At 61.3% G+C, this 234927-nt stretch overlaps 12 protein-coding genes and 1 non-coding gene across 55 annotated transcripts; 4 read left to right on the plus strand and 9 right to left on the minus strand.

Moving 5' to 3' along the window:
- Nucleotides 1-209: 209 nt before the first annotated feature.
- FNDC10 (fibronectin type III domain containing 10) lies at nucleotides 210-11197 on the minus strand. 11 transcript variants are annotated; one of them, XR_011650936.1, is made up of 3 exons: nucleotides 3872-6267; nucleotides 2635-3381; nucleotides 210-764 (listed from the first exon to the last, which is right to left on the minus strand). XR_011650936.1 is itself a non-coding variant. In XM_053920210.2 (3 exons), exon 3 carries the CDS (start codon nucleotides 2299-2301, stop codon nucleotides 1537-1539), a length of 765 nt encoding a protein of 254 aa, XP_053776185.1. In that variant the 5' UTR covers nucleotides 2302-3381; nucleotides 3872-4442; nucleotides 11062-11197; the 3' UTR covers nucleotides 216-1536. The 11 variants fall into 11 exon arrangements, 9 of the variants coding, with proteins under 9 accessions (XP_053776185.1, XP_053776183.1, XP_053776186.1 ...); XR_011650935.1 differs by having other exon boundaries at nucleotides 215-1440; XM_053920210.2 differs by adding an exon at nucleotides 11062-11197 and having other exon boundaries at nucleotides 216-3381; nucleotides 3872-4442.
- On the plus strand, nucleotides 11150-23331 carry MIB2 (MIB E3 ubiquitin protein ligase 2). 9 transcript variants are annotated; one of them, XM_053920204.1, is made up of 22 exons: nucleotides 11560-11635; nucleotides 12222-12338; nucleotides 13095-13202; nucleotides 13305-13392; nucleotides 16353-16655; nucleotides 16944-17213; nucleotides 17279-17450; nucleotides 18318-18424; nucleotides 18532-18726; nucleotides 18854-18996; nucleotides 20195-20299; nucleotides 20375-20537; nucleotides 20616-20749; nucleotides 20831-20979; nucleotides 21065-21221; nucleotides 21301-21461; nucleotides 21549-21675; nucleotides 21766-21999; nucleotides 22314-22492; nucleotides 22564-22745; nucleotides 22830-22895; nucleotides 23006-23331. In XM_053920204.1, the coding sequence occupies exons 6-22, from the start codon at nucleotides 16967-16969 to the stop codon at nucleotides 23242-23244; spliced, it is 2760 nt and encodes a 919-aa protein (XP_053776179.1). In that variant the 5' UTR covers nucleotides 11560-11635; nucleotides 12222-12338; nucleotides 13095-13202; nucleotides 13305-13392; nucleotides 16353-16655; nucleotides 16944-16966; the 3' UTR covers nucleotides 23245-23331. The 9 variants fall into 9 exon arrangements, with proteins under 9 accessions (XP_053776172.1, XP_053776179.1, XP_053776176.1 ...); XM_053920201.1 differs by having other exon boundaries at nucleotides 20375-20749; XM_053920202.1 differs by having other exon boundaries at nucleotides 16944-16996; nucleotides 17132-17213; nucleotides 20375-20979.
- A 1060-nt stretch (nucleotides 23332-24391) lies between these two features.
- MMP23B (matrix metallopeptidase 23B) lies at nucleotides 24392-27068 on the plus strand. Its single transcript, XM_053920889.1, has 9 exons — nucleotides 24392-24438; nucleotides 24804-25017; nucleotides 25314-25450; nucleotides 25532-25671; nucleotides 25736-25903; nucleotides 26210-26374; nucleotides 26452-26562; nucleotides 26639-26765; nucleotides 26858-27068. Exons 2-9 carry the CDS (start codon nucleotides 24859-24861, stop codon nucleotides 27030-27032), a joined length of 1182 nt encoding a protein of 393 aa, XP_053776864.1. The 5' UTR covers nucleotides 24392-24438; nucleotides 24804-24858; the 3' UTR covers nucleotides 27033-27068.
- Nucleotides 27069-27753: 685 nt separating this feature from the next.
- CDK11B (cyclin dependent kinase 11B) lies at nucleotides 27754-41299 on the minus strand. Of its 2 annotated transcripts, none has more exons than XM_053920760.2 (20): nucleotides 41207-41299; nucleotides 40850-40973; nucleotides 39982-40097; nucleotides 38991-39118; nucleotides 38159-38297; nucleotides 33692-33828; nucleotides 33154-33276; nucleotides 32955-33050; nucleotides 32712-32870; nucleotides 32242-32307; nucleotides 31464-31639; nucleotides 30566-30656; nucleotides 29704-29825; nucleotides 29361-29466; nucleotides 29033-29154; nucleotides 28853-28960; nucleotides 28663-28779; nucleotides 28444-28592; nucleotides 28167-28356; nucleotides 27754-28078 (listed from the first exon to the last, which is right to left on the minus strand). In XM_053920760.2, exons 2-20 carry the CDS (start codon nucleotides 40958-40960, stop codon nucleotides 27986-27988), a joined length of 2349 nt encoding a protein of 782 aa, XP_053776735.1. In that variant the 5' UTR covers nucleotides 40961-40973; nucleotides 41207-41299; the 3' UTR covers nucleotides 27754-27985. The 2 variants fall into 2 exon arrangements, with proteins under 2 accessions (XP_053776735.1, XP_053776734.1); XM_053920759.2 differs by having other exon boundaries at nucleotides 29361-29481.
- Nucleotides 41300-41949: 650 nt separating this feature from the next.
- SLC35E2B (solute carrier family 35 member E2B) lies at nucleotides 41950-64919 on the minus strand. 10 transcript variants are annotated; one of them, XM_071220822.1, is made up of 14 exons: nucleotides 64711-64911; nucleotides 60183-60427; nucleotides 59323-59429; nucleotides 57552-57764; nucleotides 56984-57254; nucleotides 56161-56287; nucleotides 53949-54388; nucleotides 53705-53840; nucleotides 53152-53279; nucleotides 51368-51488; nucleotides 49870-49923; nucleotides 49507-49579; nucleotides 47694-47839; nucleotides 41950-45805 (listed from the first exon to the last, which is right to left on the minus strand). In XM_071220822.1, the coding sequence occupies exons 7-14, from the start codon at nucleotides 54268-54270 to the stop codon at nucleotides 45568-45570; spliced, it is 1218 nt and encodes a 405-aa protein (XP_071076923.1). In that variant the 5' UTR covers nucleotides 54271-54388; nucleotides 56161-56287; nucleotides 56984-57254; nucleotides 57552-57764; nucleotides 59323-59429; nucleotides 60183-60427; nucleotides 64711-64911; the 3' UTR covers nucleotides 41950-45567. The 10 variants fall into 10 exon arrangements, with proteins under 10 accessions (XP_071076923.1, XP_053775958.1, XP_053775955.1 ...); XM_053919983.2 differs by lacking the exons at nucleotides 56161-56287; nucleotides 56984-57254; nucleotides 57552-57764; nucleotides 59323-59429; XM_053919980.2 differs by lacking the exons at nucleotides 56984-57254; nucleotides 59323-59429; nucleotides 60183-60427; nucleotides 64711-64911 and having other exon boundaries at nucleotides 57552-57753.
- A 1826-nt stretch (nucleotides 64920-66745) lies between these two features.
- Nucleotides 66746-84407, minus strand: NADK (NAD kinase). Of its 6 annotated transcripts, none has more exons than XM_053919975.2 (12): nucleotides 84311-84407; nucleotides 75941-76156; nucleotides 75096-75179; nucleotides 71790-71919; nucleotides 71460-71568; nucleotides 71286-71371; nucleotides 70717-70819; nucleotides 70187-70341; nucleotides 69946-70045; nucleotides 69697-69866; nucleotides 69016-69098; nucleotides 66746-68543 (listed from the first exon to the last, which is right to left on the minus strand). In XM_053919975.2, exons 2-12 carry the CDS (start codon nucleotides 76114-76116, stop codon nucleotides 68378-68380), a joined length of 1362 nt encoding a protein of 453 aa, XP_053775950.1. In that variant the 5' UTR covers nucleotides 76117-76156; nucleotides 84311-84407; the 3' UTR covers nucleotides 66746-68377. The 6 variants fall into 6 exon arrangements, with proteins under 6 accessions (XP_053775950.1, XP_053775951.1, XP_053775948.1 ...); XM_053919976.2 differs by having other exon boundaries at nucleotides 84253-84333; XM_053919973.2 differs by lacking the exon at nucleotides 84311-84407 and adding an exon at nucleotides 83187-83376.
- A 2545-nt stretch (nucleotides 84408-86952) lies between these two features.
- On the minus strand, nucleotides 86953-143545 carry GNB1 (G protein subunit beta 1). Of its 4 annotated transcripts, none has more exons than XM_053921595.1 (12): nucleotides 143523-143545; nucleotides 120411-120458; nucleotides 108974-109069; nucleotides 104422-104460; nucleotides 102783-102889; nucleotides 99333-99396; nucleotides 98374-98536; nucleotides 92613-92679; nucleotides 91310-91511; nucleotides 90492-90708; nucleotides 89120-89233; nucleotides 86953-88536 (listed from the first exon to the last, which is right to left on the minus strand). In XM_053921595.1, exons 3-11 carry the CDS (start codon nucleotides 109028-109030, stop codon nucleotides 89127-89129), a joined length of 1023 nt encoding a protein of 340 aa, XP_053777570.1. In that variant the 5' UTR covers nucleotides 109031-109069; nucleotides 120411-120458; nucleotides 143523-143545; the 3' UTR covers nucleotides 86953-88536; nucleotides 89120-89126. The 4 variants fall into 4 exon arrangements, with proteins under 4 accessions (XP_053777570.1, XP_053777569.1, XP_053777571.1 ...); XM_053921594.2 differs by lacking the exon at nucleotides 143523-143545 and adding an exon at nucleotides 142639-142875; XM_053921596.2 differs by lacking the exons at nucleotides 120411-120458; nucleotides 143523-143545 and adding an exon at nucleotides 142639-142876.
- Nucleotides 143546-151673: 8128 nt separating this feature from the next.
- Nucleotides 151674-151793, minus strand: LOC112299718 (small nucleolar RNA SNORA32). The gene has a single exon (XR_002974306.1). It is a non-coding gene; the product is annotated as a small nucleolar RNA SNORA32 (small nucleolar RNA).
- Nucleotides 151794-154193: 2400 nt separating this feature from the next.
- On the plus strand, nucleotides 154194-156848 carry CALML6 (calmodulin like 6). 4 transcript variants are annotated; one of them, XM_045190619.2, is made up of 6 exons: nucleotides 154194-154362; nucleotides 155257-155303; nucleotides 156027-156201; nucleotides 156300-156444; nucleotides 156522-156622; nucleotides 156694-156848. In XM_045190619.2, the coding sequence occupies exons 1-6, from the start codon at nucleotides 154260-154262 to the stop codon at nucleotides 156738-156740; spliced, it is 618 nt and encodes a 205-aa protein (XP_045046554.1). In that variant the 5' UTR covers nucleotides 154194-154259; the 3' UTR covers nucleotides 156741-156848. The 4 variants fall into 4 exon arrangements, with proteins under 4 accessions (XP_045046554.1, XP_045046555.1, XP_045046553.1 ...); XM_045190620.2 differs by having other exon boundaries at nucleotides 155260-155303; XM_045190618.2 differs by lacking the exon at nucleotides 155257-155303 and having other exon boundaries at nucleotides 155821-156201.
- Nucleotides 156849-157098: 250 nt separating this feature from the next.
- On the minus strand, nucleotides 157099-158994 carry TMEM52 (transmembrane protein 52). Of its 4 annotated transcripts, none has more exons than XM_053921731.2 (5): nucleotides 158838-158993; nucleotides 158709-158752; nucleotides 158532-158573; nucleotides 157766-157944; nucleotides 157099-157656 (listed from the first exon to the last, which is right to left on the minus strand). In XM_053921731.2, exons 1-5 carry the CDS (start codon nucleotides 158913-158915, stop codon nucleotides 157481-157483), a joined length of 519 nt encoding a protein of 172 aa, XP_053777706.1. In that variant the 5' UTR covers nucleotides 158916-158993; the 3' UTR covers nucleotides 157099-157480. The 4 variants fall into 4 exon arrangements, with proteins under 4 accessions (XP_053777706.1, XP_053777705.1, XP_071076925.1 ...); XM_053921730.2 differs by having other exon boundaries at nucleotides 158532-158597; XM_071220824.1 differs by having other exon boundaries at nucleotides 157099-157944; nucleotides 158532-158597; nucleotides 158838-158994.
- A 1672-nt stretch (nucleotides 158995-160666) lies between these two features.
- On the minus strand, nucleotides 160667-207807 carry CFAP74 (cilia and flagella associated protein 74). Its single transcript, XM_053921244.1, has 39 exons — nucleotides 207532-207807; nucleotides 198257-198351; nucleotides 196936-197020; nucleotides 196682-196825; nucleotides 195749-195847; nucleotides 194857-194961; nucleotides 194239-194412; nucleotides 193455-193565; nucleotides 193067-193169; nucleotides 192385-192542; nucleotides 191067-191265; nucleotides 189805-189963; nucleotides 188430-188603; nucleotides 187868-187986; nucleotides 186719-186785; nucleotides 186263-186352; nucleotides 181917-182081; nucleotides 180602-180737; nucleotides 177164-177228; nucleotides 176507-176629; nucleotides 173933-174054; nucleotides 172935-173063; nucleotides 172477-172564; nucleotides 171752-171925; nucleotides 170960-171093; nucleotides 166875-167151; nucleotides 165944-166042; nucleotides 165086-165225; nucleotides 164368-164499; nucleotides 164086-164195; nucleotides 163897-163952; nucleotides 163687-163806; nucleotides 163286-163441; nucleotides 162584-162713; nucleotides 162339-162493; nucleotides 162015-162147; nucleotides 161789-161919; nucleotides 161476-161610; nucleotides 160667-161274 (listed from the first exon to the last, which is right to left on the minus strand). The coding sequence occupies exons 2-39, from the start codon at nucleotides 198330-198332 to the stop codon at nucleotides 161173-161175; spliced, it is 4875 nt and encodes a 1624-aa protein (XP_053777219.1). The 5' UTR covers nucleotides 198333-198351; nucleotides 207532-207807; the 3' UTR covers nucleotides 160667-161172.
- Nucleotides 168853-169701, minus strand: LOC112299437 (ubiquitin-conjugating enzyme E2 variant 1-like). Its single transcript, XM_071220808.1, has 2 exons — nucleotides 169629-169701; nucleotides 168853-169250 (listed from the first exon to the last, which is right to left on the minus strand). Exons 1-2 carry the CDS (start codon nucleotides 169699-169701, stop codon nucleotides 168853-168855), a joined length of 471 nt encoding a protein of 156 aa, XP_071076909.1.
- Nucleotides 207808-214845: 7038 nt separating the features above from the next.
- Nucleotides 214846-224830, plus strand: GABRD (gamma-aminobutyric acid type A receptor subunit delta). The gene is made up of 9 exons (XM_053920805.2): nucleotides 214846-214913; nucleotides 220136-220248; nucleotides 220498-220565; nucleotides 220652-220872; nucleotides 222114-222196; nucleotides 222566-222703; nucleotides 223353-223508; nucleotides 223599-223810; nucleotides 224097-224830. Exons 1-9 carry the CDS (start codon nucleotides 214846-214848, stop codon nucleotides 224394-224396), a joined length of 1359 nt encoding a protein of 452 aa, XP_053776780.1. The 3' UTR covers nucleotides 224397-224830.
- The last annotated feature ends 10097 nt before the right edge of the window (nucleotides 224831-234927 follow it).

Here is a 234927-nt window from a genome sequence, read left to right on the forward strand (position 1 = left end):
GTGGGACAGCCTGCCTAGCCCTCAGCCAGAAGCTGCAAGGGCAGGGGGCCTGGGTCTGGCCAGGGGCTGTCCTGGGGAGAACTCTAGCCAGGGGCCACACCTGGCCAGGTAAAGACACAGGGCCATCCACTGCACTGCCACTCCAGGAGCTTGAAGGAGCTGGGGAGAAAGGGGCCCAGCTCTTCCCCTCCCCCTGCACCCCAGGCCCACCTCCCAAATAAGCACACGAGACAGAGGTCTTAGTCTAAGGACATGGACATTGTAGACACTGGCGCCAGGCTCACAGCTGAGCAGCGCCACACCAGGGGTGAGCAGGGCGGAGACAGGGAGCAAGTGGGTGCTGCGGGGGCACCAGCGAGGACCTGGGGTTGCTGGTGGTCGCTGGGGTGAGGGTAACAGGGGTCAGCCACAGTGACTCCAGAAATGCTAGGTCCAGGGTGGTCACAGTCAGGGGCTCCCAGAGAGTGAGCACTGGGCATCGCCAGGCGATTGGCACAGGAAGCAGCCTCAGCCAGGGTGCTCAGGTCTGCCCAGGAAGGAGTGGGGCTGGCCTTCCGTCCACTGTGGGTGTGTGGGCAGCGGCCTTGCTGGCCGATCCTGGGCTCCTGGTCCCCAGCACAGGGCGGGAGAGGGGGTGCCGTCTGCTGTGCTGTGGCCGAAGCTTGGGATCCAGACCATGGCGCAAGGCTGCCTTCTGCCACCAGGCGCTCTCTTCCTAGCCACCTGCCCCCACTTGTCACAACACGTCCTCATCAGGGGCAGCACTGCAAAATGAAAAGAGGGAGGGCACCCAGTCCCGAACTACCAGCTTCCCCCAAGGTCAGAGAACACTCATCCCTGGAGCAGCTGGGCGCCAAGCCCCACCTGCTGAACTACACCGGCTCCCAGCTCGTCAGACATCCCTCAGGGCCACACTATGGGATGCTGTTTACAGAGGCTCCTGCAAAGCTTGAAGGGGGGCCCCCAGGACTCTAGCCAGAAGGACACACAGCCCACCAATCTTGGGGACATCATGGGACAACATGGCTGGCTCCTGCAGTGGGCCCAAGACACTAAGGCACAAAGCTAACCTAAGCCCACTGGGGTGGGGTGGAAGGACAAGCTCCAAGGGGACCTTGGACGGGCAAAGCGCACAGTGACCAAGCAATGAGGACAGCCCGGTTCTTCCCACTTGGCACAGACTGCAGCTGCGGAGTGGTAACCAGGGGGCACTAGTGGCTCTCGCTAGAAGGGGCTCTGTGTCCTGAAGCCCCTATACAGGCTTCTGGGAAGCAGGAAGAGCCCTGGATGCGGCTGGCACCCCCGCTCAGGCCCAAGGGGCAGTTCCGAACTGGATTCTGAGAAGCAGATGCCAAGCTGGCAGAGATGTTCGATGACTCCTGGCCCTGGCGCGGGTGGGCCGGTGCCCTCTCCGTCTCCAACGGGCCCTGTGTGGCGATCCTAAGGAGGGAACAGGAACCAGGCGGCGAGAGTGGGCCTGGGGCCTCCCTGGCATTTGTCGGTAGACAGAGCCCCGGTGAGTGGCCACCTCCAGCTTCAGGGCTGCCGGCGCAGGCCTGGGCGCCCGAAGGCCGGGTGCATGAGGTTCTCCGTGATGTAAGCCACAAGCAGGCAGATAACCACGAGCATGACGCAGATGGAGCCGCCCACCGCCGTCATGGCCACAACGATCTCTCGCATGCCGGCGGGCTCCGCAGCGAACTCCACGCATTCGGTGGGCCCGGAGGGTTCCGGAGGGTCGGCAGCCGCGTGCTCAGCGCGCAGAGGCAGCAGCTGCAGGCACAGCCGGTAGCGCACGCCGTCGTGTACGTCAGGCAGCAGGTAGTCGCGGCAGGAGGCGCCCAGCAGCACGCGCTCACACGGGAAGCGCGTGTAGGCGCCGCGCCACGAGCAGTTGAGCGCGAAAGCACGCACGCGGAGGGCCTGGGCCGGGGGAAGGCGCCACTGCAGCAGCACGCTGCGGTTGCGCAGGACGCTGGCGCGTAGCAAGTGGCCGGCAGAGGCGTGCACCACACAGCCGGGCGCCTGGCAGCTGAAGCCGCGCGCAGGGCTGCGGAAGCACAGGCGCCCGCTGCCCGCCTCCGGGCCCTCAGGCAGCACCTTGTAGGGGCACCAAGGCGCATCGGCCCCCGGCTCCCAGCCTGGGGGCGTCGGGGCGCCCGCGGCGCAGGGGGGCAGCGCGCAGGTGGCCAGCAGCAGGAGCAGCAGGAGCAGCAGTGGCGACGGCGGGGTGCGCATCCTGCAGCTGGGCGGGGCGTGGGCTCGCGGGTGCACGGGCGAGGGCGGAGGGTCACACTGCATCGCCACCACCACGGCCGCCGCTCCCCGTGCTCGCCCGGTACACCGCGCCCTCCTCCGCCAGCTCCCACCCGCCCCCGCACCCCGTGCGCGCCTGGACCCGGCGCTGCGGCGGAGGTGGGGCCGCCCCACGCTCCGCCCCCCTTAACCCTCGCTGGGCCGCACGGCCTTTGGGCCGCGGGAGGGTGTATCTCAGGAGAGAAGAGGCACCAGATGGTGAACAACAGCCCCTTGGTGCCGCCCACTGCGGCCTCGCGACCCCTGTCCCCCACCGCGTGGGCATGTCGGCTCTGCGCAAGTCCACCTGCATCTCCATTTCTCGCCGTGTGAGCTCACCTTGGATCCCAGTTCCCCTCCTTGCCCCTGCCAGGCTTTCCTGTGGGCTGTGGTGGGCAGTGGTCCCGGGTCGTGGCCCCTAGGGCAGCTCCGTGACTTCCTTAGGCCATGCCATCAGGGACGTGGTGCCTCTGGATGGGGAGGCAAGGCCGCGGCCTGGGACGCGCAAAACCCTCGGCCAGGATGGCCCATCCCAGACGCAAGGTGGGGACTTAAAGTAAGGGTCCTGCTTGTCCTGAGAAGCGAGGAGGCGAGGACGGAGACCTCCCTTAGCCCCAGGGCTTCCGTACCTCCCGAGCTGGACAGCGCAGACCAGGAAGGGGCGTAAACAATGGGCCTCCTTGGGTGAAAACTTTTTTCATGCTTCACACACGAGGTGACTACAAGGCAGACCACCCTCTGCTCTGGTTAGTCCCCGGGGTAGCCCTCCCGAAGGCCCCGGAAGCGGGTCAAGGCTGGACAAAGAACCCCCCTTCCCCGCAAGTCTACCTTCTCCCACTCGTGTCTTCAGGATGGGACCAAAGACCCTTGCCGCTCAATCCCATCCCTACCTGGATCTCCTAGCCCTCCAGGACCGGAGGACAGCTGGCTGGGCCTGCCTGACCTGAGTGGACATGAAGCAGGAGCACTGCCCGTTCAGGGAGCAGGGTCTGGCTGAGCGGCGGCTCTGTGTCCTGGGCAGGGAGGTCAGGAGGGGTTGCTGCCCCCTGTGCTGTGTGCCTGGGGCTTCCTGGGGGCTGTTGTCCCCTGGGGGAGGGAGGGGAGGAGCTCGGTGGGCTGCAGTGCTCACAAGATATTGGTCTCCAGCTCTGGACAGCCATGTAACACCCCACCCCACCCCCAGCCTCACCAGTTCCTGGCCATCCCAAAAAATTCTGGTCAGCACCAGATCTCAAGGCCTCTAGCAGAACTCAAAGACAAAAGGCCAGAGGTCCCCCACGCCAGCCCGGCACACCTCGTTACCTGGCCTGCAGGGCCTTGACCCCAATACCAGGCCTCTGCAGCTTGTTGGGACCCTGAGCAGGGTCTCCAGGCCTCTGCACCACCTAGCTTGGGGGCAAAGGTTTGGGGAGGGGCTTTCCCTGGCTCCTCCTTTCCCCTCAGGTACAGAGGGCCCTGAGCCCCTGCCCCAGCTTCTCTGGGGGACTCAGGAGTTCCACCAGAGAAGCAGAAAGTTTGGTGACAACCCCCCCTGTCCCCCCACCCCACCCCCGGGCGTAGGCCAACCTGCTCACACCTGGTCCAGTGGCAGCCGGAGGCTCCTGCAGGCGGAGGCCGGAGGGGTAGGAGCCCTGTGGTGGGCAGAGCTGGGCAGGTGACCGTGTGTGTGGGAGGAGAGGCTCTCCGTGCCTCAGACATGCACGTGGAAGCCGTGTGGCGGTACCCGATGGGTAGACAGTCTTTGCTTCCCGCGTTTTGATATCAGAAACTTTGTGACAAAGGTGCCTTGTCCTGGTCACTGGGATCAGGATCCTGGGCGCCAAAGCATCCTCCGCTGGCGGCACTCGGAGCACAGCTTCGGGCAGACGGCGACTGCCACCTGCCGGCCCCGTGGGGCACTGCCGCGCGGGGCCGCAGCCTGGGCGCAGGCTCGGGTATGTGAATGTTCCACTTTAAAACCTTTTCTGTCCTTTTTGTACCCATTTGGCTCGTTGTCTCAGCCTTTTGTCTGTAAGCTGCGAACAGTCCTCCAAGTTTCTGGCCTCGGGCTTTGCCTGCACCGGTTCTGCCAGGCGACAGCACTGCGCTCGGTGCTTTGCCATTCTTAGGTTTGGGGTCATGTTTGGGAAGTCTTCCCAGTCCTGAAGCTAAAAATGGGTTGTCCTTTGGGTTCCTGGTACTTACGTGGTTTTATTTATTCTGCATCTATTTTTGGTCAACTCTGGACGTTCCTGTTTAGGGCCCAAGGCTAGGACTCAGCTCCGTTACTCCCCAGGGCCTTGGGAGGCGGCCTCTACCTCACAGGCTTGGGACACAGTGTCCCTGCTCTGTCCCCACCATTTTAATTGTTTGGGCCTGAATATGCTTTATCATCTGGTAGAGCAAGTGCCCCTTCCTTACTTCTATCGTTCAGGTCCCAGAGACACGTTTCCAGCAAAGGCGGGTGAGACTCAAGCCTGAGCAGAAGCCTGGCTGGCAGCCTGAACTCTCCCCCCTCCCTTGGGGCAACGGGGTCATGTGTCCAGGCCCGGACCGCCCAGTTCTTTCCCACAGCAGAGCACAGCAGCCTGGCCCTGACCCTGAGTGGGCACGTGTCTCAGCGCCGCTTTGCAGTGTCCTCTGTAAATTGGGACTGATAACCTAGTGCCACCTGGCCCGCCCAGCTGAGTAAGGACACCCGTGGAACACAGGTGCCCAGGACACAGCAAGCACTGAAAAGTGGTTGTGGTGTCGACGTGACTGCAGGCTGAAAAGGGGCGTAAACTGGAACTCTGCACTCCAGAGTGCAGAGTGGCACCCCTGCTCCCTTCCCGACGCTGCTTCTAGGACGCCTGTGCATCCTGGGAGGAAAAACATGGGTCCTAGAAGAGACATTCACCAGCTTGCCCAGGACCACTCTGCGGTGGTCTAGGGGTGCCCAGCCCTGCCCCAGTGAGCAGAGCGCCCGCCCAGCTGTTAGGGACAGGGACTGCCGCTGTTCCCCACGGCCATCCATCCATTATTTCTGAGTGGCTTCACCGGAGGTGCCTGGGCATGTGGGCCAGCACGTCCCAGCTTCCCTTGCAGCTGCATGTGCCAAGTCCTGGCCAATGGGATGTCAGTGGTGTGACACTTCCCTCCCCAGGGAGCTCCTTCTGCAGGAGCCAGCTCTGGACCACCTGGTACCAAAGAGAAAACCTATCCTCAGTCTTGTTTAAGCCCCTTTTATTCGAAGCTTTTCTGACACTCTCGGAGGGGCATGACCCTACCTACCCCAGTGTCTCACTCTGAGATATGAGTAGGGAAAGATGGCTCATCGCACATTTGAAAAAGCTGTCAACAGGAAGTGGAGAGACCGAAGCAAACAGAGAAGAGGAACCTGGATGAGAGTGCAGAAAGCAGAAAAAAGGCTTTTAAAAATCTGTAATTCAACTAAAGTGAGAAAAATTGTACCTATGAAGACCACTAAGAAAAGGAATCAGAAGAAATAAACATGGTCTCAAAAGGACAAAGTAGGCGAAAGCCTCGGTGCGTCTGCACACCTCCCAGCAGTGAGCAGGGGACAGGGACCGGCGTCCCACACCTCAGCTACGAGGTGTTGTGAGACAAGACCAACTGGAGAGCTACCCAGATGTCAGGGTCCACGCGGATGTAACTTAAGAACATTACATCTGAAAGAGAATGGCACGCTTATAGTTCACGGTATAAAGTATAAACAGAAAAACACACAGAGATCCTATTAACTTGCAGCGGCATTTGGAAAATGTACACCTATTTGCACTTGAATGGTGTGGCTCGGCGGACTGAGCACCAGCCTGCAAACGGGAATGTCGCCAGTTCTGTTCCCAGTTGGGGCACAGGCCTGGGTTGCAGGCCAGGTCCCCCGTTGGGGGCGTGTGAGAGGCAACCGATCGATGTCTCTCTCATACATTGATGTTTCTCTCCCTCTCTTTCTCCCTCCCTCCCATTCTCTCTCTCTCTCTCTCCATATATATAAATTCAGTGTTTTGAGCACCTGGGCATTCCTGCCACACCACCCCTCAGTGTCTGAGGGGGAGGTGGCGTGGAGCCTCTTGCTCAGGACTCACCACTAGGACTTGCATGCTGTCACCAAACTGTCTGTCTGGGCCTTTCCTGGGGCAGGAGGGAGTGGCCTGCCTGTCCCATGAGCTATATTGCTTCTGCCTTCCCTGTTTTCACCCAAGCTCCGCCTGTTGCTCATCTTTGCTCTCCCCGCGCTGCTATTGCAATTCTTTTAATTTAATCTTTATTATATATTTTTGCCATTACCATTTAATCCCTTTATAATCCTCCTTTTCATTCTGCTAAAATGACTTCCACTCCATCACCTCCAGCTTCGATTGTTGGGGGGTGTGGTCCTATGGGGAGGGGCCTCTTTCCTCCTAGGAGGAGGAGGGGCAGCGGAGCTGGACCTGAACTGCAGCTGCTCCAGGGCAGCAGGGCCAGCTGGCGCACCCCACCCCATACTTTCTCGGCTCTGAAAACTGGTGTAATTTCTTTGCAGATCTGTCCTTTCCAGTAGCCACAGCACCAGCTGCTTCTCATCGTGACGAACTCTTCCAGTTCACTTTTTGTGACCCTTTGTTAGTTACTTTCCTTCCACTTCCATCGGTCTGTTATATAACAGTGGTTTGGTTTTTTTTTTTAACTTTTAAAAATTTAATGGTTTTTGAGAGAGCGCGGAAGAAAGACACAATTTGCTTCGTTTATTTGCGCAGTACTTGGTTGCTTCTTGTATGTGCCCTGCCGCAGGACTGAACCTGCAGCCTCAGGCCACAGCAGGGGCTGTTCTTTTTCTCGGGGCAATTCCACCTCATCGGCGTCAGGTGACTCTCACCCACTACCTTCCTGCCACCTTCACAGCTTCCTCGTCCGAAACCACTGGGGGCCGGGAGGGCTGCCAGCTACGTAACAAATGTGACAGCCGGGAGAATTTCAGTCAGAAGCATTTTGTCAGCAATGCCATTTGCTTGTCTTCTTCAGCCAGGTCGAGCGATGGCCTTCTAGTGACCTTTCCACTGTGGGCAGCTGTCAACAGCTGGTCACTGGCCCCAATTCAATGCCAACAGGCACCCCCAGGTTGGGGTGCGCTGAACGAAGCAGCTTTACTGCAGACGGCTCCGTGGTGATGCAGCTTGGCTGTGAGAACACCGCTGTAGCTAACGTCAGCGAGGAAGCGAAGATCCCCTCCTGGATGCTGAAGTTCCGGAAACCAACCGCCCAAACCGCAGCAGAAAATGCACTCCAGCGACCAGCTTGGTACCTGGCTAATATAGACAGCAGGCCCTGCCCACTGGCCCCTGATTGGCCGCTACAGATCTGCTCTGATTGGTCAGAGACGGGCAGCTCGGATTGGTTGGGGAAGCCTCAGGCCTGTTAGTTACAACAGGATTCCAAGACCTCCCTTGAAACGGCTACTCAGGGGCTAGACACAGTGCAGGCAGGCAATGGGGCCCCAGGCAGGCAGGTCGGTGCACGTGCGGAGGCTTCTGGCCCAAGAGCGGATTGTGTGAGGCACCTGCTGCTTGGTTGCTCCCAACCCCACATTCTCAGGTCTTCGTCGCTGTTGAATGTGCTTCTTCAGCGTTGTCTGTGGAGCTCTTTTCTTTGTGGGTAATTGTGAACGTTGTGGTACCGCTGTTCGCTGCCCTGTTCTCTTTGGTCAGTACAAGCTAGAGGCAGTGCCGCCCGTCACCCTCAGTCCTGGTGGCACTGGAATGACTTGCGTCCTTTATTGCTCATTCTGGGCCACTGTCCTGCTGACCCCTCACATCCTGACTTTCTACCTCAGCGGCTCACCTTCTGCTCAATATTTCGGGTGACTCAGACTGCAGCTTGGAATCACAGCAGCGTGGTTACCGCCATCCCCCTGGTCCCAGTGCCCTGCTGTCTCCACCTTTACATCAAACCATTCTGATGCTTCTGCATCTTCACAAAATCCAGTTTAACTGAGTCCCGACGCCGTCTACCCAGAGGGTAGCGTCAGAGCCCACAGAGCAAGGGTTCGAGTCCTCTAGGACTGATTTTAGACTCCATCATAATTCCAGGTGGTTACCTGTGTTTCCGATCAACTGGACATAAATTGGAGGTTTCTACAACCCCATCCTTAGATCTGACTGATTTGATAGAGATGCTCACAGAGCTAAGGAAGTTTACTTAAGAGATCACCAGTTTATTATAATAGGACATAACTCAGGAACAGGCAGATGGCAGGGGTGCACAGGGCCAGCTGTAGGGAAAGGGGCACAGCACTCTCCCCAAATCTCCATGTGCTCATCCACACATCTCTTTTTTGTTTCTTTGAAGAAGTCTTCATTAATAGGCACAATTGACTAAATCATTAACCATTGGTGATTTAACTAAATCTCCAGTCCCTCCCCTCCCCTGCAGGTCAGGGAATGAAACTGAGTTCCAACACTCTAATTACATGGTTGGTTCCCCTGGCAACCAGCCCCCACCTTTAGGGGCTTTTCAAAAACAACCATATTAATACAAACTGTGGTTAAAAGAGGCTTGTTATGAATATCAAAATAAGCTGTAAGACTCTTCACTTAGGCAATTCAAGAGTTTTTGGAGCTCTTTGCAGGAAACTGGCCAAAGACCAAATATACATATTTTTTACTATAAATCAAATATCATAGAGCTTAAATCAACAGACAGAAAGTAAATTTAAGGATATCTACCAGAAAAAGAGGTAAACAATAGGATTAGTGCAAGAAGTCCATCAGAATCTTAGTAGAGCCCTGGCTGGTGTGGCTCAGTGGACTGAGGGCTGGCCTGTGAACCAACGGGTTGCCAGTTTGAATCCTAGTCAGGGCACAGGCCTGGGTTGCAAGCCAGGCCCCCAGTAGGGGGCATGTGAGAGGCAACCACACATTGATGTTTCTCTCCCTCTCTTTTTCCCTTCCTTCCCCTCTAAAAATAAATACAATCTTAAAAAAAAAAAAAAAAAAGAATCTTAGTAGAAATCCCATTGCGAGAACACAGGAAACGTTAGGGGAGTATTCTTTAAAAAGCTCCCTAGGTGATGGATGTGAGGCTCTGGGGTGATGAGGACAACTTGTGCCCAGGGCCACGGATCAGGACCACATCCAGATATTGTAAGCAAGCCCACGACCAGCTGCCCGCCACTTCGAAAGTCAGTACTTGTGAGGCAGCTGATGTAAAGGAAAGTGGTTTTATTCAAGTGCTGGCCACCTAGAAGGTGGGGGACTCTCATCTCCCCATCTCACTGCAGGCAGGGGGGCTTACAAGGAGGGGGTGGGACAAGGAGAACAAAGAGGTCGGGGGAGAGGCTGCGCAAGTGCCGGCAGTGTCCTTGCTGGTCCCAGTGTGGGTCTTTAACGTCCACACCCTAGAACTGTCTGGTGCCAGCCCGAGTCCTGCAGGTGGGCGACCTGCGTCAGCAGAGGTCGTGGTCAGGACCATTTCTGCACCAGCAGGAGCTGCAGCTGCTGGCGCTTGCAGCTTACAGAGAAACTGTCAGCGTGGGAGTTCTCTGCATCAGTGTGTTAGGATGCTTTATTCTAATTCCATTTCTGGAAGTCAGTAGAAATTTTTCATTCCCTGTTACAGTATATCATCGTGACAGACGACAACACTGAGGATAAGGAGAAGATGTTAAATGCTTTCACAGAGAACAGATTATACACAAATCATCAGAAATTAGAATGGCTTTGGAGTTTTTAACTGCAGCCTTGGGAGCTCATGACAAAAAAATCATGACTTCAAAAATCTTGAAGCAAAAGTATTTCCAATCTAGAATTCTATACCCTGCCAAACTATCCATCAGAGTGAGAGCAGAATAAACACATTTCAGACACGGAGCCTTCCCAGGAAGCTACCAGAGGGCTGATTGTAGCCAAATGAGAGTAAACCAAGAAGGGAGGACAGTGCAGATCCCAGGAATCAGGGGCCCCATTACAGGAAAAAAGCAGAGAGATCCGCAGGGTTGAGCACATAGAAAAGCTCGAGATAACAGCTGTACAGGGGCTTTGATAGCAATCGGTCTGGACTAGAACAGGAGGACAGAGGGCTCTGGCACAGAGGTCTCCAGGATTAAAGAGTGTGTCTGAGCCTCTGGAAAATGTTACCGATAGGCTTGTGGTAGAGATGTTAGAACTTTGGGATAAAAATTAGCTATGGGTTAGTAAACTCTAGGTGTAAGAAAATTATTAAGGAAAAAAATAGTAAGTATTAAGAGAAAAAAGAAAATGTTGTGCAAGAATGGAGGCGTGTTTTTTGCAGTAACGGGAAGCAGCCAGCAGTCAGGGAGAAGTACCCAGGAAGTTGATGTAATCCAAAAGGGTAGGGAAGTCACGTGGCCATTCGGTGGGGAGGGGAAGAGGTTGTTTGGAGACTTAAGTTTTCATCGACCTTATCTGGAAGTCCACAGAAATGCCTAAATACATAGACAACCAGCAGCCTCTGGTTTAGCAACATGGAGGTTCCTGTCACAGGAAAAGCTACAGGATTAAAGTATTTGCCTCCGTGGAATACACAAGGGACGGTGATTTTTACTCTGTCCCCCGTTCTGTGCGAATTAAAGCCGTGTACTCCCGTTACTTTGACTTTAAAACAAATTACACCACAAGAGTTGGCTCTGACCACGCTTCGTCTCTCTGTCCCCGAGGCCACGCCAACGTCGCTGCAGATAGATGCCCAAGTTCCCGCAGCCTCCGTCTCCCGGGTAACGGAACGCGTTTCCAAACCCGTGAGCGCCACGTAGGGTCTGGAGATGGCTACGCGCCCCGCACACTTACGTACTTCCGGCGCAGGCTCCGCCCCCGGAACGGAGGGGCCTGGCCCCCAAATGCGCACCTCCTGGATTGGATATTCGGGCTCTGGCCGCCTGGAGCCGAGTTCCGTCACCGTGCGTGTCTGGCCCTCAGTGACCCGGGACGCCAGTGTCCCCGCGCGCACCCGACAAGGAGCCCGGTCCCTTCCCTTGGCGTTGCACGCCGTTCGGCCCCTGCGCCCCAGCGTGGTGACAGGTCCGTGAGGCTGCCGCAGTCCGCACTCTTCTGACGACGTGCATCCCACGTCGTCCGACGCGAACGCGCCCTGCATCCGCGGCGGCGCAGACCCAAGCTGGAGCCCCCGCTCTTCCCGGGAAAGCAGGCTTTCCCATCGTTGCGGGGCTAGGGCTCCATCAGGCCGACCCTGCCGCGGCGCCCCTGGCAGCTGCCTGCGTCAGTGCTGCCGCGGGGCCTCCTGGGAGTTGAGGTTCAGGTCCGCCCCCGCTCTCGACACTCGCGGGCTGTAGACTACAACTCCCGGCAGGCCTTGCGGCGGCCCCAGGATCCCGAGCGCTCGCAGGGGGCTTCGGCATCCTTGGCAGGTGGGCTGGGGTGCGGCGGCCTGGCTGGCTGGTGCTGGGCAGCTGAGAGGCCGCAGGCCGGCCGGCCGGCTGCCTAACAGACTCGGCGCCTCTCAGGCCCCGGGAGACCCCGCGACAAGAGGGCGGGACGCAAACTTCCGAGCAAGTGAAGGGGTCGACGGTGGTCCTACTGTGGCGGAGGCTGGGGATCTGGCAGCCGCCGGGAGCCTGCGCGGCTTCCCGAGGAAGGGTGATAGAATGACGAGGGCGGAGCGGCCCCGGGCGACGGAGGCGGGGGACAGATTGGGGGTGGGCGCCCGGCCCGGTCCTGTTCTGGCTCCCTGTGTCCCGGCTTCCCCCGCGGGCCAGTGCTTTGGGCCAGCACGCAGCGCGGGGCGCTGACGTCTCTGCAGGGCCGGGGCTGCCAGCCCTCCAGCTGCACTCCAGGCGGCCCCAGACCCCAGGAAGCTCTTCAGGGCAAGAGGCAGGCTCCTGGGGCAGCCCTGGGTGTCGTGGGCGCTGGCCCGGGAATAGGCGTGCAGACAGGGTAGTCCTGCCCGCGCGATCCCGTCGGAGGTGCTAACTGTGTGTCTCCCCGCCGCCACAGGGTCGGGGCTTGCGCCGAAGCTCAGACCTGGTGCCCAGCTCTCAAGGCATCAGGGCTGCAGCCCAACAGCGGGCTGCAGCGCAAGGCGGGCTTCGGGGGAACTGGATGTCCAGACAGGTGAGCTCTTGAAGGGTCTGCGGTGTGGTAGTTTAGGTTTGGCGCTCTCACTCTGTCTGGCGCCATGTCAAAGGGGTTTTGCTTGCTTTTGCATGTGTGTGGTGGGGTGGATAAATAATTGTGCTTCTTTCCCTCGGAGTTTGGAACCAGCCGAAATAAACAAAGTTGCCGGACTGACTCCTGGCGGGCACCAGCGGGGCTAGAATCAGGCAGCCTAAGCAAGTGGAAGCGCTGGCAAACCTTGTCTTTCCTGGCAGGTTCCCTCTCGCCATTCCCGTGTGACCTAAATGTCATAACCCCATCCACAATGGGCTGGTTCAGTGGTTGGGGTGTGACCCTCCAGTCTGCAGGGTGCCTAAGGGTCTCCACCTGGGCAGTGACTGCCCTGCACTTCCTTTGGGCCACCCCAACCTGCAGGTCTCAGGCTGGGCCAAGTGTGCTTCCCTGAGCTCTGTTTCAGGGCTTCACCCCACCCTCTCCTTGAGAATGCCCACCTCTTTCTCAGCCAGAGCTGCCTCATGTCAGCAGCGGATGGTGCACACTGGGTGTTGATTCCAGAAGCAGCAGCAGGCCCTTGAGGCCTGGGGGGTCTGCCTCTGTCGCCCCCAGTCTCCTCTTCACACGACTTTATCCCTCTGAATAAAGGCATTTTGCCAACTTCTTAGTCGAATGTGATTTAACCTTTATGGCACTTAAGTTTTTCCAATAAAACACTGACTAGTAGGGGTCACCGTGCCTGCACACTGTTCTCTCCAGGTTCTGAATGCGTGGGTGCCTGAGCGGGCCCGTCCTGTGAAGACGGAGACCGGCAGCCTACCGGGCAGCCCCAGGGCCTCTTGCCGCGTGGTGGAGACAACGCTGACGGTGTGAGACTGCCTCTGACAGCCGTTTCTCCCGGACTTGCTGGTGGGCCGCCTGTGGGGTTTGCTGTGCTCTGTGTCGGCAACAGCTGCTGGTTTCCAACAGGGGATCTTGGTGGCTGAGCAAATGTGCGACGCAGGAATCAGCAGCTCGGGGTCTGGGAGGCCGGCACGAGGCTGGTGTGCGCTCTGAGGTAAGTCCCGTTTGACTACAGCGTGTCCGTCACAGAAGTCCTGCCGCCCTGGTGGCTTCAGAGTCGTTTCTGACGTTCAGAGCCACAGCCTCTGAGGGGGCTCGGTGCCTGTGGGGCTCGGCCTGTGGGTGCCAAGGGGCTGGCACAGCATGGTTTCTGGCAGAGGAAGGAGGAAACAGCTCTGGGTGAGCCCCCTGCTGGGATGGGGGCTGCTCCTGGCCCTGGTGCACCCCCACTTGTCCCCTCCACACACCTCCCGAGGACCTCCCGAGGTGAGGTGGCGAGCTTTGACGCCAGGACCTGGCGTCACATGGAACCCGGTTGGCTGTGTACTGGGCCCCAGGGAGGACAGTGACAGAGACCAGGCAGGGAGGTGGTGGCTTGTCTCACCTCACGAGGGTCCTAGGAAGCTGTGCCGAGGTGCGCTTCTGAGCCTGGGAGCCGGCGCCACGTCACCGTGGCGAGTGAAGATGGGGCAGCAAGCCGGTGACACTGCACTGGGAGGCAGTGCTGAAACGGGGCGCACACCCAAACTCTGGAGCGGGGTGTGGAAGGCAGGTGACAGGGAGGCTCCCAGAGCATGGGTGCCCCCAGATCGGGATGCTCCTTTGTCCTTTAGTGTCCCCCTCAAGGCGTGTTCATCTGGGCGAGGGAGGTGAGGGTGGGTAGGGGGTGGCCTGGGGGTCAGCCTTGGGAGGGTGGCGGCTCTCTGGCCCGGGCAGGAGGCGGACTGCCAGGCTGTGCTAAAAATACCGGGTGTGAAGACGCCGGGCACTGTCCAGAGGCCCCGCTGACCCTGCCCTGCTGCCCCGTGTGCCGCAGTCACTGGCTAAGGCCTGGCGCTCGTCTCCCTCAGGCCCTGCCAGGCACCCTGGCCCCGCTGTCTGTTCTCTGCCCACCTGCTGAGAGCAGAGCCACACTCGCTCTGCCGTTTGGGGTGCCCCCGCCCCGTGACTTGTTGGAGACAGTCCTGCGGCACACGGCCAGTGGACCCCCAGGCCCGCAGACGGGCAGGTGTGGCGGCCGGCCAGGCCCCAGAGCGCACCACCCTGGCTGCGGCCACGGCACCGGCTGATGGCACTGGGGTGGGGTCCTGCTCGAGCTCTCTGTCTCGGAGTGGGGCCAGTCTCTGGGCTCTGTGGTCAGGGCGCCCCCACAAGCATGGATCTGCAGTGGGCCCGCGCGCTCACACGTGTGGCTGCCTGGAAGGAGGCCGCTCTGGCAACTGCAGCTTCAGGTGCCTCTGGGCGGGAGGGGGCACGGGTGGGCCTGGCAGAGGTCTGCAGCCTGGAGAGGGACAGGATGGGGCTCGTGTCCTGAGGGGCAGTGACAGCACTCTGCTGCCACAGGCCACTCTAGGCCAGGCTCCTCTGCCAGAGTCAGACACGCGTGGCAGCTGCTGGTGGGGCGGCACCGAGCAGGACTCCCAGGCCACTGGTGGGTGGCCTACCATGCCTGCCTGCTGAGGTGGCAGCCCACAGGACTCCTCCCCTTGCCTGGGGCTTGCTGTGGCCAGCTGAGGCGTCCTCACGTGGTTGTTCTGGACATGGACACTTTGGCTGTGGCAGGCCTGGGCGTGGCTGCTGGAAGACAGAAGCCCATCCTTGGCTCCAGGCCTCGGTGCTCACCTCCCCCGAGCCCACATGGGGGCAGGTGGGACAGGCTCCAGCAGAGGGGGCCATGCGGCCTGAGAGGGGAGGCTGTCGGGTGAATCAGCAGCAAGTAGCTTCTGTGAGGAAAGGCTCCTTATCAGCCCGTGGTTGGAAAGGTCCACCCTCTTCTAAATGCCCACCAGTCTGTGGAGGCCCAGTGGTCCTGGGGTGGGAGGAAGGCGCCGGCACGGGCGCCCTGCCAGGAAGAAGGGGATTTGTAGAAGACCACGCTGCCTGAGCAGCTCACATCCCTGAGAATGCAAGGGGTCATTTGCTTGGACTGTCAGGCCGGGCATGGACGACAGCTCCCTGTGCTGGACGTCGGCTTGCATGGGTGGGGCAGAGGGTGGACAGCAGGTGACCTGGGTGCTGGGGTCTGTGGCTGGAGCAGGATGGGGCAGTGGGCAGAGCATGGCCACTGCCTCTCCTCACTGCCCATCGGTGGCCTCAGCTGGGCCATAGTGTTTCCTGAGCTGGCCAGGCCTGGGCTGGGGGTGTGGCGGGGCCCGGACCCTGGAGTGGGGCCTGGCTGGGGGGTGACGTGGCTTTCCCCCTCAGGCTGGCCTCGCAGGTGCTGGCAGCAAGCCCCAGGGTCTCCCGCTGGCCTCCCGCAGGCCATGCGGCCAGACTGCCACCGGGTCACCCCCGGCCCTGCCTTGTTGGGGAGTCCGGCTGCAGAGTCCGGCAGCTCCATGAGGTCCTGCTCTGCCCGAGGGGCACGGTCTCCAGAACAGAGACGCTTTCCAGGAGTCGCTCGGCCCTGTCCTTCAAGTCCCGTCGGTTTTCTCTCTTAACTGTCCTCCAAGTCCACTCACGTTACTAAAGACACGTCACTGGAAAGTCAGTGAGGGAGGCGCAGGCCCCCAGTGAGCCATTTGTGAGGTGAACAGGCGTGCATTTGCGGGTCAAGGAATAGTACCTGCCTGGAAGGTCCCGCAGCCGCGGTGGCCGCCTCTGCCACTGTCTCCAGGGCTCTAGGCCCGAGATTTGCTTGCTGCGTTGGTGACCTTTTTGTGAATCGGCTCGGTGTCAGGCACGTGGCTGCGCTTCAGCGTGTGTGCGTGTGTGTGTGTGTGTGTGTGTGTGTGGCTTAATCTCCAGCTGCTGCTGGTGGAGTGGGGCAGGTTCCTGCTCCCCTGGGGCCAAAGTGGGGTGCTGTGTACACACCTGGGGCAGCTGGGCTTCCAGAGATGGCCTAGCAGGGTGGCCGGTGACCTGGGGGGCTGTGGGAGGCACCATACAGGTGACCGACCCCATGTGGCAGTGGCTGGGTGGCCCCTGTTGCAGGGTTTCACCTGTTTTCCACAGGGGTGTCTGCTCTGTGCGCTGGGGTTGGCGCCCTTCCCACGTGGCGGTCCGAGTCCTTTGTGGGACGCGCGGACTGCGCACCAGTCCCTCCGGTGTCCCAGCCCCTGCAGTCTCCGTGGGGTCTTGATGAGTCGCCTCTGAGCCTCGGTGCCGTCCACCTCTCATCGGCTGTGCCGTGTGCTCTCTGCCGTCAGCTGTGCTGCCTGACCTTTCCCTGCCACCTGGGAGCAAAGTCCACTCACTTTTAAACACCCACAACAGGACCTACTAGTGGGCACTTGCTGAGGGGACCTCTCCTGCCAGGTGTGTGCCCTCATTCCCCGGGATCCACTTTCCTCCCATGGGGGCTGCCCCCACTCCTCCAGCACAGAGCAGGGCGGGGTCTCGGAGCAGCTTGAGGGGCCTTTCCAAAGAGGTGTCCCCCCCCCACCCCCCTTCCCGCCATGGTGCCACCTTCACAGTCTGGGCTGTGCTTCCTGCCCTCTAGAGCACGCATGCTCTCCACACTCTCTCCGCCCAGCTCCCCAGGGTGGGTATCCGCCCCACTCCCCTGGCAGCCCTGCGGTGGCCTGAGGGTGCCCCCGCTTGCAGGTCCCCAAGCAGCACCGCCCACCATGGACCCGGACCCCCAGGCGGGCGTTCAGGTGGGCATGCGTGTGGTGCGCGGCGTGGACTGGAAGTGGGGCCAGCAGGACGGCGGTGAGGGCGGCGTGGGCACGGTGGTGGAGCTCGGCCGCCACGGCAGCCCCTCGACCCCTGACCGCACGGTGGTCGTGCAGTGGGACCACGGCACTCGCACCAACTACCGCGCGGGCTACCAGGGTGCGCACGACCTGCTCCTCTACGACAACGCCCAGATCGGTACGTGCGCCGCGGTGGGCGGGGGCGGGGCGCGCCCACCCCCCCTGACCCTGCCCCACCCCCAGGCGTGCGGCACCCCAACATCATCTGTGATTGCTGCAAGAAGCACGGGCTGCGGGGCATGCGCTGGAAGTGCCGCGTCTGCGCCGACTACGACCTGTGCACGCAGTGCTACCTGAGCAACAAGCACGACCTTGGCCACGCCTTCGAGCGCTATGAGACGGCCCACTCGCGCCCGTGAGTGCTGCCAGCCCCGTGTGGCCGCCACTCTCGGGGCCCTGACAAGCACCTGGGACCCCTGACCGGGCTACCTACTTATTGTCCCCCGGGCCGGTCAAGGCCTTCCTTAACTGTTTCCCTGAAAAGTGGCCAGGGTTGTGGTCACTCCAGGGGCCTGGGCATTGACACCTGCTGCCAGGCCCACCGAGCAGGCTGCAGAGAGTGGTGCCCTGGGTGGGGTCTCCTCTGCTCCGGGAACCAGCCCCAGAGCCAGGCCGGCTCCTGGGAACAGGGCACAGAGGGTGGCCTGTGGCATGTGGCCAGCACCTGCTGTGAAGGCTCTTCACCCGACAGTGGGAGCCAGCCCCTAGGCTTGGCTGAGGGGGCGCTGCTGGTCTGTTTGGAAGGCTCCTTGGTTGTGGTCAGGGGGGTCAGGCTGGGGAGGAAGCTTCTGGGTTGGGAAGCACCACCCCACCCCCTTCTCACTCCCCTCACTGTAGCCAGAGGGGGAGCAGGGGTCAGCTCTCTGGGTACCTGTGGCCAAGCCTGTGTTCCTCATTCCTCCACTGTGTGCTAAGCCCCCGGACCAGGCTGTGTGCAGAACTTGGGGGACAGCCGTCCAGAGGGTGCCCAGCTCTCTGGGAGGTAGCAGGTGCAGAGGGACCACCCACGGAGGCCATGCTGTGAGGCTGCATCTGGGGTGCCTGCCCAGCCCAGCGTCAGGGAGGGTCCCCCGGAGGACCATGGTCAGTAGGCTTGCTCCAGGCCCCAAGTGAGGAGAGCACTGACCTGCTGGACTGCCATCTGGGCCCCGGGGTGGGGGTGGGGGGGCAGAGGGCGTGTCACGCCGCCATCTTACATGGCCCAAGACATGCTGTCTTGCAGGGTCACGTTGAGTCCCCGCCAGGGCCTCCCAAGGATCCCACTGAGGGGCATCTTCCAGGGGGCGAAGGTGGTGCGGGGCCCCGACTGGGAATGGGGCTCGCAGGACGGTGAGTTGGGGGAGTCAGGGCGGGAGGGGCAGGGCTGGGCTGGCGTGGGTTGTGGCTGCTCCTGGTGTCGTGGGCTTAGCCTGCCAGCAGGTCCACTGCTTCTCCAGGAGGGGAAGGGAAGCCCGGCCGAGTGGTGGACATTCGTGGCTGGGATGTGGAGACAGGCCGGAGTGTGGCCAGCGTGACATGGGCTGATGGCACCACCAACGTCTACCGCGTGGGTCACAAGGGCAAGGTAGACCTCAAGTGTGTGGGCGAGGCAGCTGGCGGCTTCTACTACAAGGAGCACCTCCCAAGGCTCGGTAGGGGCTGCCTGCCTGCCTGTCCTCCTGCCCTGGCTGAGCCTGTGGGGGGCCCAGGAAGTTTCTGCAGCAGGGGGGAGGGGCAGGGAGGGTGCGGCCTGAACTGGGCCCCACTGCCTGCCTCCAGGGAAGCCAGCAGAGTTGAAGCGCAGGGTGAGTGCGGACAGCCAGCCCTTCCAGCATGGGGACAAGGTGACGTGTCTGCTGGACACCGACGTCCTGAGGGAGATGCAGGAAGGCCATGGCAGGTGGAGCCCCAGGATGGCGGAGGTGAGCTGCCCTGCCCACTGGACCTGTGCCCTGCCCTCCTCAAAACTTCGGGACCCCCGGCCACAGCCTCCACGACCCGCCCGAGCTTATCGGACGGTGGCACCGTGCATCACGGATCGTGGGGGTGTGTGCATGCAGTTCAGCCATGACACCCACTGGACCTGCCACCCTGGGGCCCTCACCAAGATGCCTGGGTGCTGGGCCGAGGCCCGTCCTTTTGCTTCTACACCCCCTCCATGAACCTGCTCAGCCCTGAAGGCGGAGTGGGGGGCCTGGCAGGGTCCTGGGGCTGGTCCATGTGGGAAGGGACAGAGGCAGGCGAGCCACTGGGAGCCTTTGGGGTAGGGTGGGCAGGCCAGGTGCGAGTATCTCTCCGGAGCACCAAAGGAAGCCGCCACAGCTTTACAGCAAGAAGCCACTAGTTGGTCTACTTTCTAAAATGCCCACTGTGGGTGCTGCATGGGGAGCCTGTGGAAGTAGGAAGGCCTGTCAGGACAGAGGCTGATGCTTGCCCCAGGGCGCTGGCCTGGGAAGAGGCACTGGGAGAAGGAATTCACAGAGGGTGGGCAGTGGAGGTGGGGGGAGGTTGGTGGGTGGCTGGAGGGAGGGACATCTGTAAGTGGGGGCCCTGGGACGGAGTGGTGCCAGAGAGAGGACATGCCGTCACTCAGCTCAGGACCCAGAGTCCAGGACTCCTGGGAGCCTTCAGGGAGGATGTGGGGTCACAACACAGGTGGTTTGTAGACTGAGTTCTGTACAGGTGAGGCCCCACATGTGGGGGAGTTACCAGGAAAGGTTTGGGGGTGTGGGTGAGGCCCCTTGACGCAGTTCCCACACCCCCAGCACCCTTCAAGCCCAGCCTTGGCCCTGCCGTCTGCTCCCCCACCTGCGTGCAGGGGTAGGCTCCTCTGGGCCTCACCCCAGCCCAGAGGTTTCTGTCTGCTCCGACGCCACTGCCCTCTGCCCTCTGCCCCTGTAGCCATCGCCTCACGGCACTGAGGCTGAGCCACCCAGGGCTCCCTGGTCCCCTGTGGCCCTCGTCGTGCTGCCAGACCCTCTGGTAGTGTCTTTGGTCAGGCTGGGATGACTTCAGGGTGCCCTGTCCCGAGGCACTCTGGTGGGGGGGTTACCCCTGCTCCAGGACCCTGGGCAGCCACACTGGCCTGGGGGCCCCCTCACAGGCCCCCCTCTCTCTCAGCACAACTCCTTCCGGGCCGGTGACGTGGTGCGGGTCATCGACGGCCTTGACACGGTGAAGCGACTGCAGGCTGGCCACGGCGAGTGGACAGATGACGTGGCGCCTGTGAGGTTCCCCGCCTTTCCCCATCCTGCGCCTCCTTCCCAGGGAGGCCTGCCCGTGACCTCACCCTCTCCTCAGGCCCTGGGCCACGTGGGGAAAGTGGTGAAGGTTTCTGGAGATGGGAACCTGCGTGTGGCGGTCAGCGGTCAGCTGTGGACCTTCAGCCCCTCCTGCCTGGTAGCTTGCCAGCCCGAGGAGGCCTGCAACCTGGATGTGGCTGAGCGCACGCGAGAGAACAAAAGTGCGGGCATCTGGTGGCGGCGGCCGTGGGCGCTGGTTCCGCTACGGGCTGCTGCTGAACCTCAGCCTCTCACCCCAGGCTCCCTGAGCGTCGCCCTGGACAAGCTGCGTACCCAGAAGAGCAACCTGGAGCACCCGGGGAGGCTGGTGGTGGAGGTGGCCCTGGGCAACCTGGCCGGGGCCCTGGACCTGCTGAGGAGGCACCCTGAACAGGCACGCCCCCGAGACCCTGGGCCTGGCCAGCTCCTAGGCCAGGGCAGGGGCTGGAAACTGACCTGCTGGTGCTCCCGGCAGGTGGACACCAAGAGCCAGGGCAGGACTGCCCTGCAGGTGGCTGCCTACCTGGGCCAGGTGGAGCTGGTGCATCTGCTGCTGCAGGCCCGAGCGGGCGTGGACCTGCCGGATGAGGAGGGCAGCACAGCTCTGCACTACGCAGCCCTGGGGTGAGGCCCGGGCGGGGCCCTGGGGGCCGGGCCTGATGTTCCCCCAGCAGCGGACCACACATCCTCCTGCCTCCTCTCTCGTCAGGAACCAGCCGGAGGCTGCTCGAGCCCTCCTGACCGCGGGGTGCCGCGCCAACACCCTCAACAGTGCCCGGAGCGCAGCGCTGCACGTGGCCGTGCAGAGGGGCTTCCTGGAGGTGGTGAAGGTCCTGTGTGAGCTGGGCTGTGACGTCAACCTGCCCGTGAGTGCCAGGTCCCCTGGCCCTGCCCCTCGGGCCGAGGAGGCCTGTTGTTGAGTGACTGCTGGCCCGTCACTGACAGGATGCCCAAGGGAACACGCCGCTGCACTGCGCCATCTCCGCGGGCGCTGGTGCCAGCGGCATCGTGGAAGTCCTCACCAAGGTGCCAGGCGTGAACGTCACTGCCACCAACAGCCAGGGCTTCACCTTGCTGCACCATGCGTCCCTCAAGGGCCACACGCTGTGAGTTTGGGGTGGGCACGTGGCCAGGAGCCAGGCTGCCGGCCACTCTGGGGCCACCCCGCCCTGACACACCTCCCTGCTTCCCAGGGCCGTCAGGAGGATTCTGACCGGGGCCCGGCAGCTGGTGGACGCCAAGAAGGAGGACGGCTTCACAGCGTTGCACCTGGCCACACTCAACAACCACCGGGAGGTGGTGCAGATTCTTATCCAAGAGGTGTGGACACAGGGCCCCCAGCTGGCTGGGCACTGGGAGTCAGGGCCCGTCAGGGTCTCTGGGCTGAACCTGCGCCCCTCCCCTCCCCAGGGCCGCTGTGACGTGAATGTCCGGAACCGTAAGCTGCAGTCCCCGCTGCATCTGGCCGTGCAGCAGGCCCACGTGGGGCTGGTGCCCCTGCTGGTGGACGCTGGCTGCAGCGTCAATGCTGAGGACGAGGACGGGGACACGGCTCTGCACGTGGCCCTGCAGCGTCATCAGCTGTTGCCCCTGGTGGCTGATGGGGCCGGGGGGGACCCAGGGCCTTTGCAGCTTCTGTCCAGGGTAAGGAAGTGTGGATCTGGCCGCAGGCTCCGGGCCGGACTCAAGGGACTGCCCCTCTCAGCTGTGGGTGACCCTGGGAGCCAGGCCCTCCGGGGGATCGGGGCAGTCCCCCACCACGGCCAGCAGCCCTGCAGTTCTGTGCTCCTGACCAGCCTGGAAAAAGGGATTTGAGGGGCAGGTTTCAGAACTCAGCCCCTCCCTCTGCCTCCATTCCCGTGGTCTCAGAGGGGTGTTCGGGCCTGGGGCAGCCAGTGCCCCAGAGGCTTCCTTCGGCCTGGGGGCCTGACCCTCACCAGCCTCTCTGTGCCTCCCAGCTGCAGGCCTCGGGGCTCCCAGCCAGTGTGGAACTGACAGTGGGCGTGGCGGTAGCCTGCTTCCTGGCGCTGGAGGGCGCCGACGTGAACTACACCAATCACCGCGGCCGGAACCCGCTGGACTTGGCTGCGGAGGGTCGCGTGCTCAAGGCCCTACAGAGCTGCGCCCAGCGCTTCCGGTGAGCCTGGCGTGGTGGGGGGCAGCGCCCCGCCCCGGGCCCCTTCAAGCCCTCTCCTCCTCCAACTGCAGGGAGCGGCAGGCAGGCGGGGGCGTGGCTCAAGGCCCCAGGCTGGTGCTCAGCATCCCCAACACCGTGACGAACCTGCACGTGGCAGCACCGTCAGGGCCCGAGGCGGCAGAGTGCCTGGTGTGCTCGGAGCTGGCGCTGCTGGTCCTGTTCTCGCCGTGCCAGCACCGCACGGTGTGCGAGGGTGAGTAGGAGAGGGCGGCGAGGGGCGGGTCCCCGGGGGTCGGGCACAGCCTAGCCCAGCCTCCTGCTCCCCTCCCCTCGGCAGAGTGCGCGCGCAGGATGAAGAAGTGCATCAGGTGCCAGGTGGTCATCGGAAAGAAGCTGCGACCCGGTAGGTTAGGGTTGGGCGGGAGGAGTGGGTCTCGCATCAGCCCCTCATCCCCACCCTGCCCGCATCCCCCGTGGCCAGAGCCTGATGGGGACCCCCCCCCCCCCCCGCAGACGGCACAGAGGTGGCCGGAGCTGTCCCCGCGCCCGGCCCACCGCGGCAGCTAGTCGAAGAGCTACAGAGCCGCTACCGGCAGATGGAAGAGCGTATCACCTGCCCCATCTGCATCGACAGCCACATCCGCCTCGTGTTCCAGTGCGGCCACGGCGCCTGCGCACCCTGCGGCGCCGCTCTCAGCGCCTGCCCCATCTGCCGCCAGCCCATCCGCGACCGCATCCAGATCTTCGTCTAGCCGCGCCCCTCGCTCTCCGCAGCCACGTTCCGCCGTCACCCTCCAGAGCCCCACCCCCAGTGTTTTATAAAAAGATTCACAAACTTTGCTGCCTGGTGCCTGCTTGCGGGGCGTGGGTCCCACGTCCTGCTCGCCACGCCACCAGCCCCTTCGCTGCTGTACTGGCCCAGCTGTTGGCCTTACTTGGTGGCCAGACGTCCCGTCCCCTCCCCTCCTGGCCACGCATCCTTCCTTTCCCAGGGTTCCCGGGTACAGACACCACCTCTGGGCCAGAAACATCCTCCGGGCACAGGCAGCCTCCTGCGACCCGGCAGCACCCGGCTGCCCCTCCATTTTTCTCCCGGGTGGGCTGTGGAGATAGGCTGGGACCAAAGCGGTGCCTGGTTCTCGCCGTGGGTTCCGGGGTCATGGTGAAGTAGGGCGGGGGTGGCCTGCGGCGTCGGTTGTAGGCCAGGGGCCCCCTCTCAGGACTGGGGAAGAGAGCAGGGCACGGCACAGGGGGGGCGGCCGTGCTGAGTATGTATTCAGCCATGAAGACTGGGGCGCTGCCGCTTTCCAAGAACCACCCGAAATGCTCCCCCAGAGCCTCGAGGCTGCTGGCCAGGCACTTGGCGCTGACCCCGCTGGCCCAGCGCACCGCTGTCATTCTGGGCTCAAGGCCTGGGTGGAGAACGGGGAGGGCCAGGACCCTTGGCCTTATGCAGACCGCCCCACACACCCCTCCAGCCCTCGGACCCTAGTTCCCCCAGCCCAGAGGTGCCTCGCTAACATCCGGTCTGGCTCCCCGCACCGCCCCACCCACCCGGGTACTGTCTGAATGCCGCCCTCGAGTGTCCCAGCCTCAAGACACTGTCCCCCACCTCCCAGCCAGGACCACTCCAGACTTGGGACCTGCGCCCGGCTTCCCCGCGAGGAAGCGGAGTCAGGGATTCCTGGCTCCCTACGGACCCTGCCCCTGTGCGCCTTCCCCCGACATCAGCCACCAGGTCCCTCCTCTGGTCTCTTTCAGCCCTCGGTGGGACCCCTGCAGGCCCCCCTCCCTCCTGGCGCCATCCCCAAGCCGCATACCCCGCCTCTTCCCGCTTAGCTGCCTGTACTCACTTGCCACGTCCCCTCCCTCAGCGTCTCCGCCCCTCTCATGAGGACCCTGCCGGGCTGCGCCGCGGGACGTGTCCTGGGTTGGCCTGGATGGAGGTTCCACTCCCGAGCTCTTTCAGCATGGAGGCAGTTGGGGGTGGTCCATTGAGGGGAAAGCCACAGGTCATTCAGCCCCAGCCAGTTTGGGACCCCAAATGACCGTCCTTGCCTGATCTTGAACCCCTGGCATCTGTCCCTTCCTGGCGACCGGGTACCTCCTCGCCCCCACCCCTCCCACCCTAGTGGCTCCACCCAACAGGCCCTGCCCCGGCCACCGCCACCGACCCGCAGGCACGGGGGTCCCCCTTGCTGACAGTAGGATGGCCAGCTGGTTCCCTTCAAGGGTGGCTGTCCCCGCCCCCCGCCCCAGGCTGTAACCGGAGCTGCCTCAGCGCCTCCCCTGGCTATTCGCGCTCCTGCAGGTCCCGCAGCCCAGGCGCCCGGATCCCCGACAGCGGGTTGGAATCCACAGGAGCCATGGCCCGTGGGCCCTGCGTCTCCCGAGCATCGTGGGGCGCCCGTGCGCCGTCTGGCTGGCAGGGGGCCCTGCTGGGCGCCCTGTGCCTGCTGCCTATCCTGGCGCTGCTGGCCCGGCCGGGGGCCCCAGCGGCGTGGCCCTCCGCGAGCGCAGCGCAGGTGAGTCCGCCCCCGCCTGCGGACTGGTGCAGGAGTCCGAGTGACCGCAAGTCCCGGTGTCTGTCGGGATTGGGGCGGGGGGCGGCCTCTGGCCCCCAGCTCCACCATCTTTAGTGACCTTTTGCTTTTTGGCTGTAAAAGTGACACTCGCGGGCTTGAGGTAGAAAACCAGAAAACACAGAAAACCCAAAAGTGGAAGTCAGTGCTCCCCCACCCCATCAGCTTCCAGTTGGGTCTCCTGGTGTTTGGGACTCGGGCAGACCTGCTGCCTGCCCAGAACACTCGCTTCCTTGAAGGGAGACGCCACGCCCCACCCCGTGGGGGTCCCCACTACCCTGGGGCCCGGCCCACCGCCCCACCAGGCACCCCGCAGACGCCGCTACACGCTGACCCCGGCCAGGCTGCGCTGGGACCACTTCAACCTCACGTACAGGTGCGACCCTCGCCCTGAGGGGAGCCCGGGAGCCGCCTGGCCGCCCCCCGCCCCCACGCCGACCTTGAGCCTCCACCCCAGGATACTGTCCTTCCCGCGGAACCTGCTGAGTCCCAGGGAGACCCGTCAGGGACTGGCCACCGCCTTCCGCATGTGGAGTGAGGTGTCCCCATTCAGCTTTCGCGAGGTGGCCGCCGAGCAGCCCAGCGATCTCCGAATAGGTGGGTGCAGCGCCCCAGCCCCCGGCCCGCCACCAGGACCCCTCTCAGCCCCGTGCTCCCCCAGGCTTCTACCCGGTCAACCACACGGACTGCCTGGTGTCTGCGCTGCACCACTGCTTCGACGGCCCCACGGGCGAGCTGGCCCACGCCTTCTTCCCCCCGCACGGTGGCATCCACTTTGACGACAGCGAGTACTGGGTCCTGGGCCCCACTCGCTACAGCTGGAAGAAAGGTGACGGCAGGCCTACTCCCGTGGGGTCCTCGCACCATGGTGGTCCCAGTGGTGGGCTGGAGCAGGAGGCGATGGGCGGGTCACGCAGGCCGGGAGAGGGAGGCTGCTGGGAGGCCACGGGAAGCCCAAAGCCCCCAACCCCCATGCCGCCGGAGAGGAGCGAGGCCGCATTCCTGGGAGCCGAGCTCACTGCCGCGGCCGGCCTGGAACAGTCTCGTCTGCCGGCGTGCAGCTGCGGGGAGCCAGGCGGGGGGGGGGGGGGAGCGGGCGGGCCAGGCCCCACGCGCTGACCGGCGGGGCCCGCAGGAGTGTGGCTCACCGACCTGGTGCACGTGGCGGCCCACGAGATCGGCCATGCACTGGGCCTGATGCACTCGCAGCACAGCCGGGCGCTCATGCACCTCAACGCCACGCTGCGCGGCTGGAAGGCGCTATCGCAGGACGAGCTGTGGGGGCTACACCGGCTCTACGGTGGGTCCCCTCAGCGGGCGCGCGGGCCGGCGGGCAGGGGGCGGGGCGAGCTCTGAGGCCCGTCCGCCCTCGCGCAGGTTGCCTGGACCGGCTGTTCGTGTGCTCGTCCTGGGCGCGGAGGGGCTTTTGCGACGCCCGCCGCAGGCTCATGAAGAGGCTGTGTCCGAGCAGCTGCGACTTCTGCTACGGTGCGCGGGGTCCCCGGGCGGCCGGCCAGGCGGGCAGGCGCGGGGCGCTGACGTGGAGCCCCCTCCGCCCCCGCAGAGTTCCCCTTCCCCACGGTGGCTGCCACCGCGCCGCCCCCTAGGACCAAAACCCGCCTGGTGTCCGAGGGCAGGAACGTGACCTTCCGCTGCGGCCATAAGATCCTGCACAAGAAAGGCAAAGTGCAGTGAGTGGCCCACCCGCGACCCCGACGCGGGGGGTGGGGGTGGGGCGGGCGCGGCGGCGGGCTCGGGCCAGCGCTCGCCTCTGCCTCCGCAGCTGGTACAAGGACCAGGAGCCGCTCGAGTCCTCCTACCCCGGCTACCTGGCGCTGGGAGAGGCGCACCTGAGCATCATCGCCAACGCCATCAACGAGGGCACCTACACGTGCGTGGTGCGCCGGCGGCAGCGCGTGCTCAGCACTTACTCCTGGCGAGTCCGTGTGCGCAGCTAAGCGCGCGCCGGGCCGCCCATAAAGCGCTTTCTCTCTCACGTCTGCGCGCTCTTTCTTTGGGGGGCCGTGCGGGGGCACCTAGCCCGTACCCCGCTGGAGCCTGAGGCCAGGACGCCCCAAGCACCCGGCACCGCCCCTCGGGTTGAGGACGGTCCTCGCCTTTCCTGGCCCGTGCGCGCCGAAGGGAGGGGACCGAGCCCGGGCGGAGGTTGGCAGGGCTGGGGAGGGTGGGCTCCCCTGGACGGAGCGGACGGGAGCCGAGCTGGGGGTCGGGCCCACGCAAGGGACCAGCTCGCCTCCCCCAGAGCCGGCCGGTCCAGTTGGAGCAGGAGCCGAGGCTGCCGGCCCGAGACTGGCCAGCCCACGTGGCGTGGAGGCCACACCTGGGCCTGTGCGTGGAGTTTGAGGTGCGCAGATCGCCCCCGGGGCGGGCGGGGGGGGGAAGGACGCGCCGAGCTTCTGACTCCATCTCTACGGGCGGCACAGCCGCGAACCAAGCCCGCAGCTGAGCTTACACGCCCAGCTCTGGGGGCCCCGGGCCGCCTGACAGCCCGGGGAGGGTCGGGAGGTGCCGGCGAGCAAAACCCCTCTGACTGTTGCCGATCTGCCGATCGCAGCCGCTCTCTGACCTTAAGCCCCAAGGGCGCCGTGGCGTAGGTTGTACCTGCTGACGCCCCTTCCTCGTGGGGCAGGTCTTAAAAAACAACAGCTCGTTCCTCCACAAAGAAGTAAGATTTAATTCTACAAATTTACAAGCTGAGATAAAATACAAACGAAACGAGGAAACAAACAGGACCAGCAGCACGAAGACTCGAGGTTCCTTCCTGTTCACAGCGGCCCGGGGACAGCAGCTGCGCCCTGTGGGATCTGGAGCCCGGTGGCACCTCCGGCCCCCTGCCCCTGCCGAGCCCCGGCCACCAAGTCCCCAGGGTTGCTGGGGGTCCATGACGAACTCAGAACTTGAGGCTGAAGCCTGGGCCCGCTGCCGAGGCCCCCTGGTTGGTGGTGGTGAGGTGGAAGCCAGTCTCCTTCAGGTCGTCGTCTCCCTGGGAAGCAAGTGGTACCGTGGGCCCAGCCAGGCCAGCCCCACCCCAGGGCGCCCAGCCTTCCCTCCAGCGCCAGCCTGCCCCTCACCAACTGGCTGTAGCCCAGGCCTCCCTCGGGGGGCCGCGGGCTGGTGCCTCGCTTCACCCTCTGCTGCTCGCTCTTGGCGGGCCACGTGGGGAACATCGAGGGGTCTATGGGAAGGGGGGTCTCCCGGAAATACTCGTGCTTGAGGCCGTCCTCCGCACTGACTCTCCGACCAGGAAAGTAGGTCAGGAACCTGGGGGAACAAGGCAGGTGGAGTCCTCAGTGGGGGCGGGGGCGGGGGGCGGGCGCAGGCGGAAGGGGCCAGCCCCGCAAGGCTCACTTGTTCATGAGGTCGAAGCCCTGGTCTGAGAGCAGGGCCCCGAAGCGCTTGCGCAGGTTGTTGTAGGGGTACTCGGTGAAGGTCATCTTCTTCACTGCGGGGAGCTCGTTGTAGCCAGGCCAGATTTTCTCACTGGGGGTCCCTAGGTCCTGAGAGAGGGACACCTCAGAACGACCATGCCCAGTGGAGACACCTCCCCCGGGGGGCGCCCTGGCCCACCTTGAACACTTTGTTGATCTGATCGATCTCCGACTTCCCAGGGAACAGTGGCTTCTGTGTCAGCAGCTCCCCAAAGATGCAGCCCACGGACCACATGTCCACCGCGGTGGAGTACTCCTGGGGGCCAGTGACAGGCTCAGGGGCAGGCAGGGCCGAGCGCGCAGGGCACCCCACACAGCCAGGAACTCACCTTGGCCCCCAGGAGCAGCTCTGGGGCACGGTACCACAGGGTCACCACGACTGGGGTGTAGGCCTTCAGAGGGGACCCGTACTCCCGCGCCAGCCCGAAGTCCCCCACCTGTGAGGGCAGGACGGTGGTGATCGGGCCGTGGCTGGGAGCCGGGCGCCCCCAAGCGGGCCGTGGGCTCACCTTGAGGATGCCGGCATGGCTCAGCAGCAGGTTGGAGGTCTTGAGGTCGCGGTGCAGGATCCAGTTGTCATGCAGGTGCTTCACGCCGCACAGCAGCTGGATCATCAGGGTCTTCACCTCCCCTGGGGGGCGAGGGGCCCGGCGCGGTCACCCCCGGGAACACCCCCGCTTGGCATGCACACACCCCCACACGGTATGCGGTGCCAACCGCGATCCCACCGCTCCCAGGGACGATGCAGGGCTGCCGGAGGGCAAGGCGGTCCTCGTGGGGACACAGCCCACAGGCCACCTGGAGGCGACACACTCAGGACCGTGGGGCCCGGCCCACCTGGCAGGAACGGCTGCTTCATGGTCTCCATCAGGCTCTTGAGGTCGTGTTCCACGTAGTTCATCACGATGTAGATCTTGTCCATGTTGCTGCCCACCACGATCTCCTGGGGACAGCGGGGCTGTGGGCGCCCAGGCCCCTCGTTCCCGCCCAGGGCGCCAGCGCCCCCCGCAGCCCGACACCCCAGGGCAGACACTGGGGGATGGCAGGCCCCGACTGAGAGGGACAACTCTGATGTGCGTGGCATTTCTGGAAGCCAAACTTGATTTCTGTGCCGAGGAAGGGCTGAGCCCAGGAGTCCACCTCGCCTGACCCTCTTGGGGGGCACGGGTGGGCCACCTACCCTGACGGTCACGATGTTGGGGTGCTGCGCCTTGAGGATGGTGTTGATCTCCCTCAGCGACGTGATCGGGAAGCCTTCCTTCTCCTTCTCCATTTTCAGGCGCTTCAGAGCCACAATCTCATCTGCAGACAGTGCAGAGATGGGGGCTGAGGAACCGACCTCCCTGAGTGCCGTTAACCAGGACACGCCTGAGTGCCACTGTGCCTGGGAGCTCGCAGGCCTGGCCGCCAGGAGTACAGTGCGCCCAGGCCAGCCTTCGCGCAGAACTGCCAAGGGCAGCTTCCCACTGCGCTCGCATCCCCTCGGGACCAGGGCACACGGCCGAGCTTCGACACCCGACACAAACATTCACTGGGCACGCAGGCTGGGGGGGGGGGGGGCGCTGCGACCCCCACACCGTTCAGGGGCCGTCACTCAAGGCTGGTGCCCTAGCAGCTCCTAGGCCCTTGCCAGGCTGACCCTGTCTTTCCCTTGTGACAGCAGCTGACACCCCCTCAGAGTTGTCACCTGTTGTCACAACCAAACAGTGGAGCCTCGTCAGGCACCTCTGGAGGCATCGAAGGCACTGCTCTGAGGTGTCACCCATGAGTCTGCCTGGTGCTGGGTGGGCAGGCAGGGCCATGCCCAACACCAGGGAGGGTGGTGTGCCCAGGACTGCAGGGGCTGGGGCTCAGACCCCTCTGCCCTGCACGTGGACAGGACACTGGCAGGGAATCCGACTGCCTCCCCCTCCGAGTCAGCATGGGGGCCACATGTGCCTATGCAGGGTGAACCGGGGAGCGAGTGAGCCAGGTGACAATGCTCTGCAGGTGCTCCACCCCTGCCCCGTCTGCCGTCCCTTCGGGCACGGGGACCCCCCCACCTGTTTTCTTGTCTTTCGCTCTGTACACCACGCCGTAGGTGCCCTCCTCGATCCTGTTCAGGCACTGGAACTCCTCCACGCTCCGACAGCCCTGGGGGGGCGCAGCGTGAGGTGTGATAGGGGGCGCACACCCCACCCAACGCCTCAGGAGGGACCAAGCGTTGGGGGCAGGGCAGGAGCTCCTGTCTCCACTTTCCGTAGTGCGAGCTGCCCCTTCACGATGAAACCAAGCCAGCGCGGACAAAGGCTGGTCCCAGGCGCATCCTTCCTGCCAGGCCTGCCCTGTGTGTCCTGAGGAGACTGAGGACAGGAGCACCCCCACACCGTCCCTCTGCGTGTACCCTACCGGGCTAGGCTGCCATCCCCTCCCCGTGGCACAGGGCCAGGGGCGCACTGTTGAGAAGCCCCACCTGGCAGACCCGTGAGGAGCCAGACAGCACAGGCACAGCGACTGCCAGAGGGAGTCCCACTGCCCCCAGCACCCAGGGTGGGGCTCACAGACCTCAGGGGGCTCCAGGCAGGGCCACCAGCCACGGAAAGCCAGGGGACTGGAGGCCACTCACCCCTCTTGGGACCCACCCGTCCCCAAGGCCCCTGCGGTGTCCCCACTGCAGACGTGCTCGGAGAGGGCACGTGCTGAGGCCTCATGGCCAAGGACCCTGTGTGGCCCTGGGTGAGGCCACAGCAGCAGTGGCCGCCTGCCGTCCACATGTGGAGCACCCGTGGGTTTCGTGGCTGGACCTTGCCCATGGGTATGAGGAAGGCTGGCGGCCAAGCCTGGCCAGCAACCTTTGCTGCACTCTGGTGGCAGCCCCCACCCAGGACTCGGCTTCTGCTCTCAGCCACGGGCCTGTTGAAATCAGCAGGGCAGAGCCGGCTGGGGTGGAAAACGCCTCACCTGCAGGGCGGGCAGGTACTTGGGCAGCTCTTGCTTGAGCTCGATGGGCGACAGGGCCGGGGACTCGGGCACGAACTCCCCTTCGGTCAGGGCGCTGCTCTGTGGGGTGGCCTCGCCCACTTCTTCCTCCCCTTCTGCACTTTCCCCGGAGTCTCGGTCAAATCGTGACTCTGGAACTGCCACATTTGCAGCCATTTACGGGACCAGAAATGAGCCGCTGCCCAAGCCCCACCCTGCTCTGGGGGTGGGGATGCCACGGGCAGGAAGAAGCCGACTACGGTGACAACAGTGACATGTGAGCTGCTGCCCTGGACAGAGGGTGTCAGGTCCTTGGGGCTCGCTTGGCTGGGCCACAACCTCCAGGGTCCATTGCCCAGACGCTGGCCTGGAAGGAGGTGGCCGGGGACTCTGGCCCGAGGACACAGCCTGGCGGCCTGCAGGCCCCGCCGGGCCCAGAGCGTGGCCCAGGGCTCAGACCCAAGCTGCTGTTCACTGTCCCCTGGCACTGAGGCCGGGACAGGGCCGGTGGTGGTCCACCTCCTGTACAGGCGCCAGTGGCACTCAGGGTGGCGCTCAGTTAGCGCTGTCCCCCCTGGGGGATGCTGTTCAGGCCTGGGACACGGCCAGGACAGGAGCTCCCTGTGGCTTCTGGGACCCGACATGCCTCGGAGAACAGTGTACTCTAGTAGACTGCCACAGCCACGCTCACAAATTTTGACAAGTGTCCCCGCGCGGAGGGACAAACGAGGACGTGAACTATGGCAGGGAGGCCTCTTACCCATGAGGACGTGGTTCCCAGTCTCTCGCTCTTCGTCTTCACTCATCTCCTCCTCACTTACTTCCTCTGCAAGAGAGAGCAGGCGCCCGGCCTGCTGTCGCCCAGCCAGGGAGTGCCCCCCAGCATGCTCTGGGGTCTGCACCTTCTACGAGACTCAGGTGAGTCTCGGGTAGCAAGGCACTTTCAATTTGTAAGTTTTCTAAAATTAGACTTCTACTTATTTTTCTATAGTTCCCAAAACTCTATCCAAATACGCCGTCGCACGCCCTGGCGGGGCAGCTCAGGGGGTTAGAGCGTCAACCCCGTACACCAAGGCTGCAGGTCCGACCTCCGGTCAGGGCGCATACAGGAACGAGCCAACGAACGCACGCATGGGCGAAACGACAATTCAGTCGCTCTCTCTGTGTAATCAATAAAACAATGAAACAAAGCGGGTAAGAAAGCCACACCACCACACCCCGCACTCTCACCAGCTGACTGTCCAGATGCATCCTCAGAGTTGCTCCCAGTCTCCTCTTCCTCCTCCTCCTCCTCTTCCTCCTCCTCCTCCTCCTCCGATTCTTCACTACTGCTCCCCTCCTCCTCCTCCTCCTCCTCCTCTTCCTCCTCTGACCCGGACCCCGATTCCGCTTTTGGAAGCAAACAGCAGGATGTGAACTCTGGGGCCTTCCCTGTACAGCAGCGAAGTCGGGCTTGGCCAGGTGAGCGGCTACCTGAGGAGGAATCGGCCGAGCTGGTTTTCCTCTCGTTGTCGCTGATGTCTTGTAAGTCAGACAGCAGGTCTCTCTCTTCCATTTTCTCTTCTTTCACTTATGAAATAAACCACCAAAGGTGAATTTGGAGACATATTTTAAGAATTCCCCAGCAGCGACCCCCAGCAAAGTGGCCCAAGCAGGTGCGGCCCGGCCCCACCTGGCTTGCGGCCGTCTCCCAGCTCGAGCCTGCCCCGCATCGGCCGGGGCGGGCTGCGACCCCAGTGGCTGGCCTTCGCTTTGTCGCTGTAGTCCTCTCGCACGGTCCGGTGATGGGCGGACACTGGCACCGGGGCAGGGCAGGTCACAGCGCTGGCAGCGCCCTCTTCCCCACAGGGCCCTCCCCGCCCTCTCCCACACCCCTGCCGAGGGCGATGGCCCTCATGTGTACAGGACAGACACGATCACACACGTGCCAAAAGGAAAGAAAGCTGCGAACTGGAAGCTAGGACCCAACCCCAAGGACCCGGTGTACCCTCCAGACTGTCGCTACTGGTCAAAAAGGGCTGGTACCACCTGCGCAAGCCCGGCCCCACCCGTGGGCAGCAGGCGCACACCAGGCCTGGGACGGCCCCTGGCCACACAGCCCCTTAGGTGCAGCTTCCCCACTTCTGGGGTTTCCTGGAGCCTTGTACCCGCCTCCCTCCTCTGCTGTGGGAGCCGCTCAGGCCAAGGCCTCCACCGTGCAGCCGGCACACCTTCCCGCCGCGCCTCCCGCTCCTTGCGCCGCTCCTCCGCACGCCGCTCCCGCTCCTTCTGCTCCCGCTGCTCCTTCTGCTGCTCCCGCAGCTTGCGCTCCCGCTCCCGCTTCCTCTCCAGCTGCTCCAGGCGGTCCCTGTGGTAAGCACAGGCCACTTCTTCCCCACACAGAAAGGTCACTTGTACTCCAACTTGGGGTGAGTGCTTTTCCTCAAACTTGTAAACTGCCTTTTTTGGTTCAACCCACAGAAAGCTCTTCAGAGGCAGAGCCCACGAGTGAGCACACCCCGAGGGTGCTGCTCCCCGGGAGCACGGCAGAATGAGCCGCTGGCGCCAGCAGCAGCCCCCGTCAGACACTACCAGCACCTGGCCCCGCCCACCAGCTCTGAGTGCTAGAGGACCGCCCAGGCACGCACCACAGCACCGTCCGAATTTACCTGCCTACCCGGCACGTCTCCATGACCACAGTGGGACTCGAGGGGAAAACAGCTTCAAGGCCACTTCAGTGCAGGAAACACTAGTGACTGAGGTGTGTGTGGGTCATGGCACCATAAGGTGGCCAAAGAATGAGACCTGGCCGTAGGTAACTCCCACAGCCCCCCCATCATCCAACCTAACATGTTAAAGAAAAAGTATCCTCGTACCCCCAGAAACACGCATGAGCGGAACAGTGAGAACAATCAGGCCCCACGGCAGTGCCACGGGTCCCACACACACGCCGGCCTGTGACAGCTGCCACCCCCGAGAGGCTGGACGAAGGGCACTAGAAGCCTAGGTGCTGTTTTGTAGGTGGAAGTCCGAGCTAGTTAAACATAAAGCTGCGGCTCCCTTTACATGTAAAACTCAGTCACTGATCGTAATTTTCACGAACGTGTGAAACTGTGCAGCCAGCACCACAGTCAGTTGTAAAACCTTCCCGCCACCGCCCGGGCAGCTCAGTGGGCGGGAGCGTCGTCCCCATGCACCAAGGTCGTGGGCTTAACCCTCAGTCAGGGCGCAGACAAGAACCGGGCAGTGAATGCCCGAGTAAGTGGAGCACCACACTGACATGTCCATCTGCCCCCCACTTCCTCTCTACGAAATCAGCAAGTGGAAAGTTACTGTCGCCAGCGTGCTCCCTCACGCCGGCCCACTGCGGTCAGCCCCCAGCCTCAGCAGGCGCATCTGCTGTCTGCTGTGAGTTTTCTAGACATTCCTTCTGCTGCTTTGGGTCGTCTGCTTCTTGTCCCAGTTTCTGGGGGCGGGAGCTAGGCTGCTGACCTGGCACCTCCCCTCTCGGGCGCTAGTGCTGAGCCGACACAGTGCGCTCTAGGCACAGCCGCGGCCGCGCCCCCGAGTTCTGACGTCGCTGCTGTGCCAGCTCACTTCACAACTCTCCATTTTTTCACGGCACCTTCCTCGGGCCACAGGTTATTCAGAAATGGTCGTGGGGTTTTCAAGCTTTTGGGGACTTCCTTGGTGTTTCTTTCTGTTGCTCATTTTCAACATAATTCTTTGGTACAGTTTGTATGATTTCAACTTTTAAGTTCCTACAACTGTGTTGATTCTCTCTCCTACTGACAACTGCAGGCGTCCCCAGGAATAATTAGCTATCGTTACTGCTCTGTGCATCTCGGACTCTTGTAGAGCAGGCGAACGCGATTTGTCACTGTCCTGTCTTCCTGACGTGTTCAGCGTTTCGTGACGAAGCCCGCTGTGTGGTGCCGGTCTCAGCGTCCACTTTGACGTGAGCAGCCACGGCAGCCCTGTGGTTGCTGTTTGCACAGCATGTCGGTCCCCAGCCTTTCACGTCCAGCCTGTTTCGGTCCGACTCGAGGATGTTCCTCACAAGCAACATAGAGTCGGATCTCGTTTTCTGACAATCTCGCCCTTGTCTGGGGGACAGAGACCATCTCACCGTTAATACAGTCGTGGGTGTGGCTGCGCTTGTGGGGTTTTGCCGTTCTCTCTGTTCCTCTGCTTCTGCCCATTTGGGGTTTAAACAAGCGCCGTCAGTAGGCACCTCATCCTTTGCTCACACTGTGTGTCTACTCTAGGGGTCACGGTCCACAGCCCATCGATTCACCCCAAGTTCACCCCACGAAACACAGAAACAGCCCCTCCCGCACCTCTCTGCAGCCTGCACGGCGACCACGTCTACGCGGTTAGTTTCCCGCAGTCCCGTGTCTTTTGGGGAAGTTAAGGTGTGAGAAGAAACACACTTAGAGGTTCTTTCACAGGAACCCACTTCTACTGCTTCCAGCGCTGCTCTTCCCGTAGACTCCATAGTCCGGCACAGTTTCCATTCAGCTAAAGGTCCCTGGTACTTCCCGTGACGTGGGGCTGACTGACCGTGGGCCCCAGCAGCCTGTGCTCAGGTGGGAGTGCCGTGCCTGCCGGCTCACTTTGGAAATCAGTTCTGCCTGCCACACAATGGCTGGCTGACAGGCTTTCTCAGTCCCATGCTCCTGGCCTCCCCCAGTGAGCAGCCGGCCGCTGAGGCCCCAAGCGCCTCTTGTAGGAAGATTGTTTTTCTCTGGCTGCCTTTCAGGGTTTTCTCGTTGGCTTTTACAGACTGACTAGGATGTGACTTTGTCTTTCCGTACTTGGGGCTCATTTATCTCTCTGCAAATGCAGATGTTTTTCAACTAACTTGGGAAGTTTTCAGTCATTATCTTTTTAATTTTTATTTCAGTGAGAGGGGAAGGGCAGGAGAGAGGGAAAGACACAGTGACGGGCTGCCTTCCGCCCGGCCCCCCGACTGAACCCGCGAGCCAGGCTCGTGCCTGCCCGGGGACCGGTGCTGTGACCTTGCAGTCAGGACACGACGCCCGGCCACGCGAGCGACACTGGCTGAGGCTCAGCTGTTGTTTCACGAACATCTCAGTGCTCCTGCCCTCTTCTCTCCTGGGGCTGCCATCACGTGGACGCTGTCCTGCAGATCTTTGAGGCTCTGTTCACTTTCCTCTGTTCTCCAGAGGGCACATTCTCTACCGCTCCCCCTTCGACTCCCTGGCTTCCAGGTCTTTTCTGCAGCCAAGCCTTTCCTAAACGTGGACACTCACTTTCTACGGGTGCTTCCCCCTGAGCAGCAGTCCTACTTTCTCATTTCTTTGTACATCTCAATACTTTTTGTTGAGAATCGGACATTTTAGGTAACGTAGCAACTGTGGATTCTAATTTTCCCTCTTAGCTGTCACTGTTTGTTTAATAGCTTGGTGGGCTAAGCCCACCTCCCTTACAGAGTATGTTCAGTTTACCACGTCCCTGTTTATTTTCAAGCGTGGTGTCCTTGGGGTCTCACAGGTGTATGGCAGCCCACACTGGACACTCAGTGCAGCGGGCCAGACACGCACGCTTCACACACCACTGCACACCCGACACCCGAACACTGGTGTGCGCCTCCTGGTGGCCCCAGACCCTCGCCCCCTGGCCTCAGCTCCTCCCACACCCTCTGTGACACAAGAGCCAAGGCCCGTCTCATGCAGTCCTGGCTACCGGGAACGTAAGCACCTGCCTCACAGCAGGCCCCTCCTAGGATTTCTCTGCAAACGACCTCCACACACTGAGGGGGGCAGGTGTTCCCACATGTCCGTGTACCCTTGCCCTGGACCACAGAGGACAGACAGAGCTGGGGCTACCAGATGCTCTCTCCTGGGAATCTGAGCCCACCAAGAGGCACCTGCCAATGAAGACCCAAGAGCCTGGTGTCCCAGCTCCTGGCGTGTTCTCAGGGCCTCCGGGGCCCCTTTGTTACTCTTCCTCCTTTGGTTGTTGGAAAAAACTGGTCTGTTTCTACTGCGACCCAGAGAGCCCTGGCACCGCACTTCCTCGGTCTCCGTGGCCTGGACGGCCGGGGCAGAGCTCGGAAACGCAGGCTGACTGCAGCCGCCCCCGTGCCAGGCCCCCCGAGCACGGCGCCGGCACCTGCATGCGGGGGCGAGGCCGGCGGTCTCGTGGACGCGCCCCTCTTTACTGTGGCCCGAACACAGCACCGCACGTCCTGCCACGGGCACTCCCCTCACCACCCTGCAGAGCCCAGCTCAGAGGCACCTGCTCCTCCTCTTCACCTGGCGTCAGCGGGCAGGTCTGGGAAGTAAATTCCTCCCTACGCTGCCTTGCTCTCTCTCCCCACTGTTCCATGTCTGAACTCCCGAGTCTGGCCCCCAGCACCCCTGACGTGAGCCTCCCTTCGGGCCCACGGCGCACTCACACAGGCCCTCTGGCGTGAGCCAGGCTCTGCCCAGCCTTGCTGCTGAGGGGCTTCCCCACTCGCCTCCACAGGGAAGAGGTGGACACACAGATTTCCGTTCCCCTCACTATTTCCTCTCACTCAGCTCACACCCAAGTCCGGCCTCCGACTGCGGTGAAAAGCACCCTACAGGACAGCACCCCCCTCCCCTCGTCTGCTCCACCCACCAAGTCCTCACTGGGCCACAGGACACGGCTGCCACAGGTGCTTGCGCCCCTGACAACCCTCCCCTCACCTCTCTCTCCTGGAGTGCTCTCTGGCCATCTCCCTCCGCTTCTGCCTCTCCCACTCCCGGCGCGCCTTGTCCTGCTCCTCCCGGTGCCGCTTCCGGCGCTCATGCTCCCTCTCCTTCTCCTTGGCTCTGGCGTGCTTGCCTGGTGAGGGGGAGACAGGTCATGCAGGGAACAGACATGCAAACACTTAACTTGGAGATATCCAGCAAAGAACAAATGTTTAATTAATGATTTGGAAAAACAGTTGTGATTTTATGGTAAAAAGAGGTAAAGACAACACTCTAAGACAGTGAGCCTCCAATTAAGAAAAGAACAAAGATAATGTGATTATCACTAAATAGTAAAAGTGTGATTTTCCGCCTTATAAAAATTTCCTGCAGCGAGCTGTGATCAGGTGTTTTCATAAATTTTAAGAAATCGCCATTCATAAAGAACAGGAGGCAAAGTCTAGGTCCTTTGCGTGGTGTCTCCCTGTGCCCTAAAGCCAGGCCGGTCCAGTCAGGCGGCCCCAGGCCCCAGCACCCTGGAGAGTGGGGCCACCACGAGGGCTGTGTCGGGCGCCCAGTTTGCCTCGGCACCCCGCAGCGTGTCTCCCGAACCCGGGAGAGGAAGGCGGTTCTGTGTGTGAACGACCTGCGCCGAAACAACGCCGTGACGGGAAGAAGCCAGAACAAAGAAACACAGCTACTCAGAATGATTGACAATAAATTTATGCTTTTAGCTAAAGTTTTACTTCCTCTTCTTTCCCAACCATTTTTGGAGAAGGCGGAAGATCAAGAACTAGGGAGCAGACGGTGCGGGAACAGGGCAGAAAGCAAACACGGGCTCCGGTACCCCCTTCCGCTGAGTGGCTGCGATGCCGGCGCTTCTCTTTCCTCTTCTCGTCCTTCCTGTGGTGGGCCTTCTCTTTGCGCGACATTTGCTGGGGCGGTTTGATGGCCAAAGAATCGTCCTCCTCTCCTCTGGAACGAGACACAACAGCGCCGCGTCGGGCGTGAGAAAGTCACGCAGGGGCCTCAGGGTGCGGTGGGCTCTCTCCAGTGGGAGGGCGCAGGGCTCAGGTCACGGAGAAGCGGAGTCTGAACCAGCATTTACGAGATTCTGCTTATCATGAAACTGAAGCCCAGACTGTGAGCTAAGCACGGACCCGTGGGAAAAGCGGAGGGAGAAACCACTGCGGCGCACGAAGCAAACGCCTGGGGGAGCGGGGGTGACGCTCGCGTTCCTCATCTTGACTGCAGTGACGTGTCACGTGTGTGTGAAACTGCAAGTCCACATTTAAACACGTGCAGTTTGTCACTTCTGCCGTAATGAAGCTGTTTAACAGTCCCACAGGTTTAGTCAAACCAAGTGACCTGAAAAGGTGATTCAACCATATTTTCAAGTAACTACATGACCGAAACCTCGGGAGAACGCGCACGATGGCCCTTTCTACCTAATGTCGGCTCACGCTGCCGGGCCCTCCGTGCGAAGGAAACAAATGCAGGCACCAGGCCCAGGACCTCCGTGGGACCGGCCGCCCGGGACTGCGCCGGCGCTCCTCGTGGGCTCGCGGGCAGGGAACCTGGCCGGTGACTGCGCCCACCACCGGATGCACCACCGCAAGCACGGGCGGGGGCGCGCGCACGCGCACACGGGGCAGCCGAGGAAGCGCAGCCGCAGAGGCGAGAAACACACACGCACCTTGTCTTCCCCGTCGGAAGAGGGTCGGGGATCCCCGGCACCACACAGGAGCCCAGTCCCGAGGCGAACCCCAGGTCCTGCCCGCCAGCTTTCCCACCGCACCCCAAGCAGGCCCCGGGCCCCGGCCGGCGCCCCCAGTCACCTGTCCTCCATGGAGTCCTCGCGGCGGTAGGGCGAGTTCCGGATGGTGATCTCCATGCGGTGGTCCCTCAGCTCCCCCTCCTCCAGGGAGTCCCGCTTGGAGTCCCTGTCATCAGACTGAGAGGCGAGCAGGAAGTCACTCCCCTCTCGGGGACGGGCGGCTTTGTGGACAGGCGAACCCTGCCTACGTCCCCACCCAATCTTTCGTACACGCTGGAATTTATAAAAGGTTTATTAAAAATTCCTACCCTCAAAAATACAAAAAGCTCCCATTCAAATCCCGCGAGCGTTGAAATGAGACGCGGGCACCCGGCGCCTGTGACGATGCCCAGAGAACGGAGATCGTCTCTGACCACAGCGGGGCCGAAAGCGCACTTCGCACAGAGCGCGCTTTGTGACAGCGTGCGACGCTGTCGCTCCCGGGCGGCGCCTCAGCGACCCCGAGAGGCCCTTCTGCCAACGGCCCCACCGAGGGACCGGGAGGTGGTCCTGGGCACGACCCGACACGCCCAAAACGGCAACTTCCAGCCAAACTCCTGCTGCGCTAACCCCTCCACCCCGAAACGTCGCCAAGGGGACGCCAGAGACGAAACGGGGAGAATCGGCCCAAGTGCGCCGAGGACTTCAGGTTCGAAGGCCCGACCACGCACAGGCGGCACCGGCACACAGCGTTACTGTGCTACCGACTGCCTTCGACGCGGACTGAGAATTTGAGCGCGTTCGCTCATTTTTATAACAGATTTTGGGCTCACCTGCGACATTTGGAAGTGCAAAAGAACTTCACTGAAGAAGGGTTGTTCTAATGGGGAAACGAGGGCAAAGAAACTAATCTCCTTTAAGAAAACCCTTTCTGAAAAACCCTGGCTTACATTTTTTAAGCGCTTTATCTCTGCTTTCTCCTCTTGCTCCTTGCGGCGTTTCTTTTCTTGAAGAATTTCATCTAAAGTTTTCACTTTCCAAGAGTCCTTTTCATCACCCATTTGAGTTCGAACACTGCAAACCGAGAGAACCGAGGCTGCGTCGGGGGCGCGCGATCCGCGAGCGCACGGCCGGCGGGAGTCCGCGCGGCCCCCGGTTCCCGCGGCTCAGCCGCGCTCAGCCCGGGAGAGTCCGGAGCTGTTGGCCTGGGCAGCGTCGGGCCCGCCGCCTCCTCAACCCCGAGTCCCACGCGGGCAAGACGGGACGGAGGAGACCCGCCTCCGCCGATGCGGCCGCCCGCTACTCACCCCTGCGCCGCCGCCGCCGCGGGTCCCGGAGCCTGAGGAGCAACAGCGTCCGGCGCGCGCCTGGAGCGTCGTTACTTCCTGCGTCGGCGCGGGATGATGACGTAAGACACGGCTCAAAGCTGGGACTCCAGCCCCGAGAAGAAATAATACTGGCGCCTGCGTGGCGCGTCACTTCCGGCCGCGGTTCCCAGAGTGGGTGGGATAGTCGCCGTCCCGCTTGTCTCGCAACGTTGGGGCCACTTCGGACTGATCGCAGCGCAGGGACCTCGGAGCCCGGCGCCCCGGCTCCTCTCTAGAGGCGAGGCTGCCCTGCCCGGTGGGGCTCAGTGGACTGGACATCATCCCCCAGCGAAAGGCCGCCGCAGGTTCCATTCCCGAAAAGGGCGCAGGCCTGGGTTGCGGTCCGGTCCTGGATGGGTGCCTGAGAGAGGCAGCCAATCGATGTGTCTCCCTCTTTCTACCTCCTTTCCCCACTGCCTAAAATAAATAAGTAAAACTTTTAAAAAAGGGAACAGGCAGGCAGCATCGCTGCACAGGCCCCCCGCCCCACTCCTCCACTCCCCCGTCGTCCGCGAGTCTCGGACAGTTGGGGTTTCTTCCCTCGCAGCCACAGGCCATATTTTCACTCCGAAACTGGCGCCCGCCTGACCACGTTTTGGGAGCGTTATCACCTCCCCTACCAATAAAGAAAACGAGTACACACCATTTGTTTTGCTTTTGCAGAACAAGAGTCACAAGCTGGCTGCCAGTGGGTTTATTTAGACAAAAGGACAGGAGGCACCCACAGGATACACTTATTACCACAGCGAATGAACAGTGACTCAATTACTTTACAGAACCATTTTCTATCAAGTACTCATCTAGTCGCACAAATACTGGCATGGGCAAAGTACAAAGCACTGTGGACACCATGGACCTGGACTCCACGGTTCTGTTTGGAAGAAAGCAAAGATTACTTGGCTCTGATGTAGTAACAGATGGTTATTGATAGAATCCTCACGTTTCCCAGGGTGGGAAAGGCCCTGACCGGCTCCCCCAATTGGCAAGTTCACACAGAACTCAGAAGCAGTGAACAGTCTAGAAACAGCAAATCAGCCGAATGCCAACTTTCCCCAAATGAAAACTGGAGGAAAAAAAAAAAAACACCCAGACAAACAAACGACTTTGCCAGCTAGAACAGTTTCTAACCCAGTCTGGACATACGGGCATGGGTCCCACGGGCATGGGTCCCACGGGCATGGGTCCCACGGCCATCTTTCGAATCCGAGCCAGTGAGGTTGACGGTTTTATGGTTTGGCTGCTGGGAGAGCCGCTGATCCCCAGTCTGCTCTTGGCTCCTCATCCAGGACGGAGAGAAACAGGCAGATTCACTGGGAAGCTAGGACTTTCTTACCTATAAACTAAGAGTTAAGAGGCCCCCACCAGGGCATGTAGATTTGGGGGAAACTAAAGCCCTTAGTATGAAATCTGTTGAAGGGCAAAGCAGGAAAGAGGAAAGCAGGATGTGATGACATCCCTGTTTAATTTTTCCACCCCAGGGAAACACTGAAAATACTTTCACGCCTGAGGAAGCGCATCACTTGGACAGGGGAAAAAAGCCGTGTGTGTGCCCATTGCCCCCACGGGCCCCCTAAGCGGCCATCCGCAGAGACTGCCACCGCAGGAGGCAAAACCACGGGCTTGGGGAGAAGTACTTGGGGCACAGGCCACAAGCACAGTGCCATGTGGCTGGAATTCTTTGTGCAGCACGTTTTTTCTGCTCACCATGTTTATTTTTCCTCAAATTAAAGCCACATTTTTGGGTTGTGCAAGGGTGTTCTCAGCTCTCCAAGGCAGGCAGCTTTCATGCTGAGACACAGAAATGGTGACTACTGGATTCAAAAACGAGCAGCTTTTTATGCCATTCAGTAGTGGAAGATTTGAAAACAGGAAACCTGTATCTGTCTACATACCCATGGAAGTGAGCAGGTGACCCGCCTCGACCTTGGTTCAAGTGTTTGTGTATAAAGGCACGGGTAGCCACAGACACAGGAGTGACCAGGGAGGTAATGACAAGCGGCTTCAACACTGGGGTACACGCACCTGAGACAGTTCAGAGGGAAGAACGCCCAGTAAAAACTAGACAAAGCCAGTGAGTGTCGTCTGGACAGTCATTAGACACAAGGCCAGGCTGTGACTCTCTGCACAGGACTGTCTGGGAATGCCCAAGAAGGGGAAACTTCAGGGTGCAGACAAGGCTGATGGAAGGAATGTGAGCCCCGAGCGAGAGCTGTGCCAGCCGCAGGTTGGCACAAGGAAAGTCTCAAAAGCATCTTTGCAGGAAATTGCCTCACTAATGATTTAGGAAAATCTTCATTTTGCTTCTGGTCCAAAAACCTGGAAAATCAAAACCGCCTAAAAGCCAACAGTAAGAGTGGAGGGCACAGCACATCATGGGCGGGGCCTAGAGCTCCCTGACAGCACTTGGAAACAGGCCATGTGTCCAACCGCACTTGGATGACAAGGTCCAAGGAGGCCCATGTGAAGTCCTGCTCCGAGGGCCACAAACGTGGTCCCTGCTCCGTTCAGCTGCATTCCCGAGGGTGGAGGCAGGGGCCCCAGGAAGCAGCTTTCTCTCTGGTCCACCTCCCTGGCCACCTCCGACGAATCCCCCTTAGTTTTGCTGTTTTGTTTTGGGGGAAGCAGAAGAGGAGGAAATGGACCAGAAACCTGGGGGAGTAACACAAGAAACATCCTCAATGTAAAAGTGAGGTTGTCAAGCAGGCAACCCCACACCTGCCCATCCTCTGGCCACAGTTCAGCTTTGTGAAAAGGTTATTTGTTGTTTAAAAGGCCTCATTTTAGTTCATCATGGCAAACTTGTCAAGTAGGCAGATCTCGACGAGACATAATTATTGCTCTTTGTTTCCAAGACGTCTGATGTCCCGAGGAGGCAGTTTCTGCGTTTTCCAGTCGACATGCCAACAGGGAGACCAGTGAAGTGGCTGTGGGAGCCCAGGGCCAGAGCAGCAGGGCGGGGATGGGACAGTGGTCAGGGCCTCAGGGTCCTGTTGTCAGTTACTTCTCTCGGTCCTGCAGGCGGGCTCCAGGTGGCCAGGGCCAGGCCTGCTCCACGAGTCGGGCTGCCTCTGACCAGCCTCAGGGCTCAGGACAACCCTGGCCAAAGGTGCAAAGGAGAGGCCCTCAGAGACTGGCCGGTGACAGGCCCCATCAGAAATCCCTCCAGGTTGGGAGTCTCAGCCCAACTTCGGGCGCGAACACCACGTGGTCATCTTTCTGCTTTGTGGGGACAGCCGGGCCAAGCCAGGTGGCACTTCAAAGTGGGGTTACCTGACACTCCCAAAGTCATCTGTGCCTGCGCGTCCCTGTTAAAAAACTACACTGCTGTTTTAAACGCAGTGTCGTGAAAACTGTAAACACCCCACACATTCTTCCCACTCCTCCTCCTGAGCATCCCTTCAGGAGGGACCAGCTTGGGGAGGACAGGGACGTCCGCAGGGACCCTGCAGAGCAGCCCAGGTCAGAACAGCAGGGACTACCCATGCCTCCCTTGCCTGAGCTCAGCACTGTGGGTGCAAGTCACGGGTGCATGAGGGCCCAGCAGACTCGGGGTGGTGCGGCCTCCCTCCCTTGAGTCACTTTTCCCTAAGTGGTGCCAGGTACTGACAGCTCCAGGGCAGGGAGAGGACGCCTCAGGGACAAGGGCAGGGAAGCAGGGCCCCGCAACCAGCCCTCAGCAGCGGAGGTCCTTGTTCCTGTGTCTTGTGTACCCCTCCCCAGCCTGCCAGGCCTCATGGCCTCTGCGCCAAGGCCCAGGGTGGCCCAGCCGTCTGTCTGGGTACAGTGATCTCCCCAGATGGCCAAGGAGTGGCTGCACCTCGGGAGGGCCCTGACATCTGGCCTGGAGCAGATGAGCTCACCCCAGCAGCACCAAGCAGGGAGTGGCTCACATTGGCACCAGCTCTGGCTTCACAGTTGTCACCGTGGCTGTCACCCACGGAGGAGTCAGAGTTCGGCCTAACTGCAGTGGGAGCTGGTGCGCAGTGAGGCTGGCGGTCACCACCCCTCCCGCACCCAACGTGGGGCCGCGGGAGGCACTTTTCACAGTTCACATCAATGGCTCAGTGGCAGCTGGTTCTGGTCTCCCCACAGGGAACCAACATCTGGGGACCCTGCAAGGTCCCGCTGGGTTTGACCGGAAACCTCAGAAAGGGGCAGTTAGGACTGCACATGCCATTTTCCCACCCAGCTGACCCATGGCGGGGGGCAGGGTGCAGGCAGCAGGGGGATGGGGCCACATCAGCTAGGAGGACAGAAGTGCACAGTGCCCAGGGCCCTGGCACCTGCTGAGGCTCCAGAGCTCAGTGGTGCGGCCTGGGGTCCTTGGGGACCAGCGGCTCCGTGCTGTCGTCAGGCGTCCGGCTGGCAGCCAAAGCGAGGTTCTGCATGGTGTCCCGCTGGTGCTGCTTGGCCTTGTTGTAGAGCAGGACACCGGTTGTCACCAGGATGGTGCCCACGGCCGACAGGCTGGTGACTTTGTTGCCAAAAACTATAATACTGAGCCAGATGGACAGGGCATGCTTCACGGTGCTGGCGACGCTGCAAGACAGAGGAGGGGTGACCGCCTGCCTGGACGCCGGCCCTCGTCCAGCCCCATGGCTGGCCTGTCCAGGGGAACTGGGTGGGTGGCAGTGAGCTCCGGGCAGGGTGGGGCAGTGGGAGCTCTGACTGCTGCTCACTGACTCCCTTCTCTCTCTCTTTCTGGTGGCGGCACTTTTTATTAGGAACGATGTCAAACCAAGAAGGAGGGGGCCGAGCAGCAACATTCCAGTGTTCTGGACTTAATAATGACCACTTTGCCCTGCCTGGTGAGGCTCAGTAGATTGAGCACCAGCCTGTCAAGCAAAGGGTCACCAGTTCAATTCCCACTCAGAGCACATGCCTGGGTTTAGGCTAGGTCCCCAGTAGGGAGTGTGTGGGGACAACCACACGTTGATGTTTCCTCTCCCTGCCTTTGTCCCTGCCTTCCCCTCTGTCAAAAAATAAATAAATAAAATCTTAATAAATGAGCACTTTGCCTTGTTTTCTTTCTGTTTTGACTGAAGTGCTTTTAAGGAAGTGGTAGGCATCATGGCATGTCACCCACGATTACTTCAGCTTGCTCTCCAGGGAGGGAGGCGAAGTCCCACAAACCCGCGCTAGCTTTGCGGGCCCTGAGAAGAGGCTGCTGGTTCGGTCGGTACCAGCAGCACCGATATGGCGGAAGTGAGGTCACCACTGGGCGCATGCAATGTTAGCAGCTTCATCTCTTGGGGTAACGGAAAATTTAAACTTTACATTTTCTACTTTTCTGCCTTTTTAAAACTTTTTGTAAGAGTATGTATTGTTTTTGTAAAATGAATAAAACAAAAAAAAATTTAAAGAGAATTGGTTTTCTGCTCTTTGCCTTTTTTGGAACCACCGCTAATGATGGTTGAAAGACAAAGATTCAGGAGTATTTGGAAACGACTCTTGGCCCCAAATGGAAACAAGAACGTATGAGAGAGACACAGAAACGGTGCCCATCACGCGCTTCAGAAGAATTCAGAAACCGCAACCGCTGCCCAGGGTCCTGCAGACACTTCCTGTTTGGGACCAGGAGCGTGAGGCCTGGCTGGGGCCGGTGGGCTGCGCAGGGGGCTGCACGCCTGGCCGCCGCCTGGGGCGGGTCTGACACCTTCTGTGCTGACTCCGGCCAGTTAAACAAGCAGAGAGGCCACCCTATGCATGGTCTGCAGACAGTGAGGCAGCGGCAGGTGTGGCTCCATGAGCCCTGAGCGCTGCACAAACCTGTGGAACCCACTGCCGTCCCCACGTGGGGACGGTTCTGGTTCCACCACAGCCCAGAAGTGAAAGAAAAAAGACCCACTGGCTCACATAATACTGTGCTGTGGCCGCAGCTGCCCGGGCCAGCTGTGACGCCAGCTCACACTACCCCAGCTGCCACCGAGACTGCACGTGCACTCAGTGCACCCGGTCACAAAGGGAGGGGCGCCAGCCAGGTCCCCAGGCACCTCCAGTCTCCAGAGCCGACACACCTGTGTGGCCCCCAGACCTGAGCAGGACGGAGGTGGATCAAACTGGGCTTTCAGTGTGCGGCCGAACCAGCAGGTCAGGTGCTCAGCAGCTGCCTGCCCTCGGGGCCCGATGGGGACAGCCCCTGGGACCTGCAGGAGCGCTCGCCGCGGAGCCGTTCCAGCAGAACGCAATTCCAGCTGCTCCAAACCATGCCTATTCCAGCGTGACGCATCCCAGCAGGGAGCAAGCTCGTCACACACTTCCCGCAGGTGTCTGCGGCGGCACCGCCACTGGCGCCTGCTCCTTGTGACACGTGACCACGGCACTGGCCAACACTTGGCATGACTAACACCTTTTAAGAAAACCAAGATCTCAAGTCTCCCCTGTGGACAGCCAACACACAGGCACCCGTGGGGACGTCCAGTCTCACCTGAAGGTAACCGGGGAGATTCTCCCCATGAGGGCGTACGCAGTGATGCTCTGCAGGTGGAACAGGACGCCGTCCAGCAGCAGCAGCAGCACGACGTCCTGGGTGTAACTGAAGCTCTTCCCACTCCTGCCGATCACCGGCAAGTCCTGCGTGGGACAGACACAGCGCTCTGCAGCTCTCCTCCTCGTCCCGGTCACCCCAGGAGGGCAGCATATGGGCCAACAGGCGGACGCTGAGAACAGCACTCTGCAGTGGCAACCCAACAGCACCACTGGAGACGCTGATCCGGCGCGCACACGCAGCCCCAATGCCCCACAGCGCCAGTGCGCAGGGGCCGCAGCGGCCACGGCGCGGACCACGGTGTGGCTCCTCCTCCCCTCACTGGGACAGCTGCCCTCGCCCTCGAAGAAACACACCCGGAGCCACAGAGCACCCAGAACGAGTGCTGGCGAGGACGCTGCTGGTGGGAAAGTGAAACAGCGCGGCCGCGGCGGAGAGCAGTCTCGCCGCTCCTCAGAGATTAAACATGGAGCTCCCGTGGAACCCGGCAACGCCACTTCTGGGAACGTCCCCAGAAGAAGTGAAACCAGGGACTCACACAGGTATGTGCACCCCATGTTCACGGCAGCCGAACGTGGAAGCAACCCAAGTGTCTCCGTACAGATGAATGGACACACAAAATGTCACCAAGGTGCCACATGCACACGCAATGAAATATTGTCCAGCCTTCAAGGAAGCAAGCTGCGACACGCGCTGCAACGTGGACGGGCCCGGAGGACGTCACGCTGAGTCTGAGTGAAACGCGCCAGACACAGGACAGACACTACGCGACTCCACTCTCAGGAGGTCCCCGGAGGACTCAGACCCGCAGACGCAGAGGGCAGACGGTGGTGCGGGGGCCGGGGGCGGGGTGGGGAGAGCTTCGTGGGGACAGAGGTGCAGTGCGGGAGGACGGAAAGTTCTGGAGACGGGGGTGGGGGGTGCTGGCGGCTGCACAACAAGGCAGACGTGCCTGACAGCCACCTGACAAGGGCGGCAACAGTAGAACTTCAGGTCTGCATTCCTTTCCATCAACCGTTCCAATTCCGGCCCCGCATCCCCGAGAGCCCCCTGCCGACGATGTGACAGAAGGGGCCCCAGCCACATGCACGGACCACAGAGCAGCAGTCCCGGCAGCTGACGGGGCAGGGCAGGGCCGCGTCACCCAGCGCACGGCGGCGAGAAGGAGGGCTGCACAGGACTCGCGGAGTCACAGCCCCGCAGGCATCTGGAAGGACCAGGGGCCGGCGGCCCGCTCGCGCACCCGGTGCACTTCCACCCCGCTGACCGCTCTGCCGTGGGCACGTGCTACGTAACATAAAGAATCCTGGCCCTGACCGCTGTGACTCAGCGGGCTGGCCTTTGTCCCGAGAACCGAAAGGTCGGGGGTTCGATTCCCATCAGGGCACATGCCCAGGTTGTGGGTTCGGTCTCCTGACGGAAGACAAGGAGATAGGAGGCAACGGATGGGTGTTTCTCTTCCTCTTTCTCCCTACCTTCCCCTCTCCCTAAAATAAACAAATGAATAAAAATCTTTTCTAAAAAACAAGTAAGCCTAAACACCCTCACATGAAAACTTCAGGAAACTCCCACAGCCATGGATCAGCCTCTGTGGATGTGACCCTGCCTCAGAGACCGACCCAGGCCTGGCTCTCACTTCCTGTCCCTTCTCTTTGGGGGCACATCGCAGACACCCAGCCACCCCCATGGCCTGGACCCGAGCGTGCTCTGCTCCCAGACCATGAAGGCAGAGGGGGCACTGGCCTGGACTCACCATGAAGAAGACCCAGGCGGGGACCAGCATGGCCATGGCCGCGGCACTTGTGTAGAACTGCAGCTCGGTGGCCCTGCAGAGACAGCGGGGGTGCCGGAGCCTCCGCCTGGACGTGCAGTGAGAACCGCACCCAAGCAGACCGGACTGTGGCTCCCCGACCCCCCCCCACCCCGCCAGGGAGGCCCACGCGCCCCCAAGCCGACCCGCAAGGCCATGTGAGCGCCCATCAGGTGCCTCCACAGGGAGATGGGCTTTCCCCCCGGTTCAGCAAGGTGCTACCGAAGGCCACCGGAGCCAAAGCGGGAGGGTCGCCAGGTGTCTAGGCACAGCACCCCCCTCGGCCCAGGACGCTGTGATACTTACGAGAACCTGTACTTGTCCCCACTGAGGAGCTTTTTTGAGAAAACGTTTTGCAAACTAGAATAAAGAAAAGAGGAGGCTTCCGGTCAATGCCGGAAGTCAGCATGACACCCCACACGGACCGGGCGTCTGCTCCTAAACCACGCAGCGACAGCAGCACCTCGAGGACGGGCCCTGGTGCCGTGGTCAGTCGTCTATGAGGGGCTTCCTGGGTGTCACTCCACCGTGGCAAGCACCGACCCTCCCTCATCTTGCCTCATACAGTGGGTAAACCAAGGCACTCCGAGGTGGGGCGATGCGCCTGAGGTCGCCCAGGTCAGAGGCGTCAGAGGACCCCAAGTCCTGGCCTGAAGCAATGCATGACCCCCACTGTGAGCCAGGGATCCCTGAACTCAGTGACCACTGAGGACCAGGCACCCCACACGTGGTAGCCAAAGCAGGCTTTCAAGCACACAAAGGCCCCAGGAGCAGAACAAGGACAAACCCTGAACGGGACAGGCCATGTGGGAGACACACACACGGCCCACGTCCTGGTCCCGGGACCCAGAGGGGCTGCTCTGTGAGAAGCAGCGGGTTGTTGTGATTCGCTGGAATGCAGAAACCTAGGCAAGGACGACGCCCGGCAGAAACTGTTGCTGGCGGACCTGGAAGCCAGTCATTTTGGAAACCCAGCCAGCACGAGCCAGTAGCCTTCCTGCACGAGCTGTCCCCGGGCCCTTCCAGGAGCCACCAGACTCCAGAGATGCAGCGAGGCCCCGGCGATGTAGACCAAAGGCTCCCAGGGCACCCACGGCAGCGGACAGTGGACGCCGAGCTCACAGCTGGGGCTGCGATGCTCCCAGGAAGCCCTGAGCTTACGCGCATGGTGCACGCTGGATGCACGATGTGGCTGGTCCTGTTTCTAGGAGTCCCAAAGGCAGAGGGTGATGCCCCCAAGTGTTACAAATGGAATTAAGGAGGTTTTACTTTTTCGCAGCGGAGTTATACAAAACCTCTGGCTGAGCCCTGTGGCCTCAGTGGTGACAGTGGCGACGAACCCCGACACCCACAGTGTCGTTTCCTCTTCTCTCAGAACCAGGACGGCCCTGGGGGTGATCAGTGACTCTGAAATAAGCGGCCCCGGGAGGCAGGCAGCAGGCTTCGCCGACACACCGCAGGAGGCATGGCGCCGGGTCCAGCCTTGTCCACACAGAAGCTGGGCTGCGAGCCCGTGTCTCTCCCTGCACTCAGCTTGAGCGGACACTGGCCTGCATTCCGGCGCCGGTCAGCTAACCATACCCCACACGAGCGTCTTGCAGCACCAGGCTGCATCTCTTCATCAATCGTGCCTTCTTCTTCTGAGGAAGAGCTCCCTTGCTGGGGTGCCTGCTGGTTTGCCCTCTCGGGAAAGGCAGCACCAGGCACACTGAACAGGGAACTGCAGGGAGGAGCTCTGAGCGGCTCTGGATTGGGAGGACTGTCACAGGAGCACGGCACGTGTCCCCCGCGGCCCAGGACTCACCAGTCCATGATGTTGGTGGACAGCGCTGCTGAGAAGCCCAGGACGCTGAAGCTCATTTCGGTGGCCGTGCACAGCGCCAGGCCGCCCATGACGGGGATGAGGGAGAGGTTGACCAGCAGCCCTAAGAGGACAAAACAGAGGCCTGGCTGTGGCTGGTCTGTCCAGCGCAGACGCCTGTCTAGGGGCCACAGCCGCTCTCTCTCCGCAGGGGAGTGGTGGACGTTTGCCTAAACGCAGACATGTATAGGCCTCTCTGTGCTGGACGGAAGCTGAGGAGTGACAGCCCCCAGGCTCCTCCCATGATGAGCTCTGCTGGGCCTCGGGGACACCCGGGTCCCACGGCTGCTCCCACGCCAGTGAGGACGGGAAGAGGCAGGCTTGGGTTATTCTATTAAAAAGTGAAACTTGGGGGGCAGGCAGAGAGTCCCCACGCGGCGTTCATTCCTGCTTCATTCTGAAACCTAGAACACCTTGAGGCGGACAGGGAAAATACTGCACGGTGCAGGGTGGTCCCGTTCCCGGGAAAGGCCCCCAGTGGCATGGGCGCCCCTGCCCTGACCCCAGAAGCAGCAGCCGGCTTGCTCAGCATGGATGAGGGGCTATGTCGCTCCTGTCTGGCAATAAGTAACATCCGCCCACAGATGCCCCACGTCAGCCTCACGGGGCCACAGTTGTGTCCTTGTCCCAGGGTGGTGCTGCCCGGAGCACAACACAAGGTGTCCGGGAAGCAGCCAGTCAGCCGGCAGACCCATGGGCCAGCAGGGGCGGGTAGGCCGAGCACTTGAGGATGGTGCCTGGAGCCAGGGGCCTGCTCCCGCTCACCAATCCCCCTGGCCTTCCAGCCTTGGCCCTGCTCTGTGTGACGTGTGCGCACTCCAGGGCACAGACCTGTGTGTCTGCACCTGCTCTGGGTGAAGGGGAGCAGACCGGGGGCAACACCTTCACCCCAAGGCTGCTCCCCGGACCCCGCGAAACTGCTCTGCCCACACCCTGGCTGCTGCTTGCGGATGGCAGGCGCTGCTCTGGGTGGCCCTTGGCGTGGACACCGTGGCTCTTCCAGTCCTGGTGCCGCAGCTGTCCCCCGGTGCCCCCAACAGACCAACAGAGTTCTTGTTGCAGACTGTCCTCATCGAGACAGCTGCTTTGCGGAAAGCCTCCCGAGTGGGAAACCAGACTGTGGTGCTATAAGTCCCTGGAAACGGGTCGGTCCGGGCTGAGCAGCCAGGCCCACACTTCGGTTGGACCGCGTTGCCGTCAGGGAAAGGCCAGCTACAGGGAGTCTGGCTGTGGCCTTGTCCCCACGGTGGCTCCTCTGGCGCTTGCCTTGTTTTAAGGTCCTGTGTCCCCTGCACTGAAGCGAACACGCCCCTCATGAGAGGGGTGCACGGCATGTGCGTGTGTGGCTGGGGGCCTGCGCCGTGGGGCCACAGTAGATGCTACTCTCCAAAAGGCCGGCCGGAGGACGGGCGTGCATGCACCGCACGGCTACAGGCAGACTGCCTGTCTTAAAGGCTGGAGAGACGGACACACGTCCGCTTTGCTGGACCATGGGAGAACAACCTGGGGACGGGAAGGACTCGGGAGGTGGGGGCTCCAGGGTGCAGGTGCACCAGGGTTGCCCTCCTTGCAGTGCGGCAGGCGGCTCCCTTCCTGGGATGGGTGCCATGCCGAGGTTACCTGCTGGTCGCTCTCCCCAGTCCAGCCGCCTGACCTCAGCATGTGTCAGCAACCCGTCCGGCCGGGCGCGGGGTGGGGCAACGGTGGGCACCCAGAGGAGCGCTCACCTGTGTACTCCCCCAGGATCATCCGCGACATGATTACGGTGAAGATGGGGGCAGAGCTCTTCACTGTCTCGGCAAACGACACCGCCACATTCTTCAGGCTGACCAGGCCCAGGACCACCGTGGCGAACCTGAAAGCCGAAAGGGGTGCCAGGCCGGACCGGTGCACGAGGCCACCAGACCCCAAGGGGTCGGCCCAGATGGGCCGCACACCCGGCTCCCCCCACCCCGTGCCACCTCGGGCCCAGCCCTCTGTTCAGCGAACGGCCGTCCCTCCTGCGGGGCAGTCTGAGGCTGCAGCACGGCCAGAGCGGCAGCCCCAGGAGGTGCAGGACGCGCAAACCATCCACTACTCAGTTAGTTGTGTCCGGAAAACCCTGACAAACCCCAACAAACGCGCGTGACACTCAGGCCCGCCACCCGGCCGTCCTGAGGAGTGGGCTCTCGCAAGTCCCCCTCGAACACGCACCTCAGGCCCCCCGCAATGACGTCGGCAAAGGCGCTTTGAGTGCCGGCACGGAGGACTCAGACCCGCGCCCGCGCCCCAGGCCCTCACCTCATGAGGCCCACACACAGCATGGTCATGGCGAAACGGGGCGGGTGGGAGAGCCGGGCCTTGCGCTGGTGCAGGCAGCAGGGCACGAGTGTCTGCAGGCACCCGATGCAGGTGGTGCACAGCATCTGCACCGCACCTGCGGGGACGGCAACACAGCAAGACGCTCGCCGCGCTGCAGCCGGGGACGGCAGTGCCCCGCGCCCCTCCACGGGCCTGCCCCCGCTCCGGCCAGGCGGCCGCTCACCCAGCATGCTGGGCTCGCCCTCCAGCAGAGACAGGATGTACTTGTTGAGGAAGAGGGTGCAGAAGCTGAGGAAGAACCAGAGCGTGAGGTAGAGCAGAGCCCGGGAGCTCCACACGCCCAGGTCCGCCTCGATGACCGTGGTCTCGGTGACGGTGACAGCGAGCACGCCCTCATCCGGGGTACTGTCACTCTTGGCGTAAACAATCTTCTCACTCCGGTGGCCGAACAGGGAGCCCCATCCAACGGGCAGCTTTCCTCGGGGCTTCTCCTCGGGGCCCGGGGCCAGCTCTGCCGGGGCCGGGGGTGTGGCCGGTGCCACCATGACACCCCAGCGGGCGCACCCTTACCTCTGGCCCGACAACCTCAGGTGGAAGGACGCAGGCCGGGCCGGGCTGGGCCGCCAGCTGTTGGCGTGCCACCGGCAAAGAGCAGGAGCAGGGCTGGTGGGGCGAGGAGAGTGAGCATGTTACCGTGTGACCTTCCACACCCCTGAAAGTCGCCATCACCAATTTAAAATGACTGTAGGATCTGCCTTCTCGAGGTTGGTGTGCCAGCCCTGAGAAGGCAGCACCGACGCACTCCTCCCCTAAGTCCTTGGAATCAAAACCTCCCCCCCCCACCCAGGCCGCAGGGCCTCCTCCTCCCAGCTACTCGGGCAGGACCCAGAGGCCCCGTCCCTGTCTGGTGGGCCCGGGAGCCCTGGCCCTGGAGCCCCCACCAGAGCTGCTCTGCCTGCAGCTGCCCAGTTTAGCCCAGGCCCGGCCTCTCAGGAAAGCCTCCCATCGGGCTGAGTCCTCATTTCAAGGTCCCTGAAGCACCAGGTCACTTTTCCCCGGGGGACCCTGTCACGGCATTTGTCACTGTGCCCTAGGGCTAATGCTGGGCTCCCAAACCGGACCTGGTGGCAGGTGTGGCAAGACGAGACGGTGAGGGTGGGAGGCCCCCCCAGTGCTGCCAATGCACCCGACTGGCCCCCAGCGCAAACACCCTCTCCAGACCGAAACGGCTATGATGTGACCGTCAAGCATCACTGTGAGCAGCTGGGAACAGGGAAAGAGGAGGAAATCACACGCTTGACCCAAGCCGACCTCAGTGCCACCTGCTGGCCAGGGCCGGGGGCCCTTCAGACACTGTCGCAAAATCCGCTTTTGGATGGGGCTGGACGTGGCATTTCCTGTTGGTGGCAAAACAAAAGTGAAGCACAGCCCGAGCGTGTCTGCAGGGAGACGGAGTGCAGCGTGCTCCCGGACGGCACCGTGTCAGCGCTGAAGAGGGACACAGACAAGCTGCTCCACAGACGCTGGTGGCCAGGCCCAGACCCGACACACTGTTCGTGAGCAACAGTATCAGCCCTGGCTGCGGTGGCTCAGTGGATGCAGTGCGGCCTTGAGAACCAAAGGGAGAACCAAAGGGTTCGATTCCCAGTCAGGGCACACGCCCTGGTTTTGGGCCAGGTCCCCAGTAGGGGGTGCAAGAGGAAGCTACACATTGATGTTTCCCTCTCTCCCTCCCTTCTCTAGTCTCTATAAATAAATAAATAAATAAAAATTAAAAAAAGAAACAAAAGTATCGAATGCTTTTTTCCCCTGAAAAAGAGGGAATGGAGCCCATGGCCATCACACCTCAAGGGCCACAGGCCAGGATGGAGCGTGAACACACCACAGAGCGCTCACACCCGTGGGCGGGCCGTGCGTTCTTCTCCATGCTGCTCTGCAAGGCCAAGACCCTCACTCAGAAAAGCCCCCGTTGGCCCTGCAGAGACAGGGCCTCCCTCGGGGCTTGCTGCGACTGCAGCCCCTTCACCTCTGCCTTCATGAGGGACCCCTGTTCCAAACTGGTCACCTGTGATGGGGGGCGGTGCACCTCTCAGCTGATCGGACTGGTCTGCGCCGCCCTGAACGGTGGGTGCCCAGAGCCCACCTCCCCGCGAGCGCCTCCCCGGGGCCCCAGCGGACCCTGATGAGGGCTCGGCAGCAGTGGGGCTACTTGTCCCTTCGCCAGGTGCAGGGGCAGCCATCGGGCCTCCCGAGCAGAGGACAGACACCTCACCCCACCCCACGTCCAGAGCAGGGCCCAGTGAGCCCAGGACAGGCACTTGCCCTCCAGCCATCACCCTTTCGTGACTTGCGACCCCCACCACTGCCCACCCGCTCTGGGACGAGCCGCTGTGGCAACTGAGGGACAGGCTGGCGCAGGGACAGGCGGACCCCACCTGGCCTCCACGTCCAGCCAAGGCGACGGCTCTTCCCGGGCAGCAGAGGGGACAGGAGCCACAAAATCTGCACGGTTTCCGTCTTGTGTCCACGTACCTCTGAGGTCACAGCGAGGGCTCAGAGCGGCTTAAAAAGTAAGTGGACGTTGGTCACCTCGCTCCTTCCTGATAAGGCACTAACTGCAGCAGGGCCCCGGTTGCCTGTTGGTTTTGCTTCTTTCAGCAGAAACCCGCCCGGTTGGGGCCGGGGGGGGGGGGGGGGGGGGGGGGGGGGAGGAGGAGCCCTCCTGACCCACAGGGTCTGAACTCAAGAGGAATCCTCTCCAAATGAAACAGGCAAAGCACAGAGAACAGAGCCCAGCAGCCGTGGACGCCCCCATCAACCTGAGCACACAGGCGAGGAATGAACGCAGGAATCCAGCCAGGGGAGCGAAGGGGGAGGAGTCTGCAGCGCAGCCCCTGGAGACGCTGCTACAAAAAATAACCAGAAAGGGCCCTGGCACAGGACCACAGGACAGCGACAGCAGCGGCCAGACAGCCAGACGCTGGGCAGGGCCTTCAGCTTTGACCAGAGGGCAGGCAGGCAAGAACAGACTGGGGGCCGCTTCCGGCCTCACCCCACGGAGGCCCCGCCCACCACCCACCTGCCCCAGAGGCTTAGCCCCGAGGGCGCATCTGCAGGTAAAGATCAAAATGAGGGTCAAAGATCACAGATCACCAAGGGCGGCAGCAGAGCTCTGAGAGGGAGGCAGGGACAAGGAGGAAAAGCACACCTTCACCCTGGAGAAAGTGGCAGGCCTCCCCGAGCCAGAGCAGAGCCCACTAGAAACAAGACAGGTGTCGCCTCGTCCTCATCCGAGGTCGATAGGAAATGCCGGAGGAATCCAACAGCCTGCTCCTTGCTCAGAACTGGAGGGGACCAAGGAGACATGACCTCTTAACCAATGTGGGGTCCCAGATGGGACAGGGACTCAATGGGGCACCAGCAGATTAGCTTACAGTATTCTCTCCCTGCTCGCCTCCCAGTCTAGGTCTCAGTGAGGTGACATTTGGGGACGCGGGCAGAAGGCGACACAGGTAAACCTCTGGCAACTCTTCTCAAAAGAAAAAGTTCGAAAAAGTTTGAAACTACAAACACGACTCAGTTGTGGGTTAAATAGAAAAGACGGAGCTGAGCAGAGTTCTGGCATCTGAACAACATCTGGGGGAGTTGCCTGGAGCGCAGCGTAGAGAACGGAGTTAAACCATTAAAGAGACAAACCCGAGTGTGGAGGAAATAACAGGAACTGAAGCCCCAGCGGGAAAGACGGGAAGACGGACTACGGATACAGGTAAAGAAGGCAAAGCGTGGAGGACAGAAGGGCGGCACGGGTCCTGGAGTCACAACTCACCCTTGGCGTGCTCAGTGAGACACCTGTGGCAGACGGGCTGTGACAGAGCCTGGGAACACGGCACCCATCGGTCAGCAGGCGCAGAGGCACGCTGAGCAAGGGACAGTGCCTGTCCGCAGAGGGGGCGGGGCAGGGGAGGGGACAGCTCTCGGATGCAGCTTTTTAAATGGTGATGAATCCTGGCTGCTGCGGCCCAGTGGACTGAGCGCTGGCCTGCGAACCGAAAGGTCATCAGTTCAATCCCCAGTCTGGGCACAGGCCTGGGTCACCAGCCAGGTCCTCAGGTGGGGGCACGAGAGAGGCAACCAATCGGTGTTTTTCTCTCTCTCTCTCCTTTCCTTCCCTTCTCTCTAAAGATAAATATTTTTTTTTAAAGCTTAGGAAAATAAAGGTTGAAGTTCTCTTTAAAACAAAAACAAAAATATAAGTCACCTTTATCTCACAAAAAAAATAGTTAAATCAATAAAATCCCTGGAAACAAGAATTTCCAAAATGAAATATATGAGCCCAGACTGAAGCATATGAAGCAAACCCCAAGCCAGTGAAGAACAAGGGCACTGGAGAGAGACGAGGAAGAACCGACCCGAGGAACTGCTGGACCAGTACTTAGAACTCATGTACGCCGAGGAGACGGGAAGGACCCCAAACTAATACTGACCTCTGGGTGGGGGGCTCCTTTTGCCAAGTCCTGGGTCAGGAATGCTGGACTGAGCCAGCCAGTAAATACACTGTAGCTACTGGGAGCGCGGGTCGCTGCTGCGGGAGGAGACAGGACGGGGGGCACAGGGTGACCCTGCGTTGTGGGTGAGTGGGTGGGTGGGCGGGCGGGTGGATGGATGAACGGAGGGAGGGACGGACGGATAGACAGAGATATGCATCTACGCATCTGTCTCTATCGATCTGTGCGCACACAAGTGTGTGCTTGTGCACACCACAGCCATCTCTGCATCTCTCCCACAGCTCCGCCCACTAGGAGGCACCCCGTAGCACGAGCACACCCACTGCCCTGACCTGGGCTCCCTGGTGCCGCTCTCCACAGAGAGGGCCCGGCCTCCTTGGAGACGTGGCTGATTCTAGGGTGAGGAGTTAGCGGCCCAGGAAGAAAGGAAGGAAAAGCTCAAAGAGTGAAGGAGACCCATGAAAAGGACACAGGAGCAGGGTTGAGGGAAGACCCTCCGGCACAGTCCAGGGCTGCTGTGAGCAAGAGTGAACAACGACAGTGAAGAACTCGAACCCGCCGATGCAAACAGGGGGCCCGGCCCCAGCGCCGGCCCCAGCGCGCGGTAGATGGGAAGGAGAGGCAGCCCTCCCTCGAGGTACAGTGACCAATGCAAGGCCTGATGGGGTCAGAAAACCAGAACGGTCCCACTGGCAGCCTGCTTGGGCAAGAATCACAGGCAGGCGCTGAACTGCCAGGTGGAAGCAGAGAAATGACAGGGTGTTCAGTCTCCAAGCCCAGCCCAGCCCGGCGCACACTGAGGGCGGGGTGGGGGCGGGGGAGGCTGCAACCTGCAGAGGGCATGGACCAGGGCCGCTTCCCCCGGGACAAACCCCCACTGAGGACACTGACAGGCTGTGACACATTGGTAAGAGACACACGGACGGACAGAATGAACAGAGCCAGGGCCTAGAGACAGGCCTGGGCATGAAGAAGGCCCGACCTGTGGCCAGGGCGCCCTGGATCCCTGAGGAAACAAGGCCTTGTCCATCTCGGACACTAGGCAGTGGTTCCCAAACCAGAAACAAAAAAGAAATTGGACCCTTGACTCACGATTCTCGACAGAGGATGGAAATCAGTGACCTCGGCAGAGCCCCTGCTGCCGACTCACCGGCCGCCAGAGAGGTGCCCAGCGGGGAGCTTACAGGCCGGAGACTTTGCTGTTGGAGAAAAACGTGCGAGAACGTCTTCCTGGCCCCAGGGCAGGGAAGGGCTGTCTCAGCCCAACCCCAAAAAGCGTTGCCCACACAAGAAGACATGAGCACAGCAGACTACACTGGCTGAATTAGGACCTTTCGTTTCATCAAAACACATGACAAAGTCCAGGAACAAGTGACAACCTGGGAGAAGAGAGGGACAAGGGACAAGGGGTCAGTATCCAGAACGTACGCGCCATTCCTGCAACTCCAGGAAATGGGGCGGGCGCGCCTGTCACCGGACAGGGCTTCTCAGCGGCCAATCAGCACAGCCACAGGCGTGTGGCCCCGCCGTGGGGAGTGTCGCCTCGTGCACCAAGCGTTGCGGGTTCAATCCCCGCTCAGGGTATGTACGAGAGGCAAATAACAATGTTTTCTCTCTCTCTCTGCCTCTCCCTCTTTCTCCAAAATCAATAAATATATCCTTGGGTGAGATTTAAAAAAGAAAAAGAAAGGAAGGAAGGAAGGAAGGAAGGAAGGAAGGAAGGAAGGGAGGAAGGGAGGGAGGGAGGGAGGGGGGAAGGAAGGGAGGAAGGGTGTGTGGCCCTGGCTGGGTAGCACCGTTGGTTACAGTGTTGTCCCTATACGCCAAGGTTTCAGGTGAACGCATGAGTAAGTGGAAAAACAAATTGATGTTTCTCTGCTTAAAATCACTAAAATAAAAAAAAGATGTGTATTAACTATTTACTGCTTAGTAGTTAACAAATTCCATCATACCTGGCATCTTAAAACAAAAGCCATTTATGATCTCCCAGTTTCTGTGGGTCCGGAATTGGGGAGCAGCTCTTCTGGGAGTTGTGGCTCAGGGCTGCCTCAGCCGCAGGGGCTGAGGTCTCATCCAAAGGCCGGAGGGGCTGCAGGAGCTGTTGCTGAGCTCATGCGTGGCTGCTGGCATTGTTACTCGGGGCCTGTGGGCGGTGAGTGGGCGGCATCCCTCTGGCCCTTGCCTGATGGGGTTCTCCCTGTAGGACGACGCACAAGCCGGCCTCAGGAACACCCAAGGAGGAAGCTGAGTCTGTTGTCACATGTCTCAGAAATGGCCTCCCACACGCTTGCTGGGTGGCATCTGGTAGAAGCCAGTCCTGGGGTCCAGCCTCTCAAGGAGAAGGGCTACAGAGGGTGTAGACACCAGGCGCGGACCGGGGGGTCAGGTGGTCGACCTCCTCAGGGACCAAGGACACGGCACGACACCCCACACCTCCCACACGGCTGAAACGGAGCCTCGCCAGCCCCAGAGCAGCTGGACAGGCCTGGGTCAGAGGAACCCATACACTGCCAGTGGACGCGTAGGTGGGTGCCAGCACTTCAGAAAATAATTTAACATTAGCTTGAAAATATGAAAATGAATCAAAGTAAACCTCTTTCAGTTGGCCCCGGAAAGCCCTAAAGGGGGAGCATAGGCATCAGCCCTCCCAGCAGAGGAAGGTTTTCTCCTCACCCAGCAACAGCCCAGCCAAGGAGAAGCCAGCACAACCCCAAACTCTCACTCTCCTCCAGTGAATCCCCTTCAAAACAGCCTCTGTCTCCCTCGTTTCCTCCAGAGAACCAGCCTGTGCTCAGCAGCTTGCGCGTCCTGAACTGCAGCTCCTCCCAAAGAAAGTCCCGTTGCTGGTAAAACAACTGGCGACTTTACACTCGGGCCGAGCGAAGGTGAGCACCTGCACGGGAAGCGCGGCTCACGTCACAGGCAGACGCACAGCAGACGCATGCCAGGACGTCAGAGGCCTGCTGGTCACCGTGCCTGGGGAACCAGGCTGTCCACCCAGGAGGCTGAGTGGTGGGATGGTGGGCGTTTCCATGTTGCGCAACACCAGATGACAGTAAAAGTGTGTCACGCACAGGAACACGCAGTCAGAGCTGGGGGACACACACGTCTTCTCAACACGGGTGAGGGCCTCGGCCTGGGCCTCGGCCTGGGGTTTAAATCGGGGGCAGAACTGAGCAGCAGGTGCTCTGGGGTGCAATGGAGCCCCTCAGAGGCTGCGCTGGGCACCCGGTGCTAGTGGGAGGCAGCCGGGGCTCCGGTGGTCCTGAGCCCAGAGGGTCCTGTGCACCAACGTCGTGTCCGGGATCACAGCAGTCTTCCCCACTCCAGGGTGTGTCTTTGCACTGCCCGCTCACTGTCTTAGCCCGCGTGATCCTAGTACCTTTCAGTGAGAAGCGATCCCTGTCCTGCAAAAGACTGAAGCTCAGCGGCCCTGATGTGACAAAAGAAAAACTGACTTGAAGAGCCAGCAGCTGACCTGACGTGCATCTTCCTGGAGCTGGGGCGCAGCGGGCTGGGCACACGGAGCTCGTGTGGTCCTCGCTACCCCCCAGGTCTGACTCCCCCTCTCAGATGATACACAAACAACTCAGACTAAAACCAACGAACTGCAAGCTTCCATACCCAGCATGGAGCAGGGAGCTGGTGAGCGGCCCTGGCTGGGCCCACGCTCACCTCTTCCTCTGTCCCTTGCCAGGGCCCGTCCTCGGAAGAGCATCCATGTGCAGCCCTGAGAGGCCAGGCCCACTGAAGAGTGACATCGCGAGAAGCAAGCCTGTGTCGTCCTCACTGCATTACAGTGTTGCCCAGCATAACACAGCCCTAGCAGGGTGCAGACTGCACCAGCCTTGCTAGGCAGGGCGCAGGACCAGCGGGGACGGTGCCCGGGCTGTGCCATCACGGCACACTCACCACCAAAGGAAAGTTCAGTTGGAGCCAGCTCAGGGAAAAGAAAGCTGCCAATTTTTCCCCATCCAATTATGCAAACCCCTAAATTCTAGGGCTCTGTGGCCCAAGGTTAAGAATCCCTATTCTAGCCCTGGCTGGTGTGGCTCAGTGGGTTGAGCGCCAGCCTGCAAACCAAAGGGTCACCGATTCAATTCCCAGTCAGGGCACATGCCTGGGTTGCAGGCCAGGTCCCCAGTAGGGGGGCGAGTGAGAGGCAACCACACATTGATGTTTGTCTCCCTCTCTCTCCTTCCCATCCTCCTCTCTAAAAATAAACAAATAAATAAATCTTTAAAATAAATAAAACAGGAGTGTATTAAAAAAAAAAAAAAAAAGAATCCCTATTCTAGAACAAACAACCCAAGGTGTCCTCAAACGCCGGGTGGGAAATCTAGACAGGCTCCGACGTCGGCGGGGCATTCTGCTACAGCGTGCAGACCCTGACCCTGTACCTCAGAAAGTCCACCTCTGGGAACATATCCGAAAGACAGAGAGCAACAGAGGTCCTGCCTGGACACAGAAGGCCATTCAAACAGCTGTTTCTAAGGCTCAGAGACTGGGCACTACCCCAGTGCCCAGCGAGGGGTAAGGACTCTGGCGGTCGTGGTGACACACTGCAGCCCTCCAGGTGCTGCCAAAGGCACATCTGGCACAGACCGGGAGCAGAGCTCCAAGAACTTTGTACAGGATGCTCCGGTTCCAAGGGCACAGAGGGCTCAGAACGTGCACAAGTCACCAACCATCACCGTCAGCTTGGGGAGGTGAGTTGATCGGTTAAAATTTTGTTGTTTGGCTTTTCTCCATTTTCTAATGTCTACACTGAAAACTGACTTCATTAAAGTAAAAACTTTCTATTCCTTCTTAACGTCCCTTTTCATATGCTTTAAGACGTTACTTTCAAGTTGCAAGTTTAAATGTTTTCACTAAAGCACATGACCTCCATTAAAAAAAATACGAACCCACACACATTAAAAAGACCGCTGAACAAAGCTGCTGCCTCTAAATAGGGCTTTTATTTTCTAGAGCAGCGCGAACGAATTCTCCAGGGAACCAGCTCGGGAGCAGGGGTGCCACCTGGACACCCACAAACCCAAACCCAGTAAAAGAAAAGTCACCGATGACTGCACAGCAGTGGCAGCTCTAGGCCTGCGGGGAGTTACAAGACTCCACTCGAATAAGGAAGCCACGGTGGCTGGAACCAGCCCTGGCAGGGGCTCGACCCTTATTAAAATTACGGCTATCTAAAATCCTGGGCTGGAAAATCACCGAATGCAACGAATTCGTGGGCGATCGTCCCCTTTGGCTCTGGAACGGAGGAAGCCGCCACACCTGCCCCAGGGCCATATCCACCTCTGGGGCACCTTGGTACCCCGGTTTAAAATGCCATTAACTCCTATGACTGTGATGCGCATAACCCTCGGTGCCCCTATCCGCCCTCCCACCCGGGCGCCGCGACCATGTTCCGCCCCACCTGTGTCCCCCGCCGGCCTCGGCAGCGGGAACCAAGTGGGAGGCTGGCGCCACCCAACTCCGCGGTGCAACCTCTACATCCAGAGCTGAGGCCTCCAGTCTGGCGCATGAGCGCCCCAGGGCCAGGCCGTGGGGTCGGGTGCGGCCTGCCAGGCGCGGGGCTGGAGATGGGACAGCTTCTCCACAAGGTGAAGGAGCTTGAAAAAGGGCGGAATGGGGCGGGATGGAGAACCAAGGACAGCCCTACTGGGCCGCAAGGTTAGGGATTCTCGGAGGTGGGAGCAGCCCCGCGGCGAGAGGGGCGAGGCCAGGGCATGAGCCCTGGAGTGGGCCGGCTGGGGCAAGGACGGAGTCCGAAGAGCGGTGGCCCCGAACGGACCAGCGCGCTGGATTTGGTCCCGAGGGCGATGGGCCCACCGGAGGCAACCGTTGTCATTTGTTTTATTCAGCGTTTTCCACGTCCATCGGACACCCACACTGAGAGAAACGACCCAGACAGGGCGCGCATCACGGAATCTGCTCCAGACCAGGACCCGTAAGCTATTGGGCTGGGGTGCGTACCAGGGTCCCCAAAGGCGCCCCCGAAGCCTCAGAGGCGCCATTACCCCGGGAAGCGCGCCAGGGGCCCGCCCTCCAGCAGGAAGACGTCTCCGCCCCTAGCGCGCCTAACGAGGAGGCCTCGCCACCCACCGGCAGAGAGGCTGCGTAATGACAGCCAGTATGGGGTCTCCTTGTGTATCGGGGGCGCCGGGCATTGGTTTGCGGGTACCGACTGCGGCCCGCCCGCTTGCTGTCGCGCACGAGGAGCCCACCCGGGGCCTCGGACTCTCCTCGCCCAGCCAGCCGGGCTGGGAGGCGGCCCGTCAGCCTCTGGGGAGGGCCGTGGGGGGCGTGGCCCGCGAGGAACTCGTCACGCGGCTGGCGCGGCGCCTGTGTGACCGCGGTCGCCCGGGCCCCACGTCGGGGCCTTAAGGGCGCGCGGCATTTAAGGTGCGGGCGCCGGGAGCTAAGGGAGCGGCGCGCCGGCCGAGGATTGCCTGGGCGGGGTTCCGCGGGACTTACGGGGCGGGAGCGCCTATCGCGGACGCCGAGAAGGCCCCGAGCAGAACCCCCGACCCGAGCGGAGCCTCGGACGGCCCGTTCCGCGGGAGGGAGGGCGGCAGAGCCCGGCGCGCAGCGCCTCACCGTGGGGCGGCCGACGTCCCTCCGCCCCACTCGGCGCCGGCCTGGGGGCGCGCCCGCCGCAGGCGGAAGTGCTTGTCTGGCCAGGAAGTGACGTACAGGAAGCTGCCGCCAGCCCGTTTCCGCTCCTTGGGACTTGCTCCTCAGTTTCTTGGGCTTTGCGCTAAGGGAGTCGGGAGTTGAGCGGGCGACAGCGGCTCCTCGGCAGCCCATTGTCACGGCCCGGATGGTACCACCGACCAGCCGGGGTCCGCCCAGTAGACAGCGGCACGTGCTTCTAAGCCCGAGGGGCTGTCATTGAGTTTTGGTTTCGGGGACAGCCCATCCAGCCAAATGAGGCCCACGGTCGTGCCCCGTTATCCGTGGTTTCACTTGCCACGGTCTCATTTACCCGAGGTCGCCCACTGCCGGGAAATATTAAAAGGGAAGTATCAGAAATACACAATTCATGCTTTTAGTTGCAGAGCCTTCTGAGTAGCTACTCGTCCCACAGATCAACAGGCCCGGTGTTGCAGGATTGTGTTCGCCCCTATTTGCGGTCGTGACAGCCCCAGAGCGCAGGGGCGGTGAGGTGGCAGTTCGGACTTGCCGCAGAGAGGCCGTCTGGCGCTCAGGGAGGAGGCGGGTGTGTGCAGCAGAAGGGCTGGCGCCGGCTTTTCCCAGTGGCCAGAGGGCCCGGGGCCTGCAAATGCACAACAGCGCAGTGAAATTGGTGTTTAACTACCTCACAGCCTTCATCAGGACTTGTCCTGAGTGTGTGCAAGCCCCTGTGCTCCACCCCACATCCCCCACCCATACTTTGATACCTTCCCACGTCTGGAAGGTCAAGGCCCAGAGGTCAACAGCCTTCTGGAGGGAAGAGCGATCCTGTGGGCCAGGCCCGGGCTCTCAAAGTGGACACTCTGCCATAGGAGGGGACCAGGCTCAGCCTGATGCCCACACACTGAAACCCTAGGTGCCAGCACGCACTCCTGCCCCTGCCCAGCCTGCTGGGGTCAGCAGGTCGCAAGTGGTGTCCTGTGAACGGACCAGGTGTCTGCCTCTGCCAAGGGCAGGAAAAGTCCCTGGCCAGCAGACACCTCCCATTCTTACAGGAGGGTGACTCGTCCCAGGGTGAGACTCACTCATGACCGGACAGGCGGAGCGGTGGACACTGGTGTGGGGGAGGCTGGCTGGCCTCCAGAGCTGGCCTGAGAGGCAGAACAGGGAAGGGGGACCTGACGCCAACCAGGGTCCAGGGCCTTTGCTTACACCCGCCCAGAAGGTGACAGTTTGGCTGCTCCTGGGCTCTGGCCCACAGGGCTGTGTCCACACGTGTCTGCAGCGCCCAGATGGGTCCCAGCAAAGCCGTGCACCCCCCCCCCCGCCCCCCGCCTGGGAGAACCAGGGGAGGAGCAGCAGGGGTGCTCCAGGGTCCATCCCATGGCCCCAGTCAACTCCAAAAGGCCTGGATGGAGCTGGGCGGGGGCAAACGGGCCCGGGGGACCGAGGACTCTGAGCCCCTCCCCACGGAGGAGCTCTCAGATTCACACCCCAGCAGGTCCTTTCTGTCCAGGGTGGCTATACATGAGGCCCCACACATAATAGTAAAATACTTAAACTTTTTTTTACTCATCAGTCTTCGTTAGTGTTTGTATATTTAATGTGTGGCCCAAGACAACTCCTCCAGTGTGGCCCAGAGATACTAAAACGCTGGCCACCCCCTGAGGCCCTGCACCCTTCCTGCTTCTTCCTGCAGGACAGGTGACCACACCCACAGGGACACCCAGCTTCGAGACCCTTGTGGGGGGACACCTGCCCAGCCCTGGGCCTGCCAGTGCAGGACCCCACCTCTCCCGCATGTGCCCAGGGAGACCCAGCCCTCTGCCCTGTTTTCAGGGAGGTTACAAAGAACCAAATAAAGGTGTCACTCAAGCCAACTCTTAAAACAAGTCCATTTATTGAAAGGATCTGAAAATAGTAATAAGGCTTTCAACAACATTTAATAAATTTTAAGAATATTAACAATATGAAACATTAAGAATTTACTTCAAAAAAATCCAAAGCTTTCTCAATCACCCCCCACCCATGCTGCTTCAGGCCTGGGTTGGCACTTGCTTTTCTATCTAAACATTGATGGGTTTCAAATGCCACACTTCTGCCCCTGAAGCCGGGGGTTGGGGCTGGCCCCCCAGCCGGCAGGCAGCCGAGTGGTGTGCGGGGGCAGTGAGAGCAGGCCTCCGTGTCCAGCACCAGGCACCGCCAAGGTCCAGACGCCAAGGTGCCGCAACAGGGACAAGGGGAGGGACAGCACTTCACCAACACGCTCAGGCTTCGGGGCCAGCTTCTCGGAGACCCGGCTGAGGGTGACTGCACACGGGGCCCCGGGCGCCTTCACACACACATCAGATTGGGATGCATGTCCCCCGAGTGGGCAAGGCACAGCCCTACCCATCACTGCAGACCTGAGCCCCAGGGAGGGCGCCCAGCCCCTCCCTTCGCCCTGATGTAGCTAGTGAACGCACCGCTCAGGGAGACATCAGTGAATGGAAACAGGCCCGGGTTTCGGGTGCCTGCTGGGCGAGGGGCCAAGGCTGCAGGCAAGCCCAGCTCCGGCTCCAACCCTGGGCTCCACACCAGCTCTGGGCCCCACTCGGCAAACGCGTGTGCACGTCCTCATGCGTGTCCAGGCGGCTGGCCAAGCGGGGTGGCGGCTGGAATGACTGGCTGTCCCTGTAGCCCAGGGCCCATGTGAATGCCACCCCCCACACCAGCTGGTTTGTGACAACTGCGAAGCCATGTGGCTTCCTAACTGAGACTCCCCCACGGTGGCCATGCCGGACTGGACAGACGGTCCCACACCCGTCACACAGAACACAGACACAGAACACGGCTCGGCTTCACGCCCGTACGAGGCTTTCTCTGAGCCCGCGCTCCAAGTGCGCAGGACAGAACGCGGACACAGCACGTCCGAATCTGAGAGAATCTAAAAAGCGCACATGGGGCTGGAAATGCCTTCCAGCCTGGGGGGCGCGGCTCCGACGCGTGAGGAATGTGTGTGGGCTGACCTCTCACCTGGCCACCACCAGGCTCACGGGCCACAGTGTGACACTCTGCTGCACCCGTCACACCAACGCAGGGGCAGGAGACATGGCCTGGGGACCATGTGGGAGGGAGGGGACCCATCTGCCTGCCAGCCTGCAATTGCTTCCCAGGGGCCCTTCAGCTGCCTTCCCCTAGAGGGGACCAAGGGGAAGGTGCAAGGCTGGGGAAAGCGTGTGCTTCAACACCAAAGGGCAGGCCCGCGTGCTCTGCACCCTCTCCGCCTTCTCCACGCAGCGGACCGATGCACGGGCGAGCTGTGTGGCTTCCGGAGCCCCATTTGTTCACTCACTTGGCTTATTTAGAAATGCAGAAAGAGGTCAGATTTGAAATATTAAGAACAGCTGATCTGGTTGACAAAAGGCAGATTCTGGGCTTCTTTTCCAGCTGCAGTCAGTAGGGACGTGACAGCCGACGCCCACGTGGGCACGTGGCCGTGGGCAGCACATGTGCAGCAGGCACGCGGCTAGCCCTCCTCCTCCTCCTCCTCCTCAGCCTCCTCCTCGGCGAAGTGTGCCTGCCGCTTGCGAACATTCCAGTGCAGACACTGGGCCAGGCTCTCGAACCAGTCGCTCACAGGGTCTCGGACGCAGATGGAGGGGAGCGGGTAGCACGAGGTAGTGATGCTGATGCTGGGGGCGAGACGCTGCACGCTGAGCCCACCCCCACCAAGCAGCACCCGCCTTCCCGCCCAGCCCACCCAGGACCCTCCCCAAGGTAGTGCCCACCCTCAGCAGCAAGGAGCCAGCCATTTTGGACCAGCCTGGCCCCAGCCCCGGTGGTACTGCTACACATCCTGGTACGGAGCCACTCAGCACACCCCAGCCCCTGGAGGGACCCCAAGGGGCGTGGGGAGGGCAAGGGGACGGACGGAGCAGACAGGCACCACCAGGAACAGCAGCAACGGGGCCATGCACAGCACCTGCTGATGGGCTGCCCGACAGGCGTGGGGTGCCAGATGTGACCGTGTGAGATGAGGACCCCTCTGGACTGCTGGTGACAAGCTGTGCCTACAGGGCCCATGTCACCCATGGCATGGGGATGAGGGCCGCAGGCCAGCACACCCAACTCCTCACGCCGTGCTCTGGTCCACTGCCCACCCACCTGTCTCCATGGCGGATCTCCTGCCTCTTTCTTCCGTCCAGGGACACCCAGGCGGTGTTCCTTGCTTCTGGTGACAACATGATCTGAAGGGGCCAAGCAGGACAGGTGTGGACAGCTGTGCTATATGCAGCCAAGCCCCTCAGGCCCCTGCCCTGGAGGGTGGCCCCAGCCAGGGGGAACTGTGGAACCTACTCCAGGCCAAGGCCAGTTCCAGGCTGTAAAGGCATTAACTGTTTCTCACTGACATCAGCCCTGCAGGACAGAGGACACATGTCCATCCAGGCCCAGAGTCTCCAAACACCCACACACAGCTGCAGTGCACAGCTAGATAGGGCTGGCTCCAGCTCACTGAGAGCTCTGCACACACAGCCTCACCCACCAGGGCTGATTCCCACCTGCGACTGCTCACCCTGCCCCCATCCAACGTGCCTGGGCTGGCTGCTTCGGGTGGACAGAAAGCGTGGCCTGAGGGGCTGGCCCAGCGCCTAGCCCCTGTGCAAAACAACCGGTAGCAGCAGGAGCCTCACGGACAGGAGGGAGGCCCTTCCAGCACTAAGCAAGGTGGGGCCCGAGGCCAGGGGACACCAAGGGATGAGGCTGCCTTAGGCCAGGACCTGAGCCCAGGACTGTGGGCCCCAGGCCATGAGTCAAACTGGAGAAGGTGGAGAAATGGGCTCTGACCTTAAGATCGACCCCTGCGGGGACCACAATGGGCCGGAAGGACAGAGAGTGGGGGCAGATGGGCGTGATCATGATGGCCGGCACGTTGGGGTGGATCATGGAGGCCCCGGCCGCCGCTGCATATGCCGTGCTGCCCGTCGGGGTGGAGACGATCACACCTGAGGGACAGGCTGCGGGGTCACTCTCCACGCACCGCCCCACCCCTCGTGGGTGCCCAGGGTACCCAGGACAGACCCAATACCCACATACCGTCACCCTGCACCGTGGTGATGAGGTGCCCGTCCAGGTAGACGTCCACGTTGGACAGGTAGGAGGAGGGGCCTCTGTCAATCACTACCTCGTTCAAGACCTGGGGGCGGGGAGGCCACACACTGAGGGGCCAGGCAGCACCTCCGGGTCCAACCAGAGTCCCCCCATCCTGCACCCCTCCCTGGGGCCATCGCCAGGGTGGGCAAGGCCGGGGGTCCAGCGGAGGGACGTGGCCACAGACCTGGTACTGCATGACCTGCTTCCCGGCCTCTGTGTCTCGGTCTGAAGCCAGCACCCCGTTCTCACTGACCCCATTGGGGCTGGCGGTCTTCTTCCCTCTGAGCTCTTTCACAACCTTGACCTTCAGCCGGCTCCGGAGAACAACAGCTGCATTCCCTGGGGGCACAGGCAGGTCACAACCCCCCGACCCCCCAGGAACCCTTGCCTCTCTCCTCCCAAAGTGAGAGCAGTGCTCCCGCCTTCTGAGACAGCTTCCTGCTACGCAGCAGGGACAGTGGCTTCAGCCTGCGACCTGCTCAGCCTGCCTAACGCTCAGACAGATGCCCGAACCAGTCAATGCTTGCAAGTCCGAGTCCTGAAAGACTCGAACGTCGCTCTGCACGTCACTGAAACCCCAGAGCCTCGGGTGGGGGTGAGGGCTGCGGGGCCGGTGGAGGCACTGAGCAGAACATGACAACCACCACACAGAGCCTGGGAGACGGTAAGGCCAGGCTCAGAGTTGCGTGTGGGCTCCAGAACGTGGCGACTCACCCTGGATCACCTGTGTGACTTGGGTCTGAAAGTTCTCAAAGTTGAAGGGGGTCAGGAAGCCCAGGGAGCCCAGGTGGAACGCCATGACCGGAGGCACGCTGCCCTGTGAGCCGATGGGGCAAGTGACTTAGCAGCCAATCCACCCACAAGTCACCTGACCACAGGTGTCCCAGGGTCAGCGCCTGGCAGGGGTGAGGGGGCTGGGCTGATGTGACCTGACCACTGAGGTCAGCAAAGCCAGGAGTGGCAGAGAACAGCCCTGCCCACTTCCAGGCCCTCTCCAGCAGCCTCGACGCCTGACCTCCTCATGCCCCTAGCAGGGGCCCTGCAACACTCCGGACGACCCCCGGGGGCCCCCTGCAGACTCCTACCCTCTGGTGCCACCCAGGGCTCCCCACCCACGTCCCGAGAGCCAGCCCATACTGCTGCTGGGCCCCAGCTCAAAGCACCAGGCAGAGCAGGCCCAGCGCCTGGCCGATCCGCCAACCACAACAGAGTCCAAGTGCATGCACTGGACCGCTGCTGGCTCGGCCCTGCGGCACGGACGGACGCTTGGTGGGAGCCCGCACCTGGAAGAGTGAGGAGGCGTACAGCAGGGTCCCGTCCCCGCCCAGGCAGATGATGAAGTCTATCTGGTTGGAGATGTCATCATAGTCTAGAAAGCAGAACAAGTGCCATCGTCAGGCTGCCAGCGCAGGGCCAGGTGCCAGGTGCTCCCACGGGCACAGGACCCGGGCGCTCGCCTTCTCTGAAGGTGCAGAACTTCTTCTTCACTGGCCCGAAGCTGTCATCACACACGATGGCAGGGTCTTCTAGAACCTTCTTCTCCACATACACAATCATGTTCTTCTCCTGGGAGTAGATGGGGCGTCAGCCCCGCCGCAAGGCCCCAGCCAGCTGTCTCCGGCAGCCCACGACTGTGCAGTGAGCCTCCTGAGCCCGCCAGCTCTGCACCACACACACACCTGGAAACCTGGGCCAGGGGCCAGCCCGGACCCCCTCTGTGACTCCCCGACACCCAAGGCGGGATCCTGCTGGTGTGAAGGCTGCCCCCAGCCCTGCCTTCTGCTCACCTCCATCAGGTACACACAGAGCTCCTTGAAGGGCTGCAGCAGGCTGGCGTCCCGGATCTTCTTGATGACGAGTACGCTCTTCGGGGACTTGCTCCATGTCAGCCGCTGGCTGGCAGGGTCCTGGATGTGCCTTTGAGGGAGAGGAGCGTTCCCACCAGGACAGACACAGCACACGCATCCTCGACCGTGCCTGGTCCTGTACACGCCCCATGGCTGCGCCGGCCACATCCAGAGCGGCCGGCCTCCCTCCCTCCAGGTGCTGGTCCCACCTGGAAGGGCCTCCTCACTCAGGAGCCAGGTCTCCCGCCGTACCCATGGCTCACCTCCGAGGTCTCCCAGAGTCGTGTCCCTTTTGTCCCTCAGGCAGCTCCTGGGGCTGGCCTCCCGGACACACCTGCTCCTGGAGCTCCCCCAGCAGCTGCCCCTTGCTCAGTCCTCTCCCCCCACCCTCACCTCCTCCCCGCACGCGGCAGAGGGCGCTGGCTTCCTACTGACGCCCAAACCACCAACGGGGACTGTGCCCCGGAGACACTGCACACCCTCAGACAGGGCTTCCTGTTGGCTGGGACGTGGGGGTGCAGCCCACGTCCACACCACTGTGCGAGTGACCCAGCTGGCGCTTCCCTTTTGCAGCTGGCAGTCACCCTGTCTGAAGTCAGTGGAAGGACCTGGGGGCAGTGAGGCTCCTCAGTGACTGTCCCGGGGAATGCAGGTCACGGCACCTCTGCAAACCAGGGAATGCACAGCACGGGGGGACCCTGATGTAAGCGGGGCCCCTGGATGACAGTGGCGTGTCTGTTGTGACACATACACCCTCTGTGGGGACGCTGATAGTGGCGGCCGCTGTGCATGGGGGGGCCAGATGGAAAGTCTCTGTACCTGCCCCTTAATACTGCTGTGAGCCCAAACCACTCTCACAATTTGTTTTAAGAAGCAAGTGGGGGACTTGCCTGAGAAGGGCGGCCACCAAGTCCCGGAGACGTGGTCTCGGGTGCTGCGAGGGCTTGTGTGGGGTGTGGCCACACACACTGTGGTCTGCAGGCCCTCGCTGAGAGGGCGTCCCAGGCAGAGTCCCCCACTGTGACTGATCACTGTGTAAGTCACGGGAATGTCCCAGGCCGGCCCGGAACAAGCCAGGACTCACGTGGAGAACACGGTCCAGGCTGGCTGCCGTGGTCAGCGCACCCCCGCCTGCTGCGGCAGGGTGCATGGCAGACTCCTTTCCTGGCACATTCTCTGATAGACACCCTGCCGAAGCTGCCTTGTGCGGCAACAGCTTCCCAAACTGCCGATAGCTACGCTGCGAGTGTCACTGCCAAGGCCCATCTGGGCGCCTCTGCTGGGGTGGCCACTAGAGGCCCCTCCGGGAGCCTTGCTGCCCTGGGCTCACGAGCACGGAGCGCACACCCCTGTGCACTCATGTGCGGCGTCTGGGTCACACTTCGCTAACAACGGGCAGGCAACGCACACACCCCCAACATCTCTGATTGTGCGTTTGCACTACAGACCTGATTTCTGATCCCCGAAGCTGAAAGCGCTGCACCTCCCCAAAGGGACAAGCTGAAGGCAGTGTGAGACTCAAAGCCAGGAGAGCAACCCGAAACGAACCACCAGCCCAGCACCACAGCCACCCTCCGCTCGCAGGCTCGTCCTGCTTGACCGCCATGCACAACACCAGGTCCTCAGGCCGCCCCTCACGGCACAGCCCAGCAGCCCTCCAGAAGGAGCTCTTAGGCTGGGCCCGGCGGACAGGCGGCACTCCCCAAACTGCCTGGCCCTCTGTGTGGCCTCAGGCCTTGGATGGGTGTGGGTGGCTGCCCTGTCTGAGCCTGTCTTGTGTGCCGGGAGCTCATGTGTGGCCTCAGGTCTCCGTTTAAGAGGAAGGACACCTGCGTCCATGGTGAGGTTTGGCTTCACAGGAAGCGAAGGCCCCCACATCAGCCTCTCTGCTGCACCTCACTTTGGAACAGCAGGAAGAAGTCAGGTTCCTGCACACCCAGCTATGGCACTGGTGGGGGACAAGGTGGATCAAGGGAGTCCTGTCCCTTTCACCAAAGACGACGGCCCCCCCCAGACAGAGCGGGGCGCAGGGCTTAGCGGGCCAGAGCCGCTTCCTCAAACCCCACCCACAGCCCCGAGGGCCTGTCCAACAACTCCACCTGGCCTCGAGGAGCAGCTCAGACGCTGACCTGGCTCGGCCAGGAGGGACTGGAGGCTCACTAGGGCAGGGTGCGGAGAGGCCGTCAGGGTGGCACTGAGGCCAGGAAGGAAGTGCCGGGCTCCGAGCTGCCCAGCCCGGGGCTGCAGGGAGGGGCCTGGAGGCAGCAGGTGAGAGGCCATAGCAGTGCCAGGCAGGGCAGGGGGACACTGGGGTGGCCAGGTGACCCGGGGGTCTGCTGTGCGGGCACCAGAGGAGCAGGATGGGGCAAAGGCGGGATCAGGACCCAGCGACCAGACAGCACCTGGACAGGCAGGGACACAACCGCCAGAGCCGCTGGCACGGCGTCCGGTCCTCAGCCCCAGCGGGAGGGGGCAGGCCAGGCCCTCCCCGGGAGGACACAGTGCCCACACCCAGTTGGCCCTACAGTTCTGCGGGCAGCCTGGAGGTGGTGGCACAGGCAGCTGCCAGGCCCCACGCTGGTTGGGGCTGAGGAGCAAAGACCCTCAGATGGGTTAGCGGCCAAAGCACAAGGGCCAGTGGCCTCTCCCCTGTGGCCACGGCTGCCCTGGAAGCTGGGGACCCCGCTGGGGTGAGCTCACCACAGGTGCCAGGCGTGGATGGCTGCCAGAGCTGAAATGGAATTCTGATTTTTTTAAACGTAAAGGACCAACATCAGGAAAAGCACATTAGTGTTTTCTCAGGAGACACCACACAGCCAGGCCCCGCGCACCAGGGGAGAACCTGGACCGGTGGCCAGCCTTTCAGGCCCAGTGAAATTGCCCTAACTGCTCGGTGTTTAAACAGTGTCTCCTCTGGCACCATGCAGCCCCCGTAGGTGCAGAGGCGCCCCGGCCACGCCCCTTGGGCAGCAGCTGCGAGGCAGAGTCTGTCTCAAACGAATACATTTCTGTTAAAACAGGCCAATGTCTTGCATTAACAATAATTAAAGAAAAAATGCATGAGTATGAAACGTGTCATTTTTCTTCCTGGAGTTTTCACTAAACAAACCCAAACACACACGCAAGTACTGGGGCACAGCCCGCCCACCGCACCACGTTGGAGCGGCTTCTCACTCCAAGCACTAGAACCTTCCGCAACACAGTGGCCCCACCAGACACTCCCGGGGGGCCACCCAGCACACTCACATGACGGTCTGGGGGTTCTGCAGCACGCAGGCCTTTGGTCCAAACGTGGTCACCGGGCAAGGCCCGTGCAGAGAGCGCGTCCTCCTGCGGGGAGAGGGGGGACGCGGCGGTGATGTGCGGCGTGGACGCCCTGCAGGCTGCAAGCGGCACGCTCTCAGAGCTGTCTCCGTCCGCGCCACGCCGTCCTGCGGCCGGTGCGTTCCGGAAACCCTGCCTGGTCTGCAGAGCAGACCTGAGTGTGCACGCTGCCCAGGTGGTGGCAGCAAGTGGAGACACTCGGAGCACCTGGAAGTCCTTAGAACAAGGACCCACCCCAGAACAGGGGCACGAGAGCTGGGGTCGGGCTTGGAATCCGATTTCGTGCCCGTCCTCCCTCCCCCGCTGCCAGCACCTCTGACCGGCCCGGCCGCCAGCACGCCAGGTCCCTGTCCTCCGCCTCGGAATGGGTGTGTTGCGCGAACCCTGGTGCTGCTTACAGCACCCTTGCTTCAGAGGCAAGGCCCGGGCCAGTGGCTTGCGCCAGGGCGCCGGGCACTGCCACAGCGCTCGGGCCTGGAGCGCTGGGCACTGGAAGTCTCGTGCAAGCGAAGCACAGCTGGCCTTGGGGATGGGGCGAGGCCACTGCCCTACTGCCCTGCACTGGGCCTCCGCCCTCCACCAGGCCCGGCCAGATGCGCAGCCACCACTGAGGACAGGCTGGAGTTGGAATTGAGCTGGGCTGTGCAGGTAGGGCTGGGAAGGCGCGCCCACGCGGCCCAGTGCACGGGCACCAGCACAGAGCCCAAGAGCGCCCTGGCGCGTCTCCGGGGGCCCGGTACAAAGTCCTGGAGGGTGGACCTCCTCACCTGAACTCCTTCGTGCTTGCCAGGGCGGGCGCGGCAGACAGGCTGCGGGACTTGGCCCGGCCGCGGATGGGGCGGCCCAGCGCCGTGTCCTCGTCCCCGTGGCAGGTGGCACAGTGGTAGGACGCGTCTGCGCTCAGCCCCTTCCGCACGCTGACCTTCTCGGGCTCCATCTCCATCCCCGGTGAACGGGGGCTTCGGTCCGAGAAGCGCTGATCCCTTCATCGAACAAAACACAGCAAGTGGTGAGTGCACAGCCACGTCCGTCCACACCAACGCACCTGCTCCGCGGGGGCGGGGGGCTGGAGTCTGATGTTCCAAACAGTTTCCGTCCAAAGCTACTGAAGAACTCGAGAATCTGACTGTGGTTTTTAACAAACCTAGGGGAGCTAGAAGGCAAAGAATAGAGCCCACCACGACAGGGCGGCGGCCTCTCTCCCCAGTCAGGTGGGGTGCGGCCATTGGTCGAGAGAGTCTGGGTGCGGGTTACATGCCTCTCAGCCCAGAGACGCCAGGTAACTGTGGCGTGTGCACGCAAGAGCAGCCACGGCGGCGCGCCGCACTCCATGCCCTGCGAGCAGCGCCTGCGAGCTCACCCAGTGCCAAACCACACCCCCAGACTGACCTGCGTGACCCTCAAAGACAACTCCAACTCCCCAAAGGAGTGAACACGGAGGACATGCTCAGCCAGGCGCACCCTATGAGGCATTCACAAAAAAGTGACCACATCCAACAGGTGAGTTTATTAACGAGGACACGGGAGACACACTCAACACACAAAAACCAACAGTATCTCTGTGTACCAGCAACAAACAAGAAACTGAGATTTAAAAACACCACGGTCGGCAGCATCACACTATAAAACATGCAGGGAAGCCACTGGCAAAAGCAGTGCAGGACCCGCTTCCCATACGAGTCCATTCGGGGCTGTAGCAGCACCCGGGGACCAGGCGACACTGTGAATGACAACACCGCGTGCGTGCTCCTGGAGAGTTCTGAGACTTCAGGAGGTTGAAGTGGACTTACTGCAGGGATGGTTTTGAAACAGATACAAATTATCTAAAAGCGTGGGACTCTTGAAGGGGATACAATGTTAGACGTGAACTGTACCTCAGTAAAAAAAGGGGCAACATCCAGCAGAAACCAACAGCAGACTTTCTCTCGAGAATGACACGCTGACCCTAAAACGCCCGGGAGGAAGCTGGACTGCGAGGTCAAGAAACGGACCACTAGCCAGGGAGCGGCCAACGTGACCACTGGGATCTGAAAGGCACCAGCACCAGCTGGTTGGAGACACAAGGCCCATTTTGGCCTGATGTATGAAAACACCTGATAGATTCGTTCACTTCCTCATCACAAAACCTGTTCAAAACAAGTAGCAGCCCCCTTTACCGCGCACTGGCCCTGACGCTTCGCCGGAGTTAATCTACCCAGTCTTCCCACAGCCCCGGGAGGCCAGTGCCAGGGTGAGAGCGAGCTGTCCCATAGGGGGCACAGCCGACGGAAGTCAGGAGCCCTGGCCAGTGTGGCCCAGCGGGCTGGAGAGTTGTCCCGTAACCAAAAGGTTCTGGGTGTGAGTCCCCGCTGGGGCACACGCCTGGGCTGCAGATTCGACCCTGGGGCAGGGCGCACGCAGAAGGGACCCAGTCCATGCTTCGCTCTCCCATCTAACCTCTGTGTCTAAAAGCAAAGTAAAACGATGTCCTTGGGTGAAGGTTGAAAAGAGAAGAGAGTGACGAGCTGTCCCCAGGAGGTCTGGAGGCAGCCCCACCCTGCTGAGGAAGGCACAAGTCAGAGGACACTCTAGTCCCCTCACCAAGAGGCTACCAAGTGTCAAAAAGAGAACCACTGCAAATACGGGGACGGAGGGTGTCTGAGTCCGTGAGGAAGAAGGGGACAGATCACACAAAAAGCAGCTGTGACTGAAACGGGGCAAAGGTGGCAGGAGACGTTTACTTTCCACTCAACAGGCAGGCGGCGCGGGCCCTTCTGTGGCGTCCCCTCTGTGTGAGCAAGAACCGAGGAGCAGGGACAGGAAGCAGACGGCCCTGCCGGCCCAGTACTGCTCATTCCCCCAGCATGGCTCGCCCTCCCCAGGGCCCCACCGCTAGGACAGGCACAGCTGGCACCTGGGCCAGCACTCCCAGGCCCCTGCCCACAGCTACAGGGGACAGACATGGGCACCCAACGCAGCAGAGACGCCCAACAGAGGCGCCAAGGCACAAGCCAGCCAAGGGCCCCGGGAGAAGAGAGGACCCTGCAGACCCCCTTCCTGGGCCTACAGAAGCAATGCCTGGCTCATCCCCTTCTGAGACACGGCCAAAGGAACTCCGAGGAGCACAGTCGGGGTGCCTCCCCAAGGCTGCAAGGGGCTGGCACCTGCAGGGGAGGAAGGTGTGCCTGGGAAAGTCCCACTGAAGTACAAGAGGCTCAGGAAATACCATTGACAAAATAATGGAGGAAGTGGCTCAGCATGGGGCTCCAAGCTGCAGCCACTCGGGGACACCTGTGGTCCCGAGCTCACCCGTCCCACACCGAACCTGCAGCCTGAGCCAGGGGGTGGGGGTGGGGGGATGCTGCAACCCTGGATGTGGGAAACTGTCACTCCGAGAAGGCGCAGGAATAACGAGCTGGCTGGGTTGCTGCAACCCTGAGAAGAAAAGCGATGAATGAAACCCGTGATGCTGAAATGTTCAACATGGTTGTGATAAGTGCAGTCGCCAGTTTCTGCCGTGTTCTGTCTGACGTTACGTGTAACAGATTCAAAGGGACAGATCAGTCAACGTAGTTCTCGTTTGAATGGCCGAGGGGAGCGAAGTCTGCACGCTGTTCCCCGCGCAATTTATAGGTTTATTAGTTAGGAAGTCACGTGGCCCTGGCCAGCTCGGCTCAGTGGGGTGGGCATCGTCCCCCACAGTGGACACAGGTTTGGTTCCCAGTCGGGGCGCTCGCCTGGGATGCAGACCAGGTTCCCCACTGGGGGTGCACAAGAGGCAACCACACATGGATGTTTCTCTCCCTTTCTTTCTCCCTCCCTCCCCCTCTCTCAAATAAATAAATAAAATCTTTATTAAAAAATCAAAACCCTACTTTAGAAAAAGCAGTCGCATACACTCGGCACTGCACAAAGCAGTGCCCGGGGCCTCTGTCTGCTGCTCAGAGGATGCCCGCCCTGCCCTCACCCCCCACCCCTGAATGCCACAGTCCCCCCACCCCCAGCCGCACAGTAACGAGGCCCAAAGCAGGTTCCAACACCCGCCACACTGCCCTGGGCGAGAACCAGGACACAACCTCCACAGCCCACGTGACACCTCTCAGCTTCTCCTTGCTGTTCAAGAGTTTCCGAGCCTGGGGCGATGGTCTGTGCTCTCCGAAAGTAGCCTCAACTCCAACCCAACACACCTTTGAAAAGAACTAACCCATCAACAGCAGGGTGCGCTCTGGGAGTGCAGGGCTGGCTCAGTCAGCAGACTGACCGGCAGCACTCCGACAGGGGAGCAGGGAAAACCCCTGGGTGCGTCAGCGGAGGCGCGTACACCCGCATGTGATAGAGATTTGCGTCGATTAGGAACAGAGAGGAGCGCCCGAACTTGATGAGGAACGTCTACCGAAAACCTACACTAACCTGCTCTAGGGTGAAAAAACAAACACCTTCCCGAGCTTGGGAGGAAGGCTGGATGCACGCCACGCGGCAGGGCAGAGGGCTGAAGGCCGAGGCAGGACTCCGGCGGAGCAGACCGAGACTGGAGCAAAACTGTCACGTCTGGCCTCCTGGCGTCTCTGGAGGCCACACTGGATGAAGTAGGGTTGTCTTGGGCCACACGCAAAATGCACTGTGACACGTCAGCACAAAGAAATGTCATGATGTCTTAAGTAGATTTACAATTCTGTGATGGGCTGCATCACGGCCGGCCAGCCGCAGGATGGACACCCCTGACAGAAGGCTTATGTGCTGGAAAGAACCAAACGCTGATGAGAGAGACCAGAGAAGGCGAGAGCCAGGAGCAACGGGAGACTTGCCGGCTCCTGGGCTGGAAGGGCCGGCTCAGCGAGGACACCTCTTCCCCCAGAGCGGTCCAGGGTTTAACTCGACGTCCACAGAATCCGGACAAGACTGTCTGGCAGAGAGGGACACACATCCAGATCTGTGCAGAAGGTGAAGGCCCCAGAGCTAGCAGCACTAGGAAAAGGCCAGCAGGGATAGGACGACTCTTGCACAAAGACCTGCCCTCTCCCTGCAGCAGGCCGGCCCGTGGCGTTGGAAGGCAGACCCACAGGCCAAGGGGCAGAGCCACACAGCTGCTGAGACGGCCTCTGCCGAGGGCCCACGGGAGCTCTCTGAGGAAGGGAGATCTTTCCCCAAGTGGCCCTGGAGTACTTCGGTGTCCACAGGCAAAGAAAGCAAGGCCCCCTCAAACTCCACACCCTAAACAAAAACCAACTCAAAATGGATCAAGATCTATTGTGTTTAGTATAAATCATAAAGCACCAAACTTCTGTAAGAAAACACAGGAGCCGTTTTTGGGACTCGGGGCTACAGAGAACTGTTTATACATGACAGGAAAAGCACGGTCCATAAAAGGCAAAGAAATGTACAGACCCGGCCTCACTCGGATCCGGGACCTGCCCTGTGGAAGACCCTGGTACGAAGATTCGAAAACAAGCTACAGGCTGGAAGGTAATACTCGCAAATTCGCTGTCAAAAGGCACCGGTATCGGAAGGACACAAAGACCTCCCACGATGCGGCAGCAAGAAACCACACAGCCCACCGGGAAAGAGGCGGAGAGGTGGGCAGTCGAGAGGACAGCGCACAGGCCTATGCAAGGGCGCCATCCACCAGGACGTGCAAGTGGACACCTCGAGGGGATGTCAGCAGACACCTCCCAGAACTGCCAAGAAAACCGAGCCAGGGGTCGAAGAGACCCGACCCGCACAGGGGTTGGAATGGAGAGGACAGCACCCCAGGAGGCAGGCTGGAAGGTCCTTATGAACCCTGAACACTCCACCTGGCACCTGCACCCAGCACCTGTCCCAGAGGAAAGCTTGAGTCCACGTAAGAACCCGCACGAGGGAGCCCACGGCAGATTGACCGAAGCTGGGCCGGCAGAGGGAGGGCTGGACACACCATGGTGGTCCGCAGCACAGCGGGAGGGTCTGCGGAGACCTGCCCCGTCTGGGCACCCCCAGAGCGGCACGCACAGGGCCTGGGCGGGCTGCCTGCTGTGAGGACAGTCACACACAGGTGGACGCAGGCGACACCAGCGAGGCCTGATGAGCCTGTGCTGCCCGCCCGCCCTTCTCCAACGCCAACTGCCCGCTGTTCTTACCCTGCATGTGAGCAACGCCTGGCAGCCGCAGCCAGGAGGGAGCAGGGTCGGTCTGAACCACGTCCCCAGAGGCCACAGTGTTGCAAGACAGCTCGCAACCAGCCCGGCGGGCTTCCTCCTGCAATCGCAGGTCCCATGCCTGTCAGGTCAGGGTCAGGGCCAGGCCCCCGGTGGGGGTGGATGGGGGTGGATGAGAGGCAACCAATCCACGTTTCTCTCCCTCTTCTTCCCCCTCCCTTCCCCTCTCTCTCAGAAAAAAAGAGGCAGTTAATTAAAAAAAAAAAAAAAGTAAGCCAATGAAAACAACAAAATGCAAACGTATCTAAAATTCTCTACTACACTCGACCTGGAGACCATTCACATTTACTTGACAAGACTAACTTGCTAACCGGGCAGCAAATTAATTCATGAAAATATCATATCGAATATGAAAACTAGCTTTTAAAATTTATATCCAAAACACATTTTTGACAAAAGGGGGTCAGGACTCACATTTCATTCAAGTCCGTTTGGTGTGTTAACTGTTCTAAAAAGATGAAATTCGAACTCTGCCCAAGTTCATTCCCCGCCCTGAATTTTTGCCAACAGCCTCTGCAGGGGATTCCAGACAGGAGCCCGGGCCCATAACAGGGTCCTCCAGGCCAGCGGCAGGACGTAAACGCACAAAAAAGTCTACAGGCGCCACACACACCCCAGAGATCACGACGACCCAGTGCGAGCTTTCAGCGCGACCGCTCGGACCCAGTGAGAAAGGAGCGTCCACTTGGCGACACAAGCAGGAAGCTGTTCAGCGAGTTAGCGCTGAGTGGGGACAAGTCCCTGTTAACTTGCCTTCTCTCCTCCCCGCAACAAACAATGATGAGCCAGGTGCTGGCAAGGACGTGGGGAAGCTGGGCGCTCGGGGATCCGGGCCCACAGGGCGCTCGGAGGGCCAGGTGGGTCAGGGCCGGAGCAAAGGGAAAGGCAGCAGCACCAGCTACCAGCTGCCCGCAGGCAAGACCGCAGGCGCGTCCGCAGGCCCGCAGACCCCGAGGGCCCGCCCCGCGGGTCCCTCTAACTGCTCGGACACTCGGGCTACAGAGAAGCTGCGATTCAGGTAATAAAAACAAAGGCCACAGACTCCCCACAAAACACAACCCCCCCCACCGGCCCCCGCCTCTTCAATCTGCTGGAGGCACCCACCTTTTCTCAAACGTCTCTCTCCGGAAAGTCGACTCTTTCCTGCTTTACTTACTATCAGGGGCACTGGTCCCCTCCCACACGGCAGCCACCTCCGCTCCCCAAGAATGCTGCTCGGCCGGCTGGGGGACCCTTGTCACCGTGTGTAAATTGCACGCGGTTTCGGCCGGCAACACAAGCCAACCTCAAGTTCAAAGAAAAAAGCCCAGAACTACCTCGAGAGCCCGCCTCCGGGGACAACCGGGTGCGCACTCGCTCCGCCCCTCGGCGGCGGGAGCAAAGGTGACTACGGGGCAGAGTGCTGGCGCCGCGCCGGGGACAGAGGGCAGCGCGGCCCGGGTGGGGGCAAGATGCGCGGAAGGAGCCCCCACAGGGCGACGTCCGTGCGCCGGGGCAGTACCGCGCTTATCCCGGCCGAGGGCGCGGCCAGGGCGACTCCCGGGCCACGCGGAGCGGGCTCGGGCCGCGGCCGGCGACAAGAGCAGGTTACTCCGGACCCAGCCCGCCGGCGGGGCCTCGGGGATGAATGCCGAGCTCTAAGCCCCGACGGAGAGCGGCGCGCCCTTGCTGGCAGCGTCCCGGGGGCCGGGGCCGAGTGGGCGTCGTCCCTTCAGGCCCAGCCCACGCCCGGCAGACGCCTCAGCGCCGAGACCGGGGCAGCAGCCAGCGCCTCCCTGCGTCCACACCCCCGGGCCCTGCGAACGCAGAGGGCGGGCCAGGCCGAGGGGCGGCGCGCACTCACCGTTCGCTGCTGCGGGCGCCTGCGGGGCCGTCCGCTTGCGGGGCCCAGCCCGCGGACTCCGCCGCCCTGCCGCTGCTCGTCGTCGCTAGCCGCCCCCCGGCGCCGCGGCCGCCCCCCGCCCCATGGCCGCCCGGACCGCGGCGCCGGCACTCCTAGCTGCCCTGCCGCCGCGCTGCCAGTGCGCACGCGCGCCCTGCCCGGCGCAAGCGCCGGTCCCGCGCACGCGCCGCGCCCCGCCCCGCCTCGCGCACGCGCCCCGCCCACATCGTGCCTGTGGTGCCGCGACCACAGACCCCGGCGCGGGGCGGTAGGAGGCGGCCCTGGTGCAAGTGGCCAGACTCTGGCTGCCCCCGAGGACCATTCGTGGTCTCCAGTCACCCCGCCGCGTCGGGAGCACGTGTGGCCGCCCGGTCCCCCTGACCCGCCCCGCCCCCCCGAAGCCTAGGCCGGCTGACTGCCGTCCGCGTGAGTGGTGACACCACCCACCAGGGTTCCGTGACGACTCTGCTTCGAAGGAACCTGTTTCGGGAACCAAAACTCGGTGTGAGCACCTGCGACTGACAGACCGGCGCCCCTGGGCTGGCGGCGCAGCTGCAGGGAGCGGACCGCGCCCACCTCCAGCGGCCTGGCTGTTCCATTCACACTGCCCGGCCTCAGTGGCTCTGGGCCTGCGATCTGAGTGGGGCCCCTGGAGGGGGACCCGCCGACGCTGTCCCCCCACCCCAGGAGCACCCGGAGACGGGGACGGGGCCAAGGCCTCAGTGCGCACCTTGCATTGCAGCTTCTGGTGAAGGTGCCGCCTCCCAGGGGCCTAGGCGCTTCTCCCAAGGCTCACCCTGGTCAAGGCTTTCCCACCAGGGCAGCCTGGCGTCGGGTCCCACACTGAAGAAGCTGCTGCAGGGGCACCGCAGGACACCGACCCGGCAGTGCACTGCGGGATGCTTCGTAACCTGATGGTTCCCCCAGTGCCAGCCATCATTCCTCTCTACACCGGGGTCTCCTCAACAGGGAGCCCCCCGCCCCTTTGCAGCAACGTGGCCCCCAGCTTACCCAGCAGCCCCCTTACCCCCCTCCACTGTTGTCAATCTTCTCTGGCTGGGATTCCTCGCCTGCTGTCCACTGACCTGGAACACTGCAGGTCACAGAAAAGGACCTGTCTCGCTGCTGTCCTGGGACCACTGGGCAGTGAGGGCACCGAGAATGGGTGAAAAGGGGGTCAACAGGGGACTTGGAGGGGATTTCTCAAGCTCTGTAACTTCCCCATGTGTTGTTTTGTAAAGCCAACTTCTCTTCCCCAAAGTGACAGCTAGCCACGCCCAAAGAACGCAAAGCCTCCAGGAGTTGCATTTTGGGTACATTCCCATTAACATAACTAGTGCCGGACCTACCACTTGCCAGGACCTGACACTGGGCCTGGCCTCCCAAGACGCTTCTAGAGATGGACAGTCTGCAGAGAAGGCACCAAGGCATGAGCTTGGGCAGTGTCACTAGCCAAGGACAGAGCAGGCACCCTTGAGGGTACCCGCCCTCTCTGAAGTGAAGGGATGCAGGTGTGTGTGTAACCATGGCAACCCTCTGTCCACCATGGACCTGAGAGGCTGGCAGGAGCGCCTCCTTCTTTCAGAGATGCTAAAACTGTGACCAGACCCCCTTCCAGCCCCAGGATGGCACCCTGGGGACTCAGAGGCTGGAGCTCACACACCAAAGGGCTGACCAGCTGTGGTGCGGTAGCAAGGCCCATATTAGGGGTGCGCCTTGAGGCATCTGGAAGGCTCCTAGAGGAGGTGTTCCTTGGTCTGACTCCAAAGGCTGAGTCAGGCTGTGGTGTGGAGAGGGAAGGCCAGCAGAGCGCAGGCGGGGACAGGGTCAGGAGGGACGCTCATCAGGCCAGTATGGGTGGCGTGGCGTGGGGCGGGGCCCTGCCTCTGACGGCTCAGGGGTCTGGGAAGGCCGAGTCGACCTTCCCTCTGGCCAAACAGTAGTCTTCCCCTGTACTTTATCATAATTTGGTATTTTTCTTAAAACATAGCTCCACACTGGTTAAGCTTCACACCAACAAAATGGGACCCACCCTCTTCTGAAGACTGAATGACAGAACAGCAGAGTAGGTGGGGTGACCGGTGGGGGAAGCAGGGAGCCTGTACCCTGGAGGTGTGGAGTGGGTGGGGGGGCACCCTGGATTTGGGTGCAGTCTGGAGAACTCCATGCCTCTAGGGTGCAGGCAGGGGTGCCTCAGGACCTCAGATGCAGAGAGTGGAAGGGGTGCCCCTCTTTGGGGTCCAACACTCAGCTCTGAGGAGGTTGGCCACAGCTGTGCATGGCTGGAGTGCCGGGAGTAAACAGAGGCTGCCCGGCACCGAAAAGGGGAACCAGCAGCAGCCTGGGGGGCAGGGAGGGACAGAGGTCCCAGGGAGGAGGTGCATGTCTCCGGCTACCCAGAGGTTGACTTGTTTATCTCCCAGGTTCTGGTGTCTAGCCAGCGGACCTGGAACAAGTCCGGCTCCTCCTGCCTGGCTTGACCGAGCCCTCCCCAGATGAAAACGTCTAGGGTAGTGGGCTTGACAGTCGCCTGTGGGGCTGATGAGGGGGCAGCACCTTTCCCTGCAAACCAGCCGAGTGCCAGGGGCACAATTCAGTCAGGAGCAAAACCTTTCGTTGGGCCGTACTTCCCTTCCTCCGGGGGTGCTGGCAGGGAGGGGCCCCGGGCCGAGGGCCACCCACTGCAGCACCGCTCCCGTGCGGCTCCCTGAGTTTCACAAGGCACTTTTGCTGCCTGCAGTTTTGTTTTAATTCACCGATGTGAGAATGAGAGCAAGGGGGGAGGAACATGGGTTTGTTGCTCCACTTACTGATGCACTCACCAGCTGACTCCTGAGTGTGGCTTGACGAGACCCACCACTACCCTGGTGTCTGGGGATGATGCTCTGACCGACCGCACTACCTGGCCAGGGCTGTGCGGCTTTCAATGGGGACTGCAAGAACGTGAGAAGAGGGGCCAGTGAGGAGCCCAAGGCCGAGTGCCAGGCGCAGCTCAGCGCTGGGGACAAAGGGGAGCCGTGCCTGGTGGCAGTGGTGTGGACACAGCACGAGTGGATGCCGTGGTCACTGTGCAGCTGGAGCAGGTCCAGCTACGGCTGCAGTGGATGCCTGCCCTCCAGTGCCATGGCTGTGGTCCAGAGCAGAGGACAGCACCCCCCACACACCCCTGTGCCTCCTCTGAGAGGCCACCTCCACTAAGTGCATCTCAGGCTCAGGAGGAAGTGCCAGCATCTGACCCTGAGAACCACAAGTACCTTGTCATGACTCTGTGACGGGGGTGAGGGGCAGGCGGGGGGGGGGGGGGGGGTTTGCCCTCCTCGCCTCAAACTGGCTCCTGAAGACTGATTTTGGTGGCAGTTCTCCCGTTTTCTAGAGAACGCAGTTGCTGTTCAGGCAGATGGAGAGTGAAGTCAGAGGGTGGCCTGTCCCTGGGGCACTGTCCTGGGAGACCTTGGGGGGTGGAAGGAGGAAGGGCCCCCAGCTGAGATGCGGGACAGCCACCTGGGATGGATGGGACAGTGGGTGGCCATGGGTGGACGGGGCTGTGGGGGCCATGCTGTTGGAACGCCCTGTCACCTTCTGTGGACCCTCAGTGAAGGGAGACAGAAGATCTGGCAGGGAGGTAGGGGACCAGGGGTGGCGAGGGCCACTGGTCAGACCCGACTAAGCAGGGACGGCGGCCGCACCCACCCACCCACCCTCGAAGGAGCAGCCACACCCGAGTCCCTCATGTCAAATTGCTTTATTACATCTTAAATAACAGTACAGCTTAATACAGGGTCTACCTTGTTCCAGCTCCCTTGCAGTCCAGTGACTGGAGATTAAATACAACAGGGCAGGCGCAGACAGTTCTGCAGCGTGTGGGCGGAGAGGCTCCCGCCGAAGCCTGCCAGACCAGGCCTGGCAGCCCGCCCAGGAGGCCCCATGCCGCCATGGGTGCGCGTGGGGACGGCCAGCACCCCGTCCACACGCTGCTGCGGACAAGGCTCAGAGGAGCCTGGGGAGGTCTGCGGATTAGAAAAGTGGCGCCTCAGGTGCAGACGGCTGGTTTCGCGGGAGACGGGCCATGAGGGGTGGGTAGAGGAAGGCCAGCGTCTCCGGTCCCTGCCCCTGCCCCCCCGAATCCAACAGCGATCATTTGGAACAGGACTTGTTTTTTATAAAGAAATAAAGAAAACAGTGATTTATCCTGCTACTCAAGCGTGTCGAGCGCGTACTGTACTGCTTCCGGTGCGTGCAGAGTAGCCACGATAGTGGATAGAGCCGTAATGGTTACAACTTCAAAGAGATCATTTCTTAAAAGAAAAAGAACATCTAAGGACTGAGTCCTCTATGCACATCTGAGCATTTCTACAGCATGCGAGTCTAAGAATTAACCCACCCGATATGGCAAACGATCAAATTTTTTAAAATTTAACTTAGAAAGTTTAGGATCATTATTTTCAAAACATTGATTTGTACATTGTTTCATACACAAGGAACGGACTCACTACCCAAGCACAGGACGGGCCCTCTCCTGATGAGAGGCCCTGGCGGCGGGGTGGGCACGGGCTAGTGCTAGGCTGTCGTCACAGACTCCCCCCACGTCACAAGGAAACCCGAGTGAGAGTGGAAACCCCACTGAGCAGGCGGAGAGGGTGGGGCAGGAGGAAAGGGGCCCCGGGGGACGCTGCTGGTCGCCGCGCACCCAAGAGCCCCAGTGGCCTGTGCCGGCCCGCGCTTGCTTGGTGCCGTGTCTGCGCAGCACCCACGTGACACCAGACAGAAACGAAAGACCAGGGACTGGAGTTACATCATTAACCACGCCAGAGGCCACGAGAGACCCCCTCTCTGTTTAACTAGGGAACACAAAGGTATTTGAAAAAGGAAGTGTGGTTTCCAAATCCGTCACAGACACGACCTGAAATTTAGAGCCGACTGCAAGGTGGAGTCCTCGACTTGTTTTGCAGGAACATCACGAAGCGGGGCCCCCACCGGAAACCCACACGCGAGCGCCCAGGGGCACCGGCCTCACAAGCACACTCGGCTCCGCTTTCGGGTGAACATCTTTATTAGGTGTTTCCCTTTAACTCCATTCAGACAAAGGCAGACGAAGACAATGGTCCCGGGAGGAATGCAGGCTCGTCGAGCGGACGGACACCGACTCTTCTGTTCGTGGGATTGTGCTCTTGGTTTCAGCAGTGAGTGAAGGAAAGATCTTGCCCTTTTGAAGTTCGGAGGGGGAGGGCGCCCACGTTAGTAGGGGGTTGGAAATGCTATCACGGAAACGCTTCGGGATGGAATGGCCTCCAGCCGCCGCGGCGTGCACCTGCTATTTCAAACAGAGTGACAGCAAGGTGAATGAGGGGCCTGGAGCGCACCAGGCTTGACGAACAGGCCAGTAAGAAGGAGCTGTGGTGTGACTTCACTCCCCTGTGGAGTCTAATGAAGAAAATAAGCTGACAAACCAGAAACAGACCCACAGACACGGAGAGCAGGCTGACATCCGTCAGAGGGGAGGGATCGGGGCTAGGGGGAAGGCGAAGAGATTGAGCAAAGAAAAAACAACCTCACAGACAGCAGTGGTGACCAACGGGGAGCAGGGGGGTGGGGAGGGAGGCCCAACCTGGGGTGGCAAACACGCAATGCAATGCAGAGGTGACAGATTACGGAATCGAACACCTGACACCTCCATAAATCTATTAACTACTGGCACCCCAACAACTGACATTTGTTTAAAAGTGCCAAAAGAAAGGGCGCATCTCCATTCAGCCCCCTGGTCAGAGCTATGGCGTCCCCTCATGCCCTGCCGGGTGTGAGGCTGACTGGCTGCACCTCCCCGTGAGCTCTGCACCCGGCACACCCAGAACCCAGGAAGCACTGCCACCCACAGCGGGGCCCGGCTGCCCCGTTACCTGGGGGTTAGTTCCAGATCTTGAGGAAGCTGTCCCAGGACCCTGTTGCCACAGCCATCCCATCGTCAGTCACCCCCAGGCAGCTGACACGGTTGTCGTGCCCGGCCAAGACCCCTGGGGGCACATGAGAACACAGTCACTCCAGGGCCCAGAGGCGTCCCACCTGGCCGTGATGCAGGGACACTGCAGGGCAGAGGACAGATGCACTTGCAGAGGCAGACCCAGCACCCCGCACCTTGGGGGCTCAGAAAAAGGATAGCGGGCGGGCGGGGGGCACATGGTGAGCGAGGGTCCAAGTTCCTCTCCCAGCAAGAGCCGAGACACATCTGACCCAAACACAGCCACACGGCAGGCTGGCCACCAGCCTGTCACAGACACGGCACGGAGACAGGAACAGACACAGTTACAAGCCAGGGCCTCCTGCCCCAACTCCTGTGCACTCACAAAGGAAGCAGCTCACATAAGAGATGAAACCAAAATCACAAGGAAACCCAAACCACCGGCACCCCAGGGCAACTACACCAGGACAGCACAAGGCTGTGGCCCCGGTGCCCCAGTGCTGAGCCGGGACCACACAACACTGAGGGGCAATGCCCAATAGCCTGGTGAGGGCCGCCTGTGGTGGCCGATGCTTCAGTAACCACCAGGCAGGGCCTGAGGGCTGACCTCTGCGAGCCGACATCCCCAGCGCTTGCTGCTGTCGCCACAGAGCCCACCCGCGGGGCAGCAGTGCTCTCCCAGGCTCACCTTGACCAGGCCGGGGTGGGGCTGGGGCACAAGGGGTGTTCAAGCAGGGAAGGAAGTCGACCCCCAGGATGTGGCAGCTAAGGGAAAGCCCATGGGCCCCAGGTCCCACGCCCTTCTCCCGCCGGCCCAAGGACTGGGACGGGCACAGAGGGTACCTCTGACATCAGAGATGGCTCGGTCTCACCGCCCGGGGGCCACAGCTTGTGCGGGGAGCTCTCATCTCCTGCACAAGCTGTGCTGCGAGGCAGGTGACAACCACACACCAGCCTCTGACGTGCGAACTCCAGGCTACTTCCAGGGCACCCCGCCTGGGGTCTGTACCCCGCACGGAGATGCCAGAGCCCAGCCTGTACAACTGCAGGGCAGGGGCACGAGGGCACCCTTGCAGACTGAGACTGAGCCATGCACCCCTGTCCCACACGCTGGGCTGTGCCCGCGCACCTCTCGAGTGCCTGGGAAGGGCTTTTGGCATGTGGGAGCTGCCTTGGGGCCTGGCAGGTGCAGTCGGGCGGCCCAGCCCGACAGCAGGCACCTCAGCTGCTCAGCACACGTGAGGGGTCGAGTGCACCTGGAAGGACAGTCCCTGGATGTGCAGGACACACAGCGAGGCCCCGCAGCCACCGACCTGCCCTGTCGGCTTTGAGCGCGTCCCAGACGTTGCAGTTGAAGTCATCGTAACCCGCCAGCAGGAGGCGCCCGCTCTTGGAGAAGGAGACGGAGGTGATCCCGCAGATGATGTTGTCGTGGGAGTAGGTCATGAGCTCCTGGTCCGCGCGGAGGTCGAACAGCCTGCAGGTGGCGTCGTCGGAGCCGGTGGCAAAGGCGTTGCCGTTGGGGAAGAACTGGAAGGAGAGAGCAAACCAAGAGTGTGCAAAGGCACAAAAATTAAGTATTGGAACGCCACCTGCCCAAGAGCAGGCCTATGGCCGCCAAGAGACAAGAGTGAGCACGGGCTGGGCATTGGCGGAAGCTGGAGGACCACACAACAGGGACCCGGGGGGCAGGTTCCGTTTTGTGCATTTTCCCAAGGGGACAGTGAGGGTGCCCGCTGTCGTGACGGCCCGTGGGGAAGGCCGGGAAGGGACCCCCCCCCAACCCACCAGACATATCTGCACGGCTCCCCTCAAGGCCAGGCCCCGTAGGAAAGGGAGCCCCTGCCTGCAGAGGCTGCACACTCCGTGCTGGAGAGTCAGTGTGCTATCTGCTCCCCACCCAGAGGAGAGTCCAGGGCCCTGGGGAGGGAGCCGGCCACAAGGACAGAGGCTCCACAGCTGCGTTTCCCCGTGGGGGACTGTGCGAATTAGGTCACGCTTTCAGAGACAACGGAGAGCAGACACTTTGGGATTCGACAGTGGACCCCGCAGCTTTCGGTAACAGGTCTGACTCGTGAGCAGCTGGTGCAGGGCCCCGAGCCCTAGGCGAGCCCCAGGCGAGCCGACTCACACAGATGGCATTGATGTCGGACTCGTGGCCGGTGAACGTCTGCCGGCACATCCCTTCTCGCACGTCCCACAGCTTGGCTGAAGCGTCACAAGCACCAGAGACAAACAGTCTGGTGTCAGGAGCGAGAGACAGGCTCATCACGTCCCCGGTGTGCCCCGTGAACGTGGTGGTCTGCTGGCCCGTCTCGATGTCCCACAGCGCGCTGCAGCGGGAGACAGCACAGGCAGAGTCACCTCAGTTTCTCAGAGGACAGTGGCAGAGAGCCCTTCAAACCACCCGGGACCAGAGCGAACCTGTGTGTTTGACCGAAGACAAACCTGCACTTGTCAGGTGACTCTGGGCAAAAAGAAAACCCGAACGCAGGTGCGCATACTGGGCTCCACGCCAACCCAGAATCAACAAAGAGGACACCTGTGTCCCTTTAAAGAGGGGAGCTCTGTGCCCTCGGGCTCCTGCAGGCCAGGGCGTGGGTGGGGGGGGGCACTGTGAGGCAAACCCATGGCTGGGAGCAAGGCCGCAGACAGCGGAGGACAGCCACTGCAGGGCGTCAGGGGTGAGACACTGGCAGCACCCCCCACCGGAGCCCCCACCAGCAGGTGGCAGGAGCACGGGAAGCGCTCCCCTCAGCCGGCCTCACAGGCGAGCTGGGGCACTCCGGCAGTGCACACCGGGCCAGACGGCGGCAATCTCGGCTGTGCGGGGGCTGCCGCACTGGGTGGAGGAGCCGCAGGGGAATCGCGAGAAATTTCACATGTCACCCCCCCAAGTGAAATGACTGTACCACACACCTCCTGTGGGCTTTCGGCTTTTAGAGAGAAAACAAGACCCTGTGAAAGGGCGAGGGGGTGAGGGGGGTCTGGTCCTGCCCCTGAGGGACCTGGTGTCTGTGCTCAAAGGGGCACGGACACCTGCAGGGACGGACGAAGCCTGAGATGACATGGAACACTATCTGACCATGTAAACGGCATGGCTCGCTGTAACGCGGACGTGCTCGGGCTGACGGCCTTCAGAGACCTGGTGCGAGCCACCGGGAGCCCTGAAGCCTGCTGCTCTGGGGCCCTGGCATGGGGGCTGGCGCACCCACCGCCCAGGGCACGGCTGCCACACAGCTGCAGGGTCAGCGCCTGCACGTCGGTTCTCAGAAGACCGCGGTTGCCCCGCAGGCTTCCGAGTCGGTGGAGCACAGTGCCCCCACTCAGCTCCCACTGCCCCCTGGCCCACAGTCCTGTGGCTATCACGTGGTGCAGATGCCGGGGGGGCGTGGCCGCACTGAGGGAGGAGGACTCGAGCCCCAGGGACTCACCAGGTGGTGTCTCCAGAGCTGGTCACTATCTGATTGTCATCCAGGAAGCGGCAGCAGGACAGGTAACCTGGAAGACAGGCCCAGGCGACGACTAAAACCCGCAAGCCTGGTGGTTCTGTGGCCTTGTGAGCAGAAACCGCGGGGGGGGGGGGGGGGGGGGGGGTGCGTGCAGGATGGGTGGGCGGGGCTGAAGATCTCCGGGAAGCCCCCCGCCCATGTGCAGGCAGGAACAGCAGGGCAGCGTGTCCACAGCACCACTGGGGGGGCCCAAGGAAGCCCGGCGGTCGAGAACCCTGGACAAAGGAGGCTGCCCCTGGCCCCGAGACCCCCCTGCCGTTGCAGGACAGGTGGAGTCTGCGGAAACGTCCAGCCTCAACCAGCTTCTGGAACCAGGAAAGGCAGAGAAGATCCGCTCTGCGTCATCATTTCTGCTCACTTGGCTCTGCGGGCCAGGGTTCGGGTGTGTGTTCTCAGGTGAGCAGCCCTGAGAACCAGAGTGCGGCCTGGCAGCGGGTGCTGGCCCGGCAGTGGGTGCTGGCCCTGTGGCAGCTGGGGGGAGGGGCCCCCATGGCCTCAGCAGGGCCGTGTGCAATGCTGCGGTGAGCCAGCGAAATCGTAAGCAGAAGACACCCAAAGAAGAGATCCACTGAAAGGTTTCGATGGGAAAAGTGTAAGAACACCAGGAAGACAAAGCGTTTATTTAACAAATATTACTAAACCAGCTCCCACTGGAGTATTTAGAGATGACAACTTCAAAACCCCAGCTCTGTGTCCAGAAAAAAAACATGTGGTCACACATCTCCTGGAGGCCAGATCACATCCACAGCAACTGGGACCACCTGGGTGAAGCAAGGCCCAGCCAGGGTGGGGGGCAGCCTGCACACGCAGGCCCAAGGGCAAGCCCCCATTCCGCTCCAAGCAACCCCCCAGCATACGAGTGGCTCTCCAAGGAGAATGTCACTTCCTGCTCACACTGGCGCGACTGTGCCTCCCTCTGGAGCCAGCTCTGGGAGCCCACCCTGCTGGGTGCCCCACGGACAGGTGCCTGACCTGCCCCCCCAGCCCTGTGACCACAGGAGAGGCCACAGGGTGTTCTAGGCTCCCCGCACCAGGAAACAGCCCCGCAGAGGGCAGCCCTGTGCTGGCCAGCTGGGCAGGGCCAGCACGCCAAGGGCTAAAGGCTCCATGTGCAGCCGTTCCCGAGAAATGGCCCGGACTCTCCGGGCCAGGGTGCCAGCACACGTCTGTGGCCAACTCCCAAGAACGGGGAAGGCTGTGGGGAGCGACGGAACTTCCAGACCAATAGCTGGGACCTGGAAACCACAGGTACTCGACTCCCATCACCTCAGCAGGAAGGGGAGCTGGGCAGCCGGCCAGGTGGCAGCAGCGCAGACTCACACCCCGGGGCCCTAAGAGGCAGGCTCGGCCACAGGGGGGAGAGAGGGGGAAGGGAGGCGGCCCTCGGCACTCTCTCTCTGACAGCTGTTGTCCGAGAGGCCAGGCTGTGGGGGCAGACCTTACAGCACATATGGGCTCCTCTCTGCAGTTTGTATGTGGGGGGTGATGGCATGCTGGTGCTCTAAGTTCCACAGAAAGTGTTTGTGTTACAGGAGAAGTGGGAACCGACGTTTTAACCTGGATGACCCCCAGCACCGCGCACGCTGAGCAGCACGCCCTGTGACAGGGGCCCAGTGAGGACACATGGGCGGGACAGCACAGCACCCAAAACACAGGTCTGTCCTGAGGGTGGACACTGACCAGCAGGGACATCCCTGTGGGGGTCCTGCAGAGCCCCAGGTGGCCACGTGAAAGGGAGGCAGCTCAGGCTGGAGGAACAGCTGTCTGCGCTCACTGAGTTCTCCATAAACGATGGCAGTTGGCACCTCTGCCATTGTGGAAGAAGGAACAGGGCCCGGGGTGCGGGACAGGACATGCCGCATTTGAGAGGGAGGGAGAGAGGGAGCGATTCACTCAGGTGGGGAGAGTCCCGGCCACCGTGGGCCGGTGTGAGCTCCTGAGAGAGCAGCAAGGCCTGAGTTTCCCAGACGGTGACCACAAAAGCCTAAGTCAGATGCCAGCTGCCTAAGAGCAGCCGCACAGTAACTCCTGGGGCAGAATCACAGGAAGACATCGCCCCCTCACACCCAGAAAGGAAGTACGTGACGGGCATGGGGGCTGCTTCGCTGTAAGTAAGACTCTCGGGGCCGGCCCGCGGGGCTCTGAGGGACGGGCCTCATCCTGCAGGTGAAGGGTCACTCCCAGTCAGGGCCGGTGCCAGGGTTGTGGGATCCGGCCCCCGTCGGGGGCGTGCGAGGCGGCTGAGCGATGCTGCCCTCTCATGTCGGTGTTTCTCTCCCTCTCTTTCTCCCTCTTCCCCTCCCTTCAAAAAGAAATAAAATGAAACATTTACAACAAATACAACACAGGGTCTCCCGCTGCACGAACCAACTACCCTACACGGGAGGCTGGAGCCAGCCCAGCAGGTCCCGGCGGGACGTCCCAGGAGAAAGGGCTCTCTGAGGCCTCTGCTCCGCACAGTCCGTGGAGACAGGCCTGCGCCCTTGTCGGCGCTGTGTCTCTGGGAGTCAGGCGTCCCCGAGTGCCGCCGCACGCCTCTGGACGCCGCTTTCAGCCAACAGCACTCGGACAGTTTCGCTCCAAGTGCAACGTGTAAGTAACAGTGACGGTGACGACGACGACGTTGATGCTGATGCTGATGCCCCGCTTCCGACGATGCAACACGCCCGAGACGGACGCGCCTGCACCTCGCTCCTGCGGCACAGGCCAGCCTCACTGAGCTTCACAGATGCCGCGAGCTTTTCACAAACGAAGGCCATACCCTCCGCTCGCTTCACCTTGGACCCAGCTCGCCTGCGCTGTCCCTGAAGCTGTCCCTGAAGCGCGTGTGACTGTATCGCTGGAGCCCCACCCCCAAGGAGCAGGAGACGCCGCCTGTGCCCCGGGGCCCTCGTGTGTCCTGGAGACATCAGCAACACGCAGCAGGTCGCCAAGAGCCCCGCTCCTGCCGCTGACTTCCCCTCGGGCCCCTGGACAGAGGCAAGGAGGCCGCTGAGAACAGAGCTCAGACAGCTTTTCTGTGCAGCTGAGTTTCTGAAATTGTGCAAGACCGTTTCCTGACCACAGCTTCACAAAGCCGTAAACTTCCGCTCAGGCCGGAGGGAAAACGGTGCCGGCCGTGCCCTCTAGGCGCACGCGCTGGGTGGGGGACCTGCTGAACCCACTGACTGTTCACACCTTCAGCCCCCGACCAAGCAAGACTGTTCTGCGCTTATCAAACTTTACCCTGCACCTGTCCGAAGCTGAACACGATACGCCGTATCTGCAGGAAAGTCAGAAACACTCTTAAGAGACCAAATGTTTGAAAAAAATAACATTCAATCCTCAAGATGTAAAGTTTCGTGATGTGTGAAGGAAACGAAATTTCTAAAACGTTCTCTCTAGTAAGTTTCATTTTTTGTTTCGAGAACATGTTTTAAAACCCCAAAGCCTCTCAGTAAACATGGAGGCAGACACACTGCCCCGGGGGCTTTGGCCAAAGAGGTCCCCGAGATGCGCACACCGCAGGCCCAGAGGTGCTGGTACAGACAGGGAGCTGAGCCTGGGCCCGGGACAGCCGACCCCCACCCACAGTGGCAAGCGTGGGACAAGAAGGAGAAGCAGGGTCTGGAGGACTGGCAACAGCAGCGGACACCGAGGGGCCGCACCTGAGGGAGAAGAGAGGCCCGGGACGAGCTGGCGTTGTGCGCTCTGCTGGGCCGGCCCCCCCCCCCCCCCCCCCCCCCCAGCGACAACTGTGTGGCTGCACCTCCGACGGGAGGACAGCAGCGTGGTGACCTTGAAAAGCCGGCAGAGAAACTGCTGGGCGACCACACAGGAAAGTGAAAGCAGGAAGCTAAGGGACGGGCCTGAGTCACGGCCCTAATGCCTGGCACCCACCTCGGCTGCAGCCAGTGCGTGGGCCCCACAGCCGCTGAGGACAGGTGGGACAGGTGGGACCATGTACCAGTGCCACAGTGGTGACACACCGGGGCCCTGTCTGTGGCACAACTCCTGCCACATCCAGGACACAGATCCAGCCTTACTAGAGGGACTAAGACATGGGAAAACGTCGCCCTCATCGGAGAGAAAAGGGCCACTGCCACCAGCCTCAGAGGACGAGAGGCTGGGACTGCAGGAGTGAATTTCCAGGGCAGCCCTGTAACCCGGCTCCAGGGCCCCAGACGTGCTCGTGATGAACCACCAGTGGAAAAACCAACGGGCAAACGGGGCCCATTGTTCAGAGCGTGAGACAGGAACTTCAGAGGTAAAACCACGTCTGACACAGACAGCCTGCTGGGCACTCGCCACCGCGCAGCGGGAAGGACAGAAGGCACGGGAGCCTGGGGACGATGGGAAGCGGTTTGGAGGATGAGAGTGTAACTGTGTGTGCGGGGTGGAGGTGGAGCCTACGGCACGCACAGCTGCGACGCACACGGAAACCTCACAGAAAGCAGAAGAGGGGCCTTTCAGGCTGCGCGGGGCCCGCGTTTCACATGAGCTGACACAGCAGCAACCCTGAGTGGGCCGGGAAGCATTATACACGTGTGCTGTGATCCCTAGAAAACCACTGAAGAGTAATGCCAAGAGGTGACCAAGGAAACACAAAAAAGTAAAACGGAATTCTAAAAAACCAAGTCACCCCAAAAAAGGGCAGGACAGGCCCTGAACAGTATGGCTCAGTTGGGTGTGCGTCACCCCACAAAGCAAAAGGTGGCCAGTTTGATTCCCAGGAGGGGCAGGTACGGGAGGCAACTGAGTGATGTTCCTGTCACCTGTGTTTCTCTCCCTTCCCCTCTCCCTAACAATAAATAAAATCTAGAAAAGACACAGAAAGACAGACTAGGATGGCGGCGGCGAAGTTTTAACAGAGCTGCATCAAGTCCCGGGAACGAGAAAGGCCCTCGACAGCAGGCAGAAGGCAGACCGACGGGAGGCCCCCGCCGACCACACGCCGCCTGCTCTGAGGACACAGCGCGCTGACAGGGAGCAGCTGAGCACGTACGTGCTGGGCCGTGGCTGGAGGAAGGAGACCCCACGGCCTCCCACGAGGGGCGCCTGCCCGGGGCAGAAGGGCCAGTGCAGCGGGCAGCGGCGGGCATCGCCACATGTGGCTTCTACCAACAGTGCTGGCAGGAGGTGAGGCCCGAGGGACTCGGGGAGCCAGGCCGGCCCACCGTGCGGGGCTCGGAGCAGGGTCGCAGTCTCGCTCAGGCTGACGCGGGCAACACTGCCCAGCTCAGGACACAGACCTGACCTGTTTCCAGAGCTCGCGTGTGCGAGGTGGGAGCACAGGCTGCTGGCTCCACCAGAAGTCAGTCTCCAGCTTCCAGGCGGAGAGGCCACAGAGCGTGCTCCCTGACACAACCGCATTGGCAAGGACAAAGGACGTGCTCTCAACCAGCCGAAGCCAGGTTAGCGAGCCGCCGACCGCAGTCTAGGAGCTTCCTCCGAGGGCTTCGGCCCCTCCTCTGGCTGGGTGGGCGGCTAGTGAACCTGGCCGGGAGTCGCCGATAGGGCGTCGCTGTCAGGGCCCAAGGGCCCCGGCAGGGGGCGCCACGGTTTCTGGCCGGTAAAGGCTGATCAAGGCCTGTCTCTGATTTCCTTTCCAGAATATTTCTACCATGGCTGCAACTGATCTCACCACACAGTGACTGAGAAGAGGGGGTGCAGACGCCGAGAGGCGACTGGCGGGAGCACGTACCTGTGTGTCCGGCCAGCTCACGACTCACGCGCACATTGCCCTCGCGGGTTTTCAGGTTGTAGATGGAGCAGATGTTGTCCAGGCCGCCGCAGGCCACGTAGTTCCCAGAGGGGGCGTATGCGCAGGTCATGACCCACGAGGAGCGCAGAGGGATGGCATGGACCTAGACGCAGGGAGGCAAGTGCACAGGCTCAGGAACAGCAGCTACTGCCGTTTCAACAGCAGCCCGCGGGGGTGGCCAGGCAGACACAGTGGCGACCGTGCGGCTTCCTAGTCAAAGTGCGCATCGGGTGAAAGGAAACCGTGCTCCTTTAACCTGGCGTGTTAAGGCTCGTCTGCTGGCAATAAATTCTCTTCAGTCTTAAAAAATGAAAAAGGAAAGCATGTCATCGGCCTGTCCGAATGGCCATAAAATCAATGACAAGCCAAAACGTTTACTGGCGTGACCCACCAAGGGTCTTGAGATGGGCCCCACCACACGCACCCTGGTGCTCCCGCAGACCAGGCACAGGGCGGCAGCCCTGCAGGCACACCAAACGCTCGCCAGGGAACCGCGGCTGACTCGGGTCTTCCAGCCGTGCCGGGCCGACGAGAGTGCTACACGTTCCGGGGGACACAACCTTGGATCCCGTGTCTAAAAGACTTATTCATACATCGAGGTGGAATGCCATGCAGGTCATGTCTCGTAAAAACGGTGAACTAAATGAATAGCCACATCCCTGCATTTTTTCACAAAACGCGAGACTTCCCAGACAGGGGTAAAACTGGAATCCAGGTTTCCTGGACACACAAAGGAGTCACTGCCTGCCACCTGCATGGCGACACAGTGACAAACTAGAGCAGCCTCCTGGGCCAGTGCCGTGTCCAGCCGTGACCCCTGCAGCTCCCACTTGCCCTGTGTTCTGAGTTTTCAGAGAAGCCCGGGCAGTTTTGCAGGGAAGGGCCTCTGCAGCTCCTACCTTGTTGGTGGTGTAGCTGTCCCAGATGATGAGCTTCCCGTCCTGGGAGGCACTCACGAGGAGCCTGCGGAAAGACAAGGCGGCCTGTCAGAGCCACAGCAGCTCGGCCGCCCCAGGCTGCAGCCCTGACTCGGTGTCAGGGACCCCCGGGTCTACACACGGCATTTGCTGGAGACCAAGCACACGTGTCTATGAGCCAGAAGTTCTCGTCACCAGGCCAACTCTGAGAGCACGGAGGAGACACTCCACAGAGAAAAGCTCAGGCTCGGGAGCGCGGCGTCTCAGCCAGACCAGGCCGCCAAGGCGCACCCGTGCATGGCGCAGACAGAACCGGTCGGAGGCAGAGAATATGTGTCGCACACTTCCTGTTCTGCTCTGATGGGAGGCTGGATGGGAGGAAACACGAGCCCCAGACGTTCCAAACACAGGCGGCACTTCTGACACACCCAGAGCCTCCCAGCCTCCCAGAGACACGAAGGAGGCGTCCCACCCGTCTGCTGGCCGGGTGTCGACCGACCACAGTGGCTGCACAGGCCCTCAGGAGAAATGACCAGCAGCCGGGAAGTGTTTTCTACCTTCCCGCTCCGGCAGGTGTGCCGGGTGTGGGTCTGCGTGGGGAGAAGGTGCTCTGCCGGGCTTTGCGGCGAGACCACGGGGTGGCGCCACAAGACTTCCACACCAGAGCCAGCGAGGGGCCCCCGTCCCCGGGGCGCAGCCGGGGGAGAGCTGTGTACGTGACGGGGGCAGGCCGCATGCACCGTCCTGCCCACGTATGCATCAGTGCGGTGAATAGTGACAGTTTTGATTTTAAAGATTTTATCAAAACACACAGGTTTCAGCCGTTTTAGCCACAAGCATACCTGGCTTCTTAAACTGATCGAAACCTGGAAAAACTCAAGCCAGTCTGATGATCTGGACACTTTCCATCAAAACACACATCGGGCACACCCAGCACGGACTCCCCTTACCGGGGGTCAGCAATGGGCTCAGGAAGGATCGAGGACGCCCAGCGCTGTGTGACAAAACTCACTGCAGAGCTGGCCCCAGTGCCAGTGTCCGTCAGACACACTTCCTTCAAGCAAATCCCTGCCTCCTCTCAGCTCAGCCTCACACCTGTCGGCACCTAACGACTTCTGTGAAACACGGCAGGGCCTCCTCTGCTGCCTGCCTCTCTGGCCCAGACACGCCCTCTGGCAAGGTCACCTCCAGGAAGGGCTCCTGCCCAGAGCTTAGACTCTGCTGACGCGCACGCAGGAGTCAGAGGGACACTAATGCCCTCTGAGCTGATCCTCGGAGATGAGAAGAGATTCACGCCTCGTGACCCCGGGGGATAACCACTGGAGACGGGCTCCCCTGCCTTCCAGAACCTTCCGCCAAGCATCAGACAGTCACCGGAGGCACCACCCACCCCAGTGCAGAGGCACAGGACCCAGGAAGGAAGGGCCTGGACACTGAACAGACGCCAGGGGGTGGGGGGCTGCCTCCCAGGGCCTCAGGCGTGTCCCTACGAGGACAGCGGCTCCTGAGCCTCGGTGGGCTAGTGGGGTCTCACTCTGGGTCACGACAAGACTTCAGCAGACTTTAGGAAGTGGAGAAAGGGTTGAGCAGTCACCAGGTCACTGAGAGACTCTGAAATGTTACAAAAAGCTGGACTTAAATATAAATGACTCCATTAGATTGGTGAACACATCAAGACTGCAGAGAAACACCTGCCACCACACGGACACGCATGAGCCCTTCCCGGGGGCCTCTCCGCAGCTGCGAGAGCCAAATGGCCGCTGGCACCTGAGTCCGTGAGCGTCCATGAGCCACAGACAGGGCAGACTGAGCTCATGCCCGCCAGCGTCAGGGAGAGTCCCCTGCCACGGCCTCCATGCAGGCGGGAGACAAGAAGGTGACGTGAGGGGCATGGAGCCCGAGGCTCTGCTGGCCCCGCTTGGGGTGACCCTGAACTGGGGGTGCTGCACACCCTGCCCCTCCTCCCACCCCCAGGACAACTGACTGAGCCAGCAGGCCGTGGTAAGGCCTCGCAAGAGGGCATCAGTAGCCTGGCGGGTCGGGGTGGACCCCGCCCGTCTCCACCTCACCTGAGCGCCTCCTGCCTCAAGCCCGCTGCTCTGATCGCACACCTACCTTCCCACCAGGAACACAGCTGCCTGCACCCGGCCTGCAGCCCCCAGTCACCCGGCAGGGCTCGGTGACACAGGGCCTCATCAAGAAGTCTGCGCGACTCCCCAGGGGCCGAGGCCCGAGGGCCGGCTCCAAGGACCAGCTCCAAGGACCTGCTGGGGACATGGCCTGGCCACAGATGCCCAGCCAGGGCACCGACATGCCCTCAGGTGGAGGGAGAGCCGAGCAGTCGTGGACTGTCTGGTGGTCAGCTCCTCTCCGTGCCGCACTTCCCCATATGCAATGCACACCCACAGGTCTGTGCACACTGCACACGGGACGGTGTGAGATGCCCTCACAAGTTTTGGCACGAAAGTGTACATTATACACGACAAGACACAGAACCTCTAAGATGGGTTGATTGACAAGGGCATTTTCTTTCTGGGCTCTTCCTGGCCACAGCCCTCACCAGCGTGGCAGCAGCTCTGGTCCGCACTGGAGCCGGCACGGACACGGCACAGAGCCAGAGACAGGGTCTTGCGTTCTCGAGCTGCTCACACTCAAGAGCAGCCAGTTTCATCCACAGAGAGAAACCCAGGCTGTAAAGTCCTCCGACAGTCAGGTACCAGCACAACGCCACGGGGAGGCAGGCGTGCGAGGAACCCGCTGGGTGTCCGGGGGACGAGTCCTAGCCCTTGTTCAGTGGTCTGGGGCAATGGTGGCCTCGACAGAAAGGAGAGGACTGACCATGGAAGGGACATGGAGGGTGATGGCAACGAGCCACCGGATGAGGCCAGAGGACAGGGTGGTTGAACCAGGGACAGGTCCAGGAGAGAGACAGTGAGCGCATTATGGGGTTTCCCCAACCAGACGGCGGGCCAGGCAGCCGCTGAGACGCGCATTCCTGCACTGGACGCGGCTCCAGGGAGGCGGCCAGTGACACGCCCTGGCACAGGCCACTGCTCTGATGCTCAGCCCATTCAACCCTCCCAACCTGTGCCGGGGCCTGAAGCCTTGAGCCCCAGCTGAGGAGCCCCGAGAAGCCCTGGCACTGCGGGGTCGGGACCCTGCTCACGGCCACACAGGCCCTGGGAGAAGAAAGGGGAGGGGAGGAAAGGGCAGAGCTGACAAGGACTGACGAGGGTCGGGCAGAAAGGGGCCAGGGCCAGTGGGGACACAGATGGGGAGTGTGCAGCTGTGGCCCACATCTGCCCTGCCTGGACGTCCAACCAATGCTCTCACTCTTGTTTACAGACCACAGCGAATGCACTCAGGAGAGGGTCCCCTGGGAAGCCAGAACCCTCGACGGCCTCAGGCACGACTTCCTGTGCCAGTACACACCTGGAATCCGTGCCCCAGTGCATGGCGTAGATTTTGGCCAAGTGCCCCCGCAGTGTTCTCCGGGTGCGCATCTGGATCCGCCCCACAGGGTCGATGTTGTTTGTGATCTGGAAGACAAACGTCCCCGCAGGTCACCCTTCTGTGGTAGAATCATCTCCCGGTGGTCTCAGCTCTGCCGCTCCCACCACTGAGCCAGCCCGGCCCCGCCATCATGACCACTCCCCACGGGGAGCTCCCCAGCTTACAGGGCCCCTGTCTTCAGGCCGTGGTGCCCACAGAAGCACGGGTCCCTCCACCTCCCCCCCTCGACGGGCACCGTGCTGGCCACTGGGACCCTCCCTCCTTGCTCTCCTACGCTTCACCCCTGCCCACCAGCCTGGCTGCTGCCACCTCCTGAGTCACAGGAGGCCCGTGCGTCCATGCTGACCCAGCCGCCAGCTCCCGTCTACTCCACATCAGAGCTGCTGCGGGACAAACACGCACGTGCCCACCGGACCCGCCCCGAAATCACGGACGGGTTTGGGGCAGACAAACGGAACAGCTGCATTGGAACGGCGGGTGCAGAACACTGCAGTTGGAAGCGTGTCTCAGCCTTCACACCGGGCGCCCCGCGCAGCAGTGTTCCTCTGACTTCCTGTGTCAGCCCAGCTAGCGTGCGTCTCACAAAGTGTTAGGACACGGTAGAAAACTAATCCTTGGCAGAAGTGAAGTTTTTCTTCCGCGTTCCCGGGGGAGGCTTTGGACACCAGCTGTGTTTGAACAGGGGATGTGCACAGCTCCCACACACACGACGCAGCAGCACCGAGCACACCGACACTTCCTGTGGAGCCAAAGCTCCCCTCCCAGAGCACTCCCCCACCCCCGCGGCCACCAGGCCCTCACTTCCCTACGCCCCTCGAGTCCCTGGCCACCACTGACCCACTTCCAGTGCCCGGGGACTCCCTGTGGGCCCCATGGCCCCCCGGCGCATTTCTGTGGCTCGCCGGTGCTGCACAGAGTGGCCGGGCGGCCCGGCTCTGCTCCGCCGTGCGTGTTTACCACCACCTGTCTACTGTCGTCCACTCACGGACCCCGGGCTGTCACTGTCACCGCCGCCCGGCGACGGGGAGAAGAGCTACTAAGGGCCTGTGTGCACAGAGGCGACCGGGCACCAGGGCTCAGCCCTCCTGGCTGTGTGGCTGGGAGTGAACTGCTGGTTGTCACGTAGGGTTAACTCTGAGCATCTGCCGAGTGAAACTCTGGGGACAAAGCTCTGCGGCAGAGCCCCGGCCAGGCAGCTCTGGGGGCTAGAGCGCCGTGCTGTTACGCCTCGCCTGTGAGCTCGACCCCCGGTCAGGGCACAGACAAGAACCAGCCAGTGTGCTGGTGAGTGGACACCGCACCCGTGTGTCCCTCTCAGACAAAAGCTTCTGCCTTCTGCTGAAGGAGAGGACCCCCAAAACGCCCGACTATAAGGCTGAGGCGTTGTATCACCACAGCAAGAGCCTATTTAAAGCTGGAGAGACCGTTATCTCTCACCCTACAAACACGGCTCCCCATGCCAGCAGCAGCGGCTTCAGAGGGAAGCACCCAGCCCCAGCTCCCGTCCTTGCTGGGCAGCACACGAGGGGCAGCGCCCGGCCCTGGGCCCCGTGCTCACCTGGGACAACGTTGCATCTGCACAGGCTTTCCGGGCATCCTGGGGAGAAAGCAGCAAAGGGGCTCCGTCAAGTCTCAGGTGCATCCAGTCCCACGTCCTTGCCCCACAGTCCCTGAGAGCGTCCAAGCACTGCCGGGGCCAGAGCAGAAGGCGGGCAACAGAGAGCACCCCTGCCCTGCCCTGCCCTGCCCTGCCCCACAACGGTGCGGGCCCAGGTGGGGACGTCCAGGCGAACCTCAGCCTGCGCCCAGCCCACACTCACCACATGGATTAGGGACCCAGCGCGCTCCAGGCTGCAGACCACGGCGCCCCATCAGCACATCCCAGGGGCCACAGAGGCTGAGGCCATCCTGGGGGACATCCTGGAAGCCAGGTGGCACCAGAGAACCCCAGAACCGGGAGCTGCCTGCTGCCCTGCCTGCCCAGGCCCTGCAGCCACCCAGACCCACACACCCACCTCCCCGTCGGCCTAGCGGCTCAGGAGCTCTTCTGGGCTGGGTCAGCTAAGTACCATCTTCACACCAAACCCACAGTGTTCAACCCACAGGAAAGGGCAAAGGGCCTGGCATCACTAGCTGGCATTACCTGCTCCCTGTGTTCTTGTCTAGGAGATGCCCTGGCGACACAGGTTAAGAACTACAACGGGATGTACCAAAGCGAATTAAAATGCTTCACTGTCCCTAAGTGATCAAAATTACTAGGAAATTAAATTCTGAAATCTCCAATAAACGTGCATACTTCACAAACAGCCATGTATGAGGAAGGAAAGTGAAACAACAGTTTTAAAAGGGTGGAAACGTGACTTCCCAGGAAAAGGGTGAGCACACCCCACAGGGAGGTTGTTTCTGTCAGGGGGCACCTCACGGGCCGCTTTCACAGTGGCAGGCGGCTTCCCCGCGTGTCCCTGCACTGAGCTGGGGCACACGCCTCCCTCTCATGGGCACTATTCCGGGAAGCTAGTGGGAATGCTCGCCAACGAGAACATGGAAACAGATCCGAGACATTGTTATCGTAAACGCTCCGAAGACCTAGGTTCCAGCTCCCCACTTAACTGACGCTGTGCAGTCAGCCACGCAGTGGGGACACGGGCGCTCCTGGGCCACCCGGGGCTGAGGGCGAGCAGCACGGGGCAGGGAGACCCGAGCCTCGGGCCTCTCTGCAGTGAGTTCTGCCCGTCAGATACGGAGCTTGAGACTGTTGTCCGCACACCTTTCTTGTGGATGCGCCTGTGGCTTTTAGTTTTAAGAAAAAACCAAGAATTCTTCAGATGGAAAAAACAAAGCATGGGGCTTAAGCCACTTCACCCTGACCAGTGCCCCCAAGTTAAAGCAGGGTCCACCCCCCGCCCCCCGCCCCTGCCCCAAGAAGAGGGGTGTGCAGACTCAGCACAGGCAGCCCCCGCCCCGGCTGCAGGCTGGCAGGCCAGGGCGCAGCACATGCTCCACGAGGGCCCACCCCTGCAGCCGCTGGCCAAACCCAGTGTCTTTTCGTCTCACCCCCGGCCAAATGGGCCGGCGCGGCGCCGCCCAGTGTGCACAGTACCCACTGCAGACACTGCGCAGTTTGCGATGACAGGTGTCACTGCAGGTGACAGTTCCCCTCTTCTGGCCCCTGAAATCGGGGACTGCGTCTAAACCCTTAGCCTGTCGGCCTCACCCCTCCACTCCGCCCCACAGCGAGTGCCACTCTCAGACACGGACAGGCCTGCTCTCTCCCTGACATCCCCACCTGGGCCCGTGTGGCACTTTTGGTCATCATCCCCCCTTCCCCCCCCCCCCCCCCCGCACACTTCCTCAAACACAGTGGGGAGCAGGCGAGACCATCCTCCAGTGTCTCGCAACTTCAGAACACCACCCAGGAAGACAGCGGCCCCTGCACCCGGCCACCGTGTCTCGTTCATGGCGCCCTCGTTCCTTACGAAGCCTGGTCCCTTGGGCAACCAGGAAGAAGAGGTGTTCCTGCCCCTGTAAAAGAAAGCCCTCTTCCTCCCGTGGCATATGGGACGCCCCCAGCCTTTGCTGTCCCTGCGCTGAGCAGACACCAGCTGGCTCTACCTTCAGAGACAGAGCCCAGGCGGAGGGTGCAGGCCGGCAGCCCCGCCGTCCCCGCTGGGGGCCGGGAGCCATGGCGCATCCAAACAGGGCCGTGCCAACCAGCGTACAACACAGAGTTCTCGAGACTTACTGTAAGAGGAAGACGAAAAGCAGGGAAATGTTCACCACATGCGAAATGGTCTGGGTATGCTGATTTAGATACAGCTCGTTAGAAACTAATTCCACCTGTTCCTTTTCATGTTGGTGAATCCCACAGGCGGCCCACATGGCAGCCCTGTTCCCTGGGGAGGACTGGCGGCACCCCACCAGGTCGTAGGGCGGGTCTAAAAAAGGGAGCCGGCACCACGCCAACGTTCAGCCCTTGTTTTTCAAGGTCTTCGAAAGACAGAGATCTTCCACCTAAGCCACACAAACTTTATTTACCTTAAAACCTACCTGAATTCAGTACATGTGAACTTAGAGTGGTTAGAAAACCTAAATTCTGGTTTCTGTACTTCTGAGGGGAGAGAGACCTTTCGTACTGTACAAGTCTGATCAGACCAAGTTAGAAGCACTAGGTCGCCCGTTTTATTTTCTAGATTTTATTTATTTTTAGTGAGGCGGGGAAGGGAGGGAGAAAGGGAGGGAGAGACAGATCCATGTGTGGCTGCCTCTCGTGCGCGCCCTACTGGGGACCTGGCCCACAACCCAGGCCTGTGCCCTGACTGGGAATCAAACCTGTGACCCTTTGGTTCACAGGCTGGCACTCAATCCACTGAGCCACACCAGCCTGGTGCCCTTGTTTTTATTGAGCTGCAGCAGACCTTTTAAATGGTAAGACCTGAAACTCTCACAGCTAAAGGACATTTTCTGTTTCCCCTGTGGCCGATCTCAGTCCCATTACCTGTCCTCAAGTTCATGAAAAAGTTGGCTGAAATAATGCTGATGCCTCTTTCTGCAGCTACCACCAGGCTTTCGAATGTAACCCGTCATTTAAGAGAAGGTAATGGGGGCTGGGTGCAGGGGCAAAGGGGGCATAAACAATAAAACACTGAAAGATAAAATAAAAAAGAAGAGGAGAAGGCAGTAACGAGCCACCACCATTACAGCGACCCTAGGAAGGAGCGGGACCTGTGTTGGGCGGAGGGGTGATGAGGGGGGTGGCCTGGGGAGGACCTGGAGGAGCCGAAGCAGCCGGGAGCAGGGATGGACCCTCATCACGGACGGAAGGATAGAAGTCAATCTTAGCAAGGCAAGGAGGCGCCCTCTCTGGCAAGCCCACCTCTTTTCCTTTTCCTCCTCCCATCCCAGTCTGAGAACAGAAACGCCTGTTCGCAGTAAACGTTTCTCTGGAAACTGTTCAAAAGCACCGTCTTACAGCCCCGGCTGGCTTGGCTCAGTGGGTGGGGCCACGTCCCCAAAAGGTCGCCATTCCACTCCCGGTCGGGCCACAAGCCTGGGTTGTGGGTTCCAGTGCATATGAGAAGCATTCAGGTCTCTCTCCCTTTCTTTCTCCTTCCCTTCCCCTCTCTCTAAAACTAAGGTAAAATCTTTAAAACATTTCTCTTTAAGGCACTGCCTTACAAAACTGGAGGACAACAGAAGTAACTCCTTGTAAACCCACTGCTCCTCCCCTGGGAGAACTTCCTGGGTTGTGCAGTGCGTCCTGGGTCAGGGCACAGGCAAGAATCAGCCAATGAGAGCGTAACTGAGAAGAACAAATGGATGTCTGTCTTTCTCTGCCCCTCCCTCCTGCTCCATCTCTCGAATCAATCGATTAAAAAGAAAAAAGAGCCCTGGGCTCTGCAATGTAATGTTCCACATCAGTGACGGAGCCGAGCGTGTCAGAACTCACGAACGTAGCTCCCTGCATGGGCAGCTGACTCGCACGTGCTTGTTTTTATCTCCAACTGATGCGTCTGCTCCAACTCGAAGAACCTTCCACAAGGAACACGTCTTTTCAAAACCAGAAACAAAGCAGGCGCTCCTGAAATACCTTTTACTGCTGTTGTTCACACCCTCATTTTCAAGCCAGTTTCCTGCACTCAACAGTCACAGAGGAGGGAGACAGACAGCACGCTCCACAGTGGCCAGAAGGACGTCTCAGAGCCAACGCCACAGTTAAAGCTGCGCACGCTCTGGCCGCACCGCTCCTCGGGTCAGAGCCTCGTCCTGGCCTGCCCACGTCTCAGGCTCGATCCCCGGTCGGGGCGCACACAAGAGCTGACCGATGGAGCGGAGGTAAGTGGAGCAAGTGGATGTGTGTGTCTCTCAACAGTAAGTATAAGAAAAGAAGGGAAGAAAGGAAAGGAAGATGTTTTGTAAATGGTGTGAGAACACTGTCACACAGGCAAATAGCGGGACACTGGCACAAACCCTGAGAGCACTGGGCCCGGCCCGGTGAGACTCGCTCTCGGCCCCCAACCCCGCACCTCTGCCCTGCAGCTCAGGTCCCCCAAACCAGGTCGCACGTGACCTGGAATGCAGGCGCCGGGGGAGCAGACGCACGCGCTACGTACCCTGATCTGGTTTTTCAGCTGCTCGGCTTCCTGCCGCAGCTGGTCGAGCTCACTCATCTTCGGGCCTCAGGTGCTCCAGTCACCTCCGAGTCGGGTCTGAAACAGAGACACGGGCACAGCTGACACGCGGGTGCAGGCGCGACGCAGCAGGTGCGGAGGGGACACCGACATGTGGCGAGCGTGGTTTCTGTGTAAACCAGAGACGCCAACACGCACCAGAACGCACAGAATGCCCCCGGGCTGCGCTACCCAGCGCAGCTCCTGCGACTCATGAGCTCAGTGGAGTGACAGCCCCTAACAGATTACTCCCAGACGGCCGTGGCCTGACAAAGGAAAACCATTTCGAGGCATTTTTCAAGGAAGATCTGGGTCTCAGCAGAGAACCCCAGCAGCTGAGGCTGCGTGATGACGGGGTTTCCCATGGTGACCCATGCCCAGAAGCAGTGACAGAGGCCACCTGACGAGCCGGTGCTGCGCAGCCACAGTAGTGGCTGGGCCCCATGGCTGCCGGACACCAGCACACGCACAGTGGCTCTGCAGGGCTCCATGAGGTGTCCCGCCAGCCACTGGGGACCCAGCAGACAGAAGCCAGCACCGCAGCCCGGATAGGCCGGAGCTGCGAGCAGGACGCAGTGCATACCACGTGCGGTCTCAGAGGCAGTTCTGGCCCACACCACTCTTCCCTGGCGTGGGTGCTGGCAGGAAGCGCAGCTGCCGCTGCACGAGCCACACTGCAGACCTGCACCCTCATGTCCCATCGGGGACTCTCTCTCCCGTGTGCAGGTATCAACTCCACGGACGGCAATCTGCGATGTCACCACAGGAAACAAGAACAGTGTCGAGAGACCGGGAAATAATTTGAAAGTAAAAGGCCGAGGTGTCCTGTCGGGCTCGGGACCGCCTGTGCTCCCCGCCACGTGGCGCCTCCCAGCACGCCCGTGCTGGGCACTTTGTCTGCACCCTGCGCCCCCACCCCCGCCAGACCACCCTCCCAGTCTGTGAAGAGGCCTCCTCGTGCAGTCCTCCCCGCAAAGGAAGACACCTGCCCATGTCGTCCGGAGGTACAGCACTTAAACTCTCCTTTTGAGTCCACAAACAACTTCTGATCCTAATCCACACACCAAAAACGCTAAAGCGATTTTCAAGTCGAGGCCTAAACCCGAGACTCCGCGGGATCTGGGTGGAAGGAGGGCTCTCTGAGGCACCTCCGATACTAGGCGGGTGACCCCTGAGACCTTGAGCTGGAAGGCCTCCTCTCGAAGGGTGGTCTTCCTTCTGTGTCACAGAAGGTGGCGGGCGGGACGGCTACCTGTGCACCTCCACACCGAGAGGCGCCACCGTGCAGAGCGGCCTCCTGGGACGGCAGCAGCAAGGCTGAGACTCGCTGCAGCCTCTAGCCTGCCGCCACGAGCAGCAGGACGGCCGGACCCGCTCCTCGGCCAGCCGCGCGCAGCCCCGACGACCAGCACGGCCTCCCGATTGCAGCCTCTCTCGGTCAGCGCCCACAGGCGAGTCTCGGTTATGAGCTTCAAAACCCGAGTTTGCTGACTTTAAGAAAAGGATCACTCCTATTTCCACTCGCAAGAAAGACGAGTGGAAGGCCCCACTGAATCTGCACAAAGTCCGGGGAGAGGCCTACTGTCGGACGTTTGAAAGATTCTAAGTCACTCTCTCTATTCTCCACGCCAAAGGTGCATTTCCTAAAACCCAATCTGTAGATGGACGATCGCTGATAAGGGGTATGGGGCTCCAGCACACCGCCCCAGTCACTCCCACCCCCACAGGACAGCCCCATGGCCTCGGAGGGTGAGCACAGGGAGACGGAACAGCCTAAGCAGCGCAGGACCCGGGCGTCCCTGCCCGCCACAGACACCGCCCCCCACGGAATCGCTCCCTGTCCCTCGGACCCTGGCTGTCCACCAAAGCTCCTCTGGGCCCAGAGAAGGGCACATCTACGCTCAGGGGAGCGACCCTCTATCCACGGACATGAGGAAATGTCACCAGCGGCTGTCTTTGGAGAAGGACACAGGAACAGTGGGCAGCCTCTACCTTCCCGTTATCTCCTCCCTCACCTATTTCCTCCTCAAAGGAGTTAACAGCTAATCTGGGCCCTGGAACCAGGAAGTGTTCACATTTCCTCCACACTTTTTAGTGGAGGAAGGCTATGAACATTAACCTGTTGCCAGGTGAACTCTCACAGGTCACCGAGAACAGCATGAAGACAGGAGAGAAATCTGGGGAGCTGCTTCTCACACGTGAAATGCAGACGAATTTGTAATAACTGTAGCTACAAGGAAGCACACACCTAGGCACATCCTCATCAAGTTACCCCAGATTGAAGAGAAGGAGAGAATTTTAAAAACAGCATGAGAAAAAAAGAGAGTTACCTACAAAGGAGTTCCCATGAGACCATCAGCTGATTTCTCAAAAGAAACCTTGCAGGCAAGAAGGGGCTGGAAGGGAGTATTTAAAGTCATAAAAGGCAAGGACCTACATCCAAGATGACTCTATCCAGCACAGCTGTCATTTAGAATGGAAGGGCAGATAAAGTGCTTCTCAGACAAGGTCAAGTTAAAGGAGTTCACCATCACCAAGCCCTCATCATATGAAATGTTAAAGAACTTACCTAAGAAATTTGAAGAAAATCAAAAACTATGAATAGTAAAATGACAACAAACTCATAACTATTAACCACACCTAAAAACCAAAAACAAACAAAGCAAACAACTAGAACGAGAACAGAATCACAGAGACGGAGATCACAGGAGCGTGATCAGCGGGGAGGAGAGGGGGGGAAAAGGTACCGGGAATAGGAAGCATAAGTGGTAGATACAAAACAGACAGGGGGAGGTTAAGAATAGTACAGGAAACGGAGAAGCCAGAGAACTCATATGTACGACCCATGGATGTGAACTAAGGTGGGGGAGTGATGGTGGGAGGGGGGTGCAGGGCAGAGGGGAATAAAGGGGGGAAATGGGACAACTGTAATAGCAAAATCAGCAAAATATACTAAAAAAAAAAGAAAATATGGTTTCTCCTAAAAAAATTTAAGGAGTCTAACATCATCTCCCTGAGAACTGCGGGTCCCATCTTCTCTTGGCTCTCCAACACTGGTGTGCACTTTACAGAAAACCGCGAAGGTGCGTTTCCCGGTCTTACTTACGTTTACTTGCTTCAGCTCTTCTCCTCACTATCCTCAGGCCCCCAAAGCCTCTGGCAACCCCACCACCAGGCCCCGTGGCCTGGGCTCCTTCTCCCCTCCTGGGTCAAAGTCACTGCTAAGCTGCGGCCAAGCTGGCTCAGCACACTGACCGTCTAATCCACTAAGACGGGGCCTGCTGAGAGGTGCCCGTCCGTCCCCTGTGACCCACAGCTGCCCTGGCTCTGGTGTAGGACTTCTGCTTGGGAAGTGCTTTGTGCAGAAATCGAAGAAACAGGAAAGTACGCAGGTGAGGTGACCTGTGTCCACGACCGAGCATGCGCGACACCTTCCCGGGTCTGTCAGCGCACCTGTGACTTGGGCGTCTCACACGCTGGGGCTGCGGGTGGCCCCACCACTGGGGGGTGGGGGAGCACCAGCTTGGGACAGACACGTGGCCCCCACGTGTGACACACTCAGTCCCAGTGACACACTTCAAGGATGCTAATGTATCAGAAAGCAACCACCAGGTCTTGCCTGCCACCGACGGGGAACGTGACCATCAACGACCAGTCTTCACTCTGGCGTCACTGCCTGTCACAGAGGCGCCCTGTCCCTCACGGGCTGAGACGAGAGCTAACTGAGGCAGCTGGACGGCACCCACCAGCCCTTCTGTGGTCAGACGGGGACGAACACCTCCCAACAGGTGCTGTAGGCCTGTGCGAGGCCTCTACCACAGGTGGGTGGCCCGGGGCCACCTCGCCCTGGCCACACCCTTGGCCTGGTGGCTGCGCCAGGCATGCAGCAGTCACCTCTGCAACTCAGGAGGTCAGAGCCAGCCCAGGGAGCCTCCCGCATCAGGCGGGCAGGGGTTCGAGTGCCTCCTCAGCCACACAAGGCCCTGCCCTCCCCACCCGCTCATAGCTGCACTTGGGACGAGGTTGCCCGAGGACCCGAAACCAATCTCATGAGCTTCTCTGTCTTTCTTTCATTACCAAGTCCAAGTAAATCCCCCAAATTAATAGTGTGAAAATCCAAAGGGCAACAGGAAGCCTCTTCCGGACACGCAGCTCCGGCACCATGGGGAGCAACACAGGGCAGTGAGTGGAGATGCCGCTGCCGTCTGGGTGCCCCTGCTGGGGACGGTCAGCGCGCTGGCCCGCAGCCTGGCTGGCTGGAGCGGAGTCCGCACACCGACGGGCTGTGGGTTCCATCCCTGGTCCAGGCACGTGTGGGAGGCAACCGATCAATGTCTCTCTCCCTTCCTCTCTCTCTAAAATCAATTTTTAAAAAACCCTCCGGCAAGAATTAAAAAATAATAATAAAGTAATGGGTCTGGTATTTGCCTGAAAAACCCAAGAGGAGCCAGGCGAGGGCACGGACAAGGCTAGAGGGCAGCGAGGGGTGAGGCCCACGCAGTGACCGCGCCCCTTGCATGGCGGCCGGCCGCTGTGCGCGTCCCCACTTCCCACTTCCCCACAGCTGCAGAGGTGTCGCGAGACACAGGATCCTGACTCAGAATCCACGAGCAGGCACTTCAGGAGAAGCATGAAGCTGCACGTGGTGTGGGGGTTTGGTGACAGGAAGGAGCTGCTGTGCTTCTGTCTGGTTACAAACACTTCCTACTTACGAGGGAGATATTTGGGGATTTGCTTCAAGACACTCCAACTTAGGAAGAAAGGAGGAAGGAGATTTAACCAAAGTGGCAGAATTCTGTAAATATTGGAGCTGGGTGACTGCACACTATTGTTTTCACCTATATCTGAACATTCTCAATTGAGGTTTTCTTACAAACCAGTATTTCCTGGCACTGCTTTGCTACAGTACAGGCATGCGTTCAGTCGGCTATAAAGCCCTTGGTTTTGCAAGGGTGGGTGCTCAGGCGCCCACTCTGGGAAGTGGTGACATTCCTCAGGGACAACAAGGGTGCCTGCCACAGCAGCCAGCTTGTAAGGCCCTCCCCGCCGTGATGCCCAGGTCTGTCTGAGCAAAGGAATGGCTGACCTTGGACGCTCATATATCCCGATTTCAAAAGCAGTAAAAATTGCTATTAGCCCTGGTTGGTGTGGCTCAGTGGACTGAGTGCTGGCCTGTGAACCACAGGTGGCCGGTTTGACTCCCACTCAAGGAACGTGCCTGGGTTGAGGGCTGGATCCCCAGTAGGGGGCGTGCGAGAGGCAACTGAACATTGATGTTTTTCTCTCTCTTTCTCCCTCCCTTCTCCTCTGTAAAAATAAATAAACAAATGAACAAATAAGTAAATCTTTTAAAAAAATCCTTACCAGAAGACGTGCTCATTGATTTGGGTGGGGATGGGAGAGGGAGAGAAACACCGATAGGGTGCCCCCCCACGGGACCGAGTCCACAACCATGGCGAGCACCCTGACCCACGATCACACCCACACCCTTTCAGTTGACGGGACGGCGCACCCGCCCAGCAAGCCACACCACCCGGGGCCGTGTTGAGTTCTGATGGCATGGCACCACCAAGCTGCCCCCGGCAGGTCAGAGGCGGCAGAGGTCAGCAGTCAGAGAGACGGCAAGTCAACAGTCAGCAGCTCTCCCACGGCCCCCCGACAGCAGGGAGGACTCGGGGGAGCCTGCTCGGGCCGACTCCCACTGGCCCTGGCGGAGCGCGCCAGCCACCTCTCCCTCGTGGTTTGCACACGAACCTGTGTCCTCAACACCTACGGTTCTCTCAGGATTTTCCTGTCTCTCGACTTTCTGATGCAAATTCTGAACAAGAAGTCACAGCTGCCGTCACAGCCGCCACGTGGTGTCGGCTTTACAGAACGTGCACAGGAGACTTTTAGCCATTTAATGGAGGCCGCGGAATGACCTTAACTTACGGTTCAGCCCCACCTTAAGTGCACCCCCAGAGCACTGAGGCTGAGCCAAGATCCAGGTACCCTCAGGAGTAGCTTTAGCCCCTGTGCACAAAGAGCCTCACCCACGGCTTGCCCTCTGGGGGACCCCACCCACCTCCCACAGCAGGGAGGGGCAGCCTCCCTAATCTCAGTTCACTACCTTTCCATCAAAGTTTCTTATACTTTTCAAACCAGAACCAACCCCCCCAGACAGTTCACGAAGCCACCACCGGACAAACTGAAACCGTGGGGCCCTAGTGTGTCACTCCGGAAGCCCACACTGAACCCAGACGCCCCTGCCAGCGTCGCTGCCAGGCCCGTGAGTGACAGGAGACCCGGTGGGCCCATGCACCGGCTAGAAGCCAGCTTCACACCCGGAAAGCGCAGGACAGTGGTCCTGCTCCACGGAGGGGGCAGCGCACAGCTTGTCTTATGACAAAAAGGACAGCTGGGCCTGGCTGGGTGGCTCGGTCGGCTGGAGCAACTCCTGCACAGGGACAGGCTGTGGGCTCCACCCCTGGTCAGGGCGCCTACCGGAGGCAACTGATGGAGGTTTCTCTGGTGTCGACGTTTTCCTCTTGTTACTTGTTCCCCACTTCCTCTCTCTCCGAAATCAGTGAATACTCCCCGAGGAGCCAAAAAAAGGCAAAACAAGTCGCTGCTGTGAGACCCCCACCCGCCCTACAGAGATGGACTGACAGAGGAGGGGCCTGCACGGGACCGGGGTTCGGAGCTGTGCGGGCTCCTCTTCTCGGCCAGCTGCCCTCCAGCCGTTCCGCAGCATCCATTTCAACGTTCCCACAGAGCATTTCTGTCTCAGAGCGCACCGGTATTAAACCTGGCAGGAAACACGTACCACTCCAAGCTTTAAAAATTCCGAAAGTGCTGCTGCCGCCCCGGGAAGCTAACACTCGCATGTCCAACCCAAGGGCGGCACTGCCTGGAAGCCTGCGGCACAGGAAGGGCACTCGCGGCACAGGAAGGGCACTCGCGGCACAGGCCAGCCTCTGCTTCTAGCTAACTCGGCCCCACACCTGCCCTGCCTCACAGGCGACCCAGCCTCCCCAGCTCCTCCCATGGGCCCCTCGGCAGCGCCCACCCAGCCCCCCGCCACTCCCAGGCAGCCCGCCCTGACGTGCCCCTTCCAGGGGAGATGGCACCTGTGCGCGCAGATCTCCCTTTCTACCGGGGGGCTGTGAGCGCAGAGCCCTGCGTGTGGCAGGCAGCACGCCTCCTGCTGACGAGGAGTGAGGAGCAAGGTGTCTCTCGGGAGCTACGCCTGGCTCCTGTGGCAGGACTGCCCCCAGCTATCACTCCCAACATGGACTGCGCGTTCAGACAGCCTGCCCCGTGCACCTGCCCCCCACACAGGGACTGGAAGCCTGGGCTCCTACTCATCCCAGAATGTTGGTGTCTTCTGAACACGCTGCTCTCCCCAAATAGCTCTGTGGTCCTCCAGCGTCCACTCGCCTCTGCCGAGCAGCTTTGCCATGGGAACCTCGGCAGCCTGTTAGCTTCCTCATCAGGCTAATGGCTGGTTTGAGCCCAAATATCCAATTCTTCTTTAAAAAACGGCAGCACCCTTGGTTCTACACCACCAGAAACTGAGTCGGGTCCCGGGTCCCTCCATCCACGTGCTGGGCGGCCCTCTGCACGAGGACCCTGGTGCCAGGACACACGCTGTCCTCAGGGCCAGAGTCGGGAAGGGGACAGGCACTGCCTGTCTGCGGAGCCGGCTCTGGGAGTGCCTGTGAGCTCACCCCAGCCTCCTGGCCACACCCGAACAACACAGACAATGATGCACATGGACTCAGGGGCCCCTGCCGTGTGGCAGCCCCAGGTCACCACCAACCTCGGAGGCCCTGCAACTGTCGTTCGGACTGGCCCGCCTCCAGAACAAGCAGGCCAGGCCCCCAAAGCAGCGCCCGATGACAAGAACCTCGCTCCCCTGCGCACGCGTCGCTCCAGCGGGCAGGCTCTCAGCAACACTGCCATGGGAGCCAGCGCCTCAGCACAGCTCCGGCCCTGCAGTGTGAGGCCTCTCCTCTTCCAGGGGAAGCCCCCACAGCGCCCCCAGAAGCAGCTCAGGAAAGCCCTGGCTGGGGAAAGTTTCGGAGGCAGCTCCAGCCCCAGGCTCACGGCACCTGGGGCCCCTCGTCTCAGCTCCTAGACCACTCCATCCCAGTTGGCGCTGTCCAGCACAAGCCCAAAATGGAGCTCCCCAGCAGCCAGAGTAAGAGATACAAGTAAGCAAACAAACCAAACAAGTTTATTAGTTTTAAGAATTTATGTATTTAGTTCAATATACCAAAAATGGTACTTCAACACGTGACCAAAATAAAACAATTACAGACCAGGTGTTTTGCATCCGTCACAGGCAGTTTTGGAAATCTGGCGTGTACAAGGGAGGGTCCCCCCAAATGAATCACCTTCTGGAGGGCGGGCCCTTGTAGTCCAGGCTTCCCTCACTAGGAGAGTGTACTAGGGACCCACCCGTGTCAGCGCACCAGCTGGAGTTGTTGTGAGAGGCTGTGTTTGGCTTCAGTGAATGTTTTTCATAAACTCAACACATTTGCCCCTTTCAAGAGGGGTCATTTACAAGCACGCCAGCCCACACCCTGCTGAGTATTCGGCAGTTTTTGACCCAAATCAGCATGACCCCTGTGCCCCACACCCTTGATCTCCCCCAGAGGAACGTTGTTTGTTTCCCCGGATGAAAAATGTCCTCAAAGGGAAATGTTCTGCCTACGTGCAAGAGGAGAAACAAAAGCAGCAGGAGCCCTGAAAGGCATCAAAACCAACGAGTCCAACACTGTTCGGAGCGGCTGAGAAAAACCTCGGTAGGCGCGCTGCATCGGATGGAACGTGCCTTGAAGGTGACGTAAGTTTAACTGTGTAAGAACAAACACACGGTTTTTTATAAATCAACTCTGTTTTGGGGGCCTCCCCTCCTCTTTACAGCCTGACTTGGACAAACCTCATCTCAAGCACTGAGCCGCCCCCACCCCGTCACTCTGAAGGTCTTCCCAGGCTCTCACGGCAGCTTCCCTCACACGTCACCTGGCAGAGCAGCGCCCCGTCCTACCCGCTGCTGGCAAGCAGGGGTGACAGCCTGCACTCGACACTAGGTCAGCAGGTTAAGACACACCCCACCCCAGCCGCAGTGCAGGGGCAGGCTGGAGGGCACAGCCCCGTCCCCTCACGGGGGGCACGCCCCCTCTGGAGCCACAGGAAATGGCTCGGGACCCTCTCTGGCCTGCTCTCTTGCCCCCTTTTCTGCTTCAGGGCCAAGCACAGAGCCCCGCTCGTACTTGGCGACCGGTAAATCCAGCCTTGCAGCCCCCGAGGCCAGAATCAAAGCCCCACGCCCCTCACCCCAGAGCCTGGCGTCACCCATGACTGATGCTGTCCAGGACACATGCGCACCCACAGGCGGTCTGACGGGAGTGCTGGGGGCCAGAAACGGCCACCTCCACACACCCCAGGGGCTATGAGCCTCGAGTTCGGGGAGAGACTGCTCCCTGCCCTGCTGTCTGCACAGCACCGTGGAGATGGGCTGTTTTCACGTGGACACCCCGCCCACCCAAGCAGGGCCTGCTGTCTGCAGGTGGGGGTCCACAGGCAGTTGCAGCTGCCCGTCTGGGGGGAGGCCCTGCCTACCTCTCTTTCCCACCTGGCCCCCATCTTCGCTTTTTGGCGAGGGAGTGGACACAGGAACAGCGCCGACCTCACAGGCCACAGGGGGCCCCCACAGACAACCCCCACGGTCCCTGGAGTCCACCTGACCCAGAGCCACTGCGCCTGAGGAGGACTCGCTGTGTAGGCAGGAAGAGGGTGCGACCCTCCGTCCCCTGCCACACCCCCTGCCCTTTGGCAGAGATCGAGGCAGTCCTGTGACAGACTCAGCACAAGGGCAACAAGGAAGGGACAGTGAGTGAGCCCGAGTGGGCCCTCCGAGACCACCACAGTGAGGACACCGAAGGTGCCCGTCACCCCAGGCTCCTCCCTCCATGGTCTGAGGCCACCCTGTCCCCTGGCAGCGCCCCTCTGCTTTCTGCCACCCACACAAGTGGGCACTTCCTAGAACCTCGCCTACTCAGGCTCGCTCGGCACGACTGCTGGCTTGGCTTCTCCCAGCAACACACCTGGGGTGGGCCTGGGGCCCGCCGGGGGCCTGAGCCGACACTGGAAGGAACCTGGTGAGCTTGGTCTCTGCTGCGGCCACTCGGAAGGACAGCAGGCAGTGTCCAGGTGGTGTGGCGCTGCAGGTCCCTGAGGCTCAAGGTTTGGCCACCTGTTCCCAGGCTGAGGCTCCACCTCTGTGCGCCCCGCTGCCCCTGCCGTCCAAACCCCTGGCTTTTCTACGGGCCGTCGGTTCCGCATTATCGAATGCCGGCTCCTCACTCGTCCGGAGGCAGGTCGCTGCTGTGACAGGATCTACTCACCGCGCTCGCCCGTCTGGGGCTCTTGGTCCCCTGAGCAGTGTCACGGAGGAGCAGCTCTCGGTCTGAGGACGTCCCTCCCACGCACTAATGGCCTCGTGTGGGCTGCACCTCTGACGTCACGATTAGGAACCCCGTGCTCCACAGGGTCCCCACGACGTGCAAACGTCCTTCCAGAGGCCCTCAGTGTGCGGTGCACACCCCGGCCCGGCCCTGCCTCGGTTCCCGCCTTTGCGCACGATGCCCTGTCATTCGAGCACCTCATTCATTCCATTTAGTTCTGCTTTTAAGGTAAAATTACTTCAACTTATGAAGAGCTGCAGTAACAGCAGAAAGAGCCACCACCACCCCCCACTCACCCAGCCCACCCACGCGGGACAGTCTGCTCCACTGCCCTTTCCGCAGGCAGGACTTCTCGCTGGGCCTCATGGCCTTCCTTCCTCTGTGCCACCCGCTGCTCGTCCGACAGGGACTTGATTTGGAAAAAGGGCTCTCCTGCTTTCTGACGAAAGCAGCGGGAGAAACACGGGTCTCATCTGGACTCTGAACCGTAACCTCTGGGACCTTAACCTTTCCTGCTGAAAATTGGGTGGAGCCTTTGGAGAAACCACCCTTTCTGCCCTGGCTCGTGCAGCTTGGTTGGTGGGAGCATCTCTCCTGAACCAAAAGGTTGCAGGTTCAATTCCGGTCAGGGCACGTACGCAGGTACGGGTTCGATCCCAGGTCAAGGCACGTATGAGAAAGCGACCCGTCGATGTCTCTCTCCCCCCTCCCCTTTCTCCCTCTCTAGAACAGCAGTGAGAAAACATCCTCGGAGGAGGACAAATCAGAAAAAGGAAAAACACACTCTTCTCTGTACGTTTGTTCTGAAAACCAACTCTGGGCTAAAAAGCGAGATCGGCAAAACCAGGCTATTTAAAGGGAAAAAAAAACTGAAGAAATTTAAATATTGTTCTTAAAAACTGACAGATTAATTATATCAAAATTACCTTAATTCAGAAGTGCTTCCAGTCTGGTCTCCAATTCACGCAAAGTGTCTGCAACAGACAGAGAAGAGGCAAGGTTTGTGCTGCGCTCTGCCGGGAGGAGCAGCCTGCCCTGCAGCTGAGGAGCAGGAGACGCAGCCCGTCCCCAGCCCACTTCTCGCCGGGGTCTCCCCAGACTTGCCCCGGTCCAAAGGCAGGCCCTCGTCTGACTCTCAAAGAGGCCACTGGCCAAGGGCCCCCAAGTGCCAGCAAGTCTACGTGGGAGCATTTCCAGACCGCCCCCCCCCCCCGGAGCTGGGGAGCGCCACAGCCTGGCCTGGGGGCCAGATGGAGCCTGGGGGAGAGGCGGACACCACCGCCCAGCACGGACGGACGTTAACTCTGGTTTTTCCCTGCAACACCTGCTTGTTCTTTCCCAGGACGTAAGTTTCAAAAACACTTCAATACGTTTTTGTAGCCTCTCCAAACCAAACCCCCGCCTGTGGGGGACGTCACCAGTGTGTGCATCTCCAAGCCCGTGCGCACGCCTGGGCTGGGGCAGGAGAGGCCTCAAGACACTGGCGTTGTCCCCCAGGGAACTGTGAATTCTAAGGACTTGATTAACAAAGCAGTTTTATTTTGGAATTGTGCTCCTTCTGTTACACACTTCTCTTCTGGCAGTGAAAGTGGGTGTGGAAGGGAAAAGGTTCCTGGCTCCTCAAAATGCTAAACTGAAACTCCACGACCCGCCACCCGCCCCGCTCCTGGGCACGCAGCCAGCAGGACGGAAGACGGCAGGCGCCGGGCCTGCGCACCTGCACGCTCGCAGCAGCCTAGGGCCACGGCCGCCCCAACGCCTGCAGCGAGTGGCGTGCTGCCCTCGGGAGGGGTCACGCACAAACATGCCACCACACAGACAACCCGTGGAGAAGCCGGTCACATGCTCTACTACCGCATCTACAGGAAACACCCGAACGGGCCAGTCTGCAGGCAGGATGCACTGGGTGCAGGCGAGCGCAGAGCTGCGCAGTGCAGGAGACAGCCCGGGAGGAGGCAGAGGGGGTGGCTGCACGACACCGTGAACTGCTCACTCTGAAGTGTGAGCGCATGTCCTGTGAATTTCATGTCACAGCAGGGGAGGAACAGCTCCGGCCGGCGCAGCTCAAAGGGCCACAGCCAGAGGTGGAGGTGAGCTCATGAAGGTCGCCGCTTGTCTTCTGGGCACACAACTTGTGTATTCACTTCACCTGTCACAACTGTCAAGAAAACTTACAGGCACCCGGTCCGGGCCTGTTTTGGAGTGGCGCTGCCGAGATGGCAAATCTCCCTTCTCCACAGAAGCCAGGTTCCAGATGCCAGCGAGGCTCCTCTGGTGACAGACAGCACCAGGACAACTCAGAGGAGAAGATCCCCCCTCCCGCCCTCGCCCGGGGGCCTCCCGTGGGTGAGCCGCCCCTGGTGGGAACACGTGTGCCCCAGGCTGCAGTGACGAGCTCAGGCAGCTCCCATTCCCATGCTGCACAGGAGGAACCCGGGACACTGCAGCCAACGCAGGGAAAGTGGCAGTTGACACAGCACAGCGGGAGCACGAGCTCAGGGAAGCTCCCAGTTCCTACAGCAGATGGCGCCACACGCACGCGGGGGGGGGGGGGGCCCCCCCCACAACATCACAGCCTCACTGGGCTGTTTCCCTGGATGCTCTAAGGGGCGGGGACAGGGGAGCAGGCTTGGCGCGAACAGGAAACCAAGGCAGCGGTGCCCGTCTGTCTGGTTCGGGAGTCTGGGAGGCTGTGCCGCACAGTCCACTAGTTAACAGCAGTGGCTTACTGAAAAGACAATGTAACAATGCAGGAAGCTTCGGGCATCTGCTGTGGCCTGGAGCACCACGAGCACCCTAGAGACACGCACACCACCACCCGTGACTGCGCAGGGCTGCCCTGCGCCTGAAACCCAAGGTAGAAGGGAGCACAGGCACAGAGGAGCAAGGAGGCGGTGCCTCACCCCCACCGCACCCACAGAGCCTCCCCTCTGTCCCCTGCTTTAGGTGTGGGCTGGGAAATTGCACCACGAACGATAAATCCACCAAGAACAAGAGCTGGCTTCCACATCTCCATGCTCCCAGAACAAAACCCAAGGGGAGCCACTCACGGAAAAGCAGCTCTGCCTTGCGGCCTGGGGGACAGGTGCCTCAGACAGCTTGGGTCCTTGGGGAGGCAGGCGAGGCACAGCTGCACCTGAGCGCCTGTGCAGGAGACACAGGACAGCCCCAGATGGCAAGGGTCTCAGACTGGACCCTCGAGGCAGCGCCAAGGGGGCCCCGCTCACGGCTCACAGGGGTACCTGCCTGGAGGGCACAGCCGCAGGCCCGAAGTGAGAGCCGCCTCTCAAGAAACTGGCCTGCGCTCCACAGCGTGACGCACGGGAGCGGCTGCTCCGGTCGAAGACCAGGGCGTCTCGGTGCAGCGCGTGGCCCTGCACGGGGCGGGGGGCGCAGGCGCAGCTGCGGAGGGACCATGGGGACAAGCAGTGAAGTGCAGGACAGACCACAGCCTGGTACTGGTGTTCGGGCTCTGCTCACTGAGCTGTGGTTGCTCAGAAACACGCCCGTGCTCTTAAAAAGTGTGCACACAGCCCTGACATGCATGGCTCAGTGGGCTGGGCACCCTCACGCAAAGCAAAAGGTGGCCAGTTCGATTCCCAGTCAGGACACATGCGTGGGTTGTGGGTTCAATCCCCTGTATGGGCACCTGCCCATCAATGTTTTTCTCTCCTCCTTTCTCCCTCCCTTCCCCATCCTCTAAAAAGGAATGAAATCTTTGTGTTGTTTTTTTTTTTCCTCAGATTTTTATTTATTTATTTCTAGAGATGGGGAAGGGATAGAGAAAGAGAGGAAGAGAAACATCAATGTGTGGTGGCCCCTCACGTGCCCCCTACTGGGGACCTGGCCTGCAACCCAAGTGTGCCCTGACTGGGAGTCGACCCAGAGACCCATGGCTTCGCAGTTCAGCGCTCAACCCACTGAGCCACACCAGCGAGGGCTACAAATAAATAAAAGAAAAGAAGTGTGAGCTGCGGTGCCCAGCGGGGAAGGGAGAAACTGGTGTGAATGCTGCGTTCTACTCCACAGTACGCTCCCACTTGTTTCAAGATCAAAGTGGCGAAGGCATCATCACCGCAACTGGCAATCCCATGCAGGGTGAAGGGGACAATGAGGAGGAGCGCCTTCCCTGCCACTCGGTGACAGCTGTGACCTGTCCCCCCAATTCCTGGGGTGTCTCCAGAGCTGCCCCTCAAGCAGGGAGAATGAGCTCAGCCAGAGGGGCTGGTGCTTCACAGAGCAGTGGAAGGTAGCCTGTGTGACAGGAGGCGATGAGACCGTGACAGCCACCCGCCTGTGGCAGCCTGCCCACCAACATCTCCTGTTGTGTGTGCCACAGCCTCGGTCTCCTAGGTTTACTGGGCCTCGGTGGGGTCAAGCACCTCATTTGTACAGCAGCTGAGCCACCCAGCCCGGCGGAAAGCTAAAGAACCCCAGGCGAGCTCAGGGGAGTGTGTGGGAACTGCCCCCCGGAGGGCGTGGAAATACCATGGGGTGGGGGGCTGAGTCCATGCGGACCTCCTCCACACCAGGGGAGCCTCCCTTCATGCCGCCCTTGGCCCCCAGGGACAGGGCTGGGCCTGCAGCACCCAGGTCTCCCCAAGGCCCTGCTCAGCAGTGCGGCTGTGTGCGTGCAGCACCCCTGGCCTCCGCCACTAGGTGCCAGTGGCACCCCAAGCTGCGACAACCCCAAGTGTCTGCAGACACTGCCAACAGCCCGACACTGAAAGCTGAGTGCCCAGGGGAACTCAGGACCCATTAGGACTCAGGACTCAGGACCCATTAGGGAAGCCCAGGAATGGGCTGTGGACTTTCCCAGCCGATCAAAGCAGGGGGCTGCTCAGGCGGGCAGGCTGAGGGGCAAGCAGCGCCTTGGGTGGGGGAGGCCACGGGGACACAGCAACCAAGAGTGACAAGTGCCCAGCCGTGTGAATTGCAAAATAGCTCGTGGCTGACTCAAGCCTGCAGGCAGCCAGGCTGCCAGTGGCAGCTCACTGGGCTCGCAGGCGCAGCTGCCGCACTAGGAAGGGGCAGGGACCCTGGCCCCTACGGCGGGCACACGGGGACACTGTGAGACTTAGCTGAAGCCCCCTCGGACACGCCCACTGACCAGGTCCGCACGCCTTTTTTATTGCCAGCCCCACAGGGACTGGGCCCTGCCGTCGTTCACGCCACACTGCCCTGTTCACAGGGAGCGAACTTGGAAATAAACCTAAGGCCTGGCCCCTGCACGGCCTGCAGCACCACTCTGGGAGTGCGGGCTTCCCCCATCCCCGTGAGACTCCCAAGGACACTCCCACCAGGGAGACCTGGAAACCTGCCTGCACTTCCTGTGTCCCGAACAGCCCCTCACCTTGGCCCAAGTCAGCACCTCACCGACACCAGAAGCACTTCCAGGAAAGCACCATGCGGCGAGTTTTCCGCGGAGGCCGCACCGCAGCAGCTCTACCCACGGGGTCAGGCCCCAGCCGCAGGCCCGCAGCTCTGGCAGCCAAGGGTCTGGAGCGCACCGCGGGGGGGGGGGGGAGGTTTCCCCACCGTGGGCGGCTCAGAGCGCACATGGTTCAGGTGTGTGGCCACTGCAGACGCAGCCGCTGACGCTGCTGTCACCAGAGGACACAGGAAGGCACGAGGCTCTGCTCTGTCAACAGACTGATGGATGAAACCTTGAATTTCACGTGATGTCACCAAATGTGATTCTTCTTTTCATGTTTTTTAACCATCTTAAAACGTAAAGAACTACTCTTAGCCCACAGGCTGCACGAAAAGGTAGCCGTGGCTGGCTGTGGCCTGCCAGCCCCTGGTGTTCGGGGCGGCGCCTGGCTCATGGCAGGTGGCTGGCACCTCGAAGCTTCTCAGCTACAGGAACTCCGCCTGCACATCTGAGCAGTCTGCTCCTAGAAACCACCACCACTGCTGCCCCTCCTGCCTGCCCACTCTGTCCCTCCCCGCACCGTGCTGCAGGGGCTGCCGGGGGCCTGACTGGGGACTTCAGCAGACCCAGCTACGCACCTGCGCACCAGGAAACGACGTCCTGATGCCGTAAAGCAAACAGGGGAACCTGCCTGTTGATTCTGAAAGCCCCATCACCTAAGGGATTTCCTCACACGGTCACACCTGTCGGAACAGCCCCACCGCCCGGGTGCTCTGCCTCGGGCTTCGGTTCCACCAGGTGCCTCCGGCAGACTCACTGAGAAGGACCCTTACTGAGAAAGCCACCTCGTAGCTGTTGCGTCCATGGCAACGGCACCCACAGCCCCGTGGCCCCGTTCTCACACGGACACCGGAGAAAGGGCGCAGGGAGGCAGGACTCTCCCTCGCTGCCGGGGGGAGCCAACGCAGACCTGCTACCTGGGAGGCAAGTGCAGGCCCCTCAGTCGGGCCTCAGTCAAAAACTAAGACAGGCAAGGGTGCTAAAACCATGGGACTCCTGGAATGTACTCAGTCCAGTCATGCTAGCTTTGAGAGAGCAATACCAATACTTTGAAACACAATTTACTTTCATATGTCTTAACAAAGTGAAAATATCTTTTTCCTAATTATCGTGATTTTGGCCGATTTTCCATAAAAATATGCCGAGAAAAAAGGACCTTACTACACGTTCCTGCCCCACCAACCCCCAGAAGACCCCATTTCACAAGAAGCAGGGTCAGTACCACTCCCTTCCAGACCGTGTGTGACACGCACTCTGCCGCCTCCACCCGCCTTGTGGTCGCCTCCTCATGACAACAAAGAGCCCCTGAAACTGTGTGACCAGCTGCACAGAGTCTGCGAGCCCCTCACTTCACTAAGCCCTGCTGGCGGCGGCTCATTTGGGTCCGTCCACCCATTCAGCCCACGAACGCTCGCTGAGACGCACTGCGTTCCCGGCACCGTTCGGAGCGAAGAAACGGAACAGAGACCCCTGCCTCATGCAGCTTAGGTTCTAGTGACCACAACCATTTGCTTTTCCACCAAAATGTCTAACAGAGACCGTTTCTAATATTTTATTTTTAAGGAGTTTATTTACTTATTTCTAGAGAAAAGGGAAGAGAGGGAGAGAAACAACGATCACTGCCTCTCTGGCACCCCCAGCTGGGGGCCTGGCCACAACCCGGGCATGTGCCTGGACTGGGAATGGAACCGGTGACCTTTCAGTTCACAGGCCGGCACTCAGTCCACTGAGCCACACCAGCCAGGGCTGATGGAGACCATTTTTGATACTTTGTTTTTATAACTAATTTTGTAGAAAGCATTCTTATTTTTCCGCCCTTTGGATAAGTCCTTAAACATGAAACTGCGGAAAGAATTCATTTTGAAAGTTTTACACCAAGGCTATTCGCCCTTTATCACGTACTAAGTATTTGTAACAGCTGCTCCCACGTGCCTGCCCGTGAGCCACAGTTCGCAGGCCCCCACCCGGCGTCCCTCGCCACAGGACTGCTCTGAGCGTCCCCCAGACGTGCTGTCCGGTTTGGCGCCTCCTGTCACGCCAAGAAACCCTTCCCCCCGCACCCTCCCTCAAAGGTTGTAAGATATCTCCCCAATGTTTTCTACTACTTGCGTGTTTTAATCTTTCCGTTTAAACCTTTAAGCCGCCCAGAGTCTGTTGTGCTGTGGCAGGCAGCTTCAACTTGACTTTTTCCGGAGGGCTCCATGACGCAGGCCTTCCACACTACAAACCTGCACTCCCCACCGACCCAGGCGGCTTCGGCGTGGACTGAGTTCCCACTAACTCAGGAGGGTCCCAGCGCTTCGTCCCACCCAGCTACGCTCTACAGCACTCCTGTGGGTCCCACCTCAGGTATCAGATAGCACCCCTCACCTTTCTTCTCCCAAGTGAGCGCGGCCCCCGAGGCAGGACAACCCTGTTCGGGCTCAGCCCTCCTCCGCTCCGCAGGGGTTTTCTCCATGTACGCCTTACAGCGGACTTGAACTCGCTTCTTTCTTTGTTAACAGCAGCAAGGTTTCAGGCTCAGCCACCATTTAAAAAGTGGCGCTGGGCCTGGGCGGAGTGGCTCGGTCGGCTGATATCGTCCCACAAAGCCGGGGGCACATACAAGAGGCACTGACCGATGCTTCCCTCCCTCTCTCACCTTCCCTTCCCCTTTCTGAAAATAAATAAATAACATCTTTTTTTAAGAGTCGCATTGGTCTCTATCTGCCTAAGGACTGAGAAAAACTTTCTACAGTTCTTGTCTATAAAGCAGCGATTTTCCACCTTTTCCATCTCCCGGCACACGTGAACTAATTACTAAAATTCTGTAACACGCCGAAAACCGCATTCTTCCACCTGATAAACAAAAGGTGTGAGTTTGATTCATTCACACCAGATGGCTGCTGTTGTCACTTCTGCATCTGACAGCCTGGGGGTGGGGGGCAGTGCCCGAGGCTGCAGTCAGGGCTCACTGGAGGGCACCGCCCTATAAAGGGGTGGGCTGCCTGCAGCAGAGTGAACCCGCAGGGCCGGCTCCCCCCACGGCCCTGCCCTTCGTCTTTTCTGACCACGCGACACCTAAGACGCGTCACTCAAGGTCCCCGATTCTGTGACAACACTGAGACACGGTGTCACCATGAAGCAACTGCGAAGCAACTGTGTCCTTTATTCGACGAGAGCTTAACTACAGACCAGCACTGTGCCACCCCCGCCGCCCGTCATGGGCGTCCTTGTCCTCCTGGTGTCCCCAAGGTGGGACATGCGTGGGCAGGGGCACCCCCACCCAGGAACAATGAGCAGGAGTGGGGGGCAAGACCCACTGGCCTCATCACTGTCCTTTACCCTACCTTCCCCTCCCTCAACACCGGCTTTCGTAACCTCATCTTCCGAACCACCCGAGAGTGCAGCGGGCCCCTGGCAGACACTGTCACACACGGGACAGCTCCAGGCACTACGAGGAGGTGCTGTTTGCTGAAAGCTCCCAGGGTCAACCCGCTGCTCGGAGCAAAACAAACTGAGTTTCAGAGGAACGCACACTGCTGTTCGACCTCAGAGGGAATGCACAGGGCCTCTCCCGTGCCCCACGCTCATGGGCGCGGCTGGAGAGACGAGCGCGCTGCCGAGGACCTGGCTGAAGGAAGTGAAAGGCGCTGAGACGGACACCCAGCCTAGTCAGGCTCAGTGGGCATCTGAGCTGCCAGGGACCAGCGGGAACGGAGACCCTGGGTGCTTGTTCAGGAGGCTGAGTCCAACGGCACCTAGCAAGACCCCAGGGCCTGGTCACATGGCTGAGTCCGGAGACCACCAGGGACACGGGCCCTTCCCGCACCATCCAACTCCTGAGCCCTCCCCTGCCGCCTCCACAGGGAACTTCTTGAAGCCACGTCTGCGCCCACCTGGCATTCACTCCCCGCCACTGCACTGGGCGCCTGCAGCCCCTACTTCAACCTAAGTAAGGCGCTTTCTGTCCCTCCTCACCGGAGCTCTCCACGCCCCCGGCCACCTGTGCACCGCACGCAGCTCCCCACACAGGAGGCCGAGTGCGGCCTAGGACCCCAGGACAGACGGACGGACTCCCGGTCCACTTTGAACTTCCCAAGTTCCAAGCGCGGCTCTGCCCCACCCATCCGACGTGGCCTCAGTGCCGACACCGCCACCCCCAAGTCTGCCCTGAGCAACCCGCTCCCTCCCTGCCTGTCAGCACTGGGTGGGCCCCCACCTCAGAGCACGGAGGGAGGGGGAGGAGAGGTTTGTCTGTGGCTTTCCAGTGGGGGGGGCACCCTCAGCCTCCTCATAACAATCGCATCTCCACCCCCACCAGCCCAGTCTTCACTGGGCAATACAAACAACCTTTTAAAGCTCACATCTGATTTTTTTAAAAGACTATATCCACTTATTTTTAGAGGGAGAAAAAGGGCAGGAGAAGAGAGAGAAACAATGATCAGCTGACCCTTGTACCCCCCCCCCCCCCGGGGACCTGGCCTGCAGCCCAGGCCTGTGCCCTGCCTGGGAGTCGGGGGGCGGCCTTTTGGGTTTGCAGGGTGACGCTCACCCCACGGAGCGACCAGGACAAAAGCCCCTTCTCGTCACTTCCTGTGTAGAATCATCCAGTGGCGCAGGTCCTGGGGAGGGGACAGAGAAACCCTGGCTGATGGGCCACACAGGCGAGGCCACTGGGAAGCACAGACCAGCCCACCTGCCACTGCGTGAGAGCACAGCCAACGTGACGTGGCCCAGAGAGGGCCCTGCCCGGCTGACGACGGTGACCACACGGTCACTGTGACCGCCATGCCAGTCGGGCGGCACTCTGCAGCCCACGGACGCACACGTGCATCCACACTCCTCCCTCGGCACTGCGGACCCCTGGGCTGACAGGCCCGGCACCTGGCTGCACCCCTGAAGCACGGAGCTGGGGGGACAAACTGCAAGAGCAGAGGCGCTGCGCCTCCAGGGGCACCTGCGGCCCCAGAGGTGGAGGTGTTCTAGGCTGGGGCGGGTTCCTGCCTCCCCTCCTCATTGGTTTCTGATGCGGCTCGCCTGCATGCACCTCGCCCCTCCCCTGTGCCTGTGCCGACCACCCACCCACGGAGCCAGACAGACACCAGGAGCAGAGGGCCCGCCGGCTCCCAGACGCTCAGACCGCGCCACTGAGTGGGCTCCAAAAACAACAGCAAGACAAAACTGGCTAAAACTGGCCAAAACCAAGACGCTCTCAGCTCAGATTAGGAACCATGCATGTTAAAAAAAAAAAAAAGGAGAAAGTTAAAACAGTTAAAAGTAGATCTGACCAGCAAAATCCAACTTGACATACAATCCATTCTTCCAAACTTAAAGCAGACGTTCACCATGCTTGATAAACACCCCAGGACTCACACAGGACAACACAGGTTCCTAAGCTCGGCGACACAGCAGCTGCCCGTAGAGGCCATGAACAGAGGTTAAGTTCCCCAATTCGCATCCCCTGATACGGAAGCTTCTCATGCCTCCCCATTTCTGCTAATCAGTCCAGGACTGTGCTATCCAATTTGGTAGTTATTAGCCAAGTGTTTTTAAAGATTAACTGTAGCACTAGCTGGTGTGGCTCGAGGGACTGAGTGCTGGCCTGTGAACCAAGGAGTCGCCTGTTCGATTCCCAGTCAGGGCACGTGCCCGGGTTGCGGTTTGGTCCCCAGTTGGTGGCATGCTAGAGGCAACCGACTGATGTTTCCCTCTCACATCGACGTTCCTCTCCCTCTTTCTCCCTTCCCCTCTGTCTAAAAATAAAGTCTTTAACAAAAAATAAGTAAATGAAAATTAATTGTATCAAAACCTAATGAAACTAAAAAGACAGTCCTTAGTCACACGAGCCCCATTTCGAGCGCTCAGCAGCACAGGTGGCTAGTGGCCACCACACTGGATAACGCAGATGATAAAACGTTCCCACCGTAAACAACTCTACTGCACGGGCTGATCTATTAAAACACGAAAATCACACGCAAAGTGAAACAGCTTTTCACTTGAGATCGGGAAGTCCACCACGGCCAGGAGTGGGGTGTTCTCTCTTCTACACCCGCAGAGCACGGCAGCACACACCAGATCCTTTTCAGAACTGGCACCGATGCCTGGACGGGCCTGCTACACAAGTGACTAACACCCCAAGCGCTGCGAGCCAACACGCGAGCCCTGGAAAGGCGCCCTGCCGTGTCCAGCACGGCCGGCCCGTGGCCCTGCCCACCTGCCCACTCTCAGGAGCCGGCACTGCGGACGTACAGTGGGGGGCAGGGGGGGCTCAGAGGCAGGGAGCTCCGGCACAGCCACCGGGCAGCCCAGCGCCCTCCCTGAGTGGCCCCGTTGTGGATGACGGGAACCGTGTGGTCACTTCCCGCGGCCTAACAACGTCCAAGAGGGCATGACGGCACTTCCTGGTTCACGAGCACCTTTTACATGCCTGCCACTCGGTGATGGGCACCAGGATTCTGTTGATTCCCAGGAAGGCGTCCCCTTTCCCCTCTCACCTCTGGGTCTACAGCCGCCACCCCCACACCCCGTCAGTGGCTGCGTGAGCTCAGCCAACAACCCTCCTGGCCCCTCTCAGGGAAACTCCCGGGAACTCAGTTCCTCCTTCTGCCGAGCTTCGCTTGCCCTTCCTCTGCCCAGTCCGGGGCTTCCTGATGAACGGGCGGACACTTTCTGGGGTCTGACTCGCTCAGGTTGGAGAACTAACCCTGCCCACACGAATGGCCCCCGGTGTGCCAGAGCCGCGGCCTCACAGCCTGCCAGCTCCCACTTGAGGTGAACGCCCCCAAATCAGTGACCTGCAGATCAACGTAGTCAAGGGCAGGGTGATGACTAGAAAAGCCTCTATGAGGAGGGAACATTCAAGCTGAGATCTAAAGGGTTAAAGACTCCACGGCAGCCCGGGCCGGAGAGCTCAGTGAGTTACAGCGCCGACCCCATGCCCCACGGTTGTGGGCGTGACGTCCGGTCAGGGCACAGACAGGAAGCAAGGGAAGAGTGCAGGGGTGACTGCAGCAACAAGGTGATGCTCCTCGCTTCCCCTCCCTTCCTCTCCCCCTCAAGTCAACAAATTAAAAACTCTTTTTAAAAAAGATACTTATAAAAGAAAGGCTCACTGGTGAAAACAGCAGAAGGAATGGAGACATCAGGTGGACGGCCGGAGAAGGGACCGCCAGTCGGAAAGGCTGAGGCACGCGGCCCTGCACACAGGCCGGACTGGGGGGCCTCGCGCCCAAGAGTCCCAGCGGGAAAGCCAGCAGAGCTCCGCAGGGAGACCCAGGGCAGCTGGCAGGCAGGGGACCCAGGAATGCAGGGAGAGCGTTTCAGGGAGGGGCTGGTCCACTGAGGTCAATCCGAGAGGCAGCAGATGCAATCCAGGAAAAGCAGCCGCTTTAGGGAGCTCTCTTCCTTCTATGGGAGGCAGAGGCACCAGGGACGCGGAGGGCGGGAACCAGAGCACAGAGACTCCAAGGGGATCTCCACACGCCCCCCCCCCACGCCATTCCACAGCAACCTGGAGCACCCAGCTGTGTGCCTAAACTTCGGTTCCAGGAGAAGTCGGGGTCCCTTCAACGTGCAGCTGAGCCCGTCTTTGTCAGGCTTGGGTACAGGCGGGAAGGGCCAGGGAGACCGCGCCAGGAACACAAGCGCAGGGCCGGCATGAAGCTCTGGGGACTGCAGTGGCTTCAATAGTGTCCCTCGAGGACTCCTGCCCCCGGGAGGGTGTGAACGCGACCTTCTTCGCAGCTGTAATCAATTACCTTAGCATGAGGTTGTGCGGGGTGACGGCGGTCCCATCCGACGCCAGGTGCCCTCGGGAGAGCCATGGGGAGGCCCTGTGATGCTGCCAAGGCAGTGGCCCTACCTACACCCGACTTGGACCCCCCCGCCTCCAGCCTGGCAGACGGGTTCCTGCTGTTGAGGCTGCTCCCCCACAGGCCAGCAGGACAGCCCTGGGAAGCAGGCGGGAGCGGGCCAGGGGCAGCGGGCCAGGGGAAGCGGCCAGAGGCGGGACCAGGTGTGGTGACCCAGCAGGCATTTGGGTGGAGGCCTCCAGGCGGAACCGGAACCATGGCCTGGGGGCGGGGCCAACCCCCCCCCCCACAGCGTGCCCGCCAGCGACGTAGAGGACGAGCGGCGCTCAGAGACGCACACTGCGTGGGACACAGTAGAAGAGCTAGAGCAGGAAGCTGCGAATACAGCGCGACCCCTAGTGCGGGGGAGGGGGGGAATCTCCGCACACCACGAGTGGCACGAAGCCTGAAGGACACGCCGCCATCTCACGCGGCTCCTTCCCTCACCTCTACATTCCCACCTTCCTGCAACACATCGTGCGATTTCATCACTAAAATGCCCAAGTCTCCCAATCCACGTATTTTCATTTTCTCTGCTCTCTATAAACCTGGCAGGTTTTAGCTCTACCTCCACACTGTTCCCATTATAACTTTCAGCCCTGGCTGGTGGGGCTCCGTGGATCGAGCAGCAGCCTGTGATCCAAAGGGCCACCAGTTCGATTCCGCGTCAGGGCACACCGCCTGGGTTGTGGGCCGGGTCCCCAGTCGGGGGCGCACAAGAGGCAACCACGCATGGATGTTTCTCTTCCTCTTTCTTCCTTACCCGCTCTAAAAATATAAAATCTTAAAAAAAAATAAAATGTAAAAGTTAAAGATAGAAACTGAGACAATAAAACATTCACTGAAGAGGACACCTTTATAGAACACTGGTGGCTTAGGGGGACAAGGGACAAGGTCCCCGAAGAATGAGAAGGAGACAGTTGGTGGAACTGAGGCAGTAAACACAGAGCACCTGTCCAGGGAGCTCAGTTTTAAAGAGAGAAAAGTAAGAATGGAGGGGGGAAAAGATACCGAGACTGGGGCCTGTCTGCAGGCAGGAGAGGAGATCCTGAGGGAGAAGGACGAACGGGATGGTCGCCAAACCGTCCTGGTGTGGAAGAGGCCTCCTAACGAGAGGAGGCGCGGCAGAGGCAGACACACAGTCTCCGGAGACGGAGGGGAAGGAAGGGGAGCGCGCTCCAGCCAGAAAGGCTGCAGCACCACAACTGTGAGCACAGGCCCTGAAGTTCAAACATGGTTCCTGGACTCCTCGCTGTGGCCCTGGCTGATGACCTGGCCTACCTGTCGGTTTCACCACCTGGGAAGTGGGGCTGGTTAGGGTCAGAGCTGAGGTGCGGACCACAAGGCCATCACCGACGTTCTCACCACTGGGCCTGGCAAAACAGGCATGTGCCGATGGGCGAACGGTGTTGGGACCGACAGGCCCCTCTGCAAGTTCATGGGACACCAAGGGAATGCCGGGTACAGGGCTGGAGGGCCCAGCTGTGGACGAGCGCACTCCCACGGGGAAACTTTGAGGTCCTCTCCAGGCAGCCCTGCAAGCCTGTGCCCGGGGGCAGCACCCGTCCCCAACCTCGACTGCCTGACCTCCCGTGGCACAGTCCTGCGTCGGGTCCTCTCTACACCTGCCTGACTTATCCACTCACCTCCGTTGTGAGCTGGCCCCACAGCCCGTCCCAGCACCGCGGTGCCACCTTCTGAGATGACACTGTCCCCCAGGGCAGGGCTGCTGCCTCCTGCTGTGACCAGCTGCTCACTGGTCCCGCCAGGCCCTGGAGGAGCATTTCACCGACTATCCCTCTTCCCCTCCTCACAGGCTCCTTCCTCTGAGCCCCTGACAAAACTCCAGCTGCCCTGTGTGACAGCGAGGCACAACAGAACACCCACCCCCTCCCAACAGGCCCACATCCCACTGCGGACAGGTGGCCCTGAAGGCCCTGACCACCAACTCCTCAGTCCACCTCCATCAGCGTTCCCTCCCCTATGTCTGCAGGCTCTGACCTGCGGCTCCGGTGTTTGTCCAACTTCCGATCACACTCGCCATCCTTCAGTGCTACCCCAGGGCTGTCCCAAGGCCCCTTCTCACGCTACCCCAACAGGTCTTCAACCTTTAGAGACCCTCTGGGTTGCTCTCCCCAGGAAAGGGCAAAGGGGGAGAGGAAGGACGCACACCACAACAGGCGCTGTCCCCTGCCGAGGACCTCTCTGGTCTCTGCAGGCTCCCGGGGCCAAGGTCGTGAGATGCCCAGGCTGGCGTCCCCACCCCACTGCGCTCAAACTGTGCTGCTCAGGTGGCCTGGTCTCGGGCCTCACCTCCTCCGTGGCCGGGGATCCGGGGCCTTCTGTTTACGAGGCCCTGTCTCTGGATGCCACCGCATTAGAAATAAGACGGTCTACAGTTGTCCAGCAAGCCTACCTCGTGTCACCATAAATGACAACTTTACAAACGGCGAGGAGAGCGGCAGCATGCCCAGCATCAGCGCGCTCCGACGTCAGCACGTCCCGCATGAGCGTGCGCTGACCAGGCCTCAGCGGAGAGCCGGGCCCCACCCCCGCCTTTGGAGGCACCCCTCCTGGTCACTTGTTTTGGCTTAAGTACTGGGTGGGCCCAAAAGGCCATTACGTTTTTTCCGTGAAATAAAAGACATGTTTCATTCTCTCCAGTAACTTTGTTGATCTGGGTGTTGTGAGTCTGTCGGCCGTCTCCCGCATTGGCTTCCAGGGAGCAGAGGCTGGGCCTGTTGCTCAGCACTTTCCAATGCGAAAGGCAGCCCCACCGCAGAGAACCGTTTGGCCAAAATGTCAGCAGGACCAAGACACTTCGCACACCACTCTGACACGTGCGGTCACTCACAGCACCTGCTCCACACGCTGCACAAATCTTTTTTTACATTTCAGCTGCGTTTTTACCTTTCTTGGAATAATAAAGCATAATACACCAAAAACGTTGTGTAATCTTCTTCCACCTTCCATATTAAAATGGCTGCACAAAACACCAACTTTGTAAGTCCTTTAAAAATGCACTCTATGACAGCTGTCACAATACAATCTAACAAAACTGCTTCAACGAAGTTAAAGGCAACTAAGCGCCGCTTCAGCCATCGGGCTTCGGCCACACGACAGGCGGAGGGCTCAGCCTCACACAGACGGGAGGTGGGGGCGGCAGGTGTGTTCTCACAGCGTCTTCCGATGAGGGCGCGCAGTCTCCTCTGACGCCACGGCAGACCGCACAAGGGGCAAGTCTCTCCGGGCCGATCCACAGCACTGCCAACTCTTCGTCCCTGTCAGCGAACCCCTGGCTCCGGCCAGCCGCGGACCCGCGTGGGAGCGGCAGTGCCACACAGGCCATTTGGAGAGTACCAGCTCCTGACCTGGGTGGACCTTCCGAACGCTGACACACTTCACAGCTGATGCCACAGAGAAGCTCTCTGCTGGCGTCCCCACCTGTCTCACAAGAAGCCCTGAAGACCCAGACAGCGGCCAAGCCCGGGACTCCCATCCCCATGTGAAGGCAACATCCGCCCCTCCAACGTCACGCCAGCCCTTCCTCTTCAAGGGCTGCTTGGCTCCTCCGTTCCCAAGCAAGTGCCTGCTGCCAACCCCCGTCTGCACAGCCATCATGTATCGGCTGTCCTCTCCACCCTAAGTCACAGGGTGGAGCCGGGAACAGCTGTGTGCCCACTCCCCACCTGGTCAGACGCAAGGACAAAGATGGGGCTCAGGGTCGCCATCCATGCCACCCACCCTGGACTGACGCTGCAGGAAACTGGACTTTTGACCACAGTCCGTGAGGGTGCTGCTATGGCCGGTCTGACCGAGGCCCGAAGGTCAGCACTCTGGCCCCCAGTGCACACTCGCCACGACAGCAGGCTCCAGATTGTGCTCTGCAAGGAGCTCTGACCTCCTGGACCCCCAGGGTGGGGGGCGGGGGGTCCCCAGCAACCCCCAGAGGTGCACAGGTCACACTTTGAGACTTCCTGCTCTAAATGGCAGTTACTCCCAAGACTTCAGTCACCCCCTAAACACAGACAACTCCAGGACCATGGCCCTGCCAGGCCGCTCCTACAGAGTGCCACATCCCACGCAGTCAGTGACCCCACCGCTCCCTCCTGTGCGTCCTCTTTCAGGGCCAGGGAACACGGTGCGAATGAAGCCAAGGGCCTGTGCTTGTGCAGCAGAGCTGAGGGCTGGGAGGCAGCAGGGCAGGCAGTGCAGACTGACACCCCGCGAGGCGCTCGCTATCTGTCCACACGGTCCTCTGAGGAGCTCGGCCTGCAGGGGCCGGTGGGGGACATGTGAGGACCGATGCACCACATGGGACCGCCCCTTCGAGCCCTCCAACCCGGAACGAGTGAACATTCATCTCTGCACCGAATGCAAAGCAGCCGCGCAGCCGCCCAGGACAGGCACCTGTGGCCAACACCCCCTCCCTGCCCTCCGCTCCAACTCAGGCCTCTTGGTCACCAGCGTTGCCACCCACCCACCCAGACCCTGTCCTCACCACACCAGCACCCCAGGGGGAGTCTGCCCCCCAGGCTTCCTCCCTGCTCTGAGCATGGTCCAAGCTCAAGTTCCACGTGAGGGTCCCAACCAGGTCACTCTGCTCCCCAAACCCCCGTCAGGCTTCACGAGCCCTCAGGCCCAAGTGCAGTCTGCAGGGAGGCTCGGTCCTCTGGACGTCCCTCTCCCACCGCTCCAGCCCTTCAGGCCGTGCACCCCTGGGGCGCAGCCCTGCTCGCCTCCAGTGACAGACTGTCACCGAGCGCCTACCCGCCACGCACCAGCACTGCTCTGCGTGCTGGTGAGACAGCAGGCGAAGGCCGCCAAGTGGTCACTTGGCCTGGGACAGCCCTTCCTCCCCGACAGCCCCACCTGCCTACCAGACGGGCTGCACCAGACGACGTGCAGGTCTCGGCTTAACTCTCTTCCCGGGAAGTCGTTGCTGAACTAGAACAGGTGGCTGCCCACACCCCCGCCTGCTCGTTGGCTCCCCGTGAGGCCACACCTCCGTACATCCCTGGGCGACGCCCTTCTACCGCCACTCAGGGTCTCAGCGCCTGCAGAGAGTGCGCTGAGAGGCTTTCTTTACACAAGTTTCAGCTGCAGTCTGTATGAGAATACATGAAAATACTTCGTTTTCTTGTCACTCCCCCACCGTCTCTTGGTGAATCAAGAAATGCAATAAAAAAGCAAAAAAAAGTACAATTGCCAAGATCTGGAAGCAGCCCAAGTCCCCATCAGTAGATGAGTGGATGAAGAAGCTGCAGTGTGTTCACGCGATGGAATACTACGTAGCCCTAAAAAAGGAGCTCCCACCTTTGCAACAGCATGGATGGACCTGGAGAGCACTGTGCTCAGTGAGATAAGCCAGGCAGTGATAGGCAAATACCATGTGACTCCACTCATGTGCGGAACCTAGTCAACAAAATAAACTGGTGAACAAACCAGAGAGAGACTCACAGACACGGGAGAACAGGCTGACAGAGGGGAGGGGCGGGGGCGGGGGGGGGGCAGGTGAAGGGGATTAAGCAAAAAAGAAAAAATATATAACAGCACCTTGAGGACCAGAGGAAAGGGGGATGAGGGGAGGTAGAAGAAGGTAAAGGGGGGTAAATGGTGACGGAAGTATATCTGACTTGGAGTGGTTTAAAAAAGATACCAAAACTTTGTTGAAATAAATATTCACCATCATAAAGGGTGAGGTGAAATCTCTAAAAAGTAAATAATTTCACCAGTTTTCAAAATGAATTTGAGGATCAAAACTACCCTAGGAAGGTAAAGAAAGACTTTTAAGGACAGACGTGAGCAAAGAATGGGGAGAAAGTGAGGTCAGATGGGGGCCATTCGGCAAGGTGCGTCCACGCCCCGGAGCAACGCCCTCCACTGCCGTCAGCGGGCGGGAAAGAAGCCCTCCCGCCGCAGGACGCGGTGGCAGTGAAGGCAAGGCCGCAGCTGGCACAGGGTGCCGACCTCAGTGCCCGCACACACAGTGACTCCCTAGGAAAGAGGGGCGACGGAGCAGGGAGCGGACGAACAAGTCACACACACCCCCAAACCTGCAAGGTAAGCCAGAGACCCAGGCCCCGCCTCAGGCACCCTGGGTCCTGGCAGAAACGGGCAACTTCTCTCCCTCCTAGAATTCCGGAATCACTGAGGTTCCGGGGACGATGTTTTTAGGGGGCTACTGTAGAGGCTGTGACAGTCCTTGCTGGGAATTAGCTGCTGCAGGACTGAGCCGGAGCCACGGGAGACGTAAACACACAGCCACCCACGGGCGAACAACACGGCGCTCGCCGGTGATCCTCAGCCCCGCTTCAGCAGGGGCGACCTGCAGGTAACTGCGCACCCTCCTCAGAACCACCTCGGGGACCTCCACCTGAGCTTCTAAATCCTTAGGTTTGTAGAAGTGGCTTTTTGCCAGAACTGTAACTCACTAAGTCAGATGAGTAAACACGCTGCTCTGTGGGTGGGCGACAATCGCCCACCCGTCCCTGAGCCCCCCACGCACGTGCTGCCCCCAGCTCCACGCCCACGGGGGGGACCCAGCTGAGGGCTGTACAAAGGAGGGGCGGGGGCACGCACATACACTGCGACCATAGCTGATGTGTCACGGAACTGGACACCTGAAACCTGTGTGATTTTATTAGCCAATGTCACCCCAATACATTCAACAAAGAAAGGGGGGGAAGAGAAGTGGTGCCCCGTCCCTCCCGCAGGACAGCCAGCCAGTGTGCCCTGCTGTCACTCGGCACTTCCAGTACCGGGACTGCCCCTCTCCCCCAGCACCGCCCCACAGTCGTGTGACCCGTGCCCTCTGACCTCAGCGGCAGTCTGGCCTGTCTTACCCCCACCCCAGGTTCGCCAAGCCCCACACCCACCCGAACGGTCTAGTCTTCCCCCCTCTAACACTCTGACCACCGCACGCAAACCTGAGGCCAGAATTTACCAGGGTTAAAAAAAAACCCTAAAACCTTTGTTCGACGCCTTCCCAGACTTACATGAAATTGGGTTTCAGAGTAATACGGTGTGCCATGTGGTCAGGCCCAGACAATGAAATTGAGACGACCTATTAGCAGGGCCCGGCCGCTAAAGCCCACGTCTGGACCCGGTAAGAATTTAATCCGATTTAGAGGCCAACACAGCCAAATCTTTTGGGCAGAGAAAAAAAATCCGATGAAGAAACTGTAATAAACGCCAATACTGCTTATCTAAAATAAAATCAATGCCTTTCACTTAAGTTGACTGATGGCAGACAAGTCTACAGATATCCTGGAAACCTTTCTCAAAAGCTATTTAAAGAAATAAAACTTTCCCGACCAAACCACTAAGAGACAAATTAAAGTGACTACTTCATGGGAAATACCTGGTTGAAGACGTCCTTTGAAAGACCACATATACTACCCTGCAGACTTCGGCTTTCTTCTGAATCTCTTTGAGATTGATTTAATCTGAGGAAACTTATTTCCAACTCCCCCCAAAATCAGAAGTAATTCAAGATACCAAAGAGAATCTCTACCAAGGAACTGCCGCAGGGCATTCTGCCTTGGGCGGGGCTGCTGTGAGCCCCACGCCTGGTGTACAGAGTCCAGGTCCTGCTTGGTGGGCGTGCTCACTTAAGTGTGGATCCTGAGTCAAAACTGAGGACTGGACCTTCGGGTCGGTTCCCTGCTCTCGGGCCAGCCCAGCAGGACGGGGCAGGCAGGCCCAGCAGGGAAAGCTGCAGGGGAGCCTCCGGTCCCCCGCCAAACTCACTTCACCTTCCTCCACCCTCACCCCCCCGCCCCGCGCCCTGAAGGGAGTGTCAGGAAGGAGAGGCCACCCGAATCGCCCCCCCACCCCGCCAGGGCCTGGCAGGATCGCCCTCCAGCTTCACTCACTTCTGGAGGCTCATTCGTCCAAAGTGAAAGGAAGCGGAGGGCCACTCCAGGCCCCCGCCCTGCAGAGGTGTCCCACCCATCTCCTTGTTGGTGGCACCAACTCAGTCCCAGCCACAAACCCAATACGGGTAAAGAAGCAAAAAAGGAACTGCCTTTTTGCTTTCTTTTTGCAACATGTACCTTCCGGAATAATCCAGAACAGATCCTGTCTTACTAGAACTCAAACTAAAACCTTAATTTCAGATTTTAAAAAAGCCCTCCACCTCTCCAAACCAGAGCGCAGCTTCAAACCAGGAAACAAAGAAGTCCCGCAGAGACCTCGGGGACGATGATGCTCTGAAGACTTGTCCAGCACCCAGAACTCCTCATAGAGCTTATGCTTCCAGTGACTTGCTAATCGAGAAAAATAACCTAAATACTTCCTTAATAATAAATGTTCTATGAGACTCTTAATGATCAAATATTTGAGGTCAGTTATCAGATAGATAGCAAAATGAAAAATACAGAAAACCACCACACTGCCCAAACCAAAAGCACAGGCTGAGGCTCCCATTCCCACGAAACCACGCACAAGCCACTGGCCGCGGCCCCGGGTGCGCCGATCCCCCATCCTCGCGGCTGGGAAAGGCTTCCAGGAGGAGGCCCTGAGCAGACAAGGCCACGACCTTTACCAGATAACCGTGTGGTTTAAAGGACATAAATTGTGAACACCTTTTGAATCAACCATCAGCTTGCAAGCAAAAACGGAGAAGGATTTTCAGGGCCGAAGGCTGGGCCTCCACCCGGAGGAATTGTCACCACGGCCCCTCCCCCACCGCACCCCCGGTCCCCGAGGAGCCTGCTCCGGCAGCAGGAGAACGCCGGGCCCCCAGGTGGTCCCTCCCCCAGGTCCCACAGAGTCACGCCCCGAGAGCCCCAGGCCCAGCGCGGCAGTCGCGGGTCCGGGAGCGCGCAGCGCTGACAAAGGCGGCGGCGGCCGCGCCATCTTGTCGCGGGGCTTGGGCTCCCAGCCATTCATCGAGGCTCGGGGGTCCCGGTCCGGCCCTGCCCCCGGGGGCCTCCCGGTACCTCCCCGCCCTCCTCCTGCCCACCTCGGGCCCCCCTCCCTCCCCGCGCGCAGGCCCCGCGCCGCGCGAGGGAGAAAACAACGAGAAAAGGCTGGCCGTGGGGCCGCCGCTCACTTCCCGGTAAAAACGAAGACAGCGGAGAGCCGCTATTGTTCTAGGCTTCCCAGCACAGCGCTTCCCTTCTGCCTCCGATCCCCCCGAACGTACCCCGGCGGCCGCGCCGGCCGGGCCCCGCTTCCTCATTTCATCGTCCCCCCTTCATCGTGTCGTTCCTAAACCCGAACTTCAGAGACGCCAGGGAAGGAGCACCTAAAACACGACGTCCTCCCGAGCAAAGAACGGGCACCCACACCCACTGCAGCAGCCGCGCCGCCTTTGTTCTCGCAGCCCGGCCGGTGGCCCGGCGCGCGGGAGGGGCCGGGCCGCAGACCCCGGCCCAGGGCACAGCCCCGGGGAGGCCACGCCGGACCCAGGGCCCCGCACACCGACCCAGGACTCAGGACCCTCGACCTCGAGCCCAGGTCCCCGAACCCCGACCAGGACCCCGAACCCAGGACCCCAGACGCCGATAGGAACCCCAGACCCCAACCCAGGAACCTGAACGCAGACCCTGACCTAAAAGCCAGGACTCAGAACCCCAGAACTCGAGCCGCAGACCTAGCTACCCAGACCTGGACCCCAGGCCCCGGCCCCGAGACACAGAGCCGCGAACCTCCGCCCCGACCCCGGCCCACCCCCGCAGGGTCCCCGTCTGCCCTAGCTCCGCAGACCCCACCCGGGCGCGGCAGGAAGACGCGGCCCCGCAATGGGTGGGGGCAGGGCGGCCCGGGCGGGCGACTACGGAGCGGGAGACGTGCTGGGGGTCCGGCCGCCGGGTAGGACCAGCAAGGCCGGGGCCGCGAGGCCGGGGGGGGGGGGGTGGGAATCGAGGCCGCCGGGCTCACCTCGGCGCTCGTCCTCCCTGCCGCGCCCGCACCCCACCGCCTTGGCCGCCTCGGCCGCCGCTCCGGGAGGTGGTCGCGCTCCGGCCACTCCGCGGGCGCTGCGGCAGGTGCGCGGCGAGGCTCGGTCCGGTTCCGCGGCGGCTGCTCCACTCCGCGCCCGCGCCCGCCGCCGCCGCCTCCGTCCGCCCTCAGACGCCTCCAGCCATCGATGGGCGCGGCGGCCCCTGTCCGCAGCCTCGGGAAACCCCACGGCCGCGTCACCGCGCACGCCGCGCGCACGCACGGCCCGGCCCGGGCTCCGGCGCGCGCGCGCACGCGCGCTTCCTCCCTGTCCCGGTTCCGCGCGTGAGAGCCAATTAAAGGCGCCGCGCCCTCGGGGACCGGCTCGGGGGGCACCTCGGGCCTAGCTTGTCAGACGCCGCCATCCGCGCCCCAGGGGCTGGCCTGGGTCTCTCGCTGCGGACTGGCTCGGTTCCCGGCCAGGCAGACCGCACCCCGCCTGAGCCCAGCTGGGACTGACCCTCAGGCCTCCGGGTTCCAGGGAACTGGCCGGTTCCTCCGTCTAAGGCGGCGGGCCCAGCGGGGCCTGGTCGGGACGAGGTCGACCTCCCCGATGCCCCGCTGCAGTGGACAAGGCCGGCGCTCCGAGGAGCCCGTGAGGCTCGGGGGGTTTGGGCTCAGGCAGTGGTCCTGTGGGGGTGGCCACTTGGGCGGGGAGGTGAGACCGCGGGAAAGTGTGTCGGGAGCAGAGATGGTCTGCCCGGCAGGTGCTGCTGAGACGTCAGCGGGGCCTCTGGGGATAGAAGACCCCAAGCGGGAAAAGGGGAGAAGGTGGGGTGAGTCAGATGGGGCCTCCCCCGCCACGGCCCGTCGTGCCAGCTCACCTCTGCCTCCCGGTTCCGAGGCCACCCCGCCCTCCACCTCTTCACTGCGAGGCCGGCAGCCCTGCCCCGCCCCGAACCAGCGCCTCTCACTGCCACGGCCCCCTGCCCCACCCGCCCGCCCCGCCTGGCTCCAGGGAACTAGAGAACACGTCAGCGACACAGCTGACCCCTTGCACAGGCCACAACATCAAGGGACCCTGTGACCCCCCCCACTCAGGGCCCTTCCTTTCCGCCCAGCGGCACGTCCCATCGTTCTTGCAGCCCTTCCTCAGTTCCTGGCACAGGGTGCTCCAGGCTCCTTTCAGGCCCTCCCTGCCCCAACCCTGACCTCAGCTGGTTCCTTAGGGTGAGAAATGGTGTTTAGGAGCCAGACTCCAGGCTCCGGGTGTGCTTACTGCAGCTGTGGTGTCATTGCCTACCGTCCCGTCGATGCAGAGCTAGGGAACCTGTGCAGGCACACACACAACCTACACCTGAGTGACCAGCCTCCCATAATGGGTGACGCCCCACCCCTCACCCCATAGGGACTCTGGCCTCCGGCTGAGCTGCCCCGGGGTCCACACCCCAGCAGGGAGATTCATGTGCATCAGCTGAGCCAGGACTGAACCTACTGATTAGCTCCTCTGCTTAAAACCACTAGCAGTCCCATCCCTCCTCCCCGACCTGCAGGTCTCTCTGTCCTCCTCTGCACCTCGGCTCTTCTCTGCCCCTGTTCCTGAGAAAGGGGTGGGAAAGGAGTAGCAGGGGGCAGACCCAGCAGCAGAGCTGGAGAAGGGGAGCCGTAGGGGGGTGGTCTCTGCTGCTGTGGGGGTGTCCGCAGGCATGGGGGCACCTCAGAACCCTCAGCCGCCTGGGGCCTTGGCGGGCACCAGGCTGCAGGCCTGAGGCCTCAGGAGTGCTCACAGACCCAGCCCAGGGTACCCCTGCCCCCACCATGATCCCAGTCAGGCTCATCTCCAGGGGAGCCAGGGCTGCAGGGCAGGGACTCTGGACCACTGCCCACCCCAGTTGCTCTAGGATTTTGGGGACAGCCCTGGCACCCCAGCTAATCTGTAGGTCTGCAGGGTGTGGCAGGGCCTTCACTGGAACTTGCCCTGTGGCCCCGACCTGAAATCCTTTATGTTTTTATGGATGGGGTGTGAGGAGCAAAGTTTGGGGGAAGGCAGGAGGGAAGGAGCAGGGGCCCAGGTCCTTGTGCCCAGGTCCCCTGTGCAGCCTGGGGCTTCACCCTTCCCTGATGTTCCCCGGAGGGCCCCAGGCATCCCCTCCTCCTCCTCCTCCCCAACGGGCTCCCGGACATCAGGGCCCTCTGGCTTTGGGGACACATGCCCTGGGGCTCGGGTGACTCTCAGGAGCCTCCAGCTTCCAGCTAGGGCCCTTTGGACCTCAAGGATCTGAAATCATTGTGGGGAGCCTTCTGTCCCTGCCCCCAGCTCCCTGCCCAGATCCCCTGCAGTTTTTGTCCCCCAGCTGCTGCCAGGGCCTGGCCTCCCTGGGGCGCTAATCAGCCTATAGTGCAGAGCTCATGCCCAGTCAGCCAGGAACCCAGGCGTCTGATTCCCCAGCCACAGGCCCCCACTCTGGAGACAAGTGGCTTAGAGATCAGGCTGGGGTTCCGAGTCCACAGCTGCACCTGGCCAGCCAGACCCAGACCCACTTCCCATGGGTGAAGGAGGTCGCCAAGGCCTCGGCAGAGTGCCAGACCTTCACTAAAAACCTGAGGGGGTGCAAATGCATAATTTAGATGCCCTCCCACCCCATCTGTTCTTGAGTAGGAACTGGTCTGGCAGAGAGCTAGGTCTTTTTAAACGCGAATCAGGCAGACAGTCTATGCGTGAGCAGGGCCGGCACCCACCTGGGCCGTGCGCCGAGCCTGGCTTGGAAGGGTTTCAGAGCCCTGGGGGCGCTCCCTCAGGGTCTGTCCCCATCCTGCCCAGCCAAGGCTGGTTTTCGTCACGTGACCAGCCTGCCACTGCTTCCAGTAAGTGAGACAGCAGCCTGACCCCGCCTCCCAGTCCCAGAGGACAGAGGACAAGACAAGGAAGGGAGGCAGCAGGCAGCGGGAGCAAATGTAGGTAATCCAGAAGAAGCGTTAATTAGTTCCCTCGGGCTTCCAGACGCCGGGCTGGGTGACTAACGGGGTCAGGAGAGTGAGGAGGCTCCGCACCCCTTCTCTGGGCAGATGCCGAGCGCCGTGGGTGTACCCGTGCCTGGAAGTGGGCGGGGCAGCCGGGGGCAGCACGGGGAGAGCCAGTGGTCAGCTTAGGCGGGCTGGCCAGTGGGACAGCAAATATCGGGCAGAGCCCCTGGCATGGTAGGCAGCGAGGGAGCCCGCGGAGCTGTGCTGGTGCTGAGGGGAGATGGGCTGGAGGCCTCGGAGCCAGGAGAGAAGGGTCAAGGCCCCGAGGAGATGGGAATGGCTAGCGAGGTCTTAGGCCTTGGGTCCGGGAGGCTGCTGCAGCCCCAAGAAGGCAGACATCCCGGTCGACTTTGGGTAGGGTGCTGGTCATGGCCCGTGAACGCCTCCCCTGTGCAGTGGAGGCAGCCTCTCTCCCCACAGGGTGTGGCTGCCTCCTTGTCCTTCAGACCCCCAGCCATGCTTCTGGTGACCTGACCTCTGAGCTCTTCACCCTCTGGTCACCCACCTTGGTCATGACCCACCAGCGGGGAACCGGAGAGCCTCAGGTGAGAGGTGTGGGCGGGTTCAAACAGGGGTGAACAACTGCACTTTGGGGCGTGTCCCCCTGCCCCAGACCTGGAGCAGTCACCCTAGGGCAGGCCCAGGTGCCCTTCCTGCCCCTCCTGGAGGCAGCTGTCCCAGGTGGGCAGCACTCAGCGGGACCATGCGCTCAGCAAAGGCCCTCCCAGCCCAGCTGCCTTCCCAGAGACAGAGACGTGGCACAGGAGAGCCTGCCTTCTTCGCCAGGAGTCCTGAAGGAGACAGCTGCATTTGCTCTCTGTGCAGACCCTGGGGCTGCCCTGTGGTGGCAACATTGTTGTTCACGGGGGGAGACATCTTTGTTGAGAATACAAACCTCTCTAACAGAGAAGGATGCAAGCAGAAGCCTGGAGAATCAGTCATGAGTCAGGGTAGCCAGTGGCAGAATCTTAAACCAGCTTATGGGAAAAGAGGAACTGACTGGCTCAGGGGATAAGCTGGTGTGCAGATGCATGGGTGTCAGGCATGGCTGGATCCAGGCGTTCGCTGAGGCTGCAAAGGCTCCCACTTGGCTCCATTCCCCACATCCCTGTAGTGTTTCCTCTTCTTTCTTTCTGCCTGGTGGGGAAGTGGCTGCTGGGCCTGCCTTCCTGCCACCCCCAGCTCAGCAGCCACCCATGGCATTCCACAGGCTCCTAGGCATCTCTGTGGGCCCAGGAAAGCTGTGTAAGGCCTCACTCAGATTTCCTGGGGGAAGTTAGTCTCCCTGCTGGGACCCTACGCAGCACCCAGAGAGAGCAACGTGCTCTGCCCTCTCCAGGGGGAGAGCTGCTGGGAGAGGGAACACAAAGCTGTTCCCACCTGCCGGTTGGCTGAAAGCAGGATCAGAGTGGCCCCCCTGGCTCCTCCTGGCTGGCCAGGTGGCCCTCGCCTCTGGCCTGCTAGGCCCTGAGAACAGACGCTGGGGTCCAAGCCTGCAGGGACAAGCTGGGCAGGGCAGGCTCTGCCCCCCACCCTCACAGTAGCTCCTGGAGGGGCTCCTGGGTGGCAGCATCTAGGGCGCCCCAAGGGGCAGTCAGAGCTCCCGCCCGGCCCAGCCCCCAGCACTTCCTGTCCTGGCAGGGCAGTGCCTTGGCAGGGAGGCCACAATTGTTCTCAGAACTTCCCGCAGCTGTCGGCAGAGCCGGCAGTCCCCCGCCCAGCCTGGCCTGGCAGCGCAGCCCCAGCACCTTCTGGGCCAGCTGGGAGCCCTGCAAGTGTGGTGCAGACACTCAACACTCAGAGCACCGGAGAGAGACCAAGGGTCAAGGCGGGCCACACGCAGGCACAGACCAAAGAAGGGCGTCCAGACAGAGACGGGCACAGGGAGGCTGGGAGAGCTGGAGGCAGCCGCTGTGCCTGCCCGCCAGGCGGTGGGGTTCTAAGCTGTAGAGACCCCTTCTGGGCCCCTGCTGCTCCCAAGCCTTCTGTCCTCAGGCACCACCTCCAGGTCGGGGCCTGCTTAGCGAGGGGCCCTGGGGCCCAGGCACGCTGCCTTCAGGTCCCAGTGCCGAAGGAGTCGGAGCAGGGGCTGGAGGGGTGATGGCCCCGGGGGGGGGGGGGGGGGGTGGGTCACAGTAACTCATCCAGGGGAATGGCAGGGCTGGTCTCAGGGCCACTGGGCCTGCCCATCTCCAGGCCCTGCCCTGGGGGAGGGGCACCACGGGACTCAGCTCTGCCGCACCTGCCAAGTAAACAGCTTGCACCTGTGGTGCCAGCAGGTGAGGGTGATGGGCGACCCAGCCCAGTGGCTCCCCATTCCCACCCGCAGGCTTTAGAACCACCGGCCGGTCGGCCTGCTTTCTGTCCCTGTGCCGGCTGTGGGGGCCGCACGCACGCGACTTCGAGTGCCCAGCAAGGTGCAGGCCCGTTTACGTGGTACTGAGACGGTGACAGCCCACTGTGTGGGCGGGACACGCCATGTTCGCCGGTCACTCGCTGATGGACATTCGGGCTGTTTCCACCTTTCAGCCAGTGTGATTGGAACTGCAAGTTTTGGTTTGAACATCTACGGCCGCGCCGATTGGGGCTCCTAGCAGGGCTCCCGGGCCTGGCCCACACTCCTCACTGTCTGCCTTCCTGAAGCCCGGGACTCGAGGGTGGGAGGCAGCATCTCTGGAGATGGATTTGCATTTCCCTGATGACCAGCCACGCTGAGCACCTGTTCACGGGCGTGCTGGCCGTGTGTCTTCTCTGAAGGAGGGTCTGTTCGGGCCCTCCACCCATTTTCAGACTTGTTTTTGTTGTGGTTGTGTGGAGCTGTGAGGCTTCTTGGTACAGCCTGCACGCTAGCCCGTGTCAGATGCCTGAGTAGCAAATATTTGGTGGGCTCTGTCGGGAGCCTGCCCCTCCCCTTTCCCGGAGAGTGAACAAGAATTTTGCTCTTGCCCGGGCTGGTGAGGCTCAGTGGATGGAGTGACAGCCTGTGAACCAAAGGTCGCCGGTTCGATTCCCAGTCAAGGCCTGGGTTGCGGGCCAGGTCCCCAGTGGGGGCCACATGAGAGGCAACCACAGATGGATGTTTCTCTCCCTCCCTTCCCCTCTCTTTGAAAGTAAATAAATAAAATTAAAAAAATAAACACACTTCACTGTCTACACTTTCTTCTCTTTCTTCACAGCCCACGTGGCCAACCCCCCTGCCAGTGTGGAGGAACGCACTTTCCTCTGCCCCCAGGTCCTTCTGGCCAGTCTAACACCAAGTAGACGCGAGACAGATGAGCAGCAGAAAACAGCTGACTCCGTCCGGGAACCCCGCAAACAGGGGGGTCCGACCCACAGGCACGAGAGGTCCGCAGCCGGAAAGGGAATGTGGGCAGCGGAGACCCTGAGCTAGGCAGAGGGGAATGCGTGGGGGCTGGGGGGGGTGCTGCAAAGGTCTTTGCAGGGTGATCGCAGGAGCAGAGATCGAGTGAAGGTTACGTAAAACCGTGTTCTGCGCTGTAGACACACAGGCCCAAAGAAGCGCTCTCTGATCTTCGCTCCTGGGTGAGGCCTCTAACTCCTGGGCTTCCAGGCGAAACAGGGAGGGGCACAAGTTTCTCTTCAGCCTTTAACTCATTCTGCTCGGGACCACACAGAAACGCTGCAAGGGGCCTGCCAGACTCAGATGCTGAGGGCGGGGACAGGAAAATTCCTAACCAATCCGCTCTGCTCTCTCCAGCCCCCTTAATCTGCAGCCCTGCATTTCCTGCGACCCCTCCTCACTCCTCCTCCGATTCTGGTGCACAAAACTAGCTGCAAAGATGCCTTTCTCTGCAGCGTGTTCTCCATCCTGTGAGATTTCGCCTCCTGGCAATTGTTGTCAGTTTGGTTCAAATAAACTCATAAAAACTTCCTACAGGTCTTGACATTTTTCACGTCCACACCACTGAGGCTTATTTCAGGCCAGCAGAGATCAGCTGCCAGGTTCCAGGGCCCGAGTAAAGGGGCTGAATGCAACTAGGAGGCTGGATGGGCTGGGGTCTTGAGTGCTGGCCCTGGGGGCACCTCAGCAGGAAGGAGGGGGCCCCACCTGTCACTCACCTCCACCCCAGTGCCTCTGCCCCAGAGGACCCCCTCCCAGGGCTCCCGCTCAGCCCTGCCCTCTCCCACGGCAAGCCCTAGCCGGTGCCTTGCCTGGTGTGGGTCCCTGGGGCAGAGCACAGCCCTCCTCCCCTGGGTGGACCCTGGAGCGGGCTCTGGGCTCTGGAAAGGCCGCCTGGCCCCAGGCCAGGGGCATGGCTGGTGCAGGGTGTTGCTCCTGGAGGGGGAGGGTCTGGCCCCTCCTGTGCTTTCTCTTCAATTGTCTTCCTTCTTCCCCTGGCCCCATGGGTGTCCCTGGCCTGACAGGACCTAGGGGCAGCCCAGCACGTTCACCACCTGCTGAAGGGGAGGTGGGTGTGGGTGGCTGTGGGCATGTCTGTGTTCCATGTGGGTTGGGCCAGGAGGGCAATGAGAAGGGAAGCGGTCACCGGGTTCCTGTGCTGTCCTGCTCGATCCTGCCCTCAGCCACCAGGCTCTGTTCTGAGTCAGGCAGGGCACCACTGCAGGGGGCGGGAGACAGCAACTGCCCTTCTGCAGGGCCCCCAGACCCTGGCCTAGGGGTTCCAGCCCTGCAGGCCCTCCTCAGGGGACCTGGATCTGGAACACATAGCTCACCTCCTCTCCAGTGGGCCCCAGGGCCTGAGGCTGTTTGTCTGGAACCTGTCCCTGAGGCCCAGCCCTGGCCACCTGGGAGGTGATGCAACCGGTGCCTGGGAGGGGCCTGGAGAGGGTGGAGTTGGACGTGGTGGTTTCAGAGGCCCTGAGGGCAGGAAGCCCAGGTGAAGGGGGAGTCAGTGGTGGGCAGGGACCCCAGGCAACAGTTGTGCTGGGTAGGGACCAGAGCACCCCAGCCCGTCCTGGGTGGCAGGGCCTGCAGGCTCCGTGGGTTGGAAAGCAGCAGCGGTTGGGGCCCACAGGGGTGTAGCCTGGAGCCAGGGGCCCTGGAGCCCTCACTATGACGTCATTGGGGGACTGTGCCTGCTGTCCCCTTGGGCGCCTGCCCAGGGCTCGTCCCCAAGCCTGCCCTGGGGTCCCCTGGGGGTGGCTCAGCTTGCCAGATCAGACTTCCAAGGGCCTGTCTGTCCTGGCCCATTGCCCCCCCCAAAGCCCCTGGTGGCTGAGGTTGGGGGGGGTGTCAGATCTTGGGTGGGCCTGAGGTGCAGAGGCCTCTGAGTGAGACCACGGGGAGCAGAAGAAGCTCCCCAGAGGGAGAGGGGCTGGAGGTCAACCCTGTCAGGGCAGCACCTGGGGCACCACTGAAGCTGGGGCCGTGCACCCACCCCTTCTGCCTGGCTCTGCCCCGCAGGGGCCCATGGGGGCTGTGCCAGGGCCAGGCTCTGCACAGAGGACAGGCTGTCCCCCCAGCAAGGCGCCTTACCTCCTCAAGCCTCAGTTTTCCCTTTATACAGGACAGACCTGCAGGCTCCTGCCCCTCCCTGGCAGCAGCTGAGCTCCCCGGGGGCTCAGGCTGCAGAGAGGTCTGAGGGTCTTTTTTTTTTAATTAAAAATTTTTTTTTAAATTTTTATCTCCACAAGAAAACATAGCACTTATTAAGTGTCTATGCAGAACTTCAATCTTAGGTTGCAGTGTTAAGAGCTCCCAGTTTTGGTTCCATAAGCTCTCTTTGAAATGACCTATGAATTATCTTTTTCGAACATGTGCACACCTTTTCTGCTCAACCCAGGCACTTGCCACGACAGTCGGCCCTATACAACAGTAAGAGAGATGAGCGTGTGATGACAACTATTTGGTCACCAGCACCCTGGAAGGATTAGCTAGACAAAGGTCATCTGGAAGACTCCGGAAATCTCAGACAGCTATTATAAAATCTCACCGATTACAAATGGCTATTACAAAAGCACATACAGCTTGTGTTGTATTTATGTAGGACACTGCTGATCTAGGCAGTGGAAATAAGTAAGAGTTAATAAAATGTTCCCAATAGATTGAATGCTAGCAGTATAGCAGGGAAAAACCTAGTGGAAAAATGTTTTGTGGTCATGTCCATGGCAAATAAGAAACTGCATTCTAAAAGCCTTGGTAATGACCATTGAGGCTCTTGATGCATTTTAAACCTTTTAGCTTTTGGCCCTGACCGGCATGGCTCGGTTGCTGGAGCATCAAACTGCAATGCAAAAGATTGCCAGTTTGATTCCTACTCAGGGCACAGGGTGCAGGCTGGTGCCTGGTCAGGGCGCATGCAAGAGGCAACAGGTCGATGTTTCTTTCTCACATCGAGGTTTCAGTCCCTCTTTCTTCCTACCTTCCCCTCTCTCTAAAAATACATAAATAAAATCTTTAAACAAGCTTCTTTTAGCTTTTGGACAAAATGACCTTGCTGTTGTCACATTCCAACAAGACTGAGGAAGAGAAGGAAGGGCCACCAGAACACCAAAGCCCCTGAGCTCCGGTGGAGGAGCAACGGACAGAGGGCCCAGGACTGCTGGAGGTCAGCTGTGAGTCTTGGGGCCTGCGCAGGGCAGGAGCACCTCCGGGGACGCACAGCCCGCCAGGGCGGGCGCTCCAGGGCCCTGTGCAGGTCGGGGGGGCCTCAGGACGCCCAGGCCAGGGCCTCTGCAGTTAGGCCATCCCGGGGGCAGGCCTGCCCCGCTCTGCTGTGCACGGGGTCCGCCTGAGGACTTGTCTGCAGGCCCGGTGGTCCGGTCGAATGAAGGCTCCACAAGTGCGCTGCCGCAGCGGACGGGACAGGGGGGACTGGTCTGTCCCATAGGACAAGGGAAGGGTGTTTACACCTACTTATGTCCTAGCGATGGTGGGAGCCCAAAGTCGGGCTCGGAGGGCAGGGTTTTAAAACGAGGGGCCGAACGCGGCTCAAGCAGGTTTACTGAAGACCCTGCCCCACTCCACCTCCCGAGGGCCAACCCCCACCGCTACGGACCCAGAACCGCCGCCGGCCGGGTGCCCGACCCAGCCCGGCTCGGCCAAGCCCGCCCCAGCTCCGCCCGGCTCCGCGCGGCCCACGAGCGCCGCCTGGTGCCGACGCGCGGACTGGCCGCCCCGCGCACCGCTTCCGGGCTGGGGTTGAGTGACGGGGCGGAACCAACAGACGGAAAGGGGCGGGACCAAGAGGGGCGGAGTCGAGAGACCTGGGGCGAGGCCCGGAGGCGGGAAGGGGCTGGGTGACGGGACGCACCAAAGCCGGGCGAAAAGTAGGACTGAATGACAGAAAGGGGGCGGGGCCTAGCGAAGGGCGGGGGCGGGGCCGAGTGACGGGGTGGGGCCGCGTGCGGGGCAAAAGGTGGGATCCCAAGATCCGGAGAGGCCAGGATGTCTGTGCGGGCTTCTCCAGAAGCCTTTGGATCTGCGGACTGAGCAAACAAGAGGGTGGACGGCGCCCGGCGAGCTCTGGAGGGCCCTCAGGGAACGCACAGGCACAGCAAGGTCTGTCTGCCTGAGCTGGGACATCTGTCCTGCCCTGCCTTTTGACATCTGCACTCCTGGCTCTCAGGCCTTTGCTCTCAGATTTAAGTCCACCACCTGCCCCTCAGGTATCCTGCTCACAGCCAGCAGATCTTGGGATTTCTTGGACTCCATAGTCACCTGGGCCAATTCCCTATAATAATAAAATCCATATATAATTGTTTGTCTTTCTGTGGAATCCTAACACAACATACAATGGAATTATTAGTATCCGGCCTTTAAAAAGGAAGGAAATTCTGACACACGCTTCGTGGATGGACCTTGAGGACATGCTGCTTGAAATAAGCCAGACCAGACACAGAAGGACACGTGCTGTTTGAGCCCACCCACGTGAGGTCCGTGGAGGACTCAGACCCACAGAGACAGAGAGAAAAGGGTGGTGCAGGGGCGGGGGCGGGGGCGGGGTGAGTGTTAAATGGAAACAGAGTTTCAGTTCGGGAAGACCAGAAGTTCTGGAGGGCGTGGTGGTGGGGGCTGCACAGCGGTGTGCATGTGCCTGGTTTCCCCCAGCTGTGTCTGCAAAAATGGTTGGGATGGTAAATTGTATGTGATGTGTGTCTGTCCCAGGTAATAAAAGAGAACACACAAAAAGGCTGTGGCACGTAACTGAGGTTCAGTAAATGCTCCTCCCTTTCGCAGAGAGACATTTTACACAAATTCCACCGCTGCACTCAATAGCTGTATGAAAAACAAACCCTTCACAGCATGGCCGAGACTGGCGTCGCAGCAAACCTCTGGCACTGGAACCTGGCTGGGGTGGGCACGTGGCCCCCACACTCTTTCCCTGAGGCCCTGGGGCCTCCCCACCTAGTCCATCCGTGCATCTAGTCCCCTCCGCTGTCTCCTCCACATGTTGTGGTTCGGACTTTTGGATGCGAAGTTTCATGGAAATGGTGTTTACTTCCGACTCCGGTATCTTGGGACTTTCAAGGGGTGAAGGGAGTCTTCTCACCATCAGAAGGGAGGGGACCCAGAGCAGGCTTCTCCTCCCGCCCGGCCGCTCGATGGCCTGGTGCCTGCTGGAACCATCCTGTCTCCGTCAGCACAAATCTTGCAGCTTCAGCAGCTGGCGTCCATGTGGCTTCAGATACTCCAGAGGCCAGGCCAGCACAGCAGGGTGAGGGGACAAGCCATGGCTCACCTGCTCAGACTCATCAGGTGGCCACAGGCTGGGGCAGGTGTGTGTGCATGCACACAGGGGCCTCTGGGGACCACACGTGGTGGGGGAGGGGTGACGGGAACTGGGTGGGGGCCTACTGTGACTGTCCCTGGGTGCAGGAACTAGAGGGGGTGGGAGGGCAGTTGACCTGGGCGGAGGGGTTGGGAGCCCCGGGGGTGCCTGTGTCTGAGGGCTGAGCATGCCTGTGCAGGTATGTGCAGCTGTGGCTTCTTGTCACTAAACAGCCCCGCTCCCAGCTCCCTCAGGAGCCAGCTCTGCTGTTCTGAGTGGAAGGGAGGTCAGGTTTCCCTGAGAATAGCCCCCCGCTGTCCAGAGGAAAGCTGGCCTGGCCTCCTGGTGGCCAGCTCAGGCCCCCTCCCCCCCAGCCACCTGAACCCACAGCCCCTGCCGCACTCATTGTGGGCGGGAGGAGCATTAGCGCCCTCCCCCATCTCAGAGCGTCTGCCAGGTGCTGGCTCTGGGTCTGCAGGGACGTGAGGGTGACACCTGACCAGGGTGGGCATCCAACAAGAGCCCTCACAGATAAGCAATGGTAGCCGCTATGAGGGCCCTGCTGCAGGTAGGGAGGAGGGTGATGTGGCGGAGAGGGGACAGCCCCTCTGCTGCCCTCAGCTCGAGGTATCCATCCTTACTGTGGCCCTGGGAAGGCCAAGGCTGGGGCAGGGGCCTTGGCTGGGACTCAGGGTCTGAGGGGGGCTCTGGGTGAGGGGATGCCCAGGCTGAGGAAGGCCAGGAAGGAGCCCTGCAGGGAAGGGCCAGGCCTGTCCCTAAATAGAGCCAGCAGGATCTCCTGGCCATAAAAGGCTCTTGGAATCTGGACCCCGGGGACCCCAGACAGCCGGGCCCAGCTAAAACGCAGCTGCCATCCCTGCCCCTCGTGCTCTGCCCTCAGCAGCTCTAGCAACACAGCGCACTGCCCCTCGGCCAGCCACAGACATGGTAAGGCCGTCCTGGCAGATTCCTGTGGGCTGCTGGGTAGTGGGGCTGGGCTGGGAGAGGCATCTGGGGCAGAGAGGATGGGCAGGGCCCCCAGGCACAGGGATGGTTGGGCCTGAAGCTGTAAGGGTCTCTCTGGGAACCTGAGGAAGAAGTTCAGCGAGGGCAGAGTGGGGACCTGGAGCCGAGCAGCCCTCTCCCAAAGCTGCTATGGTGGTGGCGGGCAGAGGCGGCCAGGCGCTGCACTGTCCCCCTGGGATGCCAGGACAGGCTGTCCCCTAAGCCCTGTCTGGGTGCAGGCCTGGAAGCCCCTTGCCCTGGAGCCTTCCACCTGGCCTGGGTCAGGCTCCTCCCCACGTCAGTCCCAGGTGTCCTTCACCTGGCCTAACCGTGTGTCCGACGCTGGGTCCCCTGCCCTGCAGTCCCTGCTGCTGCTCTCTCAAGTGGCTGGCCTGAGCCCTGGCGCCCCTGGGTGCCCGGCGCCCCCCGTGTGGTCGCCTCAAGTGCCCTTCCCTTTCAGCTGCCTGGCAGAGCTCCGCTCCTCCCTCAGGCCCCACCACGTGCTGCCCTTGCTCTGGAGCTGCCCCGGGTTGGGGCCGCCTTTTTAAACCACAAGCTCTGAAGGGCGTGTTGTGCCCTGTGCCCTGCCTGGGGTCTCGAACATCCCCGGGACGGAGGGCAGAGGGCCCCTGTGAAGCTGGCTGGCGTGTCCCCACGGCCCCGCAGACGGAGCGCCTGACGGCTGCGCAGGTCACAGAGTACAAGGGGGTCTTCGAGATGTTTGACGAGGAGGGCAACGGGGAGGTGAAGACGGCCGAGCTGGAGAGGCTCATGAGCCTGCTGGGCATCAACCCCACCAAGAGCGAGCTGACCTCCATGGCCAAGGACGTGGACCGAGACAGTGAGCGCACGCAGCGAGCTGGGGGGGGCCTGGTGTGCAAGTGGGAGGGTCTGTGCCTGGCCCCTCACACGGGCCACCCTGCCCCTTGCTCCCTGCAGACAAAGGGTTCTTCAACTGTGACAGCTTCCTGGCCCTGATGGGGATTTACTGGGAGAAGGCCCAGAACCAGGAGGGCGAGCTGCGGGCAGCTTTCCGAGTCTTCGACAAGGAGGGCAAGGGCTACATCGACTGGGACACACTCAAGTAGGGCCAGGTGGGCAGGGTGGGCAAGGGCGCGCGCCCCCGGGTGCCGCTCACTGTGGGGGTCGGGGGTCCCGCAGGTATGTGCTCATGAATGCAGGTGAGCCCCTCAATGAGGTAGAAGCGGAGCAGATGATGAAGGAGGCAGACAAGGATGGGGACGGGACCATCGACTACGAGGGTGAGTGGGGCCGGGCCCTGGGAGCCCACAGCCCAGCCAGGCAGGGCTGCTGACCTGTCCTCTGTTTCCAGAGTTCGTGGCCATGATGACCGGAGAGTCCTTCAAGCTAGTTCAGTAGGAGCAGCTGCTCTGGCTTTGGGCAGCCTGCCCGACTGAGGAGCCGCTGCCCACTGCCACCTGGCCCACCACACCCCGCCCCGCCCCGCTGGCCCCAGCAACATGGCTAATAAACATGCCCACCAGACTCCTGAGTGCCTCCCTGTTTCCAGCCTCGAAAAGATGTGGGTCTGCAGAAGGGAGGGGGTTTTCAAGTCACCTATGGCACACAGCCGGTCACTCCTGCTGTGACACTTGACACCACCCACAACAGCAGCCCTACGTTGAGGCCCGGCATAGGTTGAGCACTCACCCTGTCTGCCTGCACTGGGGGCGGCTGCCCCAGAACCCCTCCTGGAGACCTTCCCTACAGGCGGAGACCAGTTAGATACAAATTTTATTCTCTCCAAAAATCTGCAGAGGCTTAGACCCTGGGGATGTCCTTCGGGCAGAGGGCCTGCTGGGGCAGGCTAGGGGCTGGACGTGGCCACCTGTGCGTGTGTGTGTCTGCCTGGCATTGTGTGGCAAGGGGGCCAGGGCTGCAGCAATGTGCTGGACGCCTGGCCTTCCCCAGGGAAGGATGCTGAGAGTGTGCTGGGGTCTCCTGTGAGCACGAGGTGGCTGGTGGCACTGGGAGCTCAGGAGACTTCCACGTCCCCTCTGAGGGGCACCAGGGCCATGGCTGGTGGTGTTGGGCTTTGAGGCTCAGCTCCTAGGCCTTGGAGAGCTTTCTAGGCCTGAGGCCCCAGAACAGGGGCTAGGCTACTGGGGGGGCGCCTCTCCCTGCCCGGGTTTGGCCATCTTGACAGCTTCGTCGTAGGAGGGAGGCAGTTCGAGGGCGTGGAGGCTGTAGGCAGGGGGGCTCATGGAGCCGAGGTCCAGCTCCCCGAAGGGCAGGGGCAGCCGCACGCCCAGCGGGCACTGCACAGAGCTGTAGGCTGCCGGGAGCCAGGCTGTGTTTGCGGGGATGGGTCTGGCCCCCCGCGCTCCCCGCACCCTGGCCCCTGCAGGCAGGTGGGCGGCCCGGCCAGGTGCGCAAGCACTCACAGGTCACAGTGCTGTGCACGGGGCTGTCGCTGTCCACAGGGATGAACGTCAGGTCACAGGGCTGAGGCCTTGACGGCAGGTGCGGCTGGGCATGTGCCCGCTTCCGAAGGCAGCAGAACCGGACGCAGCTGGCTGTGACCCCACACAGCAGCAGCAGCAGGACAGCAAGCAGGATAAGCCTGGGCAAGGTGGAGAGAGACCCTACGACTGGACGGCCCCCAGCCACTAGGGGCCTGCTCCCCAGTGGCCGCGCACGACAGGAGAACCAGCAGGATAAAAGGGTACCAGAGGGGGTCTCTCCAGGCACACACCACCTTCGGGGCTGGAGCCAGGCCTGAGGAGCTGGCCAGCCCTGGCCTCCTGGTGCTGGCCCTGGCTGTCTCTCCAGGGCTGGCCACAAGTGGCCTTGGGCTCACTCCCAGGACACACTGTCCTGGGCTGGCTGCACAACCCTGTGCCCAGACCAGTGACATGTTCACAGGGACTCCCTCAGGAGTGAGGGAGGACGGAGTGGGAGGTGGGCAAGTGGGCTCTGGAGGGGAGTCTGCCCAGGACCCAAGGGGTTGGCCGCTCACAGTGCAGGAGGCAGGAGGCTGGAGGCTGGACTCAGTCTCCCAGGTTGCTGAGAGCCCCGCGCCTTACCGCCGGCCCGGAGAGGGACAGCGCTGGCTACCGTTCGGCTGTGGAGCCAGGCGGGGTGGGGATCCGGTGGGCTTGGCCCCGAGGGAGCCGCCGAACCCGGCTCCGCACGGCGGCCTCCACTTACCCCACGTGCCACAAGCTGCTCCAGCGGGCCTGGGGCGGGCACCTGCGGGGACCACAGCACCTGGAGCTGGAGGGCTGGGTCTCGCCGGCAGCCCCGCCCGCCCCCCCGCCCCCCCAAAGGGCGGGGCCAGGCCCCTTCCTCCCCCCCGCCCCCCCCTGCCCCCCGCCTCCCACTCACTGGTCAGAGGCATCGCAGCTGCGGTCGGAGAAGCTCAGAGTCACCTATGGGGACACGGATGAGCTGGGGCTCGGCGCGTCGGACGCAGACCCGCGCCGCGGGACCCAAGCCGAAGGCAGGGCGACCCACCTGCGGCAGTGGCAGGAGCGGCAGCAGCAGCAGCAGCGGCGGCAGGAGCCCGCGGGAGGCGGACGGCCCCGCGGACATGCTGGGCGCGGACCCGAAGCGCCAGCCAGGCCGCCCAGCGACTTTACGGAGGCCCCGCCCAGCGCAGGCTCCGCCCGGGCCGTGTGACACCCCACCACCCCGCTCCGCCCCCACGTTTGCACCCAGTGAGCGCCGAGCCCTTTCGAGGCCCGCCCCAGCGCAGGCTCCGCCCCTCGGAGGCGTGGTCCCGCGACCGCGCCCCCGGCTCGGCGTCCAGAGGGACTGCCCGCTTGGCGGCCAGTGGGTCTCCACCTTTTTGCCGATCCTACGGCCTCGGGGGTTGGGGGGCGGTCTCACCCTCGGCTGAGGAGCAAAGCCCTCCGCAGCCCTACGGTCGGGCTGGGAAGCTGTGGCCGGGGCGGGTGACTGCCAGGACCCATGTGGCCAAACTGGGCACACACCGGGGTGCTCCGCGTAAAAGGCTGCGGCGAGCGCCTGGTGAGCCCCAGCAGTGTTCAAAGACAGGAAGTTTGCAGGCGCACGCAGGCCAGCCGGGGCTGGCCGGCAGGGATCTGAGCTCGGCTCTGGTCCTCGCTGCGTCCTGGGCTTCAGACCACTTTCTGGGGGCGTTTATGCCTTGAAGCCCTGCGCAACCTCAGGAAGTGGCCTCTGTGGCTTCTGGGCCAGAAGTGCCCACTGTCCATCCCGCCCGGGGAACGCTGGGGGTTATTTCTCCCACGAGGTACCCTGCTCCCACCCCTCCGCCCACCATCTGGGGGTCAGGCCGAGGGAAGTGGTCATCGCGGTAAGCACCTTGTCCAGGGAGGGCGGGGGAGCAGCTCCCTGCCCTGACTCTGGTGGCACCCAGCACATATCTCTGCCTCCGGAAGTGGCGTCCGCTGGAGAGCAGGGCCGCCTCCCCCGGCTCCCTGCCGCCTGACCTGCCAGGCACCTGCCGCTCAGTCTCCGATCCCTGCGGGGGCTCTGTCCCAGAGCGGTCCCTCACCTCCAGGCTTCGAGGCTGCGCCCAGGGCTCTCCAGCTGGGCTCTCCTTCCTCCTCCTGCCTCCACTGCCTTCCAGGACCAGCGCAGGAGTTGGGGGGAGGAGGATGGGTAGCAAGTTCAGTACCAGGGACCCCGGCAGGAGAGCCAGGACAGGTGCTGGAAGAGTGTCCTGCCCCACCTGCTGGTCACCCTCCTGAAGAGAGGCAGGGAAGGTCTGCAGGGAGAACCTCTTCCTGGGGCCAGCCGGCCCCACCCGGCCCCGGCTTCTCTGCTTGCCGCCACGGAGTGGGAAGGTGGCTACCCCAGTGAGGGGTAGGAAGGAACCTGGGTCTGCCCACCCAGTCCTGCCAAAGGTGTCCCTGGGGTCACTGTCACAGGCTCAAGGTCAGGCTTCCAGGCCCCAAGGGCAATGAGAAGCAGGGGATGGCAGGTGGCTGCAGGCTGGCATCTGGAGTCTGTGCCCAGCCAAGGCTGTGGTGCTGTCCTGGTGGGTGCTGGGGTGGTGGGCTCTTGTCCACGAGGCCACCATCATGAGCTCCCAGGAGCATCCCATGGGCCTGGGGTGGGGGAGGCTTCTATCTTGAGGGGCCAGTTGTGACTGAAGGCTGAGTTTGTGCCCAGTTCAGTAATGGGGAACCGGCTCCTGTGCTGGCCTCAGCCTGGGCCCTGGACGGGTGTGTCCCAGCATTTCCTCACCCCTTGCTGAGGGTCGTCCAGGATCCTGGGACTCAGGAGGAGCAGGAAGGCTAAGGGCCCCCCTGGGCTTTGGAGTTGCCCCCTTCTCCCTTCTCCCCTTTTCCCTCCTGCTGGCCTCTTCAGCCCTGCCCGTTGTCCCCTTGCCACCCCGAATGATGCAGGCACCACCCTCTAGGAGGCCCCTCAGAGGCCCCCAGGCAGACTTCATTGTGTTACTGAGTAACTTTTCTGGGGCGGGGAGGGGATGGCCCCTGGGGCTGCACTCCCACCTGTCACTCTGCCCACACAGTGAATGACACAGTGAATGACTCGTGGCCGCCCACATGACGTGCCAGCACGCAGGGCACCCAAGGGTTTATTGACAGCTCTTGCCCACACCGGGCAGGTACTGGTGGGGCTGGGGGCTCTGAGGGGCTCAGGCAGGAGTGGGCTGCAGGGCCGCCTTGCGGGGGGCCGGGGCCTTGGCCATGTGGTCACGCAGAGGGCTGCCAAATGGACCAGCCAGCAGTGGGTACCCAGGGCCCGGCCCACGGTGCCTCGGCCTGGCCCACACACCGGGGAGTGCTTCTGGGGGGCCAGAGGATCTCGGGGGCTCCGTGGAGAGGCTCCTGTGACTTCAGGGGCCAGTCAGCACCTGAGCTACGAAGAAGACCTTGTAGGTCTCCTTCACGTCCCCCTTGAGCTGCAGCAGGGTGGACACCTGGAGTGGGTGGTCCGGCTGCAGTGGGAGGTGGGAAGGAGGAGGAAACACTGAGCCAGCGGACAGCTCACCAGCCAGATCTGTGTCTGGCTGCTGCACTGCCCGCCTCCCCCGCCAGGGCCCCCCCCACCCTGGAGCCCCTCCCTGGGCGGAGTGGAGGAGCACCGTGCCCAGCATCTGACTTCTGCAGGGCTCCCAGGCACGGTCCGAAGCACCTACGTCGAAGTCAGCGGGCGGCACCCAAGAGATGCTGATGGTCTTGGTCTGGCCGCGCTCCACAATACCCTTGGGGGGCTCGATGGTGAAGCCCTTGTGTTGCAGGAATGTGACGCTGTCCAGGCTGAACTCGACGGTCTGCGGGCATGGGAGCCGCTGGCGACCCAGGCCAAGCTCGGCCCCCAAGGGCACTGGGTGCCCGGCCCCTCCCACCCTCTCGGCCCACACCTAGGAGCAGCGAAGCTACATGGGTTGGGGCTGCCCAGGCAGGGTGGGGGCTGAGGTGCTGGGTGGGGTGGGGCAGTGCTGTGGTCACCTTCTTTGGGGACAGCTGGGTGGTCCGGATACAGCCCACCTGCAGCTCGCGTGTGGCAGGTGGGGCTGGCGTGTCGGTGTCCAGCTGAACGTAGTCCAGGGTCACCAGGATGGGCTTCGGCTCCTCAGTTTCTGGCGATGGAGGGTCTGGTTGGGGACTGCTGGGGAAGGTGCAGCCAGCAGAGGGAGCTGGGGACAGAGGGGAGCGGGTCCTCAGGAAGGCTCACCCTCTCTGCGGTCTGGGTCGCCAGCGGGGATTCCAGTCAGGGACTCCACAGGCACGTCCAGGGGGTCTCCGCCCTCCACGAACATCATGTGCTCCCGGGCCGCACCCTTCAGAAGGATCTGCTGGGAGACTTTCTGGGACAGGGCACAGCGGCCTTGTTCTGTGACCTGTGCTAGGCTCCAGGAGGGGCACCCAGCCACCGGGCCCTCCCGTGATGGTGCCCCACCGGGCTCAGAGCCCCATGCGTGGGCCCGGGCAGGGGCACCCCACCCACATGCGTGGAAGGTGGGGGCGAGGCTGGGCTCCTGGGCTAGGGGAGGTGCACCTTCTCGAAGAGGATGACCTGCAGCCGGTCAGAGAAGTACAGGCTCTCGTGGTCTGGGCTGAAAGTCACGGTGAAGTCCTGCACCGCACCGGGGTCCAAGACTCCCTCCACTGGGGCCACGCTGAACACGCTCTGGCCATTGTGGTTCTGTGTGCCTGTAGGCTGATGCATGCTGGTCCCCGACCCCCCCCCCCACCAGACCCCTGCTCCCGCCCCCCTGCAGTGCTCCCACCCCCCAAGCTCACCCACGACTTCTGTCCTCTGGGCCGATGAGGTGAGAAACTGCGGCAGCTGCTGCCGGTCCTCGCGCCGGGTGCTGGAGAGGCTGTCCAGCTGCATGGAGAACTTGATGGGCAGCGAGGAGCTGTTCTGCAGCTGTGGACACGTGCCGTCAGTGGGCCACCCCTCTTGGCTGGGGCTGGCGGTCCCTGCTTCCCCCTTCCGGCCCCCTGTGCCTGGCCTGAGCGGCCCTGCCTCAAGGTGGGCAGCTCGCAGTGGCCTCCCTCCCCCCCCCCCCCCCCCCCGAGAGCAGTGCCGGTCAGTACACACTTCGCGGAGCCTGCCTTCTGGGCTCTGCGGCAGGACCTGACCTCAGCCAGACAAGCTCCAGGCGTCCTGCAAGGCACTGTGCGCCTGGGACTCAGAAGGGCAGTGTGAATGACTCCGGTCCCCACCAAGCAGTGGCTGCACTGAGCTCTGCACTGCAGGGGACCACCCTGCGGAGACCCTGAAGCCAGGGCGGCTGAGGGAGACAAGGGCGCAAGGAGGGCAGCCGTGAGTCTGCTGGAGAGGGGCAGGCGGTGGAGGTGGCGGCTGCTGGGGGGTGAGCCTTGCACCTGCACTGGCTCTCTGACCAAGGCAGCGTGGCCCCCAGGGCGGAACCCCCTCCCACCCCTGAAGGCCAGGACAGACGCCAGGCCCATGCCAGGCCCCACAGCGTGCTTCACCTGGAAGGTGGAGGAGACAGACTCCCTGGCGATCACGTAGCCCATGTGCAAGACGTCCCCTTCGATGGAGCATGTGATCATGGAGGCCACGCCAGTGCCCGAGAGCGTCAGGGACAGCGTTCCTCTCTTGGTGATGATGTCCAGTGTCTCTTGGGCCTATAGACATCATGTCCATTAGCTCAGAGCAGACGTGGGTCAGGCCCATGCAGAAGCTCTGTTGGGGAAGCTCCGTTTCTGGAGCCGCCGGGGCGGAGCACGATGGAGCTGAGACCACTCTGACCACCCCAGCCGCCTCCTCCGGCCTGAGAGAGCCAGGCCCAGGAGGCCAGGCAGGGCCTGAGCCCAGGGCGGGCGGGCAGGTGGGCAGTGCAGAGGGGGCGCAGGGAGGGCCTGGGCCTCACCAGCATGCTCTCACGGGGAGAGAAGGACAGCACCAGGACATGCGTCTCCCCCGCAGGAAGCTTGCTGACAGGGTTCAGCAGGACGAAGGGGCCATTGGGGTTCAGAACAGAGAAGTCCACCTGAGGCCCCGAGTCAAGGAGAGGTAGGAGGGCCGGGCTGCTGCCCCTCACCCAGCCCCCTCATCCCTGCCAGCCCCCAGTCGAGGATACAGCCAGGTCCTCGGAGGTGACATTCTGGATGGAGACCTTCTTTACGCCTCGGTGTCCTGAAATGGGTTGGGACTCAGGTCGTGCCCCAGGCCCGAGTAGGCCTGGTTGGGGGCAGGTGGCCCAGTAGGTACTCGGGGTCTGGGCTCCTGTGGGTGGGGGCATGGTGTGCTGGGCCCAATCAGGACTCACCTACAGCGATGTCACCGAAGTTGGAGACTGTCTTGCCTTTGTCGGAGGTCACTATGATGGATGGTGCCACCGCTGGACACCAGAGCTCCAGGTATAGGGTGTTGTGGGGACTGCAGAGGCAGGGTGCGCTGACGGCCTGCCCCCCTAGCTCTACCTCTCGCCCAGGCCCCACCCAGCCCAGCCCCCGGGCTCACACCCACAGGCCCTGGGTCTGGGATGGTAGCAAAAGAGGAACAGTGACTTTTTGGCAGACCATACCCCACCTGGCCCCGAGCACTGCACCTGAAGCTCAGGGGTTCCGTCCCCTTCCTGTCTTGGATGTCACCACTGGCAACGACACACGGGACCACAAACTTGTCAAACTTCCCTGGGAATGACCTGGCCAAGGTGGCCTGGGCGACCTGGTACTCGTAACTGGAAGAAAGCCAGCAAATTGCACCTGTGCCAGGGCCCCCACTCCACACCCCAGGCCGTCTGGGAGGGCCCCCCAGCCCTGCCCTCTGTGGGGACGCCACAGGCCATGCCTGCTCTCCAGGGTCTCAGGGCCCACTCGGGTTCTGTCCCAGGGCTGCCTGATCAGCTGACGCCCCCCTTCCCAGATTCTTGTGGGAGCTGCCCCCCACCCCAGGGCCCTGGCCAGGCACCTAACCAGAGAGCCCTGCTCCTGGAGCCCCAGGCAAGGGTCTAGGGCTGGCAGGTGGCTCAAGGCCATCTGAGCTCTTGGGGGCTCACTCTCTACCCGGGTGGGCCGGGGGTTTTGGGAGTCGGGTGGCAGCTGGTGGAGGGAGGCTGTTCCCAGGGACCCCGGCTCCAGGGGAACCGAGCAGGGGCATATGCTCAGGAAGGGAGCCTGTGGGGCCTCAAGGCAGCACCTGGGCCCAGCTGTTTCTGACATCAGCCCAGTCCCAGGCTCATGGCTCAAAGCATCTCCGGGCAATCCGTGGGGATCTGTGTCCCACTGGAGAGAGTGGGGGACGGGTGCAGCCTTCTCTGCACCCACCTGAACTTGAGGTCCTGCTTCTGCATCTCTAGGGCGAGCGAGGTGGAGGCCCGGAACAGCCGGTCTCGGTGCTGCACCCGCTGCACAGACAGGGACTGTCTCCGCAGGTCCTTTCGGGGGGTGGCCACGTCCTTACGGAACTGCGTGGCGAGAGGCCAGCTGTGGGGAGGGCTGGGGCTCGAACCCCGGGGGCCTGGGTGTGTAGGGCGTGGGGTCCCAGGCTGCAGGCGGCTCCCTCAGGGAGCCCGGCAGCAGGGGCGGGAGCAAGGAAGGCAAGGCGCGTTCCTGGGGTGACGGCGCCCTGGTGCAGAGACCCCAGGGCCTAGGTGCCGGCTCCAGGGTCCACCTGCGTCAACAGGGAGACCGAGGCACAGAGGGTACGGGGTGGCCAGACCCAGGTCTGAGCAAGCTCCAGGGGAGGAGCCCTCCAGGTCCTGGGCGGGCAGCTCGGTGTCACGCGCCGGACTTCCTCGCCTGCGCCACCTGTGGGGCCACCTGACCTCCGGGGCTGCCCCTGGGTGGGACTGTCCCTTCTCTCCAGTCCTCAGTCTCAGCCCCTCAGGGCTGTCACAGGCGGTGCTGCTGGATGCCGGGCTCTCTGCCACGTCACCTGCTCCCCCTCTGCTGTCACCTTGTGAGGGGAAGCCCCACTTGCTCCCCAGCCTCCCTCTGGTCGTCCACCCTGCCTTGCGATGCTCCCAAGAAAGGAGGGAGGGGACTCCTGGGAAAACGTTGTAAACTCTGGGAACAGCCTGGGGGGGCGGGGCAGGTGAGGAGGTGTTTGTCCTGGAGCCTTTGTGCAGGAAGCCAGCAGCCCTCCCGTGCCCCCCATACCCTCCTCTCGGTGCCCCCACGCACCAGTTTCACCTCCCCGTCTTTACTCAGGGCCTGGAAGGCTCGCTGGCGGATCATCTCACTGGGCAGCACGGGCCGGAAGGCCACCTGGACCAGGCACCTCTGTGGGGAGAGGGCCCAAGGGCAGAGCTGGTCCTGCGGGTGCCCCGCCCATGTCCACACCCACTGCTCCCAGCTCCTCTGCACCCCCAGGTTGTGCAGACAACCCTGGCATGTGCCTCCATCTGTTCTTGGGGACTTCAGCTTAGCATGCCCCCTCCGGGAAGGCCTCCCTGACCACTCCCCCCAGAAGTGGGGCTGGGCTGCAGTACAGGATTGCCGAACCCATTCGCCTTACAGACGGGGCTGTGGGGCACGGGGGCATGTGAGGGGGAGAGGCAGGGGGAGGGGAGCAGGGCCAAGGGGGGACAGAGAGGGGGAGGGGACACAGAGGCGTGGCTGCCACAGCCTCTCTAGAGATGTCTTAGGTGGCACTTGCGACATTTAATGAGATGCACGTTAGATGACCCCACTGGTCAGACCCGGTGGGGCCACCACCCCTGCAGCCCCGTGTGCCCCTCACGATGTCCCCTTGTCGGGCCCTAGCGCTGCTGCCCCTGTTGCCCCCAGGGCCCGGGGGTGGGCTCTCCCTGCCTCATGGGGAAAAGCAGAGTGGGGGGAGCCCCAGATCCGACCAGCAGATGGACACCCTGTGCCCCTGGTGACCAGGTCTCTGCGTCTACCTGCTCTGAGGTCCACCTGCTCTGTCCACCTCCCGAGGGCTCAGCTGCCCGTGCAGCCAGGTGCCTGCACAGACAGCGTGGGTGGCCCTGCCGCGAGCGGGGCTGGGCCTCTTCCCTGGCCACAGAGGCCCCTGGCCTGCTGGCTCTCGGGAGGGGCAGAGCTGACCCCACATCTGCTGTGGCGCCAGTGTGCCCCTGGGGCCCACACCCACCTTTCCTGGCAACACGGTCCCCACTGAGGGCGAGATGATGACGGGTGAGCCCGGGGGCAGCAGGAACTCAAAGGACGTGGGCCCCACGGGGCAGCTGTCCCCGGAGCCGATGCGGGGCACAGAGTGTGTCAGCGAGTTCACGCTCAGGTGAGGGTTGACGACGTACAGGGTGGCCACCGACGTGTCGTACAAGGAAGTGGCTGCGAACTTGATCTGGTAGTGGGACAGCTCCAGGGGCGGGTGGACGCCCACGGCCCGGCACGTCAGCTTGAAGCGCCTGGAAGTGACCGGCGTGGGCAGGTTCGGGGGGGCACCTGGCTGCAGGGCGTGGGGCCCCTCTGGGGCCTCTGAGTGCAGAGGAGACAGCCCCCTGCCCCTGTGTGTGGGGTGCCCAGGACGATGACAGCAGCTGTCATCACCAAAGCGAGCCAGCGGACAAAGAACAAAAACCCCACGTGTCCCCGGGTGAGGCTAAAAGAACAGGAAACAGACACACCGCCCTGAAGTCCGAGCACAGGAGCCTGTGAACCCCACCACCACCCGTCACAAAGAGGGACGGGCTCGGCGCTGGCACCGCTGGACATCGGCCCTCGGCCTCTCCTGTGAGCTCCGGTCCCCACGACGCTCTCTGAGGGACTGTCTCCTATCACACGTCACACTCAGCGCTTTCAAGGACGGCGCCCACTGCCCTGTCACACATGTCTGTAGCCAAAATGTGTTCGCGTGTTGAAATGTTTCAAAATAGGTTTTAAAAACTCCTCACCGAAGGCTGTTCATTGGTTTGAGAGAGACATCGGAGTGAGAGGCAGATCGGGTGCCTCCTGTGCACCCCGATGCGGGACGAGGCTCCGACAGGGCGAGCCGCCTGGCCAGGGCTCCACACAGGTTTGTGTGTCCTGGGACCACAGGCTCCGACTCCACGGAGGTTCTTATCACTCACTGGAGGGGTGAGGTACAGCAAACACACACTGAGCAAGCCACCACTTTCAGGAAGGCGGACGGGCCCGCAGGCGGTTTGGGCCTCTGTGCCCAACGGCTCTCGGCCAGGACTTCGTCCCTGGGATGGGGACGGGGACGGGGACGGAGACGCTCCCCAGCACCACTCAGCCCCGCGAACTCCTCATCTTCGTATGCCAAAAGCTTGTGTGCCGCACGCCCTCCTCTGCATTTTGGAGAGTTCACCTCTGGCACCTTACGCAGCTCCTCCACTGTTTTGTTGCTGGGGAAGCACGGAGGCCCCACTGGCCGGGGGTCGTGTCATGGAGCCCAGCTGCCCACCCTGCGGCCCAGGGGCGGTGGGAGTCACACAGGGCCTTGAGACAGGGCAGGGCTGAGCACTCGCTCCATCCAGGACACGCTGCCAGCGTCAGGTTTGCGGATGAAATGTTTTTATTGCAGCTTGTATTTAAAGTGCTTCTTTCCCCCGAACCACAGAGGTCAGACTTGCTCGCTCAGCGCAGTGATGTTCTCCATCTGACCTCAGGCAAAGCCGGCCTGCCTTTCCTCCGTGCTCAGCGCGCCTGCGGCCTCGCCTTTCCCTTCACACGGGCAGCTGATGGCTGATGACCACGGCCCCGAGGCCTCGAGGCCCCACTTCTGGTCCCCATGCCCACGCCCCTCCCCACGCCGCACCTGCTGAGGGCCCAGCTCTTCCTTCTTCCCTCCGTCGGAAGGGTGTGTGTCTGCATTTTTCCCTGTGCAGAGCTTCGAAACTTTGGGTTCGATTTCCTTGGTGGTTGTTCGGCCACTAGACTTTGTCTCTTTTCTTCCTTGGTAGTTTTGTGTGTTGAGGAATGTGTGGGTCTCACCCAGATTGCCACGGGGACGGGTGGGAAGCTGTCACCACGTGCCCTGGCCTCCCAGTGTCTGTGGGTCTGGAGTGACGTCCCCCCAGGGGCTGGTGACTTGTGACTCCTCTCCCTTATGATTTTTTTTTGTTATAGCACAACTTATATATTTCAAATGGACAAAATCAGCATCATTTACAGTATCTGAAGATAAATTGCCTTTGCGTGGGAGCTTCCTTTGCAGCGCTTTGAGGTCTACAAGACGTGCCCAGGAAATTCTCCGCTGTGGAAAATGAAGACAGTTGGGGGGGGCCTCTAGTCATCCTTTGATTAACGCTGTGACGCTGCGCTTCCGGTGGCCGAGGGGGCTGCACGTTTTCTTTAGATGCCATCAGGCCCCGGAGCTCCGGCAGGACGGCCTGATGCTCTGGGAGTTCCACCCTTGCTGGCACTGACGCGGCTCTTGGGCCCACCGCTCCACTGGAGCTGTTAACTCCATTCCTACCAACCTTTGCTACAAATCCCACAGAGGGGGCTGCTTCTGGGTGTTTAGGTCCACATTCTATTCCGTACACTCGGTTTTCATAAACTGGCCGAGCCCGTGGTGGCTGCCCTCTTGCGTCGCTGCCGCTTGACGGCCGGCCTCTTTCTTCTCTTTTACCTGGATTGGCCTAGTTAGGAATAATGAATCTACTAATTTTTACAGAGAAAGACTTTTAGTTTTGTTGTTTTCCTGTAGAAGATTTGATTTTTGTTTCACTGATTTCCACTTGTTATTATGCCTTTCCTTCTAATTTCTTTGGGTGTAATTTGCTATGCTCTTTTCCTAGTTGTTTTTTAAAAGATTTTATTTATAATGTTTATTTTTAGAGAGAGGGGAAGAGCCCTGACTGGTGGGACTCAGTGGGTTGGGTGTTGTCCCGCCAATCAAAAGGTTGTGGGTCCAGTTCCTGGCCAGGGCACATACTGGGGTTACAGGCCAGGTCTCTGGTTGGGGGCGTGCGAGAGGAACGTCCATTGGCCGCCCCCCACACCCACATGTGCCCACCTGGGGACTGAACCCACAATCAACAACTGGCGACCCTTCGCTTTGCGGGAGGATGCCCAACCAATGGAGCCACACTGGTCGGGGCCTAATTTCTGAAGGAAAAGTCTAGATTATTGATTTTCAAACTCTCTTCTTTGTCTGCATTTGGAGTTAGGAATTTCCCGCTAAGCACTGGGGACTCAACTGCAACCTAGGTGCGTGCCCTGACCAGGAATTGAACCCACGACCTTTCGGTGCACAGGAGGATGGTCCCACCAGCTGAGCCACATGGCCAGGGTCTCACAGGCAAGTTTGGTCCCACAAGACAGCGGGGAGCTAACGGTCTAAAGGCAAACTCACTGGTGTGAGAAGTCGGGCGCGATCCCTGTCACAGCCCTAAGGGTCTTGTCAGCAAGGAGGCCTCGCACCCTGTGCGAGAACTGGCCAGTGTGCCTGGGGGTCAGGGCCTGGGCTGTGGGAGGGGGGCCAGCCCCACTCCAGCGAGACCCCACAGCAGCTCGGGCGGGCCTGGTGGGGACTGGGAGAGAGGACAGGGAGGGGGGCGGGGCCAGCAGTCACGGGCAGTGCCCAGAGTTGGTCCCTGGACACAGGCTGCCCTCTGTGTCCTGCACGACCCCCTCCCCAGCTGTGGGAATGGGTGCTGCTGGGAGGCTCCGGGAGGGGCCCTGTCACACACAGGGTTCAGGCAGCAGGGCTCATGCCCGGGTCCTCCCGAGTGCAGAGCACACGCCACACACTACATGCACACTCGCTCCTGCCCACGTGTGCACTTACACGCACACACCCACATATGTGCATCCTCAACACACATTCAAATGAGCCCTCACATGCACACGTGTGTACATCGTGAAGTCACGTCCACACATGCACACTGACACGAACTCATGTGTGTTCACGACTGCACGCTCACGCACACACACCACACACACTCAAATGTGTCCGCACATAGACATTCAAACTCACACCCACCCACCTGCGTGCACTCACACGAACTCACATGTCCACACACGTGTGTGCGCACACATACACATGCACGTGGACTCCCACCCACACATGCACACTGACATGTATGCACGCACACTGCCAACATGTGCACAATGCACCTACTCTCACACACAGGGTTGAGTGGCCCCACCTGCAAGGTTCCCGGGACCCAGGAGCCCGCAGCCCACGCGGTGCCAGCCCGCAGTCAGCCCAGCTGGCCACTGGCCGCCGTCCCGCGCCCCCGCGCCCCCGCGCCCCGGGCTCACCGGTTGATCTCCGACTTGCAGACAAGCTCGAAGCTGTAGTCCTTGGCTCTGGTGGGCTGGAAGATCACGTCGAGTTCCAGAGTCTCCAGTGGCAGGACGGTGCCAAACCCGTCGTTGGGCTGGATGTCCACGCACTGCACACGGAAAGCCAGCGACGCCGAAGTGAGGACCCGGCGAGCTGTGGGGGGCGTTGTGGGGACCACACAGACACACGTGCGGCTGGGCTGTGGCGGCGTGCGGCGTGCGCGTAGGTGTATTTAGTGTGCGAGCATGTCGGGTGCACGTGAGCCCACACGTGTCTGTGTGCCTGCAGGCGAGTGCATATGTGTATTTGAGTGTCCACGCGCACATCTATGTCTACATGTGTGTGCCTGTGTGCGTGAGTGCACACACGGGTGTGCCTGTGAGTCTCTAATTGTCTGCAGGCATCCGTGTGCAGGTGCACATGTGTGCACACGTGCATGTCAGTGTGCGCGTGAGCACACACATGTATTGATAGTGGGCGGGGGGGGGGGGGGTCGCCCGGCAGGGCCAGGCCGGTGAGAGTGCTGGCTGGAGGGAGGGCAGAGGAGCCTGCAGTCCTGTGGGAGCCACAGGACAGAGAGGAGGAGAGAGGAGGAGGGAGGAGGTTAACAGAGAAAGGCAGCCAAGGCAGTGCCTGGGGGCAGCAGGGAAGACAAGCAGAGGCGGCTGGCGGTGGGCACTGAGTGCGGGAGGGTCAGCGGCCGCCTGGACCAGAGCTTCCTAGCCAGCCCCCCGCGCCCGCTCCCTCTCCCTGCCCACATGAGGCACCTTGGGGAGCCCGACGAACCCAAACTCCTGGGGCAGGAGGGAGTGGTTGTGGAGGCTGATAGGGGTCCTGATGGCCTCGTAGATGGTGCAGTGGCCGAAGTCCACCTCTGAGGGGCTCAGCTCCAAGTCTGAGGTGGTGACTATGGCGTGGACAGTGAACTCCACCGGTCTGACCTGGAGTGCAAAGGGCGAGCACGCTTCCGTCACGTACAGTTTTTGCAAATGTGTCCGGAAATGAGAAAGGCACAAGCACCGCCGTGGCCCAGGGCACACCTTTCCGTGGACACCGTCTCTGGAAGAGCCCACTGTCCTGTCCCCCCTGACGTGGAAGGACGTGGAAGCAACTGTCAGAGAGAGGAGCCGGAGGGGAGGCGTGGGCGGGCGGGTGCGTGCGTGCATGCGTGCGCAGGACCTCACGGCAGGCGCGTTGCGGCCTGAGTGTGAGGGAGGACTGCGAGCACGTGAGCCGGCGTGCTGTGAGCGAGTGGCGCCCTGAGTTGGACGCTGGGGACAGCCCCGTGGGCCCTGGACAGCGCTCAGAACCTCTCTGACCCCGAGCCACCCCCACCCCCGTCTCAACTGGGCAGGGGCTGCTGGGGCAGGTGGCCAATTTGCAGGCCCGGCCACTGGAAACCAACCAGGGGCCTTGCCGGGGCGGAGAGCCCAGCGCCCAGAGCACCCCCTGCTCCCCAAGAGCCCCAGCATTCCCAGGAGGCCCCACAGACCTGGTCAGCCACCCGTATTGTCATCGGGGCCTCCAGAACTCTGCTCTCTCTGTCAAAGTACTTGCCTGCGTCTTCGGGGAGGGATTGTCTAGGAGAGATTGCAGGCACTCACATACGGTTTTCTCATTTCCATTGTGCAAAACGACAGTGAGACCGGCCCGGGTGGGGCTTTTAAACACACAGTCAGTCCTGGCCGGTGGCTCAGCGGGTTAGAATATTGTCCCAACACTCCAAGGTGGCTCCGGTCAGGGCACGTGCGAGAATCAACCAATGGATCAATAAGTAGAACGACAAATGGACGTTTCTCCCCACCACCAACTTCCTCTTTCTCAAATCAATGAATAAAATACCCACACAAAAGCTGCAAAATACTCCCGGCACCAGCGTCCTGCTCTCTCCGCCTGGACCCCCCCCCCCCATGAGAAGCACGGGCCCCTCCCGCCCGCCCCTGCGCCCACCTGGGCAGGAACTTCAGCTGCACGGAGTAGGACGACAGAGCCTGGATGTAGCCCGTCTCCGGCAGGAGCTCCACGTGGCCCCGGAGCTCCTTGCACACCTCGAACTTTAGGCGGAGGGCTGCTTTGGACCTGCAGCATGTGAGGGACACGGGGGCGTTTAGTCGGTTGCTTCTCCACCCGGCCATCGAGGTGTTGGGCACGCCCCTGCCAAGCTGCGCCTCAGCGGTAAGAGTGAGGGTCTCCCAAGCCCGGCTCCTCAGGGGCTGGCTTTCCAGCCACACGATCTGATGAGGATTCTCACAGACGAAAGCAGCATGGCTAGAACGTGGCCCCGTCGGCTCTTAGAACCCTGAGCGTTTTCTGGGAAGACCCTGTGCCGAGCAGGCCCTGGGGATGGGGGTTTCGGGGGGGGGGCCTTGCCTGAGCAGCTCCAGCCCTACTCCTTCCCAGGCACAGTCTTGGGACAGGCTGGGCCCCCCACGCCCACCCGTAGCACAAGCTATGCAGGGCACCGGGGCGGCCCCTGGGTGGCCTGGCCCTGGTCAGTGACTGCAGCTCCTGGAAACTCTGTCCCTGCCCTGGCTCAGGGCCAGCCAGAGGGGCCAAGGGTGCCCCTCACTGCCACGTGGGTGCTGCGCCCCGTGATGCCATGCTCCCCTCAGGGCCTCCTGGGGCCCCTTCTCCCAAGAGGCTCCACCCCTGCCACCGTGAGTCTCCACTAGTTCAAGTGGCAAGTCCGACCCCTCGCCATGCGGCCGGTTTCTGTTCACACCACAGGTGGAGTGATCTCGGAGCCACAGGAAGGCAGGCGGCGGTGGCTGCCCAAGGGAAGGGAGGCTGTTTCCCAGTCCACCTGGGAACCACGGGCTGTGGGCCAGAGCCTTCTGTAGGTTTCCTGGCTGCTTCCTGCCTGACCCTGCCGGGGGCCCCTGCCCAGCCACGGCTTCGCATCCGCAGCGGTCCAGAGACAGGCGAGTGGACGCGAGGGCTGCGCTCACCGAGTGTGGACGAGGATGGAGTCCTGGTACAGCCGGTCGTACATGCAGATCTTCAGGTCCACGTCGGGCCTCGGCACCCAGACCGGCACGTCGATAGCAATGCCGACGGCTCGGAAGTGCAGCTGAATTCAAACGTGGAAACGTGTTAACACAGAACTCGGCAGGACAGGCTTTGTGACTCTTCCCGGCACGCGTGGTTAAGCTAGCCACGTGTGCCGCTCTGAAGCGCTGCTCATAGTGTTTGATTAAGGAAGCCTTCTTTACTATAAAGACTGTCCAACGAAGGAAGGGGGGGGGTTATGGTTGTCATGGACCCACCACACAGCTTCGTACCGAGTGACACGTTAGCTGTTTGAGAAATGCCTTCACCACAGAGTCGGCGTCACCCGAACAGGGGGACACGTCACAGAACCTCCGCAACTAAGTCAGGATGGAAGCTCAAAGTCTCAGGGGGCCCGGGGCAGGGGGGCAGCATGTCTCTCCCTGTCACTGAGGTCTGGGTCTTGGGATCAGGGCTCGTGGGTGTCCTGCAGGCCAGCCTGGCACACGGCCACCCCTTAGGCTGGGGGGGCAAGTACTCCTTCCAGACACCAGCCCCCGGGGCCGCCTGGGGGCACGAAACAGGGACTGTCCCCTCTATACAACCTGTAGGCCTTGGGACACTTGGCACATGCCAGCCACCAGCCAAGGCCCCAGGGTTGCCAAAACACACAGCCCATCTCTGGGGCCAGGAACAAAACCACTGGTCCGAGCAAACAGAAAATGTACCCGCGCAGTGGACTTGCTGGGGGACAGGAGTCCGTGTCACTGAAAGGTCAGGCTGTGTGGTCAACAGTCACCACTGGGGGCCAGGCAGGCTGGGGGCAGTGTCCTCCCCACACTCTCAGGGGACCATTAGGGAGCCCAGGTCAGCGGCCAGGGGAGCAGGTGACAAGGTGACACATGACATGCCAGGCTCCGGACAGACCCGAGACTTGGAGGACAGATGAGGGAATTGTGGAGGGTCTGGGAGGCAGACAGGGTGTCAGCAGTGGAAGCCCCGCCCACCCAGGAGTCCAGCCGGGGCAGGGACAGCGATGGGCAGATCTGGGCACATCCTGGTGATATGAGGGGACAGGCCAGCCTGCACGGCGATGCTCTCGCCGGAAGACACTGGGCCGCGTCCGTCCACCCAGAGGGGTGGGGGCTACGGGTGGGCAGAACCCAGAACCTGTTGCCAGGCCCAGGTTGAGAGGACGGGAGGGCAGGACTCGGAGTCTGGCCCACCTGGAGCCTGGCTGCGTGTGCACGCCAAGGGCAGTGTGCGTGCTGGGCTGTGGCGAGTCCTGCGGCACTCGCACCCACGGCACACACGGTGCAGGAACCTGGGGGAGCAGGGAGGGAGAGGGGCAGAGGTGGAGCATGTGCACAGAAGTTCACACACACGGGGCGGTCGCACCTGGGCAGAGGCAGCGCCTGTCGGGACGCGGCTGCTGGGCAGCCGCTGCTGAGGTGCCGGGGCGTCGGAGGAGGAGAGGCTAGCGGTCTCATGACGTCTGAGTGGAGCCCAGGCAGCCAGGGCCAAGAAAGGGGGTAAATAAGAGGGACCCGGGTTGCCATTTTACTGCGGTCCTAAGAAGTGCTGGGAAGCCCCACTGGGGACACAGCCCGTCTCAAGGGGCTTCCTCTTTTACGAGGGACTTGTGGGCTGGGAAAGGGAGAGGACTGTCCGTAGAACTGAAAAAATTCCAACTAACGAGATAAAATGCAATAAGCAGCAACTGGACCAAACCGCGGGCAGCGAGGAGATGAGAGGAAAGAATGCCTCGAAGCCAGCAATAACCAGAGGCAGAGGGAGGGGCTGACAGACACACGGGGCTGCTCAGAAGGTGCGAAGTGATTAGAAAAAGAAAGGATGACTTCACTGGGAAACAGAGCAGGGGGCAAAGGCCAGCGGGAGGGCGGGCCTGGTCCCCACCCTCAGGCGGCTGGGAGTCCAACGCAAACCTCGTGCCCGAGCAGTCCCGCAGTGCGCGCCGCCCTGAGGACACGGCCACCACTGTCAGGGCGGCCGGCGTGGGAAGGGCGGGGGGTGACAGGGACAGCCCCTCCACGGCCCGCAGGCGAGTACACTGTCTTCGCGTGCACGCCTGTTACACGCTCGACCTTGCCTTTGGCCACACAGAAAACTTGAACAGAGAAGAGTTCGTAGATACCACCTGAACGTAATTTCATACACTCGTAAAAAGTAAACGACAAAGAGTGTAACAAGTTTCGCTACTTCGAAATTAAAAGACACCCCAGTAATTCAGAGCGAAGGCTGTGTGTGCACACGTGCACACGGACACACGTGGGCTTTGAGTAGGAACATGTGTGCACACGGGCGTGCCAACACGTGCATGGGCGTGCACACATGCACAGGGTGTGTGTGTGTGTCATTGTTTGCCACAGGTGCCGGCTGTCCGTGCCCCCCACCAGCCCCCGGTGTGGCGGACGGGGCCACCGCCTGGCGCAGCCATGTGGGCAGGCCCTGCGCCCCGGGGAGGGGCTGTGCTGTGCAGGGCGCAGTGTGCAAAATGGCTGCAGGGCACTCACGGTTGGGCACTGCTGGTTCTTGAACGTGACCTTGAAGTTGGCCTGGATGTCTCCTGGGGTGACTGGGGAGAAGGTGATGGGCACTTTGACAGAGGAGAAGGGGCCAATCTCGCCCTCTGTTACCTGCATGGGAAGACACACGTCGCAGGGCCCCTCAGGTTCACGTTTCCACGAAGGCACCTCCCACTGTCTGCCACAGGCCGTGTCCCTGGCAGGGTGGGTGGTGGCGGGACCCATGTTCCCGTGACGTCCTCCTGGCCACACAGGCTCTGGTCCCAACCTGGCCCAGCTCTGCAGAGATGCCCTGCCCTGGACCCTGGCCGAGGGGGGGAGGAGAGGGGCAGGCTGAACCCCTCCTCCAGTAGGCTCCCCCGACCCTGGCACACGCACACACACGCACACACACGCACCACTATGGCTGGGCTGACCCCACACCCAGAAATCGACCCCTGCCGCTCTGGTCCCGTCAGACGCCAGCTCGGGACGGGGCGGCCAGGTGTGGGCTCAGCCAGCCCGCTGCCCAGAGGCGTCAAGTCCAGTGGCCAGATGAGTCTGGTCTGGCTCTGGTCCCACGAAAGGCCACCCTGGGAAGGAGTCAGCAGACCAGCAGGGCGTGGCTGGAGGAAGGTGGGCCGGGAGCAGGGGGGCCGCACTGACCTCCCCCAGCGAGATCTCCATCTGTTCCTCATTGGAGAATACCATGGTGGCCACCCCCTCCAGTTCTGGAAGAGAAGGCACGTCAGCTGTGAGGACTGGCCGGGCAGGGGGGGCAGCTCTCCCCAGACCCACCAGAGCCACAGTCACCCCCTCCTACAGCTGCAGGGCCCACGGGGAGCTAGGGTGTCGGGGTGGGACCGCCTCCTCCTCTCAGACCACCTGCTGCCCTGGGCGTTGGGCGGGGTGGGGGGTGGGCATGCTTGGGAGTAGGAAGGGGCAGGAGAGGGTCGAGGGTGGGGGGTGCGGTGGCCTGAGGGCAGAGGGAGCAAGCACCCCAGGCAGCCTTTCAGTTCCCTTTAGAGCAGAAGGAGAGGGGACAGGGACGCAGAGGGGTTTGTGCTAAAGCGAGGAGACAACCGGATGCCAGGCAGAGAGGTCCCCGAGGACGTGCGGCCTCGGGGTAGGGTGGGGGCTCCCCACCTTCTGGCGGAGCCCCTCCCAATGCCCGCCATTTTCTGGTGACCTGGTGGAGTGCAGGCACTGCTACGTCTTGGAGAATTTAAACTAGATCATCTTCGAAGGACTTTTATATTCAAATTTCATAACCTAGTTTCTCACGGGGACTGTTTTGTCTGAGTGTGCGCAGTGGCCTGCTCCAATCGTCTCGTCCCCATGGGGGCGCCGCGCACTCTGACCTGCCCCGGGGGCTTCGGTGGGCACCCCAGGGGCCATTTATCAGGAAGGCTCCTGAAGACGGATGCTGCTCCGCCTCTTCTGGGAGGGGTTTCTGTTGACTCTGCATGTGGACGAACAAAACTTGAGAGGCAGGGCCAAGGCCAAGGCCAGCATCTTCTCCAAGTCCTTCTCTGCCCCCCTGCGTCACCGTGGACAGCCCCGCAGGGCCGTGCCCCACTTCTGGGGCTGAGCTGTGAAGGCAGAGGGCCCCTGAAACGTGGTGGACTTGTCACCCTGCCCCGAGGTCACAGCCATTGCCTGGGCAGGGGAAGGCGGGATGAGTCCTGGTCTGCTTCGGGGGTGACGGCCGCAGCAGCACGGACCTGCGCTGGGGGCCTGTGGCTTCAGGTGGGTGGTGGCTGGGGTCTCTCCGTGTCCCAGGGCGGAGCTGTGTCGGCCCATTTGCAGAGAACAGGGCAAGCTTTCACTCGTCACAGAGCCAGGCCGCTGATGATGCGGCGTTTTCTGTGATAACGTGCCCTGTGCATCTGCTCCAGGGCTGGCCCACCTGGTCGGTCAAGATGGCGACTTGCTTCCTGAAGGCTCTGGGTGGGGGGGGGGGGGCGTCTGTGTGCACCGCCTCTTCCTGACTCCTGCAGACGAGCCCCGCCCCCGCGCTCTGGCCCCCAAGGCCTGTGCTGCTGCTTTCCTGCTTCCGCCTGCCTGCGCCGAGAGTGTCTCTCGGCCGATTCTCCCTCCATCAACACCTGGTCTACAGTGTGCCCACTGCCGGGTCTCAGTCTCACAGATCACACTCTTACTTCTAGAAGTTTCATTCAGTCGAGTGTGCAATCAGCTCGGTCTGAATCTCTCACCACGTCATTTCTAGTAGTAAGCAGGCCCTGCCTGCTCCTGGACCCCCTGCTCACCCCACACATTTGCATGACTGAGGGGCCCTGGGGGTGCGCCCTGCCTCTAGCAAGGCTGCCCCCAGCAGAGGCTCCAGAAGGCTGTGGCTCCCCGTTTGGGAACCACTTTGAAGACCAGGGGACTAATTAGTAGGAAAAGAAGCAGAGAGGCTGAAATGCCAGAATATGAGATTAAAACCAAAAGGACAAAGCAACATATAGCACAAAGTGAGGGGGTGGAAAGAAACGCAAACACACAAGTGGGCACCCCCCAAACAGAATTTATTTATGCAGAGTTGAGTGTTTATTCTCACACATTTAAACTTCGGTCACCTTCAAAGTTCTCTCCATCTGACGGAATACACCCGTCGGGAGGGGTTTCCGCCGCTCCCGTTTTTGAACATGCTGATTTTTACACTTTTAAAAAAGTGCTTCTGCTGTTTTTTTTGTTTCACCTTTTCCACATCAGCAGATGTTTCCTTACGAGGACTTTTCGTCCAGGGAACAAACAGAAACGCTGCTCTGGGGGGGACGGGTGAACGGGGCGGGGGGCACGGGGGGCCGGCTCGCAGATCGCGCACTGAGTTACGACAAAAGTAACAAGTCGGTCCGACAGGGAAAGGAAAGGGTCCGACCCACGCATCAGGAACAGCTGGCCGCCAACGTGGGAGAATGGCCCGGGCCCCTCCCACCACCCACTGAGCTCCAGGAGAAAGCGACACTGACCACGAAGCTGTGCCCAGGACTCTGTGGCCGCGGGGCAGAAAAAACCATGAACCTCGAAAGAGATGATGGAGAGGCCCATTAACACCGAAACCGAGAGCGTCGATGGAAGAGCAAGACCGTAAGAGCGAGAGGTGCGGGGCAGCCCCACAGGGGCGGCCGCTCTGCAGACGAGCTCGAGGCAGACAGCTCCCTCGCAGGAAAGCTCGAGAAACCCTTGCGGCTATTTCATACGGAAGGAGACGCCCGCAGGCAGGCGTGGCCGGTGGCCACGCGCTGAGTGGCACAGTCTGAGCTGCTTCCATTGCTGCCACAGCTGTCAGTGGGCACAGGGGCGTGCGGGGGAGACCGTGACAGCAGCAACAGAGGCATGGGGGCGCTGGCCCGGGGGCGACCAGGCCATGGGGCGTGTGCTCCACACAAACTCACATCCAAGTTGTGGCCCTGCGTGTGCAAGTGAGCGGCCTGTGACCAAAAACAGCCGCCACGGGGGGCGGGAACAGGGAGAGCAGCTCCCACATCAGCATGGGCAGACTGTGAGCCCACGGAGTTCACAGGGGGGCCCCCGCCACAGCTGAAGTGGCAGAGCCAGCGTCAACGGGACGCTGGGGGAGGCAAGGAGGAGACAGCCAATTTCGGCAGCGACGACCTGCAGCAGGGCTGTCAGGCCTGCAGGGACCCTCGTCTTTCCCGGGCTCAGCGGTGGGCGCTGGTGCTGACCTCACGACTCCTGTCTCCGCTGCCCTCACGTGCTGTGTGCCGTGTCCGGGTGCCTCCGCCCCTCTGCTCCCCGCCTCTCCCTCCCAGGCTGCTGCACCCACGGGGCAGGGCTGCAGGAGTGTCCCAGTAGGGACTGCCAAGGGTGACAAGGAGGACAAAGCAAGCCCCTGTGGCCAACCCGAAAGCTGAGGACTTGCTTTGCATCTTCTTCTGGCTTAAATGTGAGTGCAAACCTCAGCCCACGCCATCCCCACTGTCTCCGCACAGCTGCTCGCTCATCCACGGACACTTAAAATCCAAGCCCAGGAAGCTGCCCGCGGCCAGCCCTCAGCTCACGCGGTGCTGCTGTGGGTCGGAGCCTCGAAGGCGGCCCCTCAGCACCGCCTCTAGGCCCCCGACCCGCCCTGCTCACCTGTGGGGCGCCCCTCATCCTGCTCCCTCTGGCTGAGCACGTCCCACTGGGAGGACGTGCCTTCCAGCTGCTGCTCAGAGATGCTGGAGATGACTTTGTCATAAAAACTTTTATCTTCGTACACGAAGACGCTGCTCTGAGAAGAGAACACGACACCTTTGTCGTCGCTGTCTGCCCGCCTTTCTCACTCAGCTGCCTGCTCTCCCTGTCACCAGGAGGGCCACCTGGGCTGGGGGCTGCTGGCTCTGGCCTGTCAACCCCTGGCCCCCCACCCTGACAACCTCGCCCTGCCCACGCCGCCTGAAGACCACAGCAGGCTTGCCAGGGGCTCCCCGCCGTCCTCACAGGCCCTGGCTCCCCCGACCGGGGCCCACTGCAGGCCCTGCTCTCCCCTGAGCTCAGGGGACAGGGCGGCCCTCCCAGGTGCCAGCTCGGTGTTCTCCTGGCTTCGGTCTGGCTGCAGGCCTGGGGCTGCTCCCCGCTCTGCTCCTCCCCCAGGGGTCACTGCCACCCCGTCCCCGTGCTGTGCTGACAACAGAGTGACAGTGCCCACCACGTGCAACTCACAGGCTGCAGGGGGACAGACAGACAGGACACTGCGTGGGCGGAGCTTCTGTCCGAGCAGAACCCACCAGGAGGATGCAGGGCCAGTGCCCGAGGGGTGCCTGGAGGGGCCTGGGCTCTGGTCCCCACCCAGCAAGCCGAGCCTTGTGACCGCCCCCCCCCAACTACCCCCCACCCTCGCCATCCATGGCCCCTCCCACCTCTGCTGCAGCAGCCAGTCCCCACCGCTGCCGGGAGGCCCCCACTCTGTCCTTCCCTAGGGGCAACTCATCAGAGCCTTTGCTGAGACCCCTCCACACAGCGGACAGAGCTACAGAGCAGGGGCTCAGTGCTTCTTGTATGGAAGTGCCAGCTAGTTTGGACATGCTTCAAAAGGGCAGTTTCTCCGCCCCAGCGCCCCAGGGAGTGCCAGGTGTGGTCCACGGTGCCCACTTAGCGGCATACGCACTGCACAGTCTCTGGGGAAGGGGAGGCCTGCCCCCACGCTGGGGCTGCAGAGGCGCCTGGGGCGAGGCTGGGCTCATGGGGCTCGTGGGCCTGGAGCCCACGGCCACCACTTTGTCACCACATGCTCGAGAGGGGACTGCGCCCCTCTGCCACTGCCCTGGCTGCCTGGCGACCCCCAGTGTCGTCCTCACGGAGACTGATGTCCTCTGCCCAGGTCGTTCCGCTCTCCGCCCTCTGGCCCCGGTGGGCAGACTGCGGGGCGTCACCGCCCACCACCCTGAGGAGCAGCGGCGGGGACACTCACGAGCCTCATGACCGACGGGGTGATGTCTGTCTCGCAGGGCTCTGAGGCCGGGAGGAACTTGAACCTGGTGCCCAAGCCCCCGGTGTTGGTCAGTGTGATGACCCGGGATGCGGTCTCCCCCACGACGTAGCTGCCGAAATCGATGAGCTCCTTGTCCAGGGACAGCTGCCAACACACGCCGAGGGCGCAGGGTGACCACGCCAGGCGGCGGCCAAGTCCCTCTCCCACCTGCCGTCCCGCAGCCCTGAGGGCACTTGGAGCCCTGCCTGCCTCCTGCTGGGGGTGGGGGGCTGCATCCAGAGCCAGGTGGGAGGGGCAGGGTCTGCACACTCCGGGGTCATTGAAACACAGGAAAGACCGCAAGCCAGCAGCCTCACCAATGACTTCAGAAACTCGGAAACTGAACCCACAGCTACCAGAGGGAAGGGACCCACACAGATCAGAGCAGGGAGAAACGAACTAGAGAACAGAGAAACCACAGAGATAATCAGCAAGATGAAGGGAGCTGACACACCTCTAGCAGGATGGACTAAGAATCAAAGAATTGAACTAAAATCAGAAACGAAAGTGGGGATGTTCCTGAGTCTACAGAAGGGAAACAGGGCACAAGAGCGAATGGTGAGCGGTCATGTGCCAACGGTCTGGATGACCCAGACGCGACAGGCACAGCCCTAGGGCCGCCGGACCCCCACGCAGGCCGCATGTCAGCGCTGAGGAGAGGGCATCCGAAGTGAAGGGGGCGTGCAGGTGGTGTGGAGCGCACGGGGCAGTGGGCTGGTAACTGACCCCTAGCCACAGGCCACCAGCCTCTGAGGAGCCGCGTGGGGACAGAGACGCCGCACTGAGGCCGGGCTGGGTGCTCTGCAGGTGGGAGGACAGAAGAGGACCTGCGCGCCTGGCGGGGGCGGGACGGCACTGCGGTGAGGTCGGCAGAGCGCCCCTGCAGCCCTGCTCCCTCCTTCCTTTCCAGGACCTGGCGGCTCTGGAAAGATGACTTCCCGGCCTCCGGGAGTGAGGGAGAAATGAAGACACTCCCCGGTGGGCAGGAGCGGAGGGCTTCCTCCAGGACCACTAGACGCCGTCCCTGCAAGGCGAGCTCAGGGAGCACGCAGGGACGGGAAAGGTCACGGTGGGAAAGGGCAGACGCCAGGAACGGCAAACGCGGGCAGCTCCAAAGGCCAGGGCTCCGCGTCGCCGGTGTGTAACCCGTTTTGTTTCCGGCGTGCTTTCAGAGGCCAGCACCATTCGGACAAAGTCCTCATCCAGGAAACCGCTCGCTGGTTTTCAGAGAGAGGAAGTGGGGGCGGGGGACTCACAGAAAACAAGGATCGCTTGCCTCCTGTACGTGCTCCAGCGGGGGACCACACCCGCACCTTTTGGTGCACAGATGGCACCCAGCTAACTGAGCCACACCAGCCAGGGCCACGCTAGTAACTTTTAAAACGCACACTTTTATTACTTATGTAGAAAGCAAATTATGGAGTTACAAACAAAAGTTACAGGAACACTAGCTTTTAGACTAATTGCTTTTCTTAAAATAAAAAACTACCAGCCCTGGCTGCGGTGGCTCAGTGGACTGAGCCCTGGCCTGTGACCCGAAAGGTCGCCGGTTCGATTCCCAGTCAGGGCACAGGCCCGGGGTGCAGCTGGGTACCTGGTAGGGGCCTGCGAGAGGCAAGCACACACTGATGTTTCTCTCTCGCCCTCCCTCCCTCCCCTCTCTTTAAGGCCCACAAGCACGTCCTCGGGTGCGGATGGGAACCAATTACTAGGCTGCTACTGGACACAAGACGCATGCAGACGCGGTGTGCGACTCGGACAGCAGAAGGGGTGGGACAGGGTTCTGCAGCCAGCCACGGGGGGGGGGTCACTTCAGGGTGTCACATGCAGTCCCCGTGGCAACCACGCAGAACATAAGAATAGAGGGCACCTAAGAGGAAACGAGAAGAAGAGAAGAAGAACCGAAACGTTTCACTACCAAACCCAAGTAAACACAAATGACAGGGTGCAGGAAGAGGCTGCGAGGCCCGGGGAACAGTGGCACCGCCACGGCGACCCGCACGCCAACCCACCCTGACGTGGAAGGAAGCCCTGCCGCCCGCCACGAGGAAGCCCTTCCTCTGACGACCCGACCCGAGGAAGCCAGTCACAAAGGGACTGTGTGCTGCCCCTGCATAAGGCAGTCAGAGGGGTCGGGTGCACAGAGGCAGACGGTCGGTGGGCTGGGGGCGGGGCAGGAGCCAGTGTCCCCTGGGGACGGAGCTTCCATTCTGTGAAGTGACAAGGCCAGAGCAGACAGGGCGGCTGCGCAGCACTGTGAATGCGAGTCACCGCCACACCACGCACTCACACACGGTTACACTGCTTGGCTCTGCGCTATTGTGTTCTACCACAATAAGAGCCCGGAGAGAAAAGAGACTTAATGACGTAACAAACACCACGTGTGCTCTTGATTGTATCCTAGCTCAAAAACATCAGCAAGAAAAGGTGGTTTGGGGCCCCGGGCACAGCTGAGTGACAGCTAGGAAGGTTGTCAGCATCGCTAGTGCCGAGTACCAGACCACGTTCTCACTGCCTCGTCCCCGAGGTCTGTGGGGACGGGGCGGAAGGCCTTGCCGTGTGGCCAGCGCTGGCTGACGAACACGGGGAGGGTGAGCCCAGGGAAGGCCTGCGGCGGGCCCCAGGAGACACACGTTGCCGGTGCCAATGCAGGAGCTGTTTACTGGGCAGCGTTGAGCAGCAAGTGCTGCCGGGGGCGGTCGTGGGCAGAAGAACCCCTCCTCTGTCCGAGGCGCCTGGTTTTGCAGGGAGCGTGAGCGCCGTGTGGTTGCTGGTTCCCTCCGAAGCGGGTCAGCAGTGGCAGGCAGGTGGGCAGACGGGGGAAACGCCGGTGACAGGGACAGCTGGGTGCACCAAAGGGTGTCCACAGCATTCTTTCTGCTTCTCTCTGTGCTTGAGATATTTTTTACTAGAAAAGAATCAATTTGCGCTGGCTGGTGTGGCTCAGTGGACTGAGTGCTGGCCTGCAAACCCAGAGGTCACCGGTTCGATTCCCAGTCAGGGCACACGCCTGGGTTGCGGGCCAGGCGTCCGGCTGGGGGCGTGTGAGAGGCAGCCAACCAATGTCTCCCACACACTGATGTTTCTCTCCCTCTCCTTGTCCCCTCATTCCTCTTGCTCCAAAAATAAAATCTTAAGTACAAAAAGGATCAATTCAATTTCGCACAGCGAAGGAAACTCTCAATGAAACAAAAAGGCCCCTAGAGAATGTGACTTTCACACATCGCCTGTCGGATAAGGGGTAATATCCAAATATATAAAGAGCTCACACAACTGAATGGCAAAAAACCAGGCAGTCCAAACGAAAAAGCAGGCAGAGGACCCGAACAGACACCTTTCCAAAGAGGACACGCCGACGGCCAACAGACATGAACAGATGCTCAGCCTCCCTGATCGCCGGGGGGATGCAAAGTGAAAGCCCAAGCAGCTCTGGCCACCCCAGAGCGGCCCCCATCTGTAAATCGACGACCATGTGCTGGTGAGGACCTGGGCGGGGAGGGGGACCCCCGCGCACTGCTGCTGGTGGGCAGACTGGCGCAGCCACCGTGGAAAGCAGCACGGAGGGTCCTCAAAAATTAAAACAGATCTGCTTTAAACCTGCGACCCTACTCTGGGCCCTTATCTGAAGGACACGGAGTCAGAGCCTTGGATGCACAGCCCGTGGTCTCCGCAGCGTCACTCACAGCAGACAAGACACGGGAGCAGCTGGGTGCCCGCTGGCATGGCAGAGGGTGGGCACAGAAAGTGCCGGAGGAGCACGAGGGGACAGCACTCAGTCCCTGGGAAGGCGGGACCGGGCCGCACGGACAGACAAGGACAGTAAGGGCAGCAAGCCGGACGGAGGGAGACAAGCGGGTACAAGCCAGTCCGGAGCGCCGGAGCCGAGAGGCAGCAGATCGGTTGTTGCTGGGGCGGGAGGAGGTGACATGGGTGAAAAGGGCCAAAAAGCACAACCTTCCAGTCACAAGACAGGCGAGTGGGGAAGTGGGGGGCGGCGTGGAGACGGCCGTTTGGGGGGCACCTCGGGGCTGCGCTGAGGACCAGACTCTCCTGGGGGTCCCTGAGGTCTCCTCTGGCGGCCCGACCCGCACCTGGGCTCCACCGGCACCGGGATTGTCCCCGTTTCCCAGTGTGGACAGCAGTGTGCGCCCTTCTCAGAGGGCCCTGCTGGTGGCCGTGGAGCCCCGCCTGACCGGAGCTGCCGCTGGGGTCCCTCCCGCCCTCCCTCAGGACACATGCCGACACCAGACCTCCTGGAAACCCCGGCTCGCCGCCCCGGCGCGTACCGAGCACTGCTTGATGGAGCACTTCAGCGGGACAGCAAACCTGCCCGTCTGAGCCAGAAACGAGATGCTTCCTTCCAGGTCTTTATTGATCTGAAAAACAGCCCGAGCAGCACGAGCGTCTGGGGCCCTCCTGGCGACACGGGCGATGTCTGGTGAGCACAGCCCGGGCTGGGCCCCGCCGGCTGCCAGACAGGCACTGGCGGCCCCAGATGGTCGCAGCCTAGCCAGAGCCTGCGGGACAGCCCCTCGCAGATGCCCCGACACAGGGCTCACACGGGTCACACTGCCGCCCGGGGTTCTGTCCAGCATTTGGGGACACGCAGAGTACGTGTTAGAGATAGAACAGCAACGGGGGCCCCGCATGAGCCCGCCAAGAGGCTGATGCCACCCCCACCCTTGCCACAGGTTAGGAAAATCCCCTTTTACAGCTTCTGGTTTGGGAACCGAGATCCTCACCATGGGCTTGAAGGTGACAAGCACTTCGCAGGACATGCCAGCCGACATGGGACCAGGGGGGTCAAAGCTGTAGGCACAATGACACACAGCATGGCTGGGACCAGGTCTCTCTGGAGGGCGGCTGCTCCCAGCACTGCACGACCACACGGCCCCAGGCCAGGGGCCCTGACAAGTGGCCACTGCCTGCTTGTCCGGGCGCTGTGCCCCACTGCCTCCCAGGGCTGGGCCCATGGGGACCCTGCAGTGACATCTGAGCGAGTGGGCGGGTGGATGGATGAAGGGATGAAGGAAGGAAGGAAGGAAGGAAGGAAGGAAGGAAGGAAGGAAGGAAGGAAGGTGTGGATGGGCAAAGTCCCCAGGGGCCAACGCCCACATGAGGGCTGCTGCAGGGGCAGCAGTGGCCACAGTTGCCCTGGGGGACGAGTGCCGGGCTAGGGCTGTGGCCGAGCACCTGGGGCTTTAGTCCCAGTGTGAGTGAGGGGTGGGTGCTGGGGAGCGAGCCCTGAGTTCAGGAACGAGCTCCACAGGGAGACGTGCAGGGGGTCAGGGCTCTGGCCCTGGGGCGGGGGACGCTCCCCAGAGGAGCCAGCACAGCAGGACCAGGGCCAGAGCCCTGAGCTTCAGGTCGCGGGGTCACTGACTGAAGGCAGGGCCACAGCAGGAGGAGGGGACGGGACGCTGGAGAAACGCCAGCTGGTTTGAGGAACATCGCGGCACTTCTGGAGATGAGAGCCACTGCACCCCAAGTGAGAGACGTGGTGAGCAGTCATGGCAGCCACTCCACGGCGGCTCAGGGCGGGGGTGGGGGGGACAGCTGAGGAAGGCGGGGCAGCGCTCGGGCACCTGCGAGGACAGGGGAGGGTGGGACAGAGGGCAACGCGGTGACACTGGGAGAGAGCAGTAGCAGCAGGGACAGCTTTCCAAACCTGAATCCCAGGGAAGCCGGCCTGAGCAGAGAGAGCCCCACCGGGGCCGGGCAGGGCGGCTGGGGGAGGTGAGAAATGGGGTGGCGTCCAGCACCACCCCCAGCAGCAGCAGCAGAGACCCCAAGACTCAGGGCAAGAGCCTCAGGGGTTGACAGCAGCTGTGGCCAGACAGGACCGGCCCGGGGTCCCCACGTCACCCCCGTCCGCGCCCGAGTCCTCTCACTCGACGTGGACGAAGTCCCGGAGATGCTCGTCCACGCCCCCCAGCTTGCAGTAGTTGATGGCGTAGGTGGCGTTTATCAGCGTCATCTTCTTCTTGTACACTTTGCCGACGTCGAAGTCCTGGAGAAACCAGAGAGGTTGTCACAGGAGCTTCTTGGCAGCCGTGTCCGCGCGTGTCACAGGGGTGCCCTGTGCCGCCGGGAGGGTGGTGCGGCAGCCAGTGACGTCTGGGGGAGGCTGCGCATAGTGGCAATTGTGGTGAATGTGGGACGCTTCCCAAGGCTGCCCCTCTGTGGGGCGTGTGGGGCGTGTGCCCGGCTGGCGAAGTCTGAGGCAGGAAGCAGCTCCCTGGGGACCAGAGGTGGCAGTCATGAGGGGAGGTCTGGGTGGCACCCTGGGGCCCACAGCCCCTCCCTGCTGTCACTCACTGCAACACAGCCCCTGGGAAGGTCCCCTCCCCTCCCCCCCAAGGGAAGGATCTGGTCGCCCTCAGCACCCGGCAAGGACAGTGGTGCTGTCAGCCCCCGGCCCCTTCCATGGCCCAGGACCCCCAGCGGGCTCACCTTGAAGTGGATGACTTTGGGCTTGCTGTTGAAGGGGCAACCTTTGAACTCTCGCCCTGACACCACCTGCGGGTGGATCACCCCGCTTCGCAGCCGCTCCATGGTGTGGGCCAGGATGTCCTTGTCCATCTTGGTCCCTCCCACAGGCTTTCGCTCCACATCCTCTTTGGGCACCTGGGAACCACAGGGACAGCGGCCTGCCCTGGAGAGCGAGGCCTGGCCAGGGGAGGGTGCAGGGCCAGGGAAGGGAGACAGGAGTGAGCAGCGCAGCTGGGCCAGGAAGGCCAGGGCCCGGGGGCCACACCCACACAGTGAGAGAGCCACCAGAGAGCCCTGCATGAGCAGGAGGCCTCACTCCAGAAAAAGAGAGGACCCGGAAACAGCCAGGCTCCCAGCAGCTCCCCCGGAGATGAACACTGGGCGGGAAGGGTCTGTGTCGTAAAATCAGCCTGAGGAACAGCTTTCACGCAGCTTTGCAGGAAGCGACGTTCTCTCCAGGAACACAGACACGGTGCCTCCATGACACGGTGAAGAGAGCCATTCTAAGGTCTGCGCCCCCCAAAAGTCCTGTGGGTCCACTCGGGGCCCCAGCTGGGTCAGCAGGAGCTGATGTTGGCCAAGGAGCTGGGTGTGCTGCGGCCCTCACCATCCCGGTCCTCAGAGGCCTGCCCCCTGCCCCCTGGGCCCCAGCTCGAGCCTGGCCATCCTGTTCTGGGGCCTGGCCAGCCAGGTTCCCCCAGAACCAGCAGCACCACCATGGATTTGCCCTAATTGCAACAGGAGCCAATCTGTTCACAGGCCAAGTGCGGATGAGGCCCACCCAGGGTGCGGACTGGCCTTGGCCAGCTGGTGCAGGGACACAGCCACAGCCGGTGGCAGCTGTCCTGTGGGTGCCCCGGACACTCTTTAATTTCGTGGCTCATGGAGCTGTGTCTGCTCCTTTAGAGTCAGGGTGGCCAGCACCCTGGACAGCCAGTGTGCCTTGAAAAAGATTGTCAGAGAAAGTTGTGAACTTGTGCCTTTTTCTGGAAACACGTTTTCCAAAGACTAAGCAGAACGAAATTAGGAATCGTACCGCCCTTGCGTCCCCGGACCGTGTCCCTGCATGCGTGGGCGCCCATAGGGGCTGGGGGAAGTTTGCGATCATAGCGGTAGTGTGCACATGGGTTCCCGGAAGGCTCTGGGCGGGGGGCGGGGGAAGAAACCGGTTTGGGGGAGGGAGGCAGCTGGGCGGCGGTGAGGACCCACAGAGCAGCAGCCTCGGGCCAGGCCACAACCAGGGCGCTGGGGCTGGAAGGGCACTCGGGAGACGGAGATGGGTGGAAAGGCAGCCTGGTGGCCAACGGCAGGGTCTGAGAAGCATGAGAGCAGGTACCTGGTGCAGCTCGTGGTCCTTGTTCCAAAGCCCGGGGATTTCCGGCTCAGCCAGGGTGTCCTCCTCCCGGCCGGCGCTCCCAGGGTGCCCCTGGACGGACTCGCTGGACAGGCTTTTCACCAGCTGTGAGGGCTCAGGGCGGAAAGCACTGTCGTCCTTCTGATCAGGGAGAGGGACAGGAGCAGACTGTACCAGCAAGGAGGACAGGGCGCTCCTTCCCTTCCTAGAGGCCAGGGCACACACTGCTCGCTAAGTTTGTCCACTTGAAACACAACACAAGTCTTTGAACATGTTGCACGTCCCCCTCCAGCGCCCGCAAAGGCAGCCTCTCGTCGACGGCTGTGACCCTCAGCTGCAAGGCGTCTCCAGTTGTCCCTGAAAACACCACACCTGGAACTGCTCTAGCGGCTAAGGAGACAGAGCTCAGGGCCCGAGCCAGATGGGATGTGCGAGGAAGTCAGGATGAGAATGGAGGGGCTCCCGGGAAACGGGGCAGGGGCGGCTCCTGGGGGCAGCTGGTCAGAGGCTTCGAGCAGGGACGAGGACAGGTGACTGTGAACTAAGCCCTGGGCCTGGGAAAGACCTAAAATGAACGTGCAGACCCCACAGGGCCGAACGTGAAGAAGCCTGAGGGGCGTTCCTGGCAGCGTGTTCGCTGGATCTCCAGGTGCTGGGGTCCCCACAGTCACGGCAAGGAACCGGAAGCATCCAGCAGGGCGCAGGAGGGGCTCCTGCTGTCCCTGCCCCACACCCTCAGGGGAGGCTGGCACGGAGCCAGCCTCAGTAGGGAGGGAGGAGTGGAAGGGAGCCGACAAAGGGGAAAGCTGCGGCCTCGGAGTCTTTGGTCACAGGCGATAACCCGCACTGGGGTGAGTGCGGCAGAAATCTGGCCCTGGCCCTGGCCCATGGCTGACCTTTGGTCTTGACCTGCTAACTGGGGACAGGGGAGGTGGCCTGAGTCAGTGGCTCCCCTGGCTGATGAGGCACAATGACCTGCAACTCGTCCCCCTGCACCTGAGCTGTCACTCAGGACAGGCCAGCTTCCAGGTGGACGCCATGTGGCCTGCCCCCCAGGGCCCCAACGCTACCCTGAGTCCCTCAGAGGGAGCCACGGGGCGGGGGTGGGGCGCCAGAACACACCCGCCCACCGCTGGGGCTGCCTGTCCGGGTCAGGAGGCTTGCTGAGGTTTATGCGAGTCCCTGTGGCGTCCCCATAATGGTCTCTCTGCTCCTCTACAGGGGCAAGCACCGTGCCTGCTCACCACTGGGCAGGAGGGAGTGCCCGGAGCCCTCCCTTCGCGGAGGTTGGCGATGTAGTCCCACGTCTTGTCTCTCAGGGTGGGCCGGGCCGCGGCTTTGGCTGGAGAACGCAGCCTCTTCTTCCTGCTCTCCTCAGCCGCCTCCTTCAAAATCCGATTCACAATCTCCTGCTTCCTGAGCCTCTGCTCCTCCTCAAAGGCGCTGGGAAAACGCCGTCGGCTGAGAGCAGGCTCGCAGCCTCTGGACCCGGGAGCTGGGCCCCTGCTCGCTGGCTGGGCCCTCTCCAGCCCTTCCCAAGCACAGGCCCGGCCCGGCCGGCACCGCATGCCCCCTCACCCAGTCCTGCCCCTGGGCACCCAGGACGTGAACCTCTGCCCAGTCCAGCTCCCACAGTAAACCCTGACCCTTCACGAGCAGCCCCTGCTCCTGGTGTCCAGGCTGGTGGCCAGGGTGCCCCGCTGCAGAACTGGGGTGAGGCTACTCCCTCCCTCCCTCGGCTGCTCCTCTGGGCCCTTCCTGGGTGCCAGGCCTGCCCCAGACTAAGGGACTCAGAGGTGGGCAGAGCTGCCCCGGGATCCTCCACCAGGGTGGGGTGATGGCAAAATTCTGGAGGTGACACTCAGGGGCCCCCAACTTCCCACGACTCCCAGCGAGGGGACTAGGGGGCCATCCCTGGCCAGACACTAACAGCAAGGCCTTGGGGGAGTGGGGGTGGGGACTGGGAGTGGGGGATGGAGGGGCCCTCCAGAAGGGACTGGAGAGGGGCGGGGCAGAAACCTCAGTCTGGGGTCTGAGGAAGCCACTCCTGGGTGAGGCCTGTGGGGGCCCAACATCTCTCAGGGCAGGGTGCTGCCTGGGGAGCTGTGTACAGGGACCTGCAGGGCCAAGGGGAGCCTCAGGGTGAATCACAGGGGTGTGGGCTGGGTTGAGAAGGCAGCACTGAGCTCCGCTTTGGGGGAATCAGAGGGTAATGCCCAAGCCGGGCAGCTGGCAGTGCCCAGTGGCAGGAGGGGAACAAGGAGAGGCCCGGAGCAGCTCCTGAGAAAGCAGGCCAGGACCCCGAGGGTCAGTGCCAGAGGCCGGGGGGGCCCATGGAACTATGTCCGGAGGCCCAGAACAGGCCCTGCCTGCTTGGGCAGGGTAGGGGGCAGGGGTCTGGAAAGGGGGGTGTGGAGGAAGGGGCTTGGCAGAAATGAGGGAGGGCTGAAGCCCTGTGGTTGTACCCTACAGGCCTGTCCTGGGGAGGCCCAAGGGGAGATGGGCACCCCTCGTCCCCCCTCCAGCACCCCCCGACCAGGCAGGCACCTCCTGCAGCCTCACCGGTTCTGGGCCTCCAGCTCCTGGCGCCGGTGTTGATGGAAAAGGTGCTTGAAAGCATCCCCACCTTGGGCCAGAATCTCCTGCTTCTCAGCCTGGGTCCTCTGCTCAGCCAGCTCTGCCTTGGCCCGACCCCATGCCTGAAACTTCCGGAGGGTTTCCTTGGGGACAGAAAACACTGAGGTCACAGAACCGGCATGTGGGCACACGCACACTGGAGCCCTCCCTGCTTGAGTCCGCAGTGAGGCCAGAGCTGTGGCTGTGACTGGCCAGCTCCCCTCTGCTCCCCTGCTCTTCCTGGCCACCTTTGTGCAGGCTGTCCCCCCTTCCCATCTCTGCTTTCCTGGCCAGCTGCACCCTCTCAGGCCCCAGGGAGGCCATTTCCTCCAGGAAGACCCCAAGCCTGTGGGACCTTGTCTTCCCTCTGCCCACAGGATGAGGTCCCACGGGCACCGGGCTGCTGCTTTCCTCCTGCCCAACCCTGTGCCTGGCCAGGAACCTGGGCTGGATGCTCTGTGTGTCCCCAGGGAGCGGCCAAGTCTCACGGAGAAGACTCAGGAGGCACTTCCGAGGGGCAGGATTCACAAATGCAGGTGGAGGGCTGCCTGCACGGGTTGGGTTGGGGCCCTGAGGGGTGAGGTTGCCCTACTAGGAGGGCCAGGGTGGGTGCACGGCAGGTGCCTACCCGGTTGGCGGTGATGCTGTTTTTCAGGGCCAGCACGGCGTCCATGCGCCTCCTCAGGTGCTCGCGGGTCTGCACCTCCTGCTCCCTTTCCTGCTCACGCACCCTGGGGAAGGGGCACTGTGAGCTGGGCCACGCCCACCGGGAAAGCAGCCTGAGGATGCTGAAGGGCGTGACAGAGTGGCTGAAGGTGAACTGCAAGGAAGCGTGGTCTGAAGCCTGCATTTCTGGGCCGGAGCCCATGTATCCTGTGATCCTGTTCTGGACACGCCAGGCAAGCAGACCGAAAACACAGATTCATTCTTTCTAGATGATAATGTGACGACTTAATGCCAAACACAGGCAGGTGGCCTGGGTGCTCAGACTCCCCCGCACCCCCCAGCACGCAGACCTTCCCAAGGAGGCCTTCAGGAACTTCACCGCCACCCTGTGGTTCTTCCTGGCGTCGTCCAGCAGCTTCTGGTGCCGGAGCCCATGCTCCTTTTGCAGGTGCAGTGCCTTCCTGGAGACCGCACACAGCGCTGAGTCCCCAGCTCGCCACATGGAGCCCGCACACCCACCACCCAGGGAACAGCCCCTGGTGCCCGCAGTGATGCAGCGCAGAGCCGGCACCGCGGGCCGCAGGTCGGTGGCCGCCTGGGGAGCCCCAGAGGGGTTGGGGGAGCCCAGGGACCAGGACCGCGTGGGTGAGGGCCCAGGGGACTTAGAACCCACAGAGGCAGCAGCAGGGTGTGGCCAGGGTCGAATGAGGCGGCATGGGGAGGGGCCTCCTGGCTTCTAGGAGGCCCCTGGATGAAGATGGAGCCAAGCGGTAGGGGGAGAGGCTGGGAACAGAGGGGACACACACACACACACACAGGCTGACACACAGGGGCCAGAGGGGGACGCACTCTCTTTGGGGGGGGGTGCTGGGTCCCATGGCTTGTGATGCACTTAGGGATGCTGTTTCCGCCCAGTTAGGGGACGGGGACATGCGGGGACTAAGCCTCAGGAGCACAGGGAGCCAGAGTGGGGAGTGGGCGTGGGGAGGGTGTCTGGGAGGAAAAGCGATGTGAGGTCCCGAAGAGGGGGCTGTGGCCAGGGGCTCTGGGGAGGGGCAGGGCTGTGGCGGGTGGGACCCCAGATAGGAGGCCAAGGAAGAGGCGAGGCTGGGCCTGCAGGTGCAGGCCGCCTACCTGGCCCTTAGCAGCTGGTTCCTCTCCGCCTTCCTCTCAGCCTGCTCCTCCCTGAGCAGCTGCTTGGCCGCCTGCACCTGCCGGCGCCCTCTGGTGGCCTCCAGCTCCTCCTGAGCAGACTCCCACTCAGCCTCCAGCCGGCCCTCCTGGATCTCGATGTGCCACATGGCACTCCTGGCGAGGGAGAGGCACTTCTCTTCACGTTGGCCAAGGGGTCGGTGACCTGCATCGTCCACCCCAGGGATGTGGGAGGGCCCAGGCACCCCATACTGTGAGTGGCCATTGGGCTCCTCTGACAGGTCAGCGCCTCTTCCGAGTCTGCTGGGCCTGCAGTCGCTGGGGGCCAGGCCTGCCCATCACTCGCAGGGCCGCCCACCCCTGCCTCCGTCACCTGAGCCCAACCTTGTGGAACCTGGTTCTCTGCTTCTCAAGCATCCACTACCTTTGAAAGGGGCTCCCGCAACACTGGGAGGGGGGTTGCTGGGAGTCACAGGCAGGTGGAGGGGTTGGGCCGGGGGCACAGGGGCAGAAGTCAGGGGTCTGGGCATGGAGGGGTGGCAGGGAGTGACCTCAGGGTCTCGACACAGACAGACGGGCAGGAGCGACCCCTGCACTCACTCGCTCTCCCTCAGCACGGCCCTGATTTCCGACTGCAGGCCCCTCTCATTCTCCAGCTCGGTGCCCAGGCGTCTGGACACGGCCTGAAGGCGGCCCGCGGCGGCGCTGAGAGCCACAGCAACGGGAGAGGACAGCGGGCAGCATGTCAGAGCCTGAGCCCCCGGGAGCAAGCCCCTGTGGGCTCCTCCAGGATGGGGGGCTGGTTCCCCCAGTGGGCAGCCCCTCAGAGCAGCAGGCCCCTCCGGGTCTGGGGCTGGGAAGCGCCCGGCACACTTGGTGAATGACTGGAAGCAGCCGAGTGGCCAAAAAGCCACTGAGACACCGTGTGGGTCGTGCGTTCTCTCGCTTTACTCCCTCCTCCCTCCTGGAGCTGCGGGCTCCCCCGACACTGTGTCGTCATCTGAACCCGTTCTGATCCCAGGCAGAACCATTTCCATACGAGGTGGGAGGGGTAGGGAGGTGGCGGGGGGCAGCCCAGAGCGGTGGACGGCCCCCACAGGCCCCACGGGGCCTCCTCACCTGGGCTAAGCCAGCCCAGAGGGGCATCCCCTGCCCCTCCCTGCACTGTCCCCAGGACACCCACCCTGTCCCTGGATGGCTCCAGTGGGTCTCACATTCTCCCGACCCAGAAAGTCCTTTCCCCATCACTGCGCGGCAGCTTTTCCTGTCCCCGGGACCCAGCCTGGAGGCCACTTCCTCAGGGAGCCCTCCCCGGCCACCTGCCTCCAAGTGACTAACTCTCCTGGCCTCACAGCCACTGGTTTCCAGTCCTCGTGACCAACTGGGGGTGGCTGTCCACTCTGGGTCATGTCCATTTCTCACACTTAGCGGGAGGCTTGTCTTTCCCCCTGGTTGCCTGCCCACCCTGCCTGCCACCAGAGCGAGGACCTACATGTTGCCGGCCTCTCTTTCCGTGGCCATCTCGGCTGCCACGCTCTCCTGCTGCTTGGCGATGAGGTCCATCCTCTGGCAGCAAGCACGCAGCTCCGCTCTGGGGTTGAAGCCAGAATCTGGGGAAATGGTCTAGAACACCGGCCTCAGGAGCCTCAGCACCCCCCGCCCGGCCTCAGGAGGAGGCGGTGGCCAGCGGCTGCAGTCACGTCATCTCTTCCACACATTTCTCTGATGGTCAACCACGCATGCGGGGTCTTGTCCGTTTTCTGAAAACCCTGACAGGGGCCACCTGTGTGACCTGCACCCAAATGGGGGTGACCGTGAACCAGCACAAACAAGGAGCTCAGGCCCTGAAGAGCCCCTGGGGAGGCCTAGGGGGCACAGGGGGTACCGCCTGTGCCTCATTGGGGTCCAGACCACAGACCATGGGACAGCCAGACCAACGTGGGGTCTGCGCCTAACCCTGGCTCTGAACGTCCCTCTGCGGGGTGCCTGTTCCCCAGTCACAAAGGCAGGGCACAACTCAACGCGCTGGTGCCGAGAGGCATCTGGGGACAGCGGGAGCTTCTGTCCGGGGCCTGAGGGAATTCTTCGGTGAGGTGTGGCACTGAGGCCGCGCAGGAGAATGCCTGGGACTTTAGGGGCCACTGAAGTGTCATGAGGAAAGAGCCGTGATGTCTGCGAGTAGCAAAGAGCAACCACGGCTGCGACACAGAAAACAGGCGGCACGCGGGGACCACAACACAGTCTGCGGCCGACAGTGACCCGGCAGGCGGCCCGCGGGGCAGTTGTGCCACGTGTTTCCAGCTTTCCTCTGTGTTTGCCGCGCTCCCCCACGGATGTTTGGGGGACGTACCGTGGGTGCCGCTGCTGACCAGGCAGGGGGTGACTGGGGGACAGGCTGCCACGCCGCTCACCCGACCCGGCTCACCTGGCCTTCTGAATGGAGAGTTCTTTGTCTGCGCGCAGCTCGGCCAGGCAGCCCAGCTCCTTCCGCAGGAGAGAAGCCCGAGCCCGGTCCTGGGCCGCTGCCTTCCCCCTTGTGTCGCCTCCGGCCTTCTGCACTCGCTTTGGACTGGCGTAGAAAGGACACTGCTGCCACTGTGCGGCCAGCACACCCGGCGTGACTTGTCCCCAGGTCCCGGGGCTCGGGGAGGACAGCAGCTGCCCACCCACGTTCATTACCGGCAGCCCCCCGAGTCAGCATGGGCCTCAGCTTCCTGAGCAGGAGCTTCATCCCTGAACTCTGGGTCCTCCCATTCATCGCTTTCTAGAAACCAAGGTGAGAGATTAAAAAACAAACAAACAAAAAAAAGCAGATCTAGACATTAAAAACTGAAACTCAAGAATAAATCTTGACAAACTCAAACTTGGGCACCAATGGGGACGGCATCCCAGAGCAGTGGTTCTCAAAGAGTGGTCCGAGGAGCCCTGGGGGTCCCCAAAACACTTCCCGGGGGTCTGCGGAGTCGGAACTATTTTGATGACAATGAAATGTTACTGGGCTTTTCGCCCTGTTTTGCGAGTGTACAGTTTTCCAGAGGACATGTGACCTGAGTCCCCACAGCAGGAGTGAGGATCCTGCCTTCTGCTGAACCCGACTTTTAGCTCCATGTAATAGGTTCATCATCGCTATTTCAAGTAAATCAATAAACGCCTTTTCAGCAATATTGGAAGCTACAGCCAACATAGGCGAAAAGCTCCTTGGGCCTTTGGTGACGTGCGAGCCCGTAAGGGTCTGCCGAGAACAGCAGCTGGGGGACGCCGCAGACGTCACGGGCATGGAGTGCCACCACACCGTCACAAGTCTCCACAAACGCCGCCGGAGGGGCGCTCAAAGGCACTGATGTGCAGTCACAGGAGCAGGAGGGGAGACAGCGGGCGAGAGACACACCACGCTGGAGGGGGACGGGTCAGCACAGCGCAGCGCTGAGCGGGCTATGCGTGGACGGTGGACCAGGAAACCGTGTTGTTCCCAGGGCCCATCAGCAGCACCAGGGGGCTCATCTGAGAAAAACCTCAGACCACTAGAGATTTAAAAAAAAAATCAGACCAGTGTGGCTCAGGGGGTTGGACGTCAGCCTGAAGAGCTAAAGGTCACGGGTTTGATTCCTGGTCAGGGCACAGGCCTGGGTTGAGGGTTCTGTCTCCGGTTGGGGGGCGCACATGAGGCAGCCAATTGATGTTTCGCTCCTTCTCTTTCTCCCTCCCTTCCCCTCACTCTAAAAATAAGTAAATAAAATCTTTTTTAAAAATCGAAAAGCCCCCAGAAAAGAAATATAGGTCACACTCAAAGGGTTGGGGTGAAAACGGTGGGACGTTTCCCAACAGAGGAGCTGGAAACTAAAAACTATGGCTGCCACGTTCCAAGTTCTCCGCTTCACTTTGTCTTTCAGAAAGATGCCACGTTTAAGAGACGTCGTCTCTCTGAAGAGGGAACTGGAAGGACCGCGGGCACACCCTCTGCCTTCCCCGCTGCTGAGATGCATGCTGTCTGGGAACCAACCTGGAGCACCGTCCTCCCCACGTGGGCCCTGGTCCGAACGCTCCGCCTCGGGGGACACACGCACACCTTCTGCCATCTTGGGAGGCAGGAAGTAGCTGGAAAAAAATTACAAAATATAGATGAACAAGAGCATACGTTATTAAAAATACCCCACACAGTTGGATTTCATAAGAATTAACAACTTCTCTTGTACAAAGACTTCATGAAAACGAACAGACAAGCCACGGACCGGAGGGAACACCCGCACCGTGGATGTGAGACACGGGGCGTGGGTCCACAGCACGTAAGGATCCTCGACACCCACAAAGACATCCAGACGCCCACTGAGGGGGCGAGCCGTGTGAACGGCGCTGTGGAAGGAGGCACGCAAACAGCCGTGCCCCTGTGAAACCGCAACGTCCGCCGCAGGAGCCACGGTCACGCGCTCGTGAGAACGCCGGGGCCAGAACCGCTGAGAGGCTTAGCATGGGCCAGGGCGCAGAGGGGCCGGCCGCTCACACGCGGCTGCTTGGAAACACACGCGAACCACGGGCCCAGCAGGCCCACGGTGAGGTTACTACTTACAAAAGGGAGTTCACAAAAGCTGACTCCCGGTCAGGATGGTGGCTCAGGTAAACAGGGCTCGCCTCCTCGAACGGCCACATCAAAATCACAACCTAATTATAGAACCACCACCACCCAGAACTGTCAGAAATCGAGTTGAATGGAAGCCTGACACTTCGGAATTAAAGAAGTCACATCCATCCAGATTGGCAGGGGGGTGCAGATGCAGAAGGGGCTGGTCCCACATCCACGTGTGGTGGGTAAAAATTCGGGAGGGATATCTCGGGAGAGAGGAGTCCCAGACCCACACCAGGCCCCCAGTCCAGGGTTCCAGTGCCAGGAAGATAAGTCCCCATAACTTCTGGCTGCAAAAAATAGTGGGGATTGAGTCGGTGAAAGAAACTGCTAGAGCCCCAAGCAGTTCCCCTTAAGGAGCCCCCACACAGACTCACTCCCCCTGAGCTCCAGCACCAGCGTAGCAGCTGGAATGGCACCAGGGGCGTACGGGGCGGAACAGAAGTGTCTGGCATCAAGGCCTGAACTGGGGGACATTTTTCTCCCAGACAGAAAGGTGGGCGGAGCCATTGTTCCCTTTCTGAGCCCTCCCTACCACACAGCCATCAAGCTGGTGCCCTCTCTGAGACTCCGTCAACCTGGCTAACACTGTTGGCCCCACCCTGGAGATCCCCAAAGACTCCGCCCCACCCAACTCATGGGCCCACCCAGCGGCTTTTCCATATGAATGGCTGGTCTTGGCTCACACAACTTCCTAAATCCTATCAAATGAGCAACAGCTGGCCTCAGTGAGCCCCAGGTCCAGCAGTAGCAGCAGCCAGCCTAGATTCACAGCTTGGCTGCACCCGGGAACCTCCAAGCTCAGCACAAGCAGCAGCCATCTCAGACTGCTGCCTCAGGCAGAACACAGGCCTGCACCCCCTGGGAAACCCCAGTAGAAAGCGCACACAGTGGACAGCTACAGACCACGCTGGAAGCACCACTACCCAGCCCTTGCACAGCTGGTCCTCCTGGACGGCAGAGGGTGGTGGTCAGTGGTAACAGCCAGTCCTTGCAGCCTGGGTAAACCCTTCCCATTGACCTGCCAACAGCAACCAAGACTCAACCACAAAAGGAGGGCGTACTCAGCCCACATGAAGGCTGCACCTTGAGTACCCAGCTTGGGTGATGAGGAGGCTGTGCCACTGGACCCCACAGGACACCTACTGCATTAGGCCACACGACCAAGACACGGAGTCAAAGCAGCTCTACCCAATACACAGAAACAAACTCAGGGAGGCCGCCAAAACGAGGGGACAAAGAAACACGGCCCAAACGAAAGAACTGATCAAAACCCCAGCAAAAGAGCTAAACGAATTGGAGACAAGCAACCTGTCAGATGCAGAGTTCAAGACACTGGTGGTCAGGATGCTCAGGGAACTAGTGAGGACCTCAGCAGCACAAGAAAGATCCAGTCAGAAATGAGGGATTCACTAATTGAGATAAAGAACAATTTACAGGGAAACAACAGTAGAGTGGAGGAAGCTGAGAATCATATCAATGATGTGGAACATAAGGAAGCAAAAAACAACCACACAGAACAACAAGAAGAGAAGAAAATCCAAGAAACGAGGACAGTACAAGCAGCCTGTGGGACGACTTTAAGCAACCCCACATTTGCTTCCTGGGGTGCCAGAAGGAGAAGAGAAAGAGCAAGAGATTGGAAATCTATCTGAAAAAACAATGAAAGAAAACCAAATTCCTTAATTTGGTGAAGGAAATAGACACGCAAGTCCAGGAAGCACAGAGAGTCCCAAACGAGATGGATGCAAAGAGGCCCACCCCAAGACACACGGTAATTAAAATGCCAAGGGTTAAAGATAAAGAGAGAATCTTAAAAGCGGCAGGAGAAAAAAAGAGAGTTACCTACAGGGGAGTTCCCATAAGACTGTGAGCTGATTTCTCTAAAGAAACTTTGCAGGCCAGAAGGGACTGGCAAGAAATATTCAAAGTCATAAAAAGCAGGGACCTACAGCCAAGATTGCTCTACCCATTTAGAATGGAAGGGCAGATAAAGAGCTTCCCAGACAAGAAAAAGCTAAAGGAGTTCTTCATCACTGAACCATTACTATGTGAAATGTTAAAGGGACTTATTTAAGAAAAAGAAGATGATCAAAACTAGGAACAATAAAACGGCAATAAATACATATCTATCATTAACTGAATCTAAAAGACAAACCAAGCCAACAAGAACAGAGGCGGAATCATGGGTGCGGAGAGGGTTTTGATGGCTGCCAGACGGGAGGAGGGTGTGGGGATGGGCGAGGAGGTGAGGGGATTGAGAAGCACAGAGCAGCCATGGGATGTACAGCACCGTATAGGAAATGGAGAAGCCAAGAGCCCATACGTGACCCGTGGACGTGAACAATGGTGGGGGGACGGCCTGAGGGAGTGAGGGGGGCTGGGGGGAGGGGAGAAAAGGGGGGAATTGGGACAACTGCAATAGGATCATCGATAAAATATAGTTTTGAAAAAAGGTCACAAAAGCACCGTAGCAGAGTTTTATAGCAACTGACTGATGACGGCCCCGAACCCGGACGCAGCTCCCACGGTGGAACCACACTCGGTGACGGTGGAAAGGAGTGAGATCCGCCCCTGCGCGGAGGGGTCCCCCAACGCCGCGTGAGATGCAGGAAGTCAGGCCCAGGAGAGCGCACACCGAGCCCGAGTGCAGGTGGCAGTGACAGGATGCCGGCCGGACGCTGGGCTAGAGGCAGGGGTGGGGCGGGGAGGGGATGCTCCTGGGCGGGTTTCAGGTGGCGGCTCGCAGGTGCACGCAACTGTCCCGGTGCAGCTGACCAACACGTAAGATGCACGTGTGTTCCAGCATGTGAGCTGAAGGACACTCGTGCACGGCTGCAGTTCAAAGCCGGTTCTCGCGGAGCTGCGGAGCATCTGTTACATTCTTCCCGTCGGGGATGCTGGGAGCTCGCCGTGGGGAGGGAACTCGGCACGAATGGGTACCTCAAACGCCTACGTCCCGTGCGAGGTGCTGCAGCTGCTGACACGTTTGTGTCTCACTGATTCATTCAGAAATCGCTGCGGGATAATTCACTGAAAAAGGGGTTCGAAGCCCAATAACGTCTCCCAGGAACATCATCAGTAATTCAATGCCATAATTAACTTCTAAAAACGCTACAGAGAGACAAGTGTGCATTCAGGTCCCGAGAGGCAGAAGTCAGGAGCATCTTGTAAAATACCAACAAGGTTCCTTCCGCTCGGGACAGCTGTCCCTCTTCGAGTGCGTGAGTGGCAGGGCTCGGAGGTCCTACAAGACCACGCGGTCGAAGCCACTCGGCTCTGTGCTCTCGAATCCCAGGTGCTCACCACGCGGAGCTTGGTTGACGCCCCAGCGGGTGACGAGGGGGTGGAGGCGGAACTGCTGGCGTGCACAGCCCCATTCAACCTCCCCCACACTCGGAACAACCGGTTTGGACCACAGTTCCAGGATGGGGGCCTCTGACCCCGCTGCACCCTTACTAAACGGCGGTGGGGGCCTCAGTTACATCGTGACGTGACCGGCCGAGGACAGGCAAACGGGAGGAAAGCCAGTGTCAACGCCCCGCGTGGGGAGCAGGAGGATGCCTGGGGACCCGCCCACAGGCGGTGCTGTCCCAGCCTCAGTCAGGGCCGCCTGTGCCCCCAAACCCTGGCCCTGAAGTAGGGTCAGCAACACATTTGCTGAATGTGCTTGAGAGAAGCAGCTGGAATTCCCACTGTGGTCATGACCCGTCCAGCTGCCAATCACCACACTGAAAATAGCCAAAGATGCTGGTAGAGCTGTATCTGAATCGCCCCGAGGACCTTGAAAAATTGACAAGAAAATAAGAAAATATCAGGTCAAAACCTAAGGGAAGGCAAGAATATAAATAGATTGAATGGCCAAGCTGAAGAAAAACCGAGCTGGATCTTAATGAGTTGGATTAAAAAAACAGTAACAAAAAGTCTAACTCTACTACTTAAGAAGAGACACTGGAAGGCGCGCAGAAGCGCCGCGTTGTGGCAGTGGGGAGCAGGCGCGCCGAGGAGAAACGGCGAGTGGGGAGCTGGGGGAGTGACCTAGAAACAGACAGAACGGTTTCAGCCAGAGGCTCGGAGGGCAGGAGGCGGCTCCCGTCCCGGCCGAGGGAGGTGAGCCCCCGGAACACGCAACAGCTCCCACCGGGTGGGTGTGTTCAGTGACAGCCACTCGGCCGAGGAGCAAAGGCGACAGGACAGGGCGGGGCGTCGGAACTCCTCCGGGGACACTCCGACACACCCCTCTCGGCCCAGCGGTCAGTGACTCAGCGACGCGCGTCTGTAGTGCCCTGAACAGCCGAGCCCTGCACACGGACGCGAGGCGGAGCCTGGGCAGGACACCGCGAGTGCCCTTCAAGCAGGCGGACGACACCCACCCAGACTGTTCGCTGGCCCACAGCAGGCCCGCCTAAGTGTAAAGGTCTAAACCCACGCAAAGCCGGCTCTCCAACCGAAAGTAATCAGCCAAAATTACTAAGAAACAGAGGGTGATAGTTCCCCACATTTTGTAACAATGAGCCGCACACTTCTAAATAACCTGTAGGTCACGTTAAAAATCATACAGAATTATAAAATACTTGAACCGAACTATACTGAAAGCATTAAGTATCAGACTGAGTGCTGCCGAAGGAATCCAGAGTAGATTCATAGCCCTCAGCGCATATGCCAGCGAAAACACAGGCTAAGCTCTAGCGCACTGAGCAGCCAAGTCAAGGAGTTACAAAAACCACCACACAGCCCTGGCTGCTGTGGCTCAGTGGATTGCGTGCCGCTCGCAAATCAAAACACGGTGCTGGCTGGATTCCCAGTCAGGGCACACGCCTGGGTCGTGGGCCAGGCCCCAGCTGGGGGTGCGAGAGAGGCAACCCACCAATGTCTTCTCTCCCTCTCTTTCTCCCTCCCTTCTTCTCTCTCTAAAATATATATAAATAAATATTTTTCTTTTTAAAGATTTATTTGTAAAATGTATTTTATTGATTATGCTATTACAGTTGTCCCATTCCCCCCCTTATTCCCCTGTGCCCTGCACACCCCCTCCCACCCACACCCCTCCCTGTAGTTCACGTCCATGGATCGTACATATAAGTTCTTTGGCTTCTGCATTTCCTATACTATTCTTAACCTCCCCCTGTCTATTTTCTACCTACCATTTATGCTTACTCTCTGTACCTTCCTCCCCTCTCCCCCACCCACTCCCCTGCTGATAACCCTCCATGTGATCTCCATTTCTGTGGTTCTGTTCCTGTTCTAGTGGGTTGCTTAGTTCGTTTGTTTTTTTAGGTTCGGTTATTAATAGCTGTGAGTTTATTGTCATTTTGCTGTTCATATTTTATATCTTCTTCTTCTTAGATAAGTCCCTTTAACATTTCCTAGAATAAGGGCTTGGTGATGATGAACTCCTTTAACTTGACCTTATCTGGGAAGCACTTTATCTGCCCTTCCATTCTAAATGATAGCTTTGCTGGATAGAGCAATCTTGGATGGAGGTCCTTGCCTTTCATGACTTGGAATACTTCTTTCCAGCCCCTTCTTGCCTGCAAGGTCTCTTTTGAGAAATCAGCTGACAGTCTTATGGGAACTCCTTTGTAGGTAACTGTGTCCTTTTCTCTTGCTGCTTCTAAGATTCTCTCCTGTTTAATCTTGGCTAATGTAATGATGATGTGCTTTGGTGTGTGCTTCCTTGGGTCCAGCTTCTTTGGGACTCTCTGAGCTTCCTGGACTTCCTGGAAGTCTATTTCCTTTGCCAGATTGGGGAAGTTCTCCTTCATTATTTGTTCAAGTAAGTTATCAATTTCTTGCTCTTCCTCTTCTCCTTCTGGCGCCCCTATGATTCAGATGTTGGAAGGTTTGAAGTTGTCCTGGAGGTTCCTAAGCCTCTCCTCTTTTTAAAAAATTCTTGTTTCTTTATTCTGTTCTGGTTGAATGTTTCTTTCTTCCTTTTGCTCCAAACCGTTGATTTGAGTCCTGGGTTCCTTCCCGTCACTGTTGGTTCCTTGTAGCTTTTTCTTTATTTCACGTAATGCAACCTTCATTGCTGCCTGGGTCTTTTTTGTGCTGTTGAAGTACCCAGTGAGTTCCTGGAGCATCCTGATAGCCAGTGTTTTAAACTCTGCATGTGATAGGTTGGTTATCTCTTTGTCACTTAGTTGTATTTTTTCTGGAGCTTTGATCTGTTCTTTCATTTGGGCCTTTTTTTTTTTTGTCTCAGTGCACCTGTTAGGTAGTGAGGGTCGAGGAGCCTTAGGTGTTCACCAGGGCGGGGCAACCCACATTGCTGTGGCACTATATGTAGGGGAGGGTCCCAGACGGAACAATGCCGCTTGCTCAGCTCTGCTGGTTTTCAGTCACTTCCTCTGCTACCCACAAGCAAACTGGGCCTTCTGGTGCTGATTCCCAGGTGGGTGGGTGCGTGTACATTCTAGGACCCTGTGGGTCTCTCCAACGAACTCTCCCGTGAGTCTGGGAGTTTCTCCCACTGCCGCCTCAACCCCCGCAGGTGTTTTCAGTTAGAGATTTGAGGCTTTATTTCCCCGCTGGAACCCTGGGTTTCGAGGTCTGTCTCCCTCCCCAGTTGTTCCTCCCAGTTTATCTACATGCAAATGTAGGACCACCTACTCCGCCAGCTGCCACCTTGCCCAGTTGGCCAGCCGACACCTTGCCTGCCTGGGTCCTCCAGCCACCGCCTTGCCTCGAGTCCCCTCCACCTGGCTGCCCATCTCTGCCCCTCCTACCATCTGGATGAATGTTTCTTCTTTACCTCCTGGTTGTCAGTTCCATACAGTTTGGTTTTCTGTCAGTTCTGGTTGTTTTTTGTTTTTAAATTTGGTGTTGTTCTTCTTTTGTTGTGCAAGGAGACACAGTGTGACTACCTACACCTCCATCTTGGCTGCAAGTCCGATTTTATTTCATAAATACTTTTTAAAAACCCACAAAATAAACTGAGAAGTAGAAGAAAGAGAATTTTAAAAGACTGGAAATCAGTGTAACAAAAACAAACATGTGAGAGAGATGGTCCTCAAAGCCAAAATTTGTTCTTTTGAAAGATTTATAAAATTGACAAATCTTTCATGAAACTCATCAATAAAAAGATAAGAAACCAAAAATCCATCCTAGAACAAAAGGCTCTATACCCACAGATGCTAAACAATAGTGTCACCGACAAGTTTGTACCAATAAACTTGGGCGAATCCCACAAACACATCAAGGACGAGAAACCACAAAGGCGCACGCCCTGCTCCTCCTCTGTCCTTCACTTTCAAAGCAGGTGCCCCAGGCCGGGCAGGTGGCCGGACAGGGGGCGTCAGAGCCTGTCTGGGGAGGGAGGTGCGGCCCCTGTGGGGGAACTGAGGCCCAGAGCTGGAGGGCAGAGCCTGAGTGGGAGGAGGCTACCCCATGGAGGACGTCCAGTTAGGGGATCCGAGCCCCAGCAGGGTGGAGTGGGTGCCCCAGCCCAAGCCTGGGAAGGACGACATAGTTACATCACCTCCCAGCACCTCCCACCCAAACGCCTGCCGATTACAAAGGGAAGAAGTAACTTCCCAGGGGAGACCCACAGACACCCCCTTCATCAGGTGATGAAAGCAACCATCATCAACGACATGACAGACAGACAGACACTGTGAGCCACCAGGTGAGAGGAAGCGCGCAGGAAGTGGGCCCAAGGCGTCACGCCTGTGACCTCCCGGGGGGGGACGCACAATGGGGACCCGATCGCGAAGAAACCGGCCCGCAACCTTCACAGGAGTCGGGGTCAAGGACGGGCAGGAGACTGCCCTGCACGGAGGGGGAGGGAGGCCCCACGACAAGCACTCAGCGCGACGCACGGTCCTGCGTGCCCCGGCCCCGACCCCACGGGGTCAGCTGGCAACACATGCGCGGCCTGGGCTGAGGGTTAGAGGCAGACACGTCCGAGTCACGCTCTGCCCAGCGGTCACGCTGAGGTTACACTGGAGAAGGTCCCCGTGGGTAGGAATACTCTCTCCAGTACCTGGGGGTAACAGGCCACCACCCAGGCGACTGACTATGAAATGTTCCAGAAGAAGACGTTTTTGTGCTGAACTTTTATGAAAATCTGGGACGGCTTCAAGAATTAGAAAAAGGAATGCATACAGCAGGCTCATTTACACAAAGCTCCCAAACTGGTGAACTTTAACTACGTTGTCTGGGGCTGCAGGGGTAGGTGGTGCAAGTGAAGAGAAGCCAGGACTAGAATCTCAGAAGTCAGCCTGTGGTTCTGGGGACAGGCCTGCGTGCGGCGAGGGTGGGCAGGCTGTCTCTTGGGCTGCTGACAAGGTCCCACTCCTAGACTGGGGCAGTGGCTACTGATGTTCGCCCTACAACCGGTCCTTACACTGCGCGTCAATTTCCACACCACGTGCCAGCAGCGCCGCTGCCAGGAATCGCTTTGAATGGCGCGGCCCAGAGCAGCTCGCTCATTGCGGCCCTCGGTGTCCGGCTCCTGGTCGCTGTTAAGCGACTGTTTGCCAGGCACGGAAATGTGAGCAGAAAGGAGTATTCGTTCTGGGAAAACACAGTGGTAAAGGCCTATCCACTTCCCAAAACAGGTTATGCATTTAAAACCAACTTGGGTGACTCCGGAATTATCAGTTATCATCAGGCCCTCGCTTTCACGGGCCCAAACTCTCAGGGGGCCACCTTACCAGCTGGGCTGAGCTCCGCTCAGTAGTTCCCGGGAAGACGGTGCGAAAACTCACGAATCCGCGCAAAGCCCAGGGCAGCACCCGCGCCCGGGACTCCTGCAAGCCAGCCGGTGAAGGTGTCGGTCTGAGCCTGGGGGGAGGCAAGAGTTGCGGTGCCCAGCCCCAGGCTCCGGGCCAATGGACCCCCTCCTGGCCGACCCGCCTGTGGTCGGGACGGCGCAGGACCTGGACGGAGAAACCTCCGACCACCACCCTCAGGACAGCTCCCCCGGCAGCACAGGCCCCCTAGCCGTTCTCCAAGCAGCTCGCAGCGCGGTTTGGGGCAACAGCTCCATGGCAACGGACGGCTCCAAGGGGGAGGGAGTGCTCGCGCCGCGAAGTCCCCCACCAGCCGGTGGCTCGGTCCAACCGCCACGCCGCTCCCCTGCTCGGAGGTGGTTTGGTCCAGCGGGGGCGCCCCCACGCGGGCGCAGTGTGGCTGAGCGTGCGCCGGGAGCGCAGGAAGCTGAGAGCCGCTGCCCCGCGGTTGTCGCGGGCTCGGCCCTGCACCCGAAGTGGAGGCTAAGGCCAAGGGGTGGAGGATCTGGCATGCCCCGGCCACCAAGCTGTCACAGAGGAACCCAGGGCTGCTCAGTGGCCTGGACGCAGTGCCAGCCTCTCTGGGGGTTTGGCCCAAACCTGTCAAAGCTCCTGTCAGTTGCCAAGTTGAGAGATTGGAGAGTTCACATAAAATCAGGACTCCCCACTTCTCTAAGGAGGGTGATAGGGCTGTCAGCCAACAGCCATTGGTGTCAATTCAACACTAACGGGAGCCCCCAATTTGGGGTGTGGCGAAGAAACTAAGTGCCAACAGCTCCATCACGAAGCAGCACAGCTAGGACACAGGACGACCTAGGCGAGGCCCCTCCGCAGCTCAGGGGGCGCCACCTGTCCAACTCCGCACAACCCCTGTGCCCTGAGCTCCGCTCCACCACAGGAAATACACCTTGCCTGGGAAGACAGGAAGCGTCGCCAGCCCCTGCACACCCCGCCAGCAGGCTTGTATGCACAGAAGTCCCCACCCCTGGTCCTTGATTGGTCAATCCTCATGCAAATGAGGACTCAAAGCTGTCGAAGTTTGATTGGTCCAAAAGGCACTGTCCTTATTGGACAGAGTGGAACTGCTCTGCTGGATGGGTGAAGATACTGATTGGTTGGAGGTTATGGCCGCCCTGGGCCATGCGGCCAGCCCTGGTGTCGCGCCATGGATAGGATCTGGGACCAAGTGAAGCCCATAGAGGTTAATTGGTATATATGAGAACTAGGATCCCCAAACCTCTCATCAATGTTATAATGAAATGACTGTCAGCAAAGCGATTACCGAGGACCGGCTCCATGTGGACGCCTCAAACAATGTGCGAGCCCATTGGTGAGACTTTCACCGTTAACAAATGGGGAGAAGGGTGGCTGGTCCTCCGATCAGGAAGGAGGACGAAGGAGCTGTATGCCAGCATGGTACAGTGACCTGCGTGGTCGGTGGTGCTGACACCCCCCAGAGGGGTCCTGAGAAGCCGGAGGCAGGTGGCGACAGTGGAATCTGAGTGTGGAGGCCAGAGCTTCTTGGTAGTTTGCAGAGAGGCCCTAACCTGCTCTGGGGAGGAAAAGGAAAAGCTGGAAGTGAGGCGAGAGCCGACGCGGTGGACACGCTGAGCCGTGGGGACGACCGACGGAACGTCAGTAGAGGTGAGGGTACTGTACCGAGGGCAGGGTCCTGGCTGGGAGCCCTTGGGGATGGGGATACCTGGGTGGATGCCTCCGAGGGTTGGGGCTCCCCACACTCCTGAAGCTGCAGAGCCAGGAAGGTGGCTCACCCCTCCCCAGGAGACGTGCGCCCCTTCCTCGCACGGGAAGACACTGTGGAGGTCCCCAAAATGCAACAGGGTCCCTTTAGGATCCCGGCTGCCCGGCTAGGACAAGTTGCAGTGTCTGGTCGGAACGAGTCGCTGGGACAGGCCCCCAGGCCAGGGAAGGGGTGGCAAGGCGCCACTTCAGAAGGCTGTCCACACCAACTCCTTCCTGTGTGATTCTGTGTGTGCGCCACTTCCAACAAGGAAACCCAGAGTGACAGAGGGCAGACACTGGTTCCTGGGGACAGGGCTGGGGATCAGGACGGCAGCCAAGAGGCAGGAAGGGGCGGAGACGGGCAACCCCAGGCTGTGACGGTGGCTGTACAGCCCCACGCATAGCGCGGAACCCAACAAACTGCAGACTCACAATGGGTGCACTTTATTGTACGTAAATTACGTCTCGATACAGCGGATTAAAAATGAAGTAGAACAGCCCTGGCTGGTGTGGCTCAGTGGACTGAGTGCTGCCCTGTGAACCAAAGGGTCACCAGTTCAATTCCCAGTCAGGGCACATGCCTGGGTTGCGGGCCAGGTGTCCAGTAGGGGGTGCTCAAGAGGCAACCACACATCGATGTTTCTCTCCCTTGTTTTCTTCTTCCCTTCCCCTCTCTAAAAATAAATACATAAAATCTTTAAATAAATAAAAATAAAGTAAAATAAAGCCTAGACTCCAGGCCACAACCCCCACAACTCCCTGGGGGCCCAGGATCTGGTCCCCATCTGCTTCCTCCCTACACCACAGCCCATAGGGGCCACGTCATGTGCTTCTGCTTGAACCTGCAGCTCCTTCCTGTCCCCCGGGCCTCTGCACGTTCCTGCTCTGCCTGGAGTACACCTGGCTCTTGACGTGGCTGGTGTGTTCTCCGGCGGGGACAGGGGCAATTCAGGGGTCAGCTCACAGGTCACCGCCCGGAAGGTCTTCATGGACACCCTGTCCAAGTGCCCCCAGCCAGTTCCTCCTGACTACTTTGCCTTCCGTTCCGCCACCGCCACCTTTGCAACGGCGTCTTTTCCTTGTTTACTCACTGGTTACCCCAGTTCTCGCCTAGAAGGTGAGCCCGAGGCGGGCGGGGACTTTCACTATCTTATTCACGCCCAACATCTGGGTCGATACTTGGCACACAGTAGGCTGAATAGTTACCTAAACATCTGTTCAGTGCGTATTGATCTGGTCTGTGCAGGGGCCGTTCTTGAAGAATTTTAGTGAGAGTATTTAACGATGACGGCAAGCCTGCTCCTCTCTCTGCGACACGCCGCATCGGGGGTCAGCATCAGGACCAGAGCGAGGCCAGGGGGCCCCCGGGGAGGGGCAGCCGGACCGCCGGGGGCAGCGGCGGGACCGCCCTGCGTGCAGCCTTCTGCAGGAGTGTGCGGTTGTCATTCAGCGGTTGCATCTAAAGGAGAACGTTTTCCTCACTTGATCGACAGCCTTTTTGTCAGGAATCGTTAATTTGTGTGTAACATTTTCTATCCCATGAAGTAATTCAAATTGCCACTTGAAAAAACATAAAATTTGAGGACAGAATTCTAACTTCATCACAATAACCGTGAGCAATGGTACTTGGACATCTAGTTAACTCGTGTAGAAAAAATTCTCCAAGTGGCCAAGTTTATGGGCTCTCAGGGGCCTGATTACTAAAAACAGCAACAAAACTCAGCCCGTTTCCTGGTGAATTGCCTCCTTTGTTTACATAGCCCTGCCGGCCCCTCTCAGGCTACTGCGAGTCTTTCGCATTTGATCCTTTCTGCCAAGTTTCTTCCGCTGCTCCAAATGAATGGATTCCATCTGAAAATCATAGGATTAATAATTACACTCTAAGCTCAAGAAAATTCTTTTCTGTGTCACTGCCATCATCTCTATTTGGTGCATTTCCCCAGGAAAATAATAAAGCAGCCTCACCAACAGAGCCAGGATTTTAAATTTAGCTCGAGCAGTCTCCCCTCCCAGCTCCCTGTGACTCACCCCTGCCGCCCGGGGCTCATCCTGCTGCCTGGATGGACCGCGGCCAGCCCTCCGCCCAGCCCTGGACTTGGTGCCATCCCTTCCCACGCGCTGTGAGCACCCGGCAAAGTGCGTACCCAGAGAGACCACGCGGAGAGGCCCAAGGCTGATGGTCTCAGGAACTGAGCACACCAGCAGACCCCAGCCTGTGGCTTTCTGGATGCCACCCTGGGCGTTGCTGTCACTGGGACTGTGTTGTTGTGGCTGCAGGTCCCCCCTCCCAGGGCCGCGTGCGAGACGCCTGCTCAGCGCCATATGGGGGAGCGTGACACCTGGCCGCACCGAACAAGCTGGCAGCCGCTGTCTTGAGCTCGGAGCCCAAGGGCTCTCTGCATGGGTCCTGCCTGGCAGAGAAGCCGCCTTTGGCTGGGAATTTGGGACAAGCCACAGTGTCACCTAGTCACACACACTCCGGGTCTGATCAGAGGGAAGGGTCCCGTCTGCTGCAGGAGCTGTGTGCATGAGAGGTGCGGACTGGCCAGGGCGGTGGGCCGTGTGGACGCCCGATCATGGGCCAAGCGCAAGGCCACAGGGGGCACGTGGTTCATGTAGGGCTCCTCCTGGCCAGTGGGGACGCCAGGGCTTCCTGTCCTCACCGTTCTGCACTGTCCTGAGCGCCAGGACAAGGGGTGGGGTGTCGTCCAGGTGTCCAGCATGGGGTGCCTTCCGCCACAGACACGCTGCTTGTTACTGATTTCAGAAGTTTCCCCAAAGTCGCACTCGGAGGGTGGTCCTCTCCTTCCCCCACGAATACCAGGAGTGGAGCAAACATAGGGAATGTCCTACAGTGTTTTCCGGAGAAGGGAGGCAGTCTGAGCACCGGCAAGTTAGACGGACGTTTTCAGAGAAAACACCTGTTATCATCGCTAAGGAAACGATGGGAGGTGTGGGAGGTGTGATGCTCGGCAAGCTCCTCTCACGTCCTCCTTTGGCAAGTGTATCAACAGAGCCAGGAAACACCTTGGCCCGCTAGGAGTGAATCTGGGATGCGCACCACGCCCTGCCCAGTGAACTGAGCCACGGTCCCTCACAGCTGTGGACAGACAGCCACCCAGGGCCGCTCGGCGGGGCAGATCATGAGGACTGGGCCTCCTGGTCTGCGGCGGGGCTGCTCCCACCGGTCAGGTCTCCCCGTTCTGGAGGGAGTCTCGGTGGAGCTGATGTCTGTGGAGTGTGACAGGCTCAGAAGCACCACAAACTGATTTGCAAAAACCTTGAAGAAGGAATGAAACTCATGCATCTGGGGGAGGGATCGCACCTTTCGGCTGAAGGTCGGTGTGCTTCCTCGGTGCTCCAGGGAGAGAGGGCTGCTGCTGGAACCCCCGGGGCTGAGGCGTCTGCTGGCGGCTTCTTTCTCTGCTTGGGTTTTAGAGTGTTCACCTCCAGGGCGGGAGGAGGAGGCGGCAATTTGATGCCAAGCATCCACCCGGGCACTGCAGCTGCGTCCAGTCACACTCCTGTCAATACTGAGGGGGTCCCAGTGTCAGAAGCCTCTGAGCAGACACCTGGCCCAGCCCGGGAACTGGGCCTCCTGCGTGGGCCTGGAGCTCGGGACTGGATGGCAGGAGAAGGAGTGGTCTGCGTGGCTGGGCCGTCAGGGGGCTGCTGCCCACACCGCCATGTGGGCTTGGAGACCCTGAACCCGTGTGTTTTCCTGCATGTATGAAGCACCGAGCATGTGCCTGAGGCCTAGACACAGGCAGCACCGTGAAGAAACAGGAAGACAAGATCTCTGTTCTGGGGGGAGGGTGGATAATTGGAAGAATCCCCGTGGTCCTGGCCAGGTGGCTCAGCTGGTTGGAGTATCGTCCTGCACACCAGAGGGTTGCGGGTTCAGTCCCCAGCCGGGATGTGTCTGGGAGGTAGCCAATCGATGTTTCTCTCTCACGTGGATGTGTGTGTATGTCTGTCCCTCTCTCTCTCTCTCCCCCCTTCCTCTCTCTAAAAGTCAGTGAGAACGTATCCTCGGGTGAGGATTAAAAATATCAGTAATAAGGTGGCCCTCGTAGGCACTCGCCGCACTTGCCCTGAGCCAGGCCCTGCTGTGGGCACCGGTGTTTGTTATTTCTTCCTGCACTAACTCCTCAGCTCTCCCTGTGAGCCACGCAGATGGACACATGGGGCTGAGGCCGCCGGCCGCAGGCCCACCCAGGCCCTCGCTTGGACATGCAGCACGTGGACGCCTGGAGCTCAGTGACCCGAACCGGAAGGACCCACTTCAGCAGGGGCCGGGAGGACCGTCCCAGGGAGGCATTCCCGCTGAGACCTGTCTGGCTTTCCTGGAGCCCATTCCTGGCTTTGGGGCAGAAAGCTGGGACCTGCCCTCCGTCAGACCTTGGCATTCAGGATTGGGGTGCACACTCCCAGCGGCACAGCCCCACCTGCCTTTCTCCCCTCCCGCTCCCGCTCCGCTCTGGCTGGGAAGTGACCCGCCCTAGGACGAGGCCGCCCCTTTCAGGCGTATCACTTTCCCCAGACAGCTGCTATCGAGTCCAGACGGGACAAATGCCTAAAGTTAGTGATCAGCTTTTTTTGGAAACTGCTGAGGAATTTCACGTCCAAAAGAGCTGAAATCGGAAATGTTCGAGGCCTTGACTTTCTCGGCAGTTTGGGGGTGGGTGTCGTTGCGGCTGGAGCCCAGATGCCTGCGTGCCCTGCGGGGGGCTGTGGACAGGTGTGATGGAGCCTGAGGCCTGGCAGGGGAGTCACCTGTCCCGTGATCACAATGGACTTGTGACCACATGATCCCGGCCAGAGGGACAGCGGCTGCGCCCACCCCTTTTTCTCTCACGGGCGCCCCAGCCACCGTGGGCAGAGTCGCTCCGGGGGCTGGTGCTCGGCTCTGAGTGAGGGCTTTGGACAGGCCCTTCCAGGAGAAGGCGAAGGCTGCATGGACGCTGGCACCTTCCCGGAGTTGCCACAACCGGCTTCTCTGGCCGTGAGCCCCACAAACAGGCCCCGCAAAGTCCACCTCGGGGCAAGGTTCTGCGCTCCCGTCGGTCCGAAGGCGCCTAATCTGGCAGCGTCAGCGGGGGTCGTGCGCCGGTCGCCTCCTAGGCAGGCGCGCGGAGATTCCGTGTCAGCTCCGGCTAGACCCGCAGTGGTGGGACTGGTTGCGCCAGACGCGGGCTGGGAACGCGCCGGGCCCCCGGGGAGGGGGCTCGGCCGGGCGGGGCCGCTAGAGCCCGAGGGGGCGGTGCTCGTGGCTCGGGGGCGGCCGGGGCGGCAGGTGGGGTGGCGGCCGGGTTCCGGGCGGGGCGGCTCCCAGCTCCGCGCTCTCCGCCCTCGCTCCCGCGCCCGCGCGAGCGCCCTCCCTCTCCCGCCCGCCTGTGCCACCGCCGCGGCCGCCGGAGAAGCAACTTCGCGAGCGCCCGAGACCCGCCGGACCCTGGCGCCGCGCCGGGGCAGCCCGAGCGGCCGGAGGCCATGGACGCGCTGGCCTGGCTGCTGCCCCCGCTCCTCCTGCTCTGCGCGCGGCAGCCCCGCGGCACCAGGTGAGCGGCCCCGCGTCCGCGCGCGCTGGCGCCGAGACCCGGCTGCGGGTAGGAGCCGGGCGCGAACCCCGGCTCACCCCCTGTCTGCCCACCCTGTTGCCCCCGCATCCGCCCCCAAGTCCCACTCCCATTTCCCCGTGTCTGCCCCCCCATTCTCCCATGTCGGTCCCCATCCCTGGTTCCCCTCGTGTCTGTCCCCCGCCCCAAGTTTGCCTTGTATTGCCCCCGTCCGCGCCCCCTTGTCTGTCCCGGTCTCTCCCAGGACTGCCCCCGCGCCGTCTCCCCGCGCCCGCCCTCCTTTCCGCACCCTGGCTGCTGCCACCCCTGGGTGCTGTCCGCCGTCCCGGTGCTGAACTGGAGCTGCGGGGCGGGACGAGGATCGGAACTGCTCCCAATTTTGCCCGGAGGAGCCCCGGCGGCACTCGGCCGGAGCTTGGCTGGCGAGCGCCGTTCCCAGCGCGGGATGCGCGCTGCGCGGGCAGGAGGAAAGGAGAGATGTGAGAACGGGAGGAGGCTCCCCCTCTCCGTGGGAGCAGAGCTGCGCGGGCGCCTCTGTGTCCCGGGGCAGGTCTGGGTGGACGGGAAGGCGCGTCCGCCTGGCTGTGTGCTGTGAAAGTGCCGGCAGGGATGCGGGGGTCTCCTTTCAAAGGGCATCCTCCGAGCTCGAGCTCGGGAATGCGCAGGTGGGAGCAAACCCGGTGCCCCTGGCGGCTGGCAACACTGGGATTTCTTCCTGACAGTTGGGCGGGACGAGGGCCCTGTCTCCCAGAGAAGGGCTCCCCAGGCCGAGGCTCCCTCCTCCTGGCTTCCAGAGACCAGCACAGTCCTGGCTTGCTCTCCTCCTCACCGGGCCCCCTCCCACGGGTGTCGTGAGGGCTGTTTTGATGCAAGGGCTCTGCAGAGCAACCACAGCAAAAACAGGCGCCCCCTCCCCCCACCCTGCCCGCCAAGTACAATGTCAGGGTCAGCCAGCTGGTGTCGGAGACTTCAGACCTGGAGGTGGCTGACCAGCAGCGTCATCGGGCATAGCGCTCAGCCAGCAGGTGCTCGAGGGAGCGGGATGTGGCCAGAGTCCCTTGCTGGTGGGGCGGGGGCAGAGCCAGCAAGGCCTGGGCTGGGCAGGGGCACAGCGGCTGTGCCTGTGGCCCCGGCAGTGCTGATTCGCCCTCCCGCGGGAGGGCGTTGCTTTGTCCTCCAGCCCCACAGGCCTCCTGGCTTCCTCCTTCCCTACTTCACAGAACCAGGGAGGGACAGGCTGAGGCGGGCTGGAGCTGCATGCGCTGGATGCCACGATCTGCTGGTGACCCAGCCCAGGGCCATGGCAATGAGATCCGAACCCCAATGTCTTAGCCCCAGTTTGACCCAAAAACTCACTTAGCAGGAAAGCCTGTCCCACTCCGATAAGAGGTTTGTTCGTCTCTATCCGTCCTGTTTCGGGGCCATATTCATACACGTCCTGCCGGGGTGTTCCCCAGGGCCCCTGAGGCTGCACAGGCGGCTCGCCACCTTTCTGAGGCCTGGAACATTCTGTACTGCGACCCCCTTCTGGCTCCTGGGTGTCGGGTGAGGGATGTCACCTGCGCTTTGTGGGCCTTGGTGGGCCACCTTCAGACAGCCCCCCTTCCTGCCATCAGCTTCAGTGCCCCTCACCCCAAAGAGCAGAAGGACTGCACCCTCGCCCCTCAGCGTCCAGGTCCTCACCCCTGCAGCGTGGGCGGGGGGGGGGGCAGTGGGACTAACAGGAGACGCCTGATCTGGCTACCACTGCGCAGGGGTGCCGGTGGGAGAAGCTCGGTAGGATGTGAAGCCATGTTCAGGGCAGTGCCGGTGGGCTGGGACGAACCCGTGAGCCTGCCCGTCCACTGGCGTGTGGGCACCAAGCTCACCAGCCGCACGCCGAGTGGGAGGCCCTCCCCAGCTGCCGACACCTCAGTCTCCCTGGAGAGGCCGCGCCCGCGGCTCCCGCCTTGCCAGCTCCCCGTGCGCCCGCATCGGGCTCCTCTTTGCCTTGGTAACTGAGGTGCCAGCGTGGCTGGTGTTGCTCTAAAAACAGAGCTGTCGGGGCTCCGTGGGCTGGTGTGTGCGTGGCGGGGGCCTCGAGGGGAGCAGGGCCCGGTGGCTTCGCTCAGCAAGCCCACATTCCCAGCCCCCCCCAGTCCCGTGCCCCCCCCCCAGTCCCCTGGGGCACAGACAAGTGATGGGGGGGGTTTGCTCTCCCAGGGGCAGGAGAGGGAGGGAGAGTGCAGGGCGGGAGCTGCCTGTCACTTCCCGGTGGCCCTCAGGAGTTGGAGCCAGGTGCTTGTTTCTGCGCTTCTGTTCACCACGCTGAAGGAAACCCCTGCCTGGGACCACCGCAGGGGTCCCAGGCTGTCCTGAGCCAGAAGCCTCTCCCAAGACGCTGGTCTGAACCACCTCGTTTTTACTCCAGGCTGAGCTTCCCACACTCAACCTCCATCCCCAAATACCCCTCAGAATCCAGACTAGCAGGTAGCACGCTCTCCTTGGCATTCTGGCCCCGCGCATCCCCCCACAGCTGGAAAACGGCCAGCCCCCGACCTTGCTGAGAAGTGACATCAGGAGGAGCCTGCCCCTGTCTTGCTCCCCGAGGTGGCAGAGGCTAAGCAATCTCTGGCGTCCTGCCACTTCCAGGTCAGCTTCACGAAGGGGCTGACCCTGGCCTTGCCCTCATGCCCCAGAGTGAGCGTGGGGTGGGTGGGCAGGGGGAGGAGGAAGGAATGTTCCCGCCTGTGCCACTACCCCGAGGCCCGGGAAGGACACTGTCTCCTGACGACCTCGTTACAGGCTGTTGCTGCCGCTGGATGGCAGCTGGGCCAGTCCAAAAATAAAGCCTATTTCAGATCCCTTTCCGCCGACCTTCAGGGTGACCTCCATTTGCCGTTTGATGGTGCTCTGCTTGGGGCCGGGACTTATTTCATTCCGTCTTATGCTTCGTTACAAAGAGCCAGCCCACCCCGCCCTGGATGGGGCCATGACCAAGGTGGTCCTGGGAGTAGCTTGGGGGTCTTCAGTGTCATTAGCCGAGAAGCTCCCAGCTCCAAGTCAACCTTCTTCAAAAGGCCACACGTGAAACGGACGAGGGGACTTGGTGCCCCACCTGCTGGGGCCTCCCGAACCCAGACAGCCTCAGGGGTTCTGGACGCCCTGAGAGCACAGGGTGGGGGCTTCCCGTCCAGACTGGGCTGCGCCTGGAAGCTCCGCTGCAGGCTCAGCCCTGGAACTCCAGCCTCCACCCACTGCGACTCCAGAAACACAAGGTCCCTGGGGGGCCCCAGGCTGGGCCAGGCCCCTCTCCGTCTCAGGTGCATCCATCCCAGCGTGGCGGCGTTCACTCACCCCTCCCCCAGGGCATACGTGCAGTCTCCCACCAGAAGCACGGTTTTGAAACCAGAGCCTGGGGCGTGCGGGCCAGGGTGAGACAGTGCTGAGCTTGTCCAGATGAGGGGCGGTGGACCGGAAGGGGTGGGGATGGAGACAGAGGCTCGGCGGAGGCCCTGGTTGGCTCCAGAGGAGTAGGGGGAGCCGGAGTGTGGGCTGTAGTGGGCCCACATGGGGCACTAGGCAAGGGGTTGGACGTGGCGGCTGGACATGGGAATGGGCCTCAGCTTGGCTTCGCGGACTGCACAGCAGAGCAGGAGCTGGGTGCCAGGCCGCAGATGACAAGGAGACAGTCTCTGGGGAGCAGGAGGCCAGGCTGGGGTGTGGCCCCCACCCTTGGGAGGGGAGGGCTGGCCAGCTGTGCAGGGGGGACCCAGAAGGGACATTGGTCTTCTTGCCACCACAGAAGGAAGGGCCTGGAGTGGGCACCTGGGCCCACGGTCAGGGCTGGCTGGCTGGTCTGTCTCCAGGCACAGGGAGCCCCAAAGTCAGGATTCCCGGCCATCCCAGATCCAGATCTTGGCCCCTCAGGTGTCCCGCATGAGCTCAGATCAGGCTTGGGGCCCAAAGTCACCTTGTCGGAAAGGAAGCGATTCAGAGAATAACAGGAGTGTTATTCTTGAATGGCCCTGGTCATCCCCAGCTCTGCAATTTAGGGGAGGTGCCCTGTCTCCCCCACTGTGTGTGCTCCTCCCCATGGGCTGGAGGAGGGGGGTGAGTGTCCTGGGGCCACTGTAACCAGTGACCACAAACTTGGGTGCTTACAACAACAGACATTTGTTCTCTGCCACTTCTGGAGGCTATAAGTTCAAGACCACAGTGTGAGCAGGTTGCTTCCTTCTGAGGCCAGGAGGGGAATCCGTTCCAAGCCTCTCCCAGCTCCCGGTGCCTCTGGCCCGCGGGCCTGTGGCTGCAACACTCCGCCTCAGCCCCCGTACTCAGGTGGCATGGGGCCCACCCTTGCCCAACACGACCTCATCTCAACTAGTCACAGCCACAGCAACCCTGTGTCCATAGGAGGCCCATTCCCAGGTTCTGGGTGGACAGGAGTTTTGGGGGCCACTGCTCACCCCAGGTCAGGTGCACAGAAGGAGGGTGGGCAGATGTTGCTTCTGGGGAGCTTGGTGTGTCCGGCTGTCCAGCATGTGTGTGGACACAAGGTGTCTGCCACGCATGGGACACTCGCTGTGGCCCTGCTAGGCCGTCAGTGGGATTGTCCTGCAACCAGGAGCTAAGGCCCCAGCTTTCCTGGAGTCAGACTGAGCTCCAGAAGCACCTGGTGAGGCAGGTGACTCTGGGGCCAGGCCTGGGCCTGTCGGCAAGGGACAGAGAGCAGGAGGCCGGCTGCACCTGCCCCTGGGCCATCCAGGCCCTCCCCTGCCCCTCCCCAGCCTCCAGGTCAGGCACCTTTTCTCCCAAGTCACCTCCTGCAGGGGACTTTCACCTCAGAGGCTGCAAGGCTGATGTGCGCCCTTGTCAAGGCCACTGTGGTCTGTCTGATGGGGAGCTCTGGGCTAGCTGCCCCCCGTGAGTCATTTGTGGAGGGAGCCAGAGGGTGCAGGCCAGGCTGAGGGCTCCGCCGGGCCCTGGCAGCCTCCATCCAGGCTGAGCCGGCAGGGCAGACACGGGGGGAAGAATGGAGCAGCCCTGGGCCCTGGGCCTCCCTGGGTGCCGTTTCTGGCGTGACTCCTGCCTGGAGGGGCTCTCAGGGTGGTCCTCCCTGTCCCCGCTAGCCCACGTGCCCCGCACAGAGTGGCCGCCTCAGGTAGGGATCCAGGTTCCATCCCAGGGGCCGCGCCTGTGACCAGTGGGCCTTGCTTTCCCAGAGCGATGAATGACATCGGAGACTATGTCGGCTCCAACCTGGAGATATCTTGGCTCCCCAACCTGGACGGCCTGATCGAGGGCTACGCCCGGAACTTCCGGCCCGGCATCGGAGGTGAGCAGGCAGGCAGTTGGGGCCCAGGGCCCCGCTATGCGTGTGTGTGGTCCCTGGCTCTGGGCTGGCTCCCCGGAGGCTGTGTCATACCTGGAGTGCTGCCCCTGGGGGTCCAGCGGGGAAGGTGGGCCCTCTAGGCCTTGCTGTGGACTTGCACCAAGACGGCCCTCTCCACACAACGCCTGCCTGTTCCCACCCCGCCTGCCTGGGGTGCTGGGGTCTGGTCTCAGCCCTGCTCCCTCCTCGCAGGCCCCCCTGTGAACGTGGCACTTGCCATCGAGGTGGCCAGCATCGACCACATATCCGAGGTGAACATGGTAGGTGCCGCCAGCCTCCGTCCCACCTGTGACTGTGCGTCCCCGGGCAGAGTGGCTGACGGCTGGGGGCCCCCCTGCCCCCACAGGAGTACACCATGACCGTGTTCCTGCACCAGAGCTGGCGGGACAGCAGGCTGTCCTACAACCACACCAACGAGACCCTGGGCCTGGACAGCCGCTTCGTGGACAAGCTCTGGCTCCCGGACACCTTCATCGTGAATGCCAAGTCCGCCTGGTTCCACGACGTGACCGTGGAGAACAAACTCATCCGGCTGCAGCCAGACGGCGTGATCCTGTACAGCATCCGGTGAGCCTGCCTGCCCTCCGGGGAAGCCCACGACCCACTGCTGGGGACGGGGGCTGTCACACCCTCCAATGACCAGCAGCCAGCCGCTCAGGATGTGGCCGCTGCTGAGGTGGCTGCCCAGGAGGGAGCTGGCAGAATTAGCATCGGGGTGGAATTCACCCAACATGAAGTGAGCCATTTATGTTTGGTTTAATCTCCATTGTATTTTCCCCCATTAGCGTGTGGTGCCCTGATGCCACCTCCCCCCAGCAGTCCCCGCACTGCTGTCCACGCCCATGAGTCCTTTTCCTGCTTTGCCCCGCCCCCTGCCCCCCACCAGCTGTCGTCTGTAAAATGAGCCATTTAGACACGAACGAGGCAGTGGCACTAGCACGTCGCCAGCCTTGTGCAAACACCACCCCTGTTCAGGTCCAGACCCCCCAAGGGGGCCCGTACTGGCTCAGCGGTGGCTCTCTCCACCCCCATCTGCCCCACCAGTCTGCCCCATCTCCGTGCTCTTGCCTCGTCTGCAGCCTTTGTGGAAAATGAGTCACACGCCGTGTGACCTTTGTGCTGCCTGCTCTCACGCGGCGAATCGTCTTTGGGGTTCACGCATGTCCTGACGCTGATTGGAATTTCGTTCCTCTTTTGGCTGACCTCCCGTAGCCAGTCCCCCAGTGTCTGCATCCACCCGTCCACCCATGGGCGCCGAGTTGCGTCTACCTCCTGGCAGTCGTGGGCTACACTGCTATGAACACGTGTGTTCGCGTGTTTGAACACGTGCTCTCTGACACGTGCCGTATGAAAATGGAATTAATTGCCAACATTTCCAAAGTCAGCAGGGTTACACAGGAATCTAAATTCTCTTGGGAAATCAGAACCCTTGGCAGCTGGTCCATCTCCCGTTCACGGTCAGCGGGAACACCTGGGGCTGTCCACGGGGTGGGCTGGGCACCCGGCTGGGCCGGCCTCCTAGGCCCTGCCCTAGCCACAAAGTCCAGCATCTTGCAGGATGAAGAAAGTGAATGGAATCCAGTCCTTCACTCCTGAAGGACAGGAACCACAAGTATCTGTAAAGTGGTCAGTTCTCGGTTTCCACCCAGAAGCCGGCTCTTCGCCACCACAGCTTGCAGGCACCACGCCGAGGCGGGGGCTCCCGGAGACGCCCCTCCGGGCGGTGCGGGGGGGCCTCTAAGCCTGTCGGGCCAGGGGAGCTGCCAGCTCCCGGGGCCTGGCCTCATGCCTGGGAACCTCCCACACAGAATCACCTCCACGGTGGCCTGTGACATGGACCTGGCCAAGTACCCCCTGGACGAGCAGGAGTGCACGCTGCACCTGGAGAGCTGTGAGTGCCGCCTGCCTCCCCGGGGCCTTGGCTGTGGGTGGGCAGGGGCCTCAGACTGTCCGGGCCCAAGGCGGCTGGCCTGGCTCGGCCGCAGGGAGGCGTCTGGGATGGGGCGTCCATGGTGCGAGAAGCCTGGGCAGGAACAGAAGGGGCTGTGAGGCCCGAGCAGCCTGCCCGCCTCTCTCGGCTCGGTGCCCCGCCCAGGACAGCCAGGCCACCGTGGCAGCCCCCGCGGGTCACCTGGCGATGGTGGCCTGCCCGCTCTTCTGGCCCTGTCCACCTCCCGAGGCCTCCTCGCTCTGGGCGTTGCTGCTGTGCTGGGCTCCTGTGGGGGCTGCCGGGGGCTGAGGGCGCTGGGCTTTCCTGCAGACGGCTACTCGTCCGAGGACATCATCTACTACTGGTCGGAAAACCAGGAGCAGATCCACGGGCTGGACAAGCTGCAGCTGGCCCAGTTCACCATCACCCGCTACCGCTTCACCACGGAGCTGATGAACTTCAAGTCAGGTGCTGCGGCCTCTCGTGGCCTCTTCCTGTGCTCGGGCTCCTGGTTTTCCTGGGCATGTAGCTGAGCGCCAGCCGGCTTTGAGGGCCCTGAGGGTGCTGCTGGGGCACAGGCTGCACAGGGTGAATGTGGGTCAGCTTTTTCCCATCTACTCCTCAGCCCTTTGTCGCTTCCTGGGGGCTGGCAGCACTCTGGACTTGGGGAGCAACCTGAGGAGTGTGGGGTGCTCCTTGGACCCCAACACTGCAGGGGCTCAGGGGCCAAGCCTTGGGGGCTGCCTTGTGGCATGGCCCCTCCTATGCAGCCACCAGGGCCTGGGAGCCCAGTCTTGCTCTTTCCTGGAGCCTGGCCGTGCATGGTGGAAGGCCAGGAGAGGAGAGGTCTCCCCTGGGCCAGCAAGGGGACAGTGGTGGACTCTTCCTCTGCACCTCCCTCTGGGTGGCCATGCGGTGAGGCAGCCTCTCTCAGAAGGCCAGGCCCAGGGCTGGGGAGACCCCTGGCCCGCCAGGCTGTGTGGGGAGGTGGAGAAGGCCGGCGTCTAGGGTCCTCCTTCCTTGTGAGAGTGGCCGCAGCCCTGAGCACCAGGGTGTGTGGTGGCGGGTAGGGGTCGGGCAGGGACGGTGCTGGGCCCTGACAGGGTCTTGTCTGCAGCCGGCCAGTTCCCGAGGCTCAGCCTGTACTTCCAGCTGCGGAGGAACCGGGGCGTCTACATTATCCAGTCCTACATGCCCTCCGTCCTCCTGGTCGCCATGTCCTGGGTCTCCTTCTGGATCAGCCAGGCCGCCGTGCCGGCCAGGGTGTCTCTAGGTACCGGCCTGGCCTGTCCTCCGGGGGGCTGGTGGGAGGCCAGGGGCCAGGGCCAGCACAGTGCCGAGACCAGCCCCGCGACTCCTGCAGGCATCACCACGGTGCTCACCATGACCACCCTGATGGTCAGCGCCCGCTCCTCCCTGCCGCGGGCGTCGGCCATCAAGGCGCTGGACGTGTACTTCTGGATCTGCTACGTGTTCGTGTTTGCCGCGCTGGTGGAATATGCCTTCGCCCACTTCAACGCTGACTACCGGAAGAAGCAAAAGGCCAAGGTCAAGGTCATGGAGCAGAGGGCAGAGGTGAGGATGGGCCAGTCTGGGCTTCTGGAGCTCAGGACCAAGGACAGCCCCCTCCCCAAACACTCACACACACTCACCCAGCACAGGGGGGAGGCAGCCACTGTTTCCTGGGCACAGCCTGGGACCCTCTGCCGACTGCTCTGGGGACGTCACCTGCACCCCCACTCCCTGGCTCTTGCATGCTGGCCTGGGTCGCGGGTGGGCAGGGGGTGGGGGGCGCTCGTGTGGCAGCCCCGGGGGGCCTGGGTCAGGTGGCCCTCAGCCCTGTCCCTGCTCCTCCCGGCAGATGGACGTGAGGAACGCCATTGTCCTGTTCTCCCTCTCGGCTGCCGGCGTCTCCCAGGAGCTGGCGGCGTCCCACCGGCCGAGCCGCATGCCTGGGAACCTCCTGGGCTCCTACAGGTCGGTGGAGGTGGAGACGGGGGAGACCAGGAAGCAGGGGGGAGCCCGCGCGGGGGCCCAGGGAGGCCTCCGCGCACTGTTCAAGCCCATTGACGCGGACACCATCGACATGTATGCACGTGCCGTGTTCCCCGCGGCCTTTGCGGCTGTCAACGTCATCTACTGGGCAGCCTACACCATGTGAGGCTGGGCCCTCTGCAGCCCGGAACTTCCCAAGAGAGAGGATGCTTGGGTGGGAGCGGCCTGCTCCAGGAGGTTTAAAGTGGGAACAAGAACGGGCCACGTGAAACAGGAGGACGGCCTGGGCCTCCCTAAGCAGCGGCTCTGTCTCCTCCCTCCCTGAGACGCCGCCCTGGGCCTCCCACAGCCTCTCCCGAAGACGTCCAGCCAGCTCCTCCTTCCCGGCAGCAGAGCGGGCCTGCCCCGAGGCTGGGCCGGCAGGCGCAGGGCCCCTGGGGGCCTGTGCACTTGCCGGGCTGCAAGAGCAAGCCTCTCCAGGGCCCTGCTCTGTGGGACTGAGCCTGGCAGGGGGACAGGCTGGGCGTGGACGGTGCTCGTCACACTGGTGACAAGGTGGAGACAAGGGTTCATGGGTCTTTGGTCCCAGCATGAAATAAAGCAAAGCCTTTGGCCGGCGTGACGTTCTCTGCCACCGCAGCAGGGCTGCAGCCTCCTCTCCTGGGGGCTGGCAGCACTCCTCCAGCCGTGGGCTCGCTGGACGAGAGGACAGAGGGGCTTGGGGGCTGCACCCCAGAGGCTGAGCCATGTGGCCACGTCTGGGACATCCGTGGGAGGGGCAGAGGTCGGGGGCGGGGTGTGGCTCCTCAGCCAGGCACCACAGCCAGGTGCCAGGACCGTGCCATCTCGGAGGTGGCGATGGGAGAACAGAGGCCCTCAGATCCCCACCAACACCCCCAGCCCCTGTGCAGGCAGATGACAAGGTCACAGCTCAGCAACCATGGCCACTGGAGATCTGACTGACAAGCAGCTCCGCGCTGGGGGCCATGATTCCCAGTGCTGCCTTGGAGGGGGCAGGAGCGCTGGAGGAGCTGCTGCTGGGGCCGGTGTGCAGCTCTGGCGGGCAAGGTCAGCCCAGTGCCGGGCCCAGTGCCCAGGGTGGCAGCCAGACCATAGGCCCACTGGCCCAGTGGTGCCCCTCCCGGGGGGCCCACCCCAAGCCACCTTGAGGGGCACATGTCAGAGACCTGGTGTGAATCAGAAAGGGTGCCTTGCTGGGCCACATGCCCCAGGGTCCGCAGTCGCTTGAGGATGCTCGCCCATAGGCAGGGCTCGGCTGGCAGAGTGGCCATTGGGCTCAGGCGCTCCAGACAGGAGCGCAGGGCTCGGCTGGCCCCCAAAGGACCGGCGACTGTCCATAGGCAAAGGAGGGCATTGCCCCCTACCCAAACCACAGAGCAGGGCTCACCACCTTCCCACCCAGCCCTGCTCCTGCTCGAAGCCCCCCCCCCCCCCCGAAAACCCCTCTCACATCCTGCGGCCCCTTTGGACCTGGCTGTGAGGGACTGGGCTGCCGGGTCATCCTGAGGGTGAGAGAGGCCGGTGAGCGGGTCTCTGGGCTCCAGTGTGACCGGGAGCTGGGAGCAAGCAGAGGACAGGTGGTCTGGGATCTGCAGAACTGAATCTGGGTCAGCCGGGGCTCCTGGCCACCTCCGGACAGCAGGGGGTGGCAGGTCAGGCCAAGCCAGCTCCACGGACGGACAAACAAGGGCGGGCTGGGCAGGAGCAGTGGCCCTTGGCGCTCCAGGCCCAGCTTGGCACCCTCCTGTCTGTGTGACCCTGGGCAGGGTCACTGCAACCCTCCTCCCTGGGGGCTCCCCGGGGTGGGGAGGGGATGGCACACTGAAGCTACCAGGCTGGGCTCAAACTGCTGACACTGCCCTCATCCCAGCACCTGAGGTCCTGCCCTAAGCCTGCTGCCAGGTTCCGGGGGACCTGTAGGGGGGCTCCAAGTATGCGGAGCTGCTGGGCTCCCCTGGGTTCAGAGGTCAGCAAGCCAGCTGAGCTGCTGCAGGACCCTGCCCGCCCCAGCGTCCCCCTTCCACCTGCCCTGGGCTTGCAGGCTGCCCTCCTCCTGCGGTCGGGGCCCACGAGGAGCTATTTAAAGCCAGCTTGGTGCCGCCTGCGGCACCCACACAGTGAGGCCCACCCGGGCAGGAGCCTTTGCCTGATTCCGCCACCAGCAATCACTGCCTCCAGCCTGCAGGCTGCTATTTCTGCCGTGTATTTACAGGGCAGGAAAAGGGACGGGAAAACTGCCTTTGAAGCACTGAGTTCTATTCTGGTGGTGATGACAGGAGCCGGCTGAAGGCCGGGGCGGAGCCAGGCTTGCAGCTGAGCAGAGCTGGCCTGGGAAGGGGCCTGTGCACTCCCTGCACCAGGCCAGGCCAGGGCGGGGCTGCGGCCGGACTCCCCACGCGCCTATTCCAGCAGGTTCATCTTTGGGGGCTCGTGGCGTCCTTGCCTGTGGTCCCTGGTGGGCACTGGAATGCAGGTTGTCAGCGGAGACTTGGTTCCCCCCTGAGAGCGGGGACAGCCCTCCCCCGGGCCGGAGGGGCCGGAGGGTCAGGGAACAGCGCCCCAAACTCCTTCTCTCACTGCAGCCGGGGTGAGCGGTACCCCTCCTCTGCAGGTGAGGCAGGCGGTACACCTGGGCGTGTCAGTTGGGTTCCCTCAGTGGCAGAGCCTGAAACAAGGGCTTAGGAGCAGAGAGTTCATTTGGGGAAGGGTATTGGTGTGCTGGGGCTGCATTAACAAAGAGCCACAGACTGGCGGGCTTAAAACAAGACAAAGCTATGGCCTCCCAGGTCTGGAGGCCAGAGTCCAAGCTCCAGGTGTGGGCAGGGTGGTTCCTTCGGAGGGGGAGCCAGCCGCAGCAACACTCCCCAGCTCCTGCTGCCACCAGCACTCCCCGCACTGCTTGGCTTGTAGGCTCGTCCTCCGTCTCTGCATCCAGAGTCGCGTGGCCTGGTTCTGTGCGTGTCCTCTCCACCTGTCCTCAGATTTTGGGCCCCTTAGTCCAGTGTGACCGCATCTTAACTAATTGCAGCTGTGCAGGCCCCATTTCCAACTGAGGTCCCATTCTGAGGTTTGGGGTAGACATGAATTTGGGGGGCCACTATTCAACCCAGCCCAGCAGTGACGTGCCAGGAGTGGGAGCACAGGCGTAGGGAGAGCAGAGGAAGGAGGAAGAGCCGACAAGGTGCTTTCCTGGCCTGGGGCGCCCAGGTCCCAATCCCACTGGGGGCTCCCGCAGAGCATGTGGAAGGCTCCCCTGAACTGTCCCTCTGAGGAAGGAGGGCCTGGGGCATCTGTCGCCCACTCCCCCTCCGCAGGGGCTGCCCACAGACATGCTGAGTGGACACCCTGCCATGCCGTGCAGCGTGCTGCAGGTGGCTGCTGTGTGTGCAAGGGGCCACGTGGGGGCCGTGGCCCCACTCAGCGGGGTGTCCCCCCACATGGGTCATGTCTGCTCAGGACACCACTGCTTCCTCAAGCAGCGGCAGCAAGAACACCTCCCTGGTGCCTGGGTACCTGCCGTGGCACCCTGGACGGCGCGGTGTGGGTCCCAGCTGCAGCCGCCTGCACTCCCCGCCATTGGGTGGGAGTTGTGGAGAGAAGTGAGGTCTCCTCCTGAACCTGAACACAGTCGGTCAGCTCCAGCAGCCCCACCTGGGGAGGGGGTAACGGGGACCAGCGAGGGCTGGGTGCTTTCTCTAGAAGAGGCTGGCTGTCCTTTGGTAGTGGCAGCCTGGGCTCTGCCCACAGGAGGCTCCTGACATCGGGTGACAAAGTCGCAGGAGACCTTCCTCCCCCCGCTGGGGCAGTTGGGTGCTTTCCTGAGAGAGGCTGGACACAGCTGGGCTGGGAGGCAGTACGGTCTAAAGCCCCCTGCTGGGCAGTCCCCTGCTGGGCCCTGTGCTGGTTTGTCGGGGACCCCTGGCAAGGGTGTCTGCGTGTGCACATGTGCACATGTGCCGGCATGTGCAATGTCAGATCTCAAAGGTCACTTGGAGCCCATGGTGGACTTTGCCTCCACTCTGCAGCCAGCCACGGTGTCACCTCCCACCTGCAACCCGGCACCGAACAAGGCAGACTCGCGGAAGGCACAGATGCTTGCTTGTCCCTTAAGACGGAGTCCCAGAAGTGGGAGGATGAGGCCAAATGACAGGAACGTCTCTAAGGCTCTGGATGCATTTTGCCCCGTTGCTTTCTGGAAGATGGGCCCAGCCACACCTCCTGGTGTGTGGTGCGAGGCCTCCTCACTTGGCCAGGACGGGTCACAGCATGAGTCCTCGCCGTTCCTCACCCTGAGGCCTGTCACCCTGACCCTGGAGAAATTTACAAGCAATACCACGCATGCGGCCACCCCCGCCCAGCACTGCCTCTCAGGCCTTGAGCAGAAGGCGAAGGAAACTGGGGAGGGCGGCTCAGCGGGCACAGGTGGGTCCCCAGCACTTCATGCTGGGCCCACAAGCTCAGCTCCCCAGTCGAGGACAGACCCGGCTCAGCCACTTCATGTCCCTGTGATGCTTCGTGTGAACCGCAGCCCTGTCTTCACGCGGCTAAAATAGCAGCCCATTGCCATGGTGACGGAGGGTTTGGGTGCTGCCTCCTCAGCTGTGCCGCTGCTTTGAGTTTTGTTATAGTCCCAGGCAGTCTCGGATATGGGACAGTGGGGCCCGGCCCCCTCTCCCTGCCTCGGCTGCTGCCCCCTCCGCGTTGCTCAGATGGGCATGTCTTAGGGCCCAAGGAGACCAGCGTCACTGTGGGAGCACATCCACCCAGGAGAGAGGAGCCGAGCGACCCCATTGGTCCGGGCTTTGCTGGCCTTGTGACCCTGGACAAAGCATTGGGCCACCCTGACCCTCACTGTCCTCTTCCAGAGAATGGGGCCATGATACCATATCCTTGAGAAGTACCAGAGGTCCCTGAGCTGACGCCTGACACCAAGGGGACCTCGGGGGTGGGGTCACAATAGTGCGTGGGGTGACAATGGGGCGGGACCGGGGGGTGCCTGTGCCTCAGGCTACAATGGGAGGACGGACTGCGGGGTCTGCGGTGGGCGTGTGAGAAGAGCCACAGGACAAGGCCAGGCACAGCAGCGTCCAGCTCTGTCCCCCCTTGCCATCAGCGTCCTTGCTGCCCCTGCGTCCTCAGTTCAGCCTTCCCCCGCTTCTGCAGCCCCTGGACACGGCAACCCCAGCCCTCCACACTGCCCTGCCGCCCCGCACGTGCCCTGGTGCGCAAACAAGAACGCTCGCAGGTGCGCACGCGCACACACGCACAGACACGTGCACACAATGTATCCATTCGAAGGCAGAAGCCTTCCCATAATTTTAAACAGGGGCCATTTGGTGTAAAGGATGAAGACTTTGAACAGGTGGGTGGGAGATGTGAATGGGGGGGCTGGGAGGGGCCTGAGGGAGGCTTGAGTAGGGTGAGGTGGAAGGCTGGCGTTCGGGCCTGCGTTGTAAACTCGGGGCTCGGCACACCCCCCGATGTCCTCAGCCTGTACCGCCCACGCACCCCCCACGCAGCCCGGGGAACCAGCAAGTGGAGCCCCTTCCTCCTGCTGTGTTTTTCCTGCGCCCTCTACTGGGAACATGCAGCACTGCGCTGCCGGGAAGGGGCGCCGCCCGGGGGCGGGATCCCTAACTCTAACCCAGAGCCATGAACCATCCCGTCCAAACTCCAGCCGCACAGACCCTCACCGTGGAGGAATCCGTCTGTAATCACAGGTTGTAAATGGTGGGTTTGGAGCCAAGAGGCGATCCTCAGTGAGTGTCACGTGGACACGCACAGATGCTCACAGACACACGTGCACACAGAGAAACACACAGACACTCGCCAGGCCCAGAAGCCCTCAGAGACACGGAGGCCCCTTTTGCTCTCCTTCTGGGCGGGGGTGCATAGAGAGGAGGAGAGGGAGCCCCTTCTCCTGAGAGCTTCCCCACCCCCCTCCATGAATGAGACTCTGGGGTCTGCTCCAACACCTGTCCCATCCCTGCAGCCTCACCTGTCCCACCCCTGCGGGCCACCCTGCTCCCTGGGGTCACAGGGCCTTTGCACAGGCCAGCCTTCTGCCTGCCCTGCTCTCCCATTCCACGGCTCACTCCTCAGACCTCTCAGGGGCCTCTGCTGGGACCTGGGCAGGCCTGGTCTCTCCAGCAGAGCTGCCATGTCTGTGTGACCCCGTAGCAGTGGCCTGTCCCCCGCCAGGTGTGCAGGGTCCCTGAGGGATCAGCCATGTCTGGCCAGCTCCCCACTGCCCCTTGGCACAACCTGGGGCCCCCAGTCGGCCCTCAGTGCACATCCGTTGAATGAATGAGTGAGCGGGTGAAGTGAAGGTCGTCACTTTGTCAGGTTTCTACAAATCCTGTGACAAAGAAAGAAAATTCTGGCTGCCCTGTGCCTCTCATAGCTGCATTCCTGCCAAACACCTGGCAGCAGGTGTCCTGGGCCCTTCCTGTGACCTGCGGAGTCCTTGCCACCCCACTGGGTCAGCCTCACACCCGCTGGGATGACCAACACCCCTAGCCCCCGGCTGCACGAGGTGCCAGATCCCCCAGGCAGCTCATTCCGGGTGCGGATGCGGCCTGTGGGTGCCGATGAGGGTGGAAGCACCTGCCTGGGGTTCTGGGGAAGGACCCATGGGAGGGACAGGGTCCCTGGGAGGCTTGGGTCTGATGAGTCTCATGGAGCACAAGGTCCGCTTGGCTTTTACTTCACCCCAAGGATCTCAAAGTGGTTGAAAGTACCACCATAAAGAGCATTTGTCAAAGAAAATCACACCCTGGCCAGGTTGCTCAGTTGGTTGGAGGGTCGTCCCATAGACCATAAAGTTGTGGGTTCGATTCTGGTCAGGGTACAAGCCCGGGTTGTGGGTTTGAGCCCCAGTCGGGACGCGTGGAAGAAGGCAACTGAAGAAGGCAGCCAATCGATGTTTCTCTCCCTCTCTCTTTAGAAACAATGAAGAACTGTCCTCAGGTGAGGATCAACAAAAAATAAAAATCAGGTGAGCCAGGTGCCACCTGCAGGAGGGACCTTGGCTGGAGGTCATGCGGCCCACTCTGCCCTCTGCCAGACTGGCCACCCTCCTCCACCCCCCAGCCCCACGCTTGGCAGGGAAGTGCAGCCAGGCAACCACCCTGCACCTCTGCCCTCCAGTCCCTGGCGACAAGCTGGACTGGGAGGCTGGCGTCTTCCTCACTCACGTCCCCCACCTGCTGTCGGGAGAGGAGGCAGGGCAGGGCAGGTTAGGAGGGGTGCTCTGCTGCCTACACCCTTCTGTGTTGTTGAGGTTTTTCCAAAAGCCTGTGTCACTTTTATAATCCATTTAACACACACACACACAGAGCATGGATTTTCCATTAGGAATTAGCAGGTGTTGGTGATTGTGGACGGGCAGGAGGTCTCTGGGGGAAATTGGGGCAAGCAGAAACTGCAGGGAGGTGAAGAGGACCCGCCCTCAGCTGCCGGTCTGTCCTGGCCAGCACTTGGGTCCAAAGGTCGCCCCCTTGTTCTGCTCCGCCCCCAGGGTTTGCTGGGAGCCCTCACACTGTGGCTTCCTGCCGCTGACTGAAGAGCAGAGGAGAGGCGCCACCCTGCCCAGTGACCCCTGGAAAGTCCTAGGAGGCTGGCCTGGTCCCAGCACTCTCGAGGGGGCTTCACCTATGCACGCACTCACTCACTCATTCATTCCACTGTGTGCCCGGTGCCCAGAGACTGGGGGTCTGGGAGTGGGCACAGCGGTGAGCCAGGCTGATGAGGTCCCAACCCCCACCATGTCCAGAGGGGGAGTTGGGTGGAAAGTTTTGGAACAAGCACCCTGCCCGGTCCCTAGGGTGCAGAGCAGGCAGTGGACCCACTGCGGCTGGGTGGGCACGCCTGTCTGTTCCGCAGGACCATGCCCTCTGCCTTTGAGGCGGGTCTGAGGGCCTGGATGGGCAGCCTGCAGTGGGAGTTGGTGGGGAGAATGCAGAAGCCCAGGCCTCCATCCTCCTGGGGGTGGGGGGAGGGTGGGAGGCTGGTGGGGGAGGTGCCTTTTCTGGGCACTCCCACCAGGGGCTGCACGTGGTCCCAGACCCAGGGGTTGAACCTCCCTCAGGACCCCCTCCTAGGACACTCCCCTCCCTCCCCCCAAACCAGACAGCCGTTGCCCTCCTCCGGACTTCCCTCTCCGGGACTGGGGGCTGCTGTGACCCAGGCACCAGCCTCCAGGAGGGAGGCCCCTACGCGGCCAGTGCCCGGGAAACACTGGATGCCGGTGGCTTCAGCCTCAGCAAGGGTTCCCCTGGTTAGAAAGGCACCCCCCATGGCAGACCCTCAGATCCAGTTTGCCTCCACACCCCACCTACAGCCACAGAGCCCTGTGTGCCCATGCAGAGTGATGGAGGAGTCACCCACGGGGTTGGGGGGGGCTGAGCAGGTGGGACCTGAAGGTGCTCCTGGGAGAGAACAGAACCTGCAGAGTTCCTGAGGCAAGAGCTGGCCTGGTGGCCAGAGTGGAGTGAGCGAGGCTGCGGATGGCGGGAGGTGAGGGCAGAAGAAATTAGTTCTCGGGCCCTGTGGGTTTTTCCAGAGGATGATGGGAATCACTGGGGGTTTTGAACACTGGACAGAATGACACAGACCAGCTCGTGTTTTAAGGAAATTGGAGGCTGAGGCAAAAATCCCTGCGCAGAGGGCAGGGCCTGGACCAGGTGGTCGCCAAGGGGGTGGCAGGATGCGGTTGGAATCTGGAAGTACGTTGAGGGTGGAACGTTCCAGATTTGCAGCTGGAGGGGAGTGAGGTATCAGAGGAAGGAGGCAAAGGGGCCTCCAAGGTTTTCAAGTTGAGCACCTGGGCGGGGTGTGGGGGGGGTGCGGCGCTGGCACAACAGAGGTGGAGAGGGACCTGTGGAGTGGGGGCGGTCAGGATGAGAGGTGTGTGTGATGGGGGACCAGGCATGTCTGAGCTTGGGAGGGCATTCAAAGCCAAAGCCCGACTGAAGGAAGCAGCATGGGGCGGGGGTGAGGGGGTGAGGGGGTGCGGGTGGAGGGGGGCGGGAGAGAGCAGCATTCTAGGGTTTCTAAGGGTACCTGGCAAGGGTCCATTAAGAGAAAGTCTGAGGATTGACCAGTGCGTTTTTTAATTTATTATTGATATTAGAGAGAGAGGAAGGGAGAGAGACAGAGAGACATAGTCAGAGAGAGAACCGGTGAACTGCTGGCCCACTCATTCATGCAGTGCATGGTTGCTCCTCGTTTGTGCCCTGACCGGACGGAACCGGCAACCTCAGCTTATCTGGACGATGCTCCAACCCACTGAGCCACCTGGCCAGGCCACCTTTGCATTTAAGACACCAGAGTCTGGTGGGTGGGGGTGGGGGCTCAGAGAAAGCGGCGAGAGAGGTGAAGTGCAGGCAGGCATGCAGAGGCTCCTGGAAGGAATTTTGTAGTGAGGAGCCACAAGTGGCCAGGGGGGTGGAGGGGTGCCGGGCAAGGGTTTTTTTTGTTTGTTTTTTAAGAAGGGAGAGATCCCCATCACCTTAAGTAGGTGAGAAGTGAGCTGTCAACAGGTTTCTCTGTGGCTCTCTCTAGGAAGGACAAGGGTTCTAGGACTGCAGAGGTGGTCCTTTTGGTTCCCCAGGGTCCCTGCAGCGCCTGGCACGGAGGAGGCGCAGGAAGCATCCATGGAATGAAAGAGTGAGTGAATGGGGAGTCCTTAAAATTGTCCAGCTGAGGAGTGGCCAGGTGAGGAGGGGTGAAGCCTTGGCAGGGAGTGGAGTCTAGGGTCAGAGGTTGCCAACAGGGTGGGGTGAATCAGCAGGGGATCGGCGGTGGGAGGGGGGGAGGCCAGGGTTTGGCAGGTGTGGCAGGGACGAGGGGGCTGCAGGGCGGGCGGCAGGTGAGGTCCTGCTAACGGCAGTTGTGGGTCCTGTGGATGCAGCCAGGAAGGGGTGGGTTCCTCAGGGCCACCCAATCCCACATTTACGGGGAGGGGGCAGAGGATGCATGCCCCTGGAGGAGGCGGGTGTTCAAAGGCGACTGTCCAGATCAAATGCCAAGAAGGACGGTTGTGGATTCAGAAATGAAGGTCACGGGCGACCTGGGCAAATGCAGTCAGCCTCCTTGTCCAGGAGCACAGGGGGCTGGCCACCGAGGATGGCCAAGCCTTGCCTGCAGTGGGGTGTTGGATCCCCCAAGGGAGGAGGGCGGCTGGGCCGGGACAACCAGTGGAGCCCGGAGCCTGAACCCTCTCCGCCCGGACGTTGGCCGGCGTCTCTGCTCCCCGCAGCCTCTGTCTCCGCACCTGGAAACTGCTAACATGCCCTCATAGAGCGTTGGGGGACCGTGGATCTGAGTTCCCGACCGCACTCAGGGGAGGCCGAGCTCCCTCTGTCCGCCCCCCGCCCCCAGGTCACCAGCGACCCCTCCCCACTGCCCTCTAGATGAGCGCTCGCCCTGTAACGGCCCGGCTCTTGTTAGCACAGACGGCTGGAGTTCCGATTCAGTGGATCCGGGCCCGAGAGCTGGCATTTCTAAATCCTCGGGGCACTGCAGCGCGGGGACCCCACCTAAGAACCCCTAGCCTCGGAGCGAACTGCACCGAATGGCCATTGTCAGACGGGCAGCCCCCGAATCCGCTGCAGCCGTCACAGCCGGAGGTTGCCGGGCAGAGCCGGGCCGCGCGCGCTCCCATTGGCCGCAGG

This window comes from Desmodus rotundus, chromosome 3, assembly GCF_022682495.2.
Source record: "Desmodus rotundus isolate HL8 chromosome 3, HLdesRot8A.1, whole genome shotgun sequence".
NCBI classification, from domain to species: domain Eukaryota; kingdom Metazoa; phylum Chordata; class Mammalia; order Chiroptera; family Phyllostomidae; genus Desmodus; species Desmodus rotundus.

What these genes read in the sequence shown, in the direction of transcription:
- FNDC10 (XM_053920210.2), bottom strand. Translation starts at nt 2,301, where the DNA reads ATGCAGTGTGACCCTCCGCCCTCGCCCGTGCACCCGCGAGCCCACGCC.
- MIB2 (XM_053920197.1), top strand. Translation starts at nt 16,967, where the DNA reads ATGGACCCGGACCCCCAGGCGGGCGTTCAGGTGGGCATGCGTGTGGTG. An exon ending in CTTTGCAGCTTCTGTCCAGG is followed by an intron (nt 22,000 to 22,313) that starts GTAAGGAAGTGT and finishes TGTGCCTCCCAG; the next exon opens with CTGCAGGCCTCGGGGCTCCC. An exon ending in GCACCGCACGGTGTGCGAGG is followed by an intron (nt 22,746 to 22,829) that starts GTGAGTAGGAGA and finishes TCCCCTCGGCAG; the next exon opens with AGTGCGCGCGCAGGATGAAG.
- MMP23B (XM_053920889.1), top strand. Translation starts at nt 24,859, where the DNA reads ATGGCCCGTGGGCCCTGCGTCTCCCGAGCATCGTGGGGCGCCCGTGCG. An exon ending in GCCCAGCGATCTCCGAATAG is followed by an intron (nt 25,672 to 25,735) that starts GTGGGTGCAGCG and finishes GTGCTCCCCCAG; the next exon opens with GCTTCTACCCGGTCAACCAC. An exon ending in CAGCTGCGACTTCTGCTACG is followed by an intron (nt 26,563 to 26,638) that starts GTGCGCGGGGTC and finishes CCGCCCCCGCAG; the next exon opens with AGTTCCCCTTCCCCACGGTG.
- CDK11B (XM_053920759.2), bottom strand. Translation starts at nt 40,960, where the DNA reads ATGGGTGATGAAAAGGACTCTTGGAAAGTGAAAACTTTAGATGAAATT. An exon ending in CCAACATCGTGACCGTCAGG is followed by an intron (nt 29,482 to 29,703) that starts GTAGGTGGCCCA and finishes GGGCGCCCACAG; the next exon opens with CCCCGCTGTCCCCAGGAGAT. An exon ending in GCCATGCCGGCATCCTCAAG is followed by an intron (nt 28,961 to 29,032) that starts GTGAGCCCACGG and finishes CTGCCCTCACAG; the next exon opens with GTGGGGGACTTCGGGCTGGC.
- SLC35E2B (XM_053919985.1), bottom strand. Translation starts at nt 54,270, where the DNA reads ATGGTGGCACCGGCCACACCCCCGGCCCCGGCAGAGCTGGCCCCGGGC. An exon ending in TCCACCAACATCATGGACTG is followed by an intron (nt 49,924 to 51,367) that starts GTGAGTCCTGGG and finishes TCTTTATTCTAG; the next exon opens with TTTGCAAAACGTTTTCTCAA. An exon ending in GGGGACAAGTACAGGTTCTC is followed by an intron (nt 49,580 to 49,869) that starts GTAAGTATCACA and finishes CTGTCTCTGCAG; the next exon opens with GGCCACCGAGCTGCAGTTCT.
- NADK (XM_053919975.2), bottom strand. Translation starts at nt 76,116, where the DNA reads ATGGAGATGGAGCCCGAGAAGGTCAGCGTGCGGAAGGGGCTGAGCGCA. An exon ending in GCAAGCACGAAGGAGTTCAG is followed by an intron (nt 75,180 to 75,940) that starts GTGAGGAGGTCC and finishes CTCTCCCCGCAG; the next exon opens with GAGGACGCGCTCTCTGCACG. An exon ending in GAGATCCGCCATGGAGACAG is followed by an intron (nt 68,544 to 69,015) that starts GTGGGTGGGCAG and finishes TCTCGCCCCCAG; the next exon opens with CATCAGCATCACTACCTCGT.
- GNB1 (XM_053921595.1), bottom strand. Translation starts at nt 109,030, where the DNA reads ATGAGTGAGCTCGACCAGCTGCGGCAGGAAGCCGAGCAGCTGAAAAAC. An exon ending in CAGATGCAACGTTGTCCCAG is followed by an intron (nt 102,890 to 104,421) that starts GTGAGCACGGGG and finishes TTTGTCTTCCAG; the next exon opens with ATCACAAACAACATCGACCC. An exon ending in AGCTCTGGAGACACCACCTG is followed by an intron (nt 91,512 to 92,612) that starts GTGAGTCCCTGG and finishes CTCCCGCTGCAG; the next exon opens with CGCGCTGTGGGACATCGAGA.
- CALML6 (XM_045190618.2), top strand. Translation starts at nt 154,260, where the DNA reads ATGTGGCTTCAGATACTCCAGAGGCCAGGCCAGCACAGCAGGGTGAGG. An exon ending in ATCGACTGGGACACACTCAA is followed by an intron (nt 156,445 to 156,521) that starts GTAGGGCCAGGT and finishes GGGGTCCCGCAG; the next exon opens with GTATGTGCTCATGAATGCAG. An exon ending in CGGGACCATCGACTACGAGG is followed by an intron (nt 156,623 to 156,693) that starts GTGAGTGGGGCC and finishes CTCTGTTTCCAG; the next exon opens with AGTTCGTGGCCATGATGACC.
- TMEM52 (XM_071220824.1), bottom strand. Translation starts at nt 158,915, where the DNA reads ATGTCCGCGGGGCCGTCCGCCTCCCGCGGGCTCCTGCCGCCGCTGCTG. An exon ending in CGCTCCTGCCACTGCCGCAG is followed by an intron (nt 158,753 to 158,837) that starts GTGGGTCGCCCT and finishes GTGTCCCCATAG; the next exon opens with GTGACTCTGAGCTTCTCCGA. An exon ending in AGCAGCTTGTGGCACGTGGG is followed by an intron (nt 157,945 to 158,531) that starts GTAAGTGGAGGC and finishes CACCTTGCCCAG; the next exon opens with GCTTATCCTGCTTGCTGTCC.
- LOC112299437 (XM_071220808.1), bottom strand. Translation starts at nt 169,701, where the DNA reads ATGTGGGTGTGGGGGGCGGCCAATGGACGTTCCTCTCGCACGCCCCCA. An exon ending in AGACCTGGCCTGTAACCCCA is followed by an intron (nt 169,251 to 169,628) that starts GTATGTGCCCTG and finishes GGGCTCGGCCAG; the next exon opens with TTTATGAAAACCGAGTGTAC.
- CFAP74 (XM_053921244.1), bottom strand. Translation starts at nt 198,332, where the DNA reads ATGGCAGAAGGTGTGCGTGTGTCCCCCGAGGCGGAGCGTTCGGACCAG. An exon ending in GCACTCCCTCCTGCCCAGTG is followed by an intron (nt 189,964 to 191,066) that starts GTGAGCAGGCAC and finishes CTCCCTGATCAG; the next exon opens with AAGGACGACAGTGCTTTCCG. An exon ending in CAGCTGAAGTTCCTGCCCAG is followed by an intron (nt 172,565 to 172,934) that starts GTGGGCGCAGGG and finishes AATCTCTCCTAG; the next exon opens with ACAATCCCTCCCCGAAGACG.
- GABRD (XM_053920805.2), top strand. Translation starts at nt 214,846, where the DNA reads ATGGACGCGCTGGCCTGGCTGCTGCCCCCGCTCCTCCTGCTCTGCGCG. An exon ending in CGGCAGCCCCGCGGCACCAG is followed by an intron (nt 214,914 to 220,135) that starts GTGAGCGGCCCC and finishes TTGCTTTCCCAG; the next exon opens with AGCGATGAATGACATCGGAG. An exon ending in TCATGGAGCAGAGGGCAGAG is followed by an intron (nt 223,811 to 224,096) that starts GTGAGGATGGGC and finishes TCCTCCCGGCAG; the next exon opens with ATGGACGTGAGGAACGCCAT.